Genomic DNA, 261,695 nt, shown 5'->3' with positions numbered 1-261,695 from the left:
CTCGATCGTGTGAGTGCCATTGGCTATTGCAGTTGCAATAGCGCAATTCAAGTATTCAGTATTTTAGGTGAAAGAGTTCCCCCAAAATATCAGCTGACGAAGCAATGTCTCTTTCCATACTCTCAGGGAACCATGGTTACATTAAGTGTAATGTAACCATTACATTTTCATTATAGACCTTATTCGCCAGAGAAACAAACTGTGGCATTACTGTTGAAACATAGGCTAATTAATTGATGAAGTGGATTACTTATTGTAGACTTAACAGTGACGTTTTTAAAACGAGTATTTAATTCATAAATATGTAAGATCTTACTGTCATGCTGTGGAAATACAAATCGAAAGACAGAACACAATGAGCGTGGCGCTGGAAAGGGGCGGAGCTACATAATAAAATATATTTATTCAGTCAGTCAGTCTGTCAATAATAAAATAAAGAATATGCCTGAAAATACCTCCTCACAGTGTCACTCACACAGGCACTGTCTGATGTAGGCTTTAAAGGGACATTGTGTGGGAATTTCTCCCATCTAGAAGTGAAATTGTATTTTGCATTTCAACGAATTGTGCTCTCCAGCGCCTCGCTTTTTCAAATGCGTGTTGCATCTACGGTAGCTGTTATGTACCAAAAAGCTATGACAGGATGTCTTCCAATAGCACTTCGTTGAGTTTTCCTTCGGGTGAACAGGTTTGTTATTTCAAACAAACTGCAACTTGACACAATGAACAAACGAATGTTACAGTATGAATAATAACAGTGCAATGTAGCCTTTTAAACTTGCCGGGGCCAGTGACAAGCGCCTCTCACTGCTCTGCTCCTCCGTTTCTGCTGCTTTCAGCTGGCTCTGAACGAAAACGCAGTGTGGAAACGCTTTGGCCTAGTACTTTTTGACCCTCTCTGCTATTATAGTTTTTCAAGATGGCGGAACGACATGGAAGCCTCCGTGGACCTACCCGTCACATGTATATAAAGATAATAAATTCTTTGGTTACGAGGATCAGTCAGATAATTGGCAGAGGTATTTGTACATCATTGAGGACATATTTATGAATAAAAATATTGATTTTAGATAATAAAATACCTAAAAAACTACACATAGTCCCTTTATTTCCAAAAGAAAAGCCCTCTAAAAACTCATAAGCTGTTTTCCCCCTATAAATTCAGATTGGTATAAAAAGTGTCAACAAGAATTCCACATTGACTTTATAAGTTTCCTTTTTGGACAAAACAGGTTGGGTTTTTGGATTGGTTTTTATTTTGTAATTCAACATCAGACAGTAATTTTAAAATTAAACATTTAATATTATTTAACATTTAAATGTATTTGAACATTAGGCCTATCATGCGTTGTATTAAGTATTTGTATTATTTTATATTTATTTACTTTATGAAGTTATTTAATAATTAATTAATTCTTTGACAGACGAGATCGTTTTAATTTTCTAAATTAGTTTTTACATGCTACGTAATCCCCCCTAATCCCACTTTGTAAAAAATAAATAAATTATAACTATCTCGTGGCATCAAGGTAGTAACTCGTGGCCTCAAGATAGTAACTCGTGGCCTCGAGATAGTAACTCGTGACCTCAAGATAGTAACTCGTGGCCTCAAGATATACTAACTCGTGGCCTCGAGATAGTAACTCTGGCCTCGAGATAGTATCTCGTGGCCTCAAGATAAGTGTATATAAAAGGAGAATGCACAATGGAGCAGCTTTTCTCCCCAAAGCAGAAAGTGCACGCTAAAGCTGCCACCGGATTAAGGCACTTCTTGTCAGGCTAATAGCTATGGATAGAGAGTATTTGATAAAGTTGTATTTTAATTTAGGGATGCGTTACCAGGATATACTGAACACACTTGCTTTGCAAGGGATTATTGTCAGTAAAAGGCAGTTAAAGGAACACTCCACCGTTTTTTGAAATTGGGGTTATTCATTGTCTCCCCTACATTTAGATTGGTGGGCAAATGCTTTTTTTTTCTCGGTGCATGCATTGTCTTAGTCTGGCAGCGCCGCTGAAGTAGCAGGCGAAGCACTGATACTTGGGCGCAGAGACAGTGGCGCAGATAGGATTTTTTAACTGGGGGGGACCAAGCTGTCAGCAAATGATTTAAACTAAATTCGTTATTTTACGTAATTTGGGCTTTAACTAGTGCTCAAGTAGTTACTTTGCGTAATTTGGGCTAATGATTTGCACTAAAAAGCCATTGGGGGATTCTTATTTGAAATCATGGATAAACAACAATGAACAAAGGTAAACAAAGGCCTACCTGATCACCACTAGCAATGCATGATCATACTATTATTTGACTTATATGCCAATCACCCACCAAAACTTCATGTCTTCAGCAAAGTATGTTTTGTGGCTGCCCTCCTGCAGATCCTCACTTGCCTGACTAGGGCAGAGGTCTTCAATCCTGCTCCTGGAGGGCCACTGTCCTGCAGAGTTTAGTTCCAACCCTAATCAAACACACCTGAAACACACAGCTCATCAAGCTCTTCAGGATTGCTTGAATATACAAAGGCAGGTGTGCTGAAGCAGGTTGGAACTAAACTGTGGCCCTCCAGGAGCAGGATTGAAGACCTCTGGACTAGGGCCTGCCTTACTGTCATCAGAAATCGCCTGCAGGCCAGGAGGACAACATTTTAAATCTTATAATTTCAGTTAACCCTCTATACCTCTATAGAATTTCACAACAATGTGAAATACAACATATTCCTGAGAATTAATGGCTAAAACTACTATTTCAAAAATGTCTAAGAATAACTCAATTTTAAATTTAAGTGTTAATTACAAGTTTGTTGCACTTTATAGATTAGAAATATCTTTCAAATGATGTATGACAAATTAAGAAATGTTTTTCATAGCCCATAATTTAAGAATCTATATCCTCCGTTGCTCCAGTCCATACAATAGAAAAAACATGATTTCCTGCTATAAGAGGATGTCAAAAGTTTATGTAGGCCTTTATTTGTTGTTTGAATAAACCTTGCAGCACACAAATTTACTTATTATGATTATTTTTATAGTGGCTTACACGACAGTGAACATACCTCAGTCAATTTATACAGTACAATGGGTTAAATGATAAATGATAAAACATTATTTCCTGACGACGATAAATTGTTTGATTTATCCAACCATTCTTTTTGTGTTCATTCATTATTTGTCTCTGTCCACTCACCTAAATGCATAGTTATGGTCTCCACATTTTGCTGTGTTTACTAAGTGCAAAAGCCTTCTTGCCATTATTGTCAGACTAGCTATTCCCCTTAACAAATCTAATCTGCCACATCTGGGAAAGTCAACAGGCATAGGATACTTACATTGTTTGTTTTTGAAAAAATGAGGTGATTGTTTTTTGTCTCTTCATTGCCTTTATGTGGCATTTATACAGTCGATTTTTTTCAGTTCAGAAAATCACAGACTCAGCTCAGTCATAGATTGTATATGATCACTATGGTTACCGGCCCGCCCCTACAGGCACGATTGAGGCAGCTACCAGCTCCTCATAGGACCCCGGCGACGTCACTCAGGAGTCGTAGCACACACCCAGAAGAGAGTGTAAACGTCGGTGGCATGATGGCATCGTGTGTTTATTGACAACAGAACAGCGTGTTGTGAGAACGTGGGTACAAACAAAGTAATGGTGACCGGTGTAGATTATTATTGTGTGTCAGTCCGCGTCTGCCCCGACCCGATTCTGAAGCAGCGGCGGGCCGGGACACTACTTTGGCTAATGTACTTGGCGAAAACACTGGTTAATCCTCTGTTTTACCGATTTTTGTCGCCTTTCGTAGGGATAGTGAGGGCGGGGGACGGATCGGGTCACTATGAATCTGGGGGGGTCATGTCCCCCCCGTCCCTAGTGCCATCTGCGCCCCTGCGCAGAGATCACGCAACTCCTGAAATAAGCTTGCCACAAAGAACCGGCAAAAGTAACTATTATGCATGAAACATTTTAATTGTTTATTAATAAACTAGTGTTTTCTATGTTAGTGGCTGCAACGATAATGCAGACTCGCCATCTTCGCATTAGCTAGTGAACGCGCCTATAGAGAGAAATGCACACTTCATATGAATTTGCCTACATAAGCAGAGAGTAGCGGTAACACTTTACAATACGGGTGCACTAATATGCATTAATTCATACTTAACTAATGCACAGATAATCATGAGTTAATGTATGACTCATGAAGAACCTAACCATTAATTAATTATTACTGCATCAGCAACTAATAAAGAGTCTATATGATTAATAGATTAAGTTATACATGAATTGCTATTAATTAAACATGTCATCATGTATTAATTCCTTAATAACATATTTTATTAACTAATAGTGTAGATTAATGTGTTAATTACCACAATTAGTCAAAGCTATGCACTTCAACTTCCAGTTGTCTGCTTTAATTAATCATTAGCTAATGATTTGCAAATCTATCATTATGTTGTGACTTTACTTGTTGAGGCACATGGCTATTAACTAATTGTTAAGTAATTTGTAATTTTGGTTTTGACATCCACACTATGGATTTCAATTTCCCACCTTTTACAACCAGGATTCCACTTTGCCAGATGAACTACTGCATCCAACAGTTCATGGCACAAGAGTGTGTCAGGTTAAGCTTCAGCTCTAGGATTTAAAGGAAGAACACTGAGAACATGCGGCCAAGCTCTGCTATTTCATAACACTGTGTCTAGACCAGACAAAGAAACTAGAACGCATTATAATCAGTGATACAACACTGGATGCGACACAATGCTACACGACACAACAAAACCCCGACAGTAAACTGTTGCCTTACTCTATTTCTGACGTACTCCGAGCTCTTGCGCTACTTCTGTTATGAAGGACAAATGGACTTGCAATGGTCTGTCATGTCCAGTGTTAACAGATGCAATGGTCTCGTCCAGTTTAAACACGGTGTAACAGCGTCAGTATTTCAGACTCTGGTGTGCTGATATTTGTGTGCGGCCCAACTTACCCATCCTTCAAACACTCTCTGACATTACACTCACTGCATGTGCAACTGCCCCACAGACCTTTAGTGGGGATGACAAAACCCATAACCATAATGACATATTACTTAACAATTAGTTAATAGTCATGTGCCTCATCAAGTAAATTCATAACATAATGATAGATTTGCAAATCATTAGCTAATGATTAATTAAAGCAGACAACTGGAAGTTGAAGTGCATAGCGTTGACTAATTGTGACTAATTGCAGAGGAAGAAAAGGCCTTGTCAATACATGGCACAAGTGCTTCAGATGGCATTTGGTATTGACATCCATGGAGGAGTAGGGGTAACTCAACCTGAGCCTGGTCAGGTCCTTCATGCTCAGAGGAACCATCAGTTTCATCTGCCATCTCCCAGCATCTGCCATCTCCTAGTCCTCCAAACAACCCACCCAGGCCTCAGCCTCCATCTTCTGTTGTCCAGACTGCAGCCGCAACATCTCAGCAGTTTGAGAATGTTGAGAACATGATCATTTGAGAATGTTTGTTGTTGTAGTCAGGACATATGAGAGTGTCCTTAACAGGGAGGAGGATGAAGAGGTGGAGAAGGACAAAGATGGCATGGGACCACATGGCATGGGGCCAACCAATAAACAGGCTACATGGCTGGTTTTCGTGCATGTCAGCAAGTCATTGACATATTTTTTTAGTTTATCCTATTTCCCCAGTCTTTGAAGCATATTACACCTTTTGTTTTTTTTTCTGTTCATTCATTTAATTTAGATTAAATTATTAGATTAAATTATTTCTTTTTTTGTTGTTGTTTTCTGCCCTTGCACTAATAAAGTTAAATGTGTAATGTTCCGGTTGTCCTGTTTTAATTTCATCTATGTTGATTATATGAAAAGGGAACCGCATGAGATGAGTAGGCTAAGATAGGATCATAAGATGACCAATATATCTGAAAACATTTGGAATGGGTCAGACATGATTTTATTAACCACTTATTAAGTTTTGTTTTGTAGAAAGCTTTTCTTTAAAGGGAATTTCGTTTTGTATAAATTGTATTTTCATTTTAATCAATGTTTCATCAACAAATTTGCCTGGATTAATAAATAAGAAGCAAATATAGTAGACATCAGTGCTTCGCCTACTACTTCGGCGGCGCTGCCAGACTAAGACAATGCATGCACTGAGACAAAAATGCATTTGCCCACCTATCTAAATGTAGGGGAGACAGTGAATAACCCCAATTTCAAAAAACGGTGGAGTGTTCCTTTAAAGTAACACCAGGTAACTTTTGCTCTCGGGGTCCCCCTACAGTTGGGAAACAGTATTGTCCTCTACTACTGTCGTAAACTCTGTCATCGTGCATTTGTTGACAACCATGATAGCCCTGAACACTGTTGGAGGAGGTGACATGCAGGTGTTCTGCTTGCGTCGCGTGTGAAATGTCTTCATCCCAGGTACAGTGGCATATATTTCAGCATGTCATATGAATATAATTTCATGGGTTTTATTTTTTTTCTAACGAAAAATTATCGCGATGATCATGTTTACAAGCCACAGTCATTATAGTAGCCTAGTCTATTGGTTGCCGTTTTACTGAATCTATATGATACTTCAATGCAATGTTTGAGTGTGTAGGTTTACAGATTTATTTAAATGTTTAATTTAGATTTCCAATACAATAGTATTTTATATTGAGAAAGTTTAGAAATGATGAGACCAGGAAATCTCTGCAAACGGTAGGGGTTCCCAGCGGGATATTCCTGACTGTCCCATCTCAGTACGAGAAGGCTAGGCTTTTCCTGTTCTCGTTGTTTACCGGGTGAAGAGTCATGCTGAGCAAGTTTGAACACCTGTTATTTTATTACTGAAACCATTTGTCTCATCTCAGTACGAGAAGTCTATGCCTTTCCTGTTCTCATGTCTCAGCTCATTTACATGCTTTGTTCATCACAATGTAATCCCTCCCCCTTGAAATGTATATAAGCTACAATGTAAAGACTAGATTAGACTTGACTTGACTTGGGTACGAAGCAGACTACAGCAAATAAAGAATCCTGCTTAAATAAGTCTCCTGGTTTTCGCTTCTGAGTTTTTCTACACTGAAGAAGGAAGAAGTTTACAACAAGTAGTAGATAATATATCGTCAATATTATAATATCAAGCTACCATAAATAAATCTGCAAATTTTACAAATCGATTTGCATTATAGCTTGAGGCAAGACAAATAATCATTACCTGATTCATTAAAATAAACGGAGGATAAGATAGCTTCCGTAACATAGTCAGGCAGACAAAAAAACACCCCAGACTACAGGGTGTCATTGGTTGTTGCGTTAAATGTTACCCAGATACAATAGTGCTATTTTCTGATTGGCTAACAACACCAGACGAACAACACCAGAGGAGACGCGCTTGAATTCATGCCTGTTCCACAGTGAGAGCGGCGCGGCCAGAGTTTTGGGCGCTGCAGCATATTAAATATATTACAAATAGTTTTTCAGCGTGAGAAATACAATGTGTAGCGGGAGAGCGTGACAAAAGACCGAAATGAGTGACTGTCACACTCAATGCGAGACACTTGACAGTCCTGCGATTTTAAGGAAGTGAGGGTGGTGGTGGAAGTGACATATATGCCGTAAAGCAGTCGAGTTTTGTAGTTCTCTTTGTTCGCCGGTTACTACCCGAAACCCGAAGTTTAAAAGTACGATTAAAAACGCTACAGACCCCGTCAGGCTATGGCAGACGTGTCATTCAACCTGTTGTAAGTCGATGTACCATCACAAGAGACTTGGAAATATATTATGCAGGTTGAAAAGTTACCTGGTGTTACTTTAACTGCCTTTTACTGACAATAATCCCTTGCAAAGCAAGTGTGTTCAGTATATCCTGGTAACGCATCCCTAAATTAAAATACAACTTTATCAAATGCTCTCTATCCATAGCTATTAGCCTGACAAGAAGTGACCTTAATCCGGTGGCAGCTTTAGCGTGCACTTTCTGCTTTGGGGAGAAAAGCTGCTCCATTGTGCATTCTCCTTTTATATACACTTATTTCGAGGCCACGAGTTACTATCTTGAGGCCACGAGTTACTATATCTTGAGGCCACGAGTTACTATATCTTGAGGCCAGGAGTTACTATCTTGAGGCCACGAGATACTATCTTGAGGCCAGGAGTTACTATCCTGAGGCCACGAGATAGTTATTTTATTTTTTACAAAGTGGGACTAGGGGGGCTCCATAACATGCTATGATGCTACCATAATGTCTATCTGCACATACCACAAAAAAAAAATGGTGGTTGACCGTTTTTCAAAACAGAGGCTGGCCTGAACCTTTTGTTATTCAAAACACTGGCATTCTGTCTTACTACCTTCGCCTTTTATACACCATTTATAATTAGCAATATTTTTCTCATTTTTAGTACGAAATGCTTGTAGGCTATGTGAATTGCCCAGTACTTTTTGATCATTTAATTTTCTGTTTGGAATGGAATAACGTGAAATGAAAAGTAGCTCATTTATTCGTTTTTTTGTTGTTGTTTAGTTTAAAAAACGAAAAATTAGATTTTGGCTCGATTTTTAATTTTTCGTTTGTGGTTTACAAATCGGTTTATGGGTTCGATATTTCATTTCCACACGTGGGCGCGCTGAAATGCCCCTTACATATAATTGGTCAAACCGCTCCGCCTTCAGTACTTTTCTTTCTGTCAGGCAGAATAAGAGTCAGTACGAATGCGGCACTGACAAATGCACTTAATAATGCCTGAAACCGCACTCACTGTTAACTACGCACAGTATTTGAAGTAGAAATATGTTGCTGGTCACGTAATTTGTGCTGCTGCGACTTGCAAGCGACCCACACGGACCTATGAAAGATTATTTTAGCATGATGTATTTCCCATTGATAAATAGGCCTACAGTGCAAATAGTTCCGTCTCTTTCGATAAAAGGGAAGAGGAAATAAAAATCAATAATAGGCTGAACTGTACCATCATAATATGTCCGTAACATTGTAACATCTACTTTCAAGAAAGCTTTGGAGGCTACATAATAAAATGAGGGACCAGAGACTTCGCATTTCAGTGAATCATGTATTTTATACCATAAATCACCATAGAGTCAGTAACCATACACAATACATGAGGCATTCATTTCCAAGGCAAAACATCAGAATAATTCAGCTCTTCCAAATAATGTCTTTGGTAGCCAAGAGTTCAGTCTCTAGAGTCCCACAAGTAGTAAGAAACAGTACATAAGTACAGAGCGGATGAGTTCACAACGGTCTGAATCCCAAGTGTCCAAGCGGCGATGGATATTAGGAACAGACTATAGCTCAAGGCACAAACAGCCGATGCCAAAGGTGTTGTTGATAAAACGCAGACAATTAATTCCATATTGATCAAGGGTTTAGTTATAGTTGAGTTGCTGCCTCATGCCTGCACGATGAACCCTCTGCATCAAACAAACAAACTTAGTGCCACCATAACACATTTACATCTCATTTGAAAACACATTAACTAACATTACACATACAAACAAAGTACAAACTGAACACTTACATTTGAGCATAAGAACCACAGGTTCCTCAAATCAGGGAAAAACATGACCACACTGGTAGGGAAGCTTCTCCACGTGCATAACACATCCTTCCTTCCCTCCTCTACTTCTACCATTTTTATGCTACTAGGAACCTTCTTGACTAGAGTACCCCCCAGTGATAGAACCAAATATGACACGGTACAGAGAGCTAATAAGACAAATGTGACTGCAGGCTGTTACACACCCCTCTCCCTAAAGAAAAGTCTCAAATACTCCCAAATAATTTTTTTAGCATCTCAATATGGTAAGTATCACATTGGTTCGGATTGTCAAGCATTACTATCCGGTAATTGACATTATTCATTCTCTTCAAAATCTTTGCAGGTCCCTGCCATTTTGGAGCTAACTTGGCTGTAAAATAATCAGCAGCTCGAGAAAGATGATGAGTCAGTACCCAAACCAGATCTCCTTCTTCGAAGGTTTCAGCCCTTCTTCGTTTATTGTAATACTTGGCTTGCCTCTCCTGTGCTTGACTAGATTTCTCCCTCACTTGGTCAAGAAAAACGATACTCGGTTACTAACGTAACCTCGGTTCTCTATAGAGAGGGAACGAGTATTGCGTAAGTTTAGCTTACGCTACGGGAAAGATTCATCTTCTCGAGATACTGAAGCCAAAAAATTATCCTTAATTTTGTATTCCTTGTCAACGCAGTGCAGCAGCTAGCAGACCTAGAGCAGGCCATCTCGCGTGCTCATTGGCTGCCCTGCGGGCAACTGCTGCAGCCTACCAGTGAGCCCGGCGTGACGTCACGCCCAATGAAGGACGCCCGCGCCTTCATAGCGTCACAGCCCGCCAGAATGGGCGTGGCTTAGCGTATAACACAAGGGGCTGCAGGCTGACTTCCCTGGTTTTCGTCGACTGAAGCGAAGTCACTCGTGGCACGAGCACGAACGGTTATGCAATACTCGTTCCCTCTCTAGAGAGAACCGAGGTAACGTTAGTAACCGAGTATCGTTCTCTTACGAGAGGTTCTCTCCTATTGCGTAAGTTTAGCTTACGCTACGGGAACACTTTGTCAACGCCGTGCGCGCCAAGCATCCACATGAGACCCCAAGCTTTCAGTGGAACCCCATAAGTGGAAAAAATAAGGTGGCCAGCCACGCGGGCCATCACTTGTACATAAGGACACATAGGGAATACAGAGCAGCGTGCCCGTCTGTATAGGCACATGGCACATACCCGTACTTAGTGCAGCTCAACCAGGAGAGCTGAGTCATGTGAGAGTGATCTGAGCAGGAGATCTGGGCAGAATACACCTCTCCTTCAGACTGACAACAGTTTAGCCTGCAAGGCAGGAACTTCTAGGTTATAAAACCTGACAAAGGTAGACGGGGAGCTCCAGCCCGCCGCTACACATATGTCATGGATAGAAATTCCACTGGACCATGCCCACGAAGAGGCAACGCCTCTCGTGGAATGAGCCCTGATGCCCAGAGGGCATTGCAGACCATTTGACGCGTAAGCGGCCGCTATAGCGTCTACTATCCATCTGGACAGGCTCTGTTTCGAGGAGGCGAGACCCTTGGTGCGCCCACCAAACGAAACAAAAAGCTGTTCCGAACGCCTGAAGGAGGCGGAGCGCGTAATGTAAAACCTCAGCGCTCTGACAGGGCAGAGGAGATTCACATCACCTTCGCTGTCAGATGCTGGGAGAGCTGACAACGAAATAACTTGCGCTCTGAATGGAGTGCCCATCACTTTAGGGACATAGCCATGTCTAGGTCTGAGGATGACTTTAGAGTCATTCGGTCCGAACTCAAGACACAACACGCTGACAGACAGCACATGCAGGTCCCCTACACGTTTTACTGACGACAGTGCAGTCAGAAAGACGGTTTTCAGTGATAGATATTTCAACCCCACAGTGTCTAGTGGTTCAAATGGAAAAGCTTTCAGGGCCTCGAGGACCAATGAAAGATCCCACATGGGATCCGACGGGGGGCGCGGCGGATTCATCCTTCTAGTTCCTCTAAGGAAGCGGATGGCCAACTCGTGTCTTCCCAATGACTGGCCGTGCGTCGATTCTGCGAACGCTGCCACGGCCGCCACGTATACATTGAGGGTGGATGGGGACCTTCCCTTATCCAACAGCTCTTGTAGAAGGTGAGCAGATGCGCCACCCCGCATGTCCGCGGGTCCAGACCTCTGTCGGTGCACCATCCAGAGAACACCGACCATTTAGACGCGTAGAGCCTTCTCGTGGAAGGGGCTCTAGACTGCGTGATCGTGTTCATCACTCCTTCTGGCAGGGCAACGAGTACCCGTTGATCAACCATGCATGCAGAGACCAGCGCTCTGGATTGGGATGCCAGATCGTGCCGCGAGCCTGAGAGAGGAGATCTGCCCTCACTGGATTCGGCCACGGAGCTGTATGTGACAGCCCTGCTAGTTCCGGGAACCAAATCTGATTCTCCCAACGCGGGGCTATGAGGAGCACCGAGTGGCGCGTTTCCCTGATTCTCTTGATCACCTGTGGCAACAGAGAGACCGGAGGGAAAGCATATAGCGGGAGGCTGCGCCAAACCTGGGCCAGCGTGTCCTCATCCTTCGAACAGACCGTCGGGCATTGAGCGTTGTCTTTTGACGCAAATAGGTCGACTTCCGCTCTGCCGAATAGGCGCCACAGTTTCTGGACCGTTTGGGGTGCAGGGACCATTCCCCTAGGGGAACATTGTCCCTGGACAGTTTGTCTGGGCCGTCGTTCAAATGGCCAGGCACATGCACCGCCCTCAGCGAGCGCAGGTGCATCTGAGACCAAATAAGGAGGCGTTCCGTCAGATTGCAGAGATTTCTGGATCTGACACCGCCCTGACGGTTTACATAGGATACCACAGACATGTTGTCCGAGCGGACAAGAACATGCTGGTCCTGTATGAACGGGAGGAAGCACTTCAGCGCGTTCTCGACCGCTATCATTTCCAGACAGTTTATGTGAAAACCCTTCTCCTGGTCTGACCACTGGCCAAAGGCCGGTCTGCCCTCGAACAGTGCGCCCCAACCCGAGTTGGACGCGTCTGTCGAGATGACTTTCCGATAAGAGATGGTTCCCATCATTACTCTCTGCTGGTACCAGTCGGCCACTAACCAGGGCTGCAGAGCTACTATGCAGGCCTGAGTCACTCTGATTTTCTGGCCACCAGACACCCGGCGGGACACGCGAGCATTCAACCAGCGTTGGAGCGGGCGCATGCGCAGTAGGCCCAGCTGGAGCACCGCTGCAGCTGATGCCATACAGCCCAACATCCTTTGAAATGTTTTCAAAGGGAGAAAGCTGCCCTTCTGGAAAGATGCGGCTAGGTGGCGAACACGGCGCGCGCGCTGTGTCGATAAACGAGCCGTCATGGTCACAGAGTCCAGTGCTATTCCTAAAAAGGAAATTGACTGGCTGGGCAGTAATGAGCTCTTGGTCCAGTTGACCGTGAGACCCAAGCTTTCCAGATGTCTGAGAAGCACTGTTCTGTGAGATAGCAGTTCTGTCTCTGACTGTGCCAATATCGGCCAATCGTCCAGATAGTTCATTATTCGCAGCCCCTGACTTCTCAGGGGGGCGAGCGCCGCGTCCATGCACTTTGTAAATGTACGGGGTGCCAGGGACAGGCCGAACGGCAGGACGGTGTAATGATATACCTGCTCCGTCCTTCTTGGGTACGAGAAAATATTGGCTGTAAAAGCCTGACTCGCTCAGAGAAGGCGGTACCTTTTCTATAGCCCCTTTGCACAGCAGCTTTGATATTTCTGCGTGAAGTAGGTGTGCTACTTCCGCATTCACTATCGTCGCGGTCCGGGCTTGAAAGCGCGGGGGACGGCGAATGAATTGAAGTGTATAGCCCTGCTTTATTGTGCTCAACACCCATTCTGAAAACCCTGGGATAGTTTCCCACGCAGCTATGTGAGCCGCTAGGGGGCGAATGGCCTCCGGGTTCAGACCGCCGCCATTTGCGGGCTTGTGAAACTGAACCGGAGCCGAAAGCGCGGTGCGCGCGCTCTCGGTTCTGGGCAATGGCTGCTCGCTGAAAAGCCGAAACCGGCTGATTTATGTGAGATGTCCCAATCATAAGGGATGGGGAACAGTCTTTTGTCATTTTTTTGACGCGCGAGCAATGCTCCGGGCGGAAAAGCTTCCTGTAAGCGTGAGCGCGTGTGCGCGGGCACGAGACTTACAAGTGTATTTGATGCCCCGATCATAATGGATGGTGAGCGTTTTATTAATGCCCTGCGTTTTGTGATAACACTTAAACGCGCGGGCGGAGCCCGGGGGGAGGTTAGTGTTAGCAAGCGTGAACGCACTCTGGCGGGAACGAGACTTACATTCATAACCTGCTTTCTTTTGTGAAACTGACCCGGAGCCGAAAGCGTGGCGCGTGCGCTCTCGGTTCTGGGCAATGGCTGCTCGCTGAAAGCCGAGACCGGCTGATTTATGTGAGATGTCCCAATCATAAGGGATGGGGAACATTCTTCTTTTTTTTTTTTTTTTTTTTACTTTTTGACGTGCGAGCAGCTCTCCGGGCTGAAAAGCTTCCTGTAAGCGTGAGCGCGGGCACGAGACTTACAAGTGTATTTGACGCCCCGATCATAATGGATGGGGAGCGTTTTATTAATGCCCTGCGTTTTGTGATAACACTTAAAACGCGCGGGCGGAGCCCGGGGGGAGGTTTGTGTTAGCAAGCGTGAACGCACTCTGGCGGGCACGAGACTTACATCCATAACCTGCTTTCTTTTGTAAAACTGACCCGGAGCCGAAAGCGCGGCGCGCGCTCTCAGTTCTGGGCAATGGCTGCTCGCTGGGCACGAGACTTACATTCATAACCTGCTTTCTTGATCGTGTAACAGAGCGGGCAGATAGTGGGCACAGACTTGTGGACACATTTCTTACATTCAACACTCGAGCAGCTTTTCTGCGCTTCATGAGAGTGCTCTGCGAGGTTCGGAGTGCTTATGTGTAGTGGTGAACACTGGGGCGTGGGCACTTTCATTACACTTACAACACCGACGGCATGAGCCGGACCAGACATTAAATACTCTTTTTGAGATTTTTCTGGGTCGCCGTGAAAACGGCGTTTGTGTGCAGGCGAGAGGGTCAACAAACCGGCTCGTTGGCTGCTAATTGAACCACTGCAGTAGCCTGTTTGAAGGGGACTGACAGGAAATAAACTTAAACACGCACGTCTTTTCGGAGGCTATGTGTCTGTTAGTAAGCGTGAGCGCTCGTGAGCGGGCACGTAACTTACATTCTTAATCTGACATTATACTCACTTGAGATTTCTCTGGGTCGCCGCGAGAACGGCGGATGTGTGCAGGCGAGCGGGTTGCATTACCGGCTCGTTGGCTGCCAAATACACCACTGCAGTAGCCTTATCTAAGGGGACTGACAGGGCGAGACATTTCGACGGCGGCGCGCAAGCCCGTCCGGGTCATGCAGAGAGCTCGAGAGGGCTCTGCATGACGCGCGAACGGGGACCTGAGGGCGGGGTAGTTCTCTTGTAACGTAAAGAGAGCTAGCCGCGTGCTCGTACGTGTCCCTCGGCCTCATTCTCAGATGCGACGGCAGTGAGGCTCGTGAGCGGCAGCTGCGCGTCGGTGAGGAGAGGCGGGGGGTGTTGAAGGCTTCGAGTCGAGCCCGCAGGGTCGACAGCGGAAGCGCTTCACAGCCAGAAGTGCGAGGCGTCTTAAAAAAGACACTCGCTGCTCTTTTAGAATAGGTTTTAGAAAAGGTTTTAGCAAGGTAAAGGATACGTCGCCGGATAGCGTAGCTCGCACGGATGGCTGAAGGTGGCGAAGACGGCCGGCTTCCTCAGCGCTCTCCTAAGCTGGCTGTCCGCTGTTCGACGGCGGCGGTGGCTTCTCTCAGATCCAGTGATGCGAAGAGCTCGCTGAAGAGACGAAAATCAGGGAAGTCAGCCTACAGCCCCTAGTGTTATACGCTAAGCCACGCCCATTCTGGCGGGCTGTGACGCTATGAAGGCGCGGGCGCCCTTCATTGGGCATGACGTCACGCCGGGCTCACTGGTAGGCTGCAGCAGTTGCCCGCAGGGCAGCCAATGAGCACGCGAGATGGCCTGCTCTAGGTCTGCTAGCTGCTGCACTGCGTTGACAAGGAATACAAAATTAAGGATAATTTTTTGGCTTCAGTATCTCGAGAAGATGAATCTTTCCCGTAGCGTAAGCTAAACTTACGCAATACGAGAGAACCTCTCGTAAGAGAACCCTCTGTCTCTCGATTGTGGTAAAGGCTACATCATTATCATTAGGAAACATGGAATTAGCTTTCACTGTTATGCTGATGATACTCAGCTCTATATTTCTTCCAAACCTAACGAAACTCACCAATTCACAAAATTATCGGAATGCATAGTTGATATCAAAAATTGGATGACTAGTAATTTCCTACTACTAAATTCTGAAAAAACAGAGTTTCTAATTATTGGACAAAAAACGTCCACACGTAATAACCTAGAATACCGTCTAACACTTGATGGCTACTCTGTTAAGTCTTCGTCGTCAGTTAGGAACCTGGGTGTGCTCTTTGATACCAATCTTTCATTTGAAAGTCACGTGTCTAGTGTCTGTAAAACCGCATTTTTCCATCTTAAAAATATATCTAAATTACGTCATATGGTCTCACTGACAAATGCGGAACAACTAGTTCATGCGTTCATGATCCCAAGGCTAGATTATTGTAATGCTCTACTGGGTGGTTGCCCTGCACGCTTAATAAACAAACTACAGCTAGTTCAAAACGCAGCCGCTAGAGTTCTTACCAGAACCAGGAAGTACGACCATATTAGCCCGGTTCTGTCAACACTGCATTGGCTCCCTATTAAACATCGTATAAATTTTAAAATACTGCTGATTACTTACAAAGCACTAAATGGTTTAGCTCCCCATTACTTGAGCGAGCTCTTAACGCATTATAGTCCTTCACGTCTATTGCGATCTCAAAACTCTGGCCAGTTGATAATACCTAGAATATCTAAATCGACTGCTGGCGGTAGATCCTTTTCCTATTTAGCACCAAAACTTTGGAACCATCTTCCTAACATTGTCCGGGAAGCAGACACAGTCTGTCAGTTCAAAGCTAGACTAAAAACACATCTCTTTGACCTAGCATTCACATAACACTCTATAGACTTCTATAATTCAATATTAGGCTGCTTAGATTAGGTCAGCCGGAACTGGGAACACTTCCCTTAAATCCTGATGTACTCGTTACATCATAAGAAGAATGGCATCTACGCTAATTTTAGTGTCTTTGTTTATCCCGAGGTTTTTCCGCAGCCTGCCGGATCCAGGCCTTTTCCAGATCTGACGAAGGACTTTCGCCTGGACCTGATGACAATGCAGTGCTGAAGTGCCAACTAGCCTCTCCCTATGGAGGATCCCTATACCACTCTACAGATAAAACGTTGTGGAATTTTTCTGTTCGCGTACCTACCCAAAGTGACAAGATAAAATAAAATTCTGCATAAAAATTTATAGACAAGTAGTTTGTTTAGGCATGGTTTGTAAGGAATTACAAACCTGCGCACATATATTCAAACGCACATAACTATAGAATCAATTCTTAATGCGCATGTGAACGCCATCAGCGTCTATCACAGGTTCGCGTTTAAAGTCTGTTTAGAGAGAACGGTGTCATCTTAGCGCCCCCTAATTTAATAACAAATGATCATTTAGACGGAAGTGAATCAGTCAAAACTAACTTTAGCTGGAAAAAACCTTTTTCAAGAACCACTATAAAACTAAACCAATCTCTGTTACCTTAAATTTTATGTTTATCTCTGTAAAGCTGCTTTGAAACAATCAACATTGTTAAAAGCGATATATAAATGAGGATGACTTGACTGACATGATCGAGATTAGGCGCCTTGCGTACTAATCATTCAATAGGTCCTTTTAACTTACGTCCAAGTGCAATTTCTGCTGGAGTAAGAGCGGTACTCTCTTGCCACGCCGAATTTATAGCATATCGGAACTCTGGTAACCACTTATCCCAGTCACGATGATTATCATGGACATAAGATGCTATCATTTTCATTCATCGTTTTCAAGGTTTTGTTGACCCTCTCAGTTAAGTTGGTCTGAGGATGATACGCTGTAGTGAGTTTCTGAACCACACCCCATCGTTTACAGGTATCATTTAGTAGCTGGCCAGTGAACTGAGGTCCTCGGTCTGAAACCAAGTATACCGGCGTTCCCCATCGTGTGAACATCTCTTTTATCAGTATGTTGGTTATGAGGTGAGTTTTTGAAGACCGTAGAGCAGAGAGCTCTACCCACTTGCTGCAATAATCCACAAAGACTAATAGGAATTCATTGGATCGAGGGCTTCTCGGGAAAGGAGCCATCAAATCCACTCCGAGCATATATCCCGGTTCCACTACTGGGGTTGACTGCAACAATCCAGATAGCTTAGTAATTCTGGGTTTGTAGGCTTGACACGTCTTACATATCTTGCAGAAACTCCAAACATCTTTGCGAATTTCAGGCCAATAAACATTGTTGAGGAGCCTCCGTAGAGTTTTCATTGTTCCCAAATGACCAGTCAATGGATTTGCATGAGCGAATTGCAGGAATGCCTCCCTCAATGATGCAGGTATGATTTGCTGATTAGTGTACCCTTGTTGCTAGTCCGGTAGCCTACGAAACAAGTAGTAATTTTGAACAATGTAAGCAACACGGCTTGGATCAGTATTAGTTTATTTAGCTGACTCCCATAAAGACAGTAAAGAAGAATCAAGCTTCTGAGCTTTTCCAATCTCATCCCAACTTACTGGTAAATTAGGGTCTGATTTTGTATGTTGACATATGGCAATGTGGCCTACCACCTCTTGCACATGTATTTCTCTGGACAGAGCATCAGGTACCACATTACAAGATCCCTTTCGATACTTGACAATGAAATTAAAACTTTGCAGCCTTAAAGCCCACCTAGTCAGACGAGAAGATGGTTTGGGTTGATTGAATACCCAAGTGAGGGCAGAATGGTCTGTAAGAACTTCGAAGTTTCTTCCCTCCAGATACTGTTCCACTTTTCTGAAGCCCAAACCACAGCTTAGCACTCCTTTTTAGCTGTAGAATATGATTTCTCAGCTCCATGAACCAGTCTCGAAGCATAGGCGATGACATGCTCCAAGCCTTCAACATCCTGTGTCAGAACAGCTCCTAATCCTATCTCACTAGCATCCGCTTGTACTTTAAAATCTTTTGTGAAATCAGGTGGCATTAGAACTGGTGCTTGTTGGAGGGCACTTTTAAGATCATCAAAAGCTTTTTGACATTCAACTGTCCAATCCCACACTGCATCCTTCCCCTTTAATGCGTACAAAGGTGCTGCTCGCTCTGAAAAATGAGAAATGAAGCGGTGGTACCAACTTGCAAGGCCTACAAATCTCTGTACCTCCTTGACGTTCTTGGGTACCGGGAAATCACGGACTGCTTCAATTTTTGAGGATTCAGTACGGATTCCTTCTTGCAAAATAACATGTCCTAGGTAAGTAATGGTCTTTTGCAACATAGCACACTTCTTGAGATTGAGAGTTAATCCGGAAGCTTCCAGCTTTGCAAAGAGTTGCTTGAGATGTTGTAAGTGATCTTGAATGTTCTTGGAATAGATCACAATGTCATCAAGATACACAAAACAAAACGTCCCTAAGTAATCTCTCAGAACGTTGTTCATTAGCCTTTGAAATGTTGCAGCGGAGTTTTTGAGGCCAAAAGGAAGACGAACCAATTCAAATTGATTGTTTCTGGTGACAAAAGCAGTTTTTTTAATACTGTCTCCATCCACTCCTTGCCAGTAACCAGACTTAAGGTCTAATGTGCTGAATACGGTCGCTCCATACAAGGATTCTAGGATATCTTGAATCTGTGGCATCGGAAATCCATCAAGAGGAGTTTTTGAATTCATCCCACGGATAGTTAACACAAAAGCGAGTGCTACCATCCTTCTTTGGCACTAAGACTATTGTCGCAGCCCAAGGAGAAACAGATGGCCTTATGATGCCTTTGTTCAACAGATTCTCTACCTCTTCATCTATGAACTTTTGTTTGGTAACGGACACAGGGTAAGCTTTCTTACGCACAGGAATCTCATCAGTCGTATGAATTCGATGTTGAATCAAAGTAGTCTGTCCCAAATTATCTGTGCATACTGTTGGTCAATCAAGCATTAAACCTTCTAACTGCCGCCTCTGCGCTTTAGAAGCGTCAGCTTGATTCACTACCTCCTTTACAGCCATTAGCGTAGCGGAAGTCGATGGCACTAAAGGTAGTGCAAGGTGCAGTTGAACCATTGGTGAGGGTGAAGAAGTGTCGAAGGTGTAGATTGTGTCACTATCTTCGGGTAATGTATAAGTGGAATTTTTAAAATCAAGACGGATACCGGAAGTCATCAGGAACTCAAGCCCCAGTACAACTGAGAAAGTCATATCACAGTCCCTCATCACATAAGCCCTCAGTGGTTAGTCGTGACCTTGGAGTGTAGCCAGCCAAGCTATCTTCCCCAAGGCTGTCTGTACATGACCATTTACAAGTGAAAATGACTGTCCCCTACTTGACTGCATAATTTCACTAGATGACAATTGTTGCCAACATGATTCTTGCATAATTTCACTAGATGAAAATTGTTGCCAACATGATTCTTGTACTAATGAGTAAGTGCTTCCGGTGTCCAGAATTGCTTGATATTGGTGGTCTTTGATGGTTATGGGTAAAGTTAAGGTAGACATCGGCTTTCTATCATTCTCTGAAAAAACTGCAATATGCGGGTTAAATTGTCGTCCTTTTGAGTACCTATTGGCTTCAGCAGACTTAGAGGAGTTTTCCTGAGGCCTTTGCCTCCAGAAGGTTCTCTCTTCCCCAATATCTCTCTCTATGAGCGTTCCTACCCATACTAGCTCATCCACTGTAGTTGCAGTACCCCTTAAAATACTAGCGATTGGATTACAGTTCCGAAGTGCTGCTTGAAGGATTTCACGTTCCGTCATTGCTGGCTTCAACCTCAAACATAATGCTCGGTACTGGTATGCAAATGTCCGGATGCTCTCATCAGCTCCTTGTTTTCGTTCTCTTATTCTTCTCTCCGCTTCCACCTCATGATCGTCAGATAAAAAGGATTGAAGGAAAGCAGCCTTAAATTGTGACCATGTTTTTACTTTCTTCTCTGCCAGCCACCAATCTTTAGCGGTGTACGTTAATACAGAAGGAAGCATGGATAAAATCTCAGCATCATTCAAAGGCTGTATAGCCAGATACTCATCGCATCGTTCCAGATACGTAATGGGATCTTCTCCATCTAAACTTCCGAACTTTGGAAATTCTAGTTTGATGGGGGTCTGGCAATGTACAGGTCAAAATGAACTATGGATTGCTACAGTGTGGTTAAAATCGGGAGTAGAAGTGGCTCCCCCGGAAGACTGAATTATGGATCTCAGCTGGCCATCTCTCCGTTTCAGGCAATCCATAGTTGCTTGTCCCCACTCCTGGACTTTGGTCTCTAAAGTGACTTTTACTTGGCCACACCCAGCCTCAAGCTTGGCGGATAGTGAGTTTTCTAAACGCTGTATCTCTGTGTGATGGTCCTTATGCAGGTTCAATATGTGTTGAAGCTGACTTTCAATGGCCGTCATCCGATTACTTTGCACATTTAACTGGTGTTGGATATCTTTAAAATGGATATCAGAGGAATTTTCCAAACCCTCCACTCTACATTCAACTTTATGCATTCTGGAGGCCATTATCATTGTTAACAAACTTTCATCTTCTTCTTTTGACGGAGGAGGAGGTGGTAACGAGGAGGAGGTGGTAACAAAGAGTCATCGAAATCACATTCTTGTTCTACATCTTCCGACTCATTTTCCAGATATAAATTACTGAGAGAATGAATAAAGTCTCGGACAAGCTCCCGACGTGTAGTGAAAGTTTCTGAAGAATAGTCTGGGCTTACAGGATCTTTATCCTCTGTCTCTCTTTGTGAGAAGGCCATTTTGCAACTAACAAAACACTTAAAGTAACCTTAGCCTTAAAGCACCAAGTTGATTGCCATGTATTGACACCTCAAAAATATGGTCATAATAAACACGTATGCATGACTCATTGAAAGCAGAACTTGTGCCTCTCTTCAAGATCCAATTAGGTTTTTCTTTTCACGTCCCTGTTCGGGCGGCATATTTTATGTAACATCTACTTTCAAGAAAGCTTTGGAGGCTACATAATAAAATGAGGGACCAGAGACTTCGCATTTCAATGAATCATGTGTTTTATACCATAAATCACCATACAGTCAGTAACCATACACAATACATGAGGCATTCATTTCCAAGGCAAAACATCAGAATAATTCAGCTCTTCCAAATAATGTCTTTGGTAGCCAAGAGTTCAGTCTCTAGAGTCCCACAAGTAATAAGAAACAGTACTTAAGTACAGAGCGGATGAGTTCACAACGGTCTGAATCCAAGTGTCCAAGCGGCGATGGATATTAGGAACAGACTATAGCTCAAGGCACAAACAGCCGATGCCAAAGGTGTTGTTGATAAAACGCAGACAATTAATTCCATATTGATCAAGGGTTTAGTTATAGTTGAGTTGCTGCCTCATGCCTGCACGATGAACACTCTGCATCAAACAAACAAACAAACTTAGTGCCACCATAACACATTTACATCGCATTTGAAAACACATTACCTAACATTACACATACAAACAAAGTACAAACTGAACACTTACATTTGAGCATAAGAACCACAGGTTCCTCAAATCAGGGAAAAACACGACCACACTGGAAGGGAAGCTTCTCCATGTGCAACACACATCCTTCCTTCCCTACTCTACTTCTTCTACCATTTTTATGCTAGTAGGAACCCTCTTGACTAGAGTACCCCCCAGTGGTAGAACCAAATATGACACGGTACAGAGAGCTAATAAGACAAATGTAACTGCAGGCTGTTACAACATTTACCACTCTCTTATTTTATTTACATCACAAGGCAAAAATTTTATAGAAATAAAGATTATTTTTATGAATGTAATCATGTGTAGCCTACTCAGTTCACATGAAAAGAAAGACAGAAAATAGAGAAGCAAGAATCAGTGAACATACACAATAGGGGAGAGTGGGGACAGTTGCAACGTGTGGCAGTTGCAACATTGCTGATTTCTCCAATCAGGAATGAGCTAGAGTCATCACACTCCTACTGCACATGCTCAGTATGCCCCTCCTTCTTTCTAGAAGTTAACAGCCAAATGTTAAACCTCCTTAAGGGAGAACTGAACTTCTAGGTAAAAAAGTAACTTTTTTTACAACTAGATTTTTTGTCATACTGTTTAAACGGTTTAAGTATTGATCTTTATAGTTTTATAATTTGAATGTGTAGTTTCTTAGCTCTTAATAGACTTAGGTACAATGTGTTCAAGCTAATGTGTTAGGCTAGCTTTGCTAGTTTTAAGATGGCTGCCAGGAGGTGGGACAGTTGCAACGCATTTTTGCAACTGTCCCCACATGGTGTTGCAACTGTCCCTCGTGACAATAATAATGACAATTAGATAAAATTGATATAAAAGACAATTCAGTGGTTTGATAAAGAACATATTTCAATAGCCAGGTGTCTCCTCTTTGTATTTCAGCAAATTTCTTTTTTAAAAGTCAAACTAGGCTGCAGTCTATCCTACTTTTTTAGTTCTGTTTTTTCAGTATGCCACAAGAAAGGAAAAGGAAAACAGATAGGGGTGTCCCTCTACCTATTCTGTCCTTAGCTGCTGCTGTAGTGCACAATGACAGTAGGACAGTGAGGTCTGTGGCAAAACAGTATTCAATTTGCCACACAAACCTTTACCGCTTTATTAAAAAGAGAGAAAGGCTAAGTCAAGGAAAGGAGATGAGGACAGGTAACTGGACCCCGAGGAGGGTCTTCTCAGTCCAACAGGAAGTTAGCCTGGCAGAATACCTAAAAAAGGGCAGCTGATCTTTTTTATGGTCTCAGCACTAAAGAGGTAGGCCTACGCATGAGGAAAGTATTAAAGCAGAGTGTAGGCTTAGAGGGATAAATTCAAAGACAGTGACTTTGCACCATCTTTGGTAACAGACCGGCCGCCACCACCAGTTCTTCTAGAGCAAGCTGGGACATCTGCTTCTTCTGCAGTTCCTCCTGTGCAAGCTGAGTTCTCACCTGAGAATGTTAGACCTCACCTCAGTGTCACAGTCTTGTTGGATATTATATTCATTCATTACACACAGACTGATATATTTCAAATGTTTATTGCCCAACTGAAAAGTATGAATATGAAAAGTATGAGCATGTACAGCACTCAATACTTAGTTGGGGCTCCTTTTGCCTGAATTACTGAAGCAATGCGGCGTGGCATGGAGTCGATCAGTCTGTGGCACTTCTCAAGTGTTATGAGAGCCCCAGTTGCTCTGATAGTGGCCTTCAGCTCTTCTGCATTGTTGGGTCTGGTATATCGCATCTTCCTCTTTACAATACCCATAGATTTTCTATAGGCTTAAGGTCTGGAGAGTTTGCTGGCCAATTAAGAACAGGGATAGCATGGTCCTTAAACCAGGTAATGGTAGCTTAGGCACTGTGTGCAGGTGCCAAGTCCTGTTGGAAAATGAAATCTGCATCTCCATAAAGTTGGTCAGCAGCAGGAAGCATGAAGTGCTCTTAAACTTCCTGGTAGACGGCTGCGTTGACCTTGGACCTCAGAAAACACAGTGGACCAACACTAGCAGATGACATGGCACCCCAGACCATCACTGACTGTGGAAACTTTACACTGGACTTCAAGCAACGTGGATTCTGTCCCTCTCCTCTCTACCTCCAGACTCTGGGACCTTGATTTCCAAAGGAAATGCCAAATTTACTTTCATCAGAGAACATAACTTTGGACCACTCAGCAGCAGTCCAGTCCTTTTTGTCTTTAGCCCAGGCAAGACGCTTCTGACGCTGTGTCTTGTCCAAGAGTGGCTTGACACAAGGAATGCGACAGCTGAAACCCATGTCTTGCATACGTCTGTGCGTGGTGGTTCTTGAAGCACTGACCCCAGCTGCAGTCCACTCTTTGTGAATCTCCTCCACATTTTTGAATGGGTTTTGTTTCACAATCCTCTCCAGGGTGCGGTTATCCCTATTGCTTGTACACTTTTTTCTACCACATCTTTTCCTTCCCATAGCCTCTCTATTAATGTGCTTGGACACAGAGCTCTGTGATCAGCCAGCCTTTTTAGCAATGTTTTGTCTTGCCTTCAGACTGGTCTGACTCGCTTATATCTTTTCGGACGGGTCAGACTTACCTTCCGAAAAAAAATCCCATTTATTTGCGTTATATGAGCAAAGAGGGCCGTAATACCTAATGCTGTCCACTAGAGGGGGTGACAGGATAATAAGTCTTTTCTACTCTCTTTCCCTTTTTGCATCAGTTTAAATGACAAATAAAAGCATGAATTTAATTCATAAATAGGCCATATCTGTGTATGAGAATAATCTTTACACTTCAAGCTGTACAACTAATTAAAACTTGAACCCTACATCAAAGTTTGCCACTCTTTAGTTTCTTTTAAGATATTGTTATTCACACTGGTTTTTGAATTTATTGTTTGTCCATCTGGAATTATTATTTGTCTTGAGCTCTATATTTTAAGATGTACTAAAAAAAATGATTTAACAACACAAACTCTGTTTTTACTCTGCAAATTTGTTTTCCTTTCAAGGCTATAGCCTACACGTTATCCTGCTTTTTGTCATTGCTTGCCATGCTGCACAAAATAAAGAATATTTTCTCCACACAAGATGTTTAAAAATCCTGCATGTAGTTTTTGTGAAGACGAGCGCATATCTTACAAAGGTTCCAGTTCTGTTTAGGCTATTGTAGTTCATAATGCTTATGTTTAAAATGTATGTAGGCCAAACACATTTAAACATCTATCTATCTATCTATCTATCTATCTATCTATCTATCTATCTATCTATCTATCTATCTATCTATCTATCTATCTATCTATCTATCTATCTATCTATCTATCTATCTATCTATCTGTAGGCTGTCTGTCTATCTATCTATCTATCTATCTATCTATCTATCTATCTATCTGTCTGTCTGTCTGTCTGTCTGTCTGTCTATGTGTCTCTAAAAACTTGAATGCAAACATTTATGCACAAATATAGCTTAAATAATAGTTTAAAAAATGTCTGCTATATTTCACAAAGGAAGGCCATTTGTGCGGTATTTGGCGTTATATGAGAATATCTGAGATATTCTGAATATCAGCCTACTGTAAATTAGCTGGTTTAAAAATGCGGATTGATAATTGCACAGTCATCCCGGTGCTATTCGTATTGGAATTGTGTAATCACAGATTATGAACAGATGTTTAACACAAAAATTATATATTCCCATTGGCTTGTTGGGTTTTCATGTTTTATGGGAATTTTAGACATAATGATTTTTATACTGTAGCTACAAAATGTGTTATCCCCTAACTCTAACGTAACAGTTATGGGTAGGTAATCTACGGACATCTAATGTTACGGACATATTATCGTGGTAGGCTACAGTTCAGCCTATTACTGATTTTTATTTCCACTTCCCCTTATCCAAAGATACGGAACTATTCGCACTGTATTTATCAATGAGAAATAGGCCTACATCTAGCTAAAATAATCTGTGTAGGCCTACAGTGGCTCACATTAATGGGGTCGCTTGCAAGTCGCAGGAGCACGAATTACGTGACCAGCAACATATTTCTGTTTCAAATACTGTGCGTAGTCAACAGTGAGTGGTGGTTTCAGACATTATTTTATTAAAGTGCATTTGTCAGTGCCGCACTCGTACTGACTCTTATTCCGCCTGACAGAAAGAAACGCTCGTACTGAAGGCGGAGCGGTTTGACCAATCAGATGAAAGAGGCGTGTCAGCGCGCCCAAGTCTGCCAAATGAAATATCGAACCTATAAACTGATTTGTAAACCACAATCGAGCCAAAATCTCATTTTTTGTTTTTTAAACTAAAGTAAAAAACGAATAAACGAGCTGGTTTTCATTTCTCGTTATTCCATTCCAAACAGGAAATAAAATGATCAAAAAGTACACGGACCTCATAGGCGGAAGTGACGCCACTCAGTTTTTGTGCCCGCCTTCTTTATTTGCAGTTTCTCGAGTGCAACACATCTAGTGAAAAACCTTTTACACAAGTAAGAAATATTGTATTTTAAAATACATGAATCCTTTTTAATGTTCTGTTTGATATTACTTAAACGGTTAACAGTCACTGGTGCTTAATGATGATTGTAGGTTAGCACCTTTGGCTAACCACTATGCCTCCTGTTATTGTGTTCGTCCATTATTCTATATTATTCTACATGCGCGTCTCTTTTTTTCATCTGAGCATGCTTTAATGATGACAGTATGACTTGTTATACATTCGAGATTATGTAGCCTTTGTGGTTAAAGATCTGATCTAGGAGCTGTGAAATTGTAGGTTAAGTCCTTGATCAGGACACCTAATTTTGGTGATTGGTAAACTCCTGCATGTGTCTATTTATTAATGAAATGGGGATGGGCTTTGAGGTGGTGAACATTTGAGCTGTTAACCGAAAGACTGTTGGTTCAAACACTACACGGGATGATTTTTTTACTGTAGACATTAGCATACTGTACTTTTTATATACTTTAACTCATTGAATTGACACATTTTTCATAAAGGGATACTAAATGTCAAATATATTTTCAATGAAATGCTTTTTATTTCCTGGAAGTTGTAAAAGTTTCAGAAAGCACTGCTTATCCTGGACATCAAAATATTTCTTCACTTTAGCTTCTACAGTCACAATAACACAGTTGTTTCTGAAATGACATGTTGTTTGAATTACAGGTAGATCTACTGATAGCTGCATCCCAGCCGCCAGCATGTCTGGCACTGCCACAGTTCTGCAGCAGTTTGTGAGTGGTCTCAAGAGTCGCAATGAAGACACACGTGCCAAAGCTGCCAAAGACCTCCAGCACTATGTCACTACAGAACTAAGAGAGGTAAACTTTGATCTATTTACATAATTTTACTTCATCAGCAGAGTCAGAAGCCTAGATTTGACCACAGTCAAAGTAATATTCTATATATTTTTACTAAATGTAATGTCTAGGTGCCATATCTGTGACTGTCAGAAAACATAGACTCGCCCTTCAGTGTGTTTAAACAAACAAGAAAGGAAACATATTTACAGTAAATACACTTATGGAAGCATAACTGCATGTGCATGACAACAGGCCTTTGTAAATGTTCTGCAAGATCCGCTAACAGGAATACTGCCAGTAACAAATAATACTACATTAATAGGATGATTTAGATTTTACAGCTTACAGGGCTCAACGCTAAGGATTTTCTTAATTTTCGAGTGGCCCGGTCACTCTAGTGCATAGGTCTTCAATCCTGCTCCTAGAGGGCCACTGTCCTGCAGAGTTTAGTTCCAACCTGCTTCAGCACACCTGCCTTTGTATATTCAAGCGATCCTGAAGAGCTTGTTGAGCTGATTCAGGTGTGTTTGATTAGGGTTGGAACTAAACTCTGCTGGACAGTGGCCCTCCAGGAGCAGGATTGAAGACCTCAACTCTAGTGGTTCAGATTTTTTACTCACCCTGCCTAAATTTTCACTGCAAAAAAGTTGTTTTCTTCATTGTGTTTGACACATGTAACTTCATATTTTAATAAATAATGTTGTTATGATACCAACATTTTACACACCAGTGAAATTTCACAATTCTAATTTCAATAAGTATATAGTACATATAATATAATAAAATAACTAACAGCAACATAACTAATATAAAGTTCAAACATTATTAAAGACAAAAGCACAAATAAATACAATAGAGACACAAATAAAATAAACAGTGTTTTTTAGGTAGGTCCAAAAAGAGTATTCAGGAAAGAAATACTACAGGAGTTAAATAAAGTAATCAAATCAGTAATTCTGATTTGAATTACCCAAGCAGTAATTCCAGCGTGGGCGCTTTTTAACGCTTGAAGAATGCGAGGTAAGATGTAAGGAGCTGAACATGACAGGGCTGAATGCAGCAATATTTGCCAACTGTTTAAGATAAATTGAAATGATCACTATTTTATACTTTATCCAATTGTATATAATTATTAAATAATAATTAATAAATTAAAACATTGGATAAGTTTAAGCTGATATTAAGTGACGTAGCCTACATCTTAGACATAATATTGTCAATAAAGTATTAAAAAATACACGAACAAAAATGATAACAATACAATAAACTAACTGTATAAAAAAAGTCAAGTATTAAATGCAGTTAAATGTCAAAATAACTCCAATATCATATACTAGAGTTGTGTGGGGTGGGGGTAAATAAAGTGCGATCTACTGTGACATCACAATCTTGTTGCTTTTTGGTTTATGGATCTGCCTGAAGTGTACATGTTGAGTAGACTCACCCCCTCTGTCAAAATCGAGTGTTCGAGGATCTGTCCAAATAAACTTCCCTCGTCCACTTGACGAATGTAGCAATGTTCAGGGAAGAAGGAGGCGGGAACCGGCGAACATTCAAATAAACTTTATTAAAATAAAACAAACCAAACTAAAATACCTCCAGCAGCCCCTCGCGGACGACTGCTGGCTTACCTAAAATAAACATAACGGCCAGCAGCCCCTCGCGGACGACTGCTCGCTGAAATAAAACACAAATACAAAAAACAAAACTCAACTAAAATACAGGCCTGTTCCTCTCTCGATCATCAACGTCGTCGCTCCTCCTTTATGCTTCCGCTCCTCCGTGAGAGATGCGAGACCGGTGTGCTTCACAGGTGTTGCTCATTAGCAATCGCACCACCGGCCTCGCGCCGTTCTCTCACGTTCCTCGGCCGTCCTGTTCGCCACATACCCCCATCGCCCCTCACAGGCCGGGGGGTACCCACGAGCCTGTGCCTACTCCCCCCCCCCCCGGCGGCGGCGATCCCTGGGGGGTATGGACTGACAAGCCGAGGGAAACGGAGACGGAAGCATGAGGAGCGACAGATCGAGAGAGGGGAGAGAGCATAAAATAAATAAAAAAATTGGTCCGGTTCCCACAACGCGCTGCCATCTGGTCCCCCACCAGCTGGGCTATCTCCTCTGCGGTGCCTGGCGGTGACGCTGGGTAGCCCTCGGTGGACGGCTCGACGCTCCTCCGCCGCCCGGTGGACGGCGACGGCTCCTTGGGCTCTAGGGCAGACGGTAGGAGTCCCCTGCTCCCTACTCCTCCCCTTTTCCTGGTGGACGGCAGCAGGCTCCGGCCCACGGCGAGCGGCGGCGACTCCCCCGGTCCCTCCCGGACGGCAGCCGCCCCTCCAACTCCCAGGCGGCCGGCAGCGAGCTCGACCGTCCCACCGGCAACTCACTCCAGCGCACCGCCTCGAGCGTCCATGGCCGCGAGTCCCCCGCTCCCTGCTCCTCCCCTCGTTCGGCGGATGGCAGCAGGCTCCGGCCCACGGCGAGCGGCGGCGACTCGCGCACCATGCTCGATGGCACCGCGGATTCCCCACAGCGGCGAGGACTCTCTGACAGCGCGTTCCTCCATCTTCCCGGGTTTCGGTACCAGTGTAGCAATGTTCAGGGAAGAAGGAGGCGGGAACCGGCGAACATTCAAATAAACTTTATTAAAATAAAACAAACCAAAATAAAATACCGCCAGCAGCCCCTCTCTGACGACTGCTGGCTTACCTAAAATAAACATAACGGCCAGCAGCCCCTCGCGGACGACTGCTGGCTAAAATAAAACACAAATACGAAAAACAAAACTCTATGAAAAAGCATTCATAAAGAATTCACTTGCTTCATTCCTGAAAAAATCAGCCGATTTGAACAAATCGGTTGAATGAATGAATGAATGAATGAATGAAAGACTCATTCATTAAGACAGTCACTTGTTTTGACCTATTGTCGATTTTAGTTTCATATTTAATTTTTAATTAAATTTTTTTCTCAATTTTATATTTCTATATTCAATATATATTTTTTAACATTCATCTTATTACATTATTTATGCATTTGTAGACAGTCTGTGTTAATACATCTACAACCCCAAATAAGAAAAAGTTGGGACATTTTGTAAAATGCAATAAAAATCAAGAATCTGTTATTTGTTCATTCTTTTTAACCTTTTTTTAACTGACAAAAGAAAAGTTTTCCAATTTTTTCACTGACCAACATAATTGTATTTTGTAAATATGAACAAATTTTGATTTTGATGGCTGCAACACACCCCAAAAAAGTCGGGACAGAGACATGTTTACCACTGTCACTTCACCTTTCCTTTTAATTATACTTTTTGGAGTTTTGCTAGTGGAATATTTGCCCAATCTTGTTTGATACAAGACAGCCGTTCAACAGTCTGTGGTCATCATTGCCTGATTCTCCTTTTCATGATGAGTCATACATTTTCCATAAGAGACATATCTGGACTGCAGTAAACAGGCAGGCACATCCCTTCTATGGTGCAGAGTGTCTAGAATCCACTCAGTTGTAGCACGTGCAGAATGAGGCCTAGCATTGTCTTGCTTCTCAGGAAAGATTTCATCTTAATGGCACTTTATGTCTCTGTACAATCCAAATATATGCCTCCAAGTCAATGCTACCTTCACAATAATGCAAGTTAACCATACCGTTTGCAATGATGCACCTCAATACCAGAACATATGTTCGCTTTTGCACCTGTCGCTGGTGAAAGTCCGGTTGGTCCCTTTCGTCTTTGGGACTGAGAACTCGATGTCCATTTTCTCCCAAAAACAAGCTGAAACATGGACTCATCTGATCACAGCACACATTTCCACTTTCTTCTAGACAATCTGAGATGAGCTCAGGCCCAGAGAACTTGTCGGCATCTCCACTTAGAACTAATGTAAAGCTTTCTCCTTGCGTAACAGAGATTCAATTGGCATTGCTTGATGCAGCGTCAGACTGTGTTCAGTGAAAACGGTTTTCCAAATTACTCCTGAGCACGTGTGTCTGTATTTAACAGATTAGCATGATGGTATCGTGTGCAATGCCATCTGAGGGCTCAAAGGTCACGCACATTCAACAGGAGTCTACTGCCTTACCCAACACAGACTGAGATTTCTCTGGATTCCCTGAATCTTGTGACAATATTATGTATGGAAGATGATGAAAGGCATAAATGCTTTGCAATCTTGCATTGAGAAATGTGATTTTGTAATTGTTTGACAATTTTCACAAGATATTTTGCACAAAGTGATGAGCCATGACCCATCTTTGCTTAAAAAGACTGAGAAGCACTTTTACACCCAAACACTATACCCTCAACTATTACCAATTCACCTGCTCAGTGTGGAGTGTTTCAAAATAGTTGGATAATCCAATTTGGATAATCTTTTCACTTTTATTTGGTCTCTGTCCCAACTTTTTTGGTGTGTGTTGTAGCCATCAAAATCAAAATTTGTTCATATTTACAAATTACAATTATGTTGGTCAGTGAAAACATTGGAAAACGTTTCATTGTACTTTTGTCAGCTAATAAAAGGTCAAATAGAATGAACAAATCACTAGATTCACAGATTCTTGATTTTATTGCATTTTACAAAATGTCCTAGCTTTTTCTGATTTGGGGTTGTAAATGCCACTTCAGATGCAGCTTTCATGCCAACTCTGCAATGCAAAGATGAATTTTGTCTGATAGCACTATAATTCTTTATTATTCTAATTGCATTTATTTATTAAATTAAAACATTTAAACAAATGGGGACACGCATTTAAAAAGGTTAGAAAAGTTGCCTTCATAAAACTAAATATAACCCCTTATAGGTTTGGGATTAATTCTTTATCCTGGCATCGCTGTTTTCTTCAAAGGGTTCTCCTTTTTGGTCTTATAGATATGGCCTCCATAATGTTAAACGATTGACAGTAATATCCAGGGTTGCAAACTACTGCTCACCTTTAGCGAATTTCTCCAAAGGTGGACAAATACTATAAGCACTAGAAAGGCACCATAAAGACAGTCCACATAATTTCAGCAGTACATTCCATGTCTTCTGAGACCATAGAAGGGCAATTTGTTAAATTTAAACTGATGTTATGGTAGACTATAGTTCAGCTTTATTGATAATAAATTGTATGGAAAGAGCTGTGTCTTCAAAATTCTGTTTGAAATGAAAGACTAGACAAATTATAACAAAGTATGCCACTCATTTATTAATGTTAATAAGCACAAAAAATATTTTTTTTTATTTCAGTTAAAATTTCTTTATTGTGTTATATTTTTAAGTTAGTAAGTGTTACCCTCTGGGGACCAAAAATGCGCACCCACGTTTTATTCGTTTTTTTTTCACAGAGCAAGAAAATAGACTTAAAATACTCTGTCATTTTTGGTCATACATGTTAACTCAATAACTACAACAGTTATCAGACAATAGATTCTTTATTGCTCCATCACTTAACACAGCCGCTCTACCTCTCATAGAAAGCCAAAATCCACAATAACTGAATAAACCGCGCTCACCCATAAAATGGTGCTCTTCACACATGCGCAGTAAAAGAAACATAACTTAACAATCTCCCTCTTTTTTTTTATATAAAAAAAACTGTTCAAGATATAACATAAGCATTGGTTATTATTATAACAGGATAACAGGTTAACTTAAGTACCTCGGTGTAAATGTCTAGACATTGACAAAACATAAGCAAATCCATTCAGTGCTTAAGATAGCAAACACCTGTGCTGAGGGCTTTCAGAAGGCCAAGTGCAGATGCACCCTTTTTGGTCAAGCAGTTAGCTAGCTGCTCTTTAGTGGCTGACCACAAGATCTGCTGAATAGTTCCAGAGTGTGTAAGCTCCTTCATACTACTGATTTCTAGGCGCAGTCTCTTTTCGGTGACAGATTTTGTAGATTTGAGAGCATCAAGAAGAGAATGATTGTCTATTACACACACAATAGGCACATTGATGCATGAGCAGCAACCAGTGGTAATCTCAGAGTATAATGTAGCGAGGAAAACTGCACTGTCAACTCCATCTGCAAGTGCCAAAGTCTCTCCCGCTAAGGTACTCCGTACAACTCTTCTGATCCGTTTTGACTGCCAAGATATAGGAGAAAATTTTCCATTTTCCCCCATAAGCATGATGAAATGACCACCCTGTGTACCACCGTCCGGAAGATTTCCCATTGAGGAATCACTGTACACCACCAATTTAACTGAACTGTTTTCCCCTAAGTACTGAAACCTCAAGATGACCTCTTCTGATTTCAGTTTTCTGATAAGTTTATTTGCACAATGCAGGGTCTGAACGGTAGCATGCTTTGTGTTAGATGCCAACATGGATATGTCATATATAATGTCAGGACGACTTTGCCTGGCAACCCACAATATTTGTCCAATCTTTGATTTTAGCATGTCCATCTCAACATCTGTCAATGACGCCTCACGTTGTGTTGCTCTGGTGGAATCCACTGGGATGGGTTGCAGATTTTTTATGTACGTTCCTTGTTGTACTTGTATTTCATCTTCCTTAGAATGTACTTCTATTCCAATGTAGCTGAAACTGTCATGTTCTTCCCGTCCGACTTGAAAGGCAGCTTTCAACTGAGGAATGATATTTATGGAGAATGCATCTGTACCACCCCAAATAAAGTCATCCACATGTGACGCAAGAATCCCCATCACCTTGCAGGAATCATCCACCCAGTAGAATGCTGCTGGATCTACCTTTGACACGGTAGCTCCCAATTGTTGCATGGTGTCTTTTACTCTATTATACCAGAATAAAGAAGCATCTGTTAGGCCATAAACACATTTTTTCAACTTCCATATGGTTCCTTTGTTCTGCACTTCATGTGGTGGGCGAATGCAAATATCTCTGGTTAACTCTTTCCCTTGTAAAAAGGCTGCTTTAATGTCCATGGAGTTTAGCTGCCATTTATTTTGACATATTACTGCCATGATCATTTTAAGAGACTCTGAGGCACATGTAGGTGAGTCTTTGGGAAGGTCTTGAGTGTTCATTTCTTCAAAGCCTCTCGCCTCTAATCTGGCCTTACGTACAACTCCAGCAGTCGTTTCTTTAAGTGTGCACACCCACCTCGTGGAGATGCACTTCTGGCCTTCATCTTTCACTTCTTCAAAGATGTTATTTCTCTTCCAGGTGCTTAGTTCTGTATTTTTTTCATGCGTGAAGAGATCATCATGTACTATCAATATATCTTCATCATTGTAGTCAGTGCTCAACTTAGCATGTTCGGATGGAATCACCTGAACATTGTCCATTTGTCCTAGATTGACTGATGCAGTTGTGCCAGCAGTTTCCTCAGGCTCCCTGAACTGCAAATTGTACCAGTTTTTGTGTTTGCCGGTTGCCTTTCCTGCTCGGCCGAGGATTTTTCCAGTATGGATTTGTCCACTTTGAGTATCTGTGTATTTAACTATTTGATCTTTTTTCAGGCTTAGACCTTCACAGTTCGTGGATGAGCAGGTTTGTGGCGTGTGGGATTGATAAAGACTATCACCTCCAGGTAGCACTGATGCAGAAGGTTCACTGACATCTTCAGCATTGATGGGTTCGTCATTTTCTGGTGCCATTTCCTCAGTTTCACTTTCAGTGTCACTAAGATCTGCTGCTGGTGTTATTGTGGGATTTTCGTTTTTTTTTATTTGTTCCCTTTCTGTCTCCTCCAGGTTTGTTTGTGGGTCATCCACCTTTCTTAGTCTAGACTGATGCACCCGAACATAGGTTCCACCATGCTTGACAAATACAACCACACTATCTTGGCCTATGACCACACCTGGACCTTTCCACTCATTACAATCTAATAGCCTATAATACACTTTGTCCCCCGTTTCATATCTGTCATCAATGGGCCGCAGTTGCTTACGAAGGGCTCTTCTAATTCTCTCTGAGCATTCGGCTTCTGTGAATGCTGTTCTCATTGCATGTAGTGTGGTGATTTGTTTAGCTATCCAACTACTCATACTTGTTTCTAGAGCTGGAGGCTTATTGGTGAGGACTGAGGGAAGATTCGGGTTCTGCCCAAACACTAACTGGTAGGGACTGTAACCATGCACATTGTGCATGGAGTTCTTTGCCATTAGTGCCCAATCTAGAGCTGTCTTCCAGTCACAGTTGTTGTCCCTCTTCAGTTTCAGCAAAATTTCAGTTAGGGTCAGATTGTGCCTTTCAACAAGGCCATTGCTCCATGGACTGTACGCTGCCGTTGTTTTGATTTCAATGTTAAACTTTTCAGCCATGTCCTTCATTTCGTCATTATTAAATTCACCTCCATTATCACTAAACACTCTGCATGGGGGACCATGAACACTTATCCAGCAGTGAATAAAGTGCTTCACTATCTCTTTTGGGTTCTTTGTGGTGACGATACTCCCTGCGCTGAAGCGTGTGAAATGATCAATAGCATGCAAATACCATACTCCATGCTCAAGCTCATGTAAGTCCACAGCCACAGTCTCATTATAGGCTGATGCCATAGGCAAATCCACTACAGGCTTATGTTTTGGCTTGCTGTATCTGGTACATGTATCACAGTTTTTAACAATGTTCTTGAGAATTGTGTTGCTTTCATCATCGTGATTACCTGAGCAGGCCGGTAATTTTTGCAGTCTATCAGCTGAAGCATGTCCAAATTGTCTGTGTAGTTTCAATAGGACTGTCTCCTTTTCTTTTGTTGTCATGTTTTCTGTCACAGCAAGAATTTCATTTTCATTGTGTGTCTTGTTCTCACTTGTCTCCTTTTCATCTGGATGACTGTCTTCTCTCAAATTTACACAGTAATGTCCTGAAGATGTTAGTTCAAGTTTAACAGGTTGTTTAAACATTGTTGCTTTGTCGCGTGCAATGTCCAGAACTGCACTTGCTCTTTTCAATGAAGTCTTGCTTAAAAGCATTGGTATTTCTGCAGGATCAACTTCTGTCTCTATTTTGCATCTGGTATGTCCTATCCTTGCTGGAATGGTAACTTTCCTTGTGGAATAAACAACCTTGCCATCACCAAATCTGAAAGGTCTTGCACTTTGTTTGTCATCTATTTTCAGTAACTCACTCTGTGGCAGCCCACTTGTGTAATCTTCAAGCCATTTTTCTCCACACACAGTTCTTGTACAGGCTGTGTCAATCACAGCTGATCCTAAAGCCTCCACCATGAAAATTTTTGTGTTAGACAAAGATTCATTTGAAAACAAAGTGATGTTACATTCTTCAACGTCATCTTTTAGTCCTTCATCTTTTGTCAGTCTTACTTCTTCCTTTTTTTGATTTGGACAGTCCTTTGCCCAGTGATATGTGCTTTGGCAAATTGCACATTTCGTTCTTCTTCCATATTTATCAAGAGGGTTTGTGCCTTGAGCTATGGTTTGGGGTTGTTGCGTAGTGTTAGACTTGTGTCCCCGTTTTCCTGAATATCTCGTGTAATAGGCAGTGTCACCATCTGTGTTTTGTAGCACACTGCCGCCCTCTCGTGGTGAAGTAACGTTATCTCCAAAAATTCTTTTCAAGGCTGATTTCATATCAGTGAAACAAACGCTAGAGCAAGCTGTAAGTTCTAACTGTTTATCTTTAACAGTAAGTCCGGCAGTATCAAGTATCTTAAAGGCTAGTACGGCATCAGGATGCTCCATTTTGAACTTACGTAGCCTGTTGTATCGACGTTCGAACTCGACGATGTATTCCACCATAGAAACACCGCTCTCTCTAGTGATCCGGTCAAACTCCGTGTACGCCTCTCGTACTGCCGATCTTTTTCTTCTTTTAAAAATACAGAGTCCAACTTCGCTATGAGTGTTTGCATTCCCGTGTCGTCATTCAAATCCTCAGCGGAAATTTCCAGAGCACTGTCCCTTGCTCTGCCCGTTAGTGACAGAGTAACTGCCAAGGCTTGTTTTTTCTTTTCCAGGTCAGTAACGCGTCTCCAAATTTCAATCTCATTTTTCCAACTTTCATAAGCCGTCTTCTCGTCAAACGGTGGGGGATTTTTGTAATTCCCAGCAGCAGCCATCCTCTGCTACCAATGTTAACTCAATAACAGTTATCAGACAATAGATTCTTTATTGCTCCATCACTTAACACAGCCGCTCTACCTCTCATAGAACGCCAGACTCCACAACAACTGAATAAACCGCGCTCACCCATAAAATGGTGCTCTTCACACATGCGCAGTAAAAGAAACATAACTTAACAATACAGACTTAAGAAATATAAAAAAATAATCTGTTGAATGTCTATTTTTTGTATGTGTCCACTTACAATCGAAATAAAACATTTTGCTTTTGTAAAATAAAGAAAATAAACAGGGTGCGCTTTCTGTCCCTCCATCTCCGTTAACCTTTTTTCTGGAGCACGTCTCTAAACTTAAACAAAACTCAGCGAATACTATTCACCCAGACATGAGCCATATATCTCTATAATCATTTAAGTTTGTACTTTTAAAATATCTAATTCAAATCTAAAATAAATATTCTCTGTTTATGTAATCTATAAAAAAAGAGAGAGGTGTCAGCCGATCTCATTATCGTTCTCTCAGCTCATTATTCTGCTAATGTGACACGCCCACGTAGAGCGCGCGATATTCAAACGCAAATGATCTGAAGCAACACATGCAAACGTGTAAACGCCCCTCATAAACGCGATAACACAAATTTAATCATCAGATTAATGTACGATTTCGTCTTGCGAGGCTGTCAGGAAAAATCCTGGGACATTTACCTCAGAACATGTGCTGGTTTATTTTCATTTCGAGGAGCGACGGATCTAGGCGAGAACTGTGAGTACGTTTTTTATTCTTGTGCTTTGTTCCAATCGTGAAATGCAATAGTGTCTGTAAATGCAAAAAGACTTTAAATTTGAATCTCGTTTCTGTGTGTGAATGAATTAACGGCACAGATGGGCGCTGTTGTTTATGTTTACTATGTTACAGATGAAATATGAAAGACAACATTTCGTAGTTTTGGATAGATTATAAAGATTTTATTCTAAAATATCAAATAAGCTTTTGTTAGCCAGTTTCTGCTCATATGTTAAATATATAGTATGTTCTGTCAAAAATAAACTCATCAACTAAGATGTTATTATAGTGTTTGTTCCAATGTAACCTATATCAAACTAATGAATCCTTAACTTTAAAATATGTATGATAAAATGTTTTGGCCTACTTTTAAAAAGAATACTTTATAAGAAATTTATGGGAAAAGACAATTTTCTTTTCAAGATGTTTCCAACTCTAACTTTGAACAAATTCTGTAGAATGGCCCATATAGCCTATTTGAACAGGATTTGTTTCCAGGAATGACTATGTACTAAAAATGTTCTTTTGACTTTCATTTATATTTGGATTATATATTTACACTGCCGTTCAAAAGTTTGGGGTCGGTACGATTTTTAATGTTTTTAAAAGAAGTCACTTATGCTCACCAATGCTGTATTTATTTCATTAAAAATACAACAAAAAACAGTAATATAGTGAAATATTATTACAATTTAAAATAACTGTTTTCGATTTTAATATATTTTAAAATATTATTTATTCCTGTGATCAAAGCTGAATTTTCAGCATCATTACTTCACTCTTCAGTGTCAGATGATCCTTCAGAACATTTATGATTATGATCAATGTTGAAAACAGTTGTGTACCATTTTTTTTAGGATTCTTTGATGAACAGAAATTTAAAAACAACAGCATTTATTTGAAATAGAATCTTTTGAAACATTATAAATGTCTTTACTGTCACTTTTGATCAATTTAATTCCTCCTTGATAAATAAAAGTATTGATTTATTTTATTTATTTCCCCCCCAAAATAAAATAAAAATACTTACTGACCCCAAAGTTTAGTGTAGTGTTTAATGTTACAAAAGATTCTATTTCAGATAAATGCTGTTCTTTTGAACTTTCTATTTATCAAAGAATCCTGAAATAAAAATGTAAATAACTGTTTTCAAAATTGGTAATAATGAGAGATGTTTCTTGAGCATAAAATCAGCATATTAGAATGATTTCTGAAGGATCATGTGACACTGAAGACTGGAGTAATGATGCTGAAAATTCAACTTTCTGTGATTTTCTGTATTAGTGGACTAACGTAGGGAATAGGCCTTACTTAGTGAATGAGAGTTTAGGGGGCGATTTCGGATTCAACCCATGTTCTCAAGCAGGGAAAAATAGAGGACACTGACAACGCGCTGACAGACAGGACCGAGCAGGTAATATTATGGAACAAAGTCTCAACTTTCAAATTTGGTCAGTCAAAGAAAATGAAACGATAAATATGCCTACCGTTTTGTGGCTCTTTAATGTGTCAGACAGATTGCCTCAGTTAAAGCCAAGTTCAAGTCCACCGACGTTAGTCACTCTCCTGACTGCTTTGTCGGACAAAAATTGTGGATTTTGATTGGTCAGATCACATGTCAATAAAACTCCCTGCGATGGATGAATTGACGCTAATTTAAAGGTTAAAGTGAAGTGCGCACTGCCGCACCAGCTTTTTATAAGTGTTGTTAAAAAAAAAGTTTAGTTTTCAAATTAGCGCCAATTCAGGGCACAATAACAAAACAGTGCTGCTCTGAACCACCGCACCAATATGCATGCCTGTGCAAACGCGCGCATTTTATGTTTGCCTTTAAATTAGTGATTTAAAAGCCCCCGCCGGTGATACCGGTATAACCGGTGTTGTCACACGTCGATTAACCGGTGGGAAAATATCCTCACCGTCACATCCCTACCAGAGGGTTAAAAACTGCTCTGCACAGAATGAGTTGGTGTTATCTGTGGTGTGTTGTGGACCAGGTTAGTGTTGTCACAATACCAAAATTATGACTTTGATACGATACCTGACTAAAATACCTCAAAACCGATATTGAATCGATACCACGGCAAAAAAAAAAAAAAACAGTAAAAGCAATCTAATAATATAACAACTTAAAATTCATTGTTTTCTAAATGAATTAAAAAAATCTAAAAACTCACATGACTAGCGTTTTCCTCACCTTTATTAAAAAAAAAAAATCCTGTGTTTTTCAGGTATCTAACATAGTTTTCAGGTACAGGAATTTAATAAAGTAACCAAATGTAAAATAACACTGCACTGTTTAAATAAAATAAAGATGAATCCTTATTAAAGTTGCAAAAGCTATTCAGTCAAGAGCAGTGAGTGATTTCCTGGTCTTTTGTTGTTTAATTAAAATTAAAAACACACAGCAGGAATATTAGGCTGCTGTCACTTTAAAGCATAATGCATGGATCCATACTGATATTGAACACACGCATTGTCTTTCTCAACTGTTCACTTAAGAGCCAACACAATCTTTGTTACTTTAATTTTCTATTATCACTGTAAAGCTGCTTTGATACAGTCCATATTGTTAAAAGGGCTATATAAATTAAGGTGACTTGACTTGACTTATGACATACTCAGCAAGACGGGTATGTTGACATATTGTGTGAATTTTTGTGTGAATTTGTCTGTTAAAGCACAATAAGACTTGAAAAAGAACACTTTTTAAAGGTTTTTTATATATTTGCGCGTTGTATGAAACGCAAATTTCCCTGTGCGCTCTTCGGATTTGTGCGCGTGCAAATCTTCTCACAGCGAATACATGCACGTTCTCTTTTGCGCTTTCTTGCACTTGAATGTTTAAATTGGCAAGGTTTTAATACATACTCAGCAAGATGGGCATGTTGACATATTGTGTGAATTTTTGTGTGAATTTGTCTGTTAAAGCACAATAAGACTTGAAAAAGAACACTTTTTAAAGGTTTTTTATATATTTGCGCGTTGTATGAAACGTAAATTTCCCTGTGCGCTCTTCGGATTTGTGCGCGTGCAAATCTTCTCACAGCACATAATGCACCTTCTCTTTTGCGCTTTCTTGTGCTTGAATGTTTAAATTGGCAAGGTTTTAAAACACACGCAAATGAGTTTAGTTTAAACACTTATACCAATGTGCTGATCTGTAGGGATGCACGAAATTTCGGCCACCATATGATAATTTTTTATGTGAAACTTGCACTTCCTGCTCAGCTACTGTTCGGACGCTCTCGCTTTCTGCTCCGTGCTTTGCTCTATCGCTTTTATATTTCTATATTTTATCTCCTTTTATCACCTAACTTTAACTTCAGCTAATCAGCACAGTGCTCAAACGCTTGGATTACTACAAAAAAAAGCAGAATTATTTTATTCGACCAGCCTCCCACTGAAAGCTTACATTCCGGGGAAGAGAAAACACAACTGCCTACATTCATAAGGATAAGAAAATGCCTCCTCTGGAATCTACTTGCTGCTCCAACTGCCACAGACTTTTACAAAGGATTGCAATTCTTGAAACAAAGTTAATTGCGGGACCACCAAACCAGACGGAACACACAACAGAGCTTCGTCATGGACGCCCTCAGCATACAGCCGGTGAGTCCCATGAATCTAGTGCTTCTCGACAGGCCATACTGAGTGTAGAGAAACAAGCCAATCGACTTACTAATCGATGGGACAAACAGGGTGCGAGACCCAAAGGCACTCGAGACATCAGATTGTCACGAGCATCACATATTACTGCAGTAGCATCCTCTACCCCAGATACGGCTCTGACAAGGACTGCAAACACTGGTCTCCTACCACCGCCTATACATCTTGAGAACAGATTTGAAGTATTAATGAATGAGGAATCCCCAAATTTGATGAATGTGATCGAACACAGACTGAATCAGCCAGTAGCTAACACTGATGCTAACTGGGGCTCAAGGTCGAGCAGACAGCGGCACTCAGCTCAGAGCGCAGCCGGGCCCAGGACTCTGATAGTGGGCGACTCCGTAATCAGAAACATTAATAGCAGGGATACAACAACGTGCTGCCTTCCACAAGCAACAACATCTGATGTAAACAGGGAACTTCAGAACATTCTGATGAAACATAAGACTACAAATCGACTCATCATTCATGTGGGGAAGAAAGATATTCATAAAGAGCAGTCGGAACTTCTTAAAAAGGATTTCAATGAACTTTTTGAAACACTTAAAAGACTGAAAGTGCAGACATTCATTAGTGGACCACTCCCAGCATTAGGAACAAACGGGTTTTCACGGTTGCTTTGGCTTTATACATGGCTGCAAAAAACCTGCAATATAAAAGGAGTGAACTTTATTGACAACTTCAATCTTTTCTGGAGTCAGAGGCAACTGTTTCAACAGGATGGCCACCACCCAAACAAACTTGGTTCAAGAGTACTAAAGGACAATATCTACTTCTCCCTCCGTCATCCTTCTGCAATGTGTGCCAATCCACTCAACCTGAATGGCACACACACACCTGGATACAGTATGAATGACCACAGGATTTTACTTCAGCAGCTGAATGGACATGCGGTTGACACATCACACAAGGACAGTGATAACACCACTCAGCCACAACAACCTCTGCTCACGGACACAATCTCAGCTGAGCCCTGCCCACAGAGCTCACCACAGACAGACTGTGACATACTAGCACTGCTCCAAGATACAGCACCCAAGGACGACTTTCTGGAAAACAGCCAGAGAAACCAGGACAGCATATTACAGCCTCCAATAACACCAGAGCAACAACCCCTCTCACCGGAAACGTTATCACTCTCTCCAGCATCTCCACTTCTGTGCTTCTCAGAGAAAATGGAACAACTGCTGCATGCTGGAACTAGACTATCCATCTCTTTTGCTGCGGGCCCCCAGATACCAACCAAAAAACGCCAGGCCCCACAACCACCAAAGCCTGCGGGCCCAGCTCGCCCTCCCCCTCCTCCTGTGAGAGCTCTTCGGCCTCTGCCACAGCCCAGGGCCCACACCCTCCTCCAGCGGCTCGAGGTGAACCAAAAACAACTGATACCAGCTCTCAGTGATATGTGTCGTGTCCCCGCTATGATAACAATAACTTTCTCAAATGTTTACAGAACAAGCGGGAACCCAGTGTGCCTGTATCCTTTTCTATTGCTGTTCGATTACATGATAGAAAGTCTAAGGCCTTCAAAAGCCGTACAGCAAAACCATCTAATCTGGTGCCTATTACACGACATACCAAGATTGCTGTGGGGACAAAAAGTAAGACTGTTAAGTTAGCACTTTTAAACATCCGCTCACTTAAAAATAAATCACTTTTAGTCAACGACTTAATAACCACATACAACCTGGATTTTATGTTGCTAAATGAAACTTGGCTAGAAGAAAGTTGCAGTGCAACAGTCCTCAATGAAACAGCCCCTCCTAACTTTACTTTTATGAGTGTCTGCAGAGCTGTCAGAAGAGGCGGAGGTTTAGCTGCTCTTTATAAAGATGTCTATCAATGTAAGCAAATATCATTTGGGAATTACCCGTCTTTCGAATATCTGGGTATTGTGTTAAAAGGTGCTCCACGCATTTTACTTATCATTGTTTACAGGCCTCCAAAATACTCTCCAGCTTTTGCTGAGAACTTAACAGAACTGTTATCAACAATTTCCTTAGAGTTTGACTGCTTTGCCATTGCTGGAGATTTTAACATTCACATAGATAATGCAGAAAACAATATGGCAAAAGAAAATCAAAACTGTTTTAAAAACTTTTGATCTGACTCAGCATGTACATGGACCCACATATAATCGTGGACACACTCTAGATTTACTTATCAGTAAGGGTCTAAACATTTCATCAATTGTTATTAAGGATGTAGCACTGTCTGATCATTTTTGTATTTTCTTTGATATATTGATCTCTCCTGCCATTGAAGCTAGATCTGTGTCTGTCAAGAAGAGATGCTTAAATGAGAACACTAGTGTATTATTTATGAAGGCTATATCTTTAACACCAAGGATATCTGCTGACTCTGTTGATTTTCTCCTTGATTCTTTTAACTCAAAAGTTAAGAGTGTAATTGATGATATTGCTCCTGTGAAACTCAGGAAGAAGAGTGGCAGACAAAAAGCACCTTGGAGAAACTCAACAGCAGTGCAAAATATGAAAATACAATGCAGAAAAGCAGAGCGCATGTGGCGGAAGACAAAACTTGTAGTCCATTATAACATCTACAAAGACAGCATCCATGCTTTCAATAAGGAACTAGGCAAAGCTAGACAGACTTTCTTCTCGCCTATTATAAACAGCAATATAAACAACACGCGCACTCTTTTTGCTACTGTAGAGAGACTGACAAACCCCCCAAGCCAGATTCCCAGTGAAATGCTCTCAGTGAGAAAGTGCAGTGAGTTTGCTTCTTTCTTCTCTGAGAAAATCAATAATATCAGAAAGGTGATCAGCTCATCCTTGAGTTGCGCTGGGGTCAGGCAGATCAGACAACAGCACGAGAAAGTAGCCACTATGTCTGATTTCGAAGAAATTGACGGCAAAATTTTGGAAGAAACCGTACAGCACCTAAAAACATCAACCTGCGCCCTTGACGCACTTCCCACATCTTTTTTCAAAAATGTGTTACACAGCTTAGAAGCAGATCTCCTAGAAGTGGTAAATGCCTCACTTCTCTCTGGGAGTTTTCCGACCTCCCTGAAAACTGCTGTTGTCATGCCCCTCCTGAAAAAGAGCAATCTGGATAAGACCATATTAAACAACTATAGACCGATCTCAAATCTTCCTTTCATAGGCAAGATCATTGAAAAAGTTGTCTTCAATCAGCTGAACAAATTCTTAAGCTCGAATGGATACTTGAAAATGACCATTTTCAATCTGGTTTCCGACCGCACCACAGTACAGAGACCACGCTCATAAAGATAATAAATGATATTCGCTTAAATACTGATACAGGCAAATTATCAGTGCTGGTACTACTCGACCTCAGTGCTGCATTTGACACTGTCGATCACAACATACTTCTTGACAGCCTGGAAAACTGGGTCGGGCTTTCTGGGATAGTCCTAAAATGGTTCAGGTCATACTTAGGAGGCAGAGGTTATTATGTGAGTATAGGAGACCATCAGTCTGAGTGGACATCCATGACATGCGGAGTCCCTCAAGGCTCAATTCTTGCGCCACTCCTATTCAACCGGTACATGCTCCCAATGAGCCAAATAATGAGAAAGAACCAAATCGCTTACCATAGCTATGCAGACGACACACAGCTACTCTTATCCCTATCACCTAACGATTACAGCCCCATTGACTCCCTTTGCCAATGCATTGATGAAGTAAACAATTGGATGTGCCAAAACTTTCTTCAGTTAAACAAAGACAAAACTGAAGTCATTGCATTTGGAAACAAAGATGAAGTTCTCAAAGTGAATGCATACCTACACTCTAGGGGTCAAACAACTAAAAATCAAGTCAGGAATCTGGGTGTGTCTCTAGAGTCAGACCTTAGTTTCAGTAGTCATGTCAAAGCAATAACTAAATCAGCATACTATCACCTGAAAAATATTGCAAGAATTAGATGCTTTGTTTCCAGTCAAGACTTAGAAAAACTTGTGCATGCTTTCATCACCAGTAGGGTGGATTATTGTAATGGACTTCTCACTGGCCTTCCCAAAAAGACCATAAGACAGTTGCAGCTCATACAGAACGCTGCTGCTAGGATTCTGAGCAGAACCAGAAAATATGAACACATCACACCAGTCCTCAGGTCTTTACACTGGCTGCCAGTTACATTTAGGATTGATTTTAAATTATTATTACTGGTATATAAATCATTCAATGGCCTAGGACCTCAATACATTGCAGATATGCTCACTGAATATAAATCCAACAGATCACTCAGATCATTACGATCACATCGGCTAGAAATACCAAGGGTTCACTCTAAGCATGGCGAGTCTGCTTTTAGCTACTATGCCAGCCGCAGCTGGAACCAGCTTCCAGAAGAGATCAGATGTGCTCCTACATTAGTCACATTCAAATCCAGACTCAAAACATATCTGTTTAGCTGTGCATTTACTGAATGAGCACTGTGCCACTGTTCGTCCGACTGTTTGCACTGTATTTTATTTTGTTTTAATTACTCTGATTTCATTTGATTATTTCTGTATTTTATCTTTTATTCTAAACTGTTTTAATTATTCTGATTTCTTTTGATTATTTTAATTTCTTCTATGTAAAGCACTTTGAATTACCATTGTGTATGAAATGTGCTATATAAATAAACTTGCCTTGCCTTGCCTTGCCTTGCCTTATCGTTATCAGCCCCGATAAGAGAATTTGGGCAATATATTAAAGCGGATAAATAATGGATTATTTCCTTCAGCTGACACACTTCAGATTGCTTGAAATATGATTGAAATCACTTCAAAAAAGTAAAATACAGTTAAGTGCAACATGTCCAGCGGTTCTCTGTCATTTAGGCTACATAAAATTATAATGAGAACGTTAGAATTGTGTGCTTGGGACATGGCTTTTAATGGTGAAATTTTTGTTTTTGGAATCAGGCTCTCAAAATTAATATAAACATTTGGATTTAGATTTATCGGTTACCGGCTTTCAAATATAAATAATTATCGCTTATCGGTATCGGCCAAAATGTTCATATTGGTGCATCCCTACCGTTCAGGTCTCATCTGCTCTCGTACTATCAACACCGGGTGATGACGGCTTAAACAACTGGTCATATAATTAGAGCATACGGCACTCGCATTGAACACAGTTTACAGAGATTGACTGTTTTGTCTGTTTTTGATCATATCTCTTGTAAATAGGGTTGGGAATAGGGATGCAACGATTAAAGATTTTGTAAGTACGATTATTGTCTGAGAAATAATCACGATTTAACGATTATCACGATTATTATGCATCAATTAATTTCACAACACTATATGTATAATATCACATGAACACTCAACACTAGATTTTCATGTGTTATTTGCCACAACACAGTACAAAATTATAAAATGACAAACGATAATCAATCTCTTCCTTTGGAATTAAAGAGAAGTGCTTTGTAAACATCCAGCATTTTTCTTTTAAAATAACAAATTAAGTCAATGGCTGCAGGGCTCTTTGATTGAAATTGATCACAAAATGATTAAGTGTTTAGTTTGTTCTAAATTTATTTTCAACCTGAGGTAGAAAACTTGATAACATGAAAACAATATCTTGTTGGTATTTGACTTAAAAACAAATAAAGGGATAATAAATCCCAATCAAAATAAGAATAAACAAAGTATTTGGCTCTATTGAATTAAATGTAAGCTAAATATTAACTATGTATTTCTTTTAAAAGAAAACAAATATAGTCCACATGTTATCCACTCCAATATTATTGTACTTATTTTAATACTCTTTTTTTAATTATTAATCCAAATTTTACATGTGCCTTTAGAAAATCATCTATTATAATCTCATTATTTTGGTTTGTTTGTTTGAAGTTTAAGTAAAAATTATAGAAAGAAACTGAGAACATCTCTCATGTAGTGTTATTAATAACTGAAATGCAGTTAATTGGTAGTCCTAGAAGTCTACACGGCCCTGATCTTATGTTAGTGTTTTACACCGGGCATATTAAAACTACAAAGCCTAACATTTACAGGAGAAAGCAATAGGATATTAAGTTAAATGTTCACTGACTGAAACTCTTGAGAGCACGTCACATTCTGTTTTCCACAGACTTGGGTAACCAAAACATTCCGCTGTTTTTTTTTTTTTTTTTTTTTTTCCTTTATTTATTTTTAAACAGGGACAATGCAAAATATACATTAACCTTAAGAGGAGAGATGCATTTTACCAGGTTATAGCACTTGTGCTAATTTTCACCTGTAGTCCCTGGGCAGGCTGATGTCAACAGATACACATATTAATAAAATCATTCCTCTCAAAAACAGCACAAAAAAACACAATAAAAGAAGAAAAAGAGTCACACCCTTCATTCATTCTTCAACATTCATTTACAAATACCCTCTCACATACACGTCAATTACAATACATTATGCAAGCATGTTTGTTTTAAAAGAAGCCATTTTCTGGCCCGGTCTGAAAAAGTGCTAAAATGTACACATGTGGTCAGCTCCGTTGGCAACTGATTCCATTGTCTGATGGCCACACATGAGAAAGCTGAGTTTTGGTTGTTGTTTTTTTACGTTGCACTGAAAGCTGAAAGTTGCACGCCACGTTCTCCTTTTTCCGAAGCGCTAGGGCGGTTGCGCTCCGGAGGCGTCTGTCGTTGCTGTGTTGGTTCTTGTCACTTGACCTAAGGTGCGCTTGCGGCATTTTGAAAAGTAGAGATGTTTTTATCTCGATGCGGCGCGCACGCGCTTGGAAAAAACGAGCGCGCCGCTTCCCTTATGAGCGCGCATGCCGCACGCTTACATTTGAAATAACGAACTTGAGTGCGCAAAAGACGCGATCTGTGAACAGGCCCTTAAGGCGTTTTTTCGGTGGAAATAGAGCGTCGCTGCTAGTCCCCCTGCCATAGTGGTTGACGAGCACGGCATTAAGCTGGTGCACCGCTGGTGTAACCTTGTTTTCGTTTGGTGCAAAAGTTCCGTTCCGTGCAGAACAATTGGTGTAGCATAGTCTTAACGATTAATTAACCGTGACGTTTTAAAGCGCGGTTAATTGTGAAATCCGGTAATCGCTGCATCCCTAGTTGGGAATCGAAAATCGAAGACTCACGCGCTGTTTTATGTGCTACACACACATCCAAAGCTTGCTCACAGAAAAAGTGATTTTAAACCATTCAAGTGTGAGATGACTCACAAGCTGTTTCATGTGATGCACACACATCCAAAACGTGCGTACAGAAAAAAGTGATTTTAATGGGATTTTAAACCATTCAAGCACGAGACGACTCACGCTGTTTTCAGTGCTGCAGGCATATGTAACTATATTGGATCCGTGCAACTCTTAAAGTGACAGCAGCTGTCTCTATAATAACACTAATCAAACAACAAAAGACAAAGAGAAAATTCACTCGTTCTTGACTGAATAACTTTTGTAACTATACTTGTAATGTATATTTTATTTATAAAGTGCTTTATTTATAAAGTCAGGCTGTGCGAGAGCTTGTTGTTTCATGTGAGTTCGGTGCCAGTACTGAAGAAATGATTTGCGATCAGTTAGTAGAGAATGTGTATAGCCCACCAATACATGAGAGATTTTACACTGGACAGAGTGGTTATGATAGCAATCCATTTTAAATTCCTGCCAAGTTACCACCCCCGTACAAGCGGTGCAGCACACAGCAAATGCAGAACAACGGGGAAACAGTGACATACACTTCTTAATTCTGCTCAGGTGGGGAAGAGGAAGTCATGCTTTCGCAGTGAATTGGAGGCACACTTAGCTATAACGCTGCAACTGCAACATACAGTAATAGGAAAAAGATTGGACATTATGCTAAACTGTGCTGATCATCGCAATCAAATATGCATGAGGTCCGTAAAATTGAATTACCAGGAGGTACTGTACACTAAATATTCAGCTCGACCTCCCAGCATTACAAGCTCAGTGACTATATCAACTTCTGACTCACAGACTAGTGTGGTGGATTAGGTGGTTGACAGTGGGTCTACCATATCTATCCTGTCCTACAGCACTTATGCATACCATTTCAGTAACATTGTCCTGTCGCAATCCACAGCCAGGCTGGTGACGTATTCAAAAGCTCAAAGTCCTGTGGTTGGTTGTTTATCAGCGAAAGTTTCCCTACATGACCACTCAGTTTATACTACATTCTTCATTTTGGACAAAGAGACACCACTCATGGGGAGGGATCTAATGGCTGCACTGCATGTGAGGATTGAAAACAATCATGTCCTGCCTCCTAATGCCCTTCCTGCAACATGCAACATTTCAGAAGATGATGACCATCATCCTGACTGGCTTGTTAGGGATTGAAAATTACCTGGATGACATTATCATCCATGAATGTGACATCTCTATGCATGCAGCTCAATAGAGACAAGTGTCGCGTCCGGCAAACCACTCTGCTGGTCTTAGGTCATACTGTTTCAGCAAAGAGTCTTCCTGATGAATCATGTGTATAGGCGATTCAAGGCTGATCTTTAATCTCTGCTGGTATCCATATAGCACACAAAGGACATAGACCAACGCTACTTTTGCGTCATCGAAGGCTAACGCCCCTTTTTGGGGGAAAATAAACGGATTCCTCTGAGAACAGAACTCGCTGTAGATCTGCAAAGGTTCTTGATAGCAAAAATGGCACAAAGATACACACTCTCTTTGCCGAACTATTCAGACATCTACCACTACCTCGTGGAATCACCAAGTAGCCTATTTTTTGTCATTAACACACTCACATTATGACAAACTAGACGATGAGGCCATGAGGGATGTTCCATTGTGTCTCAAGTAAAAGAGTAAACAAGATGGATGAAGCTCAGTACTCCTGTCTCCTGTGCTTCATTGCTAACTAACTCCTGAAAGTTACCACACTGTATCTGAGGTTGAATCACAAAAGATTGGGAATACAACGGCACTTAGAGTACAACGGGGCTAAAGGCGCACCAGGGTAAAAGGCGCACCAGGGTAAAAGGCGCATATGACTTTATTCTCTTTAAAAACCACTAGATTTTAAGTGCCAGCAATTTTCTTAAAATCTTCTTTTGATGATGGACGTGAAAGGCAACGCAAAGTTGAAAAAAAAATATATATACTGTATATATATATATATATATATATATATATATATATATATATATATATATATAACCCATTTTTCTTAGGGTTTGCCTTTAGCCCCATTGTACCCTATCTTCTATTACAGTGTCTCAGTCTCCAGCGGGCTAAAGTAAAATAGTAATTCAGTTACAAGGTTTGTATAATCTAAACTACTTTAGTAAGTAACTCCACTAACAGTACCTTCAGTTTGCATACTGCTGCTCTCCTTCTACTCACTTCTGAACTATTTCTTCTCTTCATTAAAGCTCCAGATGAAGGGTTGCCAGATATCACAAAAAAGCATAACAAGCCCCTTAAAAACCAATACAATATAATAAACAGACATGGAAAATTCCAGGGGAACAAATATAAACAATATAACTAGTATTACCAATATCTAACAAAATGAAAAGGCAGGAAATATAATTTATTATGAATAAAATAGTTACAAATAAAATATTTAGATATTATAAATTGAAGTAAAACAATAGCATGAGATTGAAAAATAATTCAACAAAACGTTAATTAAAGTTTAATTACACTTATGATTTGTATTTAATATCAATCAATTGAAGGCTACAGGCAAGGCTTCAATGACAATAAAATACAATTCCAAATCAAGTTTATATGCATAGATGCATATGCATATTATATGCATAGATCTCAATTTTTTATCGAATTTTTATCGAATTTTGATTCAATATACAGTATGTACCATATATTGAATCAAAATTCGATAAAAAAATTTAACAATTTTTTTATCGAACCTGGACCCCAAGAATTGATTTTAATTGAATTGTGAGCTTCAAAAGACCAGCCCCCACACACTTCTTGAATTCAAAAACAGAATGCAACATAACATGGGAGTTTTGACTACTTGGAACTACAAATTAAAAAAAAAAATGCTGTACTCATTTTCTGTTTACTACAGACCAGTGAAAGTCTTTAGTTCTCTCATATGTAAATACAACAAACAATATAGTGACCTGTGATTCTGTGACTAATGTAATGTTTTAGAATGTTCTTAATTTGTGGGCTTTCTTTAGTAAATATTAACATACAGTTACTTGCGATTGATTAATTGAGCACATCATGTACAGTATATAAGTAGAGAATTTTTGAGGTGTGTTCAGGGTGTACTCACACTTGATCTGAACTGTGCCCGAGCACCCAATTTGACACCCAAGGTCCAGTTCGTTTGACTAGTGTGATCACTCCATACTGGTCATGGGTGCAATATGCTAAACCATGCCCTGGCCTGCTTGAAGAGGTGGGCTGAGGTATGCATGAAATGTGATCACTAACTGTGCCGGAGAATTTAACAGCTACTACTTGTGTGTGCTCTACTGTAATCATTACAACAAGCATCTTCTATTACTACTTGGACAAGAGCTCCTTTCTTCCTGTTTTCTTCAAAACATGAAGTGTCATCTTAATGACATATGCATGCTCAGGCCCGGAACATTAAGTGCAATGTGAGTGCAGGCCTGTGGGAAGGGGGTACAATCGTGGTTGAGCACGGTACAACGTAACTGTTCCAAATGTGAGTACGTCCTTACTTTAAAGTATACAAATATTGGGAAAAGTCATGTTTTGTGTTCTGTTTTTGCTTCTGACTCAAGCTGAGCCAAGATGAAGCCACTACTTTCTATGATGAGCTGAACCACCACATATTCGAGTTGGTTTCCAGCTCAGATGTGAATGAGAAAAAAGGCGGTATCCTTGCCATAGGTGAGTATGAATCAAATGAAAATCACTCTCTACTTCATATTTTTTATTTTTAATAAAATAATGGAACATGTAAACTTATGTTACCTTATGTTTCCATTTTGCCTGATCAAACTAATTTTGCTTTGAAAGTGACTCACCATTGCATTGCTTGCTTCAGAAGTGATGTTATTGTGTAATGGCTTTTTCTACAGTGAGTTTGATTGGTGTGGAGGGGGGAAATGCCACCCGTATCAGCCGATTTGCGAACTACCTACGGAATCTGCTTCCCTCCAGTGACTCAGTGGTCATGGAGATGGCCTCTAAGGCCATGGGTCACCTGTCCATGGCGGGAGACACCTTCACTGCAGAGTATGTGGAGTTTGAGGTGAAGAGAGCACTCGAATGGCTGGGAGCAGACAGGAATGAAGGAAGACGGCATGCAGCGGTGTGTAGAGACACTTAACTGCATCATATTATATAGTCACAGTGAATTGCAGTCTGTTTGAAGCTCTTAACATTGTAAACCCTGACATGAAATACATTTTTTTATATAAATCTTTAGTTAAAAAAAATATATATAAAGCATAAGTGTTTTTTGTCGAGTTTCATAATTTATATATGGTTTGCAGAAATTTTTTACTCACTAGCGACTATGGCTAGTGGTTTTCCAATGTTACTAGCCACTCAGCATTTACACTGGCCACAATTTTGACATCCATACCATGGGGAAAAACCATGGGGTCATCTAGATATTTTTTATATTATCCAAATTATAATTTGGCAGCAGATATATTAGGCTGCTGTCACTTTCAGACCTGACACACGGATTCATTATTCTGTTACACATGCATTTTCTTTCTCAACTGTTTGCGTTCATTCAAAACAGAACTGACTGCGTTTACATGAATGCATACCAAGACCAGCATTTTTTTACATTATTTTTTTGTTTATTGACTGTTTAAGTCAAGTCAAGTCACCTTTATTTATATAGCGCTTTTTACAATACAGATTGTTTCAAAGCAGCTTTACAGAGATAACAGGAAAATAATGTTGTAATAGTATTGTTAAATATAAAATTAAATGTCCCCAACTAAGCAAGCCAATGTCGACAAAAGCCAATGGCGACAAAGGCGAAGAAAGGCGAAAAAGGCGACAGTGGCAAGGATCCAAAACTCCATCAGTGACAGAATGGAGAAAAAACCTTGGGAGAACCCATGCTCAGTCAGGGGGCCAGTCCTCCTTTGGCCAACGAACGAACAGTGTATGATTATGATTTAGGCAGCATTATAGGTCAGAAGTCAGATGGGATCAGATTTAAGCACAATAAGCAGCGAAAGAATACTCAATTTAGACCTGAGAGAGACGGTTTATGTGTGAGCACAAAATATGCGGACTTGAGCAAAATTATGCACAATAAGTGCAATCCCACCCCAAAAATTCAACCCCTATAACGCCAAAAATATTCATCTGGAGCAAATGAAAAGAGTGAAGCGGGTTTGTGTGTAACTCTTTGTCGGAGAGATGAGAGAGAGAGAAAGTGCAGTGGGAATTGTGTATATATTCTGCAGAAAATAAGTATTGGAAGCGTTTCAGATATTTCAGTATCGATATGTATTGAATTTTTTCTATTTGACAACACTACATTGCACTTAGTTTTATATTTCAGATGCCTTTTTAAAAGACTACAATTGAGAAATGTATATATTAAATATAAAATTCGACCAGCCAAAGTGGCTAATAGGAATGACTATGTTACATGCTACTGCTGAAATCCATCTGCATTTAGCGGGTTGGCTGGTGTTAATGTCAAGCCCTGATAGTATGATGTAGGAGAATATAAAACTCACACTCAAGGAAGAAAAATACAAACACACAGAGGTCAAAACTGAGCAAAAATAGGAGATTTGGTGTGGTTACCGATATTTATATTGCAAAAAATAAGATTAAATTCTGATCGCTTGTAATGTAAAACAATGAGATCTTTATAACAGTATAGCAGACAACATAAAATGCATAGACATATCAGTTGTCACTCTATTTCTCGCAATAATTTGTATTAGTAAGATGACATTTAAATGCTTAGTTTTATGATTAAAGCGATGTAGTTTTTATTGTGGGGGGCAAACTTATAATGCAATGCAATACAACAATGATTTAGAGATGTACAAACGAACATCCCTTAAAAGCTTTTGTAGATAGTCAAGTAAACTTAAGTTGGATCAGATTATTGTGTACATCTTGAAATTTAACAATAAAAAAGTTATTCGTTATGTAAACTTTATAAATATCAGTAAAGATTTCACAGCAAAAAGAAGTATGTACCACAACCTGAAGTTGGTCATTTTAAAATTATACAAAAAGGCTTTTAACTTGCTAAAACACTTTTCAACATGTTTTCAGCAGTATTGATCATGTTGATAATTTGTAGGCCATAGAAATTTCCGTATCAAATATGATAAAGTAGACGAAGAGTAGCATTTTTCCTAGGATTATTTTAAATTAATGCCATGGATATGTTGCGATACAATCTTTATATCAGAATCTTTTCAACTTTATTGGTTATTTTAGCTTCCTGAACAGTACTAGTCTCAGTCTATGTGATCTCATTGCTCTCCTCAGTGACCAACGTGTGACTCCACTGACCCCACTTGGCACTGTGTTTTTCTTTCAGGTGCTGGTTTTGCGAGAGCTCGCCGTTAGCGCACCTACATTCTTCTTCCAGCAGGTGCAACCGTTCTTTGATAACATTTTCTATGCTGTCTGGGACTCCAAACAGGCCATTCGTGAGGGTGCAGTATCTGCACTCAGAGCCTGTCTGATCCTCACCACACAGAGAGAGACCAAAGAGATGCAGAAACCACAGTGGTACAAGGTCAGAATCAACACAGCTTTAACTGTTTTCAAATATGTTTGCTTGAATGCTATGGGTATATGGGCACTCACACATTCTATGTATTTTGTTGTCATTAACAGCAAACATTTGAGGAAGCCGAGAAGGGTTTTGATGAAACTCTGGCTAAAGAGAAAGGCATGAATAAGGATGACCGTGTGCATGGTGCTCTACTCATTCTCAATGAACTAGTGCGAATAAGCAGTATGGAGGGAGAGGTATGACACTAAACATACTACGGGCAGCATGACACAAGATTACCTCACCTTACCCTGCCTTACTAAAGCTTATTTACTGTTTCTTTTATTTTCTTTGTTCTATTTTATTGGTTCTTTCGTTTGTTGTTTCTCTTGTTTTGCCTTTTACTTTTTCTTTGTTCTTCCTTTCGTGCTCTTGTTATCTTTGGCCATTTTAAGTTGTTCATTTGTTCATCATCTTGTTTTCCTTTTGCATGTTCGTTTCTGTTTGTTTATTTAACTTTTGTTTCACAAATTTTCCTTGCTTTGTTTATTTTTGTTTCTTTGTATTTTTCATTTTGTTTGATCTTTCACTCATTTGGCATAATTCGTTGCTTCAATGTTTTTACTTATTTGATTAATGATTTTGGTTGTTTGCCTGAAGCGTATGAGAGAAGAGATGGAGGAGATCACACAGCAGCAGATGGTTCATGATAAGTACTGTAAGGAGTTGATGGGTTTCAGCACTAAGCCTCGGCACATCACACCCTTCACCAGCTTTCAGTCAGTGCAGCCACAGCAGTCCAATGCTCTGCTGGGGCTGCTGGGATATAGCACACCACAGGGCTTTCTAAGTTTTGGAGCTGCACCTGTTCCCTCTAAAAGCACCTTGGTGGAGAGCCGGTACTGCAGGGAACTGATGGAGGAGCGTTTTGACCAGGTGATTGTATTTATTACTGTAGTGAAGAGGAAATTAATTTTTTGAAAGAGACTAGCATTATTATCTGTTTTCTTTCTTTTTGATTCAGTCTACCATTTAGGGTACGTTATATGTGCATTGCAGAAAATATATTTTTTTATGGCTTTCAACGTTAATTTTAATTTTTTTCCAGTTTAAAATATTCAACACAATTAATGCAGCATCCGTTCATTTTTGTCATCCTTTGGGCAGGGTTATATTATATGATCCCGCTCTTATTCATGCAGATGCTTTTAAACCATTCAAGCGCACAAGACAAAAGAGAATGGGCTACCTGTAAATTACCTGTTTGTGACAAACACAAGACGCAAAGAAAGACACGCGCCGGTATGGTGTGCACAGACAACATGCCAGAATACAGTTCTCTTTTGCGCTTGAATGTACAATAACACACACAATTATGCCAAAATATCAGTTTTGTGACATAAGAGCAGTCTTAAATTAGTTAAATAAAGTCTTAAATGAATGTTAAGAGTTGTGAGAGAATGAGACACCTGTGAGATCCGAGTCATGTGCAGCAGTGGCTGGTTTTAAAGGGACAGCAGCCAATAAAGCTTTTTGTTAGTAAAGTTAATCAAAGAACAAAGGGAACAGAGAAACTTACTCACTGCTCTTGAATAAAGAACTTTTGTAGCTTTAATGTGATGTGTAAAGTCCAGGGGTCAGAAAGCAAAAGTCCATAAAATATGTTTATTCCACCCACGAACTCAGCCAGCTGATTTCACTAATTAGTTCTATCTCCTTTCTGAGAAACTGTGCTAATTAGCAAATCCAGGTGATTGGAACAAAATACTGAGGAGGAATTTTACTTTCTGAACCTGGCTTTAATAAAGACGGGTCTATATTTAATTTACAATTTATGTAGTGCAGACTGTTTGATAACTTTATTCAATTTCTGTATATTTCATACCTGTTAAGCCCAATTTATACTTCTGCGTCGAACTTACGCCGTAGCTACGCCGTAGGCTGTGCGTAGCGCGCGTACCTCTTCGGCGTACCCTGACGTGCACCTCTCCAAAAATGTAACAACGTGTCAATTCTACGCAGACGCAAGCGCTGTGATTGGTCTGCTCAAACCGCTTCCTCGGGTTTCACATGCTCCCTCTGCGTGCGTCAACGCGGACAACGACGCAGAAGTATAAATTAAAACCAAAGCGTAGGCTACGGCGTAGAGGCTCCGGCGTAGGTCCGACGCAGAAGTATAAATCAGCCTTTAGACAGGAAGGGCACAGGTAAATATGACATCTATTATGGGTTTATGTGAGGATTGTTTGAAGTTCACTTAAATTAAAAGTTATATTTTTTAAAGCCTAATTAATGTTAAAACATGTATAGCTTTCAATTACACTGTAATGTTGGATGGCTATAATTAATGTTTAAATTTGGGGGTGGGGGGGTCTTGATTCATAAAAAGATGCCAATTAAACAAGTATTTAAAATATACTGTCTTTATGTTGTCTCTACATTAATTTGGAGATTAACTGTGATATTACATTATAAAATATATAAACTAATATAAACCTTTAAAAACTTAAGTGTTTTTAATTTAGATTAATCGCAATTAATCAGGAAAATTGTGATTAATCGCAGAACAATTTGTGATTAATCAAGTTAAATTTTTTTAATCGATTGACAGCACAAGTTTTTTTCTAACTGTAAAAAATAAATCACAATTTTGTCAGGAAATTTCTAGAAGGAAGGACTCGAGCCGACAGATGTTTAATTAGACTTTATTTAATAAATAACATTCAAAATTTACATGGCGTGAGGAGACTTTCAGCCTGTGAGGCTCTGGGCCAATTCAAGGAGAGAAGTCAGAAGAGTAGTCAGCCAGGTAAGGGTCAAACCAGTTAACCTGTCAAAACAGTGACCAAGTCCAAGTTGTCAATGAGAGAGAGGAGGTCAAAAAGGCAAACAGATCAGATCCGGAGATCAGTCAGTGATAACAGGACAATACAGGATCATGGTCAAGGACGAGTCCCTGACAGATTTATCATTTAAGGCAGGGGGCTTCAAAATTTTTCAGGGCAAGGACCCCTGAATATTTTAGAAGTGAAGACTGGAAGGCAAATATGGATTTTTTCTCATATTTCAATTTTTAATCATGAAAATCTGTGTGAAACATTTTTAATTGAAATATTCACAGCTTAAATGTACAACTATGTTGAATTTCAGACCCTAAAAATCCAAGCCCTGAAAATTCAATGCATTAAAATGCAAGCGATTGTTTTTTAAGTTAGTGCAATTCAACATTATATTTCGGCAATATGGTTCTCTGGTAAAGTGCAGATGTAATGCGTAAGCAAGCAATGACTTCACCATAACAAGAATAACAATGTACAGTGAGACATCTAAGATTATTTAAGATTAGTCTACTTTGACATTACTTTTTTAACTGTAATGGAATATCAAAAATATTTTTCTATTAATCTGTTTGTCTGCAATTACATTCCTTGTATCTATTTTGACATGCCATATTTTTCTCCCGTGTTAGTTATCACTATGTCAATTTCACGAGTGAATCACACATTTATATGTAGATTTTGCAGTGTGTAATTGGCCGTTGGTCCTCTTAGCAGCATAAAAAACAAATATTTTATTCAATGGATTATATATATATATATATATATATATATATATATATATATTTAGTTTGTTTGAAATTTCTTTGATGTTCCTTAAATTACAGTTTTTGCAGTGTCCTTTTTTAAGTGAATGATAATCGAGTTCACAAGAACTTCAGAAAAAGTTTTTTTTGTTTATATTTGATTTCCTTTAAATTTAAGAAAATATAAAAATTTTCTTATGACCACAAATATTCTGTAAACTGTTACTAACCATTTGTTACCAAACATTTTACTAACCCTTTGCAACTAAAAAATGGTTTATCACAACAATACCATGCAGCCATTATCATATGACCTTTTTTTTCCCCACTGAGTCTAGCTGGCGCTATAATAAGCAAATTTACATGTTTGCCAATGTATGGACCAAAATCAATACCCTCAAATCAAATGGTCATATAGAATTCCTGAATTTTCTGAAAAACATACTTTTTCAAAAAAGGGTGTTTGTCTTACTCACTTGGAAATTGGAATGTATTTAAAATAAAAATAAAAAATGTTTTGATTTGTCAAATTTGAGCTAATATATGATTCAGAAATTATCTATATTGTCTAAATGGCAGTCTAAATATGTGTTTCAGTTTCTGAACTTTTCGCATTTTTAATAGAATTTTATGTTGCAATTGTGTTTCTGAATAATGTTATGAATGGAACAAACTGCACAAATGTCATGACATTATGGCTCTGCTGTTGTATCAGGTGTGCCGTTGGGTGCTTAAATACAGGACCAGTAAGAATCCACTAATCCAGATGACTATCCTAAACCTTCTGCCTCGACTCGCTGCCTTCCAGCCTCACATTTTTACTGGTAACCCACCAACTGATTTTTGATATCAATAATTAAATGTCTTTCTAATTCAGTGACACTTTATTTTTAACAAAGCTTCATTTTTAAAATATATTGTGCTGCTACTGTGCATATTATAATAATACTTTAGTTAGGCTTTACTTTTTTTTTATTGGCTTTATGTATTTTTTTCTTCTATCTTTTCTTTTTCTTCTACCCTCAGATCAGTATTTGCAGGACACTATGGGGCACCTGCTGGGCTGCCTGAAAAAAGAAAAGGAACGGACGGCTGCGTTTCAAGCATTGGGTCTGCTGGTAGTGGCTGTGAGGGCCGAAATTCAGCCCTTCCTTACCAAGATCCTGGAGATTATTAAAGCTGCACTGCCACCTAAAGACTTTGCACACAAGTAAGAATCTGAAACCATCCAAATCTAAACTTTGTTCAGTGCACAGCACAGATCCAAGCACTCTCTAGAGCCCTAAAGAATGAAAGCAATAAGAGGGCATACAGTGATTATGAAGCATAGGAACCATACAGCTTCAAATAATTTATTGGTTGTTTAAAGACTATGGCAACGTTAATATCCATGCTAAATAAATTATTATTCGTTTTTTCAGTTGATCCCAATGCAATTGGCTGTTGATCAGTTTCTTTCCTGTGTTCATGTACAGCATTTTCACTTGACGGCTTGTACCATAGACAAAAGTAATGAAGCCACTATCATAATGTTTAAGTACAACTGTTAGTACAACCAATAGTCAGATACTCTGATTTATTATTTGCTTTTTTTTTGTTGTTGCTAATTTGCTATCATTATTTGCTATGTTCGGCTGCAGGCTGTTTTTATAATTTTCGGAATGGGGGGCGTTCTCATTCTAGAGAGCATTTTGTATTTCCCTGGGAGCAAAAGACTGTCAATTTTAACAATTACAAAATCTGATAACATTTAATTTCGTCAGCTTCTAGGAGTACATCTTTTAGTAATATTAAGTTAGTAAGTTTTCTGTCCAATGTTTATTAGTGCCAGGCAACATGATAACAGTTCAATATAAAATTTAGCTCATATATATACTAGTGTTGTTACTGTTTCACTAAATGTGAAAAGTTAAGAATGTTGTAAATGTTCTTTTCTTTTCTTTTTCTTCCTCTGTCCTGTGTTGTAATCTTTTAGGAGGCAGAAGACTATGCAGGTGGATGCTACTGTGTTTACTTGTATAAGTATGCTGTCCAGAGCTATGGGGCCTAGCATTCAGCAGGATGTCAAAGAACTTCTGGAGCCTATGTTAGCTGTTGGTCTCAGGTACTGTACCAGTCAAACTGAGTTAGTGTTTTATTCTCATTTTTTAGTTATTGAGAATAAAAGTTATTATTAACTAATAATAAAACTACTCAACATAAATGCAGTTGATTGTGCAAAAACGTTTTGCTTGGATTCTACATCAGAAGTCTGCTACCTGAAGTGTCACGAAGAACTCATGATGTTTCATGGTCCTCGGGTCTGGTTCGGGTTTGTAACTAAGAAAAACTATATGTAGTTAAGGCTTAAGTGCCGTCTACTGTGTTGTGGCCGAAAGAGCGCATACTGTGTATATATATATATATATATATATTAGGCTTGGGCGGTATCCAAATTTTGATACCTTCAAACCTCCTCCCTATTTTACCGGGGTATACGGTATTACCGTGACTAATTAAAAATTATGACATAAGGCCCAGACAGCGTCACCAAACTGTTGGCTTGTGCCTACACCGTTCAGAAACTGAATACCAGATCGGGCAAAAAAAAAAAAAAATCAAGGCCAACCCGTGCACGTTGTGTCTGATCCCGGCTGACGGCATTAAATGTAATAATGCCTACGGCTCGTAGGCCTATTTAGACTAGACTATTTTTAATACGTGGGCCGTTATAATATTTTGGCGCCAAATAATTTTTTAACCCATGTGCTGAGGGGGTGGTAGATATAAATGCTATTTATAAATGAGCAAAAATGGGACAATAATAATATTTAATTATTTTAATTATGACAATTGTATTCATTTTATTAATTACTTTAAATTAAATTAACAAGCAACAAGCAAGAAGTGCATTTGATGGACACGCATCCATTGATTTTTATTAATACAACTTTTCTGTCAGTGCTGCAAAGATTAAGTTGACGATCAACATCTCCTAGTGAACGCGCATATAGAGAAATGCAAATCATGGATTACATAATCAGAAGGTATAGACTAGCTTTTTTCTTTTCGTTTTGAATTGTTTCGTTTAAAGAAATTGTTGATTGATATCTCCGTAGTGAACGCGCCTATAGAGAGAAATGCACATCATGGATTAATCAGAGAGTAGCCTATGCTGCCTATATTTCTTTTCCTTTTGAATTGTTTCGTTTAAAGAAATTGACAAATCGCCATCTCCATAGTGAACGATAGAGAGAAATGCACATCATGGATTACATAATCAGAGAGTAGGCTAGCCTATTTCTTTTCGTTTTGAATAGTTTCGTTTAATTTGATGATCGCCATTTCCGTATGAACGCGCATAGAGAGAAATGCACATCATGGATTAAATAATCAGCGAGTGGCCTATTTCTTTTCATTTTGAATTGTTTCGTTTAATGACATTTCAAGCTTTATTTAGATATCTGTCATGTCTGTGAGACATACACTGAGTTTCGGTTAATTTATGATGAGATTTCAATGCAAGTGACCGCGGCGCGCCAGCCCACGATCATGTCATGATTATGTTGTCTGCTATATTTGATTCTTATTTATTATTGGTTGATAAAAAAATTATTAAAATTAAGATACAATTTATACAAAACGAAATTCACTTTAAAGAAAGGCCATTTACAAAATGAAACTTAATTAAGTGGTCAATGACTGACTCCCGATGCATCCCATCTTACTCGTGCTGTTCAGTTTTCATTATCAACGTAAAAAAAAAAATTACATTATAATATTTTAACAAATATAAACTAATGCGCTTATTTAATGAACTCGGGGCAAAATGCATCCTCGCAGCAGTGAGTGGGTGGTTGTTTCGGAGATGCTACATTAGGTAAGAGGTGTTTCCATCTCTCGCGGTCACCTTTTTTATTGCAACATTTACATATTGCCTCGTCAGTATTTACCACCTCTCCCTTCTCTCTCTCTCTCTCTTTCTCCTCCACACTGTCACTTGATGACAACTACATAAGCATTTCTAGGCATTGAATAAATTATATTTATATATTATATATAAGTGCTGGTAATGACGGTATTGAAACTGATACCGTTGCTATTTTAAGACCCCGCGGTATACGATATTACCGAAATACCGCCCAACCCTAATATATATATATATATATATATATATATATATATATATATATATATATATATATATATATATATAATTTATATATTAATAGAACTGTTTTTTGCATAAGCTCTCGCGCGCTCTTTCAGTCACAACACAGCAGACGGCACTCAAACCTTAACTATGAGTGCGATAATGCAAACAATTACTGAGGGAAACCGTATTACAGTGCCAAATGATGCAGGGAAAGCTGCACTGCAACGAATAATACTGAATAGGCCTAAAAGGAAAAATATTTGGATAACAGGTGAGCCAGGGGATAACAAAATTATACATAAATCTCTAGATAAATCTTGTCGTTTCAACCAATGAAAGCTCAGCGGTTACGTGTAGTGTAGGTCTTACAAAGCTGTCTTGGCTTACATCTCTACAGCGAGATTTCGGGTTCAGTCTTAAACTTTAACACTACCGTTCGGGTCGGGTCAAACGGGTTCGGGCTTCTGTTTAAAGCTTGTGCAGACCTCTATTCTACATGCAAAAAGATTTAGACTTAATTTCCTGTGTCATCTGTCTGATTCTCTCCCTCTCTTCTCTTTAGTCCTGCTCTCACCGCAGTGCTTTACGACCTGAGCAGGCAGATCCCACAGCTGAAGAAGGACATTCAGGACGGTCTGCTAAAGATGCTTTCACTTGTGCTTATGCATAAGCCTCTGCGTCACCCAGGTATGCCCAAGGGCCTGGCATACCAGTTGGCATCACCCAGCCTGACCAACATCCCTGAGGCTAGCGATGTGGGCAGCATCACCCTGGCGCTGCGTACTCTCGGCAGCTTTGAATTTGAAGGTACAAGACACTTTAGATGACACTTTAGGTTAAAATGCCATTTTCTTTTCAGTTTATTCATGAATTATGATTTCTTTTCCCGCAAAAATCTACTATTAATTATGTACTTTCATTAATCGTGTCTTAAAAGGCACCTATTGGTCAAGGGCAGAGATGTCCAATCCTCTTTCTGATGGCCAATATCATGCAAAGTTTTACTAAAACCTTTTCCCAACACACCAGCCTGGAAGTTTCTAGTAACCTGGACTATCACCTATTGTAGTCAAGTCACCTTTTTATTTAGCACTTTAGGCTGGTGACACTGGCTGCGTGGCGTGAGCATGGCGTTTCTGTTGCGTGTCAGCTGCGTGGCGGCTGCGTCGCGTTTTCTGTGTCTTTGCACACCAGAAACTTGTCTGACGCTGTGCTGCTGACACGGATCACCCATGTTCGACATATGGGAGAGAGTTGTGGAAGCCCTATACTTCATGTTAAGCATAAATATAAAGCCTACTGATAAAGACACTGTCAGCAGTATTGACAGCAAATTAGACTACAGAATATTTCGTTCTGTATTGACAGGTGCAATATTTGAAAATTGATAATTTTTTATCTATTTATTTTTAAATTATATTTATATCTGAATTTATGTCAAAACCTAGACGTTCAACCATCAAAATGTAATTTATTAATATGTATTCGTGTACAAAATAACATATAAACATCTTTTCCTATTCTATTTTGCCTGGAAACGCTTCCAACACGTGTGAAAAATAGGCGTCGGTTCTATTTCTAGCATGCACGTGTTTTCCGCGCAGCACAAAGCCGCGCCTGAGAAGTGCCTCACGCAGGCAGTCTGCAAGCTCTAACCTGTTAACATGGGAGCCGAAATAAAAACGGACACGCCACACAGTTGAGACGCTCACGCCACCCAGCCAGTGTGTCACCGGCCTTATACAATACAGATTTTTTCAAAGCAGCTTTACAGTGATAACAGGAAAATGATTTAATGATGCAAACAGTTCATTTCGGCTGTACAGCAGCTCTAAAAGAAAATAGTGTCATTGGTCAGCTGAAGTCAGTTCAGTGTTGATTCTGTTCCAGTGTAAAGATCATTCATTATTAAATTAGTTCATTTCATCTATAAAGTAGTTCTGCAGAAAATAATGATGTCATCGTCCAGCTCCGTTCAGTTCACTTCTAATTGTGTGGGATCAGTCAAATCAATAATATTGTTAAATATTAAGTGACCCCAACTGTGCAAGCCAGAGGGGACAGTGGCAAAGGACCCAAATTCGATTAGGTGACAGAATGGGGAAAAAAACCTTGAGAGAACCAGACTGGGTGTCAGTTGTCATCTGGCCAAAGAATAAACACTGTGTAATTATGATTCAGGCTGCAGCACATGCCAGAAATCAGATTGTGGATCGTAGCATTCAAATATTTCATCCAGTTCCTTTTTCTTGAAGATCGGATTCATCACGCCAGTATGGAGACGAAACTGGTCATAGGTCTGTGCAGAGGGCTTGTCTTCCTCTTGTGGTTTTTGCTAATGATCTGTGCCAATGGCTGTCTTGTCAACGAGGCCTTCACAGGGGATTTAGTTAATAGGATCTCAGCTGACGTTTAGGGCTGCGTTGTGGTCGTGTCTAGGTGCAGGTCCATCATCTGATCTGGGTACAAAGCGAATAAGGCTGACTACGGTAACCTCGGGATAAACAGAGAGACTAATATTAGCATAGATGCCATTCTTCTTACTATGTAACAAGTACATTGGGTGTTATGGGAAGTGTTCCCGGTTCCGGTTGGGTTGACCTAATTTATTCAGCCTAACAATCCTTTAACGGAGGTGAATTATAGAAATTTGATCATGCAGATGCCAGGTTAAAGAGATGTTTTGGTAACACTTTATTTTAAGGTGATGTAGTTACATTTTACTACATTTACTTGCGCACCGGGGGAAAGGTCCTGCAATTAGACTGGATGTCGCCACTCTTTTCACACGAACAGCAAACAGTGGAAGACGGACTAGGGAGAGCACTAAAACAGTGCCCTTTAACTTCTGCTGAGGTCACACCTCTCGAATTTGGCTTGACCGAGAAAGGTGTAATTTCCAATCGGGAAAAGTTCCTTTGTTTGGATGCTGACTCATTTGCGTGATCAGAGTGGGCTGGCAGTTTTGTGTCCCTTTATAGTCTGATTAATATAACAAGTGTACAATGCATGTTACAAGGAGGAGATATACGCCAATGTTAAACAGAGATTATTTTGATAGGCAGCAAGATACAGATGAGGTTACAAAAACTAGTATTCCATCATAAGGCATATCTAAAACAGTATACAATACTATATTCAATTCTCAGAACAGTATACGATTCTTTAAGCGCAAAGAAAAATTATCATCAAATGATGATTTGATGGTCTGGATAGAACAGTTATTGCTATAAAGTATTTACAAATTGTTTACTACAAAATCAAAAGTTAAAAAAAAAAAAATCTAGACAGACACTAATATTCCCTAAATTCGGCATATTCAAATGGCAGACCGTGATCCAGGTCCGGACCTTGGCTTGGTTCCAACCGGCCCGAGACATGACAACTGTTGTACCATTTTACAGTTTCCAGTTAAAGTGAGCAGCAAGTCAAAACAACGGAGCGGTTGGAGCACCACAAGTGCTCAGGGTCCTTTATGGTAATGAACTTTCGGTGCTATGTAATAATTTTACCCAGAGGTAAAATCGCTTAATTCAAGCTCTTTCTGTTCAATGCACTTTGTTTTTCCTTGCTAAAGACACTAAAGCACTGAAGAGCTGCAGATGAAGGGGTTATTTTTACAAGAGTAGTAGAAACACAGTGATCATTAAAACTGAAGGATACATTTGCTAAAACACTGCAGAAAAGAACAATGCTGCAAATATAGTTATTTTATCTGGCATATATGACTCTGACCGTTCAAACCAGGTTTGTGACAAGACGTTTTTTCATCTAGATTTAGCATTATTAATCAGCATGTAAGAGCATTAAAAAAAATACACAAATGATTGCTATAATTGGGAAAATTCTTTGTAGATGGCAGGAAAAGACAACAAAATCTTTGAAATGTCTAGTTAACTTTTTTTTTCTGCTCATGATGAGGGCATTTTGATTATTATGTACAATGTTTTTTTTGTTTTTATTAGATACTTATTTTAAGCAAAATATAAAAATAGTCCAGAATTCAAGAGGAACAACTCTGAACCCTATACGGTATCTTTTCTGTCCCATGGCATTCTGCCTTACATATGTATCTAAATGAAAAAATAATAATTGCTTGATAAAACATCTGATCTAACCTTTTAATATTCATATCTAATTGGGGCTCAACTGATCACTTACACTTTCTTTAGAAAATATAATTTTTTTTCTTTCCTGTTTGGTTAATTTTTAGGTCACTCCTTGACCCAGTTTGTGCGCCACTGTGCTGACCACTTCCTGAACAGCGAGCACAAGGAGATCCGCATGGAGGCAGCACGTACCTGCTCACGTCTGCTCACCCCGTCCATTCACCTCATCAATGGCCACGGACATGTAGTCAGTCAAACCGCTGTGCAGGTGGTGGCTGATGTTCTCAGCAAATTATTGGTAGTTGGCATCACTGACCCAGGTGAGAGACAGCTGTTGAAATGTATATTAGCTTATAGATTATGTATATACACATTTCTGTGTGCAAGTATGTTTACACTCATACAAATGTAAATGTATATGTCCATAAATTGAATGAAGACGTGTTGCCTATGCAAATTCTACTTAAGAAATAGAATTACATAAGTTGAGTTTTAGGCAGTAAAGTTTAATGCATAGAATCTGAGGCTCTATTAATAGTTTAATTTAATAAAGGTGTCATATAATTCTATTTTAAAGCTCATTATTATGATTATTGGGTGTATTAGAATAGGTTAACATGCTTTAATTTTTTAAAAATACATTATTTTTCACATACTGTACATTGTTGCAGTACCTCTATTCCCAGTCTGTCTGAAACAGTTGATTTCCAGTTTCTACAAAGCCCCTCTTTCCATAACACGAGCTTCAGCTTCCATGGCTTCTTAAGCAATTGTAAACAGCAAACAGTTATGTCGTCGGTTTTACCATATCAGTTCAAGCCTGAGTCAGATTCTGAAAATGTGAGTGATCAAGCAGATCGATCGGAAGCAGCCTTGCAAGCACGACTTGTGTAGTGCCGGCGTTGTATTCTCACAGGTTCAGGAAGCTGTACCCCATAAAATGCGCTGTACCAAACTAACTTTTGGGTTGTACTGGTCAGGAACAGCGTTTAAAAATAAAACCTAACCAATGATTCCTAATGTCATTAGTTTTCGGCCAAGGCCAAAAAATTGTCACATCTATCCTGGTTAACTCCTCAAGGATTACTTCCTTGTTTAATGGGAGTTAATGGGTGCTTCTCGATTCTTATTTGTGCATCCTTGCTTTTTTCCCTTGCTTCCTAACTCCACCACCTTAGGATGTGAGGTAAGGGTACAAGGATAGAAAATGAAGGTGTAGGAATCAAAAGAAAGCTTTAATGTACATTGGAATGTTCTTGATCACTTAAGCATAATTTCAAAGCATCATCAGCTGCACTCAAGGGCCCTTATGTTGTTAAAATTTGGTTAAGGAATTAATAAAGCAAGATTTCCTGTTGAAATATACAGTATAATATGTATGGTTTATTTAAACTACAAACTGCCATGTTCACTGTGAGAACCAGCTCACTGTACTCCTCCCCCTTACAACGACATACATTTTGGATGCTGTTAGATCCAAAATGCTTGACTTGAAGAGAGAGTACTTTAGGTACTTTATTTATTTTTTGGACAACAACCATGTATTTCACTGCAGTTGCATCTTACTGTGTGAGATGAAATAGTCTATACTTTTCCCGTAGCTTTCGCCAGCTCTTAGACACTTGCTTGGCATTTTTCTGCTCTTTTCTTTGCAAAAAATCACAAGAAGCTTGAAGTGAAGGCCTTTTTATTTCAGGGACCTTGTTACAAGTCCCTTTCCAATTTTTTTTTTTTATAGTATGCTCACCATTGTGCAACAATTATTTTTTTAATACTATTTGACCGTTCTCCTATTTTGTATAAAGAAATAAATCTCCTGACCATTCTCTTCAATGTGGTTTCTCTGTTGTCAGCATGAATCTAAGAATGATTCAGTAACAGATATATAACGAAGAAAGGACTCCTACTTCAATTTTGACCTCAACATACTCACTTGTTGATCAAAAAAATTCCTTTAACTTGCATGTTTTATTAAGTTTTAATTTTGTAATTTCTGGAAGGTGTACTCATTTTTCCAACACAACGTTTTACCATTTTGATACCATTTTTTTTTCTTATTTTCCTCTTTAATATTGACATGCTTTTTTGGTAACTGATCTACCAGATTTTTAATGTGAAATCTTTTATGTGAAGAGAAATGGCTAAATTGTAGGTTCAGAGGGGGTGTACTTATTTATGCTCTGCACTGTACATGTGTTTTCCTCTCAGACCCTGATATTCGATACTGTGTGCTGGCCTCCCTGGACGAACGCTTTGATGCCCACCTGGCACAAGCAGAGAACCTCCAGGCTTTGTTTGTGGCACTTAATGATGAAGTGTTTGAGATTCGTGAACTGGCCATCTGCACTATCGGCCGTCTTAGCAGTATGAACCCTGCCTTTGTCATGCCCTTCCTGCGCAAGATGCTTATTCAGGTATTTAAATTTTTTCACAGCACATGCCTGTATTTGAAATGACAACCTACCATAGTACTCATACTACCCTTATATATTTTCAATATTCAGTGCTCCTGACTAATATATGAGAGTGTTGGTGCTGGTGCCACCAAGTCGTACAAGTTGTGTCATTTCTACAATCTAAAATTAATATAATTTTGTTTCTTAAACACAAAGTAGGGGAAGCCTTAGGTTCAAAGGTAATTCAGTACAGATAACTTCTGCAGTACAGTTACTATATCTAATTTAACCAATAAATTGAGTTAAAATAGAGATGTTAAAGATTGTGGGATACACTATTCCACAGTGTTCTCTTTTTTTTATACTTCACATTTTGCTGAATGTAGTTGGTTATAATAAACTCATACTAATACTAACACTGCAGAATTGTTACGAGAAGTTTTAGCCATTCTTTTCTATGACTTTACTTCATCTCAGTTACCAACAGATGGCAGTGAGTAAATGTTTTTCTGCTGAAATAGCAGCTTTTTTGTTTCACCATAGCTCTAGTCAGCCTTGTCTGACTCTGTTTTCCCTGGCACCTCAACAAATTCACTTAACTGTTGGCTAGCAACTTGTACATCTTTCATATTGCTTGGTAATCTTTAATGTTAAGTGTGCTGCTATTTTCTGCCTTCTCATTAGAAGAGTTCTTGTTTTATTTGTTTTTATTATAATATAATAGGGTCTCTGTTTAGATCAAATAATAATTGTTTTGTCACACATTTGTTATTAATGTGTTACACAATTGAATAATGCCAAACTTGGTACTGTCCAATGCAATAAAACGTTGTCCAGATCCTGACTGAGCTTGAACATAGCGGTGTGGGCCGAAACAAAGAGCAAAGTGCCCGCATGTTGGGTCACTTGGTGTCTAATGCCCCCAGACTCATCCGCCCATACATGGAGCCCATTCTCAAGGTACAGTCACATCCTTAATACCACTGCATGTGTTTTAGGGATGTTGTCAAATGTGTTGTGAAATTAAGTAACAGGAAGTTTATTTGTTTGCATTTGGAAAATAGCCAAAATAATTTCTGCAGTCGAGATTCGAGAAATGTTAGTGTTCCTACTAATATTATACGTTAATTTCAGAATGAGGACTTTCACAGTTTAATCCACAGCATGACTTTTCAAGAATCATTATTTGTTTTCTTAAAGTTCCCTGTAAACAATGTTTTAACTTATTTTATTTTTTTAAACATTTGTAAAACTCGATAAACACACAGACTTTCATTAGAAAAGAGAAAAAAAATTGTTTAATATGGTCAGCATATAATGTAGGATTGGTCAGTAATTTTTTGCAAATTGGGGCTTAGCTACCGATTAATTATTGTCTCGTTTATGTGACAATGTGTTGTTTAAGAAAACATTTTCAATATAGTTTTGTTGCTATTAATAGTATTTTATACTAAGCATAATTATAGAGGTACATTTTAAATTCATTATGATTCCCATATCTAATAACTTTCCAGTCTTTTTTCTGGATGTAGATATTGTGATGGTCTTAAAGTGTGACTAAATGTTTGGGATGTATTTTTCCAATTTTGTTCTTCACACAGGCCCTTATCTTAAAGCTGAAAGATCCCGATCCAAACCCTGCAGTCGTTATCAGTGTTTTAGCTACCATTGGAGAACTTGCCCAGGTAATGGATCATTTTCTTGCCTGATCTTTTGACATCATCTACAGTACCTTTAAGATAACCATGACTATATCCTACTCAGTGCTGCTCAATATTTAGGAAACTTTCATGTGAATGGTCAGGGTAGCTCTGTTGAGAAGACAAACATAGAGACAGAATGTTTATGGACATTGGGTAAGAATGGGTAAGAAGGAGGTTGGAGAAAAGGGATTAAGTGTAAGAGTGAATAGTTTTTTCCAAAGCAGATAAATGGTGACGTTAGATATGACTACTACGGTTGGTATTAAACAATGGACTAGAGCCACCTGGATGATTCACATTCAAAATGACATTACACTCAAAAAGTCAACCCTGGAAGCTCATTGATTTTGTTCAGTTGAAATGTTGTTAACTGTGTCCCTTTCTTTAATATGTACCAGGTGAGTGGACTGGAGATGAGGAAATGGATGGATGAGCTGTTCCCCATCATTATGGACATGCTGCAGGACTCATCTTCATTAGCCAAGCGACAGGTTTGCTCATTCCCATGTTAAACTTTAGGCCCATCGTTATGCTTGTATTTTTTGGTAGTGTGATCTGAGATTTGGCAGTTTCATTAACCTCTATAGCCGCTTTTCCACTGTCGGAGCAGTGCAAGCCAGGGCTAAAGACGTGCCAGGCAGGGGCAATAGCCTCGGACCTCAAGCACCAAGCCCAAAATCAAGTTCAGTTTCCACTGTCGGGCCAGTAGCCCCGCAGCGCTACCCTTTAACACGCCTCCATAGAACGACATTACCATTTTACAAGCTGACTGAAACGATCTAGATCGTAAAATGAGCATGACAGAAGCAAACGTTTGGTCTTTACTTAAAGATTTAAAATTCCAGCATTGATATTTGACATAAGTTTAAAAAAAAAAAAAAAGTTACAGTGACAGTAATTTATTAATTTGTATCAGGAGTGCACATCAATCATGCTGAATCAAACTGGTATTTACCATTTCACATAAAAGAACACATACCAATTAAGTTGCACCTGTTTTCATTTATTTGTTCTCAGGAATGCACAAAACAATTCTACATTAAGGCGTTTAAGTTCAAAGGCTTACACAACTATAAAAATGTTATGATAAAATATATGTTTACGTCACATATCTTTAGAAAGCGTGAGCATTTATTTTCCACGAAATTATGCGATCTGGTTTGAGCGAATACTCCCGCCTCACTATACTGTTATCCTCTCTGCCTGAGCAACAGAGGGGAGCTCACGAGAAGAAAACAGGAGTTATACGAGTTAACAGGAGTGCATGTTTTTTATGAAATATGCGGATGCATTAGTCCGCTATCAATAAAGGCACAGGGAAGAGACAGATAAAACATTAAACTAAGTAAATACAAGATTATAATCATATACGATTTGTCTACATTCTTCAAGCAGTCTCTGGTATTTTTCATAAAGTGTATTTATTATCGCAATGGTAACGCATCCAAATAAATATATTTCTGCCTCATATGTTGATCAGAATCACCACCGGATCGCAAGGACGTTATTTCAAACACTCGCTGGTGTCTGAAAGTGAGTTTTGAGCTGTAAATTGTTTAAAATGCTGAAGTTAGCTGGTAGCCTGGTATGATAACATGGGAAATGTGCAGCGGTGTTGACCGTCTTCTGCTCCAATAAACTCTGCCTTTGTTCATGACCACTCCTCAAGCCCCAGTTGACCCGGTTTGGACCAAGGTGTTCGGCGGACCAAATTACCCTGGCCGTGATGAAGCTCCGACGTGGCCCGATCAAGCCCTGGAAGTGACAGTGGAAACGCGACGCCCTCGCACGCACTAGCACGCTCACTTTTGGCCTGACAGTGGAAACACGGCTAGTGAGATTGGACCAAACTCTCAATAGTGTTTCAGAAAATAGATTTTGTATGCTTTCAATGTTATTGTCTCTTTATCAAATTATTGACCATTTATTAAAGCTAAACTGCAAAAATGACTCAAAAGTCATCATGTTTTAGATGTCACAACCTTTAGCTCATTAACATATGATCACCTTATATATCAACACCTGCTCAGTATTCTTAAAAACCTGCTTGGAGGTTAGCCAATTGTAATGAAAAACAAATGTATGCAATTTCCAGCAAAATCTGTCCTAACAGCTGTTGAAAACCTTTTTTCTTCTCAAGTGTAGAAAAGATAGAGTTGCAGACCAGGAGATTGTTGAGGTTAGGGGTGTCCATGGTTAACCGATTAACCGATTAACCGTTAAAAATTGCGTAACCGAGTGAAACATTTTGCTCTGTTAAGTGGTTCAATGGCGTGCATTGAATTTAGTTGTAATACATTTTTGCACCGCCAGAGCGCTCCCAGACATTTGAATTGTCCACAAGAAGTTCACTTTTCATAATTTTAAGGCCGTAAATAGGCTTTCATTTCTCAAATAGTGTAATGTCTTAATTTTAGTTTGAATAGGTCTTAAATTAAGGAAAGACGAGGTGTATTCACCTTGCTGAGGGGGATGTGATCAAAGCCTGGAGTGGAGCGAAAGCACGTTCCTCTCTCCACTCTAAGCATTCTGTAATCACTTCGCTAACAGTCCACTCCTGGTTTTCAATTCCCGCTCACAGAAAAAAACGAACATGTAAAAAGACCGCTTACAAGTAAACATTTTTTTAATAGTTGGTTGGGATGAGTAGCCTAACTGAGTAGCCTATTTAATTGGAATATCAAATAGGTTGTGCGATTATTTAAAAAAAATCTCCATCTCCATGTTTTCGGTGCTGACGCGTTCATGTAATGTAGCCTGGGTTGCGCTGCCAATAACCTAAAAGCTGTCAAAAAGAACAGGCAAAAGTAATGATTATGAATATGTCAAATATAGCAAGGAGACATTTTAATTGTTTCCAGGCTCACTCAGCTGGAAAGATGAAGTTGACAATGCTGATTCGCGATCTTCGCAGTGAACGCGCCAGAGAGAAATGCACTTTTCATACGGATTACATAAGCAGAGAGCAGTCTGTTTTCTTTCGTTTTGAATTGTTGTGTTTAAAAGTAGACATTTCAATATAGATTTATTTATCAGGTCTGTGAGACAACTAGGCTACCTTATAGCCTACGCTGAGTTTTGGAATTCGTTTATGAGATGAGCTCCAGTTTACGCGCCGGCGGCTCCGTATTATCTAATGTCTGCTATATTTACTTATTTCCAGGTAATTGGTTGATGAAACATTGATTAAAATTAAGATACAATTAATACAAAACGAAATTCACTTTAAAGAAAGGCTTTGTGCATTCTGTTTGAGGTCTCTGTGAAAGTTTTAGTGCCGCTTCCAGAACTGCCACGTCCAATTGTTTGTTCCATATAAATGCGAACACGAAAAATAAAATAAAATGAATATTTTATGTTCTGGGGAGAACTGACCCTTCTTCATTCGGCAGTAGTACTTTTGGTTTGTGCAGTGTAATTCACAGAATTAGGTAGCCTAAAACAATATTTTGCCAACTAAAAGTTAAAGATGTTTTGTGCAGTTATTAAAGGTGTTAAAAATGAACTACCCCTTTCTCGTGTGTCTCTATCTCGGGGTTGTGGCGCGTACACTATGGTTAACCGAGTATTAACCGCTAAGGGCCTCGGTTAACGGTTAATGAAAAACTTGAAAACGTGCAGCCCTAGTTGAGGTATAAGTTCTTTATTTCGTCGCTGTAGTCATCTCAATCAAGTCTAATCTAAGGGAACTTTACATTTTAGCTTATATACATTTCAAGGGGGAGGGATTACATTGTGGTGAACAAAGCATGTAAATGAGCTGGGACATGAGAACAGAACGGTGCAGGGCTTCTCGCACTTCAAAACTTGCTCAGCATGAGTTTCAACCGGTGAGACACGAGAACAGGAAAGGCATAGACTTCTCGTACTGAGATGGGACAAATGGTCTCAGTAATAAAATAACAGGTGTTAAAACTTGCTCAGCATGAGTTTCAACCGGTGAGACACGAGAACAGGAAAGGCATAGACTTCTCGTACTGAGATGAGACAAATGGTCTCAGTAATATTCAAACTTGCTCAATATAGAATACTAATCTATTGGAAATCTAAATTAAACATTAAATAAAATTTGTAATCTTACATTTCCCCCTTTGAGAGTTCTAAATAACTCTCACAAAATAATTTAGACACTTAAAAGTTAATTCTTGTAACTTGTGATCGTTACAGGCACATGCTTCTGTGTTGCTGTTTCTGCAATTGCATGCTGACACAGAAACAAACATGCAATTTTAGAGTCCGTGAAGTTCTTAAGGGTAATAGTCTTTTCTGGTAGGAACTGTGATTTTCTCGTGAGAGGCGTGATTCATATGTTGAATGAAACACTGTGGACGCATAGATAGTACGCAAGTAGAACAAACAACAACACAATTGCTATTTCCTTTATCCACAGCCAGGGTTTCCCAATCAAGTTTCCGAACCATGAAAAATTAACTTCAGTCATCTGGTGTAATTTTGCTGACAGATCAAGAATGTCTTGTTGGATTTTGTCCAAGTTCTCTGTTGGATCCATTAACCCGGTGCAGCCCTCAGGTCCGATGATGGTGCAGGCTTCTCCTTGCGTTGCTAGAATGTAATCCAAGGCCACTCTGTTCTGTAAGATCATTATCTTGTGCGAAGCGAGAGTGTCCGTGATGTTACCAAGGGCCAAAGCCGTATCATTGGCCAATTTCTGTACAGAATTCGATAAGCTTCTGACTTGATCAAGGGCTTGCATGACACCATAAGATGGTATTAATGCTCCAAGAGTTCTTGACCACCATGTTTGTGCACAAGTGAGTCCTGGAATGCAGCCATCTGCTTCGTTAGTGGTAGGAGCTGAATTTTGTAGCTGTGGGGAGCTTGGGGTGGAGTGTGTATTTTCTCTGATAGCTGGTAGAATATAAACCAGGGTGAACCTTCCATTAAATTGGCTAGGGAGGATGCTGTAGACAGAAGTTCCACATAACCAAAAAGTGTCAGTTGGTGGAGAGATCATACACAACTGATTTATTTCAAACAAATTTGGTAGGGATGGGTTTCTGGAGAAATACTCTAAGTCATTTTCCTCTTTCTTATCTGTTGTAGTAACGTACACGTGGGATTCTGCTCCTCTTTCAATCACAAAGCTGCAACGTTCACAAGGAATTTCAGCCAGTGGAGTCGATGCTGGAGCATAATTTTCCATGCACCAATAGAACATCATTGGCAGGAGTAGATCTGTCATGATGGGAGTAGCTGAAGTTAGGTTGCAGGATGGCAGTCCTGGAATGCAACACGGAGAAGCTGGAGGAATTGTTGTATTGTGACATGTATCCTTGTTGTATAATTCACTGGTATGATGATTGAATAAGGTACACGTGTCACATTTGGAGATGGGGTGTGCCACCCAGGGGATTCATACGCAGGTGAGGAGGTTGGTGCGTATGGGTCCCGGACTGTCATCAAGTGGTGTCTGCACAGAGTAAGAAAGAAAAAACAAAAGACAGTAGAGCAGTATTTGTTCAAACACTAGGATTGTGAACTTTTTCTGAGTCTGCTAGACAGTGGAGCAGTATTTGTTCAAACACTAGGGTTGTAAACTTTTCTGAGTCTGCTATTGTTGTTCCCTCTTTCCCTATTTCTTAAACCTTTGACACCTAAGGAACAGTGAGGTAAGGATGGACTAGGATAGGGCCTATGAGGGAAGTCTTCACCCCAGGGTTAACCCCGAAGCCTGTTGCGTTCGGTTCTTCCCGGGGCTCCTCACTGGTTCCGTGTCCTAACCTATCCCGGTTGGTGGGGTAACAACCTTACAGTGTGTACAATGAGTCCAGGTTTTCCTTCCCTGACACAATACTGCAGCTGCTGTAATCAACATCACTTGATGTGGCCCATGCCACTTTGGTTCTAATGGAGGAAACGTCTTTGTACAAATCAATTATTGATTCAGGAGGCATAATTTTCTTCTGTGCTGCACTACCTGAACAAACTTGTACAGTTGCATAGAAACAAGCCTGTTTAGCTGTCATATCAGCAAGAGCATTACCTTTAGCTTCCGTAGTATTAGTTGTGAGATGTGCTTTCACTTTGATCACTGCTAATTTCTTTGGAAGTTTCATGGAAAACATTAGATCTTTCACTAATTCAGCATGCTTAATGGGGGATCCAGCAGAAGTTATAAACTGTCTGGTTTGCCAAATGACACCAAAATCATGAATTACCCCAAAAGCATATCTGGAATCTGTGTAGATATTAGCAACTGATCCTGAAGCTAGCGTGCATGCTCTTGTTAGGGCTACTAGTTCTGCAGCTTGAGCTGAAAACTGATCTGGAAGACGTCCTGAAGCTAACACTTCCATGATGGACGTTACTGCATAACCTGCTCGTCTGTAGTAATTTCTCCTTCATCCTCTAACAAAACTTCAGTCATAGCAGACATCATATATGAGGACGGATTCGTGACAGGTGCATGCTGTAAGACAATATTCGGCATTATTGTGGACACTGCATGAGGGCTTTTTTTTACGTTTACAGTCTGACCTAACACTATTAATGATGAAAGGCCTGTGCTGTAAAATAACATTTAAGGCTGTGAGTCTACTTTAACCAGTGTCCCCCAAAGGAAAAACTGAGATAGTCACTTTCCTTTTGTTCTATTAAACAAAAACAGAAGTCTTTTATCTCTGTTGCAAGTTAGTGGGGAAATAAAGCACTCACAGCCCAACTGGTTAACAACTAAAACAGCTGCCCAACGAGCTTAATGACGAGGGGAGGGGCTGCTTCAGAGCAGCCAGCAGGCTGAGCAGAAGCTGAGTTACATTGTTAGTTTCTCTAACATTCTTTTTGTTTTTTCTACACTCTTTTCCCCAATGTCCATGTTTACCACAATAATAACAACTGCTGCCCTCTCTCTTAGGACATTTGCGTTTCTGTTGCTTCTCTGCGTTGACCTTAAAGGATGCTGCTGCAATTTTCACTCTTGCCTTGACATCAGAGTGTCTTTCCCAAGTAACTAAACTGTCTAAGTTGTTTTGCAGGGTTCTAGTGACCCATGTGACATTTAAGAAATGCAATGCATTTCTATGCTCTGACAAAAGACCATCACACCATGTGCGAGCTAAGGGGCCATTATCATTTAACACCTTCTCTGAAGTGTCCGCTATTCCACTGTATGCAGCAGCTGACTGACAAAATCTTTCTGTGTACTGACTAACAGTTTCATTCTACTTCTGTACACAACTAGTTATCTTTGACCAGTCCACTTTTGGTCCAACAATGCTTTTTAACACTCTAATAACTGCCTCTCTCAAGTCATCTTTTCTGGCATTTTGAAACTCAAAATAGTTTACAGCATTTTCAAAATCACTGAATTCTGACTCAGTCAAGATCTGTGATATTAGCTGGGTGACTTCAGCTAGAGACATATCGTAGAGCCGCATCTTTCTGGACAATTCTCTCCTAAACTCAGAAAAATTTCTTTGCACTGATGGCAAATTTTCAGCGATTCTCTCGATTTCTTTAGGACCTAAAGATAATTTGACTGCTTGTAGCTGCAGTATGGGGGTTACAGATTGAAAAGAGTCAATCCCTTTTGCCCTAGTCTGAGCCTTTTGTCTTGCTCCACACACTTCAAATGCATTTACATCTTTATCTATCAAACCAGAATTTCTAGTGTTTTCTAGTCTACAGAAAGACTGTAAATCAGGATAGCTTTCATCTGACTGTTGGTCTTCAGAGTCACATTTGGTTGAGGCCTGATTATGGCTCACCTTTGTCTTGAAACAGGACACTTGAGTCTGCAATTGTTTGTTTTGTTCATTTAACTTATCAATACACCTAGTTTGTTCTTGTGCAATGGATAAGCTATATTCTCTATGGCAACAGATTATGCCTTTCATGTTGTTCTTTCTGATACATGCACCTAACAGCTTCTTGCATTCTTCAATAGACCAAACTTTGTCTGGATCAATACCAAATTTCTGTGTTAGTTCTTGTCTAACTTTTTCAGTGACTATTAGATCCATCTGTTCTCCTAACAGTGTTTTAAATTCGCTATCTGACCACAAAGGAGTAGCAAGACCACCTTTTTTAGTTGTGGAGATTAGTCTAGCACTTTTCTTAATCATTTTGTGGTTTTCTTTGTTACCACACAAACAAACACTAAACTTCTCTGATCACAGAGGGTACGCTTGTTAACACAAATCAACTATTGTTAAACTTCCTTGTTACCAACACATCACAAACTATTAGTACGTTACGCTAATCTTCCCTAAAAGAAAAATGCAAAAGGATCTTTCACCTTCTTAACTTTTAGAGGATAAAACAAACAAAAACACTAAATCTTCTCTGATCAAAAGAGGCTACACTCGATAACACAGTTAACCTTCCTTCCCAGAGCAAAGGGTAACACACAAAATATTAGCACGTTACGCTAATCTTCTCTAAAAGGAAAATGCAAAGGATCTTTCACCTTCCTAACTTTTAGAGGATAAACACATCCCTGTTTGAACGGAGGTTCACCAATATTAACACGTAAGCTAATGTTAAAACTTCCCTGCCTGACAAAAACAGAGGATATCTTTCATCTCTAAAAGCAAACTTTTAAAGGGTAACTTTAGTTAGCAAACTCTACAGCTGTCTGTTAACTCTTTTCTCTGGCGGCGCAGAGGAAAACACATTTGTACTGGTCTGCAGTTGTTCTTTGAATAGAGTGAAACTCACCAAATCTTTAGTTGTACGGAAAGATTCCGTCTGGAACTCAGTCAGAAAGATAATTCTTTGTTGAAATCTTTGTTGAGCTTGAAGTTTCAAAATTCAGTCTGGAATTCAGTCAGAAGTTCATTCTTTGTTGAGATTCTTTTTTGAGCTTGAAGTTTCAAGATTCAGTCTGGAATTCAGTCTTTGTTGAAATCTTTTGTTGAGATTCAGTTCTGGATTCAGGTGTTTCAGCTCCATCCGGGCCACGGCACCATCTGTTGAAAACCTTTTTTCTTCTCAAGTGTAGAAAAGATAGAGTTGCAGACCAGGAGATTGTTGAGGTATAAGTTCTTTATTTCGTCGCTGTAGTCATCTCAATCAAGTCTAATCTAATGGAACTTTACATTTTAGCTTATATACATTTCAAGGGGGAGGGATTACATTGTGATGAACAAAGCATGTAAATGAGCTGAGACATGAGAACAGAACGGTGCAGGGCTTCTCGCACTTCAAAACTTGCTCAGCATGAGTTTCAACCGGTGAGACACGAGAACAGGAAAGGCATAGACTTCTCGTACTAAGATGGGACAAATGGTCTCAGTAATAAAATAACAGGTGTTAAAACTTGCTCAGCATGAGTTTCAACAGGAAAGGCATAGACTTCTCGTACTGAGATATGACAAATGGTCTCAGTAATATTCAAACTTGCTCAATATAGAATACTAATGTATTGGAAATCTAAATTAAACATTTAAATAAAATTTATAATCCTACACAGCTCTAAAATGTAAAACGTTATTATAGGTTGATCAAAGTGTATTTGGGTAAAGGAAAGACATGGTTTGAATGGAAGAGTTTTTTTTAACTCATTAATAACATGTTTTTTTTTTATTTGTTTCTTTAAGAAACAGTGTAGCTTTGATATGACTTTCTTTTTGTCTCAATTAGGGGGTAAGCTTATGCTGGTAAAGTATTTTCTGTAAAAAAAAAAGAATTTCTATTTTTATGCACATCTATTTTCTTGCCTCTGAAGCAGTTTGGGTTTTGTCCTTAAATTGCAAAGCATTATGGGTTGTTAAAGGCACTTCACTTTCCTTTCTCCATAACAACAATGGAAACATTCTGACATATTTGCATACTTCAGTAATATTTGGAGGCAGTCTAGTGTGCACACTTTGAGCCTGAAAGGTTTTATAGTCCCATTATGAGATGCGGATAGATGTCTTCAACGTTTACAAAACTTTACACAAGGCTTTCATTCTTGGTGTGACGCTGTGAGATTCTGCTTTAGCAATCAGGAGTGTTGTAGTTTGGATGTTTTAGGTTGACTGAGGTTCACAGTAGCTCATGTAACTAAATACTTTACCTTCTTTGGACTGTGTTTGGGGCTTTATTTGTCTTTTTTTATAGATCAATCTTTAAAAGTAATTTTCTCAATAAAACAGCTTAAAAGTGCACTCAGTAATATTTCCTTATTGGAAAAAAAGCAAAGAAAGAAATGTATGTACTTTTGTTAAAATAGATTTAAAATCATGCATACGCACATGATAAAGACTCCAGTCCTGTCAGTAGATTAATAAAAAAAAGTGTTGAATTTACAAGTAGCAGGTAACCTCATGAAGACAAGCATATTGAGATCAGATGACCAGCTGAATACAGCTCACTTCATCTCGGTAACCCCTCTGACAATAGCCGTTTTCAACTATTTTTATGCACATTTTGATATATCGTATTGAAAAATGCTGGATGGAACGACAAGAATTCTAAAAATGCACATAAAAAACTTACAGTATATAGAAAATATACATTTATAGTAAAATACATTTACCAGCTAAATTCCTGATTATGCATAAAAAAACTCAAGTGACTTTGCCTCAACAGTGGATGTGATTGGATAACTTAACCAGCAGACTAATTTCATTGCTCATCATCTTAAATGTTGATTTAATCATTCTGAAATGCCTGAGCCAAAGTCTGTCATCAAAATGATTTGGGGTAATTCCCTCCCAGAAGTGTCTCACATGATTGCATTCCCAAACACCACGCATCTAAGCGCAAGATAACATAACATTGTTTATTGCGTTTCGTCTGCACACTCTGAGACGCAATTACAACAATTACAGCAACTTCCAGTTTTATTACAGATAAGGAAATGACGATTTTGTTCTCTTGAACACATGAATTGAAACAGTGCTTTATTCGCAAATGTTTTATGTGATATTCCAATTTTGCACAAGTTATATTTGCAGCTTTGGAAGGAAGCTTTTGAATGAGGTTGCATGGTATCAGTACAAGTCCAAAATGACTGGAATATCAGTGAACCCAAAACTATTTTTGCAGCATCTGAAATCCAATACTGTCTGAGTACTACATTTAATGAAGAACACGCTTAAAAACGTATGTTCTATATAGTATGAATGTGGAATGAAATCCAGATACATTATATCCCCCATGTGGATTTTTCATGTGATCTACAGCGTTAGTTCCCTCATGGGATAGTAGTGTCTATTGGATGCACACTTCAGAATCTCGACGGAACTATTTGGTTATTCTAGTACTTTCTCCCGATCTGTTTTATAAATACTATGAATTCGGACATACTACTCATTCCACATACTGATTTTCACCTATAGTAGCGAAGTAGACATATTTCGACATACGGAGTTCACTTTTAATATTGCCACATTTGACATTTATGCATTTGTTCTAAAATTGTTTAAAATGCTTTACTTTTTTTTCTTTCTCTGAGAAACTATAGTTTCAACAAATTAATTGTTGCAGAATAGCTTCGATGTTTAATGTATTGAGAAATAAAGTAAAATCGAATAAAAAATAATGTAACACGTTTTCCACTGTCATTTATATTCAACAATATATATATTTCTCATATACTGTTAGGAAATACTGGAAAAAGATACTGAAGTATTGTAAAGATGCAGCATTTAGAAATGTTACAGACCAATCACAAAACCTATTAAAATCATCATGATAACCAAACACCTATAATGAATATTTGGTAATCATAAATAAAATACACAATAACACACTATTGTCTTCTGTCCCACCAGGTGGCACTTTGGACTTTGGGTCAACAAGTAGCCAGTACTGGGTATGTAGTGGAGCCATACAGGAAGTACCCATCTCTACTGGAGGTGCTACTCAACTTCCTGAAGACAGAACAAAACCAGGGGATTAGGAGAGAGGTATTGATTTCTATTCTTGTCATTGAATGTTTATTCATTACATAAATTTGGGTTCAATGTAGGAAATTCCACCTCAGGTCAAAGTTTAGTTGTTTTATTATTATTATTATTATTATTATTATTATTATTATTATTATGTTAGCAATGATCATTGATTAACCTTAAAAAGGAAGAAAATGTGTGCAATAAATAAAACAAAAATAAGAATGGAAAATGGGGTTACACATTTAGCATAAATTCAATGATTACTCATTAGAGGATAGATAGTTTGGGACCAAATGTTGGTTTGTAGGTTTTAATCAAATTATGGTTTTCAATAGAGTTTTTTTTTTAACTTGATGAATGTAGTCAATACAATTTGTATAAAAAAAAATAATGGGGGAATTTATGCTTTTACAAGGATGTATGCAAAATATATCTCATTAAATTTTCTTACAAATTATTTTTGATAAATCATTAAAATTTCACTATAATTTGGTTATCCGTAGAACAGATCTTGTATTATGATACTGTTGTGTGATAATTGATAATTGTTTAATAGAAGAGTGTACATGCATTTAATGTGCTTAAAAATAGCTGCTTTTCATCCATGTTAAATTTATGTTAGATAATATTTTTTCTTACATATTTAATAGTTTACTCCCTATAGAAGATGGAATTTGCTTTAAAAAATGTATTGCACTTGTACCCTAGAATATGAAACCATTTCTATTTTTAAGTTGAAGTTGTGCTTCTGTCACTTTTGTTAGGCTATACGTGTGTTAGGTCTGCTTGGAGCTCTGGATCCCTACAAACACAAGGTGAACATCGGTATGATTGACCAGTCTCGTGATGCTTCGGCTGTCAGCCTCTCAGAGTCCAAGTCCAGCCAGGATTCAGGTGATCAGATGCTCCCATAGCTTGTTTGAGCATGCACATCTAGACACAGTGGGTTCTCAGCACACTAATGTGAGTTCACATCAACACAATTAATCACAGATGCATAGAAGAGGCTGGTCATCCAACACACGTGTTCTCCAGAGCAAACAGAGCACATCTTCATTTTATCCTTTTCTTTCCAGAAAGACAGCCAATACTCCTGGGTAGCGTGCTCACAGATTGTTTGGCCTTTCACAAAGATTTGTACAAACATTTCATCCTTTTATTGGTGACTTTCCATTGTAGAATTTCGTTCTTTTTTTGTTGCAATTCCGTACTCTGTACAAACAAGTCTTTTAAAGGTATAATTAAAGTAGATCAAGTTACAATGCTGTTTTCTTAACTCGTTTTACACCCATATCATTATCACTCGGTTTCCACCCATATCATTCTTTTCCTAATTTTATATGCATGTGCCCAAAAGTCAGAACAAACAGTTCTCAGTTATCAGATGTAGTCATTTCTTCTCCCACTGTTGTGAACACAGTGCCCAAGTACAACATGCCCACTATTCCTTAATCCAGAATTTAAATGGGAATGTTCCCTGAATACAAGTTATAGCAGCATTTGTGCCGTAATGTATCACAAAAAAAAAGATAGTCTTCCCCTTCAGATTGTGACAGAAAAAATATATAGGATGAATAAAAGAATGAAAGAACAAGGCCTTCTGAGGGTATAAGATCAGAAAAATGAAGCTCATATTTTTGTTAAAGCATGTTTATAATATTTCTTTGTACAAAAAAAGTGTTAAATCAGTAAAAAAAAAAAAGATAGAAAAAGATTACAGTCAAACTACTGTTGGAGTTGTATGATTTCGTAGAATTGTTAAAACCAAGGGGATAAGGCTTTCTTGATTATCATTGCTTCATTGGCCCCTGCCAGCTTGTAGATACTGTAACTACACCATCTAGCTGCTAAGGTGCCACCAGATCACCATCGTTCTGATGCCATTTTATTTATGCTCTAGAGTTACGTACATTTAGCTGTACTAGTCACATGACACTTGACAATATTGGCTTAAAAATGTTCTGTGGGTCCATGAGCGAAGATTGAAGATTGAGTGGGTCATTATGTATTACTGCTCCTCATGGCAAGTGTCTGGCGTCATTAGTCATTCTTCAGAGTATCAGTATCCAGCAGCTCAAACCTTCTTCTCCTGTTATGCAGAGAGAATAAATAGTTTTAACAGCAGGGCCTCATAAAGAAACATGCAGCAGGAAGTATAGATATCTCTCCAGTGATGCATTAGGATAAAGTAAAGGTCACTGTCTGGGGCAGATCTGTCTGGGTCTGTAGTTTTTCTCCTGTCCAACTTTAAGAAAAATATCTTCTCATAGGCTGAGAACTGCCTGCTGACCCTCTTATTGTGATAACAGAGCAATGGGAAGTTTAGTGCTGAAGGTGAGCTCAGTGAATGGTGGGCAGGAAGAAAGTTAAGACTTTCATTACTAATATTTTATTTCTTCAATTCTAAAATATAAAATAACTCTCTCATTAAGAGACAGAAGAAAAATGAAAATGACTAAATCCATAAGAACTTTGGCAGCATATCCAAGACAATTGGAGAAATCTACCTGAAAAGCTACTGTCCCGTACTGCTCTGAGACACGAAGGTGGAGGATCCAAATGCAGTTTTATTGATCTGGGTAGTCCAAAGACGTAATTCAGGCAAGGGTCATACACAAAAAAAGCAATTGTAGATCTGAAAATCTTGCTTCCCCCTATTATTGTTGAATCACGGAAGCTACACCAGTTACTTTTGCCAATAGATTTCTATTTATTATGTATAATAGATCATGCGTCAGACAGAGCGAAACAGAGGCATAGAAGAATAAACCTACATGAGAGGAGGTCTTCTTTCCAGATCTCTCTATTCCCCATTTCTCTATCTTCTCATCCCATCATGCTAGCTGTAAATGGTTTCTCTGGGTTTTTCTTTCCTTCCCCGTCATCTCTATGTTTCTCCTTCCTCTCACCCCATCATGCCTTTATGTTTCTCTAAGGTGGTACAGTAAGATTGAGCTTGTATACATCACAGAGAGACTTACAACTTCCTTGTAAGGTAGAAAAACACATTGCTTATGTTTAAAAATGAACTTATATCTAATCACATGGTACAATCCACTTTCCACATTAAGAAACTATTTCTCAGTGTATACATTAGTGGTATACAATTGGTACATTTGCATCAGTTGAAACATTCCTTCTCTCGCAAAGAGCATACCAACTGTACACATTTGAAGTATATTCATCATTGGAACATCTCTACTAAGTGAACATTGCATACCTATAAGCAAAATATAACACTACCAACTCTCTGCTCAGCACATATGCACAAACATAGTCTGACTTCAAAAAATACATTATGAAATTATAATGAAAATGAATAAAGAAAAATAAAACTAAAAAATAACATAAAACAGTAAATTTTAGGTCTTCACAATCTAAACAATAACAGAAAAGGGCTGAGGCAAGGAGAGAAATCCGAGGGAACAGGCAGAAAATCAAGGACACAGGAGAAACAGGACACAAACACGCTCAGAATTGTAGTACAAACACTAAACAAGACTTTGCAGGGAATGAATGTGAAAACCGGGCTTATATGGGGTGAATAAACAAGATAATGACATACAGGTGGACACAATGAGTGCTGATGAGTCTAGGCAGAGAATTATGGGCGATGTAGTTTGTGAGGGAATGACAATAGTCGGATGTGGAATGCCCTCTGGTGGCTCTCATGGGCACTCCAGCTGGTGACCGTTACAGCTACAGCACTGTGTAACATTTTAGCCAGATGAGAATTTTTTCAAAAATAATGTTCTTAGTAGATTTTGTTTATCCATTAGCTTCAATGTCACTTTATTTATAAAGCACCAATTAAAACAACTACTGTTGACTAATGTGCTTTACATAAAACACAATAAAGGCCCTGATATACTTATGGCAAAGTTCTTTTTCGTTTTTCGTTTAGGGGATAAAATGAATTTCGGATTACGTGAGCAGCGATATACTGTTATCAAATATCCGACGCCGCCTACTCTGCTGAGCGTGGTGTTTGGATGAATATGTAAATATGTGCTGCACGCTTTCCTATACGTTTTCCCATGCTTTCAGTAACAAAATAAACACACAACAAAATTTAGAAAACGGCAAGAGTTTTAAAAAGGTTAAGGAAAGCATATGATCATAGCAATGTGGATATGTTTGCACGTGCTCTACGGTCCTCCAGTAAAGTCACGTCACATTTATTTATATATCACTATTTATATATGAACCAGAAAAGATTTTCACGTGAGAGAAGGCGGAGCCGATTACACCGATTACCTAATCAGCACAGACCAATGGTAGTACAAAGGTGTTTACCAGCCAAAGCTAATTTCGCTTTGGCAAGCTGTTTCGAACTCCAAACGGACTTAGTTTCAGCCTGATTTTTTTTCGAAATGATGTCACATCAGTTCATTCTTCGATTTCGCCGAAGTAATTCGGGGCCTTAAAAATATGACAACTAACAAACAATAAACCAAATAATATGACACTGCATCATTGATTAAATGGAATGGCAAATAAGATTTAACGTTTGATTTAAAATGATCTACTGTTGTGACATTTCTAATACTAACTGACAGGCTATCCCATAGTTTTGGTGCCACTACTGCGTAAAGTCAAATTATAATGCTGTCAAATCGATATTTGGTATAACCACATTCTGGCTTTTAGATTGCTTTTGTCCAAGGTACACCTGCACACAGCTTTTTAAGGTATCTTTGCTGGTAAACTTCTGAAAATTTACTTATGAATTCAGTCTCTTTACGTAATCTCAAACCGACTAAATATTTTGTTTTATGTGGACCATTCTGTCTGTTGTCTGACTCCTTATGCTTACAAAAATCTTACTTGTACAATTAATAGCTAAATTAATGTTTGGAAATGTAAACTAATATTTCCTAGTGACACCTTCTTAGCTTGTTTTCGCCACAGAATAAAGATAATTGGGACTTTTTATCTCACAATTCTGATTTTATTTAATTTTTTATCAATTGCAAGTTTATATCTTTTAATTCTGAGAAGACAAAAAAAAACAGTATTGCAAGATATAAACTTAAGATTTGCAAATTTATATCTTACAATTCTCAAAACATTTTTGTTGAAAAATCAAAAGCATAGAAGACTTTTGCACTGTACCGTATATATTCATGAATAGTATACTATATATTGCAGTTGTAGTATAATGTTCTGTCAAGATTGGGAAAGAATATTTAATAAACATATTTGAAAACTGTTTAGGGAAAAAAATTGTGTGTGCTGTCAGAGTAAACGTTTTGTGTATGGTTGCTCTCATATGTGATTAATGCTGCCAAAAAAGATGTTGTACTTATTAAATTAAAAACAGTGTCTCTTTTTGACTCATAATTTCAGAGTTTTTTTTAGAGTTGTTGCTGACTTTCTAATTCAGAAAAAAAAATCATGTCACGCATAATCATGACTTTGAATTTTTGTCACTTTGGAGTACTTGTTCTCATCCCTAGTAATGATAATATGTATTATATGTAGTTAGTTTTATGTTGTAATGCTTAAAATTATATATTATGTAATGCTTAATATTAACGGCCCAATAAAATGATAAACATCTTAAGACAAGTTGAAGGTTATACTAATTTATGAGGATATATTTATGCTGATTTAAAAAAATATCCTTTTCAAGAATTTAAATTCTTTTTGAGTTTTGTTTTTAGAACAATCTTTTAAAAAAAAGATGAGAATATTTATTAGAAATGATTTGGGAATACAAAATATTCTTTACCATCTAACATTTTGAATGTTATTATTCTCAACAGCTGACTACAGTACCAGTGAGATGCTGGTCAACATGGGCAACCTGCCACTAGATGAGTTTTACCCAGCAGTTGCCATAGTGACTCTGATGCGTATCCTGCGTGACCCGTCGCTGTCCAATCACCACACCATGGTGGTGCAGGCCGTCACCTTCATTTTCAAATCTCTTGGCCTGAAATGTGTTCAGTTCTTGCCTCAGGTTATGCCCACCTTTCTCAACGTCATCAGAGTGTGTGATGCCAGCATCAGAGAGGTACAGTTCTGTAAATGTACTATTTCAGTGCAATGAATTTCTGTTGATCTTTCTGGACACTTTTTTGTTTGAGGTAATGCTTTTTACAGAAAATATTTAGAATTGAACGTTAAAGCATAAATCAAATGAAATCCAGAAATGTATCAAACAGAAGTGCAAAAACATGTTGATGCTATGCCAAGGCATTGCAACATATAACGTGTTCTTCTATTACTGTGGTGTATCGTCTGTGACAATCAGTCAATGAGGCTTGTTTTTTTTAATAGGAATAAGGAATATTCTGGGTTCAGTACAAGTTAAGCTAAATCAACATTATTTATGACAATGTTTGCTAGTAGAAAAAATAAGTTTGACCCTCTATTTAAAAAAAAGAAGCAAGACAATTAAGGTTAAATTGAGGCACTTTCAGTGAATTAGGGCAACATTTTGAAGGATTTAAAAGCATAAATGTGAAGATAATTATTTTATAAAAGCATTAAATTCATTCTTCTGTTAAAACTTGTGTATTATTTGATCTGTAAAGCAATTTCATTGAGCTGAACCTAGATATGGAAGTTTTATCCTGATAAAATTAAAATGCTTAATTTTAAAAACCTCTTCTCAAATGATAAATCAAATACTTAAATGGTCAAAAAATAAATAAAATTCTCAAATGATAAATCAAATGCAAATCCAGTTTCATTTCCTCATATGCGGAAATATAAACTGTGATGTAAACAAAAATACAGTTAAATATGGCTACACACACACACACACTCACACTCACACACACACACACACACACACACACACACACACACACACACACACACACACACACACACACACACACACACACACACACACACACACACACACACACACACACACACACACACACACACACACACACAAACAAAAACACACAAACACACACTGGTCTTGTTTCCAATATAAAGCATTTGAATTTATTATTATGGTGTTATGACCCAGCTCAAATTCACAACATAAAGAGGACATTTCACAAGATTGTTTCAAAAAAGAAAATTGAAAGACAAATTTAAGACTTTCACTTTCAAAATCCAGCTTCTTATCGGTCGCCACAAGTTCTGTCCCGCCCAGTATGGAGGAGTCTCTGTCCTAGAATTCTCACTAAAGAAATTGAAGAGGAAATAAGGGGGGCAGGGCTGTAATAAATGGGTTTGTTTTTGTTTGCCATTTTTTTCTAGCAATATCTGGCAACACCAATGAGTCAAGGCTCGTAACTCTTTTCCTGTGGTTCTCTTACGAGAGGTTCTCTTGTATTGCTTAAGTTTAGCTTACGCTACGGGAAAGATTCATCTTCTCGAGATACTGAAGCCAAAAAATTATCCTTAATTTTGTATTCCTTGTCAACCCAGTGCAGCAGCTAGCAGACCTAGAGCAGGCCATCTTGCGTGGCTTGCATTGGCTGCCCTGTGGCAACTGCTGCAGCCTACCAGTGAGCCCAGCGTGACGTCACGCCCAATGAAGGGCGCCCGCGCCTTCATAGCGTCACAGCCCGCCAGAATGGGCGTGGCTTAGCGTATAAAAGTAGGGCCTGTAGGCTGAATTCTCAGATTTTTCGTCTCTTCAGCAAGCTCTTCGCATCGCTGGATTTGAGAGAAGCCACCGCCGCCGTCGAACAGCGAACAGCCAGCTTAGGACAGCGCTGAGGAAGCCGGCCGTCTTCGCCACCTTCAGCCATCCGTGCGAGCTACGCTATCCGGCGACGTATCCTTTTTGCCTTGCAAAAAAAAAAAAATTCTAAAAGAGCAGCGAGCGTCTTTTTCAAGATGCCTCGCACTTCCTGCGGCTCGTGTAGAGCCCCGCTCAGCGCCGGAGACCGCCACCTGATCTGCACTCTCTGCCTGGGCCTGGAACACGCGTCCGGGGGCTGCGAGCTCTGTGAGGAGCTTCCGCTGTCGACCCTGCGGGCTCGACTCGAGGCGTTTAACACTGCAGCAGTCACTCCGCCCTCTGTGGGACCGCGCTGGAAGAAGCGCCGTTCCCTGAGACAGCCGGAACCTGTGGCCACAGCGACGCGCTCGCCGGAGAACCTCCCTCGAGCCTCGCCTTCTCCGCCTCTCCACACTGACGCGCAGCTGCCGCTTACGAGCCTCACTGCCGTCGCAATGGAGGATGAGGCCGAGGAAGACGGCACGAAAGACTGCTGCTCCATCCTGGCATCGGACAGCGAGGAATGGTCGCTTCATTCCGCCACCTCGTCAATCCAGGAATCTACCCGTACCCGCGCTGGAGCTGATGCGGAACTGATGCGCCTGCTGACACAGGCTGTTGACCGTCTCGGGCTCGAGTGGTCGCTGCCAGAGGAACCCGCGCCGAACAGGCTCGACGGCTGTTTCCTTCAGAGTCGCCGCCGCCATACAGCTTCAGCAACTAGGCCAGCTCCATTCCTGCCGGAACTTCATGCGGAGCTGACAAAGTCGTGGAGTACATCTTTTTCTTCAAGACTTCAGTCACAGGCCTCCGTGTCGCTCTCCCAAGTGGACGGCGCCGCCGAGAAAGGGTACACGGCTATTCCCCCTGTGGAAGAGGCGGTAGCAGCGCATCTTTGCCCGCCGTCTCCGAGATGGCGGTCACGGTCAGCCCTCCCGTCTTAAGCCTCCCGTCTAAAGTCAGCCCTCGCCTCTGGCCAGGCCGCGTCTGCTCTACACTCAATGGCTGTGCTTCAGATCCTGCAAGCCGACCTCCTCCGTGAGTGGGATGAGAAGGGCTGGGATCCAGCTGCGGCTACGGATCTGAGAAGTGCGACGGATCTCTCCCTCCGCGCCACCAAAGCTGCAGCCCAAGCCATCGGACGAGCCATGGCCGCGTTAACTGTGACAGAGAGGCACCTCTGGTTAACGCTCGCGGATATGAGGGAATCTGGGCGAGCCACCTTCCTGAACGCGCCGCTCTCCCCCACTGGTCTCTTCGGCCCAGTGGTGAACGGGATCGTTGACCGCTTCTCTGAGGTGCAGAAGACCACGCGGTTGAATGCTTGCGTGTCCCGTCGAGCCTGGGTGTCTGGCGGCCAGAAAATAAGAGTGACTCAGACCTGCATAGCGGCTCTGCAGCCCTGGTTAGTGGCCGACTGGTACCAGCAGGGAGTAATGATGGGAACCATCTCTTATCGGAAAGTCATCTCGACAGACGCGTCCAACTCAGGTTTGGCGTGCTGTTCGAGGGCAGACCGGTATTTGGCCAGTGGTCAGACCAGGAGAAGGGTTTTAACATAAACTGTCTGGAGCTGATAGCGGTCGAGAACGCGCTGAAGTACTTCCTCCCGTTCATACAGGACCAGCATGTTCTTGTCCGCTCGGACAACATGTCTGTGGTATCCTATGTAAACCGTCAGGCCGGTTTCAGATCCAGAAATCTCTGCAATCTGACGGAACGCCTCCTTATTTGGTCTCAGATGCACCTGCGCCCGCTGAGGGCGGCGCATGTGCCTGGCCACTTGAACGACAGCCCAGACAAACTGTCCAGGGACAATGTTCCCCCAGGGGAATGGTCCCTGCACCCCAAACGGTCCAGAAACTGTGGCACCTATTCGGCAGAGCGGAAGTCGACCTATTTGCGTCAAAAGACAACGCTCAATGCCCGACGTTCTTCTCGAAGGACGAGGACGCGCTGGCCCAGGTTTGGCCCAGCCTCCCGCTATATGCTTTCCCTCCGGTCTCTCTGTTGCCACAGGTGATCAAGAGAATCAGGGAAACGCGCCACTCGGTGCTCCTCATAGCCCCGCGTTGGGAGAATCAGATTTGGTTCCCGGAACTAGGACGGCTGTCACATACAGCTCCGTGGCCGATTCCGGTGAGGGCAGATCTCCTCTCTCAGGCTCGCGCCCACGATCTGGCATCCCCATCCAGAGCGCTGGTCTCTGCATGCATGGTTGATCAACGGGTACTCGTTGCCCTGCCAGAAGGAGTGAAGAACACGATCACGCAGTCTAGAGCCCCTTCCACGAGAAGGCTCTACGCGTCTAAATGGTCGGTGTTCTCTGGATGGTGCACCGACAGAGGTCTGGACATGCGGGGTGGCGCATCTGCTCACCTTCCTACAAGAGCTGCTGGATAAGGGAAGATCCCCGTCCATGCTCAAAGTATACGCGGCGGCCGTGGCAGCATTCGCAGAATCGACGCACGGCCAGTCATTGGGAAGACACGAGTTGGTCATCTGCTTCCTTAGAGGAGCTAGAAGGATGAATCTGCCGCACCCCCCGTCGGTTCCCATGTGGGATCTTTTGTTGGTCCTCGAGGCCCTGTAAGCTTTTCCATTTGAACCACTAGACTCCGTGGGGTTGTAACATCTATCACTGAAAACCGTCTTTCTGACTGCACTGTCGTCAGTAAAACGTGTGGGGGACCTGCATGCGCTGTCTATCAGTCGAAAGGTCTGCAATGCCCTCTCGGCATCAGGGCTCATTCCACGAGAGGCGTGGCCTCTTCGTAGGCATGGTCCAGTGGAATTTCTATCCATGAGATATGTGTAGCGGCAGGCTGGAGCTCCCCATCTACCTTTGTCAGGTTTTATAACCTAGAAGTTCCTGCCTTGCAGGCTAAACTGTTGTCAGTTTGAAGGAGAGGTGTATTCTTCCCAGGTCTCCTGCTCAGATCACTCTCACATGACTCAGCTCTCCTGGTTGAGCTGCACTAAGTAGGGTATGTGCCATGTGCCTATACAGACCGGCGCGCTGCTCTGTATTTCCTACGTGTGCTTATGTACAAGTGATGGCCCGTGTGGCTGGCCACCTTATTTTTCACTTATGGGGTTCCCCTGAAAGTTCGGGGTCTCATGGTGAATGCTTGGCGCGCACGGCGTTGACAAAGTGTTCCCGTAGCGTAAGCTAAACTTACGCAATACGAGAGAACCTCTCGTAAGAGAACAATACTCGGTTACTAACGTAACCTCGGTTCTCTCTAGAGAGGGAACGAGTAGTGCGTAACCGGCCGTGCTCGCGCCACAAGCGACTTCGCTTCAGTCGACGAAAAACCAGGGAAGTCAGCCTACAGGCCCTACGTTTATACGCTAAGCCACGCCCATTCTGGCGGGCTGTGACGGTATGGAGGCGCGGGCGCCCTGCATTGGGCGTGAGGTCACGCTGGCCTCACTGGTAGGCTGCAGCAGTTGCCGCAGGGCAGCCAATGAGCATGCGAGATGGCCTGCTCTAGGTCTGCTAGCTGCTGCACTGCGTTGACAAGGAATACAAAATTAAGGATAATTTTTTGGCTTCAGTATCTCGAAGATGAATCTTTCCCGTAGCGTAAGCTAAACTTACGCAATACTCGTACGCAAAACACAGTGTTTTATCCTTCCACAGGGGAGGGATTTAGGCAATCTGAACAAAGAAGTACAGGAATCAGCACATTACCGGAAATTCCGCAACCCTGATATTCGTCAGCATAACAGTGTGATTCAAATGTAAATATTCTAATCCAATCAGCCAGACTATTGAACGACTGGGACAGTGGCTCCGAGAGCCATTAGACTCATTTAACTTAAAATAGAGAGCTATGGACAGACAGGAACAGGCAGGTTTGTGACCTGATCAGATGCTAATCCAATCAGCATAACAGTGTCATGTATAGATGGCAATCCAATCAGCCCGACTGTATCACCCATCTTAATGGCCAGGAAGTTCATACAGACAAAAGCTAATGTCCAACACCTGAATTGCTTGACTTAATCTTCTTTGAATCTCATCATCTATGCCTCAAAATTGGAAACAGTGTGCAGAAATTTCTCAGACTATTGTATTGGAACCTCAATTAAACATTTTAATAAATTTGTAACACTATACTAGCATCATGCAAGAACATGGGAACAACACTTAGCAAAATGCTACATGTTAACTTACAGCAACATGTTCAAATATGCTAGCAATCAAAATGTTCAATTCTTATTTTTCATAGAACAGTGCAGTATTTATTGTAAATGATTTATCCGTGCACAATCACATCAGTATTTGTTTAAAATTCATGTCCCTGTAATATTTAATCAAAATAACTTCCCCTCCCTCTTGCAAAGACATCCTTTCTCTTCTCGTGCTTACCAACTTGAGGGCGGGAAAACCTGCCACTCAAATGAGAATGTGGCAATAGCAAACAACAACAATCCAATGATCCAATAAATTCCCGATGGACAAAATCCACTCCCGCCTATTTTTATAGTTTGAGAAGGCATTATGCACAGATATACATCACAATAGGGTAGAGAAGACTATCACAACTTCTGTTTCATTCCCACTTTAACAACTTCACTGAACATAGCAATGCTTAGCTAAATACTGAAAAACCAGCAAACTGCTTAACATGTTAAAAACAATCTAGTAAAACCCTAAAGCATCCTAGCAATGCTTAGCAACATGTTAGAAACATGCTAACAATTCTTTGCAACAAACAGAAGACTCTTAAAAGTTTCTAATGTCTAATGGGGTTCTTATGTTTTATAATGTGGGTTCTTAGGGTCTGATGTTTTTTTTCTTTTAAACTTTAAACTAAAGTTTTTTTTAGACAAAGCTTCATCAAGCCAACATCAAAGTTTGTCTGGTCAAACTTTACAATCTTGTTTGTGTTTGCTACTTTATTTTCACTATCAATTCAGCATAAACCTGTCATAATTAAACTATAATTTAGTTCTCAAAAGAGTCAATGCTTAAATTGACATCACAAAGACGAATCAAATTCAAAGGAGATGCACCTTAAGAAGTGTCAGTCAAGGGCAATGGGTGGAGCTTATGGCCAAATTATGGCTAATTATCACTATTTTTTTTCCATATCTGTCGATATCAATAATTATCATGATAAATGTTAAATCTTTATTTCAAGTTTAAAGGGAGATTTTTGCTCCTGGGGGAAAGTTGTTAATTGTGGTTTTATTATCAGAACATGACAAACACTTGCCAAAGAGTGAACATTTCACAAATTAATATTACATGCTTTGTGTCTGACAGTAGTTTGAGTGGAGTGGCAGTAGCAGTAGCTTGAGTTGAGAGATGCAAATGAAAATTTATGTTCATTAACGAAACCAGTAGCATCTGTTTTTAACTCATTTTTATAGCGGAACATCTTCCATAGTATTCGGATCATGTTAACCGCAGTTAAAACCATGCATTGCACCTCACAACCATGATAAAATAGTAACTTTTTGTTGGTTTGGTATTTTGTTATGAATACAAATGCACAAATCTATAGTTTAGTAACCAAAAAATACTGCAATTATATTCCCTTACTTTTACTTATTCCATTACTCCTTTACCCTTAATAAATTGAATGTGTACATTAATAATAGAATGAAATTAAATATGAATATCCCACATTTCTGCCACAATCCCATGGTTTCAGTTAGTGTTACTGCATTGAATCATTTGTAAATGTTGGCGACTTGTAGATTGAAAAGCATTCTAACTGTATCGTATTCTGTTTTCCACATCAGTGTTGTTGAGAATGTCAGCGCTGTTTCATCTGGCATTTAATTTGTGGTTTGTGTGGGAGAACTCTGCACCGAACTCAAGCACTTCTCTCTGGATCTCACAGCTCTGTTTAGTGGTCGCTGACCGATTCAAAGCTCACATTGCCGAATGTTTTGAGCCAAGCTGATAAATGTTCCATGTGGCTCGCGGTTCAAACGAGCAGCTCTGTTTTGTCCAGCTTCTGGCACTTTTGCCATTTAATGAATCATTGTGACTCATGAGCTTAGACTGTCCCGAATTTCCCTCTCCTGCCTATCCCAAAAGCATACAGGGTCGTTAGTTTCATGTAATACATGACGTTCTAGAGTCTTTCAAAAATTGGTACTGATAAAAATTCACTGTGGATTTTGTTTAACCATTAGATTAGCTTTGTGTCCAGCCCCAATGGACTTGTTGTAAGGTCCATACAGTTAGTGTCGTGTGACAAATAGATGGCGAGCATAGGCTAAATGGAATAAGTAATTAGATTAAGTAGCTAGCAACTTGATCTTCATAGAGAACAACATTGCGTTTTCTGCAGCATTGGCAGGATTCATTAAGTATGCCTCTATGGTCTGTGCAGGAATATTGTGAGTTGGTCTTCGCAAATTGGGACAGGGCAAATAAATAACTTTAAAAAAACATTGCACTGGCTAGTCATGTTGCCGAGTCACATTGCCCTTGATTGACGTCTCAGGGGAATATCTCATTTTAATTTGATTTATCATTTGCGTTGTCATTTTGAGCATTTGATTTGCGATTTGAAATGTTGGTTTGAGTATTTGATATTATTGTTTGAGTTAAATAATTGATTTATCATTTGTACATTGGGTAACACTTTAAAATAAGGTTTCATTTGTTAACATTAATTAACTACTTTAGTTTACCTGAATTAAGAATTAACAATACTTCTACGGCATTTATTAATCTTAGTTCATGTGAATTTCAACATTTAGTTGCCATTTTTATAATTTATTATTTTATTTATTTATTAATTTTGTTAGGAAACATCCATACCTAAAATATTTCTTTAACTTCAAATCAACCTCATGAAGAGTAGCCTACTTGATTTTGGAGTTTCTTTAGCAGTCAAGTTTTGTTTGTACCTATTCTGTCGTCTATTTCTCTTTGTGTCTGTCTCTAATTTTAATCAGATTTTTGTTTTTGTTTTTCAGTTCCTTTTTCAGCAGATGGGGATGGTTGTATGCTTTGTCAAGATCCACATCCGGCCGTACATGGACGATATCTTCACACTAATCCGGGTGAGAGATTCATTCACACATTTTCCCACTGAAACAAAATATTAGGCCTCAAAAATGTGCACTTAATTAGGGATGCACTGTTCAGTCTCGGTATAGGGCCCGATACTGTGCTCATGTACTTGTACTCGTACTCCATAAAATGCTCCAATACTAAAAACCGATACCACACAGTATGTGCAGAGTACAGTGTTGTGTCCAGACAAAGAAAGACAGACAGACAACAGAACAAACCGAGATGAGAGAGAGAGAGAGAGAGAGAGAGAGAGAGAGAGAGAGAGAGACTTCTGTTGCATACGCTTGATTGCTGATCACAAGCTCACTCAGCACACGTGTCAGTTGGTTTAAAACTAAATTGGACATGTAAAGTAAAAACTGTTATGTGATTTTTGTATAACGTTATTACAAGAAAATATGTGCTGTATGAAATATGATAGAATGAACAGTGAACTGAACGGTTTAACAGAAACACATTTTAGAGCGTATTGTACAGTCTCCCGGTGGCCAGAAATGACAGAGCTACTGCAACACCACAGATATGGCCCGCAAGTGATGAACAGTTGAGCATCTTTCTCTAGCAAGCAGACACGCAAACTGTTGCAAATGAAATTCCATGTTCTGCTTCACATCCTGAAAGCCCTTCACAGAATCATTTTCTATTTTTTATAATGTTCCCTGAATGCCACTTATAATGTTATCAAGATTTTTACATAAAAGAAATCCTAATTTAGAAGAAACAAGCTATTTTCTATCCTGTTTTCGAGCCACTCTTTCGAACACTCCGTTTTGATAGGCATGTGCTTTCAAAACTTGGAATTAAATGAATTAAAATAATTTTCAACGTCCCTGCCATTACAGGTGGAATTCTTTTGAAAACTTCTGAATTTGAAAAATATCTTGTTACATAGTTAAAAAATTTGCCAACAAAGTGAACATTGACATGAGCAAATTGGTGGGCGGGGTTAAAGAGGAAATGATGTAAAAGTAGGCGTTTATCTTCTTCTGCAGAGTAGTGTTGTTCTTGGCGGCCTGTTTTAATTTTAGTCTTAGTCTTTGTGTCAAGCTGTCATTTTAGTTTTTTATTAGTTTTAGTCACGTTCATACTCATTTTAGTCTTGTCAAGTTTCATTTGACTAAAAGTCTGAGCATTTTAGTCTTATTTTAGTCAGAATTTAGTCGACGAAAACTGATGACATTTAGTCTAAAATAAAGTCGTTTTCTGAGCTAGGTTTCATTAAAAGCTGTGTTTGGACTAACAAGAAAGTTTAGAGTTCTGTAACCTACAGGATATTTTTATAGTACAATGGCCTCTTAAAGGATTAGTTCACTTTTTAAAAAACTTTTGCTGATAATTTACTCACCCCCATGACATCCAAGTTGTCCATGTCTTTCTTTCTTCATTCGAAAAGAAATTAAGGTTTTTGAATGAAACATTCTAGGATTTTATAGATTTCTATAGATTTTTCTCCATATAATGGACTTCATGGGGTACCAAACGGTCCAAGGTCCAAATGACAGTTTCAGTGCAGCTTCAAATGGCTTTAAACGACACCAGACGATGCATAAGGGTCTTATCTTGCAAAACGATCGGTCATTTCAAAAATAAATAAAAAAGTTTAAGTTTTATAAGCACAAATACTCTCCTGTTCGAACACGTTCATCAAAATGAACAAATCTTTTTTCGAGTCATTTCGTTCATTCAACGTACGAAATGACACAATGTGTCTATTTTGGAAATGAATCACTTGATTTCTTTCTTTTTAATGAACCGGTCTAACTGATTGGAGGCAGAATCAAAGCAGTCTGAATCATGGACTGGATTAGTTGGACAACTAAATCGACTTGCTTCCCAAAATGCAATTAATCAAGAATCAGTGGTGTGAATACTGTCTAGACTATACAGACTGTATCTAGTTATACAGTTTTGGAGTTTTATTTGTTTGTATAAATAGTATTTTATTATTAAAAAACCACAACATATTTCATAACATAACATAAAACTTCTTTGAGATGTTGGCCCCCACAGCAAAAACAAACTCATGTAGGGAACACTGGGATATGGTGTTTTCTCTTCTACAGGAATACTGGACTCCAAACAATCCCATGCAGAACACCATTATTTTGCTGATTGAGCAGATAGTGGTGGCTCTAGGTGGAGAATTCAAACTCTACCTGCCACAACTCATCCCGCATATGCTGCGAGTCTTCATGCACGACAACAGCCCTGGGCGTAGTGTCACCATTAAGGTAAATGCATACACTGATATGAGTGTTAAAGTAGCAATGCTTCTTACTAGGTTTGGGAAATAATTGATTCACCAATGCATCAAAAATGTTCTAGATTGATACACATAGTATTGTTACAACTGCATATAAGCCTACATGTTTTTTTGTTTTTTTTTACATATTTTATATCAACATTATTTGTGTAACTTTATGTGAAGTTCTGTTCTGTTTTCCATCAACATCATTAATATTTATGCTCAATTTTCTTAAATCAGGGTTTAAGTTTCATCGGAGCAATTGAGTTTTGTCATATAGCAAAGTGGTGCACACAGTCACAATTTCAGAGATGACTTTCTATTTTCTTTTAAAAATCAGTGTCCTTTTCGAATAGGAACTTTACCGCTGCTTCATGCGTTGACACTATGGGAACACTTCTGTGTGAACCAGTGTCTGAAGCAAGTGTATACATGATGCTAGTCAATTGGCTGAGTGTATGGCGTGATGACATGGCACAGCGTGTCAACGAAAGCCATAAATAGATGGCTGAAATGCACATCATCAGCTTTTTTGTCTTCAGGAGCCACATGTCTGTTCAGCGTGTGTTTGAGAATATGATTGTAGAGTGTGTGTGTTTGGACTAAGAATAGGAGTTAGTCTGTAAAATGTCAGGAAATCAATTTAGGAGATGTGTGACGCCGTGCCCCCGCTTCAGTCACATTCTTCGCCTCTAGGAGTTAAGACTCCACTAGAATGTCTCAGGTTACATATTGTCCTTCAGACAATTAAAATCTGATGATGTGCATTTCATGTAATTTGCGTCATACAGTTATATGGTCTTGGGAGTCGGGAGTTTATCACTCTTGAGCATCTACTAGGGGTGCAACGGATCGCAGTTGATCTGTGATCCGTACTGACCAGGCCCTACCGTTGGGCACGCATGTGATTTGCGGATAAACTGCTAAGTTTAACCATCATGGAGTGTAAGTTTGAGTTTATCGTTTGGACGTGTTTTGTCTTGGCAATTTACAGATTGAAACAATTTTTAATGCTGAAGAAGAGGCGCACAGAGAAACACACACTTGAGAGAGGGATAGAGAGAGAGGTGCGTTTCAGACAGCGCTCGAACACCAAATTGATTCCTCTTCTGCGTTTACTTGTACTTGAATGGACACATGCGCACAAAATTATGTCAAAATACCCGTCTTGGCAAGTATTCTCTCGGTTATGTCATAAATGAACAGTTGAGAAAGAAACCGGATGTTTGTCATTTTATTCGGTAACTTCTACAGTGAGCAAATTGAACAAAGGCCTAATTATTAATTTATTAATTATTAATTTAATTAATTGAATACTACTGTTAGACTTTGTAACTTTGTTATTTAGTATTATTATCTGCTTGTAATTTGTCCATTGCAAGCAGTAATTTGCTCTTATTTTGTTCTTATTTTATTACTGACTTGTCTTTAATAATATTTGAACTTTATCAGTTAGGCTAGTAGTTTTTTGCTGTGGTATCAAAGTATTCAAGTGAGCTTTAAGTAATAAAAGAAAAGCAAAATTAAATTTTGCAGCCCACCTCCCCACACACACAAAAAAACAAAAATTTGTTCTGTGAGTCCCCTACGCCTGTCAATCAGAAGTCAAACAGTGTTGCCATTTTAGACAGAGAGTAAAACTAAAGCACTTCTCCTCACTCAGGCAGATGAAGAAAACAGTGCAGCGTTTAAAGATCATTTCTGTTGATTGATATAACAGAGTTTACTTGTATTTTAGTTCTGATGTGTGACTGTGAAATGGTATTTTAACAGTAAAAAGACGGAATGCTGCTGCTTGTCTAAACACATTTATGGATTTACCTAAAAGGTCAATATGGATATCGCATGGTACTTTATGGTAATTTAATGTGTGTAAGCACTCTACGTCTGCTGTCTGTGCCACCTGTTTCACATTATTTCAATATGTGTTGAGTTCACCTTTGGGTGTCAGATGATCTCATCTAAACCTCGTGATCTAAACCTTGCACTCCTCTGACGACCAACAAACCTTCCCCTCTGTCTGTATGTAGGTAATCTGATAACCTGTATTTCAGAACAGTTTAGGAGGCATCCTTTTTGTATTCAAAGACTATTGAATATCCACAGACTAAATGGTATATTTAAAAAAAAATATTATAGTATTTTTCTTTGTTATTTATAATATCTTTCTAATATACCATTGTCATTCTGTACATTAGCGTTTATCTCATGTAAAGAAGTCTTGGAATATCTAATAAATATTTTTACTCAATGAACATTGCAAACTTCTGCTAATCTAGCTGTTAGATTCTCTGAAGTGTGCATATTGTACAAAAGTATGTGTAATCTGTGCGTGACAGTCCATCTTTGTGAATTCAGTGGGGTCAGGAGAGGTCTGACAAAACTTTAAAACCTTGATTTCAAACTATGTTGCCCTATATCGAATTTGCCTTTGTCATCATACTCATTCACTGTGTACTGTTTGTAAGATTAGTGTTTTTTTTCTCTACGGAAAATATGATTACAATCTACTTTTTAAAATTCATGTTTTTAACAGTTCTTTTATTTAAAAAATATATATATTAAAATTACAAAATCAAGAATTTGCTGTCTAAAGAAGTTGAAATTACATTTTTATATTGTTTCATTTACAAATTATTTAATTCTGATTGATTAAATGTTATTTACAATAAATATAAATATCATTGCAGCATGGGTTATTTACTCTTATAATTAAATAGTAAATTTATATCGGCCTTCTTCCACTCTAAGAGTTTGGAATGTCAAGATCTCAGTATCTACACCAGAAACTGTATATTGTTTGACCACTATCACAGATGAATTTGATTATAGATTAAGTGTAATGTAACTAGCAGATTTACAGTACTAGAAAATAATTTTATACTAAAATGATTATGCAGACAATGCTTCAGACTCATGTATTCCAGATATGTAATATAAATAAATAAATAGATACATGCATACACATTCATACATACATATAATCCACCTTCACATTTAAAAAAAGTAAGTGAATACCAGAGCTTCCCAGAGCTCCTTCATCATTAGAGATCATCTCCGTCAGTCTTCAGCTCCTGACAGATGTGTGTAGCTCCAGGCCAAAGCCACAAATCCCAAAAAAAAGTAATTCAGTAATTCCTACATCCACATGAGTCTTCTCTTTGCACGCCTTTAGAGCCCATAACCACCGTCCGTCTGCATCACTGGGAGCAGTGAGGTCACCCTAAAGGAGCTCTTAAACTGCCTAACATTTGTTATGGGCCGATTAAGAAAACAAAAGCTCAGTCATTCATGTGAGCTGCGCTGGCAAAATTTTGACCTTGTGAGGGGCTATATTTTGATTTAAAAAAAGGGTTTATTCTAAAGATGGCCTCCTTATAGCCATTTCTCTTTTTGAATCTTTCAAATCTTTTACCTGTTTGCTGTTTTGTTTTAGTGACTGCTGTTGGAAAAGTATCCTCAAGTCACATTTCATATCAATATGGAAAACTTATTACATATTTTTTTGTAAATTAAGTCTGTTTTTAAGTACTGGTTTGTAGCGTCCAGTCACAAAATGAAGTAAGCTTGTTAGAAGTTGTGTGACGTAGAACTGACCTTCCACTAAACCTTACTCAGTGTAGTTACTGTTTCTAATGCTGTTAAGCTTTCCTATTAGCACATGTTCGCTCTGTTGTGTACCTCAATTGTGGAAAAAAGATAAAGACATTTGTGATTAGTGGTTCGCTATAGGGTCAAAACAAATGCTTTAATGTGTTCATTGCGATGTAGATGGCTCCTAATAATTGTGATCATTTTTAAAACAAATTTCTATAATGGATTTCTATATCATGGTTTACTGTGTGCCAAGTGCTCTGATGTATTTAACAATTTTTTCCAGAGATGTACTGTTTTTCTTGATGCACCAGTTTCACAGTTTTCAGGAAGTTTTCTTCCTTCTGTGTCCTAGCTGCTCATGGCCATCCAGCTGTTTGGAGCTAACCTGGATGACTACCTCCACCTACTGCTGCCTCCCGTAGTTAAACTGTTCGATGCCCCCGATGTCCCCCTGCAGGCCCGCAAGTCAGTATGATAATCTTCTGCTCTGTTCAAGCTCCATAAGAACTTTTCTTATTACTTTTCTTTTTAAACAAGTGTTATTCACACCTGTGAAGTAGTGAAAGTAGTGTTGCTACAGTAGTTGGCATGAAATGTGGAAAACATTTATTTTATTTTTTTATTTTATTTGCTGTACTATCTATTAAAGTATCAACAAGTCTCAACTTCAGGTCAACACGAACCGCCATTTGCAACCCATGTTATTAAGGTGATATGAAATGTTTGCAAGTAAAACAGAATATTTTAATTCCAAAAATGTAGGGCGACTAGGCTTGATTTTAATTATTAGGGAATTGGTGGGTTGGTAAAAAAAAAAAAAAAAAAAAAAGGCTGTTTCTTACCAGATTGGAGCCACACCTGAATTAAATAGTTAATTAAATAATAATTAAGAAATGCCTACATAGTCATTTTGGTCTGTGTACATTAGCAGACAAAAAGGAAATTTGTTTCAGGGATTTTTTTTGTTTGAATAATGTGCACTGATAAACAATGAGACCAAGAACATATATTAAAGTAAATGTGTTTAATTTTGATTTCATGTTGACATAAATGTGGGCATAGGTCATTTGAAGTAGTGAGAGTGTTTTTGCAGCAGTGGTAAGGACGAATGTGAATCAGGTAACCCCAGAGTCTATTCATACAGGATCACATTAACAAAGTGGCTTTGGCCAGCTTTTACTCTGCTATTACTCTCAGTGAAACGTTTTTTTTACAGACAAGAATCTGTATTGTTTTACTGAATAAGTACTGGGCAGAGTTTTGAAGAGAAAGGTAGACGGATCTTTTTTTATTAATGTTCTTGATTTTGTTGGCTGCACCACAGTGCGGGTATGTTTTCTATATTTTTATATTTGGAAACTCGGTTTTAAAACCTCAAACAATTAACTAGATTGTGTCTCCTTTACTGATACAAATATATTTTTTAAAAGCTATTCTGATGCCAATGGCAATATAGAGAGCAGGGTGGCCAAATGAAAATATATGTAATATAATTTAAAAAAGCAAATATGTGCACATTTGCTGCAATAGTGCTCTTCGGTACTTTTTTACGGAAATATTTAACTTTTTTTTTCTTTCTTCTTCATCAAATTTTGAACACAACGTGTTTAGATTTATGGCTTTGATTTTCTCACAGTTTTAGAGAAAAACATGTTTTTGAAAATATATATTATATATAAAATTTAAATTAGTATTTTTGCACATTTTCATAACAATAAATGTAAAATTCTGTAACTTTTGTTAAGTTCACTTTTAAAAACTTTTTTCACTTCAGCAATAATCTGCCAAGTGTCGTCTTTGAAAAGAGATAAGTCTTGAAAAAACTTAAGTCTGTACTCTAAAGCATTCAAGATTTACGACAGTTTAAGTTGGAAATTTAATTTTCAGGTCTATACTAAAAAAGAGAATAAATGAATTATAAATATATAAATATAATTTAATACCATAAAAATAAAAAATAAAAAATATTATAGGACAAAAATATAGAACATTCATGCACGAAGTGCTGAAAACCTATTGTAATTGCTATTTGAAAAAAAAAAATCCCCTAAAACGCATCGTGCAGCCCAAACCGTAAGGCCTAGAGACTTGAAACTCGACCAGATGGTAGGCCACACTTTTGGGGAGAACCTATCAGAGTATGACCCCGATTGGCCCATAGGTGGCGCTACAGCAACCAAAAGTACTAAATTGCTCATAACTCATCGACCTAGCATCATTGGTCCTAGCCTCAAGCTTTTTACACCGCTATGATCCTTGGCTCAAGACGGACACAATGTATATCTCCAATTTCGATTTAGGCAAGAAAAATTTTACGCTATGTCGAATTTTGTCCAAAATCTACTTTTGCGAACTAGTGCCTGGTTTTTCGCCTGATCGGAACCAAACCAGTCTAGGCCTATTCTCTGGACTCTCTAGATCAATAATTATCGGAAAAAAGTTGAAATTTTGCATTTGGGTGGCTGTAGCAGGGTCATTTAGAAAAGGGGCGGGGCAAAATACAGTCAAAAGCCTATAAATCCTAAACGAAAAGTCAAAACTTCACAAACATTGATGAGCATATGTGTCATAACATGGCGAAGAAGCATGCAAACTTTCATGGATATCGGACAATAGGTGGCACTATAACTGTCAAAAAGGTCTCATTATTATTAGGTGTTCAAGCATGAAGTGCTGAAAACCTATTGTAATTGCTATTTGAAAAAAAAAAAACTCCCCTAAAACGCATTATGCAGCCCAAACCCTAAGGCCTAGAGACTTGAAACTCGGTCAGATGGTAGGCCACACTTTTGGGGAGAACCTATCAGAGTATGACCCCGATTGGCCCATAGGTGGCGCTAAAGCAACCAAAAGTACTAAATTGCTCATAACTCACCGACCGTTGAGTCAAACGAAAAGTCAAAACTTCACAAAAATTGATGAGCAAATGTGTCATAACATGGCGAAGAAGCATGCAAAGTTTCATGGAGATTGGACCATAGGTGGCGCTATAACTGTTAAAAAGCTTCAAAACCATGTATTTCCTATGGTAAATTGCCTGTATTAGCTGTAAATGGTCTTTTCCATCTACGATCATATAATGTTCATATCATAATGTTCAAAACCATCATAAATCATTCTAGAATGTGCTATATCATGGTAAATCATGCTAAAACATGGTCGATTCCATCTATGATGTCAGTGGTTAAATGCTTGCTACATAAAACTTAATGTCTTTTGATGCTTGTGTGGTTAAAAATCATAAATGCCTTAACTGCTTGAACACCGCTAAATGCTGCTTGCAGCTTTAATTATATTTGTATTTGTCCACTGGAAGCCTCAGTACCAAAACAAATTCCTTGTGTGTGCAAGCACACTTGGCAATAAAGCTCTTTCTGATTCTGATTCTGATTCTGAAAAAAAAATAATAATTTCGGCCATTTTTGACCAACATGCGAAGAGGGTTAAACTCTTATTTTTGTCATTTGACTTTAAAAAAAATGTTTTTTTTTATAAAAATGTCTGATATCTATGAACAAAATTGTTGGTAAATTTTGAAACCAACATTTGGTGGAATGTTCACTTTTGTAAATCAGCCAAGACAACTTGGTTTCTGCTACCAATATTTTTAAAATGTCTAAATACTGGCCGATATATCAGTCTATTACTTGTTATTTTACAATATATTAAGAAAATGTGACAAAATGGCAATACATGTTTTAATGAACATTTGGTTGATTTATTTTTGGTGTTTAGGGTTGCCTTGGAGACTTTAGATCGCCTGACTGAGTCTTTAGACTTCACAGATTATGCTTCCAGGATTATTCACCCCATTGTGCGCGCACTCGACGTTACTCCGGAGCTGCGGAGCACCTCCATGGACACGCTGTCCTCACTAGTCTTTCAGCTTGGCAAAAAGGTACAATCTTAAAGCCTGGTTCAAGTCTGGGGACTGGATCTGTAATGCTGTCCTCATCTTTTGGAAATAAACTATTAAACCTTTTTTTGCCATAATTCCCATAGTTATATGTCAGTAACTGATGTTCTGAAGTACCCTTCTAATTATTCCCTAGTGTCTCGATAATGCACAAAGACGTTTCCAATCAGAGAGAGGGATGAGGTCATTGCTTTAACCATTCCTCTTAAAACCCTCTTAAAATTACCAGTCAACATGTGGCCACCATGAACACCAGACACAGGTTCTGATTCCTTTGATCACTGCTGGCCACAATCCTCAGTTTCCTGTGTTAGAGGAACAACACTTTATTTGTGTACTTCCTAGTTGATGGGGTTTAGTCACATGTATACACATGTGCACTCATTCACTCCCAATACTCTAAAGCTTTTTAGGCAAAATAAATCCAGTATGCTTTTCCTCCTCTTCATGTGAGAAGTACTGCTACCAAGTTGTTTCAAAAATAAAAAGAAGTAACTATACAAATATTTCTACAATGCTAATACTTAATTCAGTACACATGTGGTACTTCTTTTTTTTCTTTGTTTTTACTTTTTTTTTACTGGCTGTTAACTTGTCTTGAATAATTACTTAAAAACATGAAGCAGTGTTTACTTAATTGAGAAATGCTTGAAGGCTTTGTAATTGTTTTAATTTCATTTGTTAATATTTATTTTAATATTGAACTTTTTAAATAAATTAGTATGTTTAATAGCATAATAGTTTTTTGCTGTGTTGACATGAATATTAGTATTAGTATGAAAAATATTATTTTCTGCATATTTCTTTCACAGTACCAGATCTTCATTCCTATGGTTAATAAAGTGATGTTGAAACATCGCATCAATCACCAGCGGTACGATGTACTCATCTGTCGAATTGTCAAGGTCAGCATCCTACCCTCTCCACATCTGTGGATATAATGTTTCTTTGCAAAAAAACATTAAAAAAATTCTACAGAAACTTGGTCCCTGATGACTATTCAGTCACGTTCTTGTTAGAAGAACTTGTCTGAAACAAACCAGCCCTTGTGTTCTGATGGAGAAGCCGGCCTCCCTTTCCTGAATTTGGCCCCCTGTGTGAACCACCACTCATTCTTTGCTAGTGAACCCATACTTCCTGTTCCAGCACGTGGCCTCTTGGCATCCATATCTAATCTTGTCTTGGCTTTGAGATGTATGGTTTTTCCTACTGGCATAGAATTACCAACACGTAATGCTGGAGTAAAAGAAAGGTTCTTGCCCCTCTTTCAAGAAGAAGTGTTTTATTGTAAGTGTAAGGAACAATTGAAGAAAGGCTGTTAAATTATTAGAAAATTATACACACCCGAGGTGGAAATAAAGTCAATTATTCAGCTTATACTATGCCTACCACACTTTAAAGCATTGTTCAGATGTTTTATTTCAAGACATTTGTTAGGTTTTTGTCCTTAAAACACTTTTGTGTGTTAGTCTAATTACTAATGCATCTCATTTCAAACCTCCATTGCTAATTCCAAAACACAATTTTAGAGCTAGTAATGGAGGCTTAAACCATTAATATGCAGAATAATGCAGTTAATAGAGATAGAGGGAGAGATTAAGTTCGTGTGAATTACCTCAGTCTGTGCAGCTCTTAGCAGTGTTCGGCAGCAGCGTCTCTACTAATAGCCAAGCTGTAAGTCTTCATGTAGCTTTTCAGTTGAGAAACAATTTTTTTTTATAAAGTCCCAGGGGAGAGCTGACACGAATTGATAGTTTTTGTCATTATTGTCTTATTTGTTATATTTATTTGCTTTTATTGGGTTTTGGTTCTTTTTGCTGTTGTAGGCTGTAAAGACCTATGAAATAACTGAATTAATTTGGTGAAGTAAAATAGAACTCTAATGCGGTCAAGCCCTCCCTGGAACTACTTTACCCGTGTGTTTCCAGGAAAATAATCGCACACCTTAGAATGTTCGTCAGCCAATCAGATTCAAGCATTCAACAGCCCCGCAGTATAATTACAAATATATTTCTGCCTCCTTTTGCCAACAAAACCTAAATAGTTGGTGTCCCATTATTTTTTAAAGCATGAAGGCACAGATTTGATTATAGAGATGCTGATTTGATGCTATTAATTTGTTTGAAATGTTTGATGTCTAAAAGCAGTATACATGAAAATGTTTGTTTGCTGTCGAATATATTTTTATTTTTTACTTTTTTATTGAATGAATTTTTAAATGCATGTTTCTAGTAAATGATCAAACAAATCATTGGTCAGTAGACCTTTTGTTAAAAAAGGAACATTTGACTCTATATTTAGAGTTTCAAGACCTACATGTCCCTAATCTGTGAGAAGTTTTGGGCATTTAGGTTTTTAAAGCTGACACAAATGTAGATTTGTGTGTGTGTTTGATTTGTCTTTGCTGACCTGTGTGTCTCTTTCTCAGGGCTACACTTTGGCGGAAGAGGAAGAGGACCCTTTAATATTTCAGCATAGACAATTACGTGGTAATCAAAGCGACACTCTGGTTAGTAACCCGGTCGAATCAGGACCCATGAAGAAACTGCACGTCAGCACAACTGCTCTGCAGAAGGTTTGTAGAATGATGTGTTAACCATTAATGCCATTAATAGATTAGTTTTAATGTAGATATTGAAGCGGATATCAGATATTGAAGCAGATATCAGACATTCTGATCTCAATAAAATCAACTTGGCTTTACTGTTGAAAATCTGAATATAATATCTAGTTTATAATGTCATCATTCACAAAAAAAATTATTTTTTTAAAGATAATGGTATTGTTTGTGGTGTATTGGTTGAATGAGTGCTCATTTATCACATATTGAATTGATGGAATTGAATCACACTGTCTTTCATAAAATAAATTTGACTTAATCCTATTTCGTTCCTAAGTTTGTAAAGAATGGGAAACTGTTTTCACTAGGAGGAAATGAGTCCCCTTAAAGGCATGCCCAGTATATTCATTGAACTCCTTTTTTGTATTTTGTATGGTTTGAAACATAGCTACATTTGTCTTCAACACCACACTTGATCATCTTTTTCAGACAGAGATTTTTTATGTCTTTTGCACACTGTTGAAGGGATTGTCTGTTCTCTCTGATTCATGAACTCATCATAATCATTTACATGTGTTGCCTGAGTTGTCTTTCCACTATATTCTCCACTCCACCATTACCATCATGTGACACTGAAGACTGAGTATTGATGCTGAAATTTCAGCCTTGCCATCACAGATTTCCATTACACGAGAGTAAATGTTAAAACTTCATGCTGATTTGTACTCGGCTTTCGCCAAGATCAGCACCAACTAAGACATAGCTTTACAGTAACCTATGCTTCTCCATCCATTTACGCTTCTTTCGATATGGTGATGTAAATCTCCTTCTGTCTAGTGTTAACACGCGTCAGCACACACAACGGCTGCAACCACAGTGCGGTCCCCCCATGACAACCGTCTGTATTGAGCAGAGTAGGGGACATCTCTAGGGTCTTCAAGTGGGCACCTTCCGTCCTCAGTGTTTCGTCGACTAGCCCACTACACCTCAAGAGGGCTCGACAGTGACTCTGGCGTCCCAGAGTCACCCCTCTCCGTCCCCCACTCAACTCAGCCCAGCTTACTGACCTCTACATCCCTCCTGCTGCTGAGACCTAACCACAATCTCACAATCTCTCCGCAACCCAACCATACGCGCCAACCCGTTTGACTAAGGCTGTCGAGCCCCACTGGTGCGTTAATATGCAGTTTCAGTGGCAACGGTTCCGTATGGCATACCACCTACCGCAAAACACAATATCTGCCCAACCACCCGTCATTCACGCAATATACACAGGAACGTAATGACTGTAAATACTATACAACCTATACAAATAAACCAACAGACTCTTCAAGTTTTCAAGAATTCTACGAAACCGTAGCATGGCGGCCTGTAGACAGCCAGCTAGAATCTTTCTGTTTCAACCACAGCCAGTTGCTGCTCCTTTCTGCTGCTGCAGATAAGTTCTTTACTGTGCGACGCAACTCTTGGCCTCCGAATCCGACGTCTCTGAGGTACCGGGTTGTAGAGTGTGCCACAAAACCTCGACAACCCACTTCCACTGGATAAACCTGAACTCTCCATCCTCGCTGTTCTGCTTCAGTGGCCAGATGAGCATACCGCAGTTTCTTCCTCTCATATGCCTCATCTACCGCATCCACCCATGGCACTGTTAACTCTATCAGTTGAACAATGCGTGCTGATCCAGACCACAAAACAATATCTGGTCGTAGGTTAGTGGTGGCAATCTCAGGTGGAAAAATAAGCCGTTGATCAAGATCAGCCAGAATCTTCCGGTCCTTAGCAGCTTCCAGTTGTCCTGGGCGAGAATTGGTGTTAGCACCTTTTCTTGGTGGTTGCTCGCCTGGGCGGGGGAATATTGTCTTCTGCGTGTAATGTTTTGCTAGAACAGGCAGCAACTTATTGGTCATACTACGCTTGCCTTCCAATGCTAAAGCCAAACATCGCAATACTTGGTCATGGCGCCAAGTAAACCGACCTTGGCTAAGAGCCACCTTACATCCTGTCAAAATGTGCCTTAATGAGGAAGGTGATGAACACAAAGGACAAGAGGGATCCTCTCCTACCCAGAGGTTTAGGTTCTGCGGTGATGGGAGAACATCATATGTTGACCTAATAAGGAAACTGATCCTACTCTCTTCCATTGACCAAAGGTCTTGCCATCCCATTTTGCGTTGTTCCACACTCTCCCATCTCATCCACTCTCCCTGCTTGGCCTGGGAAATGGCTTTTATACATCTCATCCTCTCCTCCTGCTTTCGCACCTCGTTGACTACCAGCTTCCTCCTTTGAGCTGGCCTGCCTTGTGCCATTTAGGAGGAGCTAAACTGAGCCCAAAACTCCCTCTTCCATGCTGTACCTGTCCCACGATATCCCCAATTTGAAGGTCAGCCTTTGCCTCTACTACAGATTTCTTTGCTGACCACTTTCTACCAGTTTTTACCACAGGGGCTGCCTCCCTTACACATTTGTCGCGTGACTCTGCTAAAGTCATTTCCATTCTGACCTTGGCACACTTAAACCACTAAGTGAACTCCCAACCATTTCCTGATGTATGAACTTATTAACGCTTCCAGCTTATCCACTGTTGTCAAAGAAACCTCGTACACAGTCAGTGGCCGCAGCAACCTTGGCAGTAGACCAAACTGAAAGCACCAGAGTTTTAGTTTGCCTGGTAGAGCACAGCTGTTTATGCTCTTCAACCCTTCCACAGGCTTGTCGTCTAACTTCTCCCACTCGAACTGTGTCCATTAGATCCCCATCGTACCATCTCCCAAGACTCTTCACTGGCTTCTCAGAATTGAGATGGTATTGCCTCACCATTAATGAAGAATGTTTTATCTACCACCTTTCCTTTAAAGCTATAGTATACAATGTTAAAAATCGGTTGAGAAAGCCTGAGACATTACGGAAGTTTTAAAAAACTCATCCCGCCCCTCCACACACACACCCCTCCCCTCTGTGCTACCTGATCCCTCCCACCAGGAAACGAATTGAACAACGTCACTCAGTCAAGCTGTGATCACCGGTAGTAAACATCGGACACACATCATATGTAAAATTGTTCACGTCAACGCAAGATTAGCAACACATGAAATGTTCTAAACTCCCCACCACCATTAGTATAATACTACTAGTATAGCTAAGGTTTTGAGTAATTTTTATTGCAGTACACAGCGCACCTTGTTCAAATTTCGATCGGCTCGAACAGAAATCCATTAGGCCTACTGAAATATATTCAAGGACTTCAAGAAATATAATTACTTTGACCCGTGATAGGCGATGCTAAACGGCTAACATTCCAATGCCGACCGGCAGCAGGAGCAAGTTGTCAAACTGATAAAATTCTATTTATGTAACACGTCACACCATAAAAGTATAAATAAATGTTTACCTGCTCAACAAAAAGTCAGCCGTGTCCGTGTCGGTCTTCAGTCCCAGATCTTCCTGAAGCTTCCTCCAACGGTCAATGGTGGACCCTATATTTATCCTACCCAAAGTTCGGCGTGCTTCACATTTTTTTTTTATCTCTGCTCGTTCCTCTAATGACTTTCTCTTTCGTCCTAACTTTACTGTAGGGGCAAGCAGGGGACGCTTGCTGCTGTCTTTTTTTTTATCCATTGCTGATATGCTACTTAGCTAGCTACCATAGACTGTCAGCTGCTTACGCGTGCAATTTCATGTCGCAGGAGGGGGGCGGGGGCGGGTGCGGTGGAGACGCGAGCGCCAGGCGGAGTTTCAAGTGGAGCTGGTAATTGGATGAAAGCAGTTGACCAATGTAAGCTGTCCGGCCGGACAGCTTACATTGGTCAACTTCTCTGCGGCTGTACAGCCAATAGAGTGAATGGATTTTTTTCATTCTTTTTTCTATTCATATTGTTAGGATTGTACTATATAACCATAACCAGCATCTAAACGAGGATATTAATAATGAACAATCTTTGAAATCGTATACCATAGCTTTAACTAAGCACATGTTCCCTTAACTCTTCGGAGTCGCCGATCACCCCGGCGTGATCAAGTTACAGGACCAGTTTAAGACGTCGAAGCATTAAAACAAAGTCACGTTGAGCGCTGCCGTCCACTTCTGTCGAAAGTGCTGGCTTGAAATTTTATTTTACTTTTTGTTTTGTGTTGATAGACCAAGTAAAAACGGAGATATGATCATTTAAAATTTATATAAAAAAATACTGACGCGTTCGTAAAAGAATGCCAGGTGTAATGCGACAGGCGTTGCATTTATTCGAATAACTTCGTCGGTTTTTGTCATAAAACAAAATGGAGAAAAATGTGTGAATCTGCTGACTCTGCTCTTCAGGCTGCACATTTTAGGTAAAGGAGGAGGAGCCAACTGAGCAAAGAAGCGAAATTGAAAGGCAGAGGATTTACGGAGTTGACAAAGAGAGACATATATACGTTATATATATAGAGAGAGATTATTGCTAGTTTTTGGAAGAGTTGGAGTAGATTTTGAGAGTAGTTTAGGAGTAGTGTAGATAGTTTAGGTAGTTTAGGAGTAGATTTAGATAAACTGTTTTGAGGAGTGGCACAGATAAAAAATAAAAATAAAAAAAACACCTGATATTTGTTGTAAATAGTTGTATCTATAGTTTGATTTTGTGTTCATTTACCCTTTGTATGGTATATTTGCACTATTGAGGAACCCCTCTTACTCAAGGAATGAAAGCCCTGTAATTGAGCCATCTGTGTAATTGTACATGAAGTGTTTTGTAGAGTTTCTAAGCAAAAAAGAAAAGAAAAAACGCCTATTGCCACACCTGCTTTTTGCTGCATATAGTTTAATTTTATCTCAATTTTACATTTTTTTATGTTGTATTTGCACTATTTGTGAACCCTCATACTCTGGGAATGCAAGGCCTTAAATATAGCTCTCTGTATAATTGTGTGCACAACATTTTTTTTAAAGTGCCTGAGCTAAAAAAAAAAAAAAAAGCCTATGGCTACACCCGCTTTTTTTTTGTAAATCATATTTTTTTTGTATATAGCTTGATTATATCTTAATTGTGCCTGTATATGTTGAATTTTCCAACTTGTGTTTACATTTTAAACCTTTTAAAATGATTCATTGAGCATGTTTGTGTTTTTTGTAGTAGAAAAGCTATAATTTTTCTATCCGGATTTTGTGTTTTTTGTGTGATCTTGGGTCCAGTATGTTGATACAGTACATCAAAGTGAAAAACTAATTGACTGATCATATAGGTGATGTTTTGCTGAAAAAAATATACCAATCATTGGTATGGTAAACATTTGTTTATGTTGCAAAATAAAAAAAGTACTCAAAAACGGCCAAAATAGCCCAAGACTCAGAGGGGTTAAAGGCATGCCCAGTATATTCATTGAACTCCTTTTTTGTATTTTGTATGGTTTGAAACATAACTACATCTGTCTTCAACACCACACTTGATCATCTTTTTCAGACAGAGATTTTTGATGTGTCTTTCGGGGCACACTGTTGAAGGGATTGTCTGTTCTCTCTGATTCATGAACTCATCATAGTCATTTACATGTGTTGCCTGAGTTGTCTTTCCACTATCTTCACTCCACCATTACCTTCATTACCATCATGTGACATTGAAGACTGAGTAATGATGCTGAAATTTCAGCCTTGCCATCACAGGAATAAATTGCATTGTAAAATATATTCAAATAGAAAAGTTATTTTAAATTGTAAAAATATTTCACAATAGTACTGCTTTAGCTGTATTTTGTATCAAATAAATGCCTTGGTAAGCACACACACACACACACACACACACACACACACACGCACACGCACGCACGCACGCACGCACGCACACACACACACACACACACACACACACACATATATAATAGTGTGTGTGTGTGTGTGTGTGTGTAAATGAGTGAGTTCTGTGTATTTTAAATCTTAATTATGTACAATTACCTTTAAGACATGCTAACATTAAACTATTGTAATCAATTGTGAGTCAAATCTCCCCTGCGCTTTATTTGAACAGCCCCATTTTGTGTTGAAGTTGAAGTCTATATAGAGCATTACAAATCAGTCACATATGCAGTTCCAGAAGGCAGCTCTCTATGTAGTAGGCTTTGAGGCAGATAGCTACAACAGAGCTCTCATGGTTCTTTTATCTGTCCTGTTTCTGCTATGTGCAGGCTTGGGGTGCAGCCAGAAAGGTGTCCAAAGATGACTGGCTGGAGTGGTTGAGACGTCTCAGTGTGGTCTTGCTAAAAGAATCATCCTCACCTGCCCTGCGCTCCTGCTGGTCTCTGGCACAGACATATATACCACTCGCCAGGTAAACCTTCCCTCCTCTGTCTCTGTTCTTCTGTTAAAGTAACATTTCAGAAACCCATTATTTTTGTAGAATTTTTCTGTGATTGGCAACATTTTTAGTAGCGTTAATTCTGGGAGTACGGTGTCTTTCAGCAAGAACCGCTAACTTTGACAGGAATGGGCTGTTTGGGACAGTTAAATCTGTAATGATACCTGCAGTGATAGGTTAACAATGTGACAACAGAGTGCCATCTCATTCAAATAACAGCACAACCATCTTTGCTATATGTTGTTTGGACAATACCACAGAAAAAAACTACGTAGACTATTGTATGGACATAACCCTTCACAATTACCAAAGCCTGTGTGTACATTTTCTCTAGGGATCTTTTTAATGCTGCATTCTTATCCTGCTGGTCAGAGCTGAGTGAAGACCAGCAGGATGAACTGATACGCAGTATTGAGCTTGCTCTGACTTCTCAGGATATTGCTGAGGTCACACAGACGCTGCTCAATCTTGCAGAATTCATGGAGCACAGCGATAAGGTCAGTAATGAAGTCTATTGTCTCTAAACATTTGACATCAGGCATAATGGCTAATCCACATCGTGCGTTTGGTCAAATAACTAACCCTACGAGCCAAGAGAATAAAGACTTTTTAAAACATCTGAAAATAAGGCATAAATACAGCATTTAAAGGGTTAGTTCACCCAAAAATGAAAATGATGTCATTAATGACTCACCCTCATGTCGCTCCAAGCCCGTAAGACCTCCGTTCATCTTCAGAACACAGTTTAAGATATTTTAGATTTAGTCCGAGAGCTTTCTGTCCCTCCATTGAAAATGTATGAATGGTATACTGTCCTTGTCCAGAAAGGAAATAGAGACATCATCAAAGTAGTCCATGTGACATCAGTGGGCTAGTTAGAATGTTTTGAAGCAACGGAAATACATTTTGGTCCAAAAATAACAAAAACTACAACTTTATTCAGCATTGTATTGTCTTCCGGTTCTGTTGGGAATCCGCGTTTACGAGTCCGCAGTGACGCTGATGACGTAAGACGCTGCTGACGTGTATCTGGTGCGTCCGTGTATTGGGGTTCAAATAAATATGGCTGGGCAAAAAAATGCAAGTCTTCCTCTGTGTGGAAATCCTTAGACATGTTTGCGAAGATTGTTTTGTTTACAGCGTGCATCTCCCTCAGACTGTAAACGAAGCTCGGGCGCACCAGACACACGTCAGCAGCGTCTTACGTCAGCAGTGTCACTGAACGCGGATCCACAACAGAACCGGAAGACAATGCTGAATAAAGTCCTAGTTTTTGTTATTTTTGGACCAAAATGTATTTCCGATGCTTCAAAACATTCTAACTAACCCACTGATGTCACATGGACTACTTTGATGTCTTTATTTCCTTTCTGGACAAGGACAGTATACCGTACATACATTTTCAATGGAGGGACAGAAAGCTCTCGGACTAAATCTAAAATATCTTAAACTGTGTCCTGAAGATGAACGGAGGTCTTACGGGCTTGGAGCGACATGAGGGTGAGTCATTAATGACATCATTTTCATTTTTTGGTGAACTAACCCTTTAAGTTTGGATACTTCGATCCTGAAAAGAACATGCATTCTCTTCATGCATTCAATATCATTTGCAAATGAAGGCTACTGCTTAAAGATTTTTCTTCATAGTGAAGAAGAAAAAAAAAACCTTAATAATACTAATTTAAAAAAAAACTAAATTTGAAACTAAATGCAAGATGTTTCTCAGGGTTCGTATAGTTATGAAAAACCTGGAAAAGTCATGGAATTTCAAAATAGCAATTTTCAGGCCTGGAAACGTTTTGACAAAATAAATAAAGCCAGAAAGTTTTGGAAAAGTCTTAGAAATTAGTTTCAAAATATTTATATAATAGAATATATGTTATAAGTGAAAATGTTGGTGAAACAAACTACAATAATGTTCATTCAATCCATCTAACTGCCGCGTGCCATTAGATTTTGTTTTGCAGCGTTAAGCATTATAACCAGCTGTTGAGCTGGTTTTCTGTTTCTGTTGAGCTTATGAATGTGAGGGCGAATCAGAAGCATTCAGATTAGTCATCGCTGAAACAATGAGTTTTGTTCGGTGAACGCTCTATCAGACTGAATTCTGACTGAAAGAAATCGTGAATCCTCCCATCATAAACAACAAAGTGCAGATTCGATGTAAGAGATTCATGCCGCAGTGTAGTCTGTAATATTAACAGGAATGTTTATGAGAGTGCTTAAACTCACGCTATACCCAAGTTATGGACAGCCTCACGGTCAGTCACATTCTCTGCTCCCTTTCTGTATACAGTTTATTCCAGTTAATATAGTTATTCAAGATTATGTGAAGTCTTTGTTTTCTAATATTCCAAAAGTTTGACTTTGGCACTGCCACCTTGTAAAGTTACTGTCAGGGTTATTGGACACTTTTATTTACTTATTTAACATTGTTGCATTCCATTGATTTATGTTAATTCACTGCTACATAATGGAGTTCTGATGGTCAGACATAGTATTTTATCGGTAACACTTTAAGGTAAGGCTACATGAATTATCATAAATTCATGCATGAATTCTGCATTCATTCATGCATTAATATCTCATGAATCATCAGGAACTAACACAAGTTCAACATTTTTCAATCATGACTTCATGGATGAACAACACCTTAATTAAAACATTAACTAAGATGAGCACATCATCATGAGTTATGATTTATTTTACATGATCATGATGTTTTCTTTGTTCACAGTTATGCCACCATTAATAGCATTGTTCATCAGTGTTTCAAAGGACTAGTCACCACTTTAGTTGAGGGGCCACACACATGATGAAGTCATTGATAGATAATGCTTAGTTAATGATGACTACTGTATTTGAATCTCAACAGAATTTGTGTGCTATGAGTTGCGATTGGTCTATCTTGGGGTCTGTCCAATACAGTAGTCATCATTAACTGAGCATTATCTACCAATGACTTCATCATGTGTGTGGCCCCTCAACTAAAGTGGTGACTAAGTCACTGACCTAGACAAAGAACAAAGAAAACATAATGATCATGTGTAATAAATCAAAATTCATGTTGATGTGCTCATCTTAGTTAATGTTTTAATTAAGGTGTTGTTCATCCATGAAATCATGAATGAAAAACGTTGAAATCGTGTTAGTTCCTGATGATTCATGAGATATTAATGCATGAATGAATGCAGAATTCATGCATGAATTTATACATGAATTCATGATAATTCATGTACCCTTACCGTAAAGTGTTACCATTTTATCTAACCGCCTTACTTGTGTGTCAGCGTTTATTTTGTGTTAAACCACATAGCTTGTCGTTAATAAGTTAAGATATGCTAGCTGTGATTTGAAATTTGAACATGGATTTTTTATTCTTATTTTGCATGTATACACAGACATTTCATGGAACTTTAGGTCATGAATATTTGCCTCAAAAGTTTATTGGTAGAAATGTGTACGAACCTTGATTTATGTATCCTATCCAGAAAGGTAATTCATGTTAATAAATATACATAATTTCTTTTTTACAGCACAATTAAGCCTGAAAGGAGCACTATAGTTTGTTCTTCTCCTGGGCACTTGGACGATTACATTTCTTTTCCATATTTAGAATGATCTCATTGTGTTGAAGTCTGAATGAATGGTACATTTGTTCAGTTTTATTCCAGCATTTTCAGGGCTAGATGCTCTGTTTTGGCCTGTTTAATATGCTATTCCATTCAGTTCTTCTCTTCTATATCTAAAATCTTTCTTTTCTGTATTTTGTCAGGGCCCACTTCCTTTGAGAGATGACAATGGGATTGTTTTGCTGGGGGAGAGAGCTGCTAAATGTCGGGCCTATGCAAAGGCCCTGCATTACAAGGAACTTGAGTTTCAAAAGGGCCCTTCACCGCTCATTTTAGAATCTCTGATCAGGTAGGAAACTTAAAGTATATCCCAATTTGTCCTCCAAAGAAGTAAGCTTCTCTGCTACATGTATAATTAATTTCCCAAATTGGCAAACATTATCTTTAGGTCCTCTGCTTGTTTGAAGAATGACTGTGTCAGACAGCACCTAAAAGCTCATACCATTGCTCTGTTATTTCAACATTATGAAAGTGCTTTTTTTGTGTCAGTTCAGGGTTCATGCGCTGCTTGAAAGTACTTTAATTTCTGATACATGGATTCAAGGACTGGAAAGTATGTGAAAACCAATGTAGTTCCTTGAAAGTGCTTAAATTAAAATTGAACTAAATTTGTTAGAGTAGCATTGGTGCTATTACAGAAATTGGCCTTTATGAGCTGCAAAGCCAGTACAAAACACCTCTTCTGCCTTTACTGCTCGAGCGGATGTAACGTTTGAGAAGTGTGGAGCTACTTGAGTGTGGAGCACTGGGGCGGCAGTGGCTCAGTGGTTCATGTAGGTTGTCTACAAACCGAATGGTTGGTGGTTCGATCCCCGGTTCCACCTGACCAAGTGTCGAGGTATCCATGAGCAAGACACCTAACCCCAGCTGCTCCCGACGAGCTGGATGGCGCCTTGCATGGCTGACACCGCCGTCGGTGTATGAGTGAGTGAGTGAATGGGTGAATGTGAGGCAAATATGTAAAGTGCTTTGGTGGCCATTGGGTCTGTGAAACCGCTATATAAATGTTGTCCATTTACCATATTTAATATATTTTTAAATAATAAAAAATTATTATAAAGTATTTAATATATATATATTTTTTTTTATAAAACTTGAAAAGTCATTTTATGGTTTAGGACAGGGGTTTTCAACTGGTTCTGTGTCAGGGACCACCATTCTGACTAACAAGTAATCGGCGACCCACTAGTGTGTGCGTGTGTGTGCGTGTGCGTGTGCGTGTGTGTGTGTGTCATTTGAAAGAAACGTTGAACATACGAAACACAGTGGTACCTCCTCTCCTGTTTTGTCAGTCGTAACTGTAAATCCATATTTAACATAATGTTAACTGTATTTTCTTTTTCGTTTCCTCCGAAGTTGTAGCTTTGTCTGAAGAGCATGTAGCAGAAGCCTGTCCATCTGTCCTGACATGTCACTTTCCTCACTAAAAAGCGATCCATGCTGGTGCTGACTAGCAAACTTCGCTTTAGTTAGAAACGTTAGGTAACAGCTCCACTCCACACCAAATTTAAATTCACCAATATTAAGCGTCTTTTCAATGAAACCTCAATAATGTATTTCCTTAACTCCGAGATGCTGGTTTATTTCGCGCACAAGATGAATGTGTAAGTATATGACGTTGGGGACGCAAAACACAACGTTAGCAAAGCATAGGATAGACCTGATAGGTGCAAAGCTAGCCTATCTTGTGTCAGTTTGAATCTCAACTCCTCTATATTATTTGAGATATTTTCATTAAATTTAGTATTCACACCAATGCGCACATAAATTATGAAAAAAAAGTGATTTTAATAGTGAAATTACGTAGGCTGGAATGCATGTCACGGACCACATGCAATGCCGCCGCGGACCACCGGTTGGAAACCCCTGGTTTAGGATGTTACCATAAACACTGCTCTCCCCCCTAATATGGTATTAATTTTATTTGTGCAGATCTTGAAAAAGGTCTTAAAAGCCTAAAAATCGACTTTTAAACCCTGTAGATACACTGTATAGGTGATAAACAAATAATTTGGAATATTTTGAATACTTTTTAACAAATAACTTTTACTTTTTTTTAACAATTTCATTTCATTGCAAAATTCATATATTATTCTCTCTATATTTTAATGTTTTAATCAAGTAATGATTCATAAAAAAGACCAGTGTGAAATAAATGTTGAAAGCAAGAATAAGAAAGTGACTGTACTCTCTCCTCATTGAGTTTTTAAAAAGGTCATATGCCCCTTAAAATTGTTTTAGTTATCAGTATGCTGTCCAGATTGGCAGTAACAAAACCACCTTTATTGTCTTTTTTGTGCTTGATATAAAATTAAAGGTGGTTTGTTGCTGTTTTTTACTTAATATGGTCCACCTTTGTCAAAATAATGCATCTCTGAATTGGTGGATGGCATTTTCTCATGGAATTTCAAATACACTGAGCTAGTCCTCAGTCCTGGCACTGATTGAGTTCTGTGTCTTGGGTCCTTGGTGTTGTTTGGTCTTGTTTGTTTTGTCAGTATAATAATCTTTTGTGTGGCAGAATAAAGATTCTGAGCAATTCTGAGAACATTAGAGAAAAAGTCGAATTTGTTTTCTGTTGTGTGATCGTGCTTGATCTTTTTTATTTTTTTTGCTTGTACAATGATAACGATGTGATTATAGTAAAATAAGAAAAATCTGCGTAACCAAAGTGCTTGCTCCATTTTATTTTGCCCGTTATAGTTGTGTGAACTGATCTTGACAAAGTCAAATGAATAGGGTGACCATTCTTGAAGGTCCAGGCAATTACTTTTAGTACTCCTAGTTAGGGACAATCTCACTGTTGTTTTGTGTATTTCGTTGTTGTTGTTTTTTCATGTTTGTCACTACTAATTTTGACTGTTAGTTCAAAAAAAGATTTTTTTTTAAATACAATTTATTAATCATTCAATATTTTACTTTTTACAGAGTTCATTTACTCTACCAGTGAATTTACCGTAATGTTTCTGAAATGTCAAATTGTTTGTAATTTTACAAAAATCGAACATATTGTCTTAATGACTTGCATCCGCCTTGCTGTACTCAATGATCATGTGTATAAAATGCTCTAGAAAAGGTTAAAGAAAATAAAAATATTTAAGAGATAAATACCTTGTATAAAATGCAATTTACAATCAAACCTCTTTTTTCACATATTCAAAACTCTGTTTTACAAATGCATTCCCCCTGAAATGTTTGCCCAGTTTAAGCTGTAGATTATGTTGATCCAAGGTTTAGTGGTGAGCAGGAACATAAGTTTGGTTTTGGAAAGTCTTTATGGTACAAAGCTCTGGGGCCGGATCTTCATCTCCACTCGTTTCAGTGAGTAGTTTGGTCCATGCCATCCATACCAAGAGATGCCATCTGGATTTTTGGTATGTGACCCATAGCGGTAAAACACACCATTTAGATTGGAGTCAGTGCAGCAGTTGTACCAGTATCCACCTGTGAAATAAAGCTTTTAAGGTTAAAACATGAAGTTCATTAGCACAGCAGAAACATGTCTGGTGGGTGTTTCTTTTTACCCTGGCGAAGTTGTGCGCAGTTGTCCACACACTTGTCATTGTCTTTGTTCTTGGTGCTGAAGTTGGTATTATTGTGGTAACGCAGAGAGTCACCAGCGTTCCCGCTGTAGTTGGCAATGAAAAGCTTGTAGCTGTTCATCTCATTGCTCACTGTGAAGAAGCCGTATTCAGCGTAGCGTGTCTTACCCTCCCAGTCCTAGCAGAATATAAAAAGAATGTGTAATTTAATATGTTGTACTTTAAGCATTATTCATGGATTAATATTCCTTAGTGAGGATCACCTTTAATGAGGAGGAAGTGTTACTTTGTGTGATTCCACACTATTCTAATGTTGTGCTTGATTCATACTTGCCTCCATCTCTATTCTCAGCACTGCGGGCTGTCTGGTTAGACGGAAGATGTGTTTGTTGCCAAGCCAGAAGTCACCACGGATTGTACCAAAACCATTCTTGTACTGCTTCCAGTCGCGGTTAAAGCTTGTCAGACCAATCTTGCGTCTCTGAATGACAGTCCACCCACCACCATTGTGTTCCATGTCACAATATACCTGAAGAAACAATCTGGGGTTCAATGACAAATCTTCTTTTAAACTGAAGTCGCTTCTTGTATGAAGACTATGATTCAGACTTACATTTAGTTCAGGTGTTCCAAGGAAGTCATCTTTTGGTAGTTTATACTCTCCAGAAATTCTGTAGCTTCTGCTGTATAGGGATGCGCAATCATAGATTGCATCTAAGGGAGGGAGAATTCCTTAGTTTAGGGTCTCAAATACCAGGTGCTTTTAAAAAAACAAAGGATTTAAACCTAATGGGATCCATCAGGATCCACCTTCAAACCAACTGAAGAATCTTAATTTAGTGTGCACTCCTGCTGACTTTAGGCTATGTGTGTCTGTGTAACTAGCACATTCCTAACAAAGCTTCACTGTGTGTGCGGTTGCCGCTAGTAAAAAGGAAACAGCGTGACAAATAGTTAATTGGGTATTAAACTACAGCTTTGCAACTTGCTTCGTTTAACATCTCTTTCTGTTTTGAAAGATTATTAGTCTAATCGTTTTGAAGGAAAAATGCTCCTTTGTTCTTGTGGGTTCAGAGTAAGAAGCCCACATTGCCTGCTGTGATTTGGCTACTGTTGGAAAGCCAGACATTCATGCACAAGGTAACCTGTATTATTACCTACTAATTACCTCCAACTGCTGCCCAGACGTTTCACAGCTTGGGTACAACTATGTTAAAGTTTCTCGAAATGAAACGTATGTGTCTGAAGAATTCCATGTACATACATTAAAGCATTCTGTCCAGATAAAACTACACAAACCTTTGTTTTGTTTCTTCCTCTCTGAGTTTCTTGTCTTTACAGTACACTACACTTTTCTGTAATCTTGATGCTTACTGGATAGTGTACCATGATAATAGAGCTGTTATCCTTCATTCCAAAGTAAAGGTCTGCTTCCAAAGTAGAATTTGGAAATGTGGTTTTGCAGGAAAGACTTTAGAAAGCAAAGATGAATTCAGAAATAACCCTCTATTACCCAACAGTGTGGAGAGAGTTGGAGAGTTGTGAATGGCTCCCGATGTAATTTAAATTAAATTAAATGGTCTAAATGAAGAGAATATTACATCAACAGTCTTCTGCTATTTATTGCTTGATTTTGCCAGGAAATATGGCTTATTTTTATAATGAATAATGCCTGGTTAATGAACATACAGGATACCATACTTATACATAGAATGATTGCCCAAGCCATATTTACAATCTTTCAATATTTTTTTAGCAGTAGGTGGGCTACATTATCCCATGACTTTAGAGGACAATCACTGACACTCTGAGGTATGTCAACAGCCAGCATATGTGACCTGTGACCTTGCATAGAGTAGAATAACACATGGTGTGTGCTTGAAAAAAGCTTCAAGCAAATGTTGAGTTGTCTGTGTCAAGACTCACCTGAGGTGCTCTGCTGTGGGGCAGACTGGGCTGCCTGCAGCTGCATGATTTCAATCTGATTGTAGATTTCTGAATATTTGCTCTCAGCCTCTGTGACACGGGCCTCATGCTGCTGGTTGAGCTTTTCCAGCTCCATCATCTCCCGCACAACCTTCATAAGATCAGACTCCTGTTTCTTTTTCATTTCTTCCAACATGCTGCTCAGATTGGCCACCTGGACCTTCAGGGAGCGCACCTCATCACAGCATTGTGCTGGTTTTGCCTGTTTGGTTGTTGCCAAGTTCTTCTTGAGGCCACCCTGAGCCATCACGTGACCCAGGACTAGAAGTAAAAGAGCCAATGCAGTAGCCGTCATCTTCATGCTTTTCATTATTCTTATGTGTGGAGAAAGTTTGAGTGCTCTTGCTTTGAGGAAGATGTTGATTGATCCTGGCTGTTTTGATCTTTTGAATGTTTGTCAGATTACAGCGAAACAAGAAAAATGTAAGAAGAGTTTTTTAGAATGAAGTTAGGAACTGTAGAATATTTTCCAGGCAAGTCCCTTCTCTTCAGTTCAGAATCAAATGTCTGCTCACAGCGGATGCAGCTTAAATATTTTTTCACGTGTGCTGTGCCCACCCCTTTTGCTCAGGCCCACAGTCATTGACCCCCCCCAACACCTACCACCACTCGGCCCTTCCCACCCTCTCCCCCTTGGAAAAAAATTTCCTCCGCCTTTTGTCCGGTCCCACCCGTCAACACGTGTGCAATGCACCTCACAATGCTTCCATTCTGCACAAGCAGAGTTTGTTTGTAAACTGAAGATTACATAAAGACTCTTTGTTCTGGGAATGTCATACACTGTCTTATATTCTGACCTTTTCTTTTAAAAAAATTTAGTTTTTGTGTGACATCCTCTTATCAAAGAGGAAGACTTGTGAGAGGAAGATGTGCTTCCATTCTTTTAATTTCTCAAAACCTACTTGTAATAATTGGAGTAAGTGCTATATAACTATTTGAGATGCTATTAGATTTTAAATATTAGATTTAAAAGAGGTGAATTTTTTCCAGGTGATATACCACAAAAAATCGTACTGCTTAATTTTCCAATTGACATCCTTGTCATCTTGAGCCACGATCCATACTTTTGCTGAAACTGCTGTTTTGTTATTGTAAAGCCAAGTTAATTTTATTTGTATAGGGCTTATAACTTCTTATAATTAATTTTAAATATAACTTCTTATGCTTATAACTTATAATTAAAAAAAAGCTTTACTGACAATCATGATGTTAATGTTTATAATATCTTTATGCCATGTAGAGATTTCAATATAATGAACTAGAGCACTATACTTCAGACTAACTTATCTAACTATTCACTGATTTAAAAAGTTACAGACGCGTAACCATGAACCATGAAATTTCACTGATATTGGTACCGACTACTGAAATTTTTGTATCGTGACAACACTGATCACAGGTTGATGTTCCCTCTGGTTCAGACAACAAAAGAAAACAGATGTCAGGGAGCTGACTCCAAAAAAAACAAAAACACTTATAGACAAGACATGCTCTTGTAGCAGTAATGATACTCTTGAGAGGGTGTTAGGAAGCTGTTTACGATGTCATAATGCTGTATGAGTATGCAAAATCTGGTGAAAGTCTTTTTTATTGTGCTGCTTTACCCTTTTTCACCTGTCTCATAATGAGCTATATGTACACATCTACGCACTCTGTAGTAAGTAGCCGTCAGCCGCCACATAACAGGATTATCAATTTCATTAAAATTTTTATACTAGAGTACGTTTTTTAAAAGAGTAAAGCAGATTTGTTTTTGAATATATTTTATTGCAGAATATATTCTGGAATGTGTTCCACAACTCAAAGGTACTATTAGCACAGCTGAAGTCAATGAGGATGTTGTCTGATTGCCATAGGCTACAGCCAGGCATCCAGATGTTTTCCCAGCAGTTTTGGTGAGCTTCAGACTGTTTTGAGACCCCAAGTGTCTGCTAATTAACGTTCTTCAGTACCCCTGAAATGTACTCAGGTTGAAGAGCTGCATTTTTATCTTTCAATTCACAAAGCCATTCAGCTATCTGTCTCTGAAGCTGAAAAGAACTTTAATTTTGTCAGAATCTGTTGCTAAAGGACTTTGACTAGAAATGTGTTCTTCAAACTAACAAAACTTATCCTTAACTTAACTCATCAAAACTAAACTTAAAGGGGACCTATTATACAATATGTAAAATAAGTCTCTAATGTCCCCAGAGTGCGTATGTGAAGTTTTAGGTTTATACCCCACAGTTAATTTTTTATAGCATGTTAAAATTTCCTCTTTTTGGGAGTGAACAAAAATGCTTTTTTTGTGTGTGTCCCTTTAAAGGCAAATGAGCTGGTGCTCCCGGCCCCCTTTCAAGAAGAGCGGGTAGCTTGAAGAGCTCATGCTCCGGCATACCCGCAACAACAAAGCAGGACAATCTCACGCATTGAAAATGTCAGAAACTGTCAGTAGCTGTGTTCAGCCTTATATGTTTAAAAGTATAATGCGTGTTTATGAACTACACAGATATGGTGGGACAAAAATTACAACATACCTATGGTTTCCTGGTTCCTTCACGTCCTATCAGAAATTTAATAATTACTACTTCCGAAGTCGTGATTGGGGCTTGTCACATTGAAGTGGGCGACTTCAAAGGGCGTTCATGTGCAATTTTTAACTAGTTTAAACAACATTAGCTGTACAGAGTGCCAACTAGCTCTTTCAAAGGGCAATTTGGAAGGACTCACAACATATTACGTGTGATACTTACTTTTTCTGGATCTGAAGTTTGTGCATGTGTAGAAGCGTTGGTTTTGACCCATCTTTCAGAATCAACCTTTTTGAAAATCCAGCTTAGAAATGACAACACTGAAATTTGAACACTGAATAGAAATTTGTTTGTGAAGCAGTCCACATAAAATGATTGGCACAAACGTATAAGACTACTGTGATTTTCTTTGAGACATTTCCTTTGAAAATGAAATTTAACCAGGATTTGTCCTCAGTGACTCAGATGGCGGGAGTCTATGGAGACACTTTTATTTGCATTGGTACATCCCAAAACACAACACTTGAATTTTGAGCTCCCCTCAAAAAAAAACAAAAAAAACAAACACATTCTGTAGCTGTTCACAATGTATCTATTCACATCACCAATAACAGTGGCGCTAGAGATTCTCTTGACACCCCGCATTTATTACCAAATGAATGACATAAACAGTCTGGAGGTGTTGACGTCATATCGCCTGTCGCTGTGTCTTGCTTATTTCCAAACATCATGCAACGATTTATTTTCAGAGTCTGCACATCTGTGAGTATTTTACCATGAAATGAATCAAGATTATTGTCTTCACATCCTCAGCCAGACATGTGCAGGCTGACCCTCAGCATTTCACTGTTATGTATGTTTGTATACTGACCCTATGGGTAAGGCTTGTGCCAATTCTCAAATTTCAATTTTTTCTTTCGAAACCACTTGGAGGTTTGTGCAACTTTTTTTTTCAGTATAATTTCTCGGTCACTACCTTTTTTTCTTCAATTGGACCACAATAAACTTTAAGATTCTGTTTATGTCTAGTAATGAAATGCGTTGTGGGTGATCCAGTCACAAGTGGTCAGCTGAGACACATCACTCTTTACACCTGGGGCCTCATCTATAAAACTTTCCTTAGATTTCATCCTAAAAGTGCACACTAGATTATAAAACCCACTCAGTGGAAGATTGTGCATACTGTACATGCATCTCCACCCCGTCTCTTCCGCAAAATAACCATATATGGAGCTTACAATGCCTAGCTTTACCATGCATAACATCATCTGCATATCATTTCCATATACATATTCCCATCCTTGTGATACCATGTTTAACGATACAAGATATTAGGAAAATATAAGATATTGACTAAAAATTTGTGCCATCACATTACATTGCTAAAATCATTCAGTATCCTTGTCTTGTTTTAGAGTAATTAAATTAAATTTAAATAAAATACTTTTCAGAGAAAGTTATTTCCTTCAAATTCTATTGTTCAAATGCAGCAGTATTTTTCATAATATTTCATAATATAATATAAAATCATAATATTTTCTCCGAACATGAGTTCTGCTATTTAGAACACAATTTAAAGCAGAATTATCAGGCGCTGTATCCTCGCTGCAATCCTCACTGTAGTTAAAACATTAAAACACAGCATGCCACCGGAAAAGTGTTCAAAAGCAGCTGCCACAAATATTTCTTTTTAAATTCATATTAAAAAAGTAAAAGTAAAAGAGTGAGTACGCACAGCCTAGAGTGTTCGTACGGTACTCGCATATTAATGCCTAGTTTATTTTTTTATTTTTTATTTTTTTATAAAACATATACAATGTGCGTGGAAAATTGCGTATGCACATTTCTATGCCCATTTTGTGATTACACAACGTTTATACATCAGGCCCCTGGTGTTTTCTGTGACCACTTCTGATTTCTTAAATTTCCCAATTTTGTCAGAGCAGTTTGAGGAAAAAAATCGTAAGTTTAAAAATCGTTGAGTAAGTTTATTTTTGTTGTTTTGTTATACTATTTGATCTTTTCCTTTTGGACTAAATACTCTCTAACGGAATAACTATGGGAGGTGCTACCGTCTGTCAGTGGCCAAACATAAGATGCACAAACCAATATAAGAAGAGTCAACAGATGTTTTGATTTTATTTCTAAAGCTACATGTGGAGAAGTATTGCATCAAAAAACTGATAGTGAGGTGCATAGGTATTGAGCGTTTACTCGACAGAAGAATATTCCAGTATCTTATGAGAAGGTGGTTTCTTGAAATTTTTCATGATGCCACATTACATTTATTACATGAAGTTTCTAGATGAATTAAATGATTGAAATTTTTTTGTGTGTTTTTTGTATTGTATTGTATTGTATTGTGAGCAAAACAGGGTATTTTATTGCTTGTCAACTAAAATGTAATTGTATTCTCTGTAATATAGACAATCCTCTGCATTAATGTGAAGAAGTCAAAATAGATATGATTGTGGACTTTAGGAAAGGGAGCAACATCCCTCTTCTTCTAGATATTGGAGGAGTAGCTGTTGAGGGGTCTCCAGCTACTTGAGAGTGCATATTAGTAAGGAACTCACTTGGAGTATCAGTAAGGCCGGTCTGATAAAGAAGGCCCATCAACTCCTTTGTTTCTCGAGGAAATTGAAGCATGCTGGCCTTGGCATTACAGTCCTCAAATCCTTTTACAGTTGTATGGTCGAGAGTGTCCTCACCTCTTGTATCACTGTGTGGTGGGGAAAGTGTTCTGTTGCTGCAGGAGGGAACTAAAGCGAGTAGTTAAATTTGCCCAGAAAATCATCAAGCACAGTTCGCTATCTGTAACAAGACTAACACGCACACATATGCTTTATTTTGCTTTTATTTTATGCATATTATTACTTACACAGATTTTTATTCTATTATTAGTATTAAAGTTGTCATTTATTGTCATTGCTGAGACCTGTGTACGAAATTTCGTTCCTTTAATGTACCACATTTCGGAATGACAATAAAGTACTACTACTATTTCAAAGAAGCTATACAAAAATATATATACTATGCTATAGTTATGCAATACTGTGCACTGTTATACAATACAGAGGTTAAACTGGTGCCATAACAATTTGACTAACTGGTAAGCGCTGCCATTTCGGTTGCGTATGAGAAACAATGAACAGCAAATACGCCAAAAGCAGAACGAAACAGCGCTACTTGTTTAAACCCCACCACATGGACCATGTATCCGCTTGGCCTTAAAGACAGTTCAGTGCTTGTTTAGAACGAAAGCGACCACTAAAGAGCTTAGTGTGATCCAGTGAGAAGTGTACGAGTTCGGTGCAGAGTTCTCTGATACAAACCACAAAAGTGTCTGTGATTTAAACTAGTTTATTGCACAGCTCTGTGGAATAATTGATTCTGATTGGTCAATAGCGCCATCCAGCGGTAAGTTATTCCCAGATACCAACCGCTCAATTCAAGTCAAGTCACCTTCATTTATAAAGCTCTTTTAACAGTATGGATTGTTTCAAAGCAGCTTTATAGTGATAATAGAAATTACTGTTACAGATTGTTTAGGCTTTACCACGGCTCTAGGATAAAGTTATTGTCCAGCTAAAGATAGTTTTGATTGATTCACTTCCGTTGCGAAGATCATTCGTTATTAACTTATGGGCCAATAACACGACACCGCTCTAACAGAAAAACCCTTAACGCCCTCCGGCCGTCCATCCGCATAAAACAGTGCCTGGTGTTTCGAGAATGCACTCCCTTTAATAGGTTCGAAGGTGCAAGCGATTATCCGTTATCTCTGCGCAAACCTCGAAAACGCAGATGCCGCGGACATGCGCATCACATGTTCAGTCGATAGGTATGCGCGTTTGAATATATATGTGCGCAGGCGTGTAGTCCTTCACAAATCAACCCTCAACAAACTACTTGTCTGGCTTAAAAATGTATAATACAGAATTTTTTTGTCGCGTCTGCGTAGCCAAGCGAACCGGAATTGTCCCGACAACGTCTTATCTGTACAGAGCTAAAGGGAAAGGAGGCCTTCACAGGGGAGAGGCTAGTTGACACTTCAGGACTGCGTTGTCGTTGTGTCCAGGCGCTGGTCCTTCATCAGGTCTGGATATAGCCTGGATCCGGTGGATTGCGGTAAACCTCGGGATAAACAAAGAGACTAATTTTAGCGTAGACGCCATCCTTCTTATGATGTACCAAGTACATCAGGATTTATGGAAAGTGTTCCCGGGTCCGGCTGATCTAAACTATGCAGCCTAACATTGAATAATAGAAGTCTATAATTTGTTATGGGTATGTTAGGCCAAAGAGATGTGTTTTTAGTCTAGATTTGAACCGACAGAGTGTGTCTGCTTCCCGGACAATGGTTAGGAAGATTGTTCCAAAGTTTTGGTGCTAAATAGGAATAGTATCTACCACCAGCAGTCGATTTTGATATTCTAGGTATTATAAACTTGCCGGAATTTTGAGATCGCAATTGACGTGAATGACTATAATGCGTTAAGAGCTCGCTCAAGTACTGGGGAGCTAAATCAATTTGTGCTTTGTAAGTAATCAGCAATATTTTAAAATTTATACGATGTTTAATAGGGAGCCAATGCAGTGTTGACAGAATTGGGCTAATATGGTCATACTTCCTGGTTCTGGTAAGAACTCTAGCTGCTGCATTTTGGACCAGCTGTAATTTGTTTATTAAGCGTGCAGGGCAACCACCCAGTAGAGCATTACAATAATCATGCCTTGATGTCAAGAACACATTAACTATTTGTTCTGCATTTTTCATTGTACTGAGCCTTGTGGTACACCATACTGAACTTTTGATCGATAACTGATTTTGACAAACTGATAGCGGTTAGATAAGTATCATTTAAACAATGCTAGTGCAATTCCACTAATGACAACATCATTTTCAAGTAACACAATATCCCTTATCTCCATTAGTATTTATGTGGCGAAATACTGTGTAATAAGTAGTATGACTGTATACCGTGTGTCTTGAATGTCCATCTAGTTTGAACTTGCTGCGCTGCAACTGCTCTCTCTGTGGAATGCGCGAAAGCTTTGCGTTTAAAGAGCTAATAAAATATTTCAACTCAGATCAATATTTTGTGTCTAATTATTTACTTATGTGGTAAGTAACCGTGTAATAAGAGGGATAATGTGCATCGCGCCGGTTGTTCTCTCAAAATAACCCCCCTTCAGGCTGTTCAGGACCCCTCCGCTTCGCTGGATGTACATTATCCCTTACTTATACATTGCTCTCTGGAATACTTGATTCTGATTAGTCAGTCACGACATTCCGAGGTTTATAATTCCCAGATAACAACCATCGTCAATAACAACATTGAATAACAACATTGAACATACTGCCCATCCAAAGTATCTATCTGAAGGCTGTGCGTCTTTAATGTTTCTTGTGTCACACCACAGACTTGCTCTCACTTGTATCATACAAACGCTGGTTGCTGCCTGTTGCTGCTTGTATCTCTTACCTTCAGGGAGATACAAGTTCTGATCACCCTGTTGGGGTTTATTTTGCGATAACAACCAGCTGGATGGTTAACTTCTACCACAGAAACCATATAGTTAATTCTTACCATGGTAATGAGATGCTATTCATAGTTTTACCTGTGGTTATTGTGATCTACGGCGTGTGTTTGTGCATGCTTGAGTCTTAAGTCCTCTTAATTAATTTCCTATGTCATGTAATAAAGGGAGTGTTATGCTGTTCACCTCTAAAACATACTCAGCATTGACCTCTGCTATCCACCTCTCCAGCAGGCGTATTATTGTGCAGTCCCTCCAGAAAAACACGATTATGTGATCGCATAATTCAATGCATAATCAGCCAAAGTCCGCATATTTATGCGTGGGGCGCATTTTTTCAAATACGCAGAACTTTCGCCGCATAAATTGCAGATTTCCGCGCAAAATATGTGGGGCTTGCATGATTTCATAATCCCCGCATTTTTTGTTGCAAAAAAGTCATATATATATTAGCAGAAAGTTGAAAAATGTTGCGTTTACTTCACACAAGAGCAGCCATTTTCCCCTGTTGCCATAGGAACGTTATGAAGTGACGTAATTAAGGGACGTGAACATCATCGAAAAGCTGTAAAACAGGAAGCACACACTTTTTTTTATATTTTATTTATTCATTTTTACAGAAGTTGTAGCATATTCCTTTTGTAAAGCTACAGAACTTGTTTGACTCATCAATGTTTTGTAAGTTTGAGCCATGTGTTTATTAAGGTCTGAAATAAAACCAGATGAGAACTTAAATATTCCCAGCACTTTCTGTGATGTAGTATGCTTGCTTATCATAGGAAGTAATAAGAAATTACTCTCTACATTAAGGTAGCAGCCTAGTGAGAACAAGGTGTTGGGGGTATCACTTTTTTTTCTTCAAACCGCAGTTTTTGCAAGTTCCCGCAATTTTTGCAAGTTCCCGCAATTTTTGCAAGTTCCCACAATTTTTGCAAGTTCCCGCAATTTTTGCAAGTTCCCGCAATTTCATCGCATAAAATTGCATAAATATCCCGCATATTCCATCGCATTTTTTAATAAAACGTCCCGCGTAATCAAGGAAGTGGCTGTACAAAGCGCAAGATGAAGGAGTCCAAGGGAATTATCTTTTATTCTTACTTCAAACAAGGAACAGGAGAATAACTTGGAGATAAAACGACCACATAACCATCAATGCAAAACAATCCAGGACAAGGGACAAACAGAAACTCAGGGGTTAAATACAAGAGGGCGAACAAGGGAGTTAATTACCAGGGCACAGGTGAAAGATATTGAACAATAATAACACAGGAGAAAAGAAAATCATGCTAACATAGACTGAACACAATGAAAAATAAGAAACTGAACATGACCCTGACAATAATACAGCTTACATAATATTATATAACACAATATCACTTCTTCCAGTGGTGTTTGTGGTCAGACCACAAGTAGATCCACATGTACAACCTTGTGTCAGAAATAGCACGTCAGAAAAATGCCATTGGATCAAATGGAATCAAATGGAAACTATTGTCTAAGCTGCATGTCAAACCTTTCATGAATATTACTAGAGGAATGAAAGGGATTGGCCAGAAGTTTTGGGTCCACCCTACTTCAATTATATAATCTTAACTGACCTTGCAGTGTTGTCAGAGCTGAATTGGGAATGAATGGCTTAGTCTTTTATCACATTCCATGAGGTGAGGAAATAACTTTCAAACATCTGGACATTAAACATCTGGATTTTTTTTTATTCATTGCGCTGTTGGTTAACTCATATTTTTTTCTTTCTCTGAAAGCTTAGATTCTCAGAGAACCAGACTATTTCATCACACTAAAGCCAAAGTTGAACACATCTGTCCTCTATTACAGTGCAGTTTTGACATATTGTGACCACTAATGCTGGTAGTCCTACCCATAATATAGTCCAAATGATGGGCAGCCACTGCTACTGATGAACATATACTATACTGTAAACTTAAGTGCTTTCATGCAGCTGTAGCAGCAGACATGTTCTGTTCTAGTGCACACATGGACATGAAATTTGACTTCATAGGGCCCTATTTCAACGATCTAAGCGCATGGTCTAAAGCGCACATTGCAAGTGCACTTAGAGTGTGTCATAATCCACTTTTACTAGTTTAAAAATGGTTGGCACATCCAGTGGATGGTCTAAAACGGTTGTCCCTATAAACTTAATGAGTATTGGGTGTGTTTTGGGTGTAACATGCAGTAAACCAATCAGAGTGTCATTTCCCATTCCCTTTAAAAGCCAGTTGCACATGCGCCATGGTGGATTGCTATTTACATGGCGAAATTTGCAAGGGGAAAGACTGAACGCTTCTCCAGAGAGGAAACAAATCTGCTCGTGTCTAAGGTTAAAACGCGCAAGCAGACCATCTACGGGACAAGCCTGATCCCACCATATCTTTGTACACAATATTAATGTTTTACATTGTAATCCGTTTTATTTTTAATATTTGGCTAGTTTGTGTGCTGCTGCGTGTCCCTGTGTGTGTAATAAGCAGAGTGTGTGTGGACCCACCTATAGGCTCATATTACTAACACGCTCTTTAATTAACAAAAAAAATATTGCGTCATTGACTTTAGACCAGATTTCGGTTGGCCAATGACACAGTCTATTTCAGTTGCATTAAAAGAGTGATTAGGCGCGTGCCAACAATGCACCTAAACACACCTCGTCTTCAGACCAGCACGCCCATGGGGTTGTTGCTATTTAAACAACGTGGCGCAGGACATGAAAATGATCACTGCGTCAGGCTGAAACTAGCAAAAGACTTGCGTCTTGCCTGGCGCCGCATTGCGCCGGGTGTATGATAGGGCCCATAGTCTTTAAATGGTTTAAAAACACTATTTACTTTCTCTCAGGTGAGACACAACAGTACCATAAAAGTATCCTAAAGGGGGTCCGTATGAAACTATAGAATTTTTTTTTCTGTTCATTAACCTTATCTCCAAGCTAAAAACTGCTGTTTTGTTGTTTTTATGATTTTGTTGTGTTCAAGCAAGTACATTTTTGTTTAATCCATCATATTTTTTTGGTCCACCTGTGGTAAATTGATTAGAAAGCCACACATCTGTCTTTAAGGTCTAACAGCTGAAAATGCATATCAGAGCAAAAACCAAGCTATAAGGTCAAAAGAACTGCTTGCAAAGTTCAGAGACAGAATTGTGGGATCTGGGGAAGGCTACAAAAAATCTGTTGCATCTAAGGTTCTGAAGAGCACAATGACCTCAATAACTCTTACATGAAAGAAGTTTGGAACAACCAGGAATCTTCCTTGACCTGGACTCCTGGCCAGACTGAGCAATCGGGGGGAAAAGGGCCTTAGAGAGGTGAGCATAAACCCGATGACCCCCTAAAAGACTGTCAGATTGAACAAATATTCTATGTAGGCATTTAGCGGCTTTTAGTCAAGTCAAGCATATTTTCATTTTCCATTTCCACAAAGCTGGTAGTGTTTCTGATAAAAAGAGATCCAGAAGATAGAACTGCTAATAATAATCCGGATAGCAGGAGACACGAGCAACTGGAGTTAGATCAGTCAGAATCAGAAAATCGATAATGGAAAAGGCAACAACGTCGTCCGTGAGAGAATATCACTAATCAACTGAATGATGTTTGGTCTCAACGTAGCTACTGTATATACGTGACAGAATAATACACTAAGCTGTAGTTAGGGCTGTGCAGAAACTTGTAAATGATACTCTACAGTTGTGCTGTCACCGTTTTGTGACGTCATTGTACTATATGTTCCGGGAAAACTTAAGTTATGATCAGTGTCACAGTGCCTTTTAATAGCTGATTTTTATCCGGCAATTTTTTATTTACAAATTATGCACTGCTCTAGACTAACCTCTTTCTCATTTTAAGCAGTTCTTTCTTTTCTTTTTTACAGCAAACTGCCCTGAGCAGTTCTGTCTCTAACTAATCGAGCATGCAATGGTTTGAATGTTCTGTTTTAATGTCCAGACGTTTCTCAGAGAGAACTGGTTGTGCTGCCAATTCCACCCCACACCCTACAAAAAATTGCTCATTGTACTAAAACTAAAGCTAAAGCTACACTACACTTTTCATATCACACTTTACTATAGGCAATATGGGCAACAAATCCATCCATCCATTCATCCATCATTATTTGTTCTTATTTTATCATTGACTGCTTACTTTTTCCGAGGGCGCCCACAGTTGTTGAGTATGAATGAAACAAATTACATGTGCGGGATTAACGCCATGCACTATTAATTTTACCCTAATTAACAAAATAACAATTTTTCCATTTTTAAAAATCACTATTTTCATCAATACTGCTAATGTGCAAAAGTCTTAGGCACGTTAGTATTTTTCACCCCCAAAAAATGTTTTTAAGCCAGTTATTTTTTATCTCTTGCTTTAGTATGTCAGTAGGAAATATCAGTTTACATTTCCAAACATTCATTTTGCCATTAATTGTTATAATCCAGTGAGATTTTTGTTTTGCAACACACGGAGATCTGATCTCACCATCATCAGTTAATACGAGAATAAACTGTGACAGACTAAATCCAGAAGAATTGCAGCAACATCTTCAAGACGCTTGAAGAAACCTTCCTGCAAAGCAAAATTTTTGTGAAAAGTTTTAGACACTTGTGTAAAAATGATGTAAAGGAGGATGCTTTCAAAAAATTGTCATAAATAGATTTTATTTATCAATTAATTTCTATTAACTATATCAAATCAATATTTGGTGTGACCACCCTTTGCGTTTAAAACAGCTTTTGTCTTAGTAGCTTTGCAGGCATGATTCTTCAAGTGTCTTGGAGACGTTGCCACAGGTCTTCTGGATTTAGTCTAGATTTAGATCTGTCTGCTTGACTTTGCCATGAGGTTTTTTTTTTTTTTTCTGCGACTAACCAACTAATAACATTTTGGTTGAATAAATGATCTGAAAATCACCCAGCCTTATCATTCACATAAAACAATACATTGATTTAAATTTTGTAAAACACTTTTTGTTTGGAAAGGCTATATGCGTGGGGGCATGAAGGATCATGAATAATGCTCTGATTCACACCTGAGAAGACAATGACCTGCATAATGAGCCTTTCATTCAGGTGTGTCCCACAAGAAAGAATGCGAGTACAAAAAAACCCCTATATATATATATATATATATATATATATATATATATATATATATATATATATATATATATATATATATATATAATCCAAATATAAATGAAAGTCAAAAGCACATTTTTAGTACATTGTCGTACCTGGAAACAAATCCTGTTCAAATAGGCTATATGGTCAATTCTACAGAATTGGTTCAAAGTTAGAGTTGGAAACATCTTGAAAAAAGAATTGTCTTATTCCACAAATTTTTTATACATGCAAATTGTATAATATCCAAGGTAAACATTTCTAGTAATTGTGCAGTTAATTCTCATACTGTATTTTCAGAAAGTTTTGGAATATATCTTCTCCCAAAATGTGACGCTAATAAAAAACAATAATAAATAATTTAATGAGAAGTCTTATATTTACCTATTAACATTTTTTTTACATCTACCTATTTTATTAAAAAGTGTTCACATGTAAATCAACAACAATTACAATTTTAACAATATTTCCATTGTAATATTTCTTTTTTTAAAGGGGTCATGAACTGGCTTTTTAAAAAAAATTATATTGTTGTCTGAGGTCAACTTATGACGTTCGCTTGGTTTTTACATTCAAAAACATCAAAATGAATAAGTAATAGGCTATTTTCTACCCTAGTTTTGAGCCTAGCTCAAAAACGCTCGGTTTTTATGGGCGTCTCGCATTGAAGACTTGGAAGTAAACGCCCACTGCTGTGAGTGGATAACAGTTTTGCATAAGAGTTTCAACTCACTCGTCAATGCACGTGGGGGAAATTGTTTTGAAAACTTCCAATGTTGTAAAATGGCAACCGGAATGATTCGCCCATACATGTTCGACCCAGAGTCCGATCCCGTATCGCAGGACAATGAACCAACAACACCTCAAATACAATGGATACTTCAGCCTGTGACAGCGTGGTAAGTTATTGTTAATTGTTTATGCTACTTCTAATGTAGGCTATCTTTAATGTTTTTATAGAAATTTTACGCACATAAGTGTGTTGCACCATTCCTGTCGGATCCAATATAGAAGGCACCGCACCGTTTTTCAATCTTAATCGGTCTGCAAATCCTGTCTCGACCTGTGTCTTGTTTACAAAACAGTCCTCAGCGAAATGAAGTGAACAAACGGACAATGTTTTACCCACATCAGCTGGAACCTCATTAAAAATAAATTTTAACCATGCATTCCTATTGGAATCCAGAGGAAGCTTATGCAGCGACTGTCTTCTTCCACAACCAGGCACTGCACAATATTTAGTAAATGGCATGTTTACTGCTGGGTAGCTCGATCCGGTTTGTCATCACGAGGTAGGCCTATGTTATTTAGCTATGCCTGTAATGCGCGAATCGGTGGGCGGGGCTAAACCGGCCGTGTTGAAGTAGGGGTTGATCTTCTTCTGCGGGGGTGGTGTTTTATCCTCTTTGACGTCATAGTTCCCCAGTTTGAAAAATGAGTCGTTTGCTGAGCCTGGTGTCAATAAAAGCATTTATTGGACTAACAAGGACGTTTTCAGTTCTGAAACTTACAGGATATTCTTATAATATGGTGACCTCTTAGATGTCAAAAGCTCAAGGAAAATTAGATTTCTCAGTTCATCACCCCTTAAAGTATACATTTTATCATACTTATTTCAAAGTTAAGGATTCATTAGTTTGATAAAGCCTACATTGGAACAAACACTATAATAACATCTTAGGTGATGAGTTTATTTTTGACAAAACATACTATATATTTAACATATGAGCAGAAACTGTCTAACAAAAGCTTATTTGATTTCAATTAGGGATGGGATGGTATGAAAATTTCATATCACGATTATAGTGAATGAAATTATCGTGATTATCAATATTATCACGGTTTTGTTAAAAGTGTTAAAAAATAACATGCTCACACTGAAAACATTTCAAAACGTTTATATTTGAGAATCAACAAACAACAAATAAAACGAGCAGCTCTATGCACTTTATAAAGCAAGATTCTATTCTGTGTCATTTCCTTCCTTATAATGACCGTCGTCAATAGCAACGCATTATAACACTGCGCACATCCATGTATATCACAACGGACGTGCGCTCTCATTTCATTCAAGTACAATTTGTCATCTTGCGTCTCCGTTTTTGATTGTATTGAAAATTAAATCAGAGTTGATTTATTGTTTACAGAATTTGATCATATTGTTGTGATCATCTTGTCCGGACGAGTTTTGTACGCTGTACAAAATGGATTTAACAGGTAAGAATAGAGACATTAATCTCTATTCAATATGTCCCGTAATTATGTGGTAAAAAAAAATCTGTGTTATAAGTGTACAATGAATATACATTATTATCTCTTAAATGTCACTCTTAATAGTCTTGTTTGAACTTGTTCGTTCGTCTTTGGATCAAAGCCACTTATTGCTGCAAACTTGTCTTCGCGGAAGCTTCAAGTTTATTTCAAGTGAGTGAGATAAAATATTTCAACTTGAAACAACATTTTGTGCCGAATTATTTCCCAGATGTAGTTTTAGTATTGAGATCAAAGTTAACTTGCCTTGCGTTCGCTACAACAGTAGTGATTTGAAGTGTTTACCCCTATCACTGCGACTTTTTTTGAGCATGTTCTGCAGACAGAGTGACCATCCTCAATTATGTTTCCCTCATATTTCCCCCAAAATATGACCACACCTCAGATTTGGTCCTCTTAAAAGGCTGAAAAATCTCCCGAACACGGTCACTGCCTTCCGCCATTCCTTCTCCAATAAAAAGAAAAACTCCAACGCTGCGCGCCTGCGTCAGACTGTTGCTAGCTGGACAGGATTTATAGTGAGTTATTAAAATCGCGATAATCAAACACGGTTTTAATGATAATTGAATTTTAAACGTTATTACTAACCGTCAGTACATTTTATCGTGGTTTATAGTGAAACCGGTAATCGTCCCATCCCTAATTTCAATTTTACAGTAAGAACTTTATAATCTATCCAAAACTAGTCAACGAAATGTTCTTTCATATTTTGTCTGTAACATAGTAAACAACAGTGCACAACTGTGCCGTTCATTTGTTCACACACAGACACGCGATTCATATTTAAACAGTCTTTTTGCGGTTTACAGACCATTTTCCAAATCGCAATTAGAACAAAGCACTTAAGAATAAAAAAATTACCATTCAAAATCATCGGCTAGATCCGTTGCTCCTCAAAATGGAATATAAAGATATATTGCTCATGCCTGGGTGAATAGTATTCGCTTAGTTTTAAGTTTTAGAGAAAAACGTTCACGGAGACGGAGAGGCAGAAAGCACACCCTGTAGATTTTCTTTATTTTACAAAAGCACAATGTTTTATTTCGATTGTAAATGGACACACAAAAAAGTAGACACTTAACAGTTTATGTTTTCATATTTGTTTTTGGTTTTGGTGCCGAGTCTATTTTTTCTGCGCTGCTCAATTAAAGTTAAAGCACACTTTTAATGGACAAAATAAATATGATTTCATACAAAAAAGTGCACAAAATGCACAGAATAAGCATGTCAATGAATAAGAAAAGACAATGAAGGGACTTGTAGCCCGATATCAACTCCCCTATAAGAGAATCGATAAGGAATCGAATCGATAAGCAATATCGATAATGGAATCGGATTCGTTAAATTCTTATCAATTTCCATCCCTAATGGCAGCCCTATGAACCGTACATAGGAAAATGCTGAGATTTGGCACACGTGTAGTGATGCTAATGAATAGTAATTGGACCAATTTTTGACCCCCTAGGACAAGTTCCTTGGCTTATACCGATTTCAACGATATCTCATATATTATTTTTCAACAATGTGACTGGCCGCCATATTGGAGCGAATGTAAAACAGTTTTTTCGCTACTCCTCCTTCAAAATTTGTCCAAAATTGTCCAAAATTTGCTCAAAAGATCTTCAGACCGAGCCGCATAGAAGTACTGTTCCCGATTTTTTTGCTATACTGGAAAAAAAAAGTTATGATGTCGCAAACCTGTTTTTTACCTTCATTCTGTGTTCGTTCTCATCAGACCTTCTGTTCATTTTCATTTCATCCTATCTGTACTTCTGAACCTATCTGTTCTTCATCTACATTCAATTTCTGCTGTTTTTGTTCTTCTGGCTGTTGGTGCTTAAAAGCTTGCTGCGCTGCTGTGCTTACAGTACTTGCTGTGCTGCTGTAATTGATGTGCTGCTGTGCTTGATGTACATTTACATGTACATTCAATTTCTGCTGTTTTTGTTCTTCTAATGTGCAGCTGTGCTTGATGTACATTTACATGTACTATCAATTTCTGCTGTTTTTGTTCTTCCGGCTCTGCACTGCTGTTGGAGCTTAAATACTTGCTGAGCTGCTGTGCATACAGTACTTGCTGTGCTGCTGTAATTTTGTGCTGCTGTGCTTGCTGTACTTGTAGCTTGCTGTACTTGTTCTGCTTGCGGGCCCCGTATTGCTGCTTGCAGCTATATTTTGTCATTTGTTGTTGTTCTTCTGCAGTTGTATTTACCTTATTTTAAGACCTGCTAACGACGAGATGATTTTTATTATGTTGTGATATGTAAAACCATAAAATTATAAAGGGTGTCCTTTCTTACTCACATGAGTGTGTATGTTAATATATATATATATATATATATATATATATATATATATATATATATATATATATATATATATATATATATATATATATATATATATATTATGTATGTATATATATAGGGTATCCGCACAGGGTGTAATTTCCCTTTAAATATGCCACTTCCTATAAGTGGAATGGTTGCAGTGCCTGAATTGTTTGGCATGGTCGCTGGAAGAACAAGCTCTGGTAGGTTTATTTTAATAGGTGTTATGATTATGAGAAGGGTGTTTTTAATGCTCATTTATGATGTGTTGGCCAAGAGCCAGTGATTTTTAGTGACAATGATGTTGATTCAAACGGGCCAGCTTTATGTAGATGGTTTGTTTTAAACGTGTGGTCTAAATGCCCTAATGCTGATAAGGTTAGGCTGGGTGAGGGATGGACACTAATTACAATTGCAGCACACTGCACTTGAGTGTTTACACTTTGTCAAAACGGGTTGTTTTATTGTATGAAATGATCAGTGACACCCCCTTTTGTATGTATTAAAACAAATTACTCTTTTGTAGACAAGTTGCGTTAAAGGCCCTCACATTGGTTATGTTGAGCTGGATGAGCGATAAATACTAACTGCTGTTGTACTTCCTGTTGCTTCTGAAATCAGCCAAAAGGCAACTAAGGTATTTGTTTTTATTGATGTATTGTCTTTTCTTTGATCTTTGAGTTTGATCCGTCCTGTGCAACTGATCACTGTTTTCCCTACCTTTATTTTTTGTTTTTCAAATAGTTTATGGTTTTGTGGTTTATCATTAATATTTCGTTTTTGTTTGTTTGTTGGCCCAGAAACTAATCAGTTGTATTTTTTTATATGGTTTATTTTGTGAACTCAAGCTAGGTCATTATCTACAGTTTTCAATATTGTAACTATGTAACAATTCACTTTGATTCATACACCAGTGTGGTGTGGAGAGCGTTTTGGTGTGTATGCATGCATTTAGTGTGCTGTGTAAGAAATTATGTAATTATGTAATTTATTTTGGGGTTTATTGTATTTATTCATTTGTTGTGTGCATTTCCTTTTTGAAGTGTTCCTACCCTCCACAGTTACTTGTACTGCCATCTTTCATGAGTAAGTTTGAACAGCTTTTGAGTAAAATCAAATGAGACCAGATTGTATGTATTTATTAAAAGTGGTGCTTTGTTTTTATAGTAATTTTGCCTTAAGTTTATTCATTTAATTGTATAGCCGAGCGGGAAACCCTCTTGTGATTTGGGATCTCCTACCCAAACAAAATTGTAGTGGCGTAGTCAAGAGCAGTTAAAAAGCACCCCTATTGCCGCATCACATATGTATGTATTTCATACTGTTACAGCAGAATACAAAAAAAAAAAAGAAGAAAAAATTAATGCAGCGTCTGAGAGCCTTTCAAAATAAGAGCCTTTGCCATAGATATTCTTGTTATACCATGTCACATTAGATGGAACTGGATAATGTTCTGGTTGTTCCAAACCAATCTAACTTCTGACCTATAATGCTGCCTGAATCATAATCATACACTGTTTGTTTGTTGGCCAGAGGAAAGATTCTGTATGGGGGAATGGTCTCTGATCTCTTTATAGGAGAAAACTATAATGCTGAAAACTCAGAGCTGTTATCTTGGCAAAAGGAGATTGCAAAAAGTATTTAATAAAAGGGTGCCAATAATTGTGGCCAATGTGTTTTGGAGAAAAACATTTATTTCATAGTGTGATTTCCCCCCCCCCCCCCACTTTCAATTTGAAAGGTTAGATTTTTGCAATTTTTTTGAATGAAAGGTCAAAAGGATAAACAATGCAGAATAGTCAAATAGTCTTTTTGAGTGGAAATTCCTCAAACCGGAAATGCCTCCCATAATGTAAAATGTGTAAAAGGTGGATATTCAGGATGTTTTTTTTGTATTTCTGCTTTTTTTATTGTTGATGTGTTGATCATTAATATCATAATGGCTGTTTCTTTTTAGTGTTGTAACATAAATGTTTTTGGTATTGTTGCATATATACAGGTGTATATATATATATATATATATATATATATATATATATATATATATATATATATATATATATATATATATATATATTTTATTGTTTTACTAAATAGTTATGTATGCGTTTTTTGGTTTGGATTCATGGCATCATTTGTTTTCACTGGGATTCCCTTACCCTTGTAAAACAAGATGTATTAGCAGGTTTGGCACTCATGGAAAACTTCAGAGTGGCGTTACATAAGAGTGCTTCCAGATGGGAAGTTGATCATTAGAACTATCATAAACATAAAAATGAAATACTTGACAGAACATTTATTGTGCAGATCTACTGACTAAGTGCTCATCTTCTTGGAAATACTATCGTTTTTTACAGTTATAAATTAGATTACAGTTATTTTGATTCGTGTCAGCAGATTTTTCTCTGCATTTGTAGAATGACCTTTCCTCCTTGTAAACTTGAGACCATACTAATGCCAAAAGGTCTCTGAATGGGCCTATTCCAGGCATATTCAAATAGTGGACCCTGGCTGTGTTCCAACTGGACTGCGATACATACTGTAGCACTATTTTACGGTTTATTCAGTTTAAAGTGAGCAGCACGTCAAAACAACGGAACTGTACTCACTGAGCTTATATTGATAACTATTTTGACTCTTTGGATTTTATTTTTTATTTTACAAAGCACTACTGTTGCCCAGATGGAAATTATAACTATTCCAAAAAAGTATTGTCTGGACCTCAGCTGAGAAGGAAATATAGAGACTGTGTTTGCAGCCAACCTAAAACTTTTATCCATTATCATACGTGTAGTATTAGAGTAGATTTAGAGTGTTTCTGGACTAAAACATTGCATTGTTTTTCTTTTAATAGCATCAATAATAAGCTCCAGCAGCCAGAGGCTGCATCAGGAGTGCTGGAGTATGCCATGAAACACTTTGGAGAACTGGTAAGAGCTTTAAACCCTTATTCATCTGTTAATTATTTATGCATTGGTTACATAAGATGATCACTTGGGTGAATTTCACAAAGCCTGTCAAGAAAGGTTTTGGTCATTTTTCACCTCAATTCTTTTTGTTTACTTTTTCACTTATTATTTTCATGAGAATTAAGGGAAAATAGTAGCTATTTGTCTCTCTTCATCTGAAAGTTATTTTGTAATAGTTAAGCCTTTTGTTCACATTTATGTAACCTTTATTTATTTTTTTAGTAATATATTTTTTAAAATGTTGAGAAGTTTTGAGACATCATATGATGTACTCCTGTCTTCAAAGTATCTCCTGCTGTCCAGAAACACAGGACATGTCTTGTAGGGGTGGAACGAATCGCAGTTGATCCGTGATTCGCGGATTAACGAAAGTTTATAATTTGGGCATGTTTTGTGTTGCCAATTTACAAATTCAAACAATTTTAAACGCAGAAGAAGAGGCAAAAATCAGGACTCGCATGATATATGTGCGCACAGCCACTAGCGCAGAGAGAGAGAGAGAGAGAGGCGCGTTTCAGATAGCACTCGAACACCGAATTGATTCCTCTTGCGTTTCTTTGCCCTTGAACGGACACATAAACACAAAATTATGTCTAAATACCCGTCTCGGTAATTATTCTCTCGGTTATGTCATAAGTGAACAGTTAAGAAAGAAACCGGATGTTTGTATGTTTTTTCGGTCCGTGCAGTTTAAAGTGACTGCAGACACCTAATATTCCTACTGTTGTCCGTTTCATTAATGTTAATAAAACAACAAAATACAGCTTAAATATTATAAGCTGTATAAGCTTATATTATATTATAAAATATGCCACATTTAAGTGTTATTTCAAACATTGCTAAGCCATCCTTTACTCTGGCAGATGCTCACAGTGGACTTGCTGCCCATTTTAAAATAAACAGTTGCTTTTCCCTTCCATTAAATATTGGAACAGCAATTGGAGCTATCTATACTAAGCTGTCTGCATTCCCATGGATGTGATTGTGTGAAATTGAAAATCCTGATTGTTCAGTGAGCTGATTGTTGAACAACCTGATTGTTGTTGATGAGCTTAATTAATTTGGCTTACTTAAAGTTTTACACAATTACTAAGACACATTTCTTGACACCTTTACTCATTTTCTCACAACCAAAACACAAAACCAAATTGTCAAACTACATTCACAATTCACAACTGACTCTTCTGGCAAAACCAAACAATCGTCTCAAAACCATTTCATCAGTACTCAAAATCAAACAATGATTTAGATCATGCACACCTCAGTCAATTTGAAAATGCTACAGATCATTCATTAGACACTTAATAAAAAATTAAAAAAACAAAGCATCCAGAGCATGCAATTAAATAAAACAAGGTGTATTGCAAACAAATTTTGCAATTACGTAAAAAAGTATAATTATCTCAGCTTAGTAAGGTAAATATATTGTATACTGTATGTACTACAAGTATAGTATTGGATTGAATATTGTATAGTATTGAATGTCTGTATATTCAGTACATGCATACTGTAAAAATACAGTGGGCCAAATGTCAAGCTCAAAGGGTCAAAGAAAACTCTATTGAGTGTACTGTAACATGCTTTTCGTTTAAAGTCGTACAGCTGCTAAATTAAAGTCAATGAGAGATTCATTCTGCATCAGCATCATGTATTCATGTTGGGTCCAGCCTGAGGTCTTTGTTCACATCACAGACAATTCTCGTGCCAGCCAAAGGAAAAAACTCTCTGGTGTGCCTGATCCAGCCTTGACAATACTGTCCACACCTTCCTCTTTCTCATCCTGATCCTCTTCCTCCTCATCCACCTCCTCTTGCACATATTCTTCTGCTCTCTTTCTCAGATTGTTTCCATCCATTATCCGTATCAATTTTAAGTGCACCTGTGCCACCTGTACACTCTGAGCTGGCTTATATTTTGTACAGTTGATTTGTTTCACATCATTATAAAAAAGTGTGAACAATTTTGAGCCGTTGTGCAAACAATGACAGATGTGTTGTAGTTGTGTAACTTTTTGCCTGCATGTGTTTACTGTTTTGCAACAAGTGCATCACAGTGCAAAATGTGTTTTAGTGAGTGAGAATGTGTTGAAATTTGCAAATGGTGTCTAACTGCCTGAACGCATTTAAGGTTTTGCAGAAAAAAATGATTTATTCTACAAATGAGCTTTTGCCTTTGAGAATTTGGTTCAGAGAATGGGGTTTAGTGTCTTAGCACTTGTGTTTTAGTCACTAATTTTTCTGATTGCTCCCTTTAGGAATAATATAATGTGTTGTGTGCTATGAGATTTTGGTTCTTTTATTTCCATCATTCATCCTTTTATGTTTTGTCTTTCACTACAGGAGATTCAGGCCACCTGGTACGAGAAACTTCATGAGTGGGAAGATGCTCTGGTCGCCTATGATAAAAAAATTGACATGAACAAAGATGATCCGGAGCTAATTCTGGGTCGCATGAGATGTCTGGAAGCGCTAGGCGAATGGTATGCACACATTACTTGTCATGACTTGTCAGTTTCTGGAAGTGAGCAGGCTAATTCTTTCTTTTTTACAACTTTGGTTATTTTTTGGAATTTGCATGTGTCAGTTCATGCATGTCATTTGTACATTTTGTTGCAGGATACATTTATTGAATGCCCCCCTTTTTCAGACAGTTCTATGTAGTCATATTCTTAATGAAGGACAGGTCAGTGTTTCTAAGCAGGCAGTTTGTAGTGCTGTTAGATGTTACCCAGCTGTTATTAGTTACTGATTAATTTGTGAACCGATTTTACATTTGTGCCAAACATAATTTTATAACATCAAGACATGCTAACCAGAAGCTCTGAAATGTTCAAAGGAAAATTTACTACAATTCTGACTTAGGAAGCCATGTAAATGCATAAGTAGCGTTCTTACAGGTTTGTCAAGAGTACATGGAAATGATCGGATAAAAGAACAGAAAGATGAGGACAATGCTGGTTACTAAATGCATTGCATGTATACAGCGATTCAATAGTACACCGCTAACATAGTGCATGTACTGTATACATGAATGTCATTTTACGTCTTACTATAAACAGCTTTCTTTGCTTTCTGATGTGTGCATATAAAAGCACTTACAGTATTAACTCTAGTTCTTGATATATTCAAAATTACACTATAGAAAGTAATTTCCAATGTGAAATATAATTCTTCTTAATACAGGGTGACAATGAGGTGAGAATATGATTGAGTGAGTACAAGCAGTGATTGAGTGTGTGTTCTTACTGCATCTCTTTTTGCCCTCATGGAAACACAGTGCTGTCATTTGATTATTTTTCTCGGCTTTTGAAAGAAAAAAAATCTTTCTGTCATTTACTGGGAACTGTTTGTGTTGGAGAGTGCCTGGTAGTGGGCGGACTTCCTGGATTTGTTGTTGTCGGTGAATCCGGTAATACGACAATAGATGGCATTGGTGGAAACGGAATAATAGAAAATCAATAGCAATAGTTAGCTGTAATTAAAAATGATTATTCTGCCCCATACTTGTTTGTGCAGTGATTTTATGCCTTTAAAAGAATCATTCTTTTGGCTTGGCAACATACTAACAGCAAGTTATGTTGGAAAAATTGGTGAGCCAAGTCTCTTGTGCATTTCACATGAGAAACATTCTGCCTATGTAGAACATTCCAAAATATTCTCTTATAAATCGCCATTTCAGTTATGATGCTGTCTTAAACCACATCGCAACAGCTGATGCTGGATGCAACAAAGTGGCCGTTGTAAATTAATTTGTCCTTTGTGTCAGAAATGTAGTGTAGGTGCTTGGAGTATGTCAGAAATAGAACAGAGCATTAGTTTTCTTTCGGGATTTGTCGGTTTGCATTGACCACTGCACCACTGCATCCAGTGTAAACAGCATTACTGATTATGCGTCCTGTGTAGACACTGTTAGAAGTTAGCTTTTTGTTTTATAAAGGTGTGTTTTACCAAAAATTTTAATTCTGTCATCAATTATTCAACCTTAAGTCATTCCAAACTCATAATACTTTCGATCATCTTCAAAACACAATTGAAGATATTTTTATCTAAACCTAAGAGATTTAGTTTGACCAAAACTGTGATGTTCAAAAATATCATAAAAACAGATTGAATTTGTGCTTTTATTCACATACAAACATTGATCAAGGCACATATATAGAGTACATCAAATATGGGGGATCAAACATGCATTATTGATGTGCGAGGACCAGTGGCAGGACAACAATGTGGCAGGACAACAATATCTAAGGTCACCTTAAAATAATCTTTATTTGTGTTTTGAAGTTAAGTTTAAAAATTGGTTTGAATAATAGGTTTGAAATGACATGAGGGTAAGTAAATGATGACAGACTTTAAGCAAGTAAATTATGACAGAGTGGATCGTATGTGCGAGTGCGGCGCAGACCACAAAATGTATCGGACCCATTTGAATTCTACACAGAATTCTACATTTGATAGTGATATGGAGGAGATTAGGACTTAGGAGAAACGGTTAGAGATTAGGAGGAAACTGTGGCTTTACCGAGCTCAACGGCTCTGCCCGAGCTGTGACATGAACAAAACACTATTGCTTTTTTTAAAAAGAAGAGGAGCTGTTCGATATGTCCCGACCTGTCTTCCTGTTTCAGTGGAAATTACGTCAATGTATTGAATTATGCTGCGTGTTTCAAGCCTCTTTAGTGAGCCTTTAACTTTACCATCAAGAATAGGTGTTAAAACCAATTCTCGCCCAGGACAACTGGAAGCTGCTAGGGACTGGAAAATGCTGGCTGATCTTGATCAACGGCTTATTTTTCCACCTGAGATCGCCACCACTAACTTCCGACCAGATGTTGTTTTGTGGTCTGGATCAGCACGCATTGTTCAACTGATAGAGTTAACAGTGCCATGGGAGGATGCTGTAGATGAGGCATATGAGAGGAAGAAACTGCGATATGCTCAGCTGGCCACTGAAGCAGAACAGCGAGGGTGGAGAGTCCGGGTTTATCCAGTGGAAGTGGGTTGTCGAGGATTTGTGGCACACTCCACAACCCCCAGAGACATCGGATTCAGTGGCCAAGAGTTGCGTCGGACAGTAAAGAACTTATCTGAAGCAGCAGAGAGGAGCAGCAACTGAATGTGGTTGAGACGGAAAGATTCTGGCTGGCTGTGTACAGGCCGCCACGCTACGGTTTCGAAGAATTCTTGAAGAACTTGAGTCTGTTGGTTTATTTGTATAGTTTGTATAGTAATTACAGTTATTACGTTCATGTGTGTTTTGAGTGAATGAGGATTGGTGTTTGGACAGATATTGTGTTTTGCGGTAGTATGCCATACGGAACCGTTGCCACTGACCGCTTTAACGACGGCAGTGGGGCTCGACAGCCTTAGTCTAACGGGGTTGGCAAGTATGGTCGGGTTGCGGAGATATTGTGAGAGATTGTGGTTAGGTCACATGTGAACTACGAGGAAGGAGCAACCTCAGCAGTAGGAAGGATGTAAAGGTCAGTAAGCTGGGCTGAGTTGAGTGGGGGACGGGTGGTGATGGCGTAGTGGATAAGACACATGGCTCTGGTGTGAGAGACCCGGGTTCGAATCCACTGTGAGACACCAATGTGTCCCTGAGCAAGACACTTAACCCCTAGTTGCTCCAGAGGCGTGCAACCTCTGACATATATAGCAATTGTAAGTCGCTTTGGATAAAATCGTCAGCTAAATGAATAAATGTAAATGTAAATGGACGGGGCGGGTGACTCTGGGACGCCAGAGTCACTGTCGGGCCCTCTTGAGGTGTCGTTGGGTAGTCGACGAAACACTGAGGACGGAAGGTGCCCACTTGAGACCCTAGAGATGTCCCCTACTCAGCTCAATCCAGATGGTTGTCATGGGGGGACCGCACTGTGGTTGCAGCCGTTGTGTGTGCTGAGGCGCAAATACACTGCAGCTATTAACACCAGACAGAAGGAGATTCACATCACCATATGGAAAGAAGCGTAAATGGATGGAGAAGCATAGGTTACTATAAAGCTACGTCTTAGTTGGTGCTTATCTTGGCGAAAGCCGAGTACAAATCAGCATGAAGTTTTAACATCTACTCTCATGCAATGGAAATAATTACATTCTGATAGGTGATTTTTACAAATCAGTCTGAAACAGAGGCAGAAATTAATGGGGGCTTGGGGCAAAAGTGTCAAACAAGACGAACATAAATGGACCTAAAATGCCTGACACAAAACATTAAAAACATAAACTAAAAACATTATGACTGTCATGATTAAAGTTAAATGCTAAAATGAATAACAAAATGTCTTGATTGCAGCATTACATTTAGATCTGCTCGCATTGCATTAAAATGCATGCATACAGCAATTTATTAGTACACTGGTAACATAGTGGATGCAATGCGAACATGAATGTTGTTTTACGTCTTACTATAAACAGCTTTCTGATGTGTGCATATAAAAGCACTTACAGTATTAACTCTAGTTCTTATATATTCAGTAAGCTTCACTGAGCTGATTAATGATTGTTAGTGTCATGACCTCTGAGGTTTATTATCCTGAGATTTATGGTTTGTTGCTCAGTAGTAGGTTTATTTATTTCACACCTGATTCTGTTATCAAGAATTCCTTCCAATGCTTCTTAAAAATAAGCTGGACTCTACAAGATTTTTGCTTTGCATGGTAAAGCCTTCAAATCATTATACAATGTTTATGCTAATTTTTCCATGCACTTTGGTAATTGTGAAAGGTTCTACAGCATTAGGTAAGAAAACTGAAATAGAATCAGATGACCAAAAAAAAAAAATGTATGTGTTGTATCAAAAATCCAAACCAATACTAGACCCCACCGACTTATTTTTTTAAACATCCTAAGCATTCACAACATTAGTTTTTTTGTTTTAGCTATTACCGGTATTTAATTATATATTTTATCTTACATATTTTATCAAATCAATATTTAATTTAGAGTCTACTGGAAGTTTATACTATAAGCTGTTTAAAGGCCCGACATATTGCTTTCGTTTTATTACATTTCCCTATATGTATTGTAGGATGCTCCATACTGTAAATGAAGCGCTTGTATGTAGGTTTAAAGTGTCTTCATGCATTACTCTAGCATAATTACCCATAAGTATCCACATTGCACACCTCTATAAGTATCCAGCTCTCCTCTAAACGTGTAATTCACGTGACGCCCATCCAACTTCTGCTGGGGTTTTTTTGGTCAAATTTCCATGTGACATTCCATTCCAGTGAGTAATAGACTGTTCCCGTGTAAAGGTACTGGAGCCCTTTTTCCTGTCTCGCTGTTAATGTGCGTCTTTGTGTTTTAGGTCTGTCTGCAGCCTGGAACCTTGTATTTTGCAAGGCCCCATAAGTAATGTTTTTTCCAGGTGGCAGAGAAAGCACATTTGTTTCAGATCCCCCACCACATCTCATGAAACCCATATGAGCAGTGTCTCGCAGGGCTAATCGGGGGGACCCTTTCTTCACCACCCCCAGCAACGAAACACATGGTTTGCTTGTGTCTGTGTCAGCACTGTTAGCCTCAAAGGGCCCATTTGTTTTAAAGGTGCACCATTCCTAAATGTGATATGATGTCATTGCTTTTTGCAGTTTATCAGATTTTTTTTGGTGAAAAGATTCTGGCTTAGACACAAACAGAAGCTCTCACTGAGGAGTAACTGACCTTTCACATCTGTTAATTGCTTTTGGTCTTTATGAACTGTAAGATGGTGTGTCAAGTCAAGTCAAGTCACCTTTATTTATACAGTATAGCGCTTGTTAAGATACAGATTGTTTCAAAGCAGCTTTACAGAGATAACAGGAAAATAATGTTGTAATAATATTGTTAAATATAAAATTAATTGTCCCCAACTAAGCAAACCAAAAGCCAATGGCGAAAAAGGCGACAGTGGCAAGGAACCAAAACTCCATCAGAGACAGAATGGAGAAAAAAACCTTGGGAGAACCCAGGCTCAGTCAGGGGGCCAGTCCTCCTTTGCCCAATGAACGAACAGTGTATGATTATGATTTAGGCAGCATTATAGGTCAGAAGTCAGATTGGATCAGAACTTTCACAATATTTATCCAGTTCCATCTGGTTGGGGGTCGGAGTCTTCACGCCGGTATGGAGGCGAGTTTGTTGAGGTGTCCATGAGGCCTTCACAGGGCTGATAAGTCTGGCACTTCAGGGATGCATTGTCGTCCGTGTCCATGTGATGATCCTTCATCAGATCTGGATGTGGCCTGGATCCGGCGGTTTGTGGTAAACCTCGGGATGAACAGAGAGACCATCCTTCTTTTGATGTACCAAGTACATCAGGATTTATGTGAAGTGTTCCCGGTTCCGGCTGATCTAAACTATGCAGCATAACATTGAATTATAGAAGTCTATAATGTGTTATGTGTATGCTAGGCCAAAGAGATGTGTTTTTAGTCTAGATTTGAACTGACAGACTGTGTCTGCTTCCCTGACAATGTTAGGTAGATTGTTCCAAAGTTTTGGTGCTAAATAGGAAAAGGATCTACCACCAGCAGTCGATTTTGATATTCTAGGTATTCTCAACTGGCCAGAATTTAGAGATCGCACACACAATTTTGAGGCTTTGCCAGCATAATGTTAAATCCTGTTATTTTTTCAACACCCTTTTTATTTAATTTAATCATTTTCATATTGTATACAGAATTCTTTTTATAAAAGGCAGTGAGAAGAAATTCAGACCTCTTTTTTCACATTTTGTTATATTGCACATCTGGAGCATTGCTAAACTGCTTTAAATTACTTAAAGTTTCCACACCCCATAATGACAAAGAAAAAAACTGATTTATTTATATAAAACAAAAAACTGAAAAAATACTTTGAATAAGATTTCAGACCCATTTCCCTGAAACTTAAAATCTGCTCAAGAGCATTCCCATTTCTCTGGAACATCTTTGAGATGTTTCTACACTTTAAATGGATTTAAATTCAAATTAAATTAATTGGACATGATTTGGAAAGACACACACAGGTCTATGCAGGTCTAACAGCTGAAAATATCAGAGCAAAATCCAAGCCATGAGGTCAAAGGTACTGACTGCAGGAACTGACAGAGGCAGTATTTTGTTTAAAAAAAAATATATACTTTTGCCTTAAACGTTTATAGGAGCACAGTGGTCTCCATAATTCTTTATTGGCATAGGTTTTAGAACAACCAGGACTCTTCCTAGAACTGGCCGCCCAGCCAAACTGAGCGAGGGAGAAGGGCCTTATAAAGAGAGGTGACCAAGAACCTGATCTGAGAGATCATATGTGGAGATGACAAAAACTTATGGAAGGGCAAGGATCGGATAATGCAGCACTTCACCGATCTGGACTTTATAGCAGATTGTTCCGATGGAAGCCTCAGCTCAGTCTAGACATGAGGAACTTGTTGGAGTTTTCAAAAAAACGACACCGGGATCGTTGCAGGTAGTAATGGGCATGCTGAAATGTACACCGTGCTAGAAGAAAAAACTAACCCCTAACCCTACCCCACACCCTAACAGACAGCTTTTGCGACCAACTGCAAAGGTCTTTCAGCACACCCACTACCTTTCGGAAAGCTCATTACTCCGATCTGCAGATACCCATACTTGAAACAAGCACCAAAAAGACATAGTTGGTCGGTCTGATTAGCCTCAATTACAAGCATCATGTCTGGAGGATACCAGAGACCACTCAGCACCTTGCACAATACCATCTCTATTGTGAAGCAAGGTGGTGGTAGCATCATGCTGTGGTGGTTTTTTTCAGGGGCATGGACTTGGGGACTAGTCAGGCAAGAATGAAAATGAACAAATGAACAAAGCAAAATACAGATATCTTTAATGAAAATCTGGTTCAAAGTGCCCAGGACCTTAGACTGGATTGAAGGCTCACCTTCCTACAGGACAATGACCCTAAGCACACAGCCAAGACAATGCAAAGTGACTTAGGGACAACTTTGTTGTAACAGATGTGCAAATATGTTGGTATTTGCTAGTTGGTGTGTCTTAAGTATGCAAACTAGAAGAGTATTGGCAATGAGCATGCATTGCAATCTCCAAGGTTCATGACAAGAGTAAGCTTTATTGTGGATCTGACTTTACTCCGATAGTCAAAATTCTGGTTATGTGAGGCCTCCTCTTCTCTCTTTCTTTCTCATTATCTTTCTCTTGTTTCTTTGTCAGGGGTCAGCTGCATCAGCAGTGCTGTGAGGAGTGGACTCTGGTCAGTGAAGAGACTCAAGCTAAGATGGCCCGCATGGCAGCCGCTGCAGCATGGGGACTGGGTGAGGGGAGGAAAAAATTTGACATTTCACCTAATTCTAATTTTTAAAAAAACATTGTGTTTTGCGCTGTACTGAAATAAGGTTGAAGTTCAGGAATTTGTGAATTCTGTAATGCATGTGTGTGATACAAGTTTATCTGGTGGCTTCAACTTCAACTGGCAGTTTTATCCAATTTTCACTAGTTTTTATAAAACAAGCCCTGTGTAATTTCCACTTATTTATCAAAAGGGAGCACTATAATTACATTAACACAATCATGCATAATTAAAATTACACTTCTATAGGACAGAGATGCAAACTGCCACCTTTAGGATGAAGTTTACTGTTATAAATTTTGAGCAAAATTGGTTATTTACATAATTCATGCAGTTCCATAGTTTTTGTAGTTTAGAGTTTTTGTTTGGGGTGCGATAAGGGGTTAGTGCACAAACACACAACACATTCTTGATGTCAGACGGCAACAGCAGCCAATTGCAAGTCTGACAATACTATATATACATAGCAACATTAAGGTACAAGTTAACTACAGTTGGTTACATGAAGCAATAAGGCAACTTCCTAATGTAAGTGCTTTGAAGGCCATTCAAATTAAAACATTTGTTATTACAGAAATATCATACAATCATGTAATGTTCATGTTTTATATACCATTTAATATTCACATTGTGTTTTAAAATCCCCAAAATAAAATTGTAAATGAGTTTTATAATTGTAATTCACTAAATATTTATTTAAATTTACAGACCTAATGTAGGTGTCTTTGTCTCTGCTTACATGTAATAATAAAAAAAGCTACATTTCACAACTCATACTTCAAGGAGGTGAGTTCATATGAAATACTTAAAATTAACAACAGCCACAAAAAAGTGGATTTTCATTTTCATGTACTTTCTAAGAAGATGTTTAAATGAAGCAACAAGATTCTATTGTGACTTTTGACCTGAGAGTTCAAATGCTGTCATTATTCATCAGTCAATCACTATCAGTTTAGAATAAATATAAATTAGCATTTTCTGTGCTTTTATCCTATTAATTTTCTCCTTGAAATCATGTGGATATAATATTGAGTATTAGTCTACTTTTAAAATCTCCACATTGCTGGGAAACTTTATCTTGAATATGAGTCTCAGATATTGCATACAGATATTTGTTTATATTATTAATTTATTATTTTGTAGCAGATGTAATAGTTATATGTAATATAAGTTGCTTCTTTGTGTGTTTGTCAGGCCACTGGGACAGTATGGAAGAGTATACCTGTATGATCCCACGAGACACCCATGATGGAGCCTTTTACAGGGCAGTGCTTGCTCTACATCAGGATCTCTTCTCATTGGCTCAACAGGTACTACATAATGAACAACTAATGAGAGTTATTAAATTAGCTGGATTTAAACTACCTCTAAACTCATTTTTCCATCATCTAAAAATGTCCAACTCACTATACATGGAAGAAACAACCAGGAGGGAGATGAGGGGAAAAGATGTTTAGTCAAAACGAGGAGCACAAAAGTTGGTGTGGTGCATTGTGTCTGTTATGTAATATTGGTCAAAGGCTACCCTCAGTCTGCACATAAAATTACTTGGCTAATGTTTGGACCCTGTGGTGATTTGATGTTCCTTTTTCCAAAATGAATGTGTGTGTGGGAGAGAGAGATGAGATCATACACATGGAGAACATCACAGACAGACCCATGTGTTCTTTGTGTTCATCAATATTATCCTGTCATCCCACCTGCTCTATTACTCATGAGGACATTGTGACAAAGATTTTTTTAATGAAACACAGTCCCAGCATGACTCGAGTTTAATGCTGGAAAGGAAAGTAGCCATTCATAGGATGAGATCAGATGAAACTGCTTCTGGTTAGAGCAGGTCATTTTGGTTAGTAGAGCTGCATGATATATTGAAATGATTGAAATATCACCAAAGTGCATATCTCAATATGCATAAATTTTAATACTTCAAAAAGTTGTTTATGGTGATTGATTGCAGAAAAAAACGTGTGAGCATGCGCAAAAGATCAAAGCCTGCACACACTGTGTGGCGAATATGAAATGCTTGTGTACCTGCGGCAGCATCGTCTTAAACATTCAAACACATTGTTTCTAGTCAAGTCACCTTTATTTATATAGCGCTTTATACTGTACAGATTGTTTCAAAGCAGATTTTCATTAATAAACACAAAGTAATGATCAATGATGCAAACTGAATTCATATACTGTATGCAGTAAAACAGCTCTAAAAAATAAGACAGTAGTGTCATTGTTCAGTAGTTTGAAGTCAGTTCAGTTTTGTTTCAGTTGTTCAATGGCTTCATAAAGTTTTATCTAAGTAATGGTAACATTATCTTGTCTATAAAGATAAAGTCCATCCCGGAATAGATCTGATGAACTGCTGAAAAAAAAAATATATATATATTGCCAAATAGGTGTTGGCTATTTATATTTCCATGCGTCAAACATACCACAAGTTTACAGAAACTCATTGACACATCAAGCTGATTTACTATGTGTCCTGGAAGTGGCTTTGGATCGGTCAAGTATTGGGTGGAGTATACAATTAAAATCATCTCCTAAAATAAGTTGGCGACTTTCAACATCTGGGAAGCGCGCAAAGCGGTCACTGAAAATATTTACATTGTCCCACTTAGGTGCGTATATGTTGGCCAGCAGCATTGGTTGGTTTAACAGTTTCCCTTAGACAATAACATAACAGCCCTCCTTATCGGTGATGACCTTTGAATCTTCAAATGTAGTAAGTGTAATAAGGCTGTATCTCGTCTTTTCCCAGTAAATTTTCTCTCACTTTGTCCAAAGCCTGCTTTGGAACTTTAAAGCTTCGCCTCACTCCATCTTTTGCAGTGATTCTCAGCTCAGCAGGGTAGAACAGGCCATAGCGTACACCCTCACAGCGTCTGAGTAGACCTCGTACCTTATTGAAGACTGCTCGTTGTCTGATGTGTAGTCATGCTGAAGGTGTATTTTGTCTCCATCCAATATGACAATCTCCCTCTCTTTGTGGCTTTCTTAAGTAATTACTACCTCTCCTGAAAATAGTGACACTTCACTATATTTGCCCTTGTTGGTTGATCATCTCCTGGTCTCCATCTCAAAGTCCTGTGTGGAAGGCCTTTAGGATAGGAAGTCTGGAATATACTTTCCCTCCTCCCGTCTCTCCTTCACTCCCTTTATTCATAAATTGCTGCATTGAGATTTCAGTTAAAAGACAATGAGCAGAGTGCTTAGACAGGCATGGACTAAGAACACACAAAGCCCTGGGTGCTATAGCAAAAGAGAAAGGTTTTATTGAACTTCATAGTGGCCTATGGTGCCACAACTTTTTTTTACTTAAGAATAATTAGTTTTTTTTTTTTTAACTAATCTCTAATGCTAGTAATAAAAGTCAACTGACTGAAATAACTGCAATGCAGTCAACAGTCCTAATTCATAGATGTACGTTAACTGAAAAAAAACTCTGTGAAACAACTAGAATAAAACATTCTATGGTATAATGTTGTGTGTTCATGTGATTTCAGTGCATCGATAAGGCCAGAGATCTACTGGATGCTGAGCTCACTGCCATGGCTGGAGAGAGTTACAGTAGAGCATATGGGGTAAGAACATATGCCTCAGTCTTAATACAGTATATTTATTTTGGCTTAAGTCAGAATGTAAGAATAAGTAAGAATGCTGTTCAGGATGTGAGGTAAAGTTGAGACCGTTTCAGGAAAGACTATTACATTATTTCAGCTTAATGAACACACACGCATATACACATTGGGTGAGATAATGATTTTTTTCCTTTCCTTCTCTCTCTCTCTCTCTCTCTCTCTCTCTCTCTCTCTCTCTCTCTCTCTCTCTCTCTCTCTCTCTCTCTCTCTCTCTCTCTCTCACTCTCTCTCACTCACTCATAGGCCATGGTGTCATGTCAAATGCTGTCTGAGTTAGAGGAGGTGATCCAGTATAAACTGGTTCCTGAAAGGAGGGACATCATCAGGGAAACCTGGTGGGAGAGGCTGCAGGTAACAGCAGTGTTATTCCCTCCATCCTTGTCAAGTCAAGTCACGTCACCCTTATTTATAGCGCTTTACACAATACAGATTGTTTCAAACAAAGCAGCTTTACAGCGATAACAGGGAAATTATTCAATGATGCAAACTAGGGATGCACCGATACCACTTTTTCCAGAACGAGTCCGATATTGATTGTTTTATTTTTAGTGCTTGCCGATACTGAGTAACGATACCTGTATTTTCATTGTATTTTTAATTTTTACAAATATTGGACAGAGAAACCAAAAGAATTTCCATATATACTGTTACACATATCCAACATATATTCTTTGTTGTTTTCTTTTCAACTGTTTATGTTCACTTAAGACATAACCAACTATGTTTCACAAGAATACTTGCCTGTACAGACATTTTGATATAATTTTGTGTGAATTTGTCCGTTCACATGCAAGACATGAAAAATAACTAAATTTAATAGGCTATTCACGTGCTGTCTAAGGCAGCATTCTGGGCATGTACTTCGAATGTTTGCGCACAGAAGACTTATTGAAAACGTCATGTGATTACTGTAAAAATGCAGGGAACCACTCGTTAGGGTTGGGTACCAAACTCTGTACTTTTAATGGCACCGACCAAATTACGTTGGTACTACCAAGTACTGTGCCAAATTTCGGTACCTGAGAACGCATCTGGGCCCGAGAGTAAGACTATTTAAATAAGAATGCTGCATGTTCTGCGTGTCTCTGTTTGAATGAGTGGCGCAGACACACAGTTTCATTTACCACACACACACTGAAAAAGATCAATTCAATTAATGTTTTATGTCTTCATTTGATTACTAGAAAATTCACAACACAATTTGTGACATAAACAAAACATTTCATAGAAATTTAAAAAAATTAAACAATGGTTGTTTTTATTAATATTCAAGTATCACAGACAATGGCAGAGCGACCAAGGCAGCTCTAGCATAATGTCAATAACACTTCTACAAATAACTTAGTTTCTTTACAGTTATTGAGGTAAACATGCCTAGTACCGAAAAAAGGTACCGTTTGGTACCGGCACCGAATTTCAGGTATTGGTTAAAATGTGAACGGTACCCTACCACCCGTTATACTTAAATCATGGTACAGTTCATGTTTTTACTTTAATTCAAATGACGCATGTGTGCTAAGTGAACGATCAGAAATCAAGAGCATGCAACAGAAATGCACTCTCTCTCTACAGTTGACGTTAGCAATATGCTCCTCATTTTACTTTCTTTGTTATTGCAATATCCGACCGAACTACAAACTTTCCAGCAATGTCTGTGTGAAAAGGTATGTGCAGCGATCGACAAGCTTGCGCGTCTATACGGCTACGTGCCCAGTCCACCCGTTTGTTTTGCTTATCAGCTTGCGCACAGCAGCTATAAGGGCATAATCTCTGTTACTTTAATTTCCTATTATCACTGTAAAGCTGCTTAAAAATAATCCATCTGTTACTTTAATTTCCTATTATCACTGAAAAGCTGCTTTGAAACAATCTATATTGTTAAAAGCGCTATATAAACAGCAGCTGTATGGGCATAATCTCTGTTACTTTAATTTCCTATTATCACTGTAAAGCTGCTTTGAAACAATCTATCTGTTACTTTAATTTCCTATTATCACTGTAAAGCTGCTTTGAAGCAATTTATATTGTTAAAAGCACTATATAAATGAAGGTGACTTGACTTGACATAAATATTTCATTTGTTTAACATTCTATTAATTTGATACATTAACTTCATAGACATCTTTCTCTGATATATCCATCCTGCTCTCTGTTTGCTCTGTTGTCGGTGTTTCTTTGTCACTAGCACTGTACTGTACACGCTATGTGGTATTGGTTGTTTGTTCAGAGGATTTTAATGAGTATGAGTTGAGTTCATGAGCGCAGTTGCCACTGGGGAAAAACAAACCATTAACAATGTGAACTAATTGTGCAAACCTGCAGACTTTTCCATTCATAAACAAAGGCATAAGAGTGCAGAACTGATGTATCATTGACAAACAAATGTTAGTCAATGGTTAATCTCCAGCTCCAGTCTAGGAGAATTACAAGCACAGAACACTGTGATCAGTTGTATTGGTAGGGGTTAATGTACAGTCAGCTTTTCATCGAAATCAGCTAGAGCTGCACGATTAATCTTTAAAGAATCTCAATCTTGATTCAAACACCCGCACAATCTTATTCTTAAATGACAGCTTATTAAACCTTTATCAAAATCACAGTGGATCATTCAAATCTGCGTTGGCATTGCCACTAACCCATAGAAAGCAGTTGTCATGCATAGTACAGCTTCAAAAACCGTCTTTTCAACAACAGTAAACATTTATTTCTGTGTTACAAATATTCAAATCATCTCGAAGTACTGGGATAAAAGTTGATAGTTTGGATAAAAAACACTGATGTCTACGGTAGCAATCGAAATAGAGCAAATCACCTTTTGAAAGAAACTTGATGCTTTAAATAACGATTACATTGATTGCATCGTTACGCCACTTGGTGGTGACAAGTGACTGTTAACAATTCATTCAAATAATTTAAACACTTTTAAATAGACTGCACAATTAACATTTTGTCAGAACCTCTAGTAAATTATATTTATTTATTTTGTTTAGTTGTCTGTCGTGGGAAAATCGTGATCTCTATCAGAATCGAGCAGCTCCTAATCTCAGCTTTCAGCTTTACCCAACCCTAAATGTCATTTGTAGAAGCAGCTTATTCTGGCCAAGGACTAACCCCACTTTATAACCTCAACACTAACCCATACTTTTTGCCAGTAGTCAAGTCTGGCTAATATGTAGGCCATGTCTATTGGTAATGGCAACAAGTCTTCATCCCTTTGTCAACTAATTGTCTTAAATTAAAGGCAAGCACACCATTTTTAGAGTTGTCAGCTGCTCTTTACCAATTTCTTATAATTTAATTCAAAAGTCTAAAACTAACCAACTCAAGTTTCAGCGTAATTTATAAATGTAAATGCTAAAAATGTGAATTATTTTTTTCAGGGTTGCCAGCGTATTGTGGAGGACTGGCAGAGGATCTTGATGGTGCGCTCCCTGGTCATTAGTCCACATGAGGACATGAGGACGTGGTTGAAGTATGCTAGCCTCTGTGGAAAAAGTGGAAGACTAGTAAGAACAACAGTGTTACATCCAATCACAAGCTTAGAACTCATTATGTAACTCATTATGTAACACATAAAACATCATTGCTCAAAGCTCAAATTCACAAAAGAAAAAACTCAGTTGTGGAAGTTTAAATGTCTTCCAAAATGTGGCACAGTGTTTAGAACCTAGAGCTAAAACGAAACCTTGTGCACAAAACTTTTTTTACTTTGTATTGTACCTGTGTATGCCTACGTTTGTCATGTCTCATGTTTAAATAAATACTCACTATCCTGAGCTTTGATGTGAAAGTTTGCCAACAAGGAAATATTATACATTTAAAGTAATATGCCTCTATAAACCATGGTTTACATTGGTTTATAATAGCTAAGGGGCTTTGTTAGGCACAACGTGAATCAGTTGCTACTTAGACTTTGCAAGGTTTCATAAGGTAAACACATAGCAACAAAAATTAAAAGGGGGCCTGAACTTACACTTCGCTTAGTTTGCGGATGTTTGCCATCTAATTTGTATCGTCACACTGTATAGATTTCTTTAAGTACTGTCTTCTCCTCCCAAACTATACTCTGGCAGGATTGGGGGAGAGGAAAATTGACAACGGAAATGAGTATATAGCAGCAAGGTTTAAAGAGTATAGGTTCATGTTCTACTGACGAGTGTAGTGCGTTACAGTCCCGTTGGAGGTTGTTTTTGCGGGTGGATTACAAGAGAAGAGTGTGTTTTCGGGCATCGTGGAAAGTTTAGAGTTTAGAGTTTCATCAACTCACAAACCCCCTGCAGTTCCCACACAAACATGTTTTAGAAACATCATAAATAAAAGATCAATATTAAGACTAAGTCTGAATAACTAACAGTTTGGCTAATGGCAATAACACATTTTTAAAACCCTGATAAACTGTTAGTTTCTGAGATTTAATGTCAAATCTTGTGTTCCTCAGGCACTAGCCCATAAGACGCTTGTTCTCCTACTCGGTGTGGATCCCTCTAAACAGCTCGACCATCCCCTGCCCACTGCCCACCCTCATGTCACCTACGCTTATATGAAGTACATGTGGAAGAGCACTCGCAAGGTAAACACTTGAATCAATCCCTCTGGGCAGTATTTCCAGTCATGTACAGCTTCTGTCTGCTTGAATGTGCAAAATCTCCAATAATAAATGTGCAATATCTGGAGGAAGCCATCTATTAAAATTCCCATTCATCTTAAAAGCAGTTTAATTTAGAAAGTTCAGTCCTCGAAATATATGACTTGCGTGCTGCAATCTTGGCTCATGGGGACTACAGACTACTCATAAGAGACAGAAATGCTATTCACTAATCCGATTCTGGTGTCACAGAAAAATTATGTCATGACAACGCTAATTGGCGTTTTCATGTCATAACAACAAACACTAATGCAATGTTTAATAATAAGATGAAGTAGATCAATTTAACAGTTTGTGGAATGCAGGGATTTTTTATTATAAAAGATGTCAAATAGATATTTTCTATTGCGTTAGGCAATATGTGTTAGAGGTTAAGACAAAATCATGTGAAATTTATTGGTTTCCATTTAGTGTGTCAAAAGAAAACTGCTTAATTGAACAGGACTGTAATGAGTTTTGGGAAATTCCTGCCTTGCCAACAACATTCCATGTGCCTAACATAGCATTTTAAATAAGATCAATGGAAGCATTCCTTCAAGAGAGGAGGACTGACTCACAAAAACTTCACAAAGTACACTTGTTTTAGTGCTGGGCGGTTTGACCAAAAATTTATGTCACGTTTTTTTTTTAAATTATGCCGGTTTTCCGGTTTATGACGTTTTTTTTTTCATGCATAATCAGGTGTTCAAAGCATTTTCTACTGGTTGAGAGAGGAATTACTGCAGTAAATTGACTTAGGATGGTCTATTTTACTGTCATTAGTGAATATTGTAGAATAGAATAGCGCCCAGTATAACCTAAAATTGTTATTTCTTAATGTTCTAATAACGTTCTTATAACCAGGAAGTAACGTTAATACAACGTTTATATAACGAGAGAATTGAACGTTCTAATAACGTTTTGAATGGAGTTCTTATAACCAAGAAATAACGTTAATACAACGTCAAAAAAACTGGACATTTTGAATGTTCCTAGAACATTCAGAAATAACGTTAACGTTTTTTTTTAACTTAATGGGAACGTTATGAAAACATTATTATAACCTAAAGTTCTTAGCTGGGGAAAAGGAGAGATTCGTGATTGCACTGAACACGTTTTAAGTGCAGGATTCTCTGAGCGAGCCCAGAGAAAATAGAGTTATTTTAACAAGAGCAGCGTGTATCTGAGACCGCGGCACATTATATTCCGCGCGCGAGCAGAGAGATTCTCGCTCGCGCATTGTACTTTCGCGCTACAATAATGCGCTCCGCATCCATCGTCCATGTAACGTAAGAGGCACTGCTGTTTGTTTACCCTCACTCGTCGCTGCTTAGAAGTGCAACATTGTAAAGGGTCCGTCTGAAACAGTGTCGCGCAGCGTAACGTGTGTAACGGAACGTTGTGTAATTAAATACACCGGTATGGCGGTTTATTCAAAATCAATATCGTGACGAAAATATAAACCGGTTTTCGGTTTGAATCGGTTTACCGCCCAGCACCAACTTGTTTCTTAAAAACATCCTTGTTTTTTTAACAGAAAACAAATCTACTGGCTGTGATGTAAAGTTATCCATTACAATATTGTGTTACTCCATAAAAAAGTAGCTAATTGCATTACTTAGTTACTTTTTATGCAAAGTAATGCATGGTTACTGTTGTGTTACTTTCTCACCTGGCCTGGGCTTGCTTGTTTGTTTTTTATTACAAAAAAAAGAAAGTTCTATTTTTGTTAAATGTAAAGTCTTGTTAAACCTAAATAAGGTTCACTTTGTCAACGTTGTCTAATAATCCAAATGTAGCAGTAATCATTAATATTATACAAAGCAAAGGACATGCAATGATATTTGGGCTAAAGATGCCAGAAATAATAATGCTTGTTTCTTCTGTGTTTGTTGCGAATATATCTAATTATGATAATAATAATAATTTAAATTAAATATCTATCTAAATAATAACATGCTATTGTGTTGTTGTTATATATTTATCCGAAGTTATCGAAGTAACTAGCTAACTAACTAGCTTTTTTCATTGGATACTTTTTTACTCTTACTCAAGTAACTATTAAGGTTACTGTTTTCGGATGCTGATTTTTAAAAAAGGTTTCAATATTTGCAAAAAGAGAGTGCAGAGATGCAGCATGTTGGCAGAAAAACGAGTAACCTCAGCATGCCGATATTAAGCACTGGTATAGCTATACCGCAGTGCATGAGACACGGCCTACTCCAAATGCACCAAAAGTGTTACATAATAGCAATTAAACCATGCAATGCAGTGCCAGCTGCGTCTCCCACGGCTGTGGTTAGGCCAGTGCCAGAGGCAATCACAGCTATGCTGATATAAAGCCATATCGCACGACTACGACAATGTGATATTGCTTTTAGAAAACAGGTTGACGCACTTGGCCACAAGTGTCTTTAAAAACCCTCTTTTGTGCAGAGCCAGACCGTCTGACACTGATTCAAATCTCAAATTAACAGTTAAACAGATGAGCCCAACCCTCCGTTACTTAATCAGTCTAAAACGTCACTTTAGACCTACTGTAGCAATGAAGGAACGCTGAGTTGCTTAGTTGAAGCTTATTTTTTTATTGTAGTACATTAGAGTATTATGAGAGAGCAGTTATATCACCTGCATCTGATATAGCATTTATTCTTCAGGTCAGACTTATATTCATCATTTAAAAATCAGTTTGAATGTCTGCTGAGGAATATCTTTGTCATATAGTATCCTTTTAACAATTATGGGAATTTCCAATGACAGCACTAGTAAATGCATTTGTCAGTTAAAATATAAAGTTATCGTCAAATTAAAAATATTAAGTTTGTCAAGTTATGAAACTTAACTTTTTCCTTAGCCAAATCGATTTGCTCTGGAACAACAACAAAAAAAAAAAAAAAAAAAAAAAGATCCACACACGAATATAGGCCAAAAAGCCCAAGGGTTTATATTGTCCAGAGGCCACAAATAAGGTGCAAGAGTCCTCCTCTAGAAAAAGTGCTCTGGAACAAGTAATACATTAATAAGACCAAAGATTTTCCCATATGATATACCCAAAACAAATTATATATCATGTGTAACCACTATCCAAAAAAGAGCGAATTCCCGAAGGAGATAATACTGTTCCAAGCGGGTACATGTGCTTTCAAATAGTTCAAACAGCCATTATGTTTATATACATTATAAATCGCATATTTGAGGTCCAAATAACTACATTATAAAAACTATAACTAGAATATTGCATGGCTGGAAAAGGAATAGAACCTAATTAACTTATTTTGATTTAAGAATAATGCCGTTTTGAATCAATAGATGGAGTCCACACCCCATGACAACATTGTAAGGACATTTCAAACTATTACACTATTTTGACACACCTATGTCCACCAATTAGGCTCCCATATAAATGTAAAAAAACTTAAATATCTCCACATAAACAAATTTAAATAATAGCTGGAGATCAAGGCAAGCTCTCCCTCCTTTTTACTTAGGCTTTTGAAAATACTTGTTCTTGTTGGGGTTCTGATTAGCAAGATTTTCAAGGATGAAAAAAGATTGCCCGGTTAGAACGTTTTTTTGTGTTGCACCACAAGACTCAATAATTGGTGACAGAATAGTAGATTCATGATCAGATTTTTTAAATAGACTGTAATTTAATGATCTAATTAGATAATGTTAGTTTGTTTAATTTTTATCCACATTGTTTATTTTGAAAATATGTTTTTTACAGTTCATTATGAGTACTGTTACACCTCAGGAAATGTTTAAAGAACTACAACATAATTTGAATAGGCAAGTTTGTTGATGGGGAAAAAAATTTGTGCTTTTGGCTGTTCTGCCAAATGATGAAAATTTAAGAGGGAAAATCATAGCTTTTCAAGACAGTATGATGACATCACGTCAATGTCCCATAATATAGTTTATGTTATGTCTTTGAGAGTCTATGCAGGTGCCAGACACTAAAAATCCCAGACCAAACCAGAGAGCCAGTTCCTGCATGCAGCGTAAAAATTCTTGGTATACAAACATCAGCCTCGTTGAAATATTCCTGTAAAGGAAAAAAATATGAGAAACAAATACACAAAATTACTAAAACATATTGAATTGTGAATTGCAAATGGTCACTTTAATAGAAATCACTAAACACAATTGACTAGTTGTTTGTTGTTGAATGAGTTGAACAATTTCTGTATTGAATGTCTATTAGTCAAGTAAAATACTGTTGCAATGGCCAGCTTATTCAAGTCTCTAGAAAATCAGCTGTTGTGGCATTGTGGTTAATGCTCATGGCTTGCAACTAGCAAGTTGCTGGTTTGAGCATGATCCATCACTGTTTTTCCAGGGATTTACTTGCATGATATATTCAGGCATTTGTTCTATCTGCATCTCTCTCAGATTGATGCATTCCAGCATATGCAGCACTTTGTGCAGGGTATGCAACAGCAAGCACAACACGCCATCGCAGCCGATGACCAGCAGCACAAACTGGAGCTGCACAAACTAATGGCACGGTAAGTACAACTCACGACCATATCTTTAACCTTTTTTAAATATACAAAACGTATTTAATAGCAAATATAACTTAATCAAAACTTAAAAATCATTTGTTAATATTAGTCTATTCTTGTAATTTAATTATAATTAAACTATTTTGATTTTGAGATTATTGTATAAAATACATTCTTTAAACAAAATTGGAAGAGAAGAAATTGAACAATACATTTCAATGTTACAATGTATTTTGCACGGTGGTGCATTAGGCCTGTCGCGGTAGTCAATAAATCAATTAATTGCACGATAAAAAAAAATGAGCTTGATAATTTTTTTGGCCGCTATAATTTCCATTTGCATGCTTGTTTGTTTTCCTCGTCTCTCTCTCTCTGTGTGTATATATATATCCAGCCTATATTTGTTAACTCACTGGGTGCGTTGACACGTGCAACCACACACCTACAGACATATTTAGCTGAGTAAGCCAAATGAAGCGAGCGAAAAGTAGGCTACTATGTGGGACCATTTCGACAGAAAGGGCAACGAAGTTATTTGCAAAATATGCTACGCGGTATTAAAATAAAGCAGTAGCGCAAGTACAATGCAATATCACTTGCGACGCAAACATCCACAAGCAAATGAAAGGCGCTTCCCAAAGCTGGCCACTCTAGCGAGACGTTATCTTTTTATTCCCGGGACATCTGTGCCATCGTAGAGGGTGTTTTCTGCCGCGGCTCTAACTGCGCTCCAGACTAATCCCACATCATGACATGTTACATTTTTTAAATAAAAACTAGACAAGGTGTGGACTGAGGTAGGCCTGCTATTTTTATTTGACGAAAAAACTTAGTCTGATGGGAAAAAAATTGACGTTTTTTTAAAGCTTCAAAATTATTCAGTGTTTTCTTTTTGTCGTCATAATTTGTGAATTATTTAAGTTGATAAAATATATTTATTGTAGGCCTATCTTATGTTTACAAAGGTTTACACTGGCAGTTTTGCCTGTTATGGAATGTATCACTATTTATGTCTGAGCCTAATGTTTAATATTTTTTGAAGTGCAATTTTGTTTACATCCATTTTATTTATTGTGTTTGGTATTTATTCAAGTGCATTTTTTTGTTAACAGAGACTGAGAGTCCATTGCTTTTATTGTTTTTGGTTGTTTTGTTCATTTATTGCGGATATTTAAAATGTTTTCCGTTTTCAGTGTTAAATAGTCTTTAGAAATAAAAGTTTATTGATCTTTGAAAAGTTGTACCTGCATTATTATGCCATTATCATAATTATAGATGAAAATGGTCTCAGAACAACAATATTATTGTTTATTATCAATATTATCGTTTATCGCAATAATTTCTTGGACAATTTATCGTCCAGCAAAATTTGTTATCGTGACAGTTGCTAACGTTGCTTGACAGATGGGGAGAAGAGAGAGTGTGAGGGAGACAAAGTGTTGCATGCGATTGGTTGCTGATAGCTCACTCATCACACACGCTAGATTAAAACTAAGCCTAAAAATATTAACTGTTATGTGGATTATGTATACAGTAGCATGTATACAGTAGCAGCCTAGAAACATCCCGAGCATAGAAATAGAAGAATGAAAAAAGAATATACAGGTAGAGGACAGTCTCTCTGTAAAGGCAAACATCACACAATTCTAGTGGATCATAAGTAATGATTGAGAGGGATTGTTTTTGTCCAAGTCTATACATTATTTTTTGGGATAATCCTGCATAGTGCACCTTTAAGCAGCAACTTTCCGGAAAAGTTTGATGTTAACATTTAAGCTTACAATATGATGCTCACTCTAGTAAACACAAAAATTATTTGCACACTCTATTACAAATTGTCCATTTTTACAATTTTTGCAATACTTTATTGAATGAAATGTATGGTTTTTAATGTCTGCATTTCTCTTTATTCAGTAGCATGTTTGCTAAGCTAATGACACAAAATTGGGTATAATATTCAATTATTGATTCTTCTAACTTCTGTGTGAAATATAAGTACTTTTTTGTTGTTGATTTCAGCCCACATTTTTAGAAATTGGCCAACATGAGTTATTAGCATGAGGGTGATCCCTTACTTTTGGAACATCCTTATTGTCAAGAGCATGTTTTGAAAACCTGAAATAGGTGGACTGCTCTCTATAGGATTTTATAATAAATAGTAAAAGGACCTTAAGATAAATAAAGTTTTGAGCTGCAGATCATATCTTCAAATTAATTTGAAATTTACATTAATTTGAAGTCCAAGCCTTTCTTTAAAATGAATTTCGTTTTGTATAAATTGTATCTTCATTTTAATCAATGTTTCATCAACAAATTTTCCTGGATTAATAAATAAGAAGCAAATATAGCAGACAATATAATCAGGACACGGAGGCGCCGGCGCGTGAACTGGAGCGCGTCTCATAAATGAACCAAAACTCAGCGTAGGCCTATAAGATACTTGTCTCACATACCTGATAAGTATATCTATAGAAAGCTTGAAGAAAACTAAAAACTATAAGAAATTGGCTGCTCTCTGCTTATGTAGGCTAATTCATATGAAGTGTTTCTTTCTATAGGCGCGTTCACTACATGCGAAGATGGCGAGTTTGCATCGTCAACTTTATCTTTGCAGCCACTGACATAGAAAACTATGTTGAACAGAACACTGCCAGATTAAGACAATGCATGCACTGAGACAAAAATGCATTTGCCCACCTATCTAAATGTAGCGGAGACAGTGAATAACCCCAATTTCAAAAAACAGTGGGGTGTTCCTTTAAACTGTGTTGAGCCTTTTAGTCGTTCTTATTATATACATTTGCCTTGGTTGTATGTATGTATAATTTTGTATTCGATAAAACACCTCTTGACCGTCGACTGTGAGTGACGTCACTTTCCAACACAAACACGCCCCATAGCATAATCCCACCCTTGACACTGATTGACAGGTTTCAAAGGCATCGGAAATGGAAATACTCAGGGAATTAGTATTCCATTTGAGTTTTTGCTGGCTACATACGCGACGCTGAGAAAGTGAAAAAGCAGACGTGGTAATTGAAATTGCTATTTAAATATGACAGGGCCAAAACTCGTAAGAAATGGGACACAGTTGCAAACGGACTTTGCTTTTCCATTTGAAATTTGGCAGTCAGTATGCGTTCGCTTAAACGAAAATGCAAACGGTAATGCGCGATTTGCAATTGCGTTTGTATTGTCACATTAAATGCGTCCACAAATTGAAAACGCAATTGCAAATACAACTTGCAATTCCTTTTGAATAATGTCTGGAATATCATTTCATAGTCCACACATACAGAACAAATATAATAATTGCATGCCTTACAACAGTAAACTTTTTTACACTATTTTTTTTATTCAAACTTCTCTTAAGTCAAGTCATAGTCAAGTCATCCTCATTTATATAGCGCTTTTAACAATGTAGATTGTCTCAAAACAGCTTTTTACAGAGATAAACATATAGTTTAAGGTAACAGAGATTGGTTTGGTTTTATAGTGGTTCTTGAATAATGTTATTTCCAGCTAAAGTTAGTTTTGATTGATTCACTTCCATCGAATTGGTCATATGTTATTAAATTAGGGGCCGCTAAGACAACACCGTTCTCTCTAAACAGACTTTAAACGTGAATCTGTGATAGACGCTGATGGCGTTCACATGCGCATTAAGAATTGATTCTATAGTTATGTGCGTTTGAATATTTTGTGGAGGTTTGTAATTCCCTACAAACCATGCCTAAACAAACTACTTGTCTTGCCTATAAATTTCGATGCAGAATTTTATTTTATCACTTCGGGCAGGTACGCGAACCGAAAATTCCACAACGCTTTATCTGTAGAGTGGGGATCCTCCATAGGGAGAGACTAGTTGGCACTGCATCGTCAACGGGTCCAGGCGAAGGTCCTTCGTCAGATCTGGAAACGGCCTGGATCTGGCAGGCTGCGGGAAAACCTCGGGATAAACAAATACACTAAAATTAGCGTAGATGCCATTCTTCTTATGATGTAACGAGTACATCAGGATTTAAGGGAAATGTTCCCAGTTCCGGCTGACCTAATCTATGCAGCCTAATATTGAATTATAGAAGTTGATAATGTATTATGTGAATGCTAGGTCAAAGAGATGTGTTTTTAGTCTAGCTTTGAACTGACAGACTGTGTCTGCTTCCCAGACAATGTTAAGAAGACTGTTCCAAAGTTTTGGTGCTAAATAGGAAGAGGATCTACCGCCAGCAGTTGATTTTGATATTCTAGGTATTATCATTTAACAGTAAGAGGGAGTGGTTTGCAAGTCATTTGCCCCTTTTGACACCTGTGTTGCTGTGTGTCACTTACTTTCACTGAAGATTCAAGATGGACTTTGCTGTAAAAACCTCAAGATACATTTACATTTTTCTAAAATAAATTTAAAATTTTCCAAGATACATTTCAATTTGATTACTAATCATCCACATGGGCTATTGGACCCTGATGATTGCCGCTTGTGGCTGAATTTTCACCTGTATTTTTGTTCTGTATTTATTTGTGCTATTGCTTGTAATTTGTTCTTTTGTTCTTTTTAGTAAGTAAGTTTAATACTTACCGTTTACTTAGTTGGGCTAGTAGTTTTTGTTATAATTTGTCGGGGTTTCTAGACTGAAGGACCCAAGAGCAGACAGATGTTTAATTAGACTATCGATAACGTTCAAAACCGAAACAGCACAAGCTTCCTGCCTCCAGGCCAACACAAGGAGTGTAGGCAAAAGAGAGAACAGCCAGGCGTGGGTCAACCCAGATCTCCATTCAAACAGTGACCAAATCTGAATCATCAGTGAAAGAGGCAAGCAGATCAGAGCCTGAGATGAGTCCATATAGAATCAAAGTCAAGGGCGAGCGCAAGTCACAAAGTTAGACAGTCCAGAGAAGCGAGCAATACCGGTTGGCCAATTTCATAAACTGTTAAGACTAGTCTTACAAGTTAGTCATCCAATTTTTTTATTTAAGACTGTTAATAACTTTTTAAAGTCAGTAACATAAAAACGTAGATTGGTCTAATTTGACACCAAACAGTGAGACTGATTACCTCTAAATAACTTCTAGTTGATCATACTAGTTCTTAAGAGACAGTCTTAACATTATGGCTATGTTTATGCAACTGGCCCTGGCAGGAAAGGGATCTAGAATCCAGAACCAGGAACGTTATATTGGGCAGTCCGAGACTGGTGTGTTCTGTAGGAGACGGACAACCACAGAACAAACTGGGTAAAGGAGAAATGTGAGCAAAAACTAGACTGACAGGCTAGATCGTCAGACTTTTCAAGGCTAAGAACGTACATGTGAAATGTGAGAGCACAGGACTCACTGGCAAAGAAACACAGGACCTGTTTACACCTGTTCACTTTATCCATTTCTACTGATCGGATTGCTGTCTTATTTGTTAATACGGTTCCATTTACGCTTAATGTAAACGGCTAAATAAATGGGTCTCCGCAAAAATAATGTAAGTCCGGCCTTTAATTCCCATGCTATATGCAAATTTATCAGAGTTCACATCAACAAAAGAAAAATATCCATATTTAAAACTTTATAAACACACTGGCTTCCGGCAATGGCCGTACACATTGGTAACGAATGAGTCACTTTATTTTAAATCGAAAGTACATCTCAAAGCACAGTGCAAAGGGTCAATTCAGGGCTGAACAAATAAATTGCTTAAAGGGGCTATGTGTAGGTTTTTACTTTAAAAAATCTTTAAAATAGAGTTTTCATTTGTACATTTATGAGCCAACCATATTGTAATAGAAAGAATGACACCCTGACTGTCCACCACGGTTGCCTCTATCAGCCTGTAGTCCCAATTGTGTGTGGAGGAGTCTGGTCCGAATTGGCGCGAATATTCACAAAATGTGACGTTATGCGCGTTCTCATCTACTTGGGCTTACATCCGTACGGCAGCGGCAATCGCTAGCAATAGTGTTTCAAATTGACTCTGCAGACGGAAAGAAGCGGCCAGCCTCCAGCACAATCCAGACACCCACGGAAACTCCTGGTAAGTTAAAAAAAAAGAGAGCCTTATCTAGTTCGGCCAACGAGCGTGCAAGCGTGCGCACCGAGGACGAGCATGAGACTGGCTGCAGTTTCTCTAATGGCCACTGGTGTCAGTAATGGTTAGACATTTCAGAACTTCCGCAATGCTCCTTTAAACAGTAGTTGATGTGCTTTAAAATCTGAGGGAGTTTCCTGACAGTCTGGGCTCCTTGCCTACATAGTCATTAAATTCCGCCCAGTTATAGCAGTGTCAGGTCAGACACCCTAGCACGAAAAAACACCTAATGTATGAATGAAGCCTTATACTTTTAGTAGGATTCTGTCCCTGCTTTCATGATTTATTTAGGTGAGATTATTTGTGTAGTGGTAGCTGGAAATACACAAGACATTTTCCACATGTGCAAATTTTTCCATTTCTAATGTGTTTCTCCTCTGTGCAGGTGTTTTCTGAAGCTGGGAGAGTGGCAGCTCAGCCTTCAGGGTATCAATGAGAGTACCATCCCTAAAGTGTTACAATATTACAGTCACTCAACGGAGCATGATCGCAATTGGTACAAGGTACGTCAACCTCACAAACTTTAAATGTATGTGGATAAATCTCATGAAACCTGTCAAGAACATGCCCACATTGTCACTCCAAAATCTCTGATTCTTATTGATCCTCATTTGATGTGTATGATATCATGATGCATAAATACTTAACTATTTAAATAAAAAAGTTTGGGACCACAAATACAAATCCAATAGCAATGTAGGACTTAGCAATTTTAGGAAACATTTCAAACAATGAAAATATTATTAAGTAGTAATTTTATGGACATTGTCAGTTGGTTTTTGTCACCTGTGTAGGAGTTTTTTCAAAAAATGAATGCATTTTAGACACCCCAGTCTGTAGGACAGTGCGTTTTTTCGCCTTTGTAGGAGTTGTTGGTATTGACCAAAATATTATATCACAATATGAGTAGTTCTATTTGTTTCTAAGTTTTTACAATGCCAAAATTTTTGTTGAAATTTCACTGTCCTCGAGACCACATCAAAAACTGATACTAGCCTTTTATTTCAGTTAATGTTTATTTTATTTTAAGTAACAATTTTTGTTTGTTTGTTTTTTAATGTTTTTTGTTTTAGCTATCTTTTTCAGTTAGCTTCGGGGACTTTTTTTTAACGCTTTTTTTTTTTTAACAAAGTTCAGCCATCATATTTTGACAAAACCTTAAATTTAATTAATAAAATAATAATAGTAATTTGAATAATAATAAGGTGTTTGTAGCAAATTAGCCCAAAAATGGAAATATGTATATTCAATTATGATCAATAAAAGTATTTGGATCATTTAACTGATTTGGGAGATTCCTGACTGAATTGGTCTTAGGTCCTGCCAACACTCGTCCATGGAAGTCTAGTGAAAACATCTATATACTAGGATATTACTCTCTTTGCCATAGACAATAATATCTTAATGCTCAGGGGCGTCGGACTGCGGGGGTAAAGGGTACCGAGTACCCAGGGCCTGAGGCAGGGGGGGGCCTGGGTAGCTTGGAGCTTGTCTCCTCTTCTGCTGCAATTCTCCCCAGAGTCAGAAGTTTACATGAAAACACTGTATATTTCCCTCCATTTTCAAAATCTAACACCCGCGAAAACACAGATCGTTAGCAACAATTTTACCGCATTATGCAAATTAGCTTGTGCACGCACGCTCTTACATTAAGTACAGGATTCTTCTCAGTTTAATGCACATCTTAATGATTGAAAATGACTTATTTTAAAACGTAATTCAGAGACTGAATGTCTAGTTTGGTGGTTAGTGTACCCTGTGATTCTATAGTTTGCATTTATTTTAAACAGACAAATAATCATCAAATAACTTGTACTTAGCCTACACTTTAAAAAAGGTATTGTGACAATTAAGAATATTTTAGCAACCATTTGTTTACATTTTAAGTGTTTTTATGAGAAAAATGCAATACCCCACCCATACTATGGTATTTGGTACGGGGGCCCAGCAAGATGGTTTGTACCCAGGGCCCAAAATTTCGTGCTACGCCCCTGCTAATGCTGATCAAGAATTTTCTAAGGACAAGTAGCTGTGATTAGCATGATTATGGACTCCTGTTATGAGCAAAACAAAAAACAACCTCAAGTGCGATACAAAAAAGATTTTATTAAAGGGGTGGTAAAACACGATTTCACTTTTCTAACTTTAGCTAGTGTGAAATGTTGCTGTTTGAGCATAAACAACATCTGCAAAGTTACAACGCTCAAAGTTCGAAGCAAAGGGAGATATTTGCTTTTAAAGAAAAGGACTACAACAAACGGCTGGTAGGGACTACACGACATTCCTCCCGAGTAAGTGACATCACCAACCCTGAAATGTACATAAACCCCGCCCCCGGGACACGCAGTCCATGTTGAGAAGAGGAAAAGTTGTTGTATGAGAGTACATTTGTGAGTCAGCTCAAACTTTAGCATCCTTCTTTTCACGTGCAATAAAAAGTTACTGTGTGAATCTCACAACAGTTCCTATACGAGTGATTTATAGATTATCATGACAGAATATGCTAATTGAAGATAGTTAACTCCACATCAGCAACATAAATTCATCAACTAACCATTCAGATATGTCCTGTTGCATTCTACATGTTGTCACTTCTTCTTGAGTCTCTCCATCTTTGTCTGACTCTGTTTTAACATTAAAGGCAGAACAGTTTCTGTCATTTTAGTGTGTCTGCGTGAGGTAATCGCAGCTGTTAACACAAGAGCTCTTGAAACCCCGCCCTCTGAGGCAGCTCATTTGCATTTAAAGGGCCAGGCACAAAACGGTGTGTTTTTGCTAACCCTCAAAAAGTGACAACTTTAACATACTATATAAAAATATCTGTGGGGTATTTTGTGCTAAAACTTTACACACACACTCTGGGGACATCAGAGATTTATTTTACATCTTGTGAAAAGGGCATTTTACCACCCGTTTGACAACATTAAAAACTTTTCTAACATATATGTTAACAGTTTGGTATTGGAAGAGGGTTAAAGCTGAAGCCGAGTAAAGAATAAAAGCATGGAGTTCTGGCAGTATTTGATATTCAGCAGAGTTTAGCTGGTGTGTGACCGTGGCTGACGTGTTACATGGAAAAATAAATTCAACTTTTCTTTAAAGCAGGGCTTAAAAACAGGAATAAATTCAATCAGTTCACTCCAAGCAAAATCAGTATTTTAACACTTCTGTTTGATTAGAAGAAATACGGTTAATAACGTTATTTATTTATTTAAATTTTGCCTTTACTTTATATCAGAGCTTAAATTGAACTTTATACTAAGAGCTTGTGACTAAACCTTGTGACTCCAGCGGATCCTCAAACTGTCTAATAACTGCTAAAAATATAGCGAAACACATGTCTGACCACACATAATGCCACAATACTAACTTTGACAACAAGGTGTTTAATCATTTAAAAAAAAAAATTACGCTGGATATAACCTGCCATGCTAACATATCCTCAGATAAACTCCTGCGATCCAACTGCTAATGGCAGCACATTTCCTTGCGAATTACATAGGTTGACTTGACAGCTGAGCACGGGCATTTCACTCACGTTGGATGCGTCAACGTCACATTTGCATAGGCCGTACTATTTGAATAGAAAGACAAATGTACCAGTTTATAATGTTTAATTTGATCTGTTCAGTGTAGACCGCCTCAAGTTGTGGCGCAGATATGTTGGATGGGTTTATTATAAGCGAGACACCTTAGTCTAGAGTAGGGCTGCAACTAACGATTATTTTGATAATCGATTAATCGGACGATTATTTTTTCGATTAATCGATTAATCGGATAAAAATTCAATTAGATTTTTATGTTTATTATGACTAAATAAAACCCGGTTACACTTTATTTTAAGGTGTCCTTGTTACAGTGTAATTATATATTTAAGTACAGAGTAATATTAAGTAACTACATGTACTTACTATAGGAATAGGGTATGATTAGGATTTGGTTGAGGGTTAGTTGCATGTAATTATGCATAATTTACTGTTATTACTACAGTAAGTACATGTAACATATGTAACAAGGACACCGTAAAATAAAGTGTTACCTAAAACCCTAAATTAGGATATTTATGTGTAAAAGTGTACTTTAAAAAGTGCAAAAGCCACACATTGAGTTTTAGTAATATCAATATTTGCATTGTTTTTAATGATAATTGCTGATGGCAAGTTGACAACCATGATTAATGCAAAAAAAAAAACATTTATATCCAACATATTGTTTTAACAATTTTTGTTAAAACAAATTTACACAGACATGTTGTTCAGATGTGAAGATATAAACTAAAAACATCTAAAATATATAATTCATTTAATTTTTATTTAAAATTAATTGAATTATAAGGATACATTGATAAAATAAATATAGAAAGACTGAAAACAAGCGTGTGAACGTAGAGCCGCAGTCGATCGCGTTTGAAAAACAATTAAAACTTAATAGTAGACAAATGCTATAAAAAGAGAACGTAATGGAGGTACGCAGCAAGCTAACAGGCTTGATTAAAAAGACAGGAAAAATGATGCATTAGTGCACAAACATTCGCTGAAAACCACTGAGTACAGTGACTAAAAAACAATCTTTTACTGCTGCTGTTATTAACTGCCTTTATATTTAGTGCTTCGCTTTGTAAAGACCGTTTTAATTTAACCTATTTCTGCGGTAGCGCTATTTTAATCCATCACTTATGTTGCGAGCGAACTGATTGCGCAACCTGATGCTCGAGACAAAATACAGACATCCCAAGTCTCCCGGAAGTTCTGGGAGTCACCCGCATATTGATAGCGGCTTATGCGGCTCCCTGATACCCGCAAATTAGTTCAAACTCCCGGGATTTGAGCGCGCAAGCAAGAGCGCGCATGCGAGCCAGAAGAGACTTTGCTCCAAACCGTGTAGCGCGCGCACTCGGCAGAGCAACGGAGGGAGAGAGGCCGTGCGTGTGTGCGTATGTGCCTCATGAAGCGCGTGTAAGACAGAGAGCATCCTGATTGGCCTGTTTCAACCAATCACCAGTAAACGCTCCCCGTGACGTAAGCAGACCAACTAATCGATAATGACATTCGTTGACAACGATTTTCATAATCGATTATTATCGATTTTATCGATTAGTTGTTGCAGCCCTAGTCTAGAGTAGACAATTGCTTACACATGACATGTAGCACCACAGTTAAAAGTAATCCTAAAAAGTAAATTCTTAATATGTTAGACTTTTATTCCATTTAGCTACATTTACCTATTGAGACATGCCATCACAAGCACCCGTAAGAGCTGTATTTTTGATATTTTAGTTGGAGGGGGCGCCAAACGCCAAGGGGGCGTTTGCAAAATATGCTTTATTTTTGTATTTCCATTAGCTGCCACTAGTTTCCCAGAAACTACATACTTCACCTTTAATATATCAAATCATAAGAAAAAGTCTGATACTTGCACATCTTGCCTGTTTGAAAAGGAATCCTGATGCCATTTTTTGGGGCTCCAGTGGATCTTTAGTGACGTTGTATTGATGAGAGAGAACCTGGTTGATGCAGAAGATCTTTGATCATCAAGGCCGAGTCCTGCACAAACTTTCATTCAAAGACTTTTAGCTCAGCAACCTCATGTACTATATACCTCAATACTAATGTATAACAGAATTAGCAAAATATAATGTAAATGAGCGTACAGGAAATTAAAATTGCATTACAAATATACCAAACATACTATATATGTGATCTTGGTTAACTACAGTATGCTATTCTAAAACATTAGTTTGAATTAATATAGATAAAACAATATTAAAGGAAAATCAAAAATATGAAGTACTTAAAATAACCTTGCTGCACAAGTGTACACCCCCCTCAACTAATACTTGATTTATTACTTTTGCTTTTGATACAGCTGCCAATCTTTTTGAATAAGAGTCCATCACCTCATCCCACTTTTGTTTGTTAATTATTTTCCCACTCCTTGCAAAAGAGCTTCAAATCATATTGCGGGGGGATCTCCTGTGTACATCCCTTTTCAAGTTATTCACCAAGTTTTTTTCATTATCACATGGATTGAAAAAAAGCAAGCTAATAACTAAACTGTTCAGTAAAGTTATGTGTATTTGGATTTGTGATGTTGTTTTCAATTTTGTCAAAACCTGAGATAAAAGAGATTGCCTCTGCAGGCCTGGCACGCTTGGGCAGTAATGAACTTTGAGGCCGTGCTTCACTACAAGCACCAGAACCAGGGCCGGGATGAAAAGAAAAAACTACGACACGCAAGTGGTGCCAGTGCCAACAGTGAAGCCAGTAACAGTGACAGTGAGGCAGACAGCACAGAGCACAGTCCTGTACCCTCCCCTGGACAGAAGAAATTCAATGAGGTGAGGAACTAACCAAAGCCAGACATCAAACAATGAAGTATTATTTGACGCTTGTGTGCAAAGCTTCTCCAATATTCGCCTTTACTACATTTCCAAACAACTTGTAAACAATTTTCTAAAACAAGTTCTGTCATGACAACTCTTGGGAGATTGGTGTGGTAATAGAGATTGGCATGGTAAGGGATATGGCAATGTTAATGTTTTTGGTCTTGGCGGAATAGATCTGCTACGCTGCCGCTGCTGCTGCAGAGCAAGTACCAAGACTTTCCACTGCCAATACCTTCACAGACATCGCTGTGAGCATGCTGCTGCCGCTGCTCCTGCTGCACATGCAACATGCATGAATTAACCACCGTAGCAGATTTATACAGGTGGTGCTGGCGAAGGTGGAGGGAAAGCTCGCTGCATACTGCTACCAGCAACACTACCAATATTTGTTAGAATGTTGAGCCGCAGCTCCGTTGATGCAACAACAACCAATCAGCTGTGCTATGTAGATAATGACGTGATCGCTACCAAATGAGTTAGACCTATTAGCAATCTAGAGTTGCCAGAACTACGTAATAAACAAGTTTAAACAATAAACAATTTGGGATCTTTCATCTTCTGATGTGTTTTTCATGCCATATTTATGTTGGCATTCATATAGTTTATGGTTGAATTCTGTGATTTTTATGTTTCAGGATTTGTCCAAGACTCTCCTTCTGTACACAGTACCTGCAGTGCAAGGATTCTTCAGATCTATCTCACTCTCACGTGGAAATAACTTACAGGACACTCTGAGGTAAGTCAGCACTTAGTAGTCTAGGCAACACACTATTCCTGTATGTATATTTCTGAGTCTGTTTAGAGCACTCACTGTATGTGTATAGCCCGCATATGATGGTATTTTGACTGCACATTTTATAAGCTCTTCACGAGTTCTCAGCCAAAGGAATCCGTCTATCACACACACAAACGAAGATCTGCTGCGGTCTTTTAGATGACACTTTCTGACAATATGTGTTTTGTCAAGATTAGAAAAGGTTTTGATCATAAATTATGAAACATGACGATGCCCAAAAGGGGAGGAGCCTATTAGAAGAATTTAAAGTACCGTTTCTATGGTAACACAACGTCCAATTTCAAAACGAGTTTCACAGGCTGAATCTTGAGTTCGTAAGCTTTCGAATGCTATATAATTTGTCAACATTAGATCAGGTGAAGTATGGGATATAATTGTTTTAAACATACAGTGGCAGTAACAGTTAACAGATTAATGACTTGGTCCTTTTTTATACCCTGATCAGGCAACGTATCTCAGGAGACACAACTCATAAAATCCAAAATATATCAAATTTTTAAAAAATTATTTTGGATATGTTTTATTTAAGTCCAGATGATATAAAAAATTAAATGAAATTATTTTTTGCTTAGCATTTTCCACTCTTGCCTGTTTAAGGGTTAAGGTACCTTTTAATTAAAAAGTTAAAATTAGAAATCATTTTATATTTAAATACTGAATTAAAATTTTGGACTGTAAAGATTTTGTTGATAATGATTTCATTTGAAATGATTTCAGAACAATAACCTCTCCCCTCCTGCAACCTGTCACTCACATGAGATCACAGCAGTGGCAGATGACAAAGATTTCAATGTTCCAGTCAATTCCTAATTATCAAAATTAAGTTCCACCTTAAATTTTTCTCATTTCAGAAGCCATTTTCCTTGGATATACATTACGATAGGGAAGAAAAGACAAACGCAACTTCCTTTTCATGCCAACTTAAATAACTGCCAGCATGAATGTTCTCAGAACATGTCCTAAGAATACAGTTCATTGTATTGAGAATTGAGAAGAGTTCTAAAATGACAGGAAGCACATTTTTTAGTTGTTTAGTGGGCATTTTGATGCTGTAAAAAATGTGTTGGTTTTTCTTGACCTATAGCAGTGAAAGAATGAAGCTCCTCTTGTGGGATATGAGATGCTTTCTCTGAAATGCAGCAATAGATACTTCTGTACAGCACCAAACAAAAAACAATTGAAATATATTGAATTAAAATACAATTAATGGAGTAACATCAGATTGTGTATGACCATGTCTTTGTTCCTTTACATTTAGAGTCCTAACCTTATGGTTTGATTATGGCCACTGGCCTGAGGTGAATGAAGCTCTAGTTGAAGGTATTAAGACCATTCAAATAGACACCTGGTTACAGGTAAGGCCATTTCCAGCTTTTTATACATAAGCAGGGTCCTGATTGCATCAAAAAATGCTTATAATTTTAATAATTAAAATCTATTACCATTGGCAGCAGCACTTTGTGTTCAAATGTGGTTTTATCTGATTTGATTAGATTTGTAGATCTGCACACAATGCACAAAATGTATTGGGTTTTATGCTTAAAATAAGTAAGATCAATTTGCTAATGAGGTAAGAAAGATAAACTCAATTTATGAAGTCTTATTATTTTTCACAATTTTGCTTCCCAAACAAATGTATGTTTGTTAAAGGATGTTTACTTATTTTTACTGGAAAACAAGGAAAAAATACTGATATTAAAGAAAATTGCTTAACGGCAGAATTTAGCTTAAAATCGCTGCAAAAAGAACATGTATTATCTTCCTCCTTGTAACCAGGTCATCCCTCAATTGATAGCACGAATTGATACCCCACGTGCTCTGGTGGGACGTCTTATTCACCAGCTACTCACCGACATTGGCCACTACCACCCCCAGGTATACATAAAAATGAGTAATGAACACTATGCATTCATTAGAGTAATGCACATAGAAGCTCCATCTCCATGATAAAGGCACATTTTTATCATCTCACATCTTCTTATTTAAAAAAAAATCTGGTGAAAATCTGTTAATTGGTCTGTTAGAAGTACTCTGTTGGGGAGCTACATACTGTTGAATAGAGGTCTGATAATTGACTTTTTCCTGCACCATGAAATTGGATGCTCATCTGGTGGAATGCATAACTATCAAAAGTACACACTATTATCACCTGTTACACATTCACAGTGATGCAACATTTGGTTGCATTAGGTGATGTAAGGGAAAGTGCATTTCATTACTGGATATAGCAAAAAAGAAATATTTTTGCATTATTCAAGAAGAGTTTTTGTTGTTGACTATAGTTGGTGTACAATTTGATAGTGTTCTGTCATTTAAAAACATAAGCAAAACCAAAGCTCCAGATCATGTAGGCCATCAAGTTTATTTCCTTGCTCTTTGTTATTGTAAAGGTATTTTATGCACATACACTGCCAGTTATAAGTTTGGACTAACTTAAATTTGTTTCTCATGATGTCGGCCTTTTGGTCTAAAGGCTGAAATGTGTGAATTTACATTTACTTTAAATGTATTAATTTACCAGACACTTTTACCCATAGATAACAATATAAGGTTTCAAACATTGTCTAGAATAGTAGGATTTAAGAAATAGTGAAAGCATAGAAAATTATTATTTTTAAGAGTCAGCAGGATGCTACGGAGCCCCCCTAGTCCCACTTTGTCAAAAAAAATGTTTTTTAACTATCTCGTTACCTCAAGATACTATACTATGCCTTTATCTCTCACTTAGGAACCTATTTCTTGGCTTTTAATTCACAGTTCACACTCGGGAATCGGGATAAAATAAATAAATAAAATTAAACTTAGCGCAACAGCCTGGCACTAGTCCAAAATGTCATAAACATTTTTCAAAATACAATAAGCCTGCCTGAATAAATAAAAAAAATTACACAACAACGAAAATAAACATAGGCAAGTCATAATCGAATGGGCTTCAGAAAGTGAACATGCAGCAAAAAAAAAAAAAAGAAAAAGGAAAGGATGTCTTCTTTTATCTCTCACTTAGGAACCCATTTCTTGGCTTTTAATTCACAGTTCACACTCGGGAATCGGGATAAAATAAATAAATAAAATTAAACTTAGCGCAACAGCCTGGCACTAGTCCAAAATGTCATAAACATTTTTCAAAATACAATAAGCCTGCCTGAATAAATAAAAACAATTACACAACAACGAAAATAATCAGAATCAGAATCAGAATCAGAATCAGAAAGAGCTTTATTGCCAAGTGTGCTTGCACACACAAGGAATTTGTTTTGGTACTGAGGCTTCCAGTGGACATATACAAATACAACATGAAACATAATACTACAAATTATAAGAATAAAAAATATAAATATATGAGAATAAAACTATCACAGTTGGGTTTAGTCAGAATAGACATTTTCAGATTTACAGATTATGAACCTATTTACAGTGTTTTGAATATTATAAATAAATAAATCTACATATAAGTATCAACTGAGTTGTGGGATATTGCACTAAACAGTGGGAGTATTGCACTTACAGGCATATGCCTTGGGAGGAGTGTTAACTGTTCAGGAGGGAAATGGCCTGTGGGAAGAAACTGTTCCTGTGCCGAGATGTTCTTGTGGCCAGTGATCTGAGTCTCCGTCTTGACGGTAACAGTTCAAACAGGTGGTGTCCAGGGTGAGTGGAGTCTGTGATGATTTTACCTGCTCTCTTCCTCACTCTGGAAGAGTACAGGTCCTGGAGGTTTGGCAGGGGGGCACCAATAATCCTCTCCGCAGTCCGGACTGTCCGTTGTAGTCTCCTGATGTCTGATTTGGTAGCTGAACCAAACCAGACAGTGATGGAAGCGCACAAGACAGACTCAATGACGGCTGAGTAGAACTGAATCAGCAGATCCTGTGGCAGGTTGAACTTCCTCAGCTGGCGAAGGAAGTACAGTCTCTGCTGGGCCTTTTTCACAGTGGAGTCAATGTGATTGTCCCACTTCAGGTCCTGAGAGATGATAGTGCCCAGGAACCTGAATGACTCCACTGCTTCCACAGTGCTGTTCATGATGGTGAGTGGAAGGAGTGCTGGGCTGTTCCTCCTGAAGTCCACGATCATCTCCACTGTTTTGAGCGTGTTCAGCTCAAGGTTGTTATAACTGCACCAGGCAGCCAGCTGTTCAACCTCCAGTCTGTAAGCAGACTCGTCACCGTTTCGGATGAGACCGATGACAGTGGTGTCGTCTGCAAATTTCAGGAGCTTGACAGTGGGGTCTTTAGAAGTGCAGTCATTAGTGTACAGGGAGAAGAGCAGTGGGGAGAGAACGCACCCTTGGGGAGCACCAGTGCTGATTGTGAGTGTCTTGGATGTGTGTTTCCCCAGTCTCACTCGCTGCTGCCGGTCCGTCAGGAAGCTAGTGATCCACTGACAGATCGAGGATGGTATGGAGAGCTGGGTCAGTTTGGCTGTGAGAAGACCAGGCATGATGGTATTGAAGGCCGAACTGAAGTCCACAAAGAGGATCCTTGCATAAGTCCCTGGTCTGTCGAGATGTTGCAGGATATAATGCAGTCCCATGTTGACTGCATCATCCACAGACCTGTTTGCTCTGTAAGCAAACTGAAAGGGATCCAGCAGGGGTCCAGTGATGTCCTTCAGGTGGGCCAGCACCAGTCTTTCAAACGACTTCATGACCACAGACGTGAGAGCGACAGGTCTGTAGTCATTAAGTCCAGTGATTTTGGGTTTTTTGGGGACAGGAATGATAGTGGAGCGTTTGAAGCAGCAGGGAACTTCACACTGCTCCAATGATCTGTTGAAGATCTGCGTGAAGACCGGGGCCAGTTGGTCAGCGCAGGCTTTTAAACAAGCAGATGAGATGCCGTCTGGGCCTGAGGCTTTCCTAGTCTTCTGTTTTTTGAAGACTCGGCTCACGTCCTCCACACAGACCTTAAGCTCAGGTTGGATGGCAGGAGGGGGGAGTGATAATTGGAGAACAGGAGGTGATGCTGAATGTGTGAAGTGCAGATCAGACCGGGTGTGTGGTGTGAATGAGGGCTTTTCAAACCGGCAGTAAAATGAATTTAAATCGTCAGCCAGGTGTTGATTGTCCACAGATCGAGGGGATGGTGACTTGTAGTTGGTAATGTTCCTCAGGCCATTCCAGACTGATGATGGGTCGTTGGATGAAAACTGGTTTTTCAGTTTATCAGAGTAGTTCCTTTTAGCAACTCTGATCTCCTTTGTCAATCTGTTTCTGGCCTGGTTATACAAGATTTTATCCCCACTTCTGTAAGCATCCTCTTTGGCATGACGAAGGTGTTTGAGTTTCCCAGTAAACCATGGTTTATCATTAGTGAATGATAAGAATGTCCTGGTAGGAATGCATGTATCCTCACAGAAACTTATATATGATGTTACAGTATCTGTGAGCTCATCCAGATCATTGGTAGCAGCTTCAAAAACAGTCCAATCAGTGCAATCAAAGCAGGCCTGTAGATTCTGCTCTGCTTCATTAGTCCATCTTTTCACAGTCCTTATTACAGGTTTAGCTGATTTCAGTTTCTGCCTGTAGGTCGGTATGAGATGAACCAAACAGTGATCAGAGAGCCCCAAAGCTGCCCGTGGGACGGAGTGATATGCATTTCTTATTGTGGTGTAACAGTGGTCCAGTATATTACTGTCTCTGGTGGGACATGTAACGTGCTGTCTGTATTTTGGTAGTTCACGGGAAAGATTTGCTTTGTTAAAATCCCCAAGAATGATTAAAAGAGAGTCTGGGTACCTTTGTTCCGTTTCAGATATTTGTTCAGCCAGCTGTTGTAGCGCCGCGCTCGCGCACGCGTCTGGAGGGATGTAAACATTCACGAGAATGAAAGAGGAAAATTCCCGAGGCGAGTAGAAGGGTTTACAGTTTATGAAATGTGCCTCTAAATTAGGAGAGCACATCTTCTTCAGTGTTGTTACATCTGAACACCAACTTTCGTTAATGTAGAAACACAATCCACCACCTCTCGTTTTCCCCGTTAGCTCCGCGATGCGATCCGCTCGGAACAGCTGGAAGCCCGGCAGATGTATTGCGTTGTCCGGTATGGCTTCACTCAGCCAGGTTTCAGTGAAGCACAAAGCAGCAGAGTTTAAAAAATCCTTGTTAGTGTGGGTGAGGAGAAGAAGTTCATCCGTTTTGTTAGGAAGGGATCGGAGATTCGCGAGATGAATGCTGGGGAGTGCAGTGCGCAGGCCGCGCTCGCGGAGTTTAACCAGCGCGCCGGCTCGCTTCCCGCGTTTGCGTCTGAACGCGCGTTTGAACAACAACGCTGCCCCTCCGACGAGAATGTCCAGCAAAACGTCCGAATAATCAAAAACTGTAGAAAAGGTTTCTGGTGTGTGTTTCCTAATGTCCAGTAGTTCGTCTTTGGTGAAACTGATAGGAAAAGAATGACTAAACGCAGAACAAACGAACAAAAACAACACAATAGCTGGAGAGCTCCACACCGAGGCAGCCATCCGCGGCGCCATCTTGGATCGAATAATCATACTAACATAGGCTTAATATAAGTCATAATCGAATGGGCTTTAGAAAGTGCACATGCAGCAAAAAAGAAAAAGGAAAGGATGTCTTCGTTGCTGAGACGCTTCGCGCGCAGCCTTCAGCTTAAGTTCACATTGTCCCAACAGAAAAAGAAAAAAAATCACTTCACATATGAAAAGTGTTCTACTGCACCTGTGGTTGTCTGATTCTTCTGAAGTTGTGTGCAAGGAAAACCAGCTTGTTCACGTTGGTCGGGAAAAGGGCGCTCCTTGATTTATTGGCAATGAAACCCGCCTTTGAAAAAATCCTCTCTGATGGCGTGGAAGTGGAGGGGATGCTGTGGAATCTCTTAGCAACTCTTGACAACTTTGGATATCTATCCTCGTTTTTCTTCCACCATTCCAGGGGGCCTCCGTAGCATTTGGTGAAGTCCTTCAAATAGACCTTCATCTCGCTCGTCTCATCCTGTTCCTCCTCATCTTCATCACTGGCCAGCAGCCATAGCCATTACAGCGTCCTGTTTTGGGGCAGTAGGCCCAGGATCCACCGTGTCACTTTCCTCCTAGCAAGACCTGTCGGTTAGACTTTCAGCTAGTTCTGCCATCACTGAATATGCCTCATCTCTTTGGTCATCAGAGAGAAAGGAGAGCTTCTTGAAGCGCGGGTCAAGCACCGCCGCACTGATGTAAACACTTATTTCCAGTCCTGGCCCTTTAAGCTCCCATCGCCTGTCCATCTCCTCGGACAGCGTAGTCTTGATGATCTTTGTGGTTCGACTGTCGTCCTCATGCACCACCAAATGTCTTTTTTAATATTCATAAGCATGGGGGCAGTGGCAGACAGGGATGCATTATTTTCTTGGGACAAAAGCTCTGTCAGAGTGATCATCGGTTTAAGAACAGCGACAATGTCCTCTGCTGTGCGCCACTGTGATGTGGATAGCTCCAGGTCACGATCGGACCGTTTGCTCACATTCTCATCTGTGAGCACGGCTGAAACTGGCCCCTTCTGTTCTATCAAGCGATCGAGCATCAAATAAACAGAGTTTCAACGGGTAACAACATCCTGCACCAGTTTATGCTGGGGCACAATCTGTTGTTTCTGTTGATCTTGTAGTGCTGTGGTGGCCTTTGCACTTTTTTTAAAATGAGAAACCAAGCGCCTTGCTGCAGCAACGGTGCGGCAAATGGGGTCCTGCTTCAGAGCGCTGTTTATGCAGAGTTGTAATGTGTGGCCCGCGCAGCGCACTACTTTCATCTTTCCCCTGCTGGACCAACTGGTTGGTGCACGCAACCATGTTTGCTGCGTTATCATGAACCACAGAAACGATCTTGCTACTTGGAATGTCCCACTCACAAATGATCTCCGTCAGTTCTCGTGCAATGTGATCAGCTGTGTGACTGTCCTCCATTTTTTTTTGTTTCTAAAACGAAACTCTCCGGTCGCCAGTCTCCGGTGATGAAATGTGACATGACTGTGAGGTAAGCCTCCATCTGAAGTGAGGTCCAGATATCAGTTGTGAAACTGACAGCTTCACAGTCCCGTATAGCCATGTAAATGTCTGACCGTATCGATAGATATTTTATGTGCACGACATCCATCACTGTAGCTCTTGTAGGGACGGTGTAGCCTGGCTCAAGTGTGCGCAAGAGTTCTTTAAATCCCTCACCCTCAACAATGCGCACGGGCATCATATCAAGTGCCACAAACTCCGCAATCTTTTCAGTAATTTCCTTTTTTTCTCTTCTCTGAAAGTGGTGGTCTCAAATCAAAATTTTTTTTGCGTTAATCTCGGGACCACCGCTGATGCAGACGTGCTGCCTGAGCTGTCGTCATGACACTGCGGGTGTAACTGTCAGAAAAATAATAATAATAATATAGGGTTTATGTCTGTAATGATAAAAGATTGGTAGAACTGTTTGTTTGTTTTTTGTTTGTAAAGTAACAAGCCTTACCAGTTTCAAATGATACGCCATGTTGGTTGTCGTCGTGTGATATGAAAGAAGCTGCTGACACAACTTGCACTTAACTTTCTTTGGGTCATCTTTAACCTTCTAGAAATACTCCCACACTTTTGATGATTTTTTAGAAGCCTTTGTGAGCCAATAAATCCGTAAATGCTAACAAATGCGGTCCGGACGTTACAGGCCTGTAGTGTGCTGCTGCTCATTGGTTACATAACACTTCCCTACTATTCGACTATAAGGTTCATAGTCGAATCAGACCTCTCCGAATCGAATCGTCGAATCCTCGACTATTAGAAGTCAGCCCTAGTGCATGCATTGTCTTAGTCTGGCAGCGCCGCCGAAGTAGCAGGCGAAGCACGCAACACCTGAAATAAAGCTTGCCACAAAGAACCGGCAAAAGTAATGATTATGCATGAAACATTTTAATTGTTTATTAATAAACTAGTGTTTTCTATTTTAGTGGCTGCAAAGATAATGTTGACGATGCAGACTCGCCATTTTCGCATGTAGCTAGTGTTCTCTTCGCAGTAGCTAGATAGCCTATAGAGAGAAATGCACACTTCATATGAATTAGCCTACATAAGCAGAGAGTAGCCAATTTCTTTTAGTTTTTAATTGTTTTGTTTAAAAGTAGACATTTCGAGCTTTCTATAGATATACTTCACAGGTCTGAGTTTTGGTTCATTTATGAGACGCGCTCCAGTTCACGCGCTGGCGCCTCCGTGTCCTGATTATTGTCTACTCTATTTGCTTCTTATTTATTAATCCAGGCAAATTTTTTGATGAAACATTGCTTAAAATGAAGATACAATTTATACAAAACGAAATTTTCAAGCAAAAATAATATTCGAAGATTGCTGAGAATTATTCGATTATTATTCGAAAATCGCACCCCTCCACCATGCACGTACACATGCATGTATAGGTTACACACCAGAGCATTTGAGCAAAGCGGAGCGGTGTGACGCTTAAATATAAGTTAAAAAACTTAAACATACGTTTCATATTTATGTTTAAATAATATAATGTTATTTTTTTAATTTAATCTATGTTGATTATATGAAAAGGGAACCGCATGAGATGAGTAAGATCATAAGATGACCAATATATCTGAAAACATTTGGAATGGGTCAGACATGATTTTGACCACTTGTTAAGTTTTGTTTTGTAGAAAGCCTTTCTTTAAAGTGAATTTCGTTTTGTATAAATTGTATTTTCCTTTTAAAATCAATTTTTCATCAACAAATTTGCCTGGATTAATAAATAAGAAGCAAATATAGTAGACATCAGCCTGCTACTTCGGCGGCGCTGCCAGACTAAGACAATGCATGCACTGAGACAAAAATGCATTTGCCCACCTATCTAAATGTAGGGGAGACAGTGAATAACCCCAACTTTAAAAAACGGTGGAGTGTTCCTTTAACTGCCTTTTACTGACAATAATCCCTTGCAAAGCAAGTGTGTTCAGTATATCCTGGTAACGCATCCCTAAATTAAAATACAACTTTATCGAATACTCTCTATCCATAGCTATTAGCCTGACAAGAAGTGCCTTAAGCGGGTGGCAGCTTTAGCGTGCACTTTCTGCTTTGGGGAGAAAAACTGCTCCATTGTGCATTCTCCTTTTATATACGCTTATCTCGAGGCCACGAGTTACTATCTTGAGGCCACGAGTTACTATATCTTGAGGCCACGAGTTACTATCTTGAGGCCACGAGTTACTATATCTTGAGGCCACGAGTTACTATCTCGAGGCCAGAGTTACTATCTTGAGGCCACGAGTTAGTATATCTTGAGGCCACGAGTCACTATCTTGAGGCCACGAGTCACTATCTTGAGGCCACGAGTTACTATCTTGAGGCCACGAGTTAGTATATCTTGAGGCCACGAGTTACTATCTTGAGGCCACGAGTTACTATCTTGAGGCCACGAGTTAGTATCTTGAGGCCACCAGTTAGTATCTTGAGGTCACGAGTTACTATCTTGAGGCCACGAGTTAGTATATCTTGAGGCCACGAGTTACTATCTTGAGGCCACGAGTTACTATCTTGAGGCCACGAGTTAGTATCTTGAGGCCACCAGTTAGTATCTTGAGGTCACAAGTTACTATCTTGAGGCCACGAGATAGTTATAATTTTTTTTTTTTTTTTGACAAAGTGGGTCTAGGGGGGCTCCGTAGGATGCAGTTAAAGTATTGGTTCACTCCAGAATTAAAATTTCCTAATAATTTACACACCCACCATGTCATCCAAGATGTTCATTTATTCTTTCCTCAGCAGAAAAGAATTAAGGTTTTAGAGGAAAACATTCCAGGATTTTTTTTCCATATAGTGGACTTCAATGGGGTACAACAGTTTGAAGGTCCAAACTGCAGTTTCAGTGCAGCTTTAAAGGCTACATGATCCCAGCCAAGGAATAAGGATCTTCTCTAGCGAAACAATCGGTCAAATGACAGATTGATTCGCTAGATAAGACACTTATTCCTTGAGGAATGTTTTCCTCAAAAACCTTTCGACTGAGGAAAGAAAGACATGAACATCTTGGATGACATGGGGGTGAGTAAATTATCAGGAAATTTTAATTCTGGAGTGAAATAATCCTTTTAAGTGCTCACAGAGGAGATGAGTATTTCGCTGTTTATTGATTATTGTCAGAGATTGCACAGGGATTTTGCAGGAAGATCATTCCAAAAAAGTGATTTTATGCATTTCTGTGATGGTACTGTGAAGTGGCGCTTACTCACTGACTACAGGATTCCGAAGGGGATGTAAACTCTTTCAAGTCTACATCTTCTCCAGAATCCTGTAGTCAGTAAGTGGAGGTAGGATTTTGTGGTGCTCATGGCTTTTCTGTACGCATAAAGCAATCGATAGCCAGTGCAGAGAGGTAAAGAAAGGTGTGATTTGGGCTCTCTCTTGGGCTCATTGGAGAAGAGTCGTGCTGCTGCGTCTTGGATCATTTATAGAGGTTTGCAGCATTCTCATTAAGAAAGGTCCTGATCTTCCTGATGTTGTGGAATGCAAACCTGCATGACTGTGTTGTCTTTGCATTGTAGTCTTTAAAGATCAGTTGGTCATCAAAGATTACAAGATTTCTGGCTGACCTGGTTAGCATAATTATTAATGATCCTTGCTGGATGGTGAAACTTAATTGTACCATCACAGTAGCTCGGAATACAAGAAGTTCTGTCTTCACAACCATGCGATTGTCTAGATTAAATGAGAATGTATGCTGTGTGTCATCAGTATTACATACATGTATGTAATGGTGGGTGAAACTATGTCCCTGTAAAAAGGTTCCAGCGATGTTGTGTATATGGAGATAAGGAGGTTAAATTGATGTGGTTCTGGACTAATTGCTTGACCTGGTTTTAGTTTAATTAGACAAACATACGGTATGTTTATGTCTATGTATGAATTTCTTTACAAAACTGACATTTTAGACAGAAGTAAAAAAAAAAAAAAAAAAAAAAAAGTAGTTGTAGTAATAGTGATGACTTATTATTCTAAAATATGATAGGCATGGCAAAGAATGAGTAGGTGTCCCCAAACTTTTTACTGGTAGTGTGCATGAATCATATGGCCTTTGACCTTTGTTAGCAGCAGTTTGATTTATAGGCTTTCTGTTTGCACACTTAAAGGCTTTGATTTATCCACTCACTGTGGCCTCCAAGTCCACCACCACTGCCCGCCACAATGCAGCCAACAAGATCCTGAAGAACATGTGTGAGCACTGCAACATCCTGGTCCAGCAAGCCATTATGGTACGAGTGCACATTCAGTTTGACTCTCTGAAAAATAAAAGTTTTATTAGGTACACATTGGCCCTTGGCTATATTCCTCTTCCTCTTGGTTGCTTTTGCTTGCTCAGACAGCCTTTACAGAATGTGCTTTAAGAATAAGCTTGAGGTTTCCATAAACAGTGAGTTTTTCTGTGAATGTGAGATTTTTTTTAAAAACTATTCAAACTCACTCTCAGACTTGTACTCTCACTCATCTCGTCACTTGCAGTCGTCACCTGCATCCTCCGCTGCCTGCGTAATCACTTACAGTACACTTGACACAGATAAACCAAAAATATTTTTCCAACAATTTGTTTGGATTGCCAGTGGGGCCAAGAGGCTGGAATGGTTAAATGATTAAAAGTTATTTATTAATAAAATGAGACTGACTATAATTTATTATCTTTTATTTATTTATTTTTCTCAAAAAGATTTTTGTTCCTGCTTGTGTCTATAGCAGGAATATAATTACATTTCATTACATCAACAAATTGCTCAAAGAACGTAAGCATATCCTGCATAAGAGTAAAAACAAAACTGGAGGAGGTTCCAGAGCATTATTCCTGTTCTCTGGACATTCAGCCTTCAGTTACTTGGCCATTGCTTTGGTCTTGTTACATAGTAACAAGATTATGTTCAGCTGCTCACAATATTTTGGAAAGCTGAACAGAACCAAGAACATTTGAGTGTTCCACACACCACTTGCTGTCTGTCTTCAAAACCCAGCATGAATGAATTCTGTGAAATATATAGCACAATGCTCATGATGACAATACATTTTTAATTGCAATAAACCAAAAACAATAATGATAACATTGCATGAATGTAAAAAAAAAAAAAAAACTTTACTGCTGAAGTCAAAGTCAGAGTTTATTTATATAAAACCATTTGCTGCAGCTGGCCAACATACTTTACAACACATTATTAAAAACATTCATCAGAATACCATAAAGAAAAATGAGAACAAATAATTATAAAACAAGAAATAATATCTACAGTAAAAATAAATTAACTAAAAGTCATAATCATAAAACTCATAATGATTAGAATGCATAAGCCCACTGACAGAAATAAGTCAGAAACTATATAGCTGGTCTACATAGCTGGTGATTGAAAGTGTGCATTCTCCAATATAGGATGCAGTACGTCTATATTACCATCATCTGCCTAAAAAATAATACAACTAAATGTATATTACATTTAGTCTGTCTTAATTTAATAACAGACTTTTTAAAGAGAAATAGCAATCTTCTTTATATAAAATGTTTTTATTAAACATAAAATGTTGTGTTTGTGTTTCCAAAATTACAGATTTCCCTATTAAAGATGCTACATTTAGTTGTAATTTTATTCCATTTAGTTAGGTCACACATGTACTATTGCCTCCAATGCCACATTTTTACTTTGAGAATGTAAATTAAAACAGACGGTAAACTATAGCCTACAGTGCTAATGTGTAAGTGATATAATAACCTTAAGACAATATAAAAATAAATACCATTCTGTCAAATTGTCTATTTTATGTATTCAAGATAGTAAAGGAGTGGCATCATACCAAAGTCATAATACATAGCCTGATGTCTAAACACAAGGAGCTGCAAATCATAAATCAATATAGCTTTTAATTATTGTATATCAGCAATAAAAAGGCTTAACACAGCGTATAATTATGTATTGGGAAAAAGTACACACAGCAATGATTTTTTTAACTAAATGAGACATAACCCACTATGCATTTATATAAGATGGTGTTGCGGTCAGTGGAAAATGCAGGTTGCGGTTACAAGTGATGTCATTGGCAGAGGAAGCGCAAGTCTAAGAGTGCAAGTTCAAGTCAGCAGCCAGACCCTTCTCAAGCTCACAGATCCTCCAGAGAATGAGACTAACAATAGAAAAGAGAAAAAGCTTGTCTGATAACATGGTAAATAACAACAATCGCTAAGGTACAGGAGAAGCATTGGTAAGCAATGCTTTTAAGGCAGAGCTTAGCCAAGGGTCAATTATGATCCAAAACATCTGCTAAAAGTGAAATTAGTCTAAGTAAAAGCGCCACATAACCTCTGTTTCGGTCCATGTTCAGGTAAGTGAGGAGCTGATCAGGGTGGCTATTCTGTGGCATGAAATGTGGCACGAAGGGCTGGAGGAGGCGTCACGTCTGTACTTTGGAGAGAGGAATGTCAAGGGAATGTTTGCCGTCCTGGAGCCCCTTCATGCCATGATGGAGAGAGGGCCACAAACTTTGAAAGAAACGTCGTTTAATCAGGTAAAAATGCACATACTTCACAAAAGAAAATCATTCAAAATGTAAGAGATTTGAGAAGATAAGACCTTTATGTGCTTAAAGTACTAAAGGAATTATTTTACCTCAGTTAATGGATGTTTTGAGTATACAAGAGTAGTAAAACCACTGTAACTCATGACTTCTTATGCATATACATTATTCTTCAGTAATATGTTTCCATTTTTCACTAAATGTGTGCTTTCTTTGCCTATCATTGAAAAATAATCCACTTGATGCAAAATAATTTTTTTACTTTAATTTCAAATATTTATTACCATTGTTTCCCATGGTCATGGAAAACCTGGGTAACTGCAATATTGTGGAATTGTAAAATTGTGATTTCCAGACCTGGAAAAGTTATTGAAAAGAATAAAATCATCATGGAAAAATATGAATTTTTTCATTGTTATTATATTTTTATTTAGTATGCTCTGTCCTAAAATATTTAACCAGAGTGCACTAAATTAAAAACATATTGAGTATAATTACACCGCAAACCAATTTTCACTGTGTAGTTGTCAAACATTTCAAATCCACTGTTAAGATGTTGTCGAATGTATAGCCATATAGATCAGTCTACTATGTTTCTATAATGACACACCCTTAAGCTGCATCAACCATTTACTGTCACAGACTTGTAAACCTTGTAAAAATGTATTTTGTAACATAAAGCAATCTGATTTTCTCTAGTTGAGGCAGGATCATGACAGACCCATGTTTTGTGTACACGCACATGGCCTTTTGTTTGGGCCATGTGCTTGTCTCGTTACGTTACCCCGCCCCCTTGTTATCCTCGTCTTGTCATTATTGTCTAGTCAGCTTCACCTGTTCTCATCATTAGTGCCTACCTATATAATCCCCTTGTGTTTGCTGTCCTGTGCCGGTTCATTGTCATACATTGTATGAGACTTACCTGTGAGTACCTTGTCAAGAGTTCTGTCAGCTGTTTGTTCTTGTGTAGTTTATTGTCAAGTCTTAGTCTAGTGTTGCTAGTCTTCATTATTAGTAACTGCCTTCGTGGAAAACGAGCGAGACGGATCTCGTGGGAGTCTGCTTCGGAGTCCTCAGCGACGGAGTCAGCCCTGCCTGAGACTGTCCTCCCACTACCATTCACGACTCCTGCTGAGCTTCCTCTACCGGTGTCTTTACCGGTGTCTTGTCTTTAAGTCCCGAGCCCACAGTGATGGAGAGTGCTGTCCCCGAGTCAGCTGCGGAGAGTGCTGTCCCCGAGTCAGCTGCGGAGACAGTCAGCTGCGGAGAGTGCTGTCCCCGAGTCAGCTGCGGAGAGTGCTGTCCCCAAGTCAGCTGCGGAGAGTGCTGTCCCCGAGTCAGCTGCGGAGAGTGCTGTCCCCGAGTCAGCTGCGGAGAGTGCTGTCCCCGAGTCAGCTGCGGAGAGTGCTGTCCCCGAGTCAGCTGCGGAGAGTGCTGTCCCCGAGTCAGCTGCGGAGAGTGCTGTCCCCGAGTCAGCTGCAGAGAGTGCTGTCCCCGAGTCAGCTGCAGAGAGTGCTGTCCCCGAGTCAGCTGCAGAGAGTGCTGTCCCCGAGTCAGCTGCAGAGAGTGCTGTCCCCGAGTCAGCTGCAGAGAGTGCTGTCCCCGAGTCAGCTGCAGAGAGTGCTGTCCCTGAGTCAGCTGCGGAGAGTGCTGTCCCCGAGTCAGCTGCGGAGAGTGCTGTCCCCGAGTCAGCTGCGGAGAGTGCTGTCCCCGAGTCAGCTGCGGAGAGTGCTGTCCCCGAGTCAGCTGCGGAGAGTGCTGTCCCCGAGTCAGCTGCGGAGAGTGCTGTCCCCGAGTCAGCTGCGGAGAGTGCTGTCCCCGAGTCAGCTGCGGAGAGTGCTGTCCCCGAGTCAGCTGCGGAGAGTGCTGTCCCCGAGTCAGCTGCGGAGAGTGCTGTCCCCGAGTCAGCTGCGGAGAGTGCTGTCCCCGAGTCAGCTGCGGAGAGTGCTGTCCCCGAGTCAGCTGCGGAGAGTGCTGTCCCCGAGTCAGCTGCGGAGACAGTCAGCTGTGGAGAGTGCTGTCCCCGAGTCAGCTGCGGAGACAGTCAGCTGTGGAGAGTGCTGTCCCCGAGTCAGCTGCGGAGACAGTCAGCTGCGGAGAGTGCTGTCCCCGAGTCAGCTGCGGAGACAGTCAGCTGTGGAGAGTGCTGTCCCCGAGTCAGCTGCGGAGAGTGCTGTCCCCGAGTCAGCTGCGGAGAGTGCTGTCCCCGAGTCAGCTGCGGAGAGTGCTGTCCCCGAGTCAGCTGCGGAGAGTGCTGTCCCCGAGTCAGCTGCGGAGAGTGCTGTCCCCGAGTCAGCTGCGGAGAGTGCTGTCCCCGTGTCAGCTGCGGAGAGTGCTGTCCCCGAGTCAGCTGCAGAGAGTGCTGTCCCCGAGTCAGCTGCAGAGAGTGCTGTCCCCGAGTCAGCTGCGTAGAGTGCTGTCCCCGAGTCAGCTGCGTAGAGTGCTGTCCCCGAGTCAGCTGCGTAGAGTGCTGTCCCCGAGTCAGCTGCGGAGAGTGCTGTCCCCGAGTCAGCTGCGGAGAGTGCTGTCCCCGAGTCAGCTGCGGAGAGTGCTGTCCCCGAGTCAGCTGCGGAGAGTGCTGTCCCCGAGTCAGCTGCGGAGAGTGCTGTCCCCGAGTCAGCTGCGGAGAGTGCTGTCCCCGAGTCAGCTGCGGAGAGTGCTGTCCCCGAGTCAGCTGCGGAGAGTGCTGTCCCCGAGTCTACCGCAAAGAGAGTGCTGTCCCCGAGTCTGCCGCAAAGAGAGTGCTGTCCCCGAGTCTGCCGCAAAGAGAGTGCTGTCCCCGAGTCTGCCGCAAAGAGAGTGCTGTCCCCGAGTCTGCCGCAAAGAGAGTGCTGTCCCCGAGTCTGCCGCAAAGAGAGTGCTGTCCCCGAGTCTACCGCAAAGAGAGTGCTGTCCCCGAGTCTACCGCAAAGAGAGTGCTGTCCCCGAGTCTACCGCAAAGAGAGTGCTGTCCCCGAGTCTACCGCAAAGAGAGTGCTGTCCCCGAGTCTACCGCAAAGAGAGTGCTGTCCCCGAGTCTACCGCAAAGAGAGTGCTGTCCCCGAGTCTACCGCAAAGAGAGTGCTGTCCCCGAGTCTACCGCAAAGAGAGTGCTGTCCCCGAGTCTACCGCAAAGAACGATGTTTCCGGGTCCATTTCTGAGAGTCAAGTTCCACGACCAGCCTCAGCATTGTCTCACGCCGCCCCTCTACCGTCTGTTGCACCCCTTGTCTTTGCTCCACTACCGGCTGCAGCGGTCCCACCTGTTGCCCAACCCTCTGTGTCTCTCCCCGGTCATCCCCGTCGCTTCTCAGCCCCGGACTGTTTCCCCCAAGACCTCTCATGTATCCCCAACCAAGTCTGCCAGGATTCCTCGCCCTAAGCCTTCATCCCACAAACCTAAGACCCTCAGTCCTCCTATCCACCCTGGACCACCCCTATGAACTCTGCGTTTCCTCCGCCACCCCTTCCATGTTTATTATTTTTGATATGTCATCCCAGCCCTGTTATTGTTTTATCATGTAAGCCTTTGCTGTTATTCGTCATGTTTTGTTGGTTTGTGTCAATGTCTCAGTCTGTCATGTCCCGTGTTTGATGTCCCCTTGAGGAGCGTCTGGAAGCCGCTCCTTAAGGGGGGGATTCTGTCATGATTCTACCCTCGTGTCCTTGATTTTCTCTAGTTGAGGCAGGATCATGACAGACCCATGTTTTGTGTACAAGCACATGGCCTTTTGTTTTGGCCATGTGCTTGTCTCGTTACGTTACCCCGCTCCCTTGTTATACTCGTCTTGTCATTATTGTCTAGTCAGCTTCACCTGTTCTCCTCATTAGTGCCTCCCTATATAATCCCCTTGTGTTTGCTGTCCTGTGCCGTACCTTAAGGCGGGCATACACTGTGCGATGTCTGCGATTTCAGCAAGGTACCTACTCACACTGAACGAGTAAATCGCATGCAATGTAAAGCCAAAGCTCATGATTTATGTGCTCACACTATACGGTCCGAATGTCGAGCTGCGACTTGACTGCTCACACTATACGTGTGAAATATGTGCGGTAAACCCCCGTGCTGGGGCGATACACAATATCGCGCCTAGACGATATCGTGTATCCAGAGATATTGTCAAAACAAGCATCAGCTATCAATATCAAGATGATTTAGCACTTCCAATTTATGTATTAAATTGTTATTAGTATTATTGTATTAGGGAAGGCAAATTTTATTATTAAATTGATCTGCTATTATAATTAATTTGCCACGCAATAATTTCACAGCACATCACCACAATAGGGCTGTGAGGATAATAAAATATTACATAGAAGCTTACTCCTCGAGGAATAATAAAATAATAATAACATAATGCCTATAATTCATTGTAGTCTACCTAAATGTTTTAGACAATTTTCAATGAGCATCCTTATTGAAAATGGTCTTAACATTTAGGTCGATTACAATGAATTATAGGCATATCATTATATTAACAGTCTATAATTAGTCACTGCAATAATTAGTCATCAATGAAAATTAAAAACAGGTTTATTTCAAAAACATTGTTTCACAAATTAATAAAAGAGGCACAGTGCTACATCGCAGCTTGAAAGACGTGTAATAACTGGACAAACTGTAGGTAAGCAACAGTAATTTGAGGTAAGCAACAGTAATTTGTAGCTAGTTTGAACTACAGAACTTAAAGAGTTCCCTCTGTTCGTTTTTGTTTTGTTTTTTTTTCTGCAGATTGAAATGGTTCAAATCTGTTTTTACGCAGGCGCAGTGAGGGAAAAACACTGAGTTTAGAGCAATAGGTTCGTAGCTCTGCTTCAACTGTGCGATATAGTCACGAGGAGCGACCAAAATTTCTGACATGCCAGAAATTCCTCCGACCATCCGATTGCGTACCGGGAGAGGTTAATCGCCTCTTGTCTCTCCCTGTACACTGCACGACAAACGACACATGACAAAGCTGAAAATCAACCCGACCCGAAAAAGAGTCTCACGAGTCAGAAATTAGCTCAAAATCGGATGTAATTCGCACAGTGTATGCCCGCCTTTACCTAAGACTTACCTGAGTATCTTGTCAAGAGTTCTGTCTAGCGAAGTTGTGATATTGTATCAGCTGTTTGTTCTTGTGTAGTTTATTGCCAAGTCTTTGTCTAGTGTTGCTAGTCTTTATTATTAGTAACTGTTTTCCCCCTCGTGGGTTTTGTTTTCCCCGTTTTCTGTCATCAATAAACCTTGTGTGTTCTGCAAACTGTCTGCGATTGGGTTCATCCTTGAAATTCATAACAAATCTAAGTTGCCATGCAGCATTAATTAGGTCTACAATCAATTCATAATTGTAATAAAAATTGTCTTTTTCTTCTTCTTTCTCTTAACTATGTATCTGTGTATTGTTTGGAGATTGCGTTAACCACTTTCATTCCATATATAAACGTTATCAACTTTTCATTGCATACAAGAAAGTCCTTTACTGAGAATAAAGATGCTGACCTGCATCACTTTTTCATTTTATAACTGTGGCTTCAGGCTTATGGCCGAGACCTGATGGAGGCGCAAGACTGGTGCAGAAAGTACATGCGATCAGGAAACGTGAAGGATCTGACGCAGGCCTGGGACCTGTACTACCACGTGTTCCGCAGGATCTCCAAACAGCTGCCACAGGTCTGCCAACAGTGTTTCCTAATGGTGTAGTGCTCAGAATAATCATTAGATCATCTATCAGCCATCTCATAAATCATAATCATAAAAAAAATGTTTTACTCCAAGGTAAAGCCAACACAAAAAAAACCTCCCACCCCTCAAAAAAAACCGTTTTATTCACAAAAACATTTTATTCTAGTGTTATTACTTACTTTTCAACTCCATGTTATTATTTTTAAACAAAATAAATTTAACATACTTTACCCCCCCCCCCCCCCCCCCCAACCCCCAAACCAAAACCCTCAATAGCAACTGAACTATGGAAAGTGGATTTTCAGAATGAAGACTGGCTTTTTATATTTTATTAATTTTTTACCAGAATTTATATATTTATTATTTTATTATAACCTGTATATCTGACAGTGTTGATAGGATGCCAGATGTGAAATCATATAAAAGAGGTGTACTTTTAAAATGAACCTCTTACTTCTGCCTGGATATAATTATGTTTGTTCATTGAGTGTGTTAAAAAAGTTAAACATTCTTGCATATTGCTTTATCCACAGCTCACTTCTCTAGAGCTTCAGTACGTCTCACCTAAACTGCTTATGTGTCGTGATCTGGAGTTGGCTGTGCCCGGAACATATGACCCCAATCAGCCAATAATACGTATCCAGTCCATTGCTCCCTCACTGCAGGTTATCACCTCCAAACAGCGGCCACGCAAACTCACCATCATGGGTAAGTGCCAAATAAAAAAATTCAGTTTTGCATAGTCTGTAAATTTGGTTAATACTAGGGGCAAAGAAAATTATCAACTAAAGACACAAATACACAGTTTTACATCTGATCAGGCTCATGGCTTGCTCTGAGCAATGGCCAACCATACTGCCTTTTCAACATAAGTGAATTTAATTTTTAACAAATTAAATTCACTTATGTTCACATATATATATCAATGCAAAAATAAAACAAAAAATTAAAGCAGAGAAAAGTAAAGATACATGAGACATTATGTATGAGGTTTTTTTTTTTATAATCCTGTAATCTTGGTTGTAAATGTGAAGTTGGAGTTGAGTTTGATATGGAGAAACAAAAGCTTTCTCTGTTCTCCTCTGCACCCTGCAGGTAGCAACGGGCATGAGTTCATGTTCCTGCTGAAGGGCCATGAAGATCTACGGCAAGACGAGAGGGTCATGCAGCTTTTTGGCTTAGTGAACACTCTACTGGCTAATGACCCAGCCTCCTTACGCAAAAATCTAAGGCAAGCCTCTCGAATTCATGGATCAGAGCATCTCAGACGGTGTCATTCTTTAAAACAAATTATATCAGGCAAATAAGCCATAGCTAAAGCAAATAATATATTGATATTGATCTTCACTGATAATCTCACTCTATGTATTTTCTCTGAAATGGTTTAAAAAGATCATTTTGGTTTTTGATTAGTGGAATCACCAATTGATGTTGTCAAGTAGATTCAGAATGTTTGATGCAAGAAGTGTGATGCAGTGCAAATTAATAGTCGACCGAATTGCATTATTATATCGGCCACCATTTAGCATTTTTAATCACTGACACATATGCAGACCTCTTACTGCCCTTTAGGAAGATGAGATCTACATTTTTCAAAAAACAAAATAATAACAATTTACACATCATGTTCAAAGTTAACATCTTAATGTAGTGTGTTGCCTTCTTGAACATCAATGAATGTTCACATTTTGCAATAGTTCTGTATAAGTCCCTCAGTTGTCCTAAGTATGAAAAGCTGGATCTCATCATCATATAGCCAATCCAGGCTTCAGATAACGGGCAACTTCACTACTCAGTGGAAATTAGGGACTCGTGCACACAATCATCGATCATCGAGGCAGCTGCACACCATAATAAAATAAACCAAGGCAATGTAAATTTTTGAACTGGGTAGTTTGTGTAACTTCAGCTATTATTTGGTCTTGTGGAATATATGTAAACATATGTTCTATGAAATGGCTTATTCATGGTGGTACTAAATAAAATAAAGTATGACCCCATTTATTTATTTTTGAATGACAAAACAGCTTGCAGTATCTGAAACAAGTATTCAAACTTGTGAGTGCAACTGCATATTTTCACTAAAACATTTTAACAAAACATCCCACGCAAGGACTTAAGTTACCATCTTTTGCATTGATTCCATGAATTGGCCAGTTTAAAAAGATTCCCACAAATGAACTGAACTGAATTTACTACTGTTAATGTTTTACAGTTTTTAATCAGATATGGCATTACAGTCTTTCTCTCACTTTTGGCTGCTCCCTTTAAGGGTCACCACAGTGACCACATAGACCATCCACATATTTATTTGGAGCAGGTTGTACACCAGATGTCCTTCCCGACGCAACCCAGCACTGGGATGCAGTCTCACACACACACACACACACACACACACACACACACACACACACACACACACACACACACACACACACACACACACACACAGACACAGACACAGACACAGACACAGACACAGACACAGACACACACACACACTCCCTCCTATGGGAAATTTAGTATGTCCAGTCAACTTTTATTGTGGAGGAAACCCACGCTAACACGGTGGGAACATGCAAAACTGCACATAGACTTCTTGCTCAGCTGGTACTCAAATTGAGGACCTTCTTGCTGTGAGGCAGCAATGCTACCCACTGAGCAGAGCTGGTATTACCTCCTCAAATATTGGCACCTTTGGAAAATATGAGAGAAACTTGTTTGATGTTTGTTTGCTTTTCACTAAAAAAATATTTTAAATATGTTTGCAATCAAAATTATTGAACCCCTTGACAAGACATTCTGGTTTTGTGAACAAAATTGTATGAAAACACTTAAGTCACCAGTAAACCATCATAGAATTTTTATTCATACACATTTGAGGGAATCTGAGAATGTAAAGTTGAGTTACTGAGCTCAAATGAAAAATAAAAAAATAAATTGGTTCTTAACATAACATGTATCAAAAATATTCAACGCCCAAAAAAGTAATTTTTAGAGATAATCGTTTACCCTTTATAACATCAAATAAACTTAAGATGTGCCCAATAATAGAGTAGTCGTTATAGAACCTTTGTGATATACCGATTTAATGTGTCGCCTCCAAGAATACAAGAACACCCACTTTCGTCCTCCCAGTCTCCGCCCTCCATGTCCATTTCAAAACATTTGGGTCCTATACATTTATGAATATGTGGGACACATATTCTACATCTTTCTCTTCTTTTTTAACACATAACATAGCATAAACTAAAAGAAAGAAGGGTGCAGCATAGAAATAAACAGTAACAACATGAAGCATGTGCTCCTATATATTGTAAACACAACATGCTGTAATCAGTGTGTGACAAATTGGGGCTTGTGAGTCTGGATCATCTTGCCTGGCACTGCCAGTATTTTGTGGTAATGGCATGTTACATCCATTTTTTAGAGGGTCATGTGGCACCACAGCACATGGCCTTGCTTGGGGTTCTGGAGAGATCGTGGGCACTGTAGTGACAGAACCGTCCGATTCAGCTACCCATAGAAGATGATGGCGGATCCTTGCATAGGTCTTACAATTAGACTGGATGATATAGCTGTTGGGTGGGCGGACCTTTCCGGAAACTGTAACCAGTTTGTCAAACCCACAGGGCGTCTCCATCCATACTGTCTGCCCAGGCTCCAGGGGTTAAAGGTGTCTGGCCGATTTGTCATGGCTGATCTTTCCTTTTTGTCTAAGTGTGAACAAAGCAGCCTGAACATCAGTCTCAACTCTCAGCATGACCTGGGATGGCACCATGGAGATCATAGTCCTGGTGAGTCGTGACCGTAAACGTTGGGTTGGAGAAGGCATGCCATCCCTGGGCGTGTTGCGCAGGTTGCGCAAGGCTCTTGAATTTTCTACTTGAAAATGTTGTGATGTTGCACTGTCAGTCATCAACTGTGGGCAATCCCATGTACAGAGAATTGTACTTCAATTGCTTCAATTGAATGATCACAGAGAAAAATATCGGATGCTGTGACGGACCATGTACTGTCTGGTTCTGCTTTAGAGCATTGCACGGAGCACATCTGGAAACTTATCTTTCAATGTCACTGTATACTGTAGGCCAGAACATGGTTTCATGTGCCCTTCACTTTAGTTGACTGAATGCCACGATAACCTTGATGAAGCTGTGGCAAGTAAGTATTTCTGGAGAGAGTGAGGGAATACATAGCTCTGACCACGCAGAATCAATCCATTATCCATGTCAATTCATCTCTCATAGCGTAAAACAGGCGGATGTCATGTGGAACTTCCTTGTATCAGCCAGGCCACCCAGTAAGAGTGGTGTCCACAAGGCGTTTGCAAACAGCATCTGCTTGGGTGCTTTGCCTTTGTTCCTCAATCCTCCTGGATGGAAAAAGCAACCGCAACATACAGTTCAAATTCATATATCACATTCAGATTGTAGCGCTAAAGCTTGAGCATCATTTGCTGGATTCACACCAACGCTGGGGCTTTCTCAGTATGGTTATAAGTGGCTGATGATCCTTCTCCACTAGGGTTGGGTATCGGTTGGGTTTTATCTGATACGAGTATCTACTCTGTATTTTTTAAACGGTTCTGGTGCTTAAACGGTTCTTGAACCGGTACTTAAGAAAACGAAACCGCACACTTTGTCAAAAAATAAAACTCTTTTATTTACTGGGCCAAACTGGACACAATATTAACTTAAATCTTTAAACAATATAAATACAAGTCTATTTATTTGGAGCAGGTTGTACACCAGATGTCCTTCCTGACGCAACCCAGCACTGGGATGCAGTCACACTGCATCTTCTTGCGCATACGCTGTTGTACGCTCACCGTCTGCACAGTCTCAAAAATTGGGCCTGCACGCGGACCCTCCTAATGATGAAAATTATGTCACGCGGACGACCGAAGTGTACTTTGGGCTGAAGTGTCGACTTCCCAAGAGCTTAATTGAATTTTTCATACCATTTTGAATCCATGATAGCATTTACCCTAACAGGTTGTCCAAACCCTTTGATTGAAAAATAGCCCCACAAAATCAAAGATCCACCACCATGCTTCACTTTTGGGTTGAGGTACTTTTCTGCATGGCTATCTTTCTGTGTACAACAAAGCATTTCCAAAAAGCTGTAATTTGGATCTATTTTTAAATAGATGTTGTGATTTTTTTTTTTTTTTTTTTGTGCAGCCTTTCATCTTGCAAACAGTAAATATTTTGTTCTCAGGTCTTTCCCATAGTGATAACTAAAGGAATTTGGCTTATTTTTTATATTTATTCCCCAGTAAAACAGGAAATCATTTACAAGAACATAAATGCATACATTATAAATGAAAACATACTTCAGATTTTTACTCATAAGAATTTCTAGGGGTGCCAATAATTGTAGCACAAATTTAGGTGAAAAAACATTTCACATTTATTTGTTCTTGGATTTTTTTTGTCTAAAAGGGGCAAATTTTCATAGCCCTTTATTTACCAAGGGTGCTTATATTTGTGGATGACTCTATACAATGCTCGTACTCACTAGTCATAAGCGTAGTCTATTGACATTGCTTTTTCAAAACTAATTAAAAAATATCACCCAGGTTATGATGATATAATGCTCATGTTTCCTCTAATGAATGTGTCTTTTAACAGTATTCAGCGCTATGCTGTGATCCCACTTTCCACCAACTCTGGTCTGATCGGCTGGGTTCCTCACTGTGACACGCTGCATGCACTGATTCGAGACTACCGAGAGAAGAAGAAGATCCTACTCAACATTGAACACCGCATTATGCTTCGGGTAACACGTCTTAAGCATAACAAATACAGCTTCCTAATGTGACCCCACATTTTTTTGTGATAAAGCCCCCTTTCTTTACAAAATAATTAATTTGTGCGATATTTTAAGTATCTATATAAAATTTATGTGCTAAAGTTAAATATTGTGTGCGACATCGGTAACCATTTTGAAGCGCTAAACCTTTTTATTATTTTATTTTTTTTATCCTTAGATGGAAACATGGCTACTGAGGCATGAAATAGAATAAGCAAGTAATGAAGTACACACTTTTATCCAAAACAAACTGGGGGCATTTATTACCCCCATATTTAATAATAATTTATTTATTACAATTCCCTGTGAAGTAATGTGGAGTTACATTCTTTAAATGAGGACGTAAGTGCTAACTCCTGGCTAGAGCCAACATACTTTCTGGTTACAAACCATGAGCTTTAGACACTATGCCACTCTGTAAAATGGACCAAATGAAAGGGCTGCATTATGCGGATAGTGCAGGAAGAAGTGAAGAACTGAAGAAGTAAAATTGATCTCCTGAAATAACTTATTCAATGAAGTTGTTTACTAAAACTGTGTCATTTATGTTAGATGGCCCCTGACTATGATCACTTGACTCTCATGGAGAAGGTGGAGGTGTTTGAGCATGCCGTGAACAATACAGCAGGAGACGACCTGGCCAAACTGCTCTGGCTTAAGAGTCCCAGTTCAGAGGTTTGCATTCATTATCTTCTCTCCTTCTCATCAAAAAACTGTTGTGTTGTAAGCATGTGGTCATATTAGCTGTGATCAGTGTCCATTCCAGTCACTTCATATTAAACTCTTTCTGCAGCCCCTCTACATTGCGACATGTGGCAAGATTTTAGTACAGATATATTTTCACTGCATCTTTTGTTCCATGACTGCCATGACGACCTACACTAGAACATTACTGAGCAGACGCTCAGATGGGAAGGAATGTATAAGAACATTTAAATTAAAAATAAAGGAGGAATTAGGGGTGTGCGATATTGACAAAAAATACTGTGTATCAATATTTTCTGAGATTTTGTATGATAATACCGATAATTCGGCAATATTTTGTTGAGTGTGTTTTCGTGCTGGTACATTGGCTGGCCTGTTGTGGACAGCTTACTCCCAAAAGCTTTTCATATTCTTCATATTTTGTGTGGTGGTTTACAGCAGTGAAAGAAATTAACTTTTCCACTGTTACACCCTAAAACTGATTTCCAGGGGATTTTTACCTTCATAAGGCAATTTTTTATTAGATGTATGCATCATCTATTATGTCAAATTTTTGCATTTAATCAATAAATCCAATTAGAATAATAAGGAACTATAGGATGTTACCAATCAAATGAAATCAGTATCAACAAAATCCACTTTTCCTGCTTCTGTGCCACTTCTGCAGTGCATCTAAGGCAGCATTTAGATGTATTTACAATAAATATTTTAAATAAATATTTTTTGAACATTAAAGTATTACATTTAAAAAATAAATGAAATAAAACGATATTTTAAATATGAAACTAATACCACCAGTAGCTGCTGCAAAGCACTTTCATTAAAGTGAATCACTCAGTAATTAATCCAACAGATCTGTTCGAATGCATGATTCATTCAGTCATGAAGCAAGTGATATATATATATATATATATATATATATATATATATATATATATATATATATATATATATATATATATATATATATATATATATATATATATATATATATATATTTAATATAAAGTAAAAAAAAGGTTGAAAAGAAATTAACTTGAAAAGTAAAAAAAAAAAAGGTTAAAAAAATTGGGTTGGTTAAAACATAAAGTACTAGCCAATGGCCATTATTTTGCCAATGTGTATGTAGAGGGTTGCACTGCTGAATAGAGCAATGACCAAGTGCCCTGGAATATACATACAGTGACCATGCAGTGAATTCCATGCAAGTCAATTGCCTGAAATTTGTCAAAAACATGTCTGGGTCATATTACACCCCCAAAATATGAAATAAGAAAGAAATAGAAATTAGGAAATATCTGTAAATTGTGCATAAACAACATGAAGCCTATTTTAGTTCCAGTTTTAAGCATTTAATTGTATTACCACAAAATCAGAGAATTTGTATTGTGAAAAAATGTGCTGTGTCCAGTTAGGATTATCTTAATGTATTTAACGTATCACAATAGTGAAAATTAGATTTATTTTATGTAACGTTAGGATTTACTTACTATTTGTAAAATATAGTTTTGTTTGATTTTGGTGTGAAATTTGACCTGGGCATTTCATCAAAAGATTGAGCATTATACTGAGTTGTGAAAAGTATGAAAATAAACAAGAAAATCTGAAATGTTGCTGTTTTATTTCACAAATAAAGGGAATAGCTAAACTATGTGCAGATTTTCCTAGTTTATTTTAATGTTTTGTTTAGATCTTGCACCTCTTGGAGATAATTTGTACTTTTTCCCTCATAAATTCTAGTAGTGAATTGTATGCCATTGTATGTACCATTGTATCTACAAGATACTATCAATTACAACCCCAGATCAGAAAAAGTTGGGACATTTTGTAAAATGCAATAAAATCCAGAATATGTGATTTGTTCATTCTATTTAACCTTTTATTAGCTGACAAAAGTACAAAGAAACGTTTTCCAATGTTTTCACTGACCAACATAATTGTATTTTGTAAATATGAACAAATTTTGATTTTGATGGCTGCAACACACCCCAAAAAAGTTGGGACAGAGACCAAATAAAAGTGAAAAGATTATGAGCAGGTGAATTGGTAATGGTTGAGGGTATCATGTTTGGGTGTAAAAGTGCTTCTCAGTCTTTTTAAGCAAAGATGGGTCATGGCTCATCACTTTGTGCCAAATATCTTGAGAGAATTGTCAAACAATTAAAAAAACACATTTCTCAATGCAAGATTGCTAAGCATTTATGCCTTTCATCATCTTCCATACATAATATTGTCACAAGATTCAGGGAATCCAGAGAAATCTCAGTTTGTGTTGGGTAAGGCAGTAGACCTCTTTTGAATGTGCGTGACCTTTGAGCCCTCAGATGGCATTGCACAAGATACCATCATGCTACTCTGTTAAATATAGACACATGTTCTCAGGAGTAATTTGGAAAACCATTTTCACTGAAAACAGTCTGACGCTGCATCAAGAAATGCCACTTGAATCTCTGTTTTGCAAGGAGAAAGCTTTACATCAGTTCTATGTGGCGATGCCGGCGAGTTCTCTGGGCCTGAGCTCATCTCAGATGGTCTAGAAGAAAGTGGAAATGTCTGCTGTGGTCAGATGAGTCCATGTTTCAGCTTGTTTTTGGGAGAAAATGGACATCGAGTTCTCAGTCCCAAAGACGAAAGGGGCCAACCAGACTTTCATCAGCGACAGGTGCAAAAGCAAACATCTGTCCTTGTATTGAGGTGCATCATTGCAAACGGTATGGGTAACTTGCATTATTGTGAAGGTACCATTGACATGGAGGCATATATTTGGATTGTACAGAGACATAAACTGCCATCAAGATGACATCTTTCCTGGGAAGCAAGACAATGCCAGGCCTCATTCTGCATGTGCTACAACTGAGTGGTTACTAGACACTCTGCACCATAGAAGGGATGTGCCTGCCTGTTTAGTGCAGTCCAGATATGTCTCTTATGGAAAATGTATGACCCATCATGAAAAGGAGAATCAGGCAACGATGACCACAGACTGTTGAGCGGCTGTCTTGTATCAGACAAGATTGGGCAAATATTCCACTAGCAAAACTCAAACAATTAGTATAATAATACATTTTATTTTGTTCTGTTCATGTTGTAGCGCTTTGAGACTGAGAAAGGCGCATTACAAATAAAATGTATTATTATTATTATTATTATTATTATTATTAGTATCCTCAACTCCCAAATGATTAAAAAGTGTAATAAAAGGAAAGGTAATGTGACACAGTGGTAAACATGTCTCTGTCCCAACTTTTTTGGGTTGTTTTGCAGCCATCAAAATCAAAATTTGTTCTTATTTACAAAATACCATTATGTTGGTTAGTGAAAACATTGGAAAACTTTTCTTTGTACTTTTGTCAGTTAAAAAAAGGTTGAGAAGAATGAACAAATAACATATTCTTGATTTTATTGCATTTTACAAAATGTCCTAACTTTTTCTGATTTGGGGATTTATTTAAGCACTATTTTATTATGTTAATTTACAAAATGAAAAATGGGTTTACATAGCTTCCTCTTTATACAGGTTTGGTTCGACAGGAGGACCAACTACACCCGCTCACTAGCTGTCATGTCCATGGTTGGTTATATCTTAGGGCTTGGGGACAGGTACAAATTGAACAAAAATTATTGCATTTTATTAGCATTTATCATAGTAGTTTATTCATTATTTATTATATTATGAATAATCTCTTTTTTTCCCTCCAACCATAGACATCCTTCCAATCTAATGTTGGACAGGCTCAGTGGAAAGATACTGCATATCGATTTTGGGGATTGTTTTGAGGTAGTTTTTCTTATAAACTACAACAAATAAGCAACATACAGTAGTTTTGTTCGTTCATAACTGAAATGTTGTTTTATATTTTAAGGTTGCAATGACCAGAGAAAAATTCCCTGAGAAAATACCTTTCAGATTAACCCGAATGTTGACCAATGCCATGGAGGTAAGATGGTAATTTTTATGTGAGTGTATTTGGAGTGTTAAAGCTCTAAAAGTCTTTACTAGCTACTTTTCATGCCTGTTAATTTTTTATCAATATCACTATATAATTCATTCAGCACTGTCATTTTGTTCTATTCTTTAACCAGGAGGGTTTAAATTCTTTGTACATAGGCCTGCATATCCAGACCACCATGTCTGCGTTTATACGATTACTCATTTAAAGTCAGTGTTTATTGCTGCAAATGAGGGAACATAGAACATTTACACCTCACTTACAAGCTGAGGTACACAAACTCCACACCAAACTATGCATTAAAAAACATATGGCATACATTTATGATACGATAAGAGTCATAGAAGCAGATATGTTATAATTATTTTACATGAAATATAAGCAGGGCACACCTGAAGCTCTACCTAAAATTCCCTAAAGTAATTTTCCTTCACCCCAACGACAGCAATCACACCAAATATAACTATTGACTCTAATGAGGGGGAGAAGACTACACTGGTTACACTGTTTGTTTTTGCTTGCAGCCTGCGAGGACAACCAATAGAAAACGTGTTTTCTTGTCATTATTTTGTGGTAAACTTCATTTAGACTGCAAACATATTCACAACTAAGGCAAAATACAATTTCGTTTACCGTGATGTTGGAGATTCAGCAGTTGCCATTATTCAGTGGTACATAAAACAGATATTCTAGTATTTAATCAAAAGATGGGGCCCTATTTTAACAATCTAAGCGCATGGTCTAAAGTGCACGGCGCAAGCGCACTTTTTATAGTTTAACGACGGGAAAAATGGTTGGCGTGCCTGGCGCTTGGTCTAAAAGGGTTGTCCCTAAGTGTAATGGGTGTGTTTTGGGCATAATGTGCAATAAACCAATCAGACTCTCATCTCCCATTCCCTTTAAAAGCCAGTTGTGCTTGCGCTATGGCGGATTGCTGTTTACATGCTGGAATTTGCAAGCGAAAAGACTGAACGCTTCTCCAGAGAGGAAATGGATCAGCTCGTGCGCGAGGTTAAAGCGCGCAAGCAGACCATCTACGGGACAAGCAGGATTCCACCATTTCTTTATGTACACAATATTAATCTTTTACACTGTAATCCTTTTATTTATAATAATATGTTTATTTTATATAGCGCCTTTCAGAAAACTCAATGTCACTTTAGAATAAAATACAAATAAACATGACACAGAAACGATACAAATAAACTGAGATGAATAACATAATAGATAGAGGTACAGATACATAAAAATCAGATCATAGAGTCAGGGAAACAAGTAGCAAAAATATATGTTTTAAGGTTGGTTTTGAAATCGTGTAATGATGAAAGGTCACGGATGTGTTGGGGAATAGAATTCCAAAGAGTTGGGCCAGCGGTACAAAAAGCCCTTCCACCAAACGATGATAGTTTGTGCCTACAGATTGTCAACAGACCGGTATCGGAATATCTAAGTGTTCGAACTGGGGAGTAGGTATGGATGAGATCAGAAATATAGTTGGGAGCAAGACCATGGAGTGCTTTGAATGTGATAAGGAGTATCTTGTATTGAATACGAAAGCGAACGGGTAGCCAGTGAAGTCTGTGTAAAATCGGAGTAATGTGGGAAGATTTCTTTGTGTATGTGAGGACCCTAGCTGCGGAGTTCTGAATATATTGGATTTTATTTATTGATGAATTGGGTAAGCCATAAAAAAGAGAATTTTGCAGTAGTCAAGCCGTGAAGTGATGACAGTGTGAACTAGGGTCTCAGCATTGCTGATATTCAGAAATAGACGCAAGCGTGCGATATTACAAAGGTGAAAGAGGGCAAAATAAATTGAGCGCGGAGATGTGTGGAAGGAAAGAGAGGAATCAAAGATTATACCAAGGTCTTTGACAGTGGTGAAAGGTTGAACCAAAACTCCAGCAATATTAACGTTGTCAACACAGAAACGGGATATAATTTGAGGTGAACCAATAAGAAGTAGATCTGTTTTATCAGTGTTGAGTTTGAGAAAATTACTGGTCATCCAAGCATTTATATTATCAATACAAGCTGATATGGAATTTGTGGGGAAAGAAGCATTGCGTTGAGAATGGATGTATAGTTGGGTGTCATCTGCGTAGCAATGGAACACCCTATGTGTGTAATAAGCAGAGTGTACGCACATTGTGGACCTGCCTATAGGCGCACATTACTAACACGCTCTTTAAATAACAAAAAACACAGTTGCCTCAAAATAGCAACGCTCCAACAATGCGCCTGAACACACCTCTTTTTCAGACCAGCACAACCATGGGCGAACAAATTGGCTAAAAATGCATTTGCTATTTAAACAACTTGGCGCAGGACGTGAAAATGATAACTGCGTCGGGCTGAAACTAGCAAAAAACACTTGCGTCGCCCCTGACGCTGCATTGCACCAGGTTTATAACAGGGCCCATGGCCTTAGAAACATCCACAGATGTCTATGCTAAGCCTCAGATATCCACTTAAAATAACCCCTGCATTGTCCATTTTGCATGATTGACATTCCCTCTCTTTCTGGCTGAATAACAGATCATGTTTCCTCTTAGGTGACTGGACTGGATGGTAACTACCGTATTACATGTCACACGGTGATGGAGGTACTGCGTGAACACAGGGACAGTGTCATGGCTGTGCTGGAGGCCTTTGTCTATGACCCATTACTCAACTGGAGGCTTATGGATAGTAAGCATACAACTTTTCCTTATTCAAAAGACTTAAACATACCAGAGCCACACAATTCTGCTGTTGAGTCGTAAACATCTCTGCTCATATACTTTAGGGAAGTTGACCTAGTGTGTGACTTGTTATACTCCATCTAAAATGTTTTTAAACAGCATTTTTCAAGGTTTCAAATTGAGCCAAACTGAACATTCTCCCGTCCTCTGTGTTCTACGTTTCGGACGACAACAGTCAAACTTTGTTTTATGCGTGGTTATTGAAAAAACTAAAACTTAAAGTGTCTGAAATATGGCCACAAAACACATACTAAATATGTGTCCACAAGACTTTTGACTAATGGGTCTTATTGCCTAGAATTTTTGCTTCAAAATGATCTGAAAATCATCCTGCCTAATCATTTACACAAAATGATACATTGATTTAAATTTGATAAGACACCTTTTGTTTGGAAAGGCAATATGCGTTGAGGCGTGTTCACACCTGAGAAGACAAAGGCCGGATAATGTGCCACATACATAATGAGCTGCATATTAATGAGCCTTTTTACACAGGTGTGTCACAGGGTCCCAAAGAATGCAAGGACAAAAGAAATTATCTATATATACATATTTTACAATTAGAAATTGTAACCAATTACAAATAGGTTACAATTACAACAACAATTACAATTTTAACAATATTTCAAGTGTATTATTTCTTTGTAAAAAGTATACATTTTATCATACCTATTAAAAAAGGTAAGGATTCATTAGTTTGAATATTGGAACAAACACTACAATAACATTTTAGTTGATAATTCAATATACCTACTTTATTTTTGACAAAACATCATACTATAGTATATGAGCAGAAATTGGTGAACAAAAGCGTACCTATTTAATGAGACAGTAGTCTTTTTTTACAGTCAAAACTTTATAATCTATCCAAGACTAATCACAAAATCTTGTCTAAACATTCATATTTAGTCTGTAACATATTGTGTATGATATATTAGCATATACATGTTAATTTGCAGTTTGTTGCTTATACAGACATTTTATTTCAACATATTTCAGTCTATTTCACTCATCTTAGTAGACTATAAAAATATAGTTTGGATGTGTTCATGTAAAAATTAACATGTTTACTAATGTAGGTGCGAGAGTGAATGAACGGCACAGACACGCGCTGTATAACTGTAGTAAACAAAGTGCACGCGCCTGCATGCCTTTCATTCATCATTTAGCCTACACACAGACACGCAATTCATATTTAAACAGTCTTTCTGCAGTTTACACAGACACTATTCAATATCGCGAGTAGAACAAAGCACTTGAATGTGTTCATGTGAAAATAACGTTTACTAATGTAGGTGCGAGAGTGAATGAACGGCACAGACGCGCTGTATAACGTAAACAAAGCGCACGCGCCTGTGCCGTTCATTCATCATTTAGCCTACACACAGACACGCAATTCATATTTAAACAGTCTTTTTGCGGTTTACACTGACAGTATTCAATATCGCGATTAGAACAAAGCACTTAAGAATAAATGACTCACCTCATCAGCTAGATCCGTTGCTCCTCGAAAATGAGACTATACCAGGACTTCTGGTATATTTTCCAGGGTAATTAGATTGTATTATTCCTGACAGCGTAGGGATACGCTGTGTATATAGCTGTAGTAAGATACTACTGAACACGATGTGTTTTATAATCCAGCTGGTGGGCGTTGGCATGTTTGAATGGCTTGCCTTAGATCATTTGCGTTTGAATACGGCGCACTCTCCGTGGGTGTGGCACATTAACGCGTAATCAGGATAATGAGCTGGAAAGAAAAAGACTGACATCCCTCTCTTTTTATACAGATTACATAAACTGAGAATATTAGTTTTTTTATATAAATTCATTCATTTAAAAGAAGAGAGTTCAAGCTTCATCATGGAAAAATCCTCATGCCTGTATGACAAGTATTCGCGGAATTACCATTAATTTTCGGACGCGTTTCAGAATGGACTTAACTGACGGAGAGAAGGCAGAACGTGCATCATGTTTGTTTTTCTTTATTTGGCGAAAAGCACAACACTTTGTTTTTATTGTGAGTATCCACAAAAAAGATAGACACTTATCAGGATCTAATGATGTACAACACTTAATATGTAAGATCAAAATCAACAGAGTATTTTGAGTTTATTTTGCACTGATAAGAAAAAAAGTGAGCTGGTATCGCCGGCGATACCGCCGACCCCAGAGGGTTAAATCACTCACAGATAATGGACTGGTGAAATTAAAGCTAGACAGAACTATCCATCCATGTTATAATCTCTCTCACATGTTATCTGTAAAGCCTTCTGTAAAGATACCAGTAGACGAGGATACAAGAACACTAACAAACTTTACGCGTCATCCTTAGTAGTTGCACACTGGTATCTCTCGCACTCTGGCGGGGTGTTGTCTCATTACAAAATAAATTAAATGCTTATACCATGTCAAACCTGCACCACTCTTATTCGATGAAGAGCACGCCAAAATAAATGTGAGGCAGTATTTCTGCAACAATTTGGCGTATTGAAACGAAACTTGGTACCTGCAATCACAAGCATGAACTGAGGCTACTTGCCACGTTTTGGCACAATGCCACCTACTAAATGGTCAATTTTCCCATATCAGTATTATTTGGGCATCAGCCATTTTGAATTGTAATGCTATATTTTACGCGTGCATTAGCACATTGTTACAAAACTTGGTATACTGTAAGTCATCAGCAACATGCCTTGAAAGTACAGAAACAACAAAAGTTTCTGAACAGCACAACATTCTGGTTATTTTATGATGAAATTTCCAAAAATGTTAATAGATTTTGATTAGGCTGTGAATCTTGGGTCGTCAGCAAATCGATTAAATTCACGATTCATAGGTTTGTGATTTGATTCTGCATTTTTAAGTGCATTCATAGGGTTATTTAAATTAATCCTCTAATGTGTTTTAGGGTGTGAATTACACAGCAACCTTCATGGGATCAGAGAGTAATGGCAACAACAACAAAAAACGTTTGTCCATTGTTAGATCTTAGTTCATAATGATGCTATATAGCTTTATTTTAATAGCCTATAAAAAATATGTAGAATATTTTTATGTAGAAAATTACAAAAGCCAAAATTTTAAAAGTATTGTTAGTTCGAGGTACATTAATTAATTAATAATAATTGTTCCCAACTTATCCTAAACTAACTTTTTTTTTACGGAATAGTAAGAAAAGCCCTCTTTGTTCTTTATTTTGAACATTTTATAACGCATCTCTGCACGACGCAAAGCTCTTCATCTTCATTTAAAATAAAGTGCTACAGTATTTAACTTTTCCTTTCTACATCAATGATTCTGAAAGAAAAAAAAACTTATTTCAATGTTGTTGTTAATGTTGTGGTTAGTTCAACGATTTACTTCATGCATTCAGTTCAACGACATTAGATAAAATTTCATGTATCATTCAACGGAACTGTGTGAATTCATTTTAGACACTTACATTATGTTTTGGCTTTGTCCATGCAATAAATGTGCATCTTATAGAAAATAACGATACTCGGTTACTAACGTAACCTCGGTTCTCTTACGAGAGGTTCTCTCGTATTGCGTAAGTTTAGCGTACGCTACGGGAAAGATTCATTTTCTCGAGATATTGAAGCCAAAAAATTATCCTTAATTTTGTATTCATTGTCAACGCAGTGCAGCAGCTAGCAGACCTAGAACAGGCCATCTCACATGCTCATTGGCTGCCCTGCGGGCAACTGCTGCAGCCTACGAGTGAGCCCGGTGTGACGTCACAACCAATGAAAGGTGCCCGCGCCTTCATAGCGTCACAGCCCGCCAGAATGGGTGTGGCTTAGCGTATAAAAGTAGGGACCGTAGGCTGACTTCCCTGGATTTTCGTCGACTGAAGCGAAGTCGCTCGTGGCGCGAGCACGGCCGGTTACGCAATACTCGTTCCCTCTCTAGAGAGAACCGAGGTTACGTTAGTAACCGAGTATCGTTCTTTTACGAGAGGTTCTCTCGTATTGCGTAAATTTAGCTTACGCTACGGGAACACTTTGTCAACGCCGTGTGCGCCAAGCATCCACCATGAGACCCCGAACTTTCAGGAGAACCCCATAAGTGGACAAAGTAAGGTGGCCAGCCACGCGGGCCATCACTTGTACATAAGCACACATAGGGAATACAGAGCAGCTCGCCGGTCTGTATAGGCACATGGCACATACCCTACTAGTGCAGCTCAACCAGGAGAGCTGAGTCACGTGAGAGTGATCTGAGCAGGAAGATCTGGGCAGAATACACCTCTCCTTCAAACTGACAAAAGTTTAGCCTGCAAGGCAGGAACTTCTAGGTTATAAAACCTGACAAAGGTAGACAGAGAGCTCCAGCCCGCCGCTACACATAAGTCATGGATAGAGATCCCACTGGACCACGCCCACGACGAGGCCACGCCTCTCGTGGAATGAGCCCTGATGCCCAGAGGGCATTCCAGACCTTTTGACGCGTAAGCAGCTGCTATAGCGTCCACTATCCATCTGGACAGGCTCTGTTTCGAGGAGGCGAGACCCTTGGTGCGCCCACCAAACGAAACAAAAAGCTGTTCTGAACGCCTGAAGGAGGCGGAGCGCGTAATGTAAAATCTCAGCGCCCTGACAGGGCAGAGGAGATTCACCTCACTTTCGCTGTCAGATGCTGGCAGAGCTGACAGCGAAATAACTTGCGCTCTGAATGGAGTGCCCATCACTTTAGGAACAGAGCCATGTCTAGGTCTGAGGATGACTTTAGAGTCACTCAGCCCGAACTCAAGACACGACGCGCTGACAGACAGCGTATGCAGGTCCCCCACACGATTTACTGACAACAGTGCAGTCAGAAAGACGGTTTCCAGTGATAGATATTTCAACCCCACGGAGTCTAGTGGTTCAAATGGAAAGGCTTTCAGGGCCTCGAGGACCAATGAAAGATCCCACATAGGAACCGACGGGGGGCGCGGCGGGTTCATCCTTCATCCATCCTCTCTCTAAGGAAGCGGATGACCGACTCATGTCTTCCCAGTGACTGGCCGTGCATCGATTCTGCGAACGCTGCCACGGCCGCCACGTATACTTTGAGCGTGGATGGGAACCTCCCCTTATCCAACAGCTCTTGTAGGAAGGTGAGCAGATGCGCCACCCCGCATGTCCGTGGGTCCAGACCTCTGTCGGTGCACCATCCAGAGAACACCGACCATTTAGACGCGTAGAGCCTTCTCGTGGAAGGAGCTCTAGGCTGCGTGATCGTGTTCATCACTCCTTCTGGCAGGGCAACGAGTACCCGTTGATCAACCATGCGTGCAGAGACCAGCGCTCTGGATGGGGATGCCAGATCGCGCCGTGAGCCTGAGAGAGGAGATCTGCCCTCACCGGAATCGGCCACGGAGCTGTAAGTGACAGCCGTGCTAGTTCCGGGAACCAAATCTGATTCTCCCAACGCGGGGCTATGAGGAGCACCGAATGGCGCGTTTCCCTGATTCTCTTGATCACCTGTGGTAACAGAGAGACCGGAGGGAAAGCATATAGCGGGATGCTGGGCCAAACCTGGGCCAGCGCGTCCTCGTCCTTCGAGAAGAACGTCGGGCATTGAGCATTGTCTTTTGACGCAAATAGGTCGACTTCCGCTCTGCCGAATAGGCGCCACAGCTGCCGCCCTTAGCGAACGCAGGTGCATCTGAGACCAAATAAGGAGGCGTTCCGTCAGATTGCAGAGATTTCTGGATCTGACACCGCCCTGACGGTTTACATAGGATACCACAGACATGTTGTCCGAGCGGACAAGAACATATTGGTCCTGTATGAACGGGAGGAAACGCTTCAGCGCGTTCTCGACCGCTATCATTTCCAGACAGTTTATGTGAAAACACTTCTCTGGGTCTGACCACTGGCCGAAGACCGGTCTGCCCTCGAACAGCGCGCCCCAACCCGAGTTGGACGCGTCCGTCGAAATGACTTTCCGATAAAAGATGGTTCCCATCATCACTCCCTGCTGGTACCAGTCGGCTACAAACCAGGGCTGCAGAGCCGCTATGCAGGTCTGAGTCACTCTGATTTTCTGGCCGCCAGAAACCCAGGCTCGGCGGGACGCGCGAGCATTCAACCAGCGTTGGAGCGGGCGCATGCGCAGTAGGCCCAGCTGAAGCACCGCTGCAGCTGATGCCATACAGCCAAACATCCTTTGAAATGTTTTCAAAGGGAGAAAGCTGCCCTTCTGGAAAGATGCGGCTAGGTGGCGAACACGGCGCGCACGCTGTGTCGATAAACAAGCCGTCATGGTCACCGAGTCCAGTTCTATTTCTAAAAAGGAAATTGACTGGCTGAGCAGTAATGAGCTCTTGGTCCAGTTGACCGTGAGACCCAAGCTTTCCAAGTGACTGAGAAGCACTGTTCTGTGAAATAGCAGTTCTGTCTCTGATTGTGTCAATATCAGCCAATCGTCCAGATAGTTCATTATTCGCAGCCCCTGACTTCTCAGGGGGGCGAGCGCCGCGTCCATGCACTTTGTAAATGTACGGGGTGCTAGGGACAGGCCGAACGGCAGGACGGTGTATTGATATACCTGACCGTCGAAGGCGAATCTCAAAAATTGCCTGTGATGGGGTATTATCTGAATCTGAAAATAGGCATCCTTCAAGATCTAGAGAAATAAACCAGTCCCTCGGGCGAACGTGCGCAAGGATTTTCCTGGTCGTAAGCATTTTGAACGGTCTTTTCGCAAGCACTTTGTTCAAATGTCTCAGATCTAGGATAGGTCTGAAGGCTCCGTCCTTCTTGTGTACGAGAAAATATCGGCTGTAAAAACCTGACTCGCTCAGAGAAGGCGGTACCTTTTCTATAGCCCCTTTGCACAGCAGCTTTGCTATTTCTGCGTGAAGTAGGTGTGCTACTTCCGCATTCACTATCGTCACGGTCCGGGCTTGAAAGCGCGGGGGACGGCGAATGAATTGAAGTGTATAGCCCTGCTTTATTGTGCTCAGCACCCATTCTGAAATCCCTGGGATAGTTTCCCACGCAGCTATGTAGGCCGCTAGGGGGCGAATGGCCTCCGGGTTCAGATCGCCGCCATTTGCGGGCTTGTGAAACTGAACCGGAGCCGCAAACGCGGCGCGCGCGCTCTCGGTTCTGGGCAATGGATGCTCGCTGAAAGCCGAAACCGGCTGATTTATGTGAGATGTCCCAATCATAAGGGATGGGGAACATTTTTTTTTTCACTTTTTGACGCGGGAGCAGCGCTCCGGGCGGAAAAGCTTCCTGTAAGCGTGTAAGCGGCCACTAAACTTACAAGTGTATTTGACGCCCCGATCATAATGGATGGGGAGCGTCTTATTAATGCCCTGCGTTTTGTGATAACACTTAAACGCGCGGGCAGAGTCCAGGGGGAGGTTTGTGTTAGCAAGCGTGAACGCTCTCTGGCGGGCACGAGACTTACATTCATAACCTGCTTTTTTGATCGTGTAACAGAGCGGGCAGATAGTGGGCACAGACCTGTGGACACATTTCTTGCATTCAACACTCGAGCAGCTTTTCTGCGCTTTATGAGAGTGTGCTCTGTGAGTGACGCGAGATTCGAAGTGCTTGTGTGTAGGGGTGAACACTGGGGCGTGGGCACTTTCACTACACTTAAAACACCGACGGCGTGAGACGGACCAGACATTATACTCTTTTTGAGATTTCTCTGGGTCGCCGTGAAAACGGCATTTGTGTGCAGGCGAGAGGGTGAACAAACCAGCTCGTTGGCTGCTAAATGAACCACTGCAGTAGCCTGTTTGAAGGGGACTGACAGGGAAATAAACTTTGACGGCGGTCCGGCCGCAGCGGGACACCCGCGTCTTTTCGGAGGCGATGTGTCTGTTAGTAAGCGTGAGGGCTCATGAGCGGGTACGTAACTTACATTCTTAACCTGACATGTATGAGGCTGTTCTGGCCATGTGACAGAGCAGGCAGAAAGTAGGCGTGTGCAGGCGAGCGGGTTGCATTACCGGCTGCCAAATACACTGCTGAAGTAGCCTTATCTAAGGGGACTGACAGGGCGAGACATTTCGACGGCGGCGCGCAAGCCCGTCCGGGTCATGCAGCGAGCTCTGAACTGGGAACAGTGTTTGTATGAGGGCGCGCGCACAAGTAGTGGGCACGGGACCTACATGTGACACAGATGATGCCAGTCCGGGTCATGCAGAGAGCTCGAGAGGGCTCTGCATGATGCGCGAAAGGGGACACGAGGGCGGGGTAGCTCTCTTGTAACGTAAAGAGAGCTAGCCGCGTGCTCGTTGGTCGAGCAGAACTGTATAAAAATTTCTGCTCTTACCACGCATCCAGTACGTCGCGTATGTTGATGCCCGTCCGGGTCATGCAGAGAGCTCGAGAGGGCTCTGCATGATGCGCGAACGGCGACGCGAGGGCGGGGTAGCTCTCTTGTAATGTAAAGAGAGCTAGCCGCGTGACATTGGTCGAGCAGAACTGGGAACGGTGTTTGTATGAGGGCGCGCGCACTAGTAGTGGGCACGGGACCTACATGTGACACAGATGATGCCCGTCCGGGTCATGCAGAGAGCTCAAGAGGGCTCTGCATGACGCGCGAAACGGGGGCGCGACGGTGGGGAAACTCTCTTGTAACGTAAAGAGAGCTAGCCGCGTGGCGCTGTGGTCAAAGACTTCGATTCGAGCCCGCAGGGTCGACATCGGAAGTTCCTCGCAGTGCTCGCATCCTCCATCGAGAGGGCGAGGCTGCATGTTCCTGGCCCAGGCAGAGAGCGCAGATGGGCGGTCTCCAACGCTGAGCGGCTCTGCACGAGCCATAGGAAGTGCGAGACATCTTGAAAAAGACGTCTCGCTGCTCTTTTAGGAAGTGTAGAACACCGAATACAGAGATAAAAGGATATGTCGCCGGATAGCGTAGCTCGCACGGATGGCTGAAGGTGGCGAAGACGGCCGGCTTCCTCAGCGCTGTCCTAAGCTGGCTGTTTCGCTTGTTCGACGGCGGCGGTGGCTTCTCTCAGATCCAGCGATGCGAAGAGCTCGCTGAAGAGACAATCAGGGAAGTCAGCCTACAGCCCCTACTTTTATACGCTAAGCCACGCCCATTCTGGCGGGCTGTGACTCTATGAAGGCGCGGGCACCCTTCATTGGTTGTGACGTCACGCCGGGCTCACTCGTAGGCTGCAGCAGTTTCCCGCAGGGCAGCCAATGAGCATGTGAGATGGCCTGCTCTAGGTCTGCTAGCTGCTGCACTGCGTTGACAATGAATACAAAATACAAAATGAAAGATGCTAAAGAGTGCAGCGAGTATCTGTGAGGGTGCAAATGACACAACGTCTCCACTGATTTGTAATTAAAAGGTAACAGACTTTCTAAAATAGAGTTAATAAATTTGAATTTTTCAGATGGGCCAAAGACTATAACCTCAGTCTTTGAGTCATTTAAAGTAAAAAAAAAGTTACTTGCCAACCAGAGCTTTACCTCATCAAGATATGCAAATAAAGATTTAATCGCAGAAGGGTCATTTCTTTTAAGGCGAGACACGGCAGGCAAAAACATTGTTTTTTTTTCACTGGTCAATTTTGAGATTTTGGGATATTTGTCTTCAATAACATGTCTTCTTTCAGACTTGTGGTGAAAAAAAGTCCAAAATACACATTTAGGTCTTGATTTTACTACACGTTGTCCGTTTGCGTCTGTAGATTTCTCATAAATTCATCAAAGGTTGTCGTTATAAATCATCCCTCTGCTCCACGATCGCGATCTGCACCCTGTCATCACACACACCGTTAGAAAGCTCGCTCTCTGCTGTACAGTACTGCCGGATCCAAATATGGTCATTTCCTTTTTATCAGCAACCAATCGTGAAAGTAAAAGGGGGGATTTTACTCTAAATGCGCAATCTCATTGGCTGATGCTAAATCTTTAAAGCCCGTTTTCTCAAAATGACTGTTCTCTCTCACTCCAAGTCCGAAATCTCCAGTTCAGTAGCACCTATATACACCAAACTTTCCAGTCTAGCACCTAGTTATATTATGCAGACATTTACAGAGGGATTGTAAATATATTATTCCTAGCCTGATTTATATAGCATTTTATTCCAAAAAACATGGCGAAAATCATCTTTTTAATGCTATTGGCAGTATATTCTGATTTACAGGATAACAAAAGTAGATATCCATAAATCCCTCTGTAATTTTTTCCCCATCTAATATGTAAACACAATGAAAAAATAATCTTGAACCTGGCTTTGTCCAATACTCAGATTTCGTTTTTTAAAATATATGCAAAATAGCGCATATTTAATTAGACAATGCCTCATTTGCATATTTAAACATTAAATTACAGAAAACTTGTAATACATTTTTTTCTAATATTAATGTAGGTAATCAACTGGCAAAGTTTCATGGTGATATCTGATAGTTAAAAAAATTACCCTATTCACCTGTAGTGTCTCGCCTTAAGAGGCAGATAGGTCTGGGTATCATCCGCATAAAAATGGAAAGATGCACCATGCCTTCTTATGGCTCGTTTCCACTGAGCGGTACGGTACGGTACAGTTCGGTACGGTAGGCAATTATTTGCGTTTCCACTGTAAAAAGTTGTGAATGGTACCAAAAAGCCGAACCGTACCGTACCACTTTTTGGGTACCCTTCCGTTGGGGTACCTAGCACAGTGGTACGGTACTAAAGGGTGGAGCTAGACTCACTGCAGAACGCTGATTGGTTGACAGAGTATCATCACTTGCGCGTGCTACAAGGGGAACGACAACATAAGAAGCGCCATTTTTTTAATATACAGTTGGAATATAATACTACGGTCATTCTTTCATGAAATGTAGTTTTAAGAGTTTGAGGCGAGAATGTAGTTGTTTAAAGCTCAAATCTGAGGTTTATTTATAATAATTTATGATAATTTGATCCATTCCAGGGATCACCGGGCGCTCGGCGCTCATGTTCCCTGCCTGGAACAGCCTTTCCTCGGCTAGTCGTTCTGACGTTTGCCGCTGACTCTGTAGTGGTAATTCGTCTTGTGTATATTTAACGGGTGATCTTTGGTCTCGTGAATCGATAATTCGTTCCCTGGCCAATCGTTTTGGCTGAGGGCTAAGTGAAGTTTCATATATTTAGGCTATAACTTTTCCGTTGTAACGTTAACGTTAGATTAGCGCTGAATATGTATATTTGACTGAATTGTTTGCTTTATTTCTTATTGTATAGCTTCTTGTAACGTTACCTTTTACTTATACTTTTATAATGGCTATTATTGATAAAACTGAAATTTAACAAAAAGAGATAGGGTTGAGTTTTGTCTTTTTTTATTAAAAGATTATCACTGTAATGTTGTTTATTGCAACATTTGTACAAATGCACATATTGCCTGGAATATGTTTTTTTTAAAATTTAAACGAAAAGATGCAGGGTTGTTTTATATTTCGTTTTGTTATAAATAGGCTAACGTTAAACATTAGCAGTGAATAATATAATCAGGTCTATACATTGCCTGAACCACATTTGTGTGCCTATAATGTTTAAAATTTATTTAAATGAAAACGAAAAGAGGCAGAGTGGTGTTTTATAACATATTTCGTTTTATTGTTGCTTAAAATGTACATGCAGAGCGAGCTGAGTGCTGAGAGCTGAGCTGAGAGCATTTCACGAATGCGCTGTTCCATTTGGAGAATTACCGGACTCGCGTCCTCAGGAGTCCTGCTGAGAACTTTACATACTTGGTATTGAGAAATGCCTAATGTCGGCGCTTGTCTTCTTGTGACAAACATGCCGAGAAGCAAGGACAAGATCTGCTGTATGCCATCCATTGGTGTTTACTTTGTCGCTTTCTTCTTCGCGCGAAAATGACGTTGATGGCTTCTTTCCGGCAAACACCACACCTATCAAGTAGGGTACTGTTGGCGGTGGAAACGCCAGCTGGATCATGGTTTACCGAACCGAACCGTACTGTACCGTAACGAACCGTACTGCTCAGTGGAAAAGAGCCATTAGAATCAACCCTAAAGGAAGCATGTAGAGAGAAAAGAACAAAGGTGCCCAAAATAGAGCCCTGTGAAATTCCAGATTCAAGATGAGTAGCAGAAGAGAGAAAATTGCTGGTCCTGACAGAAAAATATCTCTCAGTTAAATAAGATTTAAATCAATTCAAGACTGAACCTTTTAGCCCCACATAGGATTCTAATGGTCTAAAAGCACTAAAATATAATTAACACTCTCAGCAGAGCAGACTCAGTGCTATGAGAAAATTTAAAACCTGACTGAAAATTTTCAGAATTATGGTTTGTTTTTAGAAAAGACTGTAGTTGGCACAACACAAGTTTTTCTAGAACCTTGTAAATAAAAGGAACCACATAAATAGGTCGGTAGTTATTTAAAACAAACGTGTCTAAAGAAGGCTTCTTGAGCAAAGGAGTAGCAGAGGCCAATTTCAGGGATGCTGGAACATAGCCAGTTAGTAAAGATTTGTTCAGTAGAGATAGCAGAGCAGGGCCTACAGACTTGATTAACAATTTGAAATACTGAGGATAATATTACATCATAAAACAGACGGAAGGTTTAAAAGTGGCAATAATTTCAGCCAGAGATTGTAGAGAAATGGGATCGTAGGCCTCTCAAGAGGCTAATGGTTGAACAATAAGAGGCACATTATAAATGGTTATTATATGGGGCCTAATAGAAAAGATCTTATCAATGAAAAAGCTCACGAAGCTTTCACATAGTGCATTGGAAGGATTGGAACAGCTTGTCAGTGGCGGCCTGATAAAATGTGTTTCACCATGAAACTCAAACATACAATCTCCAATCTGCCCTAAACTTCACATGTTTGATAAGAGTCGTGGCATAAGGACATCTACATGCCAATATTCAGTTATAGTCGTAGCGCCACCTACTGGCAACAGGACATGCCAGGTAGGTAGGTATGTAGGCCAACAGCAGTATTCAGGTAAGAAATGCTACAGAAAGTAATCGTATGTAAAATAAAACAGCATAGCCTTTACTGTATAATTTTGATATAAAGAAATCTATATTAAAGTCAAAAGCGGTGATTGATTTTTCTTTTCTTTTTTTTATAAGTATAGTTTTTTATAAGTTTTAAAGTATAATTTTTGTCCTTTTTTATTGGATAGAACAGTGCAGAGGAGGTGGGAAGCAATGGGAGGAGAGAGGGGCTGGGACTCATAACGCACCCAATTTCTTTTTTCTTTTTTGTTTGATTATTATTGATGACAGACAACAGCAGGTATATTAGGTTGCTGTCACTTTAAGACCTAATGTATAAATTCAATATATTGACGTATAAGATTTGTTTCCCAAATGTTTACATTCAAGACATACTAACTGTGTTTATGTCAATACTCACCAAGACGGGCATTTTGAAGTGTGTATTTGTCCGTTCAAAGCGGTACTTGTAGAGTTTAGGTGATTAAATAGGAAAAGGATCTACCACCCACAGTTGATTTTGATAGTCTATGCATTTTCAACTGGACAGAATTTTTAAATGAACATAAAGGACTATAATGTGATAGGAGCTTGTTTAATCATGCATGAATGCTAAGGTCATGTATGGCATTTTTGTGTTTTCTGCGCAGATCTCAGTCACTGATAAATTTGCAGCATAAATCACACAGTAAGTAGAGGGCTTTATGTGAACAAACTAATTTTATATTTTAACTAAGAAAAAACTAGGGCTTTATTTATAAAACTAACTCTCCCAACAATATTATGATCAAAGTGAAAAGCAACGGTCCTAGTAATGAGCCTTGCGGCACTCCATACTGAACTTGTACCTCGTCTTTTATTGCTGCAAAGTCAGAACAGTCAGATAAAGTTAAATGATTCAAACCATGCCAATATCATTTCACTAATGGCAACATAATTTTTGAGAATGTTGAATGGTCAGTACTTTAAGTGAAATGGGTCAATTTAGCTCAAAGGGAATTATTAAATTAAATTCACTAAGTCACTACTTTTATGGCCACGCAAAAGACTCGTCCAGCGTTCACTTGAACGTACTGTAAGTATCGTAGACGGTGGGCCGAGGGGAGATTTCGTGTTTTCAGACGATCTGTGGCGATGGATAACCCAGTTTTTTATATATAACCACTACACTTTTCAACAAAGCAAATAAAAATTGTTGCCACTCACATACTTTGCACATTACTATAATATCGGTAACTTTCTCAAGGTTATTTTCCCGGCGAATAGAGCAGGCGGCTACGTGTGGGGTCCGACATGCATGACGTATTTGTTGCCTTCATCCAATAGCGTGCGTGGGAAACTGTTGGTGTTGGTGACGCGCTTGTCAACACACTGGCGCGCTGATATGAAGTTGCTGTCTGACTCTGTGCACATCTTTTCGAGAAGTGATTTTAGCCCAGGAAAGATTGAACTTAACTCATTTTGCCCAATTATGCTACATATTCAGTTTGACACGAAATTGTGAATGTAGAGGTAACGTTATGCATTCTCACTGTTTTTATTTAGTGTAACGTTAACCATCTTTTGTCATACGATGTCCTGTCATTTCGTATCTTTAATAAATATACCGTTCTGATTTCACACATTTGATCCATTGTATTGCTTGGAAACACAACATCATAAAAACCATAGACATCTACAGCAGGATACAACGTTAAAATAGCCTAAATATAAAGTTATGAAACTTTACTTTGCCCTCAGCCAAAACGATTTGCCAAGGAACAAATTATAGATTGAGACCAAAGATCACCCGTTAGATATACACAAGACGAATTATATATCATGTTTAACCACTAGACATCCCATCAGAGCCAGCGGCAAACGTCAGAAGCACTAGCCGAGGTAAGGCTGTTCCAGGTGGGGTACATGAGCGCTGAGCGCCTGGTGATCGCCTGGATCTCTCACTCCGAAAACGTCAGATCAAAATTTTAAATAGGCTCTATCTTTATGAATAAACCATAGATTTGAGCTTTAGACAACTACATTGTCGACTGAAAAACTATTAAAACTACATTTCGTGACACAATAACAGTAGTATTTTGAAATTTCTAATTATTTAATGGCCAAATACAACCAGAAACAAATGTTCAGTCTTGCTTGTGAAAGGTAATTCCTCGAGACCTGTTTTTAATTGTGTGGCGATTTGTACAGCCCCAAGCAGCACACGAAACACATTTTTCTCAATTCCCGGTATGAAAGTTATGGGAAAGTTGCCCTCCGCAATATGGTGGCACCATTACGCTCCAGCGGGCAATTGGGCGTCTATGTATTTATTATGTCTATGATAAAAACGAGCCAGACAATACTCTTTTTCCCGCACATTTTTACTGTGGAAGAAATGGCAAAAACATGAAGTGCTGCATGCATATACACAGACATAAGTTGGGAGAATTTATTAAATCGGTGTTTCTGTGGACAGACCTTGAATTCCAAGAAAGTCTTATAGCAGAAGAGGCAGTACAGGCATACAAGTTACAAAGCCAGGAACATACAAACCATTTAGTCAAACCATCTAACATTGGCTACCACAGGGAGTGCTACAGCCATTTCACAAATATCACGAAGATAGAACGAGCACAAAGGAGAAGAGAGAAGGCAGTATTAGTTGAAGAAACTGCAAATGAAGGTTGGTATTATATTGTATAGACAGGAGGTGCATTAAAAGACATATACTGCATCACCTATCTGTACAATATAATACTGCACTGTAAGACATTCGGTACAGTAGTATACATTTAAGAAAGTAGTATGTTTTACAGTAATATAAATTAAACATAAATGTGCAATGTATTAGCAGTAGCCTTATAAGAGCATGATAGGGATGAGTCTCTCCTTCTCCATATCCAAGACAGGGACTTGGTGGCTAATGAAGCACGGTATCACTTCACCTGCTATCGAGATTATACCCGGTACCTGACCACACCCAAAAAATGAGAGAACCGAAACAAACATATAAGAAAATGGATACAAGCACTTCTGCAGAACAGTCATTGAGGAGAGGCTTTTAAAACACCGCGAAGTGCTTTGACTGTCAAAGCTGAATTTGCTATTCAAAAAAACTGTGGAAGAAACAGAGGGAGTGAACATTTAGAATTAAAATGAAGGATGCATTAATCTACTAGTAATGTCGTAGTTTTGGTTCAGAGCTGTGACCTAACGTTAGACATGCTAGCTACTGCTAGTTAGCCAGCTGAAACTACCCTACTTAAAACAACACTAACGAGACGCTTACATACGTTTGAACAACACAGTGTACAAAACAAACATTTTTCATAGATATCATATTCTAATTAAATTAATACTTACAATCACAAAAACAATGTTCTTGGCGATAGTCACTGTGCTGCCGCCGCAGATGCTGCTCGTGTCTGACAGCTGAATCATCCGTGTAACAGTTGTTCTAAATAAGCTACTTTACATCTGATTGGTTAATAATAATCCTTTGTCAGTATCTTGCCACGCTATTGGCTCGACTGATATAGTAGGCAACCGCGTTTGCCTGCATATTTATGGTCGTGCATTATGATTTCGGGGGAAAATGTACAATAAATGGGAGTGGCAACACTTTTCATATCGTTGAGAATAAAACGACCGACCGTAGGAATCCGGATGAACAAATGTAATTTCAATAAAGAGTTAAATAGAATAATCAAACTGTGATGAGCTTCAGCGTGTGTGTGTGTGTGGAAGGAAGAAGGTAGGATCGGCGTGACTGAGACTTGCACTTTATTAACTCAGAATAATGAAAATAAATAAAAGTTGCGCCACATGCGCCTTCACCGTAGACTCAGGTACAGCAACGTTCATAGAACACTCTTCCCGCTGTATCAGCTGTCAGTTCACTCAGACGAACACTCTTCCCGCTGTATCAGCTCTCAGTTCGCTGTATTTCTCCAGCTCTGTCACTGTTTCGCGTGCGAGTCCCAAGTCCTTCTCTCTCACCCACTCTCTCATTCTCAGCGGCTTATATGCGGTCTCTCCACGCCAATCACTGCAATCAGACACAGGTGTTCATCATCTGCACTTGACCTACTTACTCACCGCACAGCTCGCTGATTCTTCTCTCTCTACAGACTTCGCAAAACCACGTCCCCCTCGCCACATACCCCCACTGCCCTACTCAGGCCAGGGAGCCATCCGGCCTGCAGCCTCCCCCCCTCCTCCTGGAGAGGGCGTCGGCCACAGCCATCTGTGCACCCGGCCTGTGGACCACCTGGAACTTAAAAGGCTGTAAAGCTAGATACCAACAGGTGATCCGTGCGTTGGTATCCTTCATGCGGTGGAGCCATTGCAGGGGAGCGTGGTCCGAACAGAGGGTGAACTCCCGCCCCAGGAGGTAGTAGCGGAGGGTGAGAACAGCCCACCTGATGGCTTAACATTCTTTTTCAATGGTGCTGTACATCGTCTCTCTCTCTTAGAGAGCTTCAAACTGATGTACAGCACCGGCTGTTCTTCACCCTCCACCTCCTGGGACAGGACCGCGCCCAGCCCCCTGTCCGACGCATCCGTCTGTAGGCTAAAAGGGAGAGAGAAGTCAGGAGCATGTAAAAGCGGCCCGCCACACAGAGCAGCCTTTATTTGGGTGAAAGCCTGCTGACACTGCTCCGTCCACTGGACCGTATCTGGTGCTTACTTTTTAGTTAGATCAGTCAGCGGGCTAGCGAGGTCCGAATAATTAGGTACAAACCTTCTGTAATATCCCGCTAGCCCCAGGAGCTGTCTAACCTCCTTTTTGGTCTTGGGTCTCGGACAGGTCGCAACCGCTGCTGTCTTATCAATTTGGGGATGCACCTGTCCGTGACCCAAATGGAAGCTTCCAGACGCCAATCGCACATTTTTTCGGGTTGGCCGTGATCCCAGGCCTTCTCAGCATCTTCAGGACAGCGCACAAATGCTGCATATGACGCTGTCAGTCGTTACTATAGATGAAAATATCATCCAAGTAGGCAGCTGCATATGCAGCATGCGGCCGGAGAATTCTGTCCATCAGACGCTGAAAAGTCGCTGGAGCCCCGAACAAGCCGAAAGGAAGGGTGACAAATTGGTGTAATCCAAACGGCGTTGTGAAAGCTGTCTTTTCTTTGGACATGGGAGACAAGGGGATCTGCCAATATCCCTTTGTTTAGTCCAGTGTCGAATAAAAGCGAGCAGTACCCAGCCGATCAAGCAATTCGTCAACCCTCGGCATTGGATAAGCATCAAATTTAGACACCGCGTTCACCTTTCTATAGGTGCTCGCCCCAGTCACGACTTCTTTTGTGTTCAGGTAAAGGATACGGGCGGCAGCGCACAATCACACCCGGTTCTGTCTCAACGTGGTGCTGAATGGGGTTCGTTCGACCAGGCAGGGGCGAGAACACATCAGCAAATTCAGCCTTCAAGTTTTTAAAGTCAGTGAGCTGGGAGGGTGAGAGGTGGTCTCCACCAAGTGCCAGAGCGAGAGATTGTAGTTTTATATTCGCTTCTGGTCCGAGATCCTCCTCTCCGCTCACCAACGTCGCCAGCATCACTGACTCTGCCTCAACCCACTTTTTGAGGAGGTTGAGGTGATAAATTTGATGTGCCCCGTCCCTATATGTTTCGAATTACCTCATAGTTGAGATCACCAACTCGCCGTGTGACCTCAAAGGGTCCTTGCCATTTCGCGAATAATTTAGAGCTGGAAGTAGGGAGTAATAAAAGCACTTTATCTCCCGGTCCAAATTGATGAAGTCTAGCCCCCCGTTGTACAGCCAGCTCTGTCTGTCCTGGGCCTGTAACAAATTCTCCATTGATAGCCGCTCCAAAGTGTGGAGTTTTGTTCTCAGGTCCAAGACATACTGAATTTCGTTCTTACTAGCGGACGGTCTGTCATCCCAAGTTTCTCTAAGAACGTCTAACGCCCATAGAGAAGCTCAAAGGGGGAAAACCCCGTGGAGGCTTGGGGGACCTCACGTACGGCGAACAAGAGGGGTTCTAGCCATTTATCCCAATTTTTGGCGTGTTCGTGAACGAACTTTCCGAATCATGGATTTCAACGTGCGATTAAAGCGCTCCACTAATCCGTCTGTCTGTGAGTGGTAGACACTAGTGCGAATCGATTTAATGCCCAACAATTCGTAAAGTTCGCGAATAGTTTGTGACCAAACGCCGTGCCTTGATCGGTGAGAATCTCTTTAGGGATTCCCACCCGGGAGATTAATGAAAACAGCGCACTCGCAATGTCTTGGCAGAAATATTGCGAAGCGGGACTGCTTCAGGGTACCGCGTTGTGTAATCCACCAGGACTAGCGGAAAGCGGTGCCCACGTGCTGACCGTTCTAATGGCCCGATGAGGTCCATACCAATTCGTTCGAAGGGGACCTGCATTATCGAATGGTGCTTTTGGATTGGCCAGTGGATTCACCAACTGACATTCACGACAAGACACGCACCACTTGTGCACATTCTCGTGAATGCCCGGCCAGAAGAACCTGGCCGTCGATAGAGCGGACCTGGTCTAAAGCATGTTTTAATGTCTCGTCCTGGGACTGCTCCAGGGGAAAATCATCGTGCTCTGTGAGGATGGTTCTCTCCAGAGCACTCCGTTCCCCTGCAGCAGTACCCAGAGGTCCCGCCTCAGCGTCTCCCACCTGATCAACCACTGTCTTTCTCTTATTTTTCTTTTCCCAAGTGGCATCCGCACACAAAGACCTCAATAGTTTACTAAAAGCAGGCCAATTTGTTCCCAGAATTAGCGGATCCCGGAGGTGCAGGTTAACTGCCACCTCCACACTATGCTTTTGTCCCCTAAATTGAATTACCACATGCATTATAAGATAACTCACCACCACCCCATGCACACACCATACCTTAACCATGCGGCTGTTATCCAATGCCCCAGGTTGAATCAGGCTTTGATGAATGGAGGTTTGGTTACAGCCTGAATCCACCAAGGCCTGATACGTACCCCTGGGAACGCCACCATGTAATCTCCCGCCAGTTGGATGGCCTGGTCCAGCGACGTCGGGCGGTGGCACTGGACCCACCACGCGGTCTTCTTGGGCAGCCTGGAGATGAACTGTTCCAGTACCACCTTGTTGACGATGTCCTCGACGTCGCCTCCGCCGGCCATCAGCCATCTGCGGCAGGAGCCCCGGAGCTGCTGCGACATGATGAAGGGTCGTGAACCGCCGCCGGTGTTGTTCAGGGGTCCGGCCGACCCGCTGAAGAATGGCGCGCCTCAGGTCTTCATAAACCAGGAGATTCTTTGCGAGCGATTGGATGAGTTCCGCAAAAGGCGTTCCTGGCGGGCCTGCATGGCGGCAGCAGTCTTCTTCCTTCCTGGGTTTCGGCACCAGTTATTGTCTCCCAAAAGAAAGAATCGACTCTGAACCGCCTTTACGATTCGTTTGTGTTTCGAATCCTACTGCTTTACGGTTCTACTTCACTAGAAGATACATTTGCATATAATGCCCGTCTATGTTGTACATTGTCCGCATGCGAACAACTTGACCAGCCCACAACAAGTCATTTTACTGATGACTGCTTCTCAAATCTCAACGCGGGAATCACAAAACGCTTGCTCTAGAAAGATGGGTCAGTACCCAGTTTATTTGGACCAACTTGCTCCTCAGAATCACAAACTGTAAGTATGACTGATTATTGATGTATATATTTTCTACTGGGTGTTCAAAATACTTAGTATTTTGTTTTATATTGTGTAGGTCTCCTGCTAGTTTAGTTAATATATATATACATCAATAATTAGTAAAAATTAGTAAAATTAGTAAAAAGTCAGTTGAATTAGCCACATTATCGCTGTCTTACTGAAATACTTCTGCTAATCAGCTGTGGGCCACTATTACCTAAAACTGTGTCAATCTGATTGATAAATCTGAACACGGTGTTTACATGAACAATAAATAAAAGTAAACAATAAAAGTAATCGGGTTGATGTGGGCGTTTATATGTCATAAGCTTCAAATCGGAATTGATTTTTGACATGCGCACACTGCACGAATATACTGACACTGTTCGTACATAACTATTCTCCTCTATTGGTTCTTTATTTGTTTTAAACAGCAGACTTAATATGTATCCGTCTCTTGTCATTATTTGGATACAATGAGCATAGGCTATGAACCGTTTTGCCATGCTGCTTATATTTATCACGCAGTAAAAATGCCCAAAACCAGTCGTCTGTGGATGAGTCTGAAACAAGGACTGGTGGGACGTTGTCCTGCTTCACTTCACAGACGCGGAGTGAAATGAGAATTTTAAAATAACGGGACAATCATTTAGATGACACTTTATTCAACTGAAAGAACAGCTTGTTCCGTTCGTTGCGTCATTACGCTAACGTCGTTGCACATGCGCAATCCTTTCATTTTCGGTTTTCAATCCGATCAAGTGTTTACATGTTCTCTCGATCGGATTACAAAAGGAATAAACCCCTCCCTTTCAATCCGATCGAAATTCCAATCGGATCGAGCTCAATCAGATCGATTAAGGTGTTTACATGAAAGTTTTTTAGTCCGATTGAGCCGTCAATCCGATTATAAGGTAATGTAAACGCAGCTAGTGTTTATATCCGTATTATAAACTTTTTTCCCAGTACTTCTGTGATAATTAGAATTAATGTAACAGAAGAAATGATCCTGAATGGTTAAAAAGACTGTTTGTGAAGCTGTTTCATATCTATGACAACTGCTCTCTCTGGCTCAGTGGCAGCGCCAACACAGATCTGAATGTTTGTGTGATTGTACTTGTCAAAGGATAAATAGACACTGCCGAATTGCTGTCATTTACGAGTAAGATCGCGTGGATGTTTGAATAGAGATATTTTAATGAATAATTGTGCAGTTTTATTGAACTATGTTTTTGTGCTGAATTCGTATCGCTTTCGTTGCCTATTGGGAGAATAATGGATAGAAATTTCCTTTCATTTCCCTAAAAAAATTCAACCAATTTAAACTTGAACGCCATCCCCTCTTGAAATTTACATCCTGGATGTGAGCATGGGGAAGCTAGCTCACTGAAAACTAGCTAGATCGTAGAATGAACATGACAGAAGTGGACGTTTGGGTTTTTACTTAAAGACCTAAGACTCCTGTTTATATATTATCCTGTTAATATATATTATATCTCCTGTTAACTATTATATTATAAAGTCGCATAGGAACACAAGTTTGTTCGTTCTACAGTATCCGTGCGCCAAAATGATAGTGTAGTGGATAACACTTAACAATAAGGTTCATTAGTTAACATTAGTTAATGTATTAACTAGCAATGAGTTAGTTTGTTACAGTATTTATTAATCTTTTTTAATGTTAGTTAATAAAAGCTGTTCATTGTTTGTTCATGTTAGTTCACAGTGCATTAACTGTTAACAAATACAACCTTTGATTTTAATAATTTATTAGTAAATGTTGACATTAATATTAACTAAGATTAATAAATGCTGTAGAAGTATTGTTCATTCTTAGTTCATGTTAACTACACTAATGATCCTTATTGTAATGTGTTACCGTGTAGTGTGACAAAATAATAGGAAATCTGAACGCAATTGGTCATGCATTTGAAACGCATGATAATACCAGGTGAAAATGGGCAATGCATCTTAGCTGAGCACTTGTGATGGGATCACAAACAACGCATCTTAAAACCAGGTGGAAACAGGCATATCTCCTGCACGCTCATCAAGGAGCCATTATCAAGAGACACACAGAGCTTAAGGGAGAGATGGGATTTCTGAGAATGACCATTTCTATTAATTTTACACGAAATTATGCAATCTGAGGGATCAGGGCAATAGATGGAGCTCACGGACAGAAAACAGGAGTTATGAGTTATTCAGTATGACTTAACCGGAGCGTAATATGACATTTGCGGATGCAGAAGTCTGGTATCAACAAAGAAGAGGCAGAAAACATGAAACCAAATAAATACACAATTATCATAATGGGGTGAATTCAGGTTGATTGAGAAACTTTTTCCCTGTCTTCTTAATGGCAAAAAGTGTCTCAATCAACCTGAATTGACCCTATATGCTTTGTCTATAGGTTTAAGTTCTTCAAGCACTCTGTGGTATTTTCCATGATCCTATGTGAATGTGTTATGACAATGCATAACATAAGTAGCCTTTATCACATATAAATGTATATTTCTGCCTCATAAGGTGATCAGAATCCACTTTTTCACACACTCGCTGGTGTTTTGAGCTGAGAATTATTTTAAACGTCTAGGTTATCTTGATATGAAAGCATGGGATATGAGCAGCAGTGTTGACCCTCTCCTGACTGATAAACTCAAGCCTCAGTTGGCCCGCTTTGGACCCAGGTATTCGGCAGGCCAAAAAAACCCTGGCCGTTTGCCTCGAGGAAGCCCGATCAAGCCCCGGAAGTAACATTGAAAATGCGATTGGCACTGGCATGCACTGGCACGTTCCCTTTTAGCCCAACAGTGGAAACACGGCTATGGTGGTACAGTGGGTAGCACTTTTCCCTCAGAGCAGGAAGGTGTCCAGTTCGAGTCCCAGCTGATCCAGGAGGCGTGGAGTTTGCATGTTCTCCTCATGTCTGTGGGGGTTTCCTCCAGGTGCTCCAGTTTCCCCCACAATATAAAAACATACAGCAGCATAGGTGAATTGGAGACTAAATTATCTGTAGTTATGAATGTATGTGTCTGTGTGTGACTGGGCGTGTGTCCAGGGACGCCTTCGTGTCGAGGCTGTGTTTCACCTCCTGGCCCTGCCAGGACTTGAAACTGGCACCTTTCTGGTGTTAAACAAAAGTGCTACCCACAGAGCCACCATGGTGCCTAAAATATTGTAACTGTTGTTGTTGTTTGATTTTTGCAAACAACCTATTTCATTATATGACAGATACCATGCTTATCAGTAATTAAACAAGTGTTTGAAGAATGGATGGATAAATACACTATTTTAATGTGTCATTGTTACAAGTTAGGGTTAGACACAAAGGGTCAATAATAATTGTGAATAGAAGTGCTGAATAATAATAATTAACCATGTATGTCTATATGGTTAGGGTTTGTTTTACTTAGTTGCTTATTATGCCTACTTTACTTTTATTACTATAGTGTGGGTTAGGGTCAGTACATGTAACATGAATAACAAACACTGTAAAAAAACAACAACAAAAAAAGGACTTTTTCTTACACCATTCTTTTTTCTTCTTTCTTTTAACCTAAAATATTGAGGTTAGGTTGACTGTCAATCCTCAGATGTTTGTGAATGTCAAGTAACTGGATGTTTCTGTTCTCTCCTACAGCAAACACCAAAGGAAACAAGCGCTCCAGGACCAGAACTGACTCCTATACGGCAGGACAGTCTGTTGGTGAGTCTTGACTTTAACCCATTCTAATTACAAATACCATAATAGGTTAAACTCCCCTATGAAATACCTTGACAAGCACAATTTTCAGTAAAACTTTATTTTGATGGTACCTTTTGAACATTTCAATTTATTCTAACCCTAACCCTACAAGTCTACTAACACTCTTATGAGATTTAGTAGACATGTAGGTGCAATGATACTTATAGTCAACAGAATGTGTTAAAGGAACCAAATTAAGTGAAACCCAGTTTTCTTTCATGCGTCTTATTTCCTTCTGAAATAGCAATTTAGAGCATATGGCATATGCCAGAGCTTTCCTGTATACAATGCTTGCATTCATAAACAACTCCCAAACTGTAAAGACTTAGTGACGTTATGATATGGCATCTAATGTAGGCTACTCATCCAGAATTTCCATCAAAACTAATGCATGTTCATTGTAATAGATTTAATTGTGTGGTATGTTTTTGTATGTTTCATGTAGAAGCCATGGAGGGTATTGACCTGGGAGAAACAACCCACAAAAAGCCAGGAACTACAGTGCCTGAGTCAATTCACTCCTTCAGTAAGTCCTTGAAGACTTAACTTCACTCCTTAAAGTTATGCTGCTTTCCAGTCCTCCTTGCTAGTTCCAATTTACAAACTCAGAAGTCATGATTACGATCTAAAGTGATTTTGGTTTGAATGGTGCGATGATCCTGGCATTGTTCTGTTAATTAGATTAGATTAGATTGTTTATTTAGCCACACGACAATGCCGGTGGAATTTGTTTTCGGTACAGTATGTTTAAGCACTACATCATGTGTAGGGGTCAACCGATTTTCGGTGCCAATATTAAGCATGTTTATGGTTATCGTATCGGCCATTTTCAAAACCGATTTGCCGATACAATAATTTAATTTTGAAATGCGCTATATTTGGCTCTGTCGGAACTCACCACTCTGTAGACTAGACCAATGTCCCCGCCCATCTAATTTGCTGGGAGTCATGAGTCCCGGCCAATCAACGCGGAAAGCTGAAGGCACTGAAAGTGCACTCTCACACCGAAAGCACTTGCTGACTGGAGCTGCTTCACTGATCACGCATCAGTTGTCTCTCAAAGTTTAAAATCATTTCAAAACCCTTTGTTATTCTTAATTTTGACATTAATTTACATTTTTATACCAGACATAGGCTATATATCGGTTCAAAATATACAGCATACTGTGATTGATTATGTAATGATGGATTCGATGATAGCAGAGTAGAACAGAACAAGGAGCTGATGTTTGATCCGGTATTTTTTAAGCTGCCTCAGGAAGTACTTTTGTTGAGCTTTTGCAATGATGTGTTTAGTGTTAGTTGTCCACTTCAGGTTATTGCTAATGTGTGTTCCTAGGAGTTTAAAGGAGTCAGTGATGGTGATTGGGTTGCCGTTTATTTGTATGGGTGTTTTGGGAAATAGCCTGCGTCTAAAGTCAATAATGAGTTCCTGGGTTTTGGCTGTGTTGAGCTGGAGGTCATTGTTCGAACACCAATTTACAGCTTGGTCCACCACCATGCGGTACTGGGTTTCATCTTTGTCAGAGATGAGGCCTACAATGGTTGTGTCGTCTGCATACTTTATTGTTTTCACTCAAGTGTCCATGGATGCAAAGTATGCTGTGTAAAAGGAGAAGAGCCAAGGAGAGAGAACACAGGCCTGAGGAGCTCCTGTACTGAGGGTGAGAGGGTGTGAGGTTATGTTATTAACCTTCACCCTCTGTGGTCTATTCCACAGGAAGCTCGTTATCCAGTGGCATATTGCTGGGTCAATGTTCATGTCCAAGAGTGTGGTAAAGAGTTTAAATGGGTTAATAGTGTTAAAGGGGTGGTAAAACACGATTTCACTTTTCTAACTTTAGCTAGTGTGTAATGTTGCTGTTTGAGCATAAACAACATCTGCAAAGTTATAGCGCTCAAAGTTCAAAGCAAAGGGAGATATTTGCTTTTAAAAAATTCAATTTCTAAGGACTACAGCAAATGACCGGTTTTGCAAACAACCCGACATTCATCCGGGTTTGCTGACGTCAGTAAATCCCATGATTTACGTAAACCCCTCCTCCGAGAATACTTAATAAGCGGGCGAGGCCATTTTATATTGCTGTTTTGGAGATGAGTTGTCACAATGCCGTCGAAACACTGCTGTTATTTTCAGCCCGGTTGCAGGTCCACTTTGTTCAGCCTTCCTAGGGATGAGGGAGTTAGGGATCAATGGTTAAAATTTATTTTTAACTCGGTCCCTCATAATTATGACCCAAATCTCGCTCTCTGTGCTGCACATGTTACGTAGGAAAGCTTTCACAATCTTCGCGAGCTCAATGCATGATACGCACAACGGCTTGTCCTGAAAGATGGAGCAGTTCCAACTTTAAAAACAGAAGCTTTTGTTTACGGGCCACAACCTGTAAGTATGATGTATTTTTCGTCTATTTGTTTTCCTGTAATAGTTCGTATTGTTGATTGTACGTTGTAGCAAGGAAGTAAACAAAAGACAACGCTGTTTGGCTCTGCTGGTTTGTTAAATGCTCATTCATACTGTAGTGGATTTTCCCTAAACCTAACTGCGTACCTGGAATCTAATTATTGAACACTATCCCTTTTGATCGATAGTAAGGTCTCTAGTGCTTTTAAATTGAACACTATCACTTGAGATTGGTAGTAAGGTCTCTAGTGCTCTTTCATCTGGGGCACCCAGTTAAATCGCCCATGCGTCTACTAATCGACGCTAAAATCCTATACATCAGCGAGTCTACAAATCGACTACAGCATCCGTTAAAAATCCTATACTCCAGCGAGTCTACTAATCGACTCCAGCGAGTCTACTAATCGACTACAGCCGAGTTTAATCCTATACTCCAGCGAGTCTACTAATCGACTACAGCCGAGTTTAATCCTATACTCCAGCGAGTCTACTAATCGACTACAGCCGAGTTTACATTGTATTAATTCTAACTTGTTTTCTAACTTACCCTAAACTAGCCTGCTGCGCAGCAGAAAATAACAGACAGGCTACAGTAAATGTCCTTTAAATGCTTTAATCACGGCCAGGAGAGTTCTCGAGCAGTTCTCAGAGAATCTCCCTAGAAGAAGCAAGGCCGGTGGATCTCAGACAAATCCCATTGAGAATCCCACCAGTCAACACGAATACAACAGTTTTTATAATATGACATGATACATTATCACATGCTTTAGTGCACGGTTAGTGTAAATTCAAAGTTTCTTTTACCAAAGTTATATTAAGTCAAAACTTTAGGAGGTTAGACATCCTCTGATGGCTACATCCTAGAGAAAAAGGAAGTAAGCTCAATTTAGATTTATTGTTAGAATCATGGAAATTTTAGTCATCTTCAGACATAGGACCAAAGGAAGTGTTAGAACTTATCACGAGATGTTAGTATAATTCATATCTTTGTGGTTAGTAACATAATTAATCTTTATCTTTTAAAAAATCCACCACAATACTTAACGTTATCTGACAAACACCTAACGTTACAAACGTTATCCGACAAACACCTATCGTTACAAACTTTTTTTTAACCCTCTGAGGTCTAAGGTGTTTTCTGGGTCCTGGAGGTGTTCTGACATGCTCTGACATTTGTGCTTATTTCTGTTACTTGTGACATTTTCATGGCTAAAGTCTTATTACATTGTATTCAGCACAAACTCTGCTACAGTAATATGTCAGCAGCATGTATGTAAATGTTTGGAGTTTTAAGATAATAATGTTTTGCGTGGTTTGTGAAAAAACAAAAAACAAATGTCACTGAAATAAGGTCATAAAATCCATAGTGATTATTTCTTCACAAGACTTTTGAAAATTGTATCACGTAGCCAAGAATATTTGCTCCAAAACTATGTGAAAATCATCCTGCATACTCATTTAGATAAGACAATATATGGATTTAAAATTTGTATGACTTGTTTTGTGTGAGAAAGCTTTATGCGAGGAGGCGTGATCTCTCATTAATATGAATGCATTTTACACCTGAGAAAGACAAAGGCCCTCCCCTAATGGCCCTATCAGGTGCTATCAGCCCCGATCATTATGAGGAGCCTTGCACAAAGAATGAGGACAAATTAAAAAAAGAATGGCTTTTAGATTGTCTGGATTTATTTACAACACAACATAATCCAAAGATACACAACAAAGGACAGAAAGCACATTAGTAAACACACTGATCTAAAGAAAAAGACTTAAACAGTCACACACATTTGTGCCATTCCTGAAACATAGTAGCCTACATACCTGTCATGTCCAAGGTGTTTGACTTTTCATTTGACCATGTTCATGTACAGAGACTCATGTGAATGTTGAAGTCAGCAGGACTCATCCAGTGGCATCTGGTCCCTTTCTAAAAAATAAATAAATAAACACCTGTAAACATATTGATATCAAGACCAACTATAGGGCTGCACGATTCTGGGAATACATTTTAGATTTTTCACTCACACACACACACACATATATAAATATATATACACATATATACAGGTCCTTCTCAAAAAATTAGCATATTGTGATAAAGTTCATTATTTTCCCTAATGTAATGATAAAAATTACACTTTCATATATTTTAGATTCATTGCACACCAACTGAAATATTTCAGGTCTTTTATTGTTTTAATACTGATGATTTTGGCATACAGGTCATGAAAACCCAAAATTCCTATCTCAAAAAATTAGCATATCATGAAAAGGGTCTCTAAACGAGCTATTAACCTAATCATCTGAATCAACTAATTAACTCTAAACACCTGCAAAAGATTCCTGAGGCTTTTAAAAACTCCCAGCCTGTTTCATTACTCAAAACCGCAATCATGGGTAAGACTGCCGACCTGACTGCTGTCCAGAAGGCCATCATTGACACTCTCAAGCAAGAGGGTAAGACACAGAAAGAAATTTCTGAACAAATAGGCTGTTCTCAGAGTGCTCTATCAAGGCACCTCAGTGGGAAGTCTGTGGGAGGGAAAAAGTGTGGCAAAAAACGCTGCACAACGAGAAGAGGTGACTGGACCCTGAGGAAGATTGTGGAGAAGGACCGATTCCAGACCTTGGTGGACCTGCGGAAGCAGTGGACTGAGCCTGGAGTAGAAACATCCAGAGCCACCGTGCACAGGCATGTGCAGGAAATGGGCTACAGGTGCCGCATTCCCCAGGTCAAGCCACTTTTGAACCAGAATCAGCGGCAGAAGCGCCTGACCTGGGCTACAGAGAAGCAGCACTGGACTGTGGCTCAGTGGTCCAAAGTACATTTTACGGATGAAAGCAAATTTTGCATGTCATTCGGAAATCAAGTTGCCAGAGTCTGGCGGAAGACTGGGGAGAAGGAAATGCCAAAATGCCTGAAGTCCAGTGTCAAGTACCCACAGTCAGTGATGGTCTGGGTTGCCATGTCAGCTGCTGGTGTTGGTCCACTGTGTTTTATCAAGGGCAGGGTCAATGCAGCTAGCTATCAGGAGATTTTGGAGCACTTCATGCTTCCATCTGCTGAAAAGCTTTATGAAGATGAAGATTTCATTTTTCAGCACGACCTGGCACCTGCTCACAGTGCCAAAACCACTGATAAATGGTTTACTGACCATGGTATTACTGTGCTCAATTGGCCTGCCATAGAGAATCTGTGGGATATTGTGAAGAGAAAGTTGAGAGACGCAAGACCCAACACTCTGGATGAGCTTAAGGCCGTTATTGAAGCATCCTGGGCCTCCATAACACCTCAGCAGTGCCACAGGCTGATTGCCTCCATGCCATGCCGCACTGAAGCAGTCATTTCTGCAAAAGGATTCCTGACCAAGTATTGAGTGCATAACTGAACATAATTATTTGAAGGTTGACTTTTTTTAAATTAAAAACACTTCTTTTATTGGTCGAATGAAATATGCTAATTTTTTTAGATAGGAATTTTGGGTTTTCATGAGCTGTATTCCAAAATCATCAGTATTAAAACAATAAAAGACCTGAAATATTTCAGTTTGTGTGCAATGAATCTAAAATATATGAAAGTTTAATTTTTATCATTACATTATGGAAAATAATGGACTCTATCACAATATGCTAATTTTTTGAGAAGGACCTGTATATATATATATATATATATATACTGTATATACACCCACTGCAGTTCAAAAGTTTGGGGTCGGTATGATTTTTAATGTTTTTAAAAGAAGTCACTTATGCTCACAAAGGCTGCATTTATTTGATTAAAAATACAAAACAAACCCAGTAATATTGTGAAATAATATTTCAATGTAAATCAGCTGTTTTCTATGTAAATATATAGTAAAGTGTAATTTATTCGTGTGATCAAAGCTGAATTTTCAGCATCATTACTCCAGTCTTCAGTGTCACATGATCCTTCAGAAATCAGTATAATATGATGATTTGATGCTCAAGAAACATTTTTCATTATCATCAATGTTGAAAATGAAAAAATACATTTTTATTTCAGGATTCCTTGATGAATAGAAAGTTCAAAAGAACAGCATTTATCTGAAAAATAATCTTTTGTAACATTAAACACTACCGTTCAAAACTTTGGGGTCAGTAAGAATTTTATTTTATTTTTTGGGGGAAATAAATAAAATGGATCAATACTTTTATTCATCAAGGAGGAATTAAATTGATCAAAAGTGACAGTAAAGACATTTATAATGTTACAAAAGATTCTATTTCAAATAAATGCTGTTGTTTTTAACTTTATGTTCATCAAAGAATTCAAAAAAAAAGGTACACAACTGTTTTCAACATTGATAATAATCATAAATGTTTCTTGAGCATCACATCATATTATACTGATTTCTGAAGGATCATGTGACACTGAAGACTGGAGTAATGATGCTGATAATTATAAAAATAATAACAATAGCCTAGATAGCAGGCAGCCTATAAATCGTTAAAAATGATCTCTTCAGTAACACTACACTTGACAAACATATATTGTTTATCATATGTTACTTCAAATATTTCTATTCGTTATGAAATGAGATGAGTTTGGCGTGAAGCCTAATGTTTGGCGTGTTTTGCTTTTCAAACACACATAGCGTGACTCAGACCCAAACTCAGCGCGTGCAGCGATTGAGCCGCTCCAAACTATGAAACATTATTGTTACATTATACATCTACGTTTGAGCAGATATCCACAAACAGTATTTAACATTAAACACAGGTCTAAACATTAAAATATTCACCATATTAGAATAAACACTCATACTAGCATACTTGTATCTCATTTCATAACATTTTAGGGTGGCACCAGTTTAGTAGCTACAATGTAAAGTTTATGCAACAATAAAACACTTACTAGTATGTCTCTTACCTTAGAAATTGTTCTCATAATCAAAACGTCTTCTTTTGAGGTAAATCCACAGCACAAACAGTCTTCCAAACTGATGAAAAGTAGAGTAATACTGGAGTCGCTGATTCTTTGTTTCGAGCTGATGATGGCGTTAACAGCTCTGCATTCCTTCACGTGGATCATTTGAATGAGAACAGCTCACGCTTGTGGGGGTGTGGTCAAATTTAAGTTAATGAGCTCGGGCTGGAGAAACTGTACATGTCGTTGCTTTCATACGGATTTCTTAAACCGAGAATATTTGTTTTTGATATGATTTACTTCATTTAAAAAAGGAGACTTCAAGCTTTGTAAAGACATTACTTTCATGTGTGGGTGGCAAGTATTGGCTGAGTTACAGATTATTTTCTGTCGCGTTTCAGAATGAACTTCACATTGAGAGAGAAGACAACATGCATCATGTTTTTTTTCTTTATTTTACGAAAAACACAACTTTTTGTTTTTATTATTAGTGTACACAAAAAAATAAGACATTGGTAACAGTTTTTAATGATGTATAACACTTGTCTGTATGACAAAAATCGACAAGGTCATTTGAATTTCTTTTGCACTGATAAGAAAAAAAGCGAGCGCGATAGCCGACCCCAGGGGTTAATCTCAACAGCGAACTTGGAATTAGTGTAAATTATTCTTTGATTAGAGCTTTTATGTTTATCTACATGTTTTTTTATCTACAGGCATGCTAAACATGGTTCTGTGTTTGATTTGGCAGCCGATGTTTTGTGTTCGTTTTGGGTTAATAGTTCTGTCGACAGATATTTGTCTACAATCGTTCTAAAAATACAAAAGTAACGGTGGCATACAGTCAGAAACGATCACTATAGATCCGCAGTCTTTACTCAAAAAAATCCCTTTGAGGACTGTAGTATAATTTGTTAGAACGATTATATGAAATTCTTGTTTATGAAGCTTATTTTTGTAATTCTATAATAATTAGTTCAATTAAATAACAGCTTATCTAAAAAGTAATGAGAGAACAACAAAAAACAAACCTTTCCTTCTTGAACAGGTTCTGCTCGATCATCTTCACTAACGTTTCCCCGGGTCCGGTTGGTTTTATTGACGCCATTGTTTATAATACACCAAAGCACAAAGTACCGGTAAACGCCCTGTGCGTGACGTTTCCGGAAATCGTGCACTAGACGGTTAGCGAATCACAACACACTGGGCCAGCTAACTAATCTGAGCCCATTGCGTAATTTTGAGGGACTGGCTTCATAGAACCAGGAACCCATCAGACCGTTTTTACACGGCAGTGTAGAATAAAGGTAAAATATATGAAAAGTATTGCAATTTTTAAAAAACTAAGCATGAACACGTTACAGTGCAAACCACAAACACAATCAAGCCTTCGAAAAAAATGCGTTTTACCTCCCTTTTAAAGATGAACTGAAAAAAATCGACGTTGAAAACGTGTTTATGACGATTAAAAGTAAATGACACTAAAAATTTTAATCAAAAATAGCAATATAGCTTTTTTTTTAAGCAACACAAAAAATGCGCTTGTTAGTATAAAAGAACGCTGGCAATTTCGATGACGTCACTGGCATGGTAGGACCCACGAAGGTATATAGGCAACAGCTGCAGGTCCTATATACACACGAAAATTAGTAATTTTAATGGCATGGGTTACGCATTTGAGCTGTGTGAGGGACAGGCCAGTAGTATCTGACTAGCATCACATGGAGGACGACCAGTTTCAGGCTCCACATGCAGTACAGGATCGTTTGGGGGGAAGTGTGGGCGCGGGCGCTGCCGGAGCATGGACACTGCACCGGAGTCGATCTGTTGCAGAGAGGGCAACCTGGAACATTTATTGATCGGCGAAAAATGCATCACCATGCACCGTTCATTTCGGATGCTGTGTGGTGAGAGAGACGTGTTGGAGGTGGCTATGCTATCTATAATGGATGTCCGAGCTGAGACGCTGGAGCGCCGCATAAGTAGCAGGTATGTAACAGTGTATTCTACGTGTTGGCGACTGGGCTAGGCTAGGCTAACTTATTATATCCTTTTCTCAGACTTTTTAGGTTAACAGCGTACCGGCAGTTCACTCTTTGGGCGAGGGGGTGTTTGGGAAGGAGGAATAGGATTCCGATCCCATCCTGTGCAGTGAACTATCAGGGATCTTTTTACTTCAGCCGAATATCAAGGTTTCGAGTAACGTTATGCGTTGGACTTGTAACTTGGCTAAATAAAACCTTTGATGCAGACATTGTCAGACGCTTCATGTACTCACTGACGAAAGTATATCTCTAAATAGTCTGTCGCTAAAAAATGCTCACTACAGACTCGAAATCCAGGGGCTGTCGGAGGGCTAGACAGTTTTAAGGCAGCTAGCCATGACTTGAGGGCTGGTTTCCTTGTCAAAGGTAGCCTGTGAAAATGTATCGTAACCCCAGCTGCCTTAGCCCTATACAATTCATTACTACAGCCAGGGGCAATACAGTATGAACCCCCCCTAGACCTGTTGGTTTCTGTTTCCTCAGCCATGTCAGCTAGCCTCAGACTATTTACATGCTACGGCTGCTCTGCTGGTATTGGTTGGCAACGGAGTAGCTTACCATGCCAGTGACGTAACCGAATGTTGAAATCTAACATGGCGGCGCCCGTGTAGCAAAAACAACATTTTCAACGTACCATTTTATCCCTATTAACAAATTCTGCCATTTTAATAATTGTACCAATGCGAATAAATAAAATACATCTGTTATATCACCTTTTCTCAAATTTCAGTTCAGTTCATCTTTAAAGGCGGAACTAAATTATTTCCATTACACGAGAGTAGATGGATAAAACTTCATGCTGATTTGTACTCGACTTTAGCCAAGATAAGCACCAACTAAGACGTAGCTTTACAGTAACCTATGCTTCTCCATCCATTTACGACTCTTTCCATCTGGTAATGTGAATCTCCTTCTGTCTGGTGTTAATGGCTGCAGTGTATTTGTTTGTTTGTTTGTTTTAACTTTATTGTCTGTTAAGATTTACTGGACAGAAATTCATGGCACGTCAGCACACACAACGGCTGCAACCACAGTGTGGTCCCCCCATGACAACCGTCTGGATTGAGCTGAGTACGGGACATCTCTAGGGTCTTCAAGTGGGCACCTTCCGTCCTCAGTGTTTCGTTTACTTGCCCACGACACCTCAAGAGGGCCCGACAGTGACTCTGGCATCCCAGAGTCACCCCCCTCCGTCCCCCACTCAACTCAGCCCAGCTTACTGACCTTCCTCGTAGTTCACATGTGACCTACCCACAATCTCTCACAATCTCTCCGCAACCCGACCATACGCGCCAACCCGTTTGACTAAGGCTGTCGAGCCACACTGCGTCGTTAAAGCAGGTCAGTGGCAACGGTTCCGTATGGCATACTACCGCAAAACACAATATCTGTCCAAACACCAATCCTCATTCATGCGAAATACACAGGATGTAATAACTGTAACTACTATGCAAACTATACAACTAAACCAACAGACTATTTGAGTTTTTCAAGAATTCTTCGAAACCGTAGCGTGGCGGCCTGTACACTGCCAGCCAGAATTTTTCCGTCTCAACCACAGCCAGTTGCTGCTCCTCTCTGCTGCTTCAGATAAGTTCTTTACTGTGCAACGCAACTCTTGGCCACTGAATCCGACGTCTCTAAGGAACCGGTTTGTAGAGTGTGCCACAAATCCTTGACAAGTCACTTCCACTGGATAAACCCGGACTCTACATCCTCGCTGTTCTGCTTCAGTGGCCAACTGAGCATACCGCAGTTTCCTCCTATCATATGCCATTGTCCTGGGTGAGAATTGGTTTTAACACATTTTCTTGGTGGTTGCTCGCCTGGGCGGAGGAATATTGTCTTCTGTGTGTAATGTTTTGCTAGAACAGGTGGCAACTTATTGGTCATGTTACGCTTGTCTTCCAATGCTAAAGCCAAACATCGTAGTACTTGGTCATGGCGCCAAGTAAACTGACCTTGGCTAAGAGCCACCTTACACCTAAAGTCTATGAACAGAATGCTTGTGTAGGTGTTTGGGGATTCCAGATGTTGCAAGGTATGGTGAAGTGTTATGCTGATTGCATCCTCAACGGACCGGTTGGCTTGGTAGGCGAATTGATATGAGTCCATCAGCAGGGAAGTGCAGGATTTCAGGTATGCCAGAATAATCCGTTCAAATGCTTTCACAGATGTTAGGGCAACTGGTCTGAAGTCATTGAGGCAGGTGATCTTTGAGGACTTTGGCACAGGAATAATGATGGAGCATTTAAGGCATTGTGGGACTGTACATTGGCTTAATTGAGCTGCACAATGGCTCAGCAAAGCAGGACTGATCCCATCCTGCCCTGCTGCTTTCCTGATCTTAAGCCTCTGAAATGTAGTTCTCACCTCATCCTCCTGGATGCAGAAGGGTAGTGTTGGAATGGGGTTGGGGGGATGACGTGAGGTAGGTTTTTCAAATCTTGCATAAAAGTTATTTAATATGTCTGGGAGCCTTGGATCATTGTTAAGAGGGGAGATGGGGTGTTTTTTTTTTTTTGTAGTTTGTCATGTCCTTAAGATTTTTCCATATTGATCTTGAGCTGCTTGATGAGAATTGTTGTTCCAGTTTTGTTGCATAACTATGCTTTGCTCTCCTTATAGCAGCTCGTAGTTTATATTTGGCTGTTCTGTATTGACTCTTGTCTCCATTTTTGTATGCCCAGTTCTTTTCTTTGCGTAAGAGATGTAAGTCTATGGAGAACCATGGTTTTTTATTGCCATAGAATGTCACTGTTTTGGTGGGGATGCACATTTCCTCGCAGAACTTGACGTATGACGTCACAGTATCAGTGAGTTCGTCGAGGGAGTCACAAGCTGCACTGAATATGTCCCAATTAGTGCATTTGAAACACCCTTGGAGCGTTTCAATGCATCTATGGACCAGGACCTGACAGATTTAGATGTTTTCTTAATGGATTTAAGCTTTTGTCTGTACTTTGGAATGAGGAGTAACACAGCATGGTCAGACCTCCCCAGTGGAGCCCTCGGGAATGCCAGGTAATCATCCGAAACTGAGATGTAGCAGTGACCCAGTGTTTTACTTTCTCTGCTATGGCAGATGACAGGTTTGTGTGGTTGAAATCACCTAACAGGATGACAGACCTATCAGGGTTGGAGTTTTCAACAGAAGAGATGTGTTGGGAGAGACTGCTAATGGCTGTGTTAGCGTTAACTTGTGGTGGAACGTAAACGCCGATTAGTATAAGTGAAGCGAACTCTCTCGGGGGGTAATATGGTCTGCATTTCAAACTGATGAATTCAAGATCGGGAGAGCAGTGACGATGAAGGATTGTTGAGTTGTTACACCAGGGCTGATTTACCATCTTCGGCTCTGAAGATGGTGAAGCCAAGGGGGGTTACCGCCTCATCAGGAACCAATTGATCCAGCCATTTCTCTGTAAAGCAGAAGGCCGAGCAGTCACTGTAATTAATGTCCGTATGTGTTAAAAGGAGAAGTTCATAGATTTAATTTTTAAAGGATCGCACGTTGGATAAGATCAGAGCCGGTAGTGGGGGCCGGTAGGGCCACCTCCTGAACCTGGAGACCACTCCAGTTCTCCGTCTTTTTGTGTTAGATGTATTTCCCCATGGTGGCGATCCAGTGTTGTTAACATCCAGTATATCCTCTGAAATGTTGACAAATAATTCCAAATCGTCAGGTGTAATCCTTCTGATATGTACAGTAACAGCTCCTCACAACTGTATGAACTGATGCATGATGTTTCCCTCACATATACCACAGACAAAAGTACAAAATATAATAGCAGAGCAGGTACAGGGGTAAGCCTTCTGGCAGCCATCTTGTTGACTGTAGGCCGTAATTATGTTCTATATTAAAACTTATTTTTTAACGAAATAAACGTAACTTGACTTGATCTGAGTCCCGAATTGCAGAGCCGGTGCAAACATCTACATCCATATGATCAGATGCTTTCTCAACAGCACTTTTCTCATTCGTGTGTTTGTTGGGTAATCGAAGTACAAATTTACATATTCATCTAAACCACTTCTAGCAGCATAGGAATGTTTGCAAACACTATACAGTTGGTCGGGTATTTCAAATCTGGGCCTTAAGAAAAACGGCGTGCAATGTATCTGGTTGTCATGACATGCTTCAGTATTTGTACACCCATTTAGGTAACACTTTATAATAACTTTCAAGAATAAATCATTAACAAACATTATATAATTCTTAACAGATTATTAGTTAATATATATTCACATAGCTAGAAATATGAGATAATGTGCTAGTTAATGTTAATTAATGAATTTATTAAACATTAAATATTGATTAATAGATCATTATTTAATGTAAATTGAAATGCTTACAAATGTCATTAAACTTTCAATTCATATGATCATGCACTTTTTTAAAAATCTACAATGTGATTACTATTTACAATGATTAACCCTCATCCTTCCCTCGAGGCATTTTGACCCGGAATCTTTTTTTAAATTTTTTTTTTTAATTCATCGGAGGGGTCCAAGACCCCAGGACTTTTGTCGCACTTGAACCACGAATACACACAACAAAAAATTAATGGATTCAAGGATTTTTGTGGTAGAAAATTCGAAAAGTAGCAAATCATTCCCTGGCGGGTCAATTTGACCCACATAGGAATGAATGTGTAACGGGTGTCTAAAGAATTTAACAATTAATTGAATTGCTGTTGGTGCAGATAGATTTAGCAGAAGATTTTTTAAGTTCGTAAAGGAGGTAGCGGGTTGTGGTGAGAAACAACAGACAACACAAGTTCGATATGAACTGGTATACAATTTGGTTTCCAATGAAAATAAACAGAATCAGAAAAGGTAATTACAATGTCAGTCAATAATACACAGTTCAAACATGAAAATTCCCCTAGAGTGCACTCTTCATTTACCCCAAAACATACACAGATACTGTAATTGCAATGACAAAAGAAAAGAAAAGAAAATGAATAAAATAATGAATAATGGAGTGGTGTCTTTTTTCACTTTTTTTCTTAAACACTCTTCTCTCAAAATATCACAAATGTCAATCGTTTGATTGAACAAGAACCTCAATATCAATCAAATTTACCAATCAATCTTAGCTATGGATAACCATACACCATCACGAGTTAATATCGTGTTATTTCGACATAAATATCTCTTTATTACGACATAATATCCTGTTACTTCGACATATCTCGTTATTTCAACGTAAATATCTCGTTATTTCGACAAATATCTCGTTATTTCGACATAATAAGGGGACATTCTAATATGCATTAAAGGGGTCATACAATGCCATTTTCATACAAGTTAATTTGATTCTTTAGGGTCTAAATGAAAAGTTTGTAATATACTTTAATTAAAAATTTAAGTTAGTATTGTAAGAAAACACAAATTTTACCTGGTCAAAAACAGCTCTGTTTTCAGCACGCCATTTCAGTGCATATGCCTTTAAATGATAATGAGCTTCGCTCACTCCGCCCCTCTGTTCTGCGGGCGTTCATAACAGCGTTATGACCACACCGCACGTGGAGTGTTTCCTTGACAACAGTTGAGGGTATAGGGAAAAAAATGGCAGCGGGAGTCTCTGAGGAGGACACATCTGTGCAACCGTATCAGTTTGAACCGGAGTCGGAACAAGATGACGGCCCGAAGAAGTTCGACAATTAAGGCTCGAACATGACGTTTCTCCATGGTTGGTTATTATATTGTCACTTTGATCTATTTTTGTGTACTGGCAGGGTAGAGTAACTTAGTGAGATGTACGAACGCTATGTGTTTACTGATGTAAGTTATTCTCAGTTTGTAATAACACAATAACCATAACGCGTTGTTCATTATAAACGTGGGATTATGAATTATATTGAGAACGTCGTACATAGAAAACATGCCGTATGTACCCTGAGTGTAAACCTTAGCCGCATTCACCGTGAAGCGATTTGCAAAGATTAATATAAAGGTTAATAAAATTTTACACTTTTTCTGGAGGTTCAGCAGGGAGAAATGAATAGTTGGTAACGATTCTTTTTTCAGGAGCAGCTTCTTATCAAAATCAGCTTTATAAGTTACTTCCTTCGTTAATAAAGCAGTCTGGTGAGAAAAGATATGCGAATCGCGCAAACATGAAAGCATTGACGTTGCTCGTGGGGATTATATTCCCTTCGAAAACAAAACTCAGCCACTGTGTCTTCAGCGGTTTGGATTTAGGAACATCAAAATTACTGCTGTGTTCGTTATTACACCCAAGAACAGAACACCACAATCGCTTAGACGCCATTCTGCTCCAGCGTATCAACAATGACGGACTATGATGACTGACTGCTCGCTCAGGGCAGGGATCTGTTGAAACGCTGCTGTCAATCAACAATCGTGGGAGGGGCGTCCAATTTAGTGACGTCACAAAATCGAACGGCTCAATTTGAGGCAGGGGAAAACATATAATGAGATTAAAACAAAAACACTGGATAGATTTTTATCATTATATGATTTTAGTGTACAGGCACTGCCAACACACATTTCAGTACAATCAACTTGAAAAAGTGCATGTACCATTATATGACCCCTTTAAGCTACATTTCATTTAGCGTTCTTATAATGGGTTTTTATGGGAGGAAAATGCTTAATGTCAAATTAAGCTAATGGACTTTTTTGTAGTATACTTTATTATGATTTTAGTATCATATTGATTAATAAAGGCTACTATCCACAAACAAATTGCTTTCAATTATGTGTGCAAAATTCAGAATTCAATGAATGTGCTGCAATTTGTACAAATAGAGAAATTTTTGTGAATAAAAGACATTTGTTTTATTTTGTATTAGTGATTATAATTTCCGCGTGCATTTATTGACATCTGAGTCGATCTCATTTGAGTGTATTCGGCAATTTGCTCAACGTGTAATTAAACACGTTGAGTTTATATTCTGAGCTCATTATATTTTTTTGTATATACTATACTTTATTAGTTATTTAGCCTACTGTGTTTGGTCTGTTAGTAAATAACACTGTCGGTTATGTTAAGGTTTCTATTCATTTTGATATGCCACTAGAGGGCAGAATAAGACCAGGAATTAAAGAACGCTTTGTAGTTATGTTGACCTACTGTTTTCATAACACTGGATATTCTACTAATTTATACTTTTCTAAAACGTTGCATATTAATGGAAATTAATTTATTTAGCAATTACACATAGTTTTGTGCTAGTTTTGTTGTCAGTATTGCTCTTTCAGCCAGCTTTATAGTTTATCTATTAGATTTGGTTTATTTGTTAACTTTACACTACTCATATAATCGCAGATAGCCTATTTTGCTTCATGTCCTTGGCCATTATTGTCCAGATCAGAAACACTGTTTTACTTGACTTGGCTTGCACTGCCTTAGCCTACCACTACTGCGGCTATTATTATTATTAATAATAATATTAATTTAACTATTATTATTGTTGCTGCTGCTGTATTTGTTGAATTCTGAATTTTGCACACATAATTGAAAGCAATTTGTTTGGGGATGGTAGCCAAATTAAAAATTAAAAATTTCAATATTGCCAATAATTTTACTATTAAGTTCTTTTAATTTTGAATTTGTGTTGATGAATTGCATTTCGTGAAGTTGGAAGAAATGTTGAAGAAAAATAACACAATTTTAAAGGTTAACGTTCATACTGTGATTTTAAGAATGATAAATGCATGTTGATGTCACATATCAATGTGTAAAATATTTTTTTCACAAGTGGTTATAGCTAATTTTTCAAATATTGTTAAATGATTGTATACAATTAATTGAAATATTTTTATTACGAGTATAGTAAATTATTACTTTTGAGTTTGCCATGAATTACTTGATGCTGGTATGGTGTTAATAAATAGATAAAATAATAATAATAATAATAACAATAATTTTTTGTATAGTATCAAAATACCAAAAATTACAGAAGCCCTGAACACCCAAGGTGAGAAAAAAGAAAGAAAACTTCTCGTTATTTCTACATAATATCTCGTTATTTCGACATATCTTATTTCGACATGCTCTAACGAAATTATTGGCAACACAGGCTAATTATAGGAATTCCTATTATAGGAAAGCTATTGTTTACTGTCGGTTTAAGTACAAATAAGTATAGTTAAAAATACCTTTAATGTTTCATAACATTTCAATTTAACGTCTCATAAACTACTGATACTCTTTTTTTGCCCCTGCTCAAGAGATATTTAAACAGAATCCGCAGATTCTCTCACTCGCACGGACATGCTGATTCTCTCTGGCCCAGTTTCTATTTATCTCTAGTGCAGTTTATATATGTCCAATTATGATATTATCACTGATACATTACGATGTATTTAACTGTGACTTGTATTGCGATGTGCCTTTTTTATTATTAGAGAAAGTTAATTTATAGTCGCATGTTAGTGGGTTAAATCACCAGTGTGAACCGGCTTAAAACTTAGTCAAATTAAATAAAAATGTAAAAAAAAACAATACTTTTCATTCAAAGATGAATGAAAGTCTTATTGGGTTGGAATAACAATCATGAAAATAAATATAGCTGCGAGCAGCAATTATCAGGGTTCACGCATCGAGCTCTTTATGACATCAATGCTTTTGGGGTCTGGGTCCAAAATGTGCCATTTTCATGTTTTTTGTTATAGCGCCACCAAGAGGCTAAACTCCACAATTTTTATTTTATTTTTTTGCTGTGACCTCAGATTGAGCTCTTACATATGTGTACCATTTTTATAACCATTTTATTAAATGTAGCCCCGCCAACTTAAAGCATCTTGGCGTCCTGTTGCAAACATGAATCGAAATTTTTAACTATTTATTGATAATTATAGATATTTAGACTCCAGACCATTTGTCTACTCTGGTTTGGTTCCGATTGTGCTAAAAACCTAGGACTAGTTCGTAAAAGTAGCTTTTGTTCAAAATCCAAAATGGCTGAAAAAATTTCATGGCATAAGTTAAATCGGAGATTTATTATTCGTCTTGAGCCAAGGATTCCAATTCCAGTCTACGACCAATGGTCTCGGAGTTATGAGCGATTTCACATTTTAAATTGCTGTAGAAATACAGCTGAAATACCTATTGGCTGATTTGGACAAGTCCTTGTATCTGATTTGCGAGCAAGACTCTTACCATCTGACCAAGTTTCAAGTCTCTTGGCCTTACGATTTGGTCTGCCCGATCAGTTTTATGGCGGAAGAATAACAATAAAAATCCTTAGTTACAATAGGGTTTCTGCGCTTTGTGCTTAAACCCATAGTTAAATAGTTTAGTAATTATTATACTTTTGTGTAATTCACAAAGCCCAGCACATGATATGCAGAAACATGATATGAACTTACAAGCATGTTTTATTAGTCTTTTGTTTAAGTTCAAACATGACAACATTTTATTAATTTGTTCTTTCATTTTAGATCCCTTGTTTTTTATTGTATTTTATTTGATCCCTTGTTTTAATTTGTTCCTTTGGTTTGCTTTAATTAAATCAAGGGAATTAATAATGCAATATGCTCACAATCTAACTAAAATAAAGGAATTCATAAAAAGTGCTTGACTTACACAATATCTTTTTTTCTGCATGTCCTGCGCAATTTTCTGTAAAGTAAACAAGGACAGATAACGAATAACAAAGTACATGCATAACCTATTAAAATGCATTGCTGTATTTAATTTTTTTTATGAATTTTAAACATTTCATATATATGTATTTGTGAGAAATATTAAATAATGTGGTCATCATATTGACAAAATATACTAATCTATGTATTAGAAAACTAAGCCACTACTCCTTATGCTGTCATGCAGAGAAATTCCTATCATTTTTTATTGCATGGCAAGGAAAATAGGATTCAATTATGTAAGGAATAATATATAGCGACAAATAGCGAAACTAAGTTTATCTGCTCTAAGAAACGCCGTTATTACCTCACTAGTGAAATGTCATGTAGGCTAGCTTTTAAACTATTTTACTGATAAAATCTTCAAAACAGCACTTAAACACGTTACTGTGCGAGTGTGTGTCCGTACTGTATGTGTGTGCATTTGAGGGGGAGAGAGAGCAGGAGGAAGAGTTTATGCTTTTTTAATTTTGCCGTGCGTTACCCTGGAAATAATTGCACACTTAGAATGTTCGTCAACAATCAGATTCAAGCATTTAACAGCCCCGTAGTATAAATAAATAATAATGCACACCTGTTTCATGTGTAATTATCTAAAATATGAGATACATGATGATAATATGCTTGCTCTGCTAGCATAACTAATAATAATTTTGAATTGAAATAGTGAATCAGTATGTTGGCTTCTCAAGCCAATAATAAAGTCTTAAAAGAAAAGAAAGAATCTGTGCTTACTCTGTATATTACTGTATTCATACAAAGAATAAGATTTCAGGCTGTGTGTTTGTCATTGACATTTTGCTTCATTTTTTATTCCTTCAGTTGGAGATGGCCTTGTGCAACCTGAAGCCTTGAACAAGAAGGCCATCCAAATTATCAACAGGGTGCGGGACAAGCTTACTGGTAAGCAAAACTGGCCTTTTCTCTTTTAGACCACAGAAGACTAAGCACACATTTCTACTTAATTCATGATTCTAGCACTAACATACAGTAGATTATCAAACATCAATAGCTAGTAAAACAAATATTAATGGATTCATGTGAATGTTTTTTACTCCTAGGACGAGACTTTTCCCATGATGAGACCCTGGACGTACCTACTCAAGTGGAGCTGCTCATCAAACAAGCTACTTCGCATGAAAACCTGTGCCAGTGTTACATTGGATGGTATGTGTTTTATTGTCTTGCTTAAGAGCTTGTAAGGAGTGTAAAACAGATACAGTATTTAAATGTATGGTTTTTTTTTCAACGTAGTTCAGAACGTGTTATTTTATCCTGTGATATATGTAGTGTTGTGCTTAAAGTCTTTTTTTCTCTCTTATTCTCTTTAGGTGCCCTTTTTGGTAGAGCTTCATATTGCCACTGCTTTCTTTTTTTTATTTTGCTGTTAAATTTACCTTGGACAGTGATGCAAGCACAGACTTTGATAATTGACATTTATTTGAAAAAAATTAAGCAGCCACTCTTCTAAGTACACCCATGAAAAATCTGAAGAATTAATCTTGGTGGAGATTGTGTAATATGACTATCACATTGTCAGTGTTTCATTTTATTTGAAATGATTTGTACAAGTTGTACAAGGACAAATATCACCAAAAATAAAGAATTAAAGAAAATTAAGAGACTGTTTCATATAGAAAATTAAACCTATTTTATCTTCATGACAGTTAAATGTTCTTTAAAATGAAAATGTGTAAATGACGACCTGAATATTAAATGAATAAAATACAATCGTATATTACTCAGTGATTCCTCCATTAGCAATGTTTATGTCATTGTTCCAGTAGCAATAGATACGCTTGATATTAACCAAATGTTTTTTCACTTCTAATCTACATTGATTTAAAAGAATATTGGGAAAAGACAAAGAAAAAATCTAACTTCCTTAAGAAAAATGTTTGTGAATGAATTCCATTAGTTGAATTGGTTTCATCCAATTATCATTTATCAGTGAGTGAACTCTGATAAT

General features: G+C 39.1%; 2 protein-coding genes and 2 long non-coding RNA genes across 4 annotated transcripts; 2 read left to right on the top strand and 2 right to left on the bottom strand.

The window, feature by feature from the left end:
- Nucleotides 1-18,258: 18,258 nt before the first annotated feature.
- LOC143733053 (uncharacterized) lies at nucleotides 18,259-22,489 on the bottom strand. The gene is made up of 2 exons (XR_013201242.1): nucleotides 22,300-22,489; nucleotides 18,259-22,188 (listed from the first exon to the last, which is right to left on the bottom strand). It is a non-coding gene; the product is annotated as an uncharacterized LOC143733053 (long non-coding RNA).
- A 4,167-nt stretch (nucleotides 22,490-26,656) lies between these two features.
- mtor (mechanistic target of rapamycin kinase) lies at nucleotides 26,657-261,342 on the top strand. The gene is made up of 58 exons (XM_077224547.1): nucleotides 26,657-26,758; nucleotides 27,439-27,593; nucleotides 52,745-52,853; nucleotides 53,045-53,277; nucleotides 55,504-55,704; nucleotides 55,806-55,940; nucleotides 56,344-56,619; nucleotides 59,982-60,090; nucleotides 60,293-60,476; nucleotides 61,242-61,370; nucleotides 63,964-64,208; nucleotides 67,615-67,830; nucleotides 69,719-69,924; nucleotides 70,744-70,866; nucleotides 71,508-71,591; nucleotides 72,008-72,100; nucleotides 83,333-83,467; nucleotides 84,217-84,346; nucleotides 89,221-89,471; nucleotides 98,100-98,186; nucleotides 100,263-100,430; nucleotides 104,394-104,506; nucleotides 107,777-107,939; nucleotides 108,770-108,862; nucleotides 110,386-110,532; nucleotides 116,674-116,816; nucleotides 117,178-117,340; nucleotides 120,619-120,764; nucleotides 146,640-146,715; nucleotides 149,094-149,233; nucleotides 156,929-157,029; nucleotides 158,259-158,374; nucleotides 160,568-160,645; nucleotides 160,946-161,053; nucleotides 164,083-164,208; nucleotides 165,141-165,272; nucleotides 169,719-169,834; nucleotides 176,296-176,413; nucleotides 182,050-182,247; nucleotides 182,931-183,031; nucleotides 184,350-184,446; nucleotides 184,868-184,966; nucleotides 195,186-195,308; nucleotides 197,407-197,589; nucleotides 203,099-203,233; nucleotides 203,779-203,953; nucleotides 204,341-204,476; nucleotides 208,882-209,029; nucleotides 209,615-209,737; nucleotides 213,285-213,367; nucleotides 213,473-213,545; nucleotides 213,631-213,705; nucleotides 216,273-216,408; nucleotides 240,661-240,726; nucleotides 241,211-241,291; nucleotides 260,549-260,629; nucleotides 260,788-260,893; nucleotides 261,058-261,342. Exons 2-58 carry the CDS (start codon nucleotides 27,474-27,476, stop codon nucleotides 261,071-261,073), a joined length of 7,548 nt encoding a protein of 2,515 aa, XP_077080662.1. The 5' UTR covers nucleotides 26,657-26,758; nucleotides 27,439-27,473; the 3' UTR covers nucleotides 261,074-261,342.
- Nucleotides 123,043-129,072, bottom strand: angptl7 (angiopoietin-like 7). The gene is made up of 5 exons (XM_077224589.1): nucleotides 125,944-129,072; nucleotides 124,631-124,731; nucleotides 124,352-124,546; nucleotides 124,000-124,195; nucleotides 123,043-123,919 (listed from the first exon to the last, which is right to left on the bottom strand). Exons 1-5 carry the CDS (start codon nucleotides 126,311-126,313, stop codon nucleotides 123,750-123,752), a joined length of 1,032 nt encoding a protein of 343 aa, XP_077080704.1. The 5' UTR covers nucleotides 126,314-129,072; the 3' UTR covers nucleotides 123,043-123,749.
- Nucleotides 246,843-255,069, top strand: LOC143733049 (uncharacterized). Its single transcript, XR_013201238.1, has 2 exons — nucleotides 246,843-250,049; nucleotides 250,121-255,069. It is a non-coding gene; the product is annotated as an uncharacterized LOC143733049 (long non-coding RNA).
- Nucleotides 261,343-261,695: the final 353 nt, after the last annotated feature.

The sequence above is a fragment of the Siphateles boraxobius genome, unplaced genomic scaffold (genome assembly GCF_051911475.1).
Source record: "Siphateles boraxobius isolate OS27281-9 unplaced genomic scaffold, OSU_SipBor_1 9, whole genome shotgun sequence".
NCBI classification, from domain to species: domain Eukaryota; kingdom Metazoa; phylum Chordata; class Actinopteri; order Cypriniformes; family Leuciscidae; genus Siphateles; species Siphateles boraxobius.
Note: the sequence above shows the minus strand (reverse complement) of the source record. Positions and strands in the feature narration are given on the sequence as shown.

Excerpts from the sequence above, each read along its gene's own strand:
- mtor (XM_077224547.1), top strand. The coding sequence starts at position 27,474 with ATGTCTGGCACTGCCACAGTTCTGCAGCAGTTTGTGAGTGGTCTCAAG. Across the intron at positions 84,347-89,220 it reads CAAGTCCAGCCAGGATTCAG|CTGACTACAGTACCAGTGAG; the intron begins GTGATCAGATGC and ends TATTCTCAACAG. Across the intron at positions 260,630-260,787 it reads GGTGCGGGACAAGCTTACTG|GACGAGACTTTTCCCATGAT; the intron begins GTAAGCAAAACT and ends TTTTACTCCTAG.
- angptl7 (XM_077224589.1), bottom strand. The coding sequence starts at position 126,313 with ATGAAAAGCATGAAGATGACGGCTACTGCATTGGCTCTTTTACTTCTA. Across the intron at positions 124,732-125,943 it reads CCCACAGCAGAGCACCTCAG|ATGCAATCTATGATTGCGCA; the intron begins GTGAGTCTTGAC and ends TCCCTCCCTTAG. Across the intron at positions 123,920-123,999 it reads CTGCGCACAACTTCGCCAGG|GTGGATACTGGTACAACTGC; the intron begins GTAAAAAGAAAC and ends TTTATTTCACAG.